This window comes from Ptychodera flava, chromosome 19 (assembly GCF_041260155.1).
Source record: "Ptychodera flava strain L36383 chromosome 19, AS_Pfla_20210202, whole genome shotgun sequence".
Classification (NCBI taxonomy): Eukaryota; Metazoa; Hemichordata; class Enteropneusta; family Ptychoderidae; genus Ptychodera; species Ptychodera flava.
Genome location: NC_091946.1, coordinates 27413794 through 27702151, shown reverse-complemented (window position 1 = coordinate 27702151; position 288358 = coordinate 27413794). Strand labels below are relative to the sequence as shown.

The 288358-nt window shown below is 37.8% G+C and overlaps 15 protein-coding genes and 3 long non-coding RNA genes across 22 annotated transcripts in view; 16 read left to right on the top strand and 2 right to left on the bottom strand.

Annotated features, from left to right (window-relative positions):
- Positions 1-11804, top strand: part of LOC139119139 (ADP-ribosyl cyclase/cyclic ADP-ribose hydrolase-like) — a 35791-nt gene extending 23987 nt beyond the window's left edge. The window contains exons 7-9 of one of the 2 annotated variants that reach the window (XM_070682793.1): positions 8742-8828; positions 9247-9336; positions 10267-11804. In XM_070682793.1, coding sequence (XP_070538894.1) covers positions 8742-8828; positions 9247-9336; positions 10267-10420 — 331 coding nt within the window. In that variant the 3' untranslated portion in view covers positions 10421-11804. The remainder of the gene's footprint in view (positions 1-8741; positions 8829-9246; positions 9337-10266) is intronic. The other variant, XM_070682794.1, reaches the window with a different exon arrangement.
- A 9378-nt stretch (positions 11805-21182) lies between these two features.
- Positions 21183-38965, top strand: LOC139119138 (ADP-ribosyl cyclase/cyclic ADP-ribose hydrolase-like). The gene is made up of 9 exons (XM_070682792.1): positions 21183-21319; positions 26591-26756; positions 27278-27382; positions 28653-28782; positions 28987-29220; positions 30228-30310; positions 31738-31824; positions 35996-36091; positions 37685-38965. The coding sequence occupies exons 2-9, from the start codon at positions 26596-26598 to the stop codon at positions 37842-37844; spliced, it is 1056 nt and encodes a 351-aa protein (XP_070538893.1). The 5' UTR covers positions 21183-21319; positions 26591-26595; the 3' UTR covers positions 37845-38965.
- A 6732-nt stretch (positions 38966-45697) lies between these two features.
- On the top strand, positions 45698-149407 carry LOC139119137 (long-chain fatty acid transport protein 2-like). 2 transcript variants are annotated; one of them, XM_070682790.1, is made up of 11 exons: positions 45698-45770; positions 51106-51653; positions 52667-52882; positions 53333-53488; positions 56719-56843; positions 57425-57622; positions 58062-58152; positions 58614-58818; positions 59250-59347; positions 60837-61163; positions 148438-149407. In XM_070682790.1, exons 2-10 carry the CDS (start codon positions 51182-51184, stop codon positions 61148-61150), a joined length of 1875 nt encoding a protein of 624 aa, XP_070538891.1. In that variant the 5' UTR covers positions 45698-45770; positions 51106-51181; the 3' UTR covers positions 61151-61163; positions 148438-149407. The 2 variants fall into 2 exon arrangements, 1 of the variants encoding a protein (XP_070538891.1); XR_011548853.1 differs by lacking the exon at positions 45698-45770 and having other exon boundaries at positions 51096-51653; positions 60837-61384; positions 148661-149079.
- LOC139118126 (melatonin receptor type 1B-B-like) lies at positions 98226-99317 on the bottom strand. Its single transcript, XM_070681420.1, has one exon. The coding sequence runs from the start codon at positions 99315-99317 to the stop codon at positions 98226-98228; it is 1092 nt and encodes a 363-aa protein (XP_070537521.1).
- LOC139118125 (uncharacterized) lies at positions 103732-106230 on the top strand. The gene has a single exon (XM_070681419.1). The coding sequence runs from the start codon at positions 103732-103734 to the stop codon at positions 106228-106230; it is 2499 nt and encodes an 832-aa protein (XP_070537520.1).
- On the top strand, positions 106242-107027 carry LOC139118123 (uncharacterized). The gene has a single exon (XM_070681418.1). The coding sequence runs from the start codon at positions 106242-106244 to the stop codon at positions 107025-107027; it is 786 nt and encodes a 261-aa protein (XP_070537519.1).
- Positions 107219-107638, top strand: LOC139118122 (uncharacterized). Its single transcript, XM_070681417.1, has one exon. It carries the CDS (start codon positions 107219-107221, stop codon positions 107636-107638), a length of 420 nt encoding a protein of 139 aa, XP_070537518.1.
- On the top strand, positions 115846-116856 carry LOC139118279 (uncharacterized). The gene is made up of 3 exons (XR_011548664.1): positions 115846-115934; positions 116367-116456; positions 116764-116856. It is a non-coding gene; the product is annotated as an uncharacterized lncRNA (long non-coding RNA).
- Positions 124452-128232, top strand: LOC139119136 (uncharacterized). Its single transcript, XR_011548852.1, has 3 exons — positions 124452-124783; positions 127019-127092; positions 127505-128232. It is a non-coding gene; the product is annotated as an uncharacterized lncRNA (long non-coding RNA).
- Positions 133095-138140, top strand: LOC139118121 (uncharacterized). The gene is made up of 2 exons (XM_070681416.1): positions 133095-134055; positions 138010-138140. The coding sequence occupies exons 1-2, from the start codon at positions 133095-133097 to the stop codon at positions 138138-138140; spliced, it is 1092 nt and encodes a 363-aa protein (XP_070537517.1).
- On the top strand, positions 138220-141913 carry LOC139118120 (uncharacterized). The gene is made up of 6 exons (XM_070681415.1): positions 138220-138261; positions 138666-138806; positions 139051-139257; positions 139677-139732; positions 140424-140561; positions 141381-141913. The coding sequence occupies exons 1-6, from the start codon at positions 138220-138222 to the stop codon at positions 141472-141474; spliced, it is 678 nt and encodes a 225-aa protein (XP_070537516.1). The 3' UTR covers positions 141475-141913.
- A 20295-nt stretch (positions 149408-169702) lies between the features above and the next one.
- LOC139119135 (ADP-ribosyl cyclase/cyclic ADP-ribose hydrolase-like) lies at positions 169703-175117 on the top strand. 2 transcript variants are annotated; one of them, XM_070682789.1, is made up of 8 exons: positions 169703-169892; positions 170453-170566; positions 170802-170931; positions 171266-171481; positions 172443-172519; positions 172777-172863; positions 173401-173490; positions 173902-175117. In XM_070682789.1, the coding sequence occupies exons 1-8, from the start codon at positions 169780-169782 to the stop codon at positions 174047-174049; spliced, it is 975 nt and encodes a 324-aa protein (XP_070538890.1). In that variant the 5' UTR covers positions 169703-169779; the 3' UTR covers positions 174050-175117. The 2 variants fall into 2 exon arrangements, with proteins under 2 accessions (XP_070538890.1, XP_070538889.1); XM_070682788.1 differs by having other exon boundaries at positions 169704-169892; positions 170462-170566.
- A 3245-nt stretch (positions 175118-178362) lies between these two features.
- Positions 178363-194022, top strand: LOC139119133 (ADP-ribosyl cyclase/cyclic ADP-ribose hydrolase-like). The gene is made up of 9 exons (XM_070682787.1): positions 178363-178579; positions 184267-184377; positions 185510-185548; positions 185745-185886; positions 186591-186824; positions 188621-188700; positions 189559-189645; positions 190135-190242; positions 192513-194022. The coding sequence occupies exons 1-9, from the start codon at positions 178464-178466 to the stop codon at positions 192637-192639; spliced, it is 1044 nt and encodes a 347-aa protein (XP_070538888.1). The 5' UTR covers positions 178363-178463; the 3' UTR covers positions 192640-194022.
- A 5992-nt stretch (positions 194023-200014) lies between these two features.
- Positions 200015-205163, top strand: LOC139118278 (uncharacterized). Its single transcript, XR_011548663.1, has 3 exons — positions 200015-200114; positions 202303-202470; positions 204503-205163. It is a non-coding gene; the product is annotated as an uncharacterized lncRNA (long non-coding RNA).
- Positions 205164-209033: 3870 nt separating this feature from the next.
- On the top strand, positions 209034-227654 carry LOC139119132 (ADP-ribosyl cyclase/cyclic ADP-ribose hydrolase-like). The gene is made up of 8 exons (XM_070682786.1): positions 209034-209195; positions 212768-212875; positions 213798-213933; positions 214251-214496; positions 215242-215324; positions 225287-225376; positions 225848-225937; positions 227348-227654. The coding sequence occupies exons 1-8, from the start codon at positions 209077-209079 to the stop codon at positions 227475-227477; spliced, it is 1002 nt and encodes a 333-aa protein (XP_070538887.1). The 5' UTR covers positions 209034-209076; the 3' UTR covers positions 227478-227654.
- A 2106-nt stretch (positions 227655-229760) lies between these two features.
- Positions 229761-249724, top strand: LOC139119130 (putative neutral ceramidase C). Its single transcript, XM_070682784.1, has 20 exons — positions 229761-229867; positions 230483-230574; positions 230906-231058; positions 231726-231902; positions 232328-232479; positions 234220-234297; positions 234571-234691; positions 240059-240187; positions 240717-240800; positions 241410-241511; positions 241839-241923; positions 242373-242485; positions 243637-243731; positions 244087-244126; positions 244744-244842; positions 245901-245996; positions 246268-246414; positions 246777-246830; positions 247398-247483; positions 248686-249724. Exons 1-20 carry the CDS (start codon positions 229810-229812, stop codon positions 249113-249115), a joined length of 2391 nt encoding a protein of 796 aa, XP_070538885.1. The 5' UTR covers positions 229761-229809; the 3' UTR covers positions 249116-249724.
- Positions 249725-250246: 522 nt separating this feature from the next.
- On the top strand, positions 250247-263043 carry LOC139119131 (uncharacterized). Its single transcript, XM_070682785.1, has 10 exons — positions 250247-250765; positions 252312-252548; positions 254380-254628; positions 255059-255180; positions 255986-256050; positions 258420-258583; positions 259537-259702; positions 260086-260141; positions 260682-260793; positions 261383-263043. The coding sequence occupies exons 1-10, from the start codon at positions 250696-250698 to the stop codon at positions 261591-261593; spliced, it is 1452 nt and encodes a 483-aa protein (XP_070538886.1). The 5' UTR covers positions 250247-250695; the 3' UTR covers positions 261594-263043.
- A 2653-nt stretch (positions 263044-265696) lies between these two features.
- On the bottom strand, positions 265697-277431 carry LOC139119129 (retinal homeobox protein Rx1-like). Of its 2 annotated transcripts, none has more exons than XM_070682782.1 (5): positions 277194-277431; positions 268321-268438; positions 267529-267652; positions 267339-267411; positions 265697-266406 (listed from the first exon to the last, which is right to left on the bottom strand). In XM_070682782.1, exons 1-5 carry the CDS (start codon positions 277375-277377, stop codon positions 265937-265939), a joined length of 969 nt encoding a protein of 322 aa, XP_070538883.1. In that variant the 5' UTR covers positions 277378-277431; the 3' UTR covers positions 265697-265936. The 2 variants fall into 2 exon arrangements, with proteins under 2 accessions (XP_070538883.1, XP_070538884.1); XM_070682783.1 differs by having other exon boundaries at positions 268327-268438.
- Between the last annotated feature and the right edge of the window lie 10927 nt (positions 277432-288358).

Genomic DNA, 288358 nt, shown 5'->3' with positions numbered 1-288358 from the left:
ATTCAATCTTCTGAATCAGTTGATCTTCTGACATTCTTGGATGAAACAAATAATATTGTTGTACATATTATCGCATGTAAATATTGATCTGGATTTACTTTAGGGATGTGTCTCTTTTACCTTTACAGTCCACACCTCTCTAGTTTAGGAAAACGAAAAAAAAGTTAAAAAAAAACTGTGATACACGTGTCATCTTTTTACCTAAAATTGTCTTTGCCTGTGGGCAATATACGTGGTGGTAAAAAAATTAAACCTTCGCCAGTGAGACCGCTTTAATAATAATAATAATAATAATAATAATAATAATAATAATAATAATAATAGGTTTAATTTCCCTGAAAATTTCACCATAAGGGTATTTGGGTCGAAAGGACCAAATATGATATCGATTTCACTGGCCCATGTTTCCATGGTAACCATTTTAGGTGTTGAAAATTTCAGTTTTTCTAATATCCCATGAAAAGTTACTTTGATTGATATGAAAATTATCTAGTGGGGAAGTTCGGGTCAGAGAACACAAATGTCAGACTTATTTTAATGTTTCGAGTTGCCATAGTAACTATTTTGGGATTGAAAATGTTACTTTTTCCCTAATTCCTATTAAAGAACTATTAATTGATGTAAAAAATTGATAATAAGGGGTTTTCTGGTTAGCACACCAAAAAAATCACACTCATTTTAATGTGAGATGTTTCCATTGCAACCATTCAGGAGTAACAACACCTTTTTTCAGAAGTCCCACAGCTTCAATGAATTGTTTTTTAGATTTCTATATAATACTTATAGCCCCTAAACTTGTAATAATAATAATAATAATAATAATAATAATAATAATAATAATAATAATAATAATAATAACAAGGCAGTATTGCTGAAGGCAATGAGTACTTGGGCCGTGATAGAGTAATTTTGAGGACAATATATACTACTATTCAAATATGGTCTTGAATTTCCTCCTGTCAATTAGGCATTTGATTAACTGGTTATTAAACGAAGCAATGGCATGACAACGGCAAAATATGTCTAGCAACGTTTGTGGAGTTTGAGGCAGGGGTTCTTTATTTATAGTGGAAATTGCTTAAACTCCTTAAATATTCAAATTACAGCAAATTTCTTTTGTTCTCGATGGTAGATGTCTAATATTTAGATGGGCACATTTAGATTTCTACCCTATAGTTATCCCTATATACCAAAAATCGGACATCCAGCTCTATTGGCTTGCTCAGAATTAGATATGTGCATAATTAATGAGGTACAATATGTGGTGTCATAAGGTGTCCCATCATACCAAATATGAAGGGTGTAGCACTTGTGGTTACTGAGTTGTGGACAAATATATATATTTGAGGTCAAAGGTCATTGAGGTCACGTCACATTTTGTCAAAATAATTGTATTGCTAAGTTATTCCTATATACCAAAAATCAGACCTCTAGCTCTATTGGCTCGCTCAAAATTAGATATGCGCATAATTAATGAGGTACAATATGTGGTGTCATAAGGTGTCTTATCATACCAAATATGAAGGATGTAGCACTTATGGTTACTGAGTTGTGGACAAATATATATATTTGAGGTCAAAGGTCATTGAGGTCACGTCACATTTTGTCATAATAATTGTATTGCTAAGTTATTCCTATATACCAAAAATCAGACCTCTAGCTCTATTGGCTCGCTCAAAATAAGATATGCGCATAATTAATGAGGTACAATATATGGTGTCATAAGGTGTCCTATCATACCAAATATGAAGGGTGTAGCACTTGTGGTTACTGAGTTGTGGACAAATATGTATATTTGAGGTCAAAGGTCATTGAGGTCACGTGACGTTTTGTCAAACAAATTATATTGTTAAGTTATCCCTATATACCAAAAATCAGACCTCTAGCTCTATTGGCTCGCTCAAAATTAGATATGCGCATAAATAATGGGGTACAATATGTGGCGTCATAAGGTGTCCCATCATACCAAATATGAAAGGTTTAGCACTTGTGGTTACTGAGTCATGGACAATAATGTATATTTGAGGTCAAAGGTCACCAAGGTCACATGATATTTTGTCAAAATGTCTGAGATATCTGCGTGAACCGATGGACTCACTGATGGACTCACGGACGGATATGACCCAATCTATAAGCCCCCTGGACTTTATCCGTGGGGACAAAAAACTGTGTCACTGCATCCTTTAGGCAATATGAATACGATGAGAAACTAAATTTTTATTTTTCTAGGCCTTATACATGGGAGTCTATGGAGGTGTAAACTAAAAAGTCCTCTAACACGGTTAAATTCGATCGCATTGTGAAACAAATCGACGTGCATCTGTAGGGGGTTGGGTACTATTCTTGTGCAAAGTTTGAAAGAAATTGACCAGGGCATGTCTGAGATATCTGCGTGAACGGACGGACGGACGGCAGACGGACTGACATGACCAAACCTATAACCCCCCCAGGACTTCGTCCGTGGGCACTAAAAACAACGCAACAGTTATTACAGCTACACTGGCGGTAGGTTCATATCCAGAGCCCCGTACGGTCTGCCGCCGTCGCTTGAAAACAATCTCATAAACCTGGCCATATGGGCAACTGTGTATGGGCAGCTGGATGCTTGACTTCTCGGAGAAGGCGAGCTGTCACGTTCAAGCTCACGATTATTTGTCGATCAAATTTCAGTAAATTTACCTTACCTAGATGAAATTTTGTCTATAGGCTGAAATTTCGCCGAAGTTTGACAAAATTGCATCGATTTTTCAGGTTCATATCCGACATTTTTGAGTTTTGAGTGCAGACAGAAATAAGTTTTGAGGCAACATGGCTGCGACCCCATGTTGACCCCTAGCCCTGCGTACGATGCTATGTGCTACAGCTAACACACAGCATCGTACGCAGGGCTAGCGAGAGAGTTGCCGACATCGACGGTTATTTACGAGAAGTGAATAAAAGACTGTCATTTTTGGAAGCGATCGAGTAGCTGAGGTAGGCTGGGATACGACTTGGGCCCAAGAACGCTGAATTTCGGCAGTAATTTGGCTTTTTACGTCAAGTCCCAAAATGGATTTGAAGTCACCGACCCTACGTACGGGTCTTTGCAGGGCTGTGGTGAGCGGGGCGATTAGCTGTAGCGCGTATAGCGGAACACACAGCATCGTTCGCAGGGCTAGTTGACCCCAAGTGAAAATGTGTTCGCGATCAAATCTTCCTGTATTTTTTTCAGAATTTTCGACAAAATCATTGCTTCTTAAATCTTTCGTATAATATAAAATACTAAAATAAAAATGCGATGTGCCATGTCTCCAGATTTCTAAAATATCGTTCGTTGACCGTTCGACGGAATACTCATTTCGCAAACTTGTGACGCAGTTGGAATTCAATACTGACCGACAAACAATCTTAATGAGACGAGATCATTCTAGACATCCTCCAAATTATCCAACCATTCGCGTTAGAGTTCAGCTCGCTCAGAGTATCATAACATTCTTCGGCCTTCGTTTAGATCGACCCTAATCTCTCCCATTTAGGAAATAAATACACAAGCCACCTTGACAAAACTTCGTGCACCATCCAGGACCAAACGCACTCAAATCTGTCTTGACGTCATCATCTCCTTACATGGTAATCGGCATACCGTATTTTTTAGCAAAGGAGACACACAATACGTCGGAGTATTCAGTTTCAAAACGTATTACATTTGTGATGTTGTCAAAAAAAGGTAATGTTACTGCAGTGGTATAAATTAGAAAACACAAAAGTTCAAATCAGTTTATTTTGGACTGGCTTTACCCAACATTTCATATTGTTTCTTATGCCAGATTTGACCACGTGCTTACTGGCGACCCCTTTACATGCAAATTTTGTGTCAAATGGTGTGTTCTCCTGGAAAACAAACGTACGATTTCTATATGAAGGAGGCGAAATTTGCCCTCAAAACTCGAAACCACCCCTTTATGGGGTGTACCTAGCTATTTTGAACGAGCTTCTCGAATCTGCAGCTCTATTTCGAAATGATGGTCTGGTTTTTCTCAGCTCAAGGATAAGTGTTCTCCATCGCTGTGGGCATTACTATTCTCAACTGGGGGTACAGTTTCCAGTCGTAATGTTTTTCATTGTGTCCGGGATATAAAACCTTTCCTTTTACTCTTCAGCTTTGATTAACACTAGTCCACATCTTGTCAGCGATTAAACATGTTTCAAGTTTAAATGTTAAACTTCTGGTCTCGAGCCCTCTTGTTCGACCAAACTGAAATTACCCCTCCCACTTTGGCTCGTCCAGTGGGTGTAGCAAGGGTCGTGCCATCGCCTAGGAAACGGAGGGTGCATTAATTGTTGCATTTCGATGCACATTTTGATTATATTCAGAAGATTTTGTGGCAAAAACTCAGATAGAGAAGCATTAATATTCACATCTCACTTATTCAAGACTGGCTGAGAGCAGCACTTCCATTCAGTTAACATCATTACGCCATTTATTATGCCAAGAAAGATGAAGCCAAGACATTTTGCCCTCCCTGGTCTCAGCCAGAAATGGTTATACCTTACAGAGTTTTTTCCCACGGAATGAAAACAAATGTACTTGGGCTGAGGCCCAAGTACAATAATAATAATAATAATAATAATAATAATAATAATAATAATTATTATTATTATTATTATTATTATTATTATTATTATTATTATTATTATTATTATTATTATTATTATTATATTTATTGCTTGAAAGCGCACAAAACTATGTCTCAGTATTCTTTACATTACAATAAAATTACATATAAATGATATCAAATCAATTCCAGCAATGTAAAATTACAGACTAAGTAATATTACATTGCCTAAAAGATGAGTTTTAAGACCATGTTTATAAGATTCACAAACCCGACCAAGACTGAGCACCAAAACAAAGCTAATTCCACAACAATGGACCAGCAATTGAAAATGCACGATAAGCACAATTAACTGAAGCTCCATTGGCGTCACGGCTGGTAAAAAGTATTCTGTTAGATGAACGGGGAGCTACGGTATATTTATGTCCACCAACGATTTCTCATATGGTGGACAAATAATTTGAACACAATAAGCACAATTCTGAAATTGATTTTGTCTTTCACTTGCAAAAATAAAGTTAGAATAAAACAGGTTAGGTGTGTTCACATCTCAGTGCGTTTCACGAGACGTACGGCCGCATTTTGAACCGACTGGAGTTTTTCAAGCTGATAAATAGGAATGCATCAGGGTATTACAATAGTCCAGTCGTGAGGTAACAAATGCATGTATTAATTTCTTTGTGATTGGCGTATCTATCAAAGAACGAATTTTACATATTTTTTTCAGTGCAAAACAGGCAGATTTACAAGTGTCATTTACTTGACTTGTCCTAGAACCATTCGAATCAGGCAGAACACCAAGATCTTTTACCGATCTTGTGACTATCAAGTTTAATTTGGTGACATCTCTTTTAAATCGCGATGAAAAGTGAACGACCTTGGTCTTTTCATTATTTTAAGATCAACATGTTTAACCTCATCATTTGAGGCACATTATCAAGGCATAATTCAAGATCAAACTTGACTTGACAAACACCACCGTCGTCCAGTAATCGACCAGATGAACGTGTTATTACAGATCAAGAAAGTGTGCAGACACGCGGGTTGGTTGATTTCCATGCCGCTGAAGATTCTTTCAATTTAGTAGATCAATGAGTTTATCGGTGTCCGATGACGCTGGATCATTCATATGAAATTGAATTTTCCGGCAATCAACTTGTGTCCAGTTGATGGAACGACGATTTCGAGTAGAGTTGAAAATTCTGGAAGGAAATCCTTCTTTGGATTTATGATCATACGTAAGCATCTAAACCATATCATAGGCAAATATGAAGAATTCATAGGAAATAAAGGCATGTATTTCATTAGGGGAAGGCTGCATTAACTTGCATGGTACCTGAAACCCGAGTTCTTGCCTGACCAACTCGGGTGACAAACAGAAGACTTTAAATCCCCAAGGTGTGAATGTTCCATTGTTATGTTTATCTAATCCAGCTGGTGCCATTGTAGTGCCATTGTAGGAAAGGCAGGACTGTGAAATTGATCCTCTAGGGAAGTCGGGTATTCCTAAGTTAATGGACCTTTCCCGTAATGGTTTTGTCAGTTACTGTCAAGTTAGACCGTAAAAGAAGTGCAACACCTCCGCCTCGGCGATTAGATCGTGGCCGTTGATGGACAGAAAGCAGATACGGAAGACGAAATTTCTGCAATAACAGGGTCATCCTTGTTCTTGAGTCACATCTCCGTCACCATGAGAAAAATACGTTTTTCTTCTATAAGTGTTGAAGCAATTATACCAATCTTATTGATCAAAGGGCGTGCATTGCATAGAGCACCATTCAATCTCAGTCTGGTTTCATTTGAAGAATTACGGGGGATATTCACCAAAATACAGAATATTTCCTGATCAGCTCGATGATTTCAGTCCGAGTATTCGATACTATATTTTCAATAGGCCTTATTGCACGATGACGGACTCCGGCTTCCACGAGGATGAATTGCATGTTTAATTTTTCGCGTGGCTTTGGCAACCTGTTGCGTCACTGTGGTATTGTTCCATCTCATTGACAACAAGGTGCTAGAAGACTTGGTCAACGCCATGCTGACCGACAACGAACACAAGGTCCAGAAAGATAGTCAAAATAATAAATAACCAGCAACAGGCTCGACATAGACAGCTAGCACAGATGGAGATGTAACGATACAGACTCAGCATGAAAAAACAATACGGTAATAAAACCGCTAAAAACGATAAACTGAAGAGCTGCAACAAAACACGTCATGTCAGCTGGGATCAGCGCCCCCTCGAATGAGTTCTCATTTCTTTTTTTTCTTTTTTTATCTTTTAATTAAACGAAGTCCAGACAGCTAATACATTAGCTTTCGAAAAAAATCCACAATCACTGATATGCAGAATGTTCACCAGAACAAAGTTACATTGGACTTGCCGTATTTTCCACTAAACTTCTCCATTTTCTCTCAATTCTTGTTCAGTTTAGTATCTCATAACGATCTCAATTTTTAACATTACACTTATGGGAATTTTATTCTCCATCATCTGATATTTATGTATTGACAATTTTCCGATCAATATAAGTTTTTAAAAAAATGTTTTCATCGAGATTTGTGACTGACACTGGTCTAGAGGAGCAGGTGAAAAAATGCATCTAAGCTGGTCAAAGTTACAACTCTGTTTAAAAAAACGAAATCACCTCTGTTATAATTGCCTATAGTCCTTTAGCGACATCACAAAAAGAAATCTTTATCCTAACGAGTCAGTTACTTCACAAATAGAACATTCCATCGAATCAATTTTTCCAGAAGAAGAGATACTTGTTAAAGGGTAACAATCTATGCAATAATTTGCACTGAAATTCCTGTAGGTTCCTTTCTCTTATGATACTATAAATATTTTTTCCAAATCATATACGTTGTAAAAGGTTGTTACACGCAATTTTACAATTGACATTTTTCAATAGAAACAAAAACAAAAGGTACACTTCTCCTTCAATTTACAAAAAATAATGCTTCAGGTATTAATCTGGTAGATTGTGAGAGTCAATGAGCCTATCATGAAGGTTTAGCTACACGTAGCCAACATAATTTTCTTCAAATCAATATTTTACATCAACGATGGCAGGGAACCACCCTACTATACAATTGAAAAATCAGAGAACTTAAATTTTAGTTTTGTAGCAATAATTTACTCGAAGGATGAAGGGGTGTATATTCGGTAAAAGACCACCAATTTTGGCATTAATGATAAAATTAACTGAAATAAAAATACTCGATACCAACTTCTAAAATTTAATATTTCAATTGAAACGAGAGTATATGCAGAAAAAAACGACAATTTTATTTTTCGTTATCTATCCTCGTTCTAAATTGGCATGGGTTGACTGACACTCCAAAAGGTGATTAAAATCAAGATAAGGAAAATTAAAATGCCACTTATTCAAAAGAACTTTATTGAAACACTAACAGGTGGTTTTGTTAAATACTGTTTTAAGGACATATTATGAAAACTTCAGAAAATTTGACCAGGCCAGAGTTGAGTTAAATTCTTTCGAAATCGTGAAATTAGGGAACAGAGAAGCCAGGAAATTGGGTGATTTGCATGAGTTTTAGCTTCTTTTTCATCCAACCTACGACAAGCTAAAAGTGAACCAAACTATTATTTTAATCTTGAATTGTCTGTGATACCTGTAGTGCCATATTAATGTACGGGGAATAATACTGAATGGGGCGCTTAGAGGCGCTTTCATGCTATTTTCATATTCAATTTGTTATCCTTAAAGTAAAATAAAAAATATCACAGTAACCGCTTTCGTGCAGGAGTACCCAAAATAGCCAAGTTAAAAGAATGACTTTCACACGATATGTCAATTTCTCAACACTGCGTGAATCGCGACAGATTTATTACAATGTGAGAGATTGACGTCAGATCTATCGCATTGTGTATCTTCTTCGCATTTGTCAACATTGCGTTTGAAATCGTCGGGAAAATGATATTTTCGCTACTGTACCATCGACGAAACTCTACGCTGCTGTGAATAGTCACAATAATGTATGCGATGATGTGATCGGCCAATTGATACTTCACTGCAGAACATCCAACACTGCCCGGAGTAATTGTATTTTTGAGTGAACAATTGAAATAAGAGGTCATATTTACTAATAGCCTTTCAATGTATGATTTTATTTCAGTTATTTTAAGCTGTACGAACTACCAAATCTCAATAAAGACAATGTGAAAACGATTCACATCTTAGTGATGTACTCGACTAAAAACATGTAAGTTTAATATGGCCGAGATATTTTATCAAGTACTTAAACTATGTGTGCAGTTAGCATTGCTATTTTTTCTTTGTTATGAGTGATTTTTAAAAAGCGCCAACACTTTTCAAAAGTTCAGTTTTCTCTCTTTTTTCCCACAGTCAAAGCAGATCAATTAGGTTCCTAGTAATTGTCCATGTTCTTAGTTGATATTTCAATTTTTCTTGTGAACTGATAATGTTTTTGATTTCTAGATTTTTTGTCGAGTTCATACTTCAGGCGTTTATCCTTCTCAGAAATGAAGAGTCACTCTTTTGCTGTTCAGGGCAAGGGTTTAGCGCAGGGTTCTTAATCCTTAATATATTATATTAAAATGTTTTAAACGTAGCCGAAAGCTGCAAGTTGACGTGAACCGAATTATATTTACCTTATACAGAATAGAAACGTGTGGTACAGGCTCAATCAAGGAACTCCAAATCAATATCAGCAAAACGTTCAAACACGGCTCTACATGTGAGAACTTTACGTGAGTATTGAATTTTTAGTCAAGAAATTGTCATGTCGCTATTATACCATAATTGTCATAACTATTTACTCCTTATGAAATTCTGTTTCATATGTTATTGAAAAAAAGGTAAACGTAATCGTCCTAGGCTATTCAAAGAGATTTTACAATAAAGTGGTTCACCGTAAAGATCGTGAAGTATTCCATGTAGGATTACCCAAACATTGCAGTTTGGTAACAGATACTACTAAGTTTGCTTTATATCGTCCACAGTTCGCTCAAAATCGGCGAAAATAACGTATATCGCAATGTCGTAATACGAAAGCAGAATTCGACGGGTTCACCACCTAGCTGTCGAGCGCTTTAATATATTTCGTCAAACCTATACTTGTGTCCAAGAAATAGAAAATCATATCATTTTAATGTTTCTTGAAAGTTATGTAACTGTTTTTAAAGATGTGACGAATCACAGTCATGATAAGTTAGAAATAATGTCATAGCAAATTAACGAGTTGCCGCCTGGAAGCAAGTGGGATTTGTTATAATTTAGTTTTTAAAATACAGTTTTTCATGTTAATATTCAGCACGTGAGCAATTCTTAGGTCCGCAGTTCTTGAAAACGTCTTCGTCTCTAAAGGGCGAAATGGCGATCAAAAGTCAAATAGACAGCCGCTGCAATAATATTTTACCTCCAGCATTGTCATGGTATATTGGCAGCAAAGTTTATCAAAGAGATAACAAAACGACGAAGATGTTGTCGGCATGAGCTTGTTGAATCAATGGTATATATTCAGAAATGTTGCTAGGACGGCGAAACCCACCACGAAATTTGATAAAAAGACAGATATCAATAAAGAGATAAAATGTTAAAAATAAACAGGTTAAATTAGCCTTGTTTTGTTGGGAGTTTTAGGATTCACCACGGCACGCTTTTATTTTATTTTATTTCAGGGGATTCGACGCCGTGGATGAACATGGTGGCCGAAGAGCAATCGAAGACACTGCTAACTGTTACTTTCCTTGCACCGCTTCTTCTGTCGGATTGAATTTTGCTATGTTGTTGATCTGTACATTTTGTGCTTTTGTAGAAATTAACAAGCAATGAAAACCTGTGGGGGTACATTTTGATAAGTTTTTCTTGCACAAAATTTGCGCTCGAAATAGTTTCTCGTTAGTATGATATCAATTTTTCGTTTAACTCTCGAAATGCAATTCACCAGCTTCCATACGATACGTTAAGATTTTTGAAAAGCATTTAATACAATTATGTAGCTCTATAACATAAAATGGCGTACGTTATGGCCTGCGCTGTTTATTATCTACACAAATATTATGCCATTAGCAATTACATCATAGAAGTATATTCGTGCGCCAATACAGTGATCTGATTGGTCGAAACAAGAAAAATACTTTATGCCTCGTATTCAACAGTGCTATATTTGCGATAAGCTCTGAACTAGAGAAAATGATGGTTGTTTTTTTGTTATTTTTTTACAGTTTACTCAAGATTTAAATACAATGTTATGATATAATTGCAATAAACCACTTCAGCAATGGGTATACAACTTAATGACAAGTTTATTTCATTATGCATTCGCTATCGCTTACAGATATGTCTTCAAGTTGAACTGGTCAAAGTCTCGGTCTCGCGGTGTACCTGTCTGTCGATGTGGTTTATTGCTCAATTATTCCACATGTTCATTAGCTGGAGTTTGGTCTGGATTTTAAATGAATAATCCGCGTTTTCTGTTTTTATTTTTGATAGGCTTCTGGTGATATATTTGCTTTTGTTGTCCCACTACCTTCCAGCTCTGAAGAATAACATATATAACGACTTTAAAAACAACGTATTTTGTACCCTGGGTTGATAGCTCTGCTGATGGACAGAATTGTCCCGAAGCTGTCTTTCACCCAATTTTAGCTATATATTCATCGCTCCTATAAAGTTTGTGTGTGCAATGTGAGATAGTGAGTGTACAAGCGTGAGTCCTTCATGATCAGCGAGCGGAGGGGTCTCAGTCAGAAAAATTGTACCGACTAAGCGCGGTTATTGAACCTCTCTTTTTTGAGAGTGGGGATTTGGCCGAGCGGTCCTGTCTATGGCTTTCCGCTTGTGACTGTCTGCCGTATGTTGTGAGTTCTAATCTATGGAAAACACCGTGTTTGTAAACAAATTGCAGCACAAATTATGTGCTTGTGTACGGTAACGTCAATGCAATTCATATCATATGGAAACACAATACTACACAGGAGTAAACATAATAATACAATTTAACAGTGGCAAACTACCAAATTTTAAAACAGACTGCAAGACAGGAGTAACTAAATTTTTACTTTGGTAGAAAAAATAACATTTGAAAATTAGAAAAGATAATCAAATACGTTCTCGACAACATATTTCTTCTGTAATCCGCATTCTTTGTATCTACAGTGTGAAACCCTTTGATCTTGCCAGCGTAAAGCACAATAAAACGAAAATGATCACAGTACATCAATTAAAATGTGTCCGCTTTCCTTTCCTATGTCATTGTCTGACAAAGATGTGAATAGCCGACATTGCTGTGTAGCCGTAACAATAGCTGAAGACCTTATATAGACATAAAGGTGTTTTCAATAGTTCACTTAATCGTTTATGTTAACTTTGTAAAACGTTAAAATTTTATTTACTCCGTTAGTCAATGGGCAAGAAATCCAATGTGCAGGCTTAGGGACTCATAACCTACTACATATACATTGTCCTACTTGAGCAATGGCAAGCAAAATGTCTTGCTAAAACCATAATATCATACCGGAGTCTTGCCTTTTAAAACTGAATCCTCTACTCTTGCCACAACCGGGTCTCGGATTCATTCATATCATTCAATAACTCGTCCGGCACCCTACCAAAGGGTAAACTTTATTGAAATGTCTAGCTCGACATAAACACTTTTGTTCAGCATCAGACGCTCTTATTGCTGTCGATGTAATTTTCGTCAATGCAAAAACACATTTATACACCAAAATGGAAGTCGTCGCGTAGACTTTTTCTATGAAAGCTTGGATAAGTTCTGTTGGTCGATTTTGTTTTAATCAAACTCTCAATCACTGTTACCAAACGTTATACCACTCTCCGCCTCGTGCCCATTGTTCTAGCCATGCTCTCTAATTTCCATAACCGAATATTTTATTATATACCACCTGGCTTTCTTTTGTTTAAAAAGTGTCCGATTTACAAGTTCTTTTGTTTAAAAGTGTCCAATTTACTAGTAAATCGGACAGTTCTTTTGTTAAAAACTGTCCAGTTTACTAGTAAATCGGACACTTTTAAACAAAAGAACTTGTAAAATGGACACTTTTTAAACAAAAGAAAGTCACGTGGCGACGAGTAAAAAAAAAACAAACGCGAGACATTATACCAGAAGAAATTTATGTCATCATCAAGTACAGAGTAAAGACACTTTAAAAGAATCACCAGACTGAAAAAATTTGCACGACTGTACATCTCAAAATCAATTACAGGTCACCGTGAAATAACGGTATTGATTGCAAATATCAATTATGTGTTAAGGTTATTGTTATCACGATCATTCGAAGCTGAAATTTAAGACTTCAAAGTAAGTTGTCAAACACTGAATGTGGAGATTTCAGTCGCCTTTGGTAAAGTTAAATCTAGCTACAGGCAAACACACACGCAGTACCACAGTCATTGTGGATCTACACGTATTTTTTTTGTACTTGCAGTTTCTGTTGCGCCTTTCTCTGACGTGGCTGTGTAGCTTGGTCTCCCGATTGTGGCCGTTAGTACTGGCGTGACAGCAGGACTTTTCTTTTCAATCTTTGGCTTTGGTAGTTGAAGTGCACCGGATACAGCTTTCATTTGCACTTCATCCGCCATATCGATATACGTAGAGCGACTCGGCAATTGCGTGTATGCTGCTCAAAGTTTTCGACCCAAATGAGCAAAGCGTGACTCTAACGTCGATCTGCAAACACCTTTTTACTTCATACAACCAACCAATCAATCAAACATAATTCATGCAATTCAAATCAAACCAGGTGCGCAACCACGTCATCGCACTACAATAGCAACACATGTCAACTTTGTTTTATCCAATCATGGGTTAGTTTTTTATACTTTCGTTCAACAAGGTGTCAAAACGCGTCAATGTTTTCCTGCCAAAGTTTCAACTTGCACTGCACTAAAATTACAAATAAAAACTTAGGCGTGCAAACAAGGCTCTAAAACTCGGCAAATTCGTGGTATAACACGGTCAGCGAACTCGTAGTCGGCGGTTTACGGAATTTAACGGTACAGTTAGGCCAAAAAAAAAAGAAATGTTTCTGGTCAGGCCTTTCTTTAAAAAATGGTGCGGCGACGCGGATTTTTTTTCCCTTCTCCTCCTCAAGGGAGGGAGCAGGGTCAGTTAAAGCGCCAAAGCTTAGCGGCTAATTTGCATAATCATTTGCATATCATTAATTTATATTTGCATATGGATGTAAGCTTGCACATGCATCCACACATACATGTACACTCACAACAAAATGCAATGGTAACACACAAGTGTGCAGTTTGAACATCATGGGAACTCTTTATTACACTTAAATAAATCATCACAGTATTGTAATTACAATTGCAATTAAAACAGAAGATTCAGATTGAAACTTTGAGAGCAAGAAATGGTTCGTCTGATTGGAGTTTCATTAATACATATATTGCTAATAAATTGTCAAAACTTGCCAACAAAGAGGAAAATTCACAAGTTTAAGCTTTACACAATTCAAATGCAATTGAGTTTTATATCATTTTTCATAGACCCTAAATCCGTTTTAGGGTCTATGCATTTTTGAACGACAAACACCGCGAATAATTTTTTCATCACGGGGATAGATTTCAACCAGCGGCGCCGCCCCCCCCCCCCCCCCCCCCCCCCGCATAACTCTACTTCCACTGAACATCGTCGTTCGATTCTTGATTTTAAAAATACCACCAAGATGATCACAAGACATGAACTAAGTACAACTAGAATCCCTCGAAAATCAGGTGTAAAATCTTTCAGAGAACGTGTCAGAGTGGAACCACACGCGACGCCAGGATCAATGTCAACACGTTATGAACCTGTCGACCAACATGGCCGCCGCCATATTGAAATTTATGCAATGTGAACTCGATCGCGATCGTGATCGTACTCAGACAAAACTCATCGTTGTACAATCATAATCAACCTCACCAGTCAACTCTTGTTTCTTTTGCGGTCCATTTCGTTGATCAAAGCATGGGAATGTGATCAAAGGCCCTGCTAGTGCTACACCGCCTACCTCTGTGAACACTTGTCCGCGATGTATACTGTCTTTGTTGGTCGTAATAGTCGTTCTGGAATGAAAATTTGTGAACAACCCAGCCGATTCTTCTATTGTTTTAACGTTCCTCTCAACACTTCCGGACAACTTATCTGATGCATACCATACTTCACACCTTCCACTCTTTCACCAGGTTAAAAGTTGCAGTGAGCGCTTATGTGTAGACAATGCATGCATCAGCTGGTAGCTACGCAGAGCGTGTGAACTAAAGGATGGCGGGAATATTTTAAAGCGTAGCGGGGAGAATCAAAGCGTAGCGGGGGGGGGGGGTGGGGGAGGCGAAAGCGTAGCGGGACCGCTATGGCCTTGGGATAACACTGAGTTTTGTAGTTTTATCAATATAGTAACATTTAAACTGTTCATGCAGTCACTGATCATGTGCCCCAAAGAATTTTCTTTCTCTTCAGCCGTTTTGGTTTGGTGTTATAGTAATCAGTACGTAGTTTGCCACAGCCGGCGGCCTCAAACCAGGAAAAAAAGGATGACGCGCTGTTTTTCAAGTGACGCGCGCGCTGACCAGAAACATTTCTTTTTTTTTTTTTTTTGGCCTTAGCCATAAAACTCCTCGGCCCTGCGGGCCTCGGAGTTTTACTGGCAAACTGTACCATTAAATTCCGTAAACCGCCTCCTACTCGTCCGCTTACCTATAGAAAGACTGAAGCTATGAATACGTTGACCGAATAAGCATTAAAAGGACAGGGGAAACACTACTTAGAAGAAGATATTTTTACGTTTTTGTCATCATCGTAAGTACGTTAAGAACGCAAAAAGCAACTGGCCACTATTATGACACCCTATCTATATGAAAATTACATCTTCGTATGTTCATTGTCAGGAATCCGCCGATTTGCATAAAAAATTGCCATGATCGACTTTATTTGTTTGTTTAAGCAAAGATATTGATTCTTTTTTTCACCTGCCGCACATCAAATTTGAATACCAAACATCACCCAAATTACTAGGAATAGCGTCATGTCAAAGTCATGAGATTAAGCACACAGATCAATTTAATTTAGCATCACTTGTCTCAGCCAGATATTTTCGAATTCTCAATATATATTGCCTCTTGTCTGGTGTAGAGTCTATGTAGCTCGATTTTCATTGACAGTCAATTTGCTGAACAACTACGATTAAATTTAATTTGCTCCTAGATAACAAAATTCCAACAGGCAAACAAGATAGCTGAACGTATGTGTCAGTGTAAAAGAGCACCAATTTTATAATTTCCCAGAGAAACTACATATTAATCATCATCTATGTTCAAAATTTTTCTCCCAATCGTCCTGTGATCCCAAATTCTAAAATTATAAAATGCCATTATCACTTTCAACAACAGGCTATTGAAGTGATTGATATCTTGCCGAGGGCTTCCACAGTAAGTGGGGCTACCCACAATTCTCCATGATCTGTACACACGGAGATCACTCACTGAACTGAAGCAAATTTCTTCTGTACACAGAACAACTCGGTCCATATTTCAAAATTCTGGCAACATAATTCTGATAATCATAATTTTCTGATTTCTCACCGTGAATTATGAGAAGATCAACCCCTTTTCAGCGGAGGAGATAGCACTTTTGTAATTTTGTCGACATAGATTTTTGACAGCCATACACATTATTTTCAAGGAAACTAAGGGAATAAGTTGCATCTGGGATGGCAAGAGAAAGGGTATTGATTTTTTTACTGTTCGTAACAAAGGAAATTTGCATGTCTGACAGGTGGTATGATGAGACCATCTTAGTTGCTGATAACTTTATCTTGAAAAGTGTGCAATTTTTAGCACCTCCAAACATCGAATTCTCATTCAATTTACTCTTGAATTTTAAACATAATCAATAATTTTGGAACATAGTTTTAACAAATAATCCTGAGCTTAAATTGTAAGATGAAAATTGTTGAGGAACTGATAAAATTGAAAAAGCCTTTAGCAAAAAATGTCCGAGTGAACAAATCAATGGGAATTGTGGGTAGCCTCACTTACTGTGGCTTCGGATCCTACAAAATTTCCGTACTGCTGGTTTGTCATCTCTGACACTTGCCACGTTGGGGTTGACTTGGTGAGCAGCACACGACTGAAGCTTTCATTTTATGTACTTTTTAGCTCACATTGTAAAACTTTTCAATATAGAAAACTACGAGGAGTTGTCGATGTCAATATTTTAAATCTCGGAACTACAAGATTTAATTCTCGCAATTACGCGATTTTGATCATTACACATCCCTGGATATTATAAATAATTGAGTACTCCAGTGTCCTGAGATGCAATAATTCTTACATTATTAAGATGATTTACTCCTACGAATGATTGAATCAGTATTTTTAAAAATAATGTGCATAAAATAGAAGTAGTTATTTGAACCGGTATTAAAACAACCCAGTGATGGCATGAACAATCACAATTACAGCGACGAAAACGACCTAAGCCGCGAGAAGCTATCCCCACCCATTTAGTCACTGTAATTATCAAAACAAGTCAGGTACAACTGTATTATTATTACGATCAGCATCTAACAAAATACACCCACTCGGCAAATTTGGACCCTTGTGGTTTAGTTTTGTCGCCAATGAGAGATTCGTATTCATATGCCTTGACCCTGCCGCCATAAGATTGATGTTTCAACTTGAACAGAGGTACAGTAATGAGACAATGGCTATCTTTCACTAAACGAACGTGAAAAACGAACGAGAACGTCGTGTTTCCAACCATGCTATTGGTCAGCTTTCGTCACATTTGCATGTCTCGTCGCCAAATCTACATCGTGATTGGACTGAAGACTAATTAATTAGCCGACGAGGACTAGTAAGTTCCTTTCGTCGTCTTTCGTCACAGTACAATATTTCAGACACTGCTTTGTATTGCCGCCATGGTAGCGGTTGATGCATGCCTTCCAATCAGAGAATAACTTCGCGTATGACAGATGGATGGCAGGACTGTGAGTAAGTATATACTTCAGTTTTCTTTTTTCTTCTTCGTTTTCTTGCTTTAACATCAAATGGCTTTGGGAACGGACTAGACTACCATTTGCTATTTTCCGTTTCCATTTACCCTTTATCACAGCACAACTCAGATGTACATTCATTAATGAATTGTAATGTTATTATGATTAAGGGTAATAAAGATTATTATTAAGTGTCGATATAAATGCACACCTGTCATCGAGTTCCTGCAATTCTAGGGATTAGTCATTATAAAAGTATGCGGGTGTTTCAAGTATTGTAGGCAACGCAACCTGTCACCTTTTAATACATTCACGTCGCCTTTAGTGGTCAACCATGTCTCGCAAAATTACGCTGCATGTCTATCACTTGTTTTAAATCAAATTTAAAAAGTAAGATGTATTTCTTCATTGCAATAAGGGAGAGTTTTTGAAATTTGGTTGCGATGGTCAGTCAGTCGTAAGAAAAAAAAGAAAAATGCATTGAATAGCCCAATTTTGTAATCAAATGAAATTACCTTGTGGAACCGTCACAGTCGCGTTGCTAGTCCGTTCAGAATCGCATGACGTATTTCATTGCGGTTGGATTTTTGTGGCTCATTTAATGGCTGGAAACGATGTAATTCACCACCTAGATACTTAATAAAGCTCACCAGCAGGAAACTTGTCGTACAGCGGTTCTATCATGATGCACTGTCAATCGGTATCTTAATCTTCAGCAGTGTAGACGACATGAAAACACTGAACCGTATCATCGCGTATGGGACCGGCCGTGAACGGTGCCGGCAAAACTTTCAAAAGATACAAATGTTCAATGTATTCATTTGTATGTTCTTGTACCTAAGTGAACTAAATAGAACTAAAGTAAATTTGTCCATGAACTGACTGCAAACAACAAAATTTTGACCATAATCATAATGACGTTTGGTATTGTCTTATTCGCTCAGCTGTATGTTCATGTATATGAGCATACCAACGAAGTTGATGCATGCCAGCGAAGGTCACGCGTACGCGTAGCTGTGAGTAGTTCGGTTACAGTAAAAATATAATTCGTATTTTAACATGTTAAAATACGGGTTCATATCAGTACCGTCTTAAAATACTGGCATATTTAAATGGGTCATTGCAGCTAGCCTATGATCGTCAATACCACATAATAGCCATAGCTCTTTGTTAGCTGCGTAACCCTCGACTTTACAATCCAATGGCGCGCCCTCAATGGTTGACCAAACGAGGCGAGCTCACATGAGCCGACCGGGCGATCGCCCAGCCAACCTCGTCGGCCCTGCCAGCTCACTAAGTGAACCTCACCAGGTAAAATTCCGTGTCCAAATAGTATATAGCGTTTGTGCCGAGCCGTTGTAGGGCTGTAAGAGGGTCTCGTAACAGCCCTTGCCGTTATCATCATCATAATCATCATCATCATCATCATCGTCGTCGTCGTCGTCGTCGTCGTCGTCGATTATAATCATCAGTCCCTGTCGTAGTCGAAGATCTATGCTGCACATTTTTATATGGCGATATGCACGGCTAAACTCTCTCGTCTATAAGTAACAAGTTACATCATTCTTGAAAGAAAAAGTGATGCGTTGCTTCAGGGCATGAGATTTGAGGCGAGCGATCGCTCCGCTCGCCTAGCGCTCGCGCAAATCAAAATCCACGCGAACGATTTTCCGCTCGCGTGGCAACTTGGACAGGACTGCGACATGTTCACAGAATGAATGCACTGCAAAAAAAACTGGCGTCTGAGCACGTGTTCATCATCGGAATGACAGGCTGCAGCCTGCAGACTTTCAGCTTCTTTTTTGTAAAAATTAATTAAATTGTAGCGAACATATGAACAAGAGAAACAAAGGCCATGCGTACGTGTGCCAATACCGTGTCTTCTATTTCTAAGCTTTGCTATACACGGTCCCTACAGGGGATTAGCCGTGGCCGTGGCTAGTAAAACTCATCAAATTGTGTTGCTTTATATATGCGATGTCTGTACAGAGTACGCAACCAGGACTATATTGAACGTAAGCCTGGCATCTGTCCGGAGCGGGCGCTCCCATAGATCATTACAGGCAATTCATTCAACACGAATTTTGCGATCCTCCCTCATTTGTTCGTACTTATTTTCTTGAAAAGCGTTTAGCTGACTTCATAATTAGGAAGAACCGTATTCTCGATGAATTAGGAGCACAGAGATTTCGACAAGAATTGAATATGCAGTTTGGAGAAATATTTGAAGACGTTGATGCACGATCGCCGCTCTCATATTATGCGTACTATGAAAACCTCCTCGGAAATACGGCGCGCAGTTTCTCCGCCGAAAACAGCCGATTTTGAATCCAAAACTTGCACTGATCTTCGTTTTCGAGCACACCCACCTCGCCTAGGTACACGATGTGCTCAGCCGCGCTTATAAACTTAGCCAAAGCCTAGTTTTCTCACTCTATGCGAGGGAAGCGTTCGTATCCGCGCGGCCATTGTTAATCTCATTCAACCCATGAGCACTCGGGCGAAAACCAGCCTTGCAAACAAATGAGCATCGCCGATATCGAACTTCAAAAGTAGACGTTCTGAGAGGAGTGCAACAAGAGAAAATTGTGAAGTATGTAAAACTTCTGAAGCGATGAAAAGAAAAAATTATTTTGTCAACAGAAAATGATCATCGTAGATTGTAATTAGCTAAGAGGTGGTTATAAATAATGTTAATTACAGAGTGCTATATCGATAGTGTTACCGGTATATGATAGCACAGCAAGTTGTCTGTATTTTGTGACTTGTCCAGTGATCAGGACTGTATTGCCGATACTGGTTCTTACTATAATAATACTTACATTAAGTTCCAATAACAAACAAATATAACAAAAACCAAAAAGAAAAAAAAGTAAAAATAGATATTCTCAATTAGAATGCACAAGACACAATTAACGATTTCATAATTCTTTTTATTTGCTTCACTCTCCCTATGCATTTCAGGGGAGTAGTTTTATCACTCTCGTAACACTCCCGCAGATAATTTTAGGAGAGTGATTTTCAGCTCACCAGCACTTTTTAAATCTCATGCCCTGCGTTGCTTTTCCCTTCCTCTTGGTATAGTGTATACCTATTCCTGTTGTTCTCCTCAGACATTGGAATTTGACTTGTAGTTGAACTCCTTGTCAGTGAGAAAAGGAAATTTATATTGGTAACTATAGCCATTGAGGGAAAATGTGAAACGGGCTTTAATTTTTGTCTGTTGACACGGGATACGGGCAGTCCTTGTCCGGTGTAAAGATAGGGCGAGTTCAAAATTATAAAGAACACATGTGATCTTTCAGCAAATGTGGAAAAAGATCACTGCCTCTCTTCGGGTAAGAGTGAAAACACTGAAGGTAATGTATGTGGTTGTAATCTTGAGCGGCAGGTAATATGTAGTTATGCCTTTGCTTTTTATCCGGAGAATGAGTTCTGTTTTGAACTGTCATTCAGTAAACGCGTAGGTACTGTCTATAGTGACCCTTGAAGAAGGTGCACTCTCACCCAGACCTGTTCCCTTTGTAACATCGCAATAATTTGCATAGTGTGTAAACAACGAGTGAGAGTCTTTCACAGCCGATATCCTCAACACCACAGGTTATGTTTCCACGATACCAGTGATAACGGACTCTGATTCATATACTTCCGCAAGAAGTAGTCTTCCAGTTCTTCTATATCCATACGACCGAAAGACAACTGACATAATCCTATTACTCATCAGGTATTGTAATCCTTCTTTACCTGCTAATGTGTCTGGAAGATTCAATTGAGATATTAAGGGCACTACAACCTCCAATGATAGTTTGAACTTTTGCCCACTCTTTATTCAAAACATTTTTAAATTACAGTTCTCTTTTATGATAAAGATCAACAAAACTTAAGCACCATCATTTTACAAGTTTTGAATGGGGAATTACCGAAACTTGCTATTCAACTTGACCCCTGTTCTTTGTGATAACATTATGGGGCACATTTATATGGTCATTGGAAACAGTTTATCATCTTCAATACCACATAATAGCCATAACCCTAAATTCGCTACGTAGTCCTAATCTTGCACAATTAAAATACGTGGCTACCAAAAGAGGCGAGATCCACCGAGCCGCTTGGGCGATTGCGTAGCGAATCTCGTCGGCCATGACGGCTCATTGTGTGGAGCGCACGGTTTGGGTTTCATGTCCGAGTAGTCTTAAGCGATTATGCCTAGCCCTCGTGGGGCTGGTAGAGAGTCTCATAAAAGCCCTTGCCACCTCTAATATCATCATCATCATCATCATCATCATCATCAATCCCTTTAGTCTCCCTCGTTGTCGAAGGTCAAACCAGCATATTTTTATGTGGCGATATGCACAACTGAACCCTCTCGTCTGTAGGAAGCAAGTTACACCCTGTAAAATCAAGTGTTACGTTGATTTTTCCGCTTTCTCTCGGTACACCTGTTCCTGTTGTTCTCCTCGGTCATTGAAATTTGACTTCAAATTAAACTCCTCCTCGTCAGTGAGAAAAGTAAAAAAGTTTGGTAGCCATAGAGGAAAATGTGAATGGGCCTTTAATTTCTCTCTGTTGACAAAGAAGACGGGTAGTCCTTGTCCGCTTTAAAGACAGGGCGAGTTCAAAATTATATTCCGCCGATTAAAAATATATAGAATTTTTCGAAATTGGATAAAAGTCACTGCTTCTCTTCATGAGAGAGCGAAAACACTGAATGCAATCATTGTGACTGCAATCTTGAGCAGCACATAATATTACTTTCTCTTTTGCTTTGCCTTCGGAGAATGAGCTTTGTGTACAATCATCATTCAAGCGCAAATGTATTGTCTAGTGACCCGTTGAAGAAGGTGTCCTCTAACCAAGACTGGTGCTGACACAAGTAACCTCGCAATAGTTTGTATATTGTGAAACAACAAATGAAAGTCTTTTAATGTTGATATCCTAAACACACTGCAGGTTTTACTTCTACGATACCTGTGATAATGGACTCTGATTCATATACTTCAGCGAGAATAAGTCCTTCGTGTTGTTCTCTATCCACACGACCGAAATACAACTGACATACTCCAATTACTCATCAAGTATCGTAATCCTTCCAGTGAGCCGCCCGGGAGACTGCGTAGCTAACCTCGTCAGAATTGACGGCTAGTCGCGTGATGGAGCTCACGGGTGGTTTTTGAGTAGTCTCTTCCGTTTATGCCCAGCCCTCGTGGGGCTGTTAGAGAGTCTCATAATAGCCCTTGCCGTTATCATCATCGTCGTCGTCGATCGCAGCCACCACCACCACCACCACCATCACTACCACCATCATCATCATCATCATCATCATCATCATCATTAGTCCCCTCGTCGTTGAAGATCAAACCTGCATAATTTATGTGGCAATATGTACAACTGAACTGTCTCGTCTGTAGGTAGCAAGTTACACCTTGTAAAACAAATGTTATGTTGATTTTTTTCACTTTCCCTCGGTATACCAATTCCTGTTATTCTTCTCGGACATTCGAGTTTGACTTTCAATGAAACTCCTCTTTGTCAGTGAGAAAGTAAATTTATTTTGGTAAACATAGCCATTGGGGAAAATGTGAAATGGACCTAAAATTTTCTGTGTTGACACGGAAGACTTGTCGCTTTAAAGACGGGGCGAGCTCAAAATTATATCCCGCCAATTAACTGAAAAACACAGGATATTTTGACATATGTGGAAAATGGTCACTGCTTCTCTTCGGTAAGGGCGATTACACCGAATACAATCATTGTGACTGTAATCTTGAGCAACACGTAATTTATTATTTCTTTCTCTTTTGCCTTTTATTCGGAGAATGACCTTTGTATACAATCATCATTCAAACGCAAATGTATTGTTTAGTCACCCCGCGAAGAAGGTTTGCTCTTACCTACACCTGGTGCTAACAAAACGTCCCTTTGTAACCTTGTTTGTATAGTGTGTAAACAACATATGAAAGTCTTTTAATGTTGATATCCTAAACACTATAAGTTTTACTTCTACGATATCACTGATAACGGACTCTGATTCATATACTTCCCAAACAAGTAGTCCTTAGAGTTGTTCTCTACCCACACAACCAAAAGACAACTGACATACTCAAATTACTCATCAACTATCGTAATCCTTCTTTACTTGCAAATGTGTCTGGAAGATTAATTTGGGATATTAAGGGCACTACAACCTCCAATGATAGTTTGAACTTTTGCCCATACTTTACTGAACATTTTAAATTATAGTGTTCTTTCATGATAAAGATCAACGAAAGCACCGTTATCCTACAATTATCGAAAGAGGAAACTAGTTACCGAAACTTGCCATTGAACTTGACCGTTATTCTATGTGCTATCCTTATGCAGAGAAAATGACGTTATATACACTGACCAAACGGAATACTCTGCAAAGGTTCCAAATTCAGTTCTCACAAGGTGTATAGGCAATGAATAATTGCTAAATGTAGAGAGCACGCAAATTTGTTCCTCTGGTGTCTGTGAAACGTGAAGTGTGAACAGAGCTTTACACACTGTCAGATACTTTCAGCTCACATATGCAGAAATACTGAGAAACTTTAAATAACCAATTCCTTCGCTATAATAGTGAAAGCCTTCTTGTTTTTATATCCCTATGTGTTTAGTATCAGGAATTGTTTTCCTGGCATATCATTTCATTATTAAAATAATCCGAGCGTAGGCAATGGTTTTCGCTCAAAATTCAATGGTAACATGAAAAAGATTTAATACATGATATCTGATGTCTTTCATTCCCTGTCATACAAGCGTACTGACTGGAGACTTCTAAAAGCGTTCCTTCAGTTAATACTTCCAAAATCATCGCTCGCATGTCGTCATTGAGGTCATGTTTTCGCTTTACAGAGAGTTCGGATTTTGGCCTGAACAAATTAAGAAACGGTAAATCATGACATTTACAATCTGTCTATAACAATTGGGCAGACAAGACGGCGGGCGTGCATGTGTCCCATACTGAATTCAGTTGGAGTAGAAAAACATAAGTCACCATATTTGGCACCCCTTTGTATTTTAGACCAGTACAGCACGGTTTCGTCTGCTCATTGAACCTTGTCCAGTCCTCGATAACAATTACAGAGGCTCAAAGGTAAATGCGTTTGAATAACTGGGGTAAAATCAGCCAGAGTGAGGTCATCGAACTATCACATGAGTTGCCACTAGGCAAGACCACAGATTACATTCGACATTCGGCCTGTCACATATCCTTAGGAGAAGTATTAGCAACACTCCAACTAGCGATTGCTACTCATCCCTATGGTTCCTACAGACAGGAGCACAATCGTATCATTATAAGCTTATATTGACATGTTCTCTTTTCTGATCCACTTTATATACCGCAGGGTCCAATGTCACATCGTCTATGACTTTTGCTAAACATCACACCAACAAGTGCAAAACTGTTATCACTGCTCATCGTCTCCCTTTGAGAATGGCTAGCGAGAGGGCATTGGCGTACAGAAACAGAGAAGCGGCTCAAATTCTTCAAAGATAACACTTTTAATTTCAAAGATAACATTTTTTATTTCTTAAGCATGGGTGTTAACACCTCTTTTTCTTAAGCATGGGTGTTACATATTACAGGGAGTTCTGTACATGCGAATATAATCCGTGATCAGACCATTTCACACTACTTTATCAATATCACTATCATTTAATTGTTTTGTTTTCAACTTATTGGTCACTAAGCGACAGGTAATAGTTGTAAGTACGTTACAGTAACAAAGTTGACGTCAAAGTTAATGACCATTGCAACACTTAATTAAACAGTTTTTATCATTATCATGAAAATAAAATAAAGAGGCACTCTACTTCTTGATATACAGGTATCTTACATTCAGTTAGTAAAGTGAAATTAAGGAAAAGGAAAGCTATTCGAACTGCAATCTCACTAAGATTCTTTAAAAACCCTTCCATCCTATTTTCCTTTCTACTTGCCAAGAAAGCTCAACGATATCACTCTCCCCGAAAAAAACTCAACGCAGCCCCTGACCGCCCCTGGAGTTTGGCCGAATTATCAACATCTGGCCCGGCTGGCATATAATTGGAAAAGTTAATCCTACCTCCGCCTTAATATAAAAATTGCTTTGAAAAGCGTCGTTATTTTTACTAGAGAGTATTCTTTTGTGTAAAATACACCAGCCCATTATCAGAAATTGTACTCCTTGCCCGCTTGTGGACTTTTTCTCTCATGGTCACCGAGAGGTATAAAATTATCAAAAGAACAAGAATATCGACAGTGTCATTCTAGTAAAGGCATTGAAGGGGAAGCTTTGAAAAAAGTAGTCATCAGTTTTTACAGCAGTTCATTTCTTTTCATATATGTACAGGAAGATTTTCTTCATACTTGTTACTACTGAAACTTTCCTTAGTAACCATATACTTTGAGAAGAAATACACACTAACTGCCCCATTGATGCCATACAATGCTATATGATGAAGAAGACAGATGCAAATATCATTAGGGTTCTAACATGTTTAATTATATTTTTAATCCGTTCCGTAAAATTGATGTGAATGAAACCGTTGAAGCAACAAGAGAGAGAGAGAGAGAGAGAGAGAGAGAGGTATAGATATTTTCTAATTTATGTGAGAACTCCTGTATGAGCGGCTTGCTACACATGTTTAATGGTTGTTATTCGACGAGCTGATATTTTATATACTGCTAGCTATATTTCATGACCAGCGCTTTTAGCACAATAACTTCACAGCTGAAACTGATAGCTTTGGCAGTGACTTCATTTTCAGGAATTCCCTCTTGGGTGTCACTAAGCCGGTGAGTGAGATACAGTTGATACGGAGGGAGGCTCTAAAACTTTGTTACGCAATCCTAGGAGGGCTTGTGACTCTCGCTTTCGATGTGACGTTCACGAGATTCTTCGATTGTATAAGTTGTACAAAACGCTACATTCGTGGAAATTATTTTGTCTATGCAAACTCACTTCTCGATGGCAATATTATGATTTTTCAGTGGCTATGATGGATGGACTGAAAAGGATGCGTGTTTGCTTGCTGTTAAACCTTATTGTGATTGTACAAGTCAAGATTTCCACGGCGAGAAGAAATGATTGTGAATTTCCATCGAGTGTCAAGAGTGTCAAGAGTGTGACTAATGTCTACGACAACGACGCCGTCAAGTGAGAAACATTTTCAATTGTCAGTGTGACAACGTTTCAATGAGGGCAATGTCTGAAACTGATTCCTATGATGTTTTTTAAGTGAAAATTCTTTTTACATATAGACTACAGCAAGTTAGCCTAAGCTCAATATAATACTCGCCTAGCAAATCGGGCTATTATAGCGCATTGTTCCCTAATCTCGTGTACACCTGTCTGCGGCGGAACTGTTGTTTAAATATCTCTATAAGTCTGGGGCTATGTTATCGACTCCTCTCCCTTGTCTTGAATTACCCCACTTGGAACAACACACTCTGCGGTAAGACTTATCTACCACATTAAAGATCTACAATGGCCAAAAAACGGCTCATTAAAATACCAATACCGGTCAAGTTTCATGACGAAATCAGGGATTGTCATTACGTCCCTCATTTGATCAACTAACTCTACTTTTTCCGGTCGTAATTTAAAAGACTAGACATTATAGAGTAGTCATGATAGAGGTTTACCATATTCGCTAATATCTAATCCTGTTACTCCAGACAATTCTGCAGCTCAAAAAAAAGAACAGAAAATAAAACGCCGGACAACTTTGAAATTATCTTCAGAACGAGATGTAAAAATCACATAAAAGAATGTGAGATGAGGTAAGTTTACTCTATAAAAGTTATGAATCATACGCTATACATGACAATTATTCAAAATGTAATGCAACCCAAGACACAACTCACTCATTGAAGTAGCTGAGCTAGTGAAAGTTAAGGGTGTAGAGAGAGACTCCTCTAAAATGATTGATAAAAAGGAATAACGCTTAAAGTTAAGCATACCTTACTTTCAAATTCTAAGAATGTACTCAGTGTTACTTTCATACCAGTTATCAATATGTGCCATTTTGATTGCGGGAACTCCTGCCCTTTAAGGTATACTGTCACTTGTTCCAATTTTGGCAGAGTTACCATAGAGAGAGAATATCTAACCAATCACAGATTTTACGCGGGTGGCCGCTTTAAAAAACAGCGCCCTGACATGGTCATTTTGAATACCAAGGAACGCTCCTTTGATCATATACGGGCACATTTAGATTACAGGTGACTGTATACCTTTAAGAGAGGTACGATCTAGCAACATTGGGACTCAATTTATTCAAATATTATTCTGTTCTAGCACTTGTTTTGGCTTACTTTCAAAATCTTGGGGGAAATGTTTGCGTCTTAATTTTTCGAAAATCGAAAATTGTATTTTTTCACCTGCAGTTAACACCTGAATGGCGTCCATCTATGTTCAAATATCGGTAAATGTAGATGGAATGTTTTCTATTACAAAACATTGCACGGTTACCTCTGACTTTTATTCTTCCCTTTTTAATCACGAGCTCCTCTATAACATTTAAAATGAGTTGAACCAAGGTTGAATTACTGCACAATACTGATGCTAATATAAAAAGTGGTAAGCCTTGACCTTTCGTGTTTCGCCGTAGGACATAAAGATCATACCTGCACCAGTACTGAACTTTGCTGTGTCGTTTTATGTGACGAAAGAGACCATTCCGTATTTAACATATAATTCACATTCACATGTGATATTTCTGAGAAGATTAACTTCAATAGTTCGATGACGTTGTTACGGTTCTTGTTGATGATGCCTGTCCTGAAAACATTGGTCTTTAGACGAATTTGGCATTGACACATCGAGATCGGATTAACGGTTCTTCCGTCTTAAAACGACATTTGCACCATTTTTGGTCATTTTTGTAGGGTTTGATCCGTTTAATTTTTATTATTAGCGTACAGTGAAAGTGATATGACCACCACAGCTATAACTCAACGATACACAAGTGTTACTTGATGTGATTTCAAGATGATTTTTCTCTTTAAATTTTGAATCAATGATAAACTGTCATTTGCACGTTACTTTCAGCAAGAGCAAGGATTGCGATAGGCTATGGAATACATTCTACCGTGCTTTCGCATACAAAAAACCATGCATTGAGAAATGGGAGTACGAATCTTACTGTTATGAGGCTAAACACGAAGTGCCCAAAGGAAAGGTATGTTGCTCATAAAAGAATAAATCCGGAAATAGAATGACATTCCGTCATAATGTATGTACATAATAAAATTAATTGTTAGGTACAAAATGATTACCTTATCGCAAACTAAGCATGGTTTTTATTCAAATTGTCAAGGCAAATGACCATATACGCTAAACAAGCATCGTCACATCAGAGTATTAAATCGTTTTCGCCTTTCAGACACTATTCTATTCGGGCAAAGGACCCTACAATGTAAGTCACAAAGATAACTTTCCATATGTAACCTTAGAGCATACCTTGACTGGCAATGTATTGGACGGAATCGATGCATGGTGTGGTAAGCTTGAAAAGCCGGGTATCAATTACGATGAATGCCCCGATAGAAATGCCTGCCACCGTCCAGATCCTGAAAGTAACGCCAAGTGCGCTTTCTGGCAGCAAGCATCCATTGAGGTGAGCCAATGTCATAGACAGCAAACAATCTACATGCATTACTTTGAAAAATATAAGTATTTAAAAACAGTTAATTCACCTGTTAGCCTGTATAAGAAGGCATGATATCTTAGTCTTTGAACATGATATCAAAATTACCATATCTGGATTAATAGATAAAAATAAGCACTACTGAGCACGGTGATTTTAGGAAAAAGGAGGTGCATCAGTCTGTGATTTGAAAAAAATCAAACGTAAGAATAGTGAATTGCTTTGAAGCATTGGCATTTGACGTAACTGGACATATTGTCTAAATCGAGGTGTTGCCAACACTGTCAGGTACAATTAACAGCTAAGCGGCAACATGAGTTGATCATAAAAAAATCAACTTTGAAAAGTTGAAACATGTAAAATTGTCGTATGGCTGTTGATATACATACGCTACGTTCATAATTGGATTAATCATTTCCTTGGATTAAAATGACACAATCCAAAAATATTGTTTTTTGATTCTCCCTACCTTAATTTGCAAAATCATTATTCCTTAATACAGTTACGATATCAAAAATATTTGAGTCGCCGATAATCTCTTGCGGTTGCGGTTGCGCGCAAGTTGCAAGTCTTGAAAGTTTTGCGCTTCTTTTGTTTCACTTCAAATAAATTATGTGAAGTGGTGTTGCAAAGTTACGAAAGCCCGTAGGGGACATACTCGTGGAACAAAAGTACATGGGTATAGGTGCAGAAAAACTGAAGCCTTGGGCGCTTAAAACAGGGTAAAGTGGTGTGTATCTTTTGTTCTTGATGTTTCAATTGAATTATTGACATGCTGCGAAAGCTAACGAAAGACACAGACGTCATTTGCAAGTGTTTAGCTAAGTTGCACTCAAAACTATACAGTGGTGAGCATCGCCCTCTGCCTTAGAGTCATCGACACCGACAATTTTGCACTTGACCACGACATTTAGTTGTAAAGGATAAATTTCTTATCCGAATGTAAATTTCATCAAATGTTCATTATTTTCCAATAGTTTGCCAAACTAGCAAGAGGTCAAGTGTATGTCCTGGTAGACGGTGCCAAAGAAAATGGAGACCCAGCATATAGCTCAACAAGGTACGTACTAGTTTATCTTAAAACGTACGGAATCTATGTGTTGCTGTAGTTTGTTAACGAAAAGGCGTATTGTAAAACACAAATGGTGTTTTTTTTTACTTTTTTTGTAGAATAGAATGGCAGGAAAATAGTACTCAAGAGAGGTATTTTACGGTCTTTCAAATTTAGTGCAGATGAACATGTCCCCTTCTCCCCGTCGTGCTCAAGAGAACGTTTCATGTGACCGGGAGAAAGTTTCTCGTTAGCACAGAAATTATCTCGAGAGCAAGGGTGAAATTTCTCTTGTAAGTGCTTAAGAAAAACGATCCTGTGTGAACGAGATAGGTATATTTTGCATTAAAATTCGCTGCCATACTTTCATAGAATCCGACATTCGGAGCCGTCCTTATTTTCTTGATGAGTCCTGCTGTCTTCGAGTAGATTTCGTAGAAAATCTCTTTGTAATGTTCTTTTTTTTTCTTTTCCTTTTTTTTACAATTGAAAAAACATCACTTTTTTCTTCGTGATGCTTAGGCGCATTGTCACTTAAAGTTTGTTTATGAAAGATATTTTCGGAACATTGCGCAACTTCGCCATTCCTGATATGTCGAGATATGTCATGCTTTAGAAAAGGGTTTTAAATCCAATTTGGTGCCATGCATTGTTTCTAATTAGTATTTATATTTTTTGACAAACACCAATTTCATTTCTTGAAAACAGAGCGATTTTGCGACTTAGTTTCCTCGTTATAATTCAATACCGTTTTTTGTAATAATAATAAATTTGAGAGTACATTTTGCTGTTTTTCATAAAATTACTCTTTCTCAAATGTGCCCAACAGATAGCTCTCATATTCATCACGTAGGTCCAGAAAAATATGTTAGTATGCTTTGTTTATTTAATCATGAAATTTCAGTATGAAAGAGTTTATACACATCTTCTCATTTTGGTTCATTTTTATATCTGAAACGAAATGTCCGTAAACTGTACGAATTGGTGTTTTTGTCGGTCAAAAAAGGATTCTGCTTTTACAAATTATTGCAATGAAATATACTCTCTATCTCAAACACATACTGTGTTCGCAAATAACTGACTACAAATCCATAACGATTAAAGTTAAAATACTTCATATGCGCTAGAGGAGTGACGAATTGCTTTCATCAATTGGTACGCCAGGTGTTTCAAGAACAAACAGTTGATTTTATGTGACCGATCATATCGCAAAAACATGAAGCAAATTGCGATGCGAGTTCTAAAACATGTGGTAACACTTATGCAGATAACATTTTAAAATCGATGATCAATTTTAATATCAAATGTTTTTAAACATTATTCATAATTGACGGAAAGAAGTCTATGTACAATTACACTCAGTTGCAATGAAATCAAATTCAGATTCAAGAAAAGCCGTTATTGTTGTAACTTCTTTCGTATTATTTTGATTTCAGTTACTTTCGGCGCTATGAATTGCCCAATCTCAATAAAAATAAAGTAACATCGATACATATCCTGGTGATGAACTCGACTAAAAATATGTAAGTACTATTTTAGTGAAATGTTCTTATCTACTTGGATATTTTAACAACATATTCCACCGCCGAAGTACACTTATCTTTTTAACTACATGCTCTTTTTGAATACTTTGCTTCGAAAGATATAGAGGCAATTACACAATATTACCGGTCTCAGCTTCATATGCCGTGCCAGAGAGTCAGTTAGTATTCGTTTCCAAATTATTTATAAAAATATCTTGCTATCGAGATGCAGACCCTGACGATAAATTGAAGATCACATTTCCAATTAGGAATAAATATGTAGCTATATTTGAAGAAAGGTACTTAAAGTCATCCAGGGTTGCAGCTGAAGTCTAGTTAGACTTGCTTCAATATGGATCATATTTTCTGCTCTATTTTTTTTGTCTTAAACGGTAGCATCACTACCCATTACCGAATATCCTAACTGTGCCTTTTCCCTTTGTAATACACTGAAGGTTAACTTGACATCTTAAAGAACTAGCTACTTTTCCACCGTCAAGTTCATAAACTGACGATACCTGACATGCACTACGGCTTCTACCATGTTTTTGCCAAATCTATTACTTCTTAATTTTGTTTTCATCCCTTTCGGCCATGCGGGGATTTTATGAAATACCAGTGCAACCTTTGCAAGTAAGCAAGTAGATAGCACTTTACTGAGATCAACTGTTGTGATTTGGCATCAAGTTATATACAGGACTTACCATCCAACATTATACTGGTTGCATTGGATGTGGAGGCGCTATATACCAACATACCTTATGCATATGGACTTCTAGCCATCAAAGAGATCATACCAGATGGAGACTTGGTGACAACCACCTACAAACTTGCCCAGTTTGTCCTTGCCCACAACTTCTTTGAATTCGATGGCTTCTTCTACCTCAAATTTAAACTAGCGGTACAGCAATGGGTACTCGTATGACGCCACAATATGCAACTATATTATGGCCACTCTTAAAGACCAATTTCTTAGTAACTATCCCCTTAAGCCAAGATTATACTGCCGATTCATCGATGATGTTTTTATGATCTGGACCCATGGCATGAATGCATTGAAACAATTCTATGATGATTTCAATGCATTCCACCACAGCATAACATTCACCATGAATCACTCTGAATACCAGGTCAACTTTCTGGACACCTCTATCAAAATTCGAGATGGCAGCCTGGTGACAACCACATGGAGAAAACCAACCGACAGTCAAAGCTACCTTCCACCTACCAGTTTCCACCCTAAACATACCTTCCGATCTATTTTATACAGTCAAGCACTAAGAAATACACGTAATTGTTCTGAGAGGCTAGGGCAAACGAATGTGTTATATCGAATCTGAAGCGGACTATATTACATCGCAATTAAAACGCACTAATTTAATTGTCCATAGGAATGAAAGCGAGGAAAAAGTGAAAACCCTTCTGAAAGACGAATTGAATATTGACAGTGTAGAATTTGAACTTACTCTTCGGCTGAATACCTGCTCCCGTCCACGACCAATCATCGCTAAGGTCAGCATATCAAAGAAGACTTTGATTGTCCAATGAGAGTAAGGCAGGGATGTATCCTTCGTCCCTGTTTTTGCAAATTAACTTCAAAATACGGTTGAAAACACGGGTAACATGGACATTCACAAGAATTGAAAGATATTTTTCTTCTGCTATATGCGGATGATATAACTAATGCAGTAGTAGGTCTACCAAGACGTCTAAATTTACTCAGTTTGTTTGCTGATAAATAGCAAATGAAAGTAAATCTTTCAAAAACAAAAATAATCGTCTTCAGAAATGGTGGTATATTGAAAAAGATAGAACAATGGTTTTATAAAGCAAAAAAGGTTGATGTTGTATTGTACTATAACTATCCTGGCATTGTATATTTTTTCTCGTAATGTTTGGTTTAAGGCCGCCCAAACTCTAGCTGACCAAGCAAAGAATTCCGTATTTATAATGAACCGCTTTTTTTACAAGAAAGTTCGGAGAGCTTCATTGTAATTGTTATTTTAAAGTTTTTTATATAATGATACTTCCAGTTTTGTTATATGGTTCTGAGTTATGGGGATATCAAATGTACACATGTATTGAGACAGTACACTGTAATTATTGTAATTACTGTACAAACGTTTCCTGGGTGTAAAACGTAACACTCCCAAAGTTGCAGTACTTTGAGAACTAGGAAGGACCGCTATATTTATTTATACCCAATTTAGATGCTTATTAGACCATAGACTCTCGAGAAAAACGGGACAGGCAACTCCGATAGAGAACAAAGGGTCTATGGGATTAGCAGCGTCTGATCTATCTTGGAATAATTAAGAGGTGTTAATGGGTCGGGGAAGGAATGAAGCTGGGCCCGATCGATTGCACAACGTCCGGTTCATAGACACGTGCATGCCGGTATACGGTAATGTTTTCGGATTACAAGTTATTCCGGATCACCCGCAAGTCCATTTTTAGAAATAAAAGTGTTACAACTATTTTGAGAAGAATTCGTCAAATGGTTTTAAAGTACTTTTTACATATTGGTAGCGAGATTCGATACAACTAGAAGTCTGCAGGGAGTCAGTATGTTGCTGTAAAGTGTCAAAGTTTCGAATAGAAATCCGAAAAACATACTGCTGCAGTTCCAGACTTAACAGCAGTTGACATCACAGAGTTGTTTACATTCCGCAATCGTCCGTGTATCTCCGAATTTTCCCTCGTTTTTGCAGTTTTTAACCGTCGGAATATTTTCTGTGCGAGGAGTGCTCTATGATTCGGTAAAGTATGTATGTTATCTACTGAAATGTTGTTGTTTGAAAACTGTGAACGGCCAAATTTACGAGTACAGCGTTCAGCTTTGTGTAAATGCATGTCTACCTTACCGCTTCTGACTCCATCAACCGATGGATAGTCCCGATTTATCGCGAAGTTTCTCCTGACAGCGAAAGTCAGTGTTACAAATGTATTTTCTAGTACTTTGCGGATGTAAACATGTGTAGCTTATCCGAACTTTGGTGTTTCTTTAGGCTAAAACAGTACCAAAATGTTAGAGGTCGTTTTTGAGCTCCGATTGAGTAGTCATTTTTTGTGTTCCCTGATTTTCGTCAAATGTTGCGTGACAGATGAAATAAAGGTCAGATTTTCGTTTCGCAGGACTGGGGAAGTGTAAACCTGTCTAACTTATAAATGTTTGTTGTTATCGGAGATTTTTATGGTAGGGAATGTAAACTTATATTGTCGATATCTAGCAAGAGTTTTCTGTAGCGTCTATGGCTAAATGTACACTGTTTTTATCGTCTGGTTTTTTCCCGTTGGCTTCGGCTTGAATCCAAAATGTGATCTTCATCGTTACCGGAACATTCACCATGACTAATATCAAAAAACTCTCAAAATTCTCTGTGTCATTACTCGGAACGTGCCATGCAAGAGCAAAGTGTACATATTCAGAACGTCAGTTTGATCGTTAATGAGATTCAGTGTTAAGTACGAAGTATTGTTGTCGGGGACCGCTTGGCAAATAAACTTTAATGTATTCAAAGATAGATCGCACAAAGAAACCTCAGCAGTTGCCTGTCCCGTTTTTCTCGAGAGTCTATGGTTAGACGTGGTTACAGCTGTCGCCGCAAAAAATTTGAATATATATACGGCCTCGATGAGGTTAGGCTAAAACTGCAAACTTTGATAAAGAGACTCGTTCTGGAGACAGCTAGGACTCGGAAAATTTCATATATATAGGGCCTCGATCTTGTTACAACAGTTTACTGCAAACTTTGATATAGAGACTCGTATTTATTTTCCGCCTGTTCATCTCTTAAATAAGTGTGATTCTGTAAATTGATGTTTTACATTTGGCGCCTCGTATGATACAGCTGCAAAACATTTATATAAGGCCTCCACCTACGGGCTCCATCTTCATTGAGAAGGTGCCCTTTCCAACTGTATCGGGGATGTGTTTAATTATGGAGGAGGGCGGTTGGATTTCTTATTCACACACACACACACACACACACACACACATATATTATATACATATTCCTCTGTGATATATATGTTCCTCTTTGATATTGTATTTTCCATCTGTGCTATCTCTTAAATAAGCGTGTAAATTAATTGTTTCACATTTGACGCCTCGTATACGACACTACCTTAACGTGAACTAAATAAAGCTGAATTCTGTTACCTCAAACAGAACGGAAACCTGCGGGAAAGGTTCAATCAAGACACTCCAACACGACATCGTGCGGATGTTAGGAAGCGACAAGACAGTGAAATGTTACAACTTTACGTGAGTATTGACTTTGTCCAATTGCCCTATCATACCTAAATAATACTTGAAATATAAAAAAAACTTTAATGTAAATGCAATTGTGTGGTTTGTGTTATTGCAATTCAGCACGAGTATAAGTAAGGCCGAAATTCTATCACTATATTTAGCTAAAACAGTGACTTGTCAATGCTGTAGTTATTATAGATGGTAAAATACTGGCTGTGTAATTGGCCTGACACTAAACTATCATTACTTCGTGGTTCGCCACATATCTTACATGTCATGGAAATCGACAATGGTCGCCATGAAAACATTCCAGCTGATCAAAGGTTTTGTAAATTTTGTATAAATATAACAATTATTTATCAAGGATGTGTTGCATTTTCTGTCTATCTGTCAACTCTATAGAGACCTTCCAAATGAAATGTTATCGAAATCGTTTAGTACCAATCCGTCATTCGATAGGTTTATTTTACGTTTTCTCTATGGGTCTGCGGCCTATTAATATGCAATGAATTATTGATTGATGGTTATTGCAAATGGTACAATATTCTATGTAGATTTGGGCGGAAACTAAATAATACAATGATTTAATTATATCCCCATATTGGAGAAAGTAAATTTTCAAAATACCTTGAAATTTAAAACAAAATTCTCATTTGAATAAGACTGGCTCTAAGCCCGGCTGTCAAGCGCCACATATCTTTCGTCAAAAACATAATGTGCTTGGGCGAACGGAGTAGGAATCAACTTTAATTTGCCTAAAAATTATTATTCGTTCATATTTTTATAAACTGCACAAAATTTCATGTTCTCTTTATTGTCGAAGTAATCGCGAAATAAAGATTCACAGCATCGAGTCGATGTTATGAGTTATTATTCAGAAACATTCAAAATACCAGACATGGCATGTAAATCGCGTAATTTGTTGAGTGATTTTCGCATTGACGGTTCGTAAAATAGATCATCGGTACAAAATGGGCAGACAAGATTATAGAAAAAACAAATATAGTGCAATAAATCATCAACCCCGTCTAACCACTTCTCAAAACAACGTGCCATACGATATTGCAATGTTGACAAATGAGAAAAAGAGTGACTGAGGCTGCAGTCGGCACACTATTAGGTTTCAAATTGTTAGATTTGCGGAATGTATTCAAATTGTAGTGCTACAGGCGACGATGCCATCAAAATATGTGAAGACAATGGTTTTAATACAAAAAAACGTTGCCGAATTGATGAATAGGGCGGCAAAACTCAACTTAAGAAAAAGTTTCAAACCAACAGATATCAAGAAACACAACTTTGTTAAGTGAATAAAGCATACATTACTTAAAATCAGAAAAAAACAATACTGTTATGCAGCCGAAACGCCTCGGCATAATGCAGAATGACATTTCTAAAAGTCTCCTTCATCCACATTTGGCAGGTCCCCAAGATGTGCACGTGGTTTAGTTAGAGTATTGGGGAGGGCCTCTGCCTAAATAATCACATATAAACAGGATTGTTGAAAGTGACCATCCAAAGTACAGTATTTTGTTGGAAACCAAGGAATTCGGCATTGGCCAATGCAGGCTTTTCTCTGACGCGCTTCTTTTGATTTCATTCCAGGGAGTCCAAAAGTCAGAAAGCGATGAATGGGACAGGAAAATGTTTCTTTCCTTGCAGCGGTTCTACTGTTGGACTCAACTTCGGACTGTTGTTGATGTGTACATTCTATGCTGTTTTCGGAAAGAAATTACCTGCATTACCTATAGAACATGATTCGTGAAGGACAAAATGCCTACGTTTTGAACACTTTATCAGCTCTTTCTATTTTCCTTTAATTTTTTCTTGTCTAACGGCTTAAGAGAACACCTTGATATTGCTTCAATACATTAGCATGAGTGAGCACACGACTCAAGAATAACTCTCCCTTTCCATAAAGGGAACATAACAATATTTTGAAGTCAACGCACAAGATCGATATTGACACTAAAAACCTAGCTATAATTCTTAGCAGATTTCAAGAAATAACTTTGCTGCATATACTCTGGTCCAAAGTAAATATTTGAAAATCCGAAAAAAATAATGCTACTTTTTTGGGCTAACTGTTTTCCTGTAATTCGTGTTTTTTGTGTCTATATTGTAACACAGTTTGGTTTTCTCTGTTTAAGTACGAAAATCATTTTTGATATAGATGGACTGTAACACACTAAACTTTCTATTTTACGATGATATTTCTACTTTTCAGTTACTAGTTATTGCTGTGAGTTGTCATTTTCTCGCCTGTGTAATATGCAAATATTGTTTGCTGCAAAACACTTTGAATAATTTCATCTGCTCATATTTATGAATACTCAATGAAAGGTTTCGTAGAGTGTCATGTTTGATGAATAATATATTGATTCCGATCAAACGGCATGAGAATACCATACAAGGATATCAAAGGTTGATAACAATATCAAAACTTTTATTATCTTTGGAATTTTCTCTTTTTGTAATTTTTTGTTTGTCAAAATATAGCAAGGGCGTCCTGCACTGTGGAATTGATATGCGTGGTATATAATAACACTAAAGAGGTCGATGATAAAACCGACCGGATTAAACATGAGTTTATAAAAGAATACAATATATGAGTCATCAAAAGGTCAGCAGTTCTTGAAAAATTCTTCATCCTTAACGGGCGAAAATGGAGATAAAAAGACAAATATACAGCCGCTTCGATGAAATATTACCTCTAACCCTGTCATGATAAATTGGAAGACCAAAGTATGCTCAAATTATAACAAAACGACGAAGCTGTAGCTGAGCTTGTGAATCTATGGTATATATTCAGAAATGTTGTTAGGACGGTGAAACTCACCATCACGTTTAATGAAAAAGATAGATATTAATAAACGCATATGTGTACAGGTTAACCGAGCTTTGTTTTGTTGGGAGTTTTAAGATTCTCCACGAAACACATCCATTAACTGTTATAAGCATAACGTAACGGCATTTTGCTATGTCGGTGAATATGTCGATATCTGCTAGCGGCCCCGAAGGTAAGTCGATGCTTCATTATTCACTCACGAAGAAAGTGTCTGTATGTGCATCGTTATGAATTTCGTTTTGTTCGAGTTGCATATCGTGTTGATGCACTTGTCCGAAGTCGCCCAGAGGTAAGATGGACGTTAGATGATGAAGAAAGACCTTGGAACAATATGATTAAAATCAGATGTAGAGTACGGCGACGTCTCTACTTCATACGCGGTATTCTCTTGCTGTCGCCTTAGTGTGAGGCGATAACAAGAGAGTACCGCGTAAATATAGACGTCGCCGTATTGTACATCTGATTTTAATCAGATTAGACTTACGAAGTCAGAATGTGACGAAGAAAAATAGTATGAAGAAGTGGAAGACATGAGCTTGAAAGTGACATTGAGGGAAACTCTTACTCCTCCTTGTTTGTTACTCTCTAGTGAGTGAACCTGTACCTGTTAAATATGAACCCGAAATGAAAAAGTATATTTGCTGCCAAAATGGGAAAGTTAGACAAGACAAATGTAGAAAAGAGAAAGCAGAAATAGAGACACTCGTACTTGAGTTCGCGATCTCGACGACACTCTTGTTCTTCAGAGACCGGAAGATACCATGTACAATCTTAAGTTTGCAATCGGTAGTGGATTGCCAGCCGATATCTGGAGAATTCGAAAATTCCGCATTTGATTCAAGATTCCCTCGTTTGTCGAACACTACTCCTCTCTAAGGAGGTACGCTGCCATTCCAAAAAATGTTGGGACATTCTTGAAGTTGACTTTCTGAAATAATCTTTATGTGTACATTGCAAAGATATGAAAAAAATATGGGGTACCCATGCAAAATTTTTGAAAAAACACATGCCAAAATTGACAGAAAACCACTAAATCTCCCATTTTGCGAAATTTGCACTTACCAGCAGAATCTTTATTTTATCGCAAACGATTAACAGATCCCAGTGTGCATACCACATTTTTGCATTGCAAGGACAGCTGAATTAGGACAATCAACTAAAATTTGTGATGTCTTGTCTTAAAAATTAAATATTAGACCCTAAATTTATCATTGAACTGTAAAATTAGTCTTTTTTAAAAATATAAACTTCATATAAATGCACAAAATAATTTTCAAAATGCTAAAAAGTACAGCAATATCTATCAAACAGACAGTGTTCTTTGATTTAGAAGCAAAAAAAGTTGGGGTCACCACGCAAATTTTCTTAATAAACAGCAAAAAGTGACGAAAAAAGGTGAATTTTGTTAGACCTTAGATTTGACCCTCTAGCTTACTGATATTATGTCAGAGCTACAATTGTTAATTATTCTCTACTGATCTTTCAAAATAAAAATGACTGTCGATTTTTCAGTGCCAAAATATAATTTCGGTTGTTTTGATTCATAAAAACCTCTGAAAGAAATATTATAAGGTCACTAGCATGATTTATTGCCATTTTGTCCTGTTATTCACGCTCACCAGGTTAGGTAGTCTAAAAGGAACATGTACATCTTCTGGACAAAAGAGGGCGCTCTCCTTCATAGAATGGTAGCGTACTACCTTGAGATGCCCTTTGTTATTTCAATGAACAGCGATAATAGAAATGGAGCTGTGGGAAAGTTTTCTCCTCGGGTGAAGGTAAGCCTTATCATGATTACCTAGGATAGCCAAGCAAAACTCTATCCCTTGCACATCCCTGCTTGTTGTCCTAAGGCCAAGGAGCCTTTGCGAATAAGCAGGTGGTAAGTGAATATAATGAGGAAAATTAATTCGATCCGTTTCCTCACAATAACAATATCTTTTGACACAAGGCTTTGTCCCGGAGCACAAAACATTCACGCCATAATTTTAAGTATTTTTTGAGATGTACTAATTCTGTGAGTTGGTAGGTGATCGCGACTTTTGAAATGTTTCCTTATTGTAATGTATATATGTATGTATATATGTATGTATGTATGTATGTATGTATGTATGTATGTATGTATGTATGTATGTATGTATGTATGTATGTATGTATGTATGTATGTATGTATGTATGTATGTATGTATGTATGTATGTATGTATGTATGTATGTATGTATGTATGTATGTATGTATGTATGTATGTATGACTGTATGTATGTATGTATGTATGTATGTATGTATGTATGTATGTATGTATGTATGTATGTATGTATGTATGTATGTATGTATGTATGTATGTATGTATGTATGTATGTATGTATGTATGTATGTATGTATGTATGTGTATGTGTGTATGTATGTATGTGTGTATGTATGTATGTATGTATGTATGTATGTATGTATGTATGTATGTATGTATGTATGTATGTATGTATGTATGTATGTATGTATGTATGTAAGTATGTACGTATGTATGTATGTATGTATGTATGTATGTATGTATGTATGTATGTATGTATGTATGTATGTATGTATGTATGTATGTATGTATGTATGTATGTATGTATGTATGTATGTATGTATGTATGTATGTATGTATGTATGTATGTATGTATGTATGTATGTATGTATGTATGTATGTATGTATGTATGTATGTATGTAAGTATGTATGTATGAATGTATGTATGTATTGTATGTATGTATGTATGTATGTATGTATGTATGTATGTATGTATGTATGTATGTATGTATGTATGTATGTATGTATGTATGTATGTATGTATGTATGTATGTATGTATGTATGTATGTATGTATGTATGTATGTATGTATGTATGTATGTATGTATGTATGTATGTATGTATGTATGTATGTATGTATGTATGTATGTATGTATGTATGTATGTTTGTAAGTATGTATGTATGTATGTATGTATGTATGTATGTATGTATGTATGTATGTATGTATGTATGTATGTATGTATGTATGTATGTATGTATGTATGTATGTATGTATGTATGTATGTATGTATGTATGTATGTATGTATGTATGTATGTATGTTTGCATGTTTGTATGTTTGTATGTAAGAGCTCTTTCTGTGTTGTCATCTGTTTTCCTCGATGGGTTTTCTTCGAATAGTTATTTCTTACTTGAATGATGATGGTTATCTTCATTATCACTCATCAGAAATTATTAGGATTGGAACTCGTGGAGTACGATCTTGCAGAAGCCACGCCGATCCGTGATGCATCTGGATTGTGTGTACATGTCGAGTTAGGTTAGTGTTTCAAATTCAGCGTCTTCAGAATATGTCATTTGCATATTAGTTAAAACATCTAGGCCATAAATTTCAACCGTCCCCTCCAAAACTACAGAGTTTGGTTTATACTTAAAATGGAAAAGTGTGCTCAAACTTCAAGAAACAGCAGAGGCATGGCATAATACATGCGTACTTCATTTTTAGTGAGAGTAGAACGTTCATTATTTTATCAAATTTTTCACTATGTTAACTCATCTGGTATAACAATTATAGAGAAAGTTGAACTATTGTTTAACTGTGGTACAAGTTGGCAAGGCGAGAGGGTATCAACCACCGAGGTATCTCAAGTGCTGACGTCACACGAAGGAGTGCAAGAAGCGAATGTGTATGGAGTAACCGTTCCTGGTAACGCACTTCTACATTTCATTGTTGTCGAGACAATGTGTCTATTGACAAGTTGTGTATAATGTGTCTACATATTCAGATAAGTGCCGCAAGAGTTGGGAAAAATTTCACGCCATATATAATGACGTAAATGTTATTCGTGCTAGTTGCTCGGGTTTAGCAGAGTCTTAATTATCGTTACCTGTAAATAAAAAGCGATCACAGGCTACCATTGTGAAACTCAAGCGTGCGACAAAGATTTACTGAGACATGAAGAAAATCGATGGACCTTATTTTTGAAAAGAATTGCAAAGATTGTTTAACTTCCTATTGACTTACTTATTTCCTTCCTTCCCGAACTTCTTTCTTCCGTACTTACATAATACTAAACTTACTTAAACATACCCCGTTGCGTCTGCCAAATTAGGTAAACGCAATGTCATATATCGTTGAATCACACATTTTTTCGACGTATCTTAATGAAAAAAGACAAATTCAACGTAGTTTCGTCATCAGGTCATCAAAATATACAACTGTGGTGCATTTAGACCCTACAATTTTGTGCTGGCATTTTTAATCTTTGATTAATATGTATTAGATGTAAATCGTGTTTCTATGAGTACAAAAATAGAACACGTTAATCTTGGCACACATTCTTATACGAAGAACGAGTTTACATATATCCTTGATAAATGATTTCTCGTCTCGAGATAAATAAAATCATAGATTGCAAAGATACAGATCGTCATGCTATACACTGAACATTTGTCAGAAACTTGAGGTGGATATCGTACAAGACCACAAATTCATTTTCGGGCCGGTTCGTTAGCCACGAAGATAGTCGGGGTGAAAAATAGTGCTGACCTTTGAGTTTGGATACTAGCATCTCAATTTCCTTGAGCTTGGATTTGTAACGTTTTTGCAAAGATCGTTGTCCTGAAGCAAGTGAATGGGCTTGCTATTTGAAAAGATGATCCACTAAGAAGCTGACATTGATCTAACGCCTGTCAATGGGATTTGTGCAGCTGAATGTTTTAAAATGGGAACATATAGCTCAAAAGAGATTTTGATTCTAACAAGTTAATCTGCTAATTCGTATATGAATTATCATACAGTTTTTTACGTGGATATAAATAATAACAAATTGTTTTGCAACTGCATGAGATCAGGGGGGGATGATATGGGGGAAAATATTTAAACAAAATGTAGATGAGTTGGTCGAATTGCAAATCTATCTTTTCAAACTGAATGCTTTCTGTGACTCGTTATGAAGGTAATACTGTGATGAAATTGAAAAATAAAATTGCTGCAAAGAAACACCATTCCTACCCCCACAAGCGAACTAAGCGACTTATTTCTACCGTAATGATTTCATAATTTGCTGGCAAATGAATTATTATAGTGTCCGCATTGATATGAAACCCTGCTGTAATTCAGGAACAGAACACAATCTTTTTTTCGAAACTTCGCCGCTAAACTCAAGTGGCAAGATTTTATACAATTTACACAGCCACAATAAACTTTTTCGTGTTTTCAGAGGTACTTGACTCTCCGATAACTTTCCACTTGACGTAAAGTAGTATGGGTCTCAAAACAGAAACCTTTTAATTTTCCTTAAACTTCAAGGAAATTTATAACATTCCTCGTACTAATCATTAACATAAACAGTGTTTACCTTGCAAACTTAAGCTGCAAAAACACTCTTAAAATTACAGAAGTTTGAAGTTCACAAGACGGCTACTATACCCATTCTTAAATCTATGGAGAAACCGATTTCAATTAAATTCAATTTCGCAAATGTAATTGTAACGTGGACAAGATGATATAATTGATCAAATTCTAATTGTTCAACGTCTCCAATGTTTTCAGTATGAACTTGAAACATTGCTGTACAGTACCTGGTTGTCTGTGAAAAGAAATATGTTCCGACATTCATTTAAATTATCTGAAAGGAAAAAAAGTACACCATTTGGCCTTCCCAGTAAACATATCATCCTACAAGTTTTAGATGTCACGCCAAAAGTGATTTCAGTTTGTCGTATTGCACATTTTCTTCGCTACAGTTTCCTGAGCAATTCGCCATACAAGGAGAGAAAATGAATTTGAATTCTCTCAGGCAGGAACAATACCGGCTGCAATGTCACTTTGAGATATATAAACTGTTATATTTAAATACTATGCAGAGGTAGCAAGGGTTAAGTAATATGCACAAACGCGACATAGGTAAGGCTTGTATGATGAAAAAAGTTTAATCCGTGACATGTATTAATTAAATCCATCACTTAAAGACGAATAATGACTACAGTATCCTATGATAGCACATACTAAATAATAAATTTCACACATTTAGGCTATTGATTCTTTTATGATCAGTATCCTCTATCGTTTCCTTAATATTCAAAGGCATTGTATCACACGAAAAGACTCCGTTTCTCCCTAGATTGGCAAAGTTCTGCGTCGTAAACACGTTCATGTTACGAAAAAAGATGTCAAGAGAACTATTCGCTAAGGACACTAACCCGGACTCAGGAGTGGCAACAAAGCAGTAAATGTTTCACAACATCCGATGAAAGCCGGATTTATCGCGGACTGAGCTCTAGACACTAGGATTACTTGTATGATTTTCAGGAATATTGTGCTACAAGCTGAAGAGGCCCCCCTCGTTGCACATGACCCCATGATTCACAAATGCTATACAGCCAGATGCTATACACCCTGGGAAAACAACTTATATTAGCGAAGCCAAACGCGATACACTGATACTTTTTTCTGGTACTATTGTAGAATAACTAGCTCTTCCTTCACCTTTAACCTGGCCATTAATTAGAATATTGAAGAAGTGAAGTCAAACTGACGGCCAGTGAAAATCAGAGTGTATACATAGAGGTATCAGAGACCTCTATGGTATTTACAAGCGCTCGTTGTTGCTCAGTGCGATGGTTAGTCTGTTGTTGTTGTTTTTATAGGGGTTTAGTATTTTACGGAACGCTGCGTGAGGGCCGAAATGAGTTTGTTTTTGATTGCTAACTTAAAGGGTTCTACTAGGTGGGGTTTTCTAGGTCAGACTCGGCTTGGGTGTTGGAGTTTGAACCCGGTTTTGTCAGATGTTCACCTTACATATGTCTGCTCACGTACACCTTGGGCGGAAAGGGCCGTAAGTATAGTATATGGTTATGTTTATTTATATGTGTCACTGTCTTGTTGTCGATTTTATCGTTTATTCAAACACATGGAAATAGCATTCACGTGACTGTTAGTTGTAAGTATACTATAAAGTTTCGTTTCATAACACTGAGCGAGCAGACGCTACAGGGTATGACTGAACGCGTTATGGGTAAATAAGTACTTGTGGCTCTAATATGGTTACAATAAGATGTAGAGTACGGCGACGTCTATACTTTCGCAGTATCTCTGGCTGTCGCCTCTCACTAGTGAGAGGCGACGACGTTCTGCACCCCGTCTATTAGTTATGCATATTTTAGGTTTCTACTTTAATGGAAGATATGTGGGTTATGCTTAACATCTTTTTGTCGTCTTCGCAAACGATCGGCTGTTCCAATTATACGGTTTCCACCCGACTAGAATTTACCAACAGCGCCAGGTCGTATGTAAAAAATGTTAAAGAGGCTCCCTACCTTACTATCCAAAATGTTTTTGTGTCGAGTTTGTGTTTGATTCGTTTTGGATATGTCTTTCTACATTCTTATCCGATTGTTCGTGTTAATATACTGTTTATTTCGCTTTGGATATATGTAGGGAAGTTTTGATTAGTGTGTACGGTAATGTTTTGTTTGTGTGGGAAAAGTTAAAGTTGATAGAGTGGCCTTTTGACGCTTGCGTTTCGAAACCCGAGTGTGGTTTCTCATCAGTCACAGTGTAGATTCTTTCCTTAATTTGCTGTTTGTTCTGTGTCGTCACTGTCTATAGAGTTGTGTATAATACCCAGTGTTGCATAATCTTTTGTGTTGACGATGACGATATCCGACCCTTGTCTGGGTTTTATGGTTGTTTGCAAGCTTGTTTATCGCGATTCTTCAGGCACGCGACATGTTTTGTTTCCTTGATTGAAAGGATATCTCTAGAACTGCGAGTTAAGTAACTTTCAGATAACTTTCAAGTTCTGTGTTTTCTGTTGTTCGGGGAGTCCACTTTGATTTTTCTTTGAATGGGTGTTGTTGCGATTGTTTACGTCTCATGATGTAGCGAAGTCTCATTTTACGACTATATTTGTTGAAATCCTGAAGTAGTTTTATTCTGTTCGGTTATGTTGGTGTCGGAATGAATTTTAGGCCTTTGTCTACTGTTATTATTTCGGCGTTTGTTAGTTTGAGCGATGATAAGTCCTTGATGAATTTCATGTTGTTTGTAGCTGAGACTTTGTTACTGGCGAAAGGAAGTTTAACACCTCACAAGCACGGGGGCCATACAAAATTATTGGAAGAGCCCTTTCGACCAACCAGGTACAAGTTTCCCGAAAGGTGTCAAGTACATCGGACTAACCCAATGTTTGAGGAAAAACATTGGGAACAATAAAACTTGTCCATAGGCCATAATCCCAAAGTGGTAAATTTTTGTGTGGGCGCGGGTCTGGAATGAGAATACCGCGTAGGTATAAACGTCGCTGTTCACTAGATCTGATTTTAATCAGACTGTTGTGACACTACGTTTAATTATGCTTGACAAGAGTTATTTATAAATAAAACCAACCCCATTCCGAATCTAATCTCTACTTTGATAGTTTAAAGTTTAATGGTGATAATGCGCACACGTTTGCTAAACTAAATTCGTTCGGAGGCAATCCCGTTATGCCAGCTGTAGTCACTTTCGGTCTCGAGATGGCCTGATATCAAATAAGTCAGACATTTCTTGCTCTGTTAAACAGGAATTTCCCCTATAAAAGCCGGATTATTGTAAATCTATGCGACTGTAAAAAAGCCATGCTACTGATGAGTCGAAAATAAACTGAAAAAATGTGCCGTTTATTGTCAGAGAACGTATATGTTTCAAAGTGTGTTCCCTGTACGAACATTTGACCCCTCTTTGCGCATGTCTCGAGAGTGCCCATCATGATTATTCAAATTTATCGTACGGTCAAAGCGATGCTATGAGAATTCAAAACATCCGCCCAGTTTATGCAAATTACTGGATCATCAGTAATCCCCCAGTTGTGCACCCACGGTACTGAAACTCCCCATCGCAACATATTTGTATTGAAGACCTAGTAAGTGTACTTCTTGACAATTATTTTCAAGGGTTTTTGGCATGTGCCAGAAACAATGTCGGGGTGTCTTTCCCACGGCATGTTGAACTATACCAAGTACTCAGCTTGTTGACATTGCCTTCAGTCTGTCCTTCATTGTTAGTATTAATAATCAAATTTAGGTCCACACTTGAATTTTGTTTTCAACAATGCGTAAGACAAACTCAGTGGTGGCATTGAAAAAATAGGGGGTATTTCAAAATGCTTTAGTAAGTAGATTAAGACTGCATATAGAAAAACAGCTGCAGCACCAGAAAAATGTCTAAAGTTACTGTACAGGTAGCAATTACAAAAATAAAAAAAATAATGAAAAAAAAAAGAAATATCGAAATATAGAAAATATTCTCCAGCAATGCCGTGTCATCATCATCGATTTTTATCATCGTCTTAGGGGGTCATCAAACTTTAGGAGTGTGTAGGGGTACCTGTATTTCAATGCAGAGGCACAAGATGTATTTGTTGATCCAACTGAGGCTAAAAAAAGTGAAAGCTGCCCAAGTGCGTTTAAATATGCCCATGGCGGTACCTTCTAGAAAGGTGTATGGGTGTGTGTCGCCTGAACAGCTCATGTCTTAACGAAAATATTCCTCCTTAACTATAAATTTGGGTTTACTTTACTTCAGTAAAAACCCTGATGACAGAAAACATGTCCCGATTTGTAAGGAAAATTTGAACATGCTATTGAAAACCTAAAATTTCCCAAATTTGTCATGAAAAGCCCTATGTAGATAGGGAGGGAGGGACACAGGCAGGCAGGCAGGCTGGCAGGCAGGTAGGTAGGTAGGTAAGTGGGTGGATGGCTGTAGGTAGGTAGGTAGGTAAGTTGGTGGTGGGTGTAGGGTAGGTGGGTTGGTATAGGTCGGTAGGTCGGTAGGTAGGTAGGTAGGTAGGTAGGTAGGTGATGGGTGGATGGGTGGACGGGTGGTTTGGTACACAGGTGGTTAGTCAGGTAGCTAGCCAGGTAGGAAGGTAACTATATATGGTGGTCTTTATTTTGTGATTCTAGGCCATCGGCCCAATACACTTCACAATAAATTAAACTCTACAAAAACTGACAGGAAAAGCAATCTGACAAAGTACTTAATAATTTAGCTATCATATATCTCTTTTCTTAATGTCATCGCATGAAATACAAATGCTGCTAAACGCTGTAGTGTAGAAGTGTCCTCTGAAGACATTAAAAGATAAAATTTTCTTTCAGATGGTGGATTGAAGTAAAACGGTGGAATGTATTTATTTCTTATGTTGTCAAAAAAGGGGCAAAGTAGGACAAAATGATACTCATTTTCAATCTCATTTCTCTCACACAGTATACAAATTCGTTCTATTCTATCGATATTTTGTCTTCTACCTATCTCGATTCTTAAACAATGGGAGGAGCAACGTAGACGAGCCAACATCTTCATGTGAATATTGATTTTAACAACAGAAAGATATTTTTCTGGTTCGAGAGAGGACTTAAATTCTCGATAACAAATAAGTTTGTCAAGAGAACAAATCTCACTCTGCCATTTACAAAACAAATAACGCTTAAAATTTTCAATAAAAGTATTCATAAAGCTCTTCTCATCTACGACTTCTTGTCGATCCCACACGTCTTGTAAATTGCATAAAGACAATAAATATTTGACATGTTGAATCCATGTGGGTTTCGACCTAACACCTGATTTGTCAATGTGATAAAGCATTACATAACATTTCTTTGGGTATCTATTCTTTGGCATTTTTAAAAGTTTTACCCAATATTTAATACATCGTTTGGCCGTGTGGAAATATATCGGAAACCGCCCACACTCACCTAAAACTGCTACATTGGGGGCATTGCAAGAAATTCCTAGCAAGGTTCTGCATGCAAAGTATTGGACTCTTTCCAAATTTTCATATTGTGCGTATCCCCACACTTCAGAGCCATACATTAAAATCGGTAATACCATTGTATCAAAAATTTTAAAAAATACATCAAAGGAAAATACACCGTCTTTTTACTTGCTCTTGAAATACCCATAAATGCTTTTTTAGCTTGCTGTGCAAGTGTTTTGTAACCATTGACCATAATAATCTACAGGAAAACATAATACCTAAATATTTATAGTAAGAAATAACATCGACTTTTTGTCCATTGAAAAACCATTTTTCGGCCTTTGACAGATAGCCACCAGCTTTGAAAACAACAATTTTTGTCTTCTCTAAATTTACAGACATTTTCCATCTACTACAATAAGAATTTAAACAGTTTAAAAGACGCTGTAAACCAATGATAGTATCTGAGAAAAGAACTACATCATCTGCAAATAACAAGCATAGAATCTCAACTAAATCAGGGAAAAGTTGTATGCCACGATATCCACTATTTTGGTCTTCACTAGTAAATTCGTTTATGAAAAAGGAGAATAAAAAAGGACTGAGCATACATCCCTGCCTAACACCGATGGCACAATCAAAATAATCTTTACACGTATTATTTGTTCGTACACACGATTTTACATCCCCATAAATAGCGTGTAACATTTTGAACATCTTTCCTTTGACACCACCTTTTAGAATAATATACCATAACCTTTGTCGCTCCACGGTGTCAAATGCTTTAGAGAAATCAACAAAAGCACAGTAAAATTTGCCACGCTTTCTTGATAAATATTTCTGTATAATAGACTGTAAAATAAATATATTGTCTACAGTTGAATATCCACTACGGAACCCAGCTTGTGTTTCATCAATCTTACCCAATGCATCTGCCCAAAATGTAAGACGGCTATTTAAAATAGATGTAAAAATTTTACTAAATATACTTAACAAAGAAATTCCTCGATAGTTTTCTGGACAATTTGGTGAACCACTTTTGTAAAGAGGAACAATAATTGCTCTCGACCAGTCTTGTGGAAAAATACTTAAATCAAAAAGTCTGTTAAACAAAACATTTAAATATGGAATGAGAAAATGACTAGTGGATTTAAAAAATCACCTAAAATGCCATCTGGTCCAGCTGATTTACCATTCTTAAGTTTACGTATCGCTCTATCGATTTCCTCATTTGTAATTGGGGAATTCAACCTTCCTATCTTACTATGCGTACTAATAAATATATGCGTATGTTTTCCAAAATTTGTTCATTTTTGTTCGGTGTCTTTGTTTATATATTTGTTATCATGGAACTGCACTTTAAATATTTGTGTTCCGATGTACTAGTAACTAAATGTAAAACAATCATTTTACATTCGTCCCCATACAGCTTGTGATATGTGATCGTGTTTAACAGAGACACCTCGACTTCTTGATAAGTATCCGAGAGAAGCCTATCCCGCAAGATGTCCTCGGGCAGTAAAACATCAGTCATTGCCGGCGTTACAGCCGTAGCTGCCGCCGCACATTCTCTATACCCGTATTGGTATCGGGACATTGCGTACAACAGACGAACGAAGGAAATCCGAGAGGCGATCGCCAAGAATGTCTCTTCCAAGGCACTAATGGTCGACGTCTTCGAGAGGGCTGTTGATCGAGACCCTTACAAGCCATTCATCATATATGCTGACACACTATATTCGTACACCGACATCGAAATTATGGCCAACAGACTGGCAAGCTATGCGAAGCAACACGGTCTGAAGAGTGGTGATAGGGTGGCAATAATGATGTACAACGAACCGGCATTCGTGTGGGCTTGGCTGGGCTTCGCCAAAATAGGTGTCGAGTGTGCCTTAATCAACTATAATCTACGCAGCAAGTCCTTGTTGAATTGTATCGAACTTGCTACGGTCAAAGTCCTCCTCATCGGCAATGGTGAGCTCAATGTTAGGCTATTATGCATTCTCTTTTTATCTTATTTATTATTTAATAATATAATAATTATTTAATTTGCTCGATTGCTTGTTCGTTTGTTTTGCTTTCGGTTTTGGAACATACAGCCAGGATATATAGCTATTTGCTTAAAAAATTCTGTTTTGTGATCTAAAATGCAACTTCAAGACACGGTTCAGCAAACTGCCCTAATTATACAAAATTGGATGAGATAGGTTTGTGAGTAACACAATCCAATCGCCCAAGACCAAAAGCAAACGTGCTAGCGATAATTCTGTTGAAATGGCCTTCCTACAAATGAATTAATTACGCTTTACACCTCTAGATCAATAACTTCTAACGGTTCAATCATCTTGTCAGTTATGTACCTCAGTCTGTGATATGAAACATGATCGATGTCATAGAGATAAATGTAGTCGTTGGATAACAAGTCATTGTCACTCATTTAAATCACGTTTAGCAAAGATGAAAAAACTGGCGGAATAATTGTCGATTTTTTCTCCACACCATAACTCTGTTTAATTAGTTAAGGGAGTCTGGGTAATCCCAAATGTCCTGATTTAATTGAGTAAAACAAAATGAACGGAGATTATACAAGGAGCTGCCATGGCCCGGCTCACAAGGTTAAATATTAGCCATGACGGAAAGACATTCCATAGCGGTTTACCAAGGCGGCTTTGCTGTCCCTGCTTTAAAATCAGTTAAAATTTAACTTCCCATTCTTTGAGCCCACATACTTATCAGGGAGATATTAAAACATCCATGGAATACATCAAGCTGTCTGGTAAGTGAATATTAAGAGTTGCACATCTAAGCTTTCCGGTATTTTCCTCTATTTTGAGTCGAGTACAATCAGCCTGTTGCAACTACACTGAAAGCCATACGGAAAGGCAAATGAAATAACTGAATGGCACAGGCTTTCTACGGTGGTGCTAAACATTATCAATAGCAGTGATGTCAGTCGTTTATTAAATCTGCTGCATTTATCTGTACAGGGAAGGATCTTGTCGGAGCCGTCACCAATATGAAAGACCAGTTCAGCAACCCAGAATTAAATATCTGGAGTATTGGCAATGAATCAACGCCAGACTGTATATTTGCCATAGACGACAACATCATGAAGGTATCCTTCGACCGACCTCCCTCACATTCCAGGAGCTCTGTTAAACCAGCTTGTACAGCCGTTTACATTTTTATCCCGGGAACAACAGGTATATACTTTTCATCGAAGTTCTCCGTAAATGAAAAGGGTAAAGTATGCATGACATGGGTAGCTTATCAAATGTGGCCATCAGGAGCCGTGATATTTATTTACATCCTGTACGTTCACAACTGCAACTCAAGTACCTTGAGTATCTTCTCGAAACTTAAGTGTACATATCCATCTTGCCTGTCCTGATCGACAAAGAGTATTTATAATATGCGTGTCTGCATAGCAGTGTCCACTTAAACAAAGACACAACCGTTTGACATTTTCCTATCTGCCGAATTAATTAAAGGTCGCTCTTGCGGGGAAGTCCATTATAACTTTTGTGTTTCCACCTGTAAATGCTCTATGTTTAGGTGTTTTCAACACTGTAAGAGTATATGGCCAAGTCATCTCTGTAAATTGTGTTTTTTCCCTCAGGGGATATTGTACAGTCTGTGTGTTTTCCCCTCAGGGTTACCGAAAGCAATCAAAATCTCGGAATCCCAGCTTCTCTCGATCTCCTTTTCTTTGAAATCTTTCATTGAACGTGAAGATGTTGTGTACATCACGACACCGCTGTACTACAAATTGGCATTTATGATCGGTCTACAGAATGCCATTCGAGCAGGTAGGTTTTTTGCCAAGTTGACTTAAATCAGACGAAAACAGATTGGCGACTAAGGGAATATTCAGTTATTATACAGCCGGGAGGTGGGCCGGCAAATTTGTGTTCTTCTACATCTGTAAAAATAACAGTAACCCCCTACCCATGCACTCTAACCTCAAAAAGATTTCGATGATCCCTTGGGAGATGATGAAATTTATATGGCCCCTCCCCCACTGCACGTCATAGCAAGGGGAAATTTGATACCTCAGTATTTCATTATTTTTATTCTTTGTTTAAAAGCAATACTAGTACTAACTATTGACAATCTTTTCATCACCCGTGGGATGATGCATCAATTACAGTTTCTTGGTCAACCTCCTGCAACATTTTGAAATATACCGAGATTTGTCAATGCAACCTGTCAGTGTGTCATATGTGCATTGTTATCGTTGAATGCCAAAATTGAACCCTGCACCTGAATTTGATTATCGATTCTGATGTAGGATAAACGTATACAGCCAATGTCAACAGTCGGAGTGCTGGGTATTTCAATCCATGGGAAGTACACTTAGAAAGTGTTGCTGACACAAAACCTGGAAAACAATTATTAAAAGTAACAACATCGCGCAAGTGCTCTCCAGTCAGTAAAACCTGTATTTAAAATTCGGCCCCATGATTGTACATACACGTCTTATATAATCGTATTTAACAAAGACATGTAAAGTTCGTAACAGGTTTCCGAGAGCTGCCTACCTCGCAAGATGTCCTTGGGCAATACAACTGCAATCATCGCCGGAGTTACAGCTGTAGCTGCCACTGCATATTCTCTATACCCGTATTCGTATCGGGACATTGCATACAAAAGACGAACCAAAGAAATCCAACAGGCGATCGCCAAGAATGTTGATCGAGACCCTTACAAGCCATTCATCATATACGCTGACACGCTATATTCGTACACCGACATCGAAATTATGGCTAACAGACTGGCAAGCTATGCGAAGCAAAGCGGTCTGAAGAGTGGTGATAGGGTGGCAATAATGATGTACAACGAACCGTCATTCGTGTGGGCTTGGCTGGGCTTCGCCAAAGTAGGTGTCGAGTGTGGCTTTATCAACTATAATCTTCGCAGCAAGCCCTTGTTGAATTGCATTGAAACTGTTGAGGTCAAAGTCCTCCTCATCGGCAATGGTGGGCACAATGTTACGCTATTATACATTCTCTTTTTTATCTTATTTATTATTTAATAATATAATAATTATTGAATTTACTTTATTGCTTGTTCGTTTGTTTGCTTTCGATTTTGGAACATAAAGCCATGAAATAAAGCTCTTTGCTTAAAAAATTATTTTTTTTTTGATTAAAAAGCAACTTCAAGACACGATTAAGCAAACTAGCCTAATTACACAAATTTGATGAGATAGGTTTGTCAGTAACACAATCCAATCGCCCAAGACCCAAACCAAAAGTGCTAGCGATAATTCTGTAATCAAGGGTTGGTCAACATAGCAAAGATAATGATGTAAATGAAAAAGGAGTAACTTTTCCTATCTTTGGCGATGTTGACTAAGCCATAAATCCCTGATAAGTCCACGGATTAGCATAATTAGTCATGTTGACTAATTAATTACAAGATGTGTGTATATGAGAGATAAACGTCCTTGTAATGGGGTGTAAAAAAATAAAGAGTCAAGAAGCTATAGGTTAGGCTATAGAGTCATTTATTTTATTTACTACGATCAGTCAGAGCATGAAGAAAAGGAGAGGGACTGACAGTGACAGAGAAAACTGAGAAAAACTCAACTTAATAAGCATAATAATAGTGATTGGGCCGGATCTGATGTGGCCATCAGGAGCCGTGTTGTTTTTTTCACATCCTGCACATTCACAACTGCAACTCAAGTACCTAGGGTATCTTCTCAAAACTTAAGTGTACACATCAATCTTGCCTAACCTGATCGACAGAAAGTATTTATGCGTGTCTGCATAGCAGTGTGCACGTAAACAAAGACGTCAACCCTTTGACATTTTCCTATCTACCGAATCAAGTAAAGGTCGCTGTTGCGGGGAAGTCGATCGTAACTTTTGTGTTTTCACCTGTAAATGTACTATGTTTAGGTGTTTTCAACACTGAAAAAGTGAATGGCCAAGTCATCTCTGTAAGATATGTGTTTTTCCCTCAGGGGATATTGTGCAGTCTATGAGTGTGTGTTTTCCCCTCAGGGTTATCAAAAGCAACAAAAATCCTGGAATCCCAGCTTCTCTTTAACTCCTTTTCTTTGAAATCTTTCATTGAACGTGAAGATGTTGTGTACATCACGCTGTACTACAAATTGGCATTTATGATCGGTCTACAGAATGCCATTCGGGCAGGTAGGTTTTTTGCCCGGTTGACTTAAATCAGACGAAAATAGATTGCGACTAAGGGAATATTCAGTTATTTTACAGCCGGGAGGTGGGCCGGCAGATTGTGTCTTCTTGTACTCCTTAAAAATAGCAGTAACCCCCTACCCACTCTAACCTCAAAAAGATTTCGATGATCCTCGGGAGATTATGAAAATTATATGACCTCCTCCCCAACTGCACGTCATAGCAAGGGAAAATTTGATACCTTGGTATTTCAATATTTTTATTCTTTGTTTAAAAGCAATACAAGCACTAACTTTTGACAGTCTTTTCATCACCAATGGGATGATGCATCAATTACAGTTTCAGCACATGTACTTGTCTTCCGATCAACAGTGTGTACTGAGAATAAAAACACACGGAGGATCACTTTATTTCAAGGAATATTTATACCGTAACAAGACTTCAGAAAATATGGATTTATTTTATTTTTTAAATCGAGTGACTCCCCTCTGTACTGGAGAAAAGCATGACACCCCCTCCTTTTCAGTTTCCTTATTCAGGTGACTACCCCTTCCCCCGATTTTGCCGGCCAAGCCTAAGCCATAAAAATTGAATGCTCTCTTACGGCGAGCAAACACAGCAATATAAGAACAAGCAGCGCTTGATTTTAATCTGATAGTGTTTGTGTCAGTATCGCATGTCACGCATGAATTCTGGTATTGTTGTCTTTGAACGCGTGTGATGTCACCAGCTGAGTATGAACAGGGATTTTTGAAAGGTTGCAGCAGGTTTTTAGAACACAACTGCCTGTCTCATAGTCATGTTTTCAACTACATCTCTCTCTCTCTCTCTCTCTCTCTCTCTCTCTCTCTCTCTCTCTCTCTCTCTCTTTCTCAACATAGGTGCAACAACTTTGATGTCGAGGAAATTTTCGGTTCGTCAGTTTTGGCCTAACTGTTGTAAGCATAACGTAACGGCATTTTGCTATGTTGGTGAAATATGTCGGTATCTGCTAGCTGCCCCAAAGGTAAGTCGATGCTTCATTATTTACTCATGAAGGAAGTTTTTGTATGTGCATCGTTATCAATTTCGTTTAATTCGGAGTTGCATATCGTGATAATGCACTTGTCCGAAGTCGCCCAGAGGTTAGATGACGGTTAGATGATGAAGAAAGACTTGGGAACAATCTGATTAAAATCAGATGTAGAGTACGGCGACGTTTTTTACTTACGTGGTATTCTCTTGCTGTCGCCTTAGTGTGAGGCGACAGCAAGAGAGTACCGCGTAAGTATAGACGTCGCCGTACTCTTCATCTGAATTTAATCAGATTAGACTTAGGAAGTCAGAATGTGACGAAGAAAAAAATAGTATGAAGAAGTGGAAGACATGAGCTTGAAAGTGACATTGAGGGAAAACCCACACTCCTCCTCGTTGGTTACTCTCTAGTAAGTGACCCTGTACCTGTTAAATATGAACCCGAAATGTAAAATCATATTGAATTTGCTGCTAAAATCGAAAAGTTAGACAAGACAAATAAAGACAAGACAAAGCAGAAATAGAGACAGTCGTACTTGAGTTTCAGATCTTGACGACACTCTTGTTCTTCAGAGACTGGAAGATACCATGCACAATGTTAAGTTTGCAATCGGTACTGGATTGCCAGCGGATATTTGGAGCAAATTCCGCATTCGATTCAAGATCCCTACCATTGTCGAATTCTACTCCTCTCTTGAGATGCCCCTTATCATTTCAATGAACAGCGATAATAGAGATGGAGCTGTGGGAAAGTTTTCTCCTCGGATAAAGGTAAGCCTTGTCATGAATACCTAGGATACCCAAGCAAAACTGCATCCCTTGCACAACCTTGCTTGTTGTCCTAAGATTGGCCTAGGAACGTTTACGAATAAGCGGGTTGTAAGTGAATATAATGAGGGAAATTAAGTCGGTCCGTTTCCTCACAATGACAATATCTTTTGACACAAGGCTTTGTCTGAGAGCACAAAACCTTAAGTATTTTTGAGATGTACTTATTCTGTGAGTTGGTAGGTGATCGCGACTTTTGAAATGTTTCCTTATTGTTATGTATGTATGTATGTATGTATGTATGTATGTATGTATGTATGTATGTATGTATGTATGTATGTAAGAGCTCTTTCTGTGTTGTCATCTGTTTTCTTCGATGGGTTTTCTTCGAATGGTTATTTCTTACATGAATGATGATGGTTATCTCATTATCTCTCAGCAGAAACTATTAGGATTGGAACTCGTGGAGTACGATCTTGCAGAAGCCACGCCGATCCGTGATGCATCTGGATTGTGTGTACATGTCGAGTTAGGTTAGTGTTTCAAATTCAGCGTCTTCAGAATATGTTATTTGCATATCAAAGTAAATTAAAAAATCTAGGCCATAAATTTCGTTTGGGAAAGTATAAATTGTAAACAGAAAGCGAAGACACAAATGCATGAATTTGATATTTCCAAACCTATCATTCATAGAGTACTGCGGTATACATATTCTCCGAGGTGAACATTTTTTGAATAAGATTGTGATGAGTCATAAGCAATACACAAATAAAATATTATAACTTACAGAAGAATGATTCAGAAGCGAAATACAAAATTAAATTTCTACTGATTGCCAATTGTTTAGTAAAATCATACAAATGTCAGATCAACGAAAATGGCCATCGTAAAACTAATCCAAAAATATTCGCCATTGTACTGTAATTTGATATCATATCCTGGCAAGATTTTCACCGTCGTTGATGTTGACTTTATTGTTCTCATACTCCTTCAGGTAAGCCAGGACTACTTATTCTACCCCCAACAGGACGATTGCAGTTCATAGGCTGCCAGGAGGACAGAGAGGCAGCAGAAAAGAAAATTCTTCGCGACGTGTTCAAAGAGGGCGACATTTACGTCAACACTAGTGATTTGCTGACCCTGGATACAAGCTACTACCTCTACCTCGTGGACAGACTTGGAGACTCAGACACTGTTAGGTAAAGACATTCCGAATGGTTTACACATTTTGTTTTTGTCTTATATTATTTCATTTTAACTTATCTAAGTTTAATGGCAGTCTGGTCAACTGTTAGCAGTTAGTATCTCCCAAAGGACGTCGACCCTGGAGAAAGCTCACTTTTCAAAAATATATGAACAATAAACATATTTCTGTGAATAATTTCATCCCGTGAAGATGCAAATGATTTCAACAGTCCCATCCATGACAAAAACTACAGAGTTTGTTCATACTTAAAATAGAAAAGAGTGCTCAAACTTCAAGAAACAGCAGAGGCCTGGGAGATACATGCTTACTATATTTTTTTGAGCGTATAGTAGGTTCATTATTTTATCACATTTTTCACTATGTTTACCCATCTGGTATAACAATTTTATGCAAAGTTGAATTATTGTTTAACCTTTGTAAAAGGTGGCAAGGCGAGAGGGTATCAACCACCGGGGTCTCCCAAGTGCTGACGTCACACGATGGAGTGCTAGAAGCGAATGTGTATGGAGTAGCCGTTCCCGGTAACGTACTTCTAAATTTCATTATTGTGGAGACAATGTGTCTACTGACAAGTTCTGTATAATGTGTCTACACATGCAAATAAGTGCTGCGAGAGTTGGGAAAAATTCACGCCATATGTAATGACGTGAATGTTATTCGTGTTAGTTGCTTGGGTTTTGTAGGGTCTTAATTCTCGTTACCTGTAAATAAAAAGGCGATCACAGACTGCCATTGTGAAACTCAAATATGCGACCAAGATTTACTAAAACACGAAAAAAATCGATGGATTTTCTGTTGGAAAAGAATTGCAAAGATTGTTTACATTCCTATTTACTTACTTCTTTCCTTCCTTCCCAACCTTCTTTCTTCCGTATTTACTTAATACTAAACTTACTTAAACATACCGTTCCCTTTGCATCTGACAAAGTAGATAAAACACAATGTCATATGTAGTTCTCAACACACTCTTTCGACGTATTTTTACGAAAAAGAAGACAAATTCAACGTACTGTTGTGGTAAAATGTAAAGGTCATGAAACTGTGGTGCATTTACATCTTACACTTTTGTGATCACACCTTTCAACCTTTGATTAATATGTATAAGATGTAAATCGTGTTTCTATGAGTACAAAAATAGAACACGTTAATCTTGGCACATATTCTTATACGAAGAACGAGTTTACATGTATCCTTGATAAATGATTTCTGGTCTCAAGATAAATATAATCATAAATTGCACAGATACAGATCGTGATGCTATACACTGAACATTAATCAGAAACTCGAGGTGGCCCGCGAGATCGCACAAGACCATTAATTCATTTTCGGGCCGGTTCGTTAGCCACGAAGATGGTCGGGGTGAAAAATAGTGCTGACCTTTGAGTTTGGAAAATAGCATCTCAATTTCCTTGAGCTTGGATTTGTAACGTTTTTGCAAAGGTCGTAGTCCTGAAGCAAGTGAAAGATGGCTGTAGCATTATAAGGTAATATAGGGAATTATAAGGCCATTAGAAGCGTAGCAATGATTATGAATTTCTGCAAACATACCACTGGGATGCTGTTTTCGTCACTAACTCCTAATTTCAATGGGCTTGCTATTTGAAAAGTGGATCCACACACAAGCTGACATTGATCTTATCAATGGGATTTGTGCAGCTGAATGTTTTAAAATAGGAACTTATAGCTCAATGATACAGTGGTGGCCAATGGAATATTGACTACTTGTATTGGGGTGATAATCAAAAGAGTTAACATTTTCTCGTTTTGAATAGTCAGACCAGATTCTTTGTGCACGTCTGACAGAAAATAAAATAATTGCTATTTCACTACTTTTACAGGAAACTGTATCGAATACTCAACCCGACTCGAATTTAATGAACGCTGTTCGAAGTTTAAAGTTCGATGTACCTGGGAGGAGAAATCTTGAAACGTGTGTATCTAAATTAGTGAAAATTCATCTTTGGTCAAATTTGCTGATCTATAACACTAGTTTTATGACTTATTTTGTAGGTCACAGCAGTCGTGCTGGTATGGCCGCCGTGGTTCTCAAAGCCGATCTTCAGAACTTTGACTTCGGGGAGTTTTACACGTACGTCCATTCCAAGCTGCCCTCTTACGCTGCACCGAAGTTTCTGAGAATCGTAAATAACTTGAACGTCACGGGTACTTACAAGTACACCAAAACAGACCTCGTGAAGGAAGGCTTCGACCCAGCCACGGTTAACAGAGACGACATTTTCTTCGCTGATGCACGCAATAATTCCTACTCGAAGCTGGACAACGAGGCCTATCGGAAAATTGTCAGCGGAGTATCACGTCTTTAAAGCAATACACAATGTACACTCTGAATTCAATATACGTAATACACGTATCAAGAATCACTGCATATTTTATGACATATCTAACCATAAGACACAATTATTTCGACCATGCAATGAGATAACATTTTTGTGCAGTTATTTCCAGTTAAACGTACACATTGTAATGCAAAGGTTATATACATATTGCATTCTGTATCATCCACAATAGTAATTCAAAATTTCTTATTGTCACAGATCGTGCATAAACAAATAATTTAGATAAAGATATCATGGTGATTACATAGATCAGAATTACAAGCAAACATTTTGTCCCTTTATAAAAAACTGCATACATTCCTGCGAGTCTGCAGTGACACAAACTCTTGTCTTCTACCCTACGGGGTACGTTTCTACAATTTTTTGAAGTAGTGGAGACACAGATTACTTCAAGCAGTTATTTTGTGGTCGACAAGCTGCCAATATGGTCTGTAAATAAATTGGTTTTTTTTAAAGAAGGTGAAAACTGACAGGTGTAGCATGATCATACTTAATGCATTAAGATTACAGAAGAAGTTAACTTTAGCATTGTTATTAAACAAGGAGTTTACAATATCAATCGAGTTGAAGAGTGGAAAAACTCTTTAATCAAATTATTCTGTAAATAAAATAAATTTGAACTTAATTTGACCTTGGAATAATTTATGTAATATAAGTGGACGTTTACAGTACTTAAAATTTTATGATGGAAAACCACCTGATTTTTCGCAATACTATACAAGTTGTCAGTGTTTATAAAGAGGTTTTAAAAGACGCCATATTTGAATTGATTGCCAACGAAAAAAAGCAATACGGGCCGGATTGGAAGACTTTAAATTTTGAATTATATTCAACGTAGATCTTAAAATTGTCTTATCAGCACGAACATACATTTAGCATTTATTGACGCATGGGAAAGATTGATAAAATCTACCATCATAGAAAGAATTTTACGATTAGAGAAGCTGCAAAACACCATTAAGAGATATTGCTTGTTTGATTAATAACTTATTGCAGTTAATACAAATTTCCTGTTTGTCTACGTATATAATATACTCAAATTTGCAAACGATTTGCAACCGAAATCAGTGTTCAAATTAGATTAGATGTCATGGTTAAAATGCCAAAAAAAACTTGTAAAATTGAATAATGTTACTTATTTATCAAACATGGGTCAGACAGCTTATTAATTGACATAGAAAGATAGTCTACATATAACACGATAGAAACTAATTAGGGATAATTGGATTTTCATATTTTGCAAATTTCTCAAAAGTGTTAGGTGCCATATAGCTGAATGTTGCAATATCGTAAATTACTCAAAAAAACCAAGTGTATAATAATATGAAAGAAAAGTAGATGAGATAACATTTGAAGATTAAATAGACATTACTTCACCATCAAGTTATCCCAAACTAGTTTCAATCTTGTTAATTATGAAGTATACACGTCAGCTACAATGAAATTCCCCTCACGCAGCTTATCAGGAACTTCTAAAAACAGTCTGAACTATCGGACATTATTATGTCTCTCCGAAACCTGATGATAATAAAATGGTAAAATATCGAATAAAGAAGTGTACGTTACACTACTGGCAGCCACATCAAAACAAGAGTTGATTGTCAAGTCTATATTAACAATAAAGTGTTCGATACATGCTGAGAAATTATGAGAAAGGCTGGATAACGCGTCATCAGTAAGTAAGGGAGTTACATCGCGAACAAAAGTTCTATGGATGCAATCCATTAGGAGATGGAGGTTTTCGAAAAATGATCGATCTTTATTGGATTAATGAGTATATGGCACAAGCAATATTGACAGTAAGATAGAGAACAAGAAATATGCTGCAAACTTTAACTATTGGTTTGTAGCCTAGTTTGATTTCGGAAGGCATATGGCAGATAGGCTTATGTCTTCAGAGTATTTGATGTTATATTTTTTGTTCACACAGAAAAGATCTTTATTCGAACAAGTTAAACTGCTAATTCTTACATGACTTATCATACAATTTCGCACGTAGTACTAATTGAATAAACAACAATTTTTTTGCAACGGCATGATATAAGAAGGAAATGATATTGGAAAAAATATTTACACGATATATATAAGTTGGTTAAATTGAAAAATTACATTAATTTCATTGAGTATTTAGCAAGTGTAATTTTCATCTTTTCAAACTGAATGCTTTTTTGACTCCCTGTGAAGATAAAATGTGATGAAATTGAAAATAAAATTGCTGCAACGAAACACCACTCCTGTCCCCGCCCCAAGCGATCTAGAATACTAGTCCTATTTTACCTGTGCTGTTTTCATACTTTGCTATCCGATGAAATTGTAGTAGGGTTCGTATTGATATAAAACCTGCGGTGATTCAGAAACAGAACACAATCTCATCCAATCTCTTTATCTAAACTTTGCCGCCAAACTCACATCATGTTCGTGTTTCTGAGATGCTCGACACTAGGGATAACTTTATACTGACGTAAAGTAATACGCGTCTCAAAGCAGAAACCTTTAAATATTTGTTTAAAAACTTCAAAGAAATTTAAAGCATTCTCCGTAATAATTATAAGAATGAAATTAGGGTTTACCTTGTAAACTTAAGCACTAGGGAAACAAACACTCTTAAAATTACCGAAATTTGAAGTTCACAAAACGGCTACTATACTCATTCTTAACATTACGGAGAAACAGAATTCAATTAAATTCAATTTTCACAAATACGATTATAACGTGAACAGGATGACATAATTGATCCATTTCCAACTTTCAAAAGTCTTCAATGTTTCCAGCATGAACTTTCTGCACCTAGTTATTTGTGAAAAGAAATATGTTCTTACATTCATTTGAATTCTCTAAAAGTCAAAACACCAAAAGTTTTCTATGGCAGATGCAGACCAACAAAATAGATTTCAGTCTGTCGTATTGCACATTTTCTTCCCTACGGTTTCCTGTGCAATTCACCAATTTGAATACAAATAGAGGAGAGAAGAGGCATTTGAATTTTCTCAGGCAGACACTGTACCAGGTCCACTACTGCAACTTTAAGTTCCCAATAGTCCTTCTTATTATCGCACGATATATTGCTCTGAACATCTTAGGAACAAGTTAGAACATTGGCTGTACACATCACGCAGCCACATCTGTGTAAGTGGAACGTAGTCACGACCATCTGACGAATATTTCTGTTTCTCCAGGCGTAGATAATCGGCGTTATTGAAGGGTGCGAATACATCAGTACGTGCGCTGCGCGGAAAAGAACAGGAGGGAACGTCGTGCAGTGCTTTGAAAATACCGTCAATACTGTGATTGGAGTCCAGCACATTATATACGCCAGGAAAATCACAAACATATTGAATGCCAGGTTGATGTTTTCTCGCCTCGCAGCTGCCTCCTTGGCCTCTTCGCTTTGCCTTTGCTCATCTGTCGAATTCGATGGCTCTGCCCAAACGTTTATTTTTCGCCTCGCTTTCCTGACGGTGCGGAAAATCAGCGAATACGCGATTATGATGGTCGACAGAGGGACAGCATAGATCAACCCAATACACCTCAGGTATATGTAAAGGTGAACGTGGTGAGATACGTTCGTCATGTGGAACCAGCATTCACCTATAATGACGTGGTATGCCTCTTGTTTTCCGGAGACGAAGACGGGCATCGCGAGAAGAACGGACAAGCACAACACTGTTAAAATTATGGCGAAGCAATTCCTTTTGCTGAACAGTAAGTCAAAGGTTTCACGTTTCTGACAAATGAGGCAATAATTACACACTGCCACAACGGCTAAAATCAAAACTACGGCAAATTGAATCGTCACAGCGATCGACTTCATAAACGTGCAGGCGTGGAATCCTCCCGGCCAGTAATTCAGTACCACCGAGGACGCGAGAGTCGGCAAGAACGCAGCTGAGGTGATAAGATCGGCGAAGCAGAGAGTTGTTACGAAGATATTGATCGGAAGCGGGAGCAGTCTCTTCCGCACGAGAGATACAACCATCGCAGTGAAAACGATAAGATTGCCAGCAGAACCAGTAAACGAAGCTATGTAAATAAGGACAGCGTGTGACACTTTTTCTCGCGCATCTTCGTCGACAACAGCTTCTTGACACTGCTTGGGAAAGTCTTCAAGTTGATGCGTACAGCTGTGATTACAAGTTGACACATTCTCAGTCACGAATTCTAAAGCCATTCTTACTGCAAGTTTCAAGACGAACAAAGTTAGGTGTTTTAAAACAGTCACGCGTGTAATATAAGGACTGTTTGGCAACATTATTTGCTTAAACCACGAAAAGGCATGCGCGAGTCTTCAAATTGAATCATAAATTCGACATTGAAGAGACTCTCAATGTTAAGTGGGCGGGGCTAATATTTTATATATAGTTGAATTATGCGCACATCTGCACGAGTAACTAAGGATAAGTGAATATCAATCTTTATTTCAATGATTATTCTTAGAAACGTAATACGGTGTTCGAAGAAGGCAAGTGATCATCAGAAAGACACAAAAATAGCTGAACAAGTAATTGAGTTAAGCCAACATGAAAAATAGCAACTGACGAATGTTCCTACAAACCAAAGTAGTGAAACCTTGCCGCGATATGAAGTAAGTACGAGAAAAAGAAAACAAGGACGTCTTCCATTTAATGACATTATCCATTACTTGGAAAAACACTTTACCTTCAAAAAGCCAACCTAGATTTCTGTGAAATGTTAAAGTGGAAGTTTGGAAGACCTACAACTTTTGTTGGATCATCTTTAAGCTCTAGCAGTAAGACAGGTTTTCACTGTCCCTTTTTGTGAAAATCGAAAATTTAAGTATATTCCCCATAGAGTGAACACAAGGATGGCCGCCATTTTGATTTTAATCGTCGTTAAATTTTAAGAAAATTAGTTTCAATAGTAAATTTTCGCCGTGACTGTCGATTTTCCTTATTGATTTCAAAAGAGAATGGTTTCCTCAAGAAAAGTTTAAGGAAAGGTTTGTCTTCCAATTTCGAGGCATGGCACATACTTCCTTAAATTTGACGTCAGTCGGAAGGTCGATTAACAGTTCTCTCACCTGTATAGGCAGAGGTAAGGAATTATTGTGCCTATTCAACTGAACGCATTCTGTTCAAATACAACAGGTAGGTTTTTGTTTCATTACATCTGAGTATAGCAGTACGTAGGATTAAATATTGAGAATAGTGTACCACAGGGAAATAAAGAATTCTGTTATACGTAACCTGTCGGGCAACTCTAAACTTAGCGGCGAAAGCTACGTCAGTCAAGAAAAAGTAAATTTTCTTAATGCTTTTACAAGTTTGGTGGACAAACACCTTATGAAATGGTCTAGGACATGAGAAATATCTGAAGATTTAAATGCAAGTTAGGCACTAAGTACAAATTCATATTCTGATTTTCATTTTCAAAATTTAATCAGTGGCTACTATTTTTTAAGTAAATAGAAATTTAAGGAACAACGTAAATAGCCGTTTAGCTTCATGACCACGGTATTGATTGTTGGAATGGCAGATGTGAAATAGTTTACTCTTTGCTCATTGATCAATCTCAGCATTGTCATTTTCGCCGAAGTTAGGATGAAGTCAAGTTCTTCACTGCCCTTTTATATTCATGCCAGAAAATGCCAAGACATTTTGACCGGTTGACCTCGCTGTTAATTTTATGCAGGAAATTACAATAACAATGCTTGGTCGAATGACGCAGTGCCTTGAGGGTGGGATCGCCAGTGGTATATGGGGAGGAGTACCTTCCCGATGGTGATAAGTGGTGCAGATTACCGTCGCCTAGGTGACTGGCGTATACGCGTGCCAAAAGACACCTATGGTTGATTTCCTGTTGACCAGTCGGATGGCAGAGTTGCAAATACCTGGACTGAACCATTTGGTTTTTTGTGGGTGTCGGTGGTACTTTGACAATATAAGTAAAGATGCACATATATTGAGTTTATTGTCTTGTTTATGAGCGGCCAGTATTTCCAACAGCATAAATTATGTGCATTTGCCCTTGAAGAAATAAATAATTTTCGAATAAAACATCGCGAATGTAACTACATTCCTTAAGCTCGACGTACACTTAAGTGCCCAAAGAACCATAAAATCGCCCGACTTTCGATTGAAGAGATGAGTTTGCCGAACCGCGTATACAGAAAAAGTGGCAGATGACTTTATTTTTAGAATCATAGACAGTATAGCGAGATGTAAAATATGTGAAACAGGCTCCCCACCTAACTATCCTAAATGTTTTTGTGTCGAGTTTGTGTTTGATTCGTTTCGAACATGTGTTCCTACATTCTTATCCGATTGTTTATTGGATCAAGATACTTACAAGTATCCTGGTTGATGTGCTTGTTCTCGTACATTTAATTAATAGTTCGTTTACTTTGTTTACTGTTTGTTCTGGCTTGTTGTGTATAATACTGAGTGTTACGTAATTGCCTTTCGCATTCGAGTACGTAATCGTTTGTGTTGACAATAACGAAAAACCGACCCTTGTCGAAGGGTTATTTTCCCAAAATTTGTCCATTGTTTGCAAGCTGGTTTATCGCGATTCTTTTGGCACGCGACATGTTTTGTTTCCTTGTTTGAAAGGGTATCTCTAGAAGTGCGAGTTTAGAAGCTTCAGATAGCTTTCAAGTTTTTGTTTTTTTGTTGTTCGTGGAGTCCAACTCGACTTTTCTTTGAATTGGTGTTGCGATTGTTTGTGTCTCACGATGTAGCGTAGTCACATTATACGACTTTATTTGTTGAAATCCTGAGGTGGTTTATTCTGTTTGGTTTGTTGGTGTCCGAATGAATTTTAAGGCTTTTGCCTAGTACTATTTTTCGGAGTTTCAGTTTGAGCGATGATAGGTTGTTGTTGAATTTCATGTTGTTGTCGGCTTTTCTTTGGAAATAGCTGATTTATTTCCACGGCATTGTTTTCTGTTACGTTACTGTGATTGTTTATTTTGTATTTAATGTTGTGTTTCAGTTGTTTGTTATGTGTACGATTTTTGTTATTTCTTTTAAGTGTTTGTGTGTTCTATGTCATTTTATCGTATTTTTTGGTAGTTCTCTTTTTGGAGTATTTGGTGGCCCTGAAAAGGGCCGCTTGGTATGGGTTTTTGTTAGCGCTTGGCGCGTTTGTTTTGGCGATGAGCCTAGCTTTTTATGCTTCTTTTCGCCGATTCGATGTGCTTGGTGAGTAGGTGTTTGCCGCCTTCTTGTCACTGTGTGTGCGTACATGGACAGTCTGCATAGCCCTTGAATGTGGTCTCGATTTTGATCAAACTTACAATTTAGGAGTATATATCAAAACTGATAAATGATTTATGTGATTACTGTAGCTATAGATAGGCTACATTCAGGACGGGCAGCGACGGGCAGTAATTAGTAGGCAAAACAGGTGGTTTTCACCGTGGGCAGAACTCGGTGCAATGATACTGAACATTAATAGTAAGCCTGTCACCTTGAAGGTAATGCTGTAGGTGAAACAAGGACTTCAAACGCACGATGGTACAAACAACACCACAAGTGAAACGTACACATAGAAATACACGCGTTCCTACGTTGTGCCAACCCGGGCCACGCTATTAAAATATGACTGATACTGCTAGATAGTGTTAATTGGGTCGGTAAACAGTCAATTATAGTTTAATTGACCACCTGGGTGATTGGCAGGTCGTGTCCAACGACGCATATGCAAAGCAGGTCAAAAGACAAAAGCCCCCAAAGTTATTGACAGCTGGCCTGGGGTCACCATGAATACGTAATGAAGCTTCACTGCGCAGAAACTGCGTAGTCAAGCCCTTCTTAACCGGTCAAACCCTCTTGGCATTTTCCCTCATGTTGTTGTCGGTGTTTTCTTGACCTTGTTGAATTTTGATGTACACTTTGGCCATAACTTAGAACGCTTCGATAGACAATCCTTTGCATAAACATGGACAGTCTTTCCCCCCTGTGCTGACTATGGCACAAACAAAGACTTAGCTTACGTGATCAGAATTTATTTGCATGGACATAAAATTGTGTCGATCTCATGATACCATAATTTATTCATAGACAATCACTTGAAATTCTCGATGAATATCAACAAAAGATACCAAGATGTAGATTTTAATTCAGAAGTTTTGTAGGTACATAGCTTTTCGCAGTTGTCTGCTGTATCTTTAGAGATAAAAGCATCGGTTGACTAGCGGATCCTGAAATTTACTTTTGAAAATTGTGAAATTTGTTCTTAAAACACACCTTATTAGCATTCAAACGTGATATCAGTGTATATTGTTTTAAAGATAGACAGATAGATAGAAGAAAGGGAAATAGATTGATAGATAGATATAAATAGATATAAATTGATAGATAGATATAAATAGATATAAATTACTTTAGGTGAAGTGTCATAATAATATCGACAATTGCGAGATGCTCGGTTAAGTAACAGATATGGTCATTGTCACGGGCCCTAAAAAAAGAATGATCAAGAGTTTGTATTCCATCAGCGCGGGAACCTGAAGAGCACATTGATAGTAAATATTCAAGTTCAAGCGAGTATGTTGACGTTGTTTTCGTTTTTTTTTTCGTGAAGATTCCCAGGGAGAACTCGGTCGGTGAACGTATAATTACGTGTATCGTGTGGCGGTGGGTACATTAAAGCACATCAAAAACAATTACACGGATCAGCATGCATGTTTGTTTGGCCATCGGCAAGACTAACGCGTCCGTTTAATTACCTAAGGGCTGGCAAGGCGGTACCTGGTCAACGCACGGCCCATGTTTCAGCATATTAGTGCTGTTCACCTAAAGAATTGTAGTACTTATTCACTACGTGAATGTATGATAATGAAGGTACCCCCATGGTATGAGGGTGTGTTCGTTCAAAAGAAAGAGCGAGGACTTAACCATTTGTTTCTCGGAAGCAGGGTCAAATCGATTATACTCAGTGAGATATCATTTTGTGAGGTGTTACAATGCTATGTAACAGTCTTCCAATGAGAATTTCAATTTATAGAAAATGGTTTTACTTTGAATGACGCGTAGCTGTATGAAACAGTTGCTGGATCGCAGATTCATGTAGTGCAAAACAAGGATTTTCTCATAATAGTTGAGTTCAGTGCAGTTTTGAACGATGATAGCCTTATTTTTCCCTTAAAATGTCTTCAGTAGCTCAAATTACACCGCTACAACGTCAAGCCGGAATCGTGACGTCATTGCTGCTCGGGCAGTAAAAAAATAGCAAATGTAATTTAATTTCTCTAAATAAATGTCACGAGGTTTTTCTGTACTGCATTTTTTTTTCATAATGACACCAAGGACAAGTCATTCTAAGAGTCTGGGTAATATCAGCCAAAAATCGCTACCCAAGTAATGTTGATTCGCAGATAATTTTGCCAATTTCATGCCATGATATAAATTCGTAAAACGTATTGAGAAGTATAATTCACTCTGAATAAAAGAAGAAACATGCAGTGATATCGCCCACTGAATTTTCGTATATTTCTTACAGTTACAGTTAAAGGTTACTTTATTCAAAGCGCACAGTAAGGAAACATGTTTCTCTCATGAAGGTCCATATTCACGATGTAATAGACTTCAATTGGCTCCTGGTTTTCACGACTTACAGAAACATTAAAACATTCATTGAGCGAGAAGTCTTGATTGTTGTCGCCCTGAGCGCTTCAATTGAGTTTTGTTGACTGCACGGACTGCTGCAAATTCTCGTGAGACTTTTTAGAGATAATTCTCTTTCGTTTCTGATGAAACGTTTATCACAGTTTGATAAAACATGGCGGCAAAGAGATCATCTGTGGCGCATGTATGCAGAGGGGATTTTTAGTGTTGGGATGTGCGCATAATTGTCACTTTGTCCTTTGGGGAATATATAAGTACGTATGCGTATTAGACTTTCAGAACGTTGTTTATATAAACTATTTAGTCACGCATTTCTTTTAATAGAACTTTTAAGCAAACTGCTTTGCGTTCGAATTTCTGATAGGAAAATTTAAGTAATTGATACAATTCGTGAAATCGATTTTCTCGAAAGCTTTTAACAGAGAATTCATCACCAAACGATCGCCTCTGGCTAATGTGGTGAGAATTTTACAGTGAGTAGTGACTAGAGCATATATGTTTTCACCAAATATCTGATGGTGGTTGGGGGATTCTCTCAATCTTCACAGTTCAAGACGACTCGTGTTACTCCCTTTAAATATGTCACCGTACTGATGCTTTCCTCTACCTCTGTCACAGCTCCCCTCTTTCCTTGACTCCTCCTCTCTCTTCTTCACCCATCATCCATTCCCCATCCACCCACCCATCCATTCTCCCTTTGTAAAATGTACTTCTGATGGGGAATTCCTGATACTTGTTTAAGAGTGGGAACTGATAACACTAGCTCTTGGAAAACTCCGTTATCTCTCCGTTGTTGCACAGTCTACATGTATCGGTGCGCGCTGCCTAAGAATTGCTGACCAGAGATAAAATAGTGAGTGTCATCACCACTCTTTCTGCGGCGCATATTGGTAGTGAACACTAATTATTGCGACTTGTGATGAAATTTAAATTAATATGCAATATCAATTATTTTACTAATAGACAAATAATATTTGACAGGACACAGAGCAAGACCTTAAAGCTTTTATGGGTGTTTGTGAGCTACAAAATATTAAATGAAGCACATTTTGAAAAGATTTCCCCTTCTGAGCAGATAAGAAAGACAAATGATATTTATTTTCATTTTACACTGCATTTTCATATAAACGCTGACTTGCACATTCTTTGTATTGGTTGGACGAGTGGTATAACCATCAGCGTTACAGTGTTATTTATTAACTCTCTAACATATTTGACACTCTTTACAGTTTTCCTACCTATTTTTCTCGGTGCTAGCCATGACGGACATCCCTTCAGGTGTGTCTTACGTCTGCCTTTTCGTCATAATGAAGAGTTTCAACATTCCTGTCTCTTTGACTTGCAGGGATTGGAGTGACATGGGTAGTGGCATTCAAGCCTGAGTAAGTAGACGCTTGTGGTTGGGTAGAAGGTCGGAATAACGTACTAAGTTAGCACTGTGACACTTCTTCAATTCGATCAGTGATGTCAGTAACTGTGTACCTTTGGACGGGTTTGTTTGTGTATGTCGACTGTATCAAGAGACACGGGTAAACACTTCAAGGAACTTAGTCAGCTGTTCAATACTACCTAAACTATTTGCATCAGGAGAATGGTAGAGACTCCCAACTGAAGGTGAGTAGTCTTCTGTAACCAAGTATTTCGTACAGCAATACTGAGTGTTTTCTCCTTTTTCTCCGCCATTTCTTGCATGAAATAGCCCCTCTTAAAGGCCAGTTGCCGCATGAATATGATCATCGTAAGCCTCATCTTTCACACTGGTTATGTCCCTTTATTACTTGATTGGACCTTTTTATACAGCTTATGTTGACCAAAAGTAGTATTATCGAAAGAAAATCTTAAGAATTCAATTTAATAATGGGTTCTTATATAGCGCACATATCCAGAAGTTGTGCTCAAGGCGCAATACAATTTATTATTACCCCTGGTAACTGAACCTAATTTGATGCCACTCAACTCCCTGGGAAGCAAACAACAGCTCACATGTGCAGCCAATCAGCGCATCAGAGCTAAATGCAAACATTACAACCACTGTCCTACCAGGTACCCATCACTCCTGGGTGGGGAGAAGCAATGGGGAATAAAGTGTCTTGCTCAAGAACACAACATCATAGCAATTCCGGTGCTCGAACTCGCCTGAGATGTTGTGTCCACTGCTCTAGCCACTGGCCCATGATGCTCCTATATAGTTTCATTTTTCCACGTATTTAAAGTCTATGATTTTTCTCATAATTTACATATGTCAATATAGCTTGGAGCGTGTCATTGTCTACATGTATATAGCTCGGGTCAAAGTACCTGACTTTTCTTGGCCAGCTCCGGGTATGATTAGTCAGTTTCCTGAAATTGATGGACGTCCTTCGACCAGCGCGTTACGTATGTCTTCCATCATGCTGCAAGGCTCGATTCCCTTCTCTTTGGCACGAAGGGATTGGTGTGATCCTGGGGCAATCGTTCAAGGGTGAGTTGTCTGTTGTAGTGCACTTAAAGTTCTGCGTGACAAAGCCAGTCCCGAGATCCAAAAGGGCAATCTTGTTGTTAAATGTACCAAGGGCATGTTATAATTCTTACGAAGTGATAAGCTTATATTTGCAGCTGCACTGAACTTATAATGATCAAATCTTATGAAACCAGTAGTCAACCTATGTGTATACGAAAATAATATTTCAAGATGCCATATTGCTACTACTGTGCTACGGAAATAATGCGACGAGTCACTTAGTAGAAATTTTAAAACGAAAGCGTCTTTTTCAAAGTGAAAGAAGCGGGGAAAACTATCCTTTTTTATCCGGTTTCCTTGTATTTTGCAAGCTTAGTGAAAATTCAGTGAGCATCATTATGCAATTTTCGAAGCCGCTGTTCTGTCTCCCGACCACTGAAAGGGTATATGAAGATTTTTTTCAAAGGCGAACAGTTGATTACTTGGGCATTATTGGTAAATGATCACTTATCACCAAGTGACTATCAGCGTTGGTCGTTCTCACCTCATTCGAATAATACCACTTCTGACTCAATAAAGGAGCGCACTAATTTATGTGGTTTTGTTTTATTTCTTTCTTTCATGTTCTCTGCGCACTCGTCATCTGCCTGTAACGAATTCGAAAGAATCGGCGCTAATAGTTTCACCGTTTTAGACAGTGGAACACCGCAGGATCTTCAAAAAACGTTTTTAGATAGGTTCAAGGGGAATAAACAGAAATGCACCGACGGGTACGTCAGCGGAAATATGGTAATACGAGAATAGAATGATGATGGTGTTGATGATGATTGTGTTGATGATGATGATGATGATGATGATGATGATGATGATTTTGATGATTTTAATGATGATCTCATTTACCTTTTCTCTAAAAACAGTTCTTTAATTTAGAAATACCATCTCAAGAAGTTATATTTCATCTTCGGTTCATTCTCACTTTTCCCCAGTTTGATCGATAACGTTCCTATTTTTCCTAAACTTCCTATTTCAGGTATGCCAAAAAAGACTGCAATACGCTGTGGACTTCATTCAACAGTTCTTTCGCGTATAAAGAACCCTGTATTACCAATGATTCATATTCTGAATTCTGTGACAAGGCAGCTCATAACACCGAACCTGACATGGCAAGTTGAATTTCTAGGAGTACTGAGTACGTTATTTCTGTAATTTGCAAATTGTGTGTTCCACTCTGAGCTCAAGTAATAAAACAATATGTGTTTCTGGTAACTCGACCTGCCCTACAAAAAATCACCGAACTTGACTTTTTTGATTTTAAAATAGTTACGAGAACATTCTCTAAATTTACCATATTTTATGGGTCTGTCAGTAAAAAGAAAACGAGATGAAGAAACAATTCGACTTACGGACCCTAATTTTCGCAGACATGTTATCGGAAACAAACATGTTTTCATTGGACCTAATTTTATGTGCTTGCTCCCGTTTGTATACACACGCTACTCTATTCTGGAACATACTATCAATCACGTAACTTAATGAATCTTGGCTACACCACTCTCGAGAGCACTCATTCAGGGTACATGTTGGATGGAATAAAGCAATGGTGCGGGCAGAAAACATCACCCGACATTAATTATAAAAGTTGCAAGGGCCGCGGAGAGTGCAAAGACCCTCCTTCAAATGCTCAATGTGCATTCTGGCAACAGGCATCGATAAAGGTAACCTGGCACTTGAAAATAAATGAATTTCTGCTCTGTCAGAGTAAAAAAGATGCAGAATTCGGGTTAGAGGACGAACACACCAGCGATAATCTTACTAAGTATTTTTACCGGGACACTGAAAATGATTTAAAAGAATGTAAAAATGCTTTTCTCTTGACAATTATATGCTTCATATATTTCTCAAGATTAATTTTCCCTCATTGAAAAATCAAAAAACAATTTAAAAACCAACCCACTTCATCACTGTTTTCTCTGTCATGGTGTGTGCCTTTATCAGTACTTCAACATAACCAACCCACTTTCTCACTGTTTTCGCTGTCATGGTGTGTGCCTTATCAATACTTCAACATGGTGTCTTTACTCCATCAAGATAGTACACGACTCGAAATTGAAATTTTGAAACTTTTGCTAAACCTTTCCCAGAGTAATCCTCATACCGTTCGTTTTCGAAGTCAAGAATATAAATCAGGAGTCATCTTGCAAAATTTTGTTAATAAATTACCCAATAATTTCAGGCACTTGAAATTCAAAAGGTTCTCCATATTTTTGCTATCGCTGTGGCAAAAATATAAATATTTCTTTCATGAAAATGAATTCTTCAAAAAATTTTATGCACTCCATGAGCTTCAAAATGAGTCCCCTCGAGAGATAACCAAAAGAATAGTGTAAAGCTTTGAGAGTTCCGAATATTTGTCCCTGAGATGCATTCTGACTTAGGTGGTTCGCGCCTCGAAAGTGAAAGACTTTAAATTCTACTTTCGACCATTCTCTTACCAAATCAACAAAAGTATCGGGGGTCATTACCTATTACCTAACTTTTTGCGATATTTGAAATTCAAAATGGCCGCCATCCGTGTGTTAACTCTATTGGGAAAAATTGAATTTTCGACTTTCGATAAACTAAGTCGGTAAAAACCTTTCTTACACCAAAAGCTTGAAAATGATACCCCACAAGTGGTACATCAGACAAGAATTGTAAAAGTCTGAGCGTCATAATTTGTGTCCCCGCGGCGTATTCTACCTTAAACTTTAATGTAGAGAACTCCTCATGCGTGGTCAATCTGGCGAACATTCCAGTGTATTCAGGATCCTGGTTTTGTGAAACGTAACTGATCCACCCTACGATGCAACACTGCAACAGATTAACCCTTTCCTTCTGATAATTTTCGTTTTTTCCATCCTTCAGGAAAAGTTGCTCACGTAACTATTGTGCATTTTGACTGCTGAGCATCCACATCTCAATCGATAAAAAATCTTTTTTGATAATATGCTTATGGTCAGGCGAAATTCGTCGTTGCAATCTGTTCATCTGATCTTTGCCATGTGACATTCTATCTCACTACAAGTAACTGACTCTAGTTATGATATTTTTTTATTGACTTCATTTGCTTTAAAATTATACTTAAACAAATTAAACATCTTATCTAATCTTATGTAATTTAATCTAATGAGACATGTTCTGTCAAATCAAAATGTATACAAAGTACGTCTTTATGTTTTCAAATTCATTCATAACAGTTCGCACAAAAGGCACGGGGAAAAGTTTCCATTCTATTAAATGGTGCTAGACAAGATGGAGCAGTGAGAAGTGACAGGTAAGTATAGATTTCAATATAACATGTCTGATTGGCATTTCACGTTCTTTCACGACCAACCTTGCACATTTATTGGAGCAGCTTTCCGCTGTTTGGAAGACCCTAAAATCAAAGAATTAAGACCGAGTCGAATTTGCGGAAACTGTCTTCAAGTTTTTTTGGAAATTTTACTTGGTAGAATAGAAAATAAGTTGTGATAAATAAGTGTATATGATTGGTGGACGAGTATTGTCGAAATGTATTACAGTAATTTGCATATTTCAATAATAAAGAACGATGATGTTACTTTACTGAATTACGAAATACCTAACCTCAAGAAAAGTGCAGTGAGTGAAGTGAACATCCTAATGATCTACGAAGGTAGTTCTAGGTGAGTATCTTAGCAAGACAAGTTGCAATTTTATTTTTGCCGGGTCTTTGTTCTCGGAACTAAGAAAGCATTCATATATCATTACTTAGGTCTGTTAGCAAAATTCAAGAATGGAGTGGAAAGTCATCTGAAATAGGAAAACCTGCAGAGGAGAGTATTTCTAAACAAGACGGGGAGGGGTCATTTTATTTTTAAAGAATCAAGTTAGCCTTGTTCCATTGCACAAAAAATATTCTAAGACATAAGTGGCCTTGCCTTAGCATGTCTATAAAGGCTTATCTCAGCACAGTTGAAATAATATATATTTAGAGAGAGAGAGAGAGAGAGAGAGAGAGAGAGAGAGAGAGAGAGAGAGAGAGAGAGAGGTTTCTTATGCAAATCTTGCAAATATTATTGGTTAATAATTCCAATAGGGTATTTTTACAAATAGGAGAGAGGAATGTGGCACTGGTTCGGTCGAAAACCTGCACTGCATGAAAACCAAATAATTCAGATAAATTCACATTAATGAGTTGCCTGTATTATAGAATAATACACCTGAATTCACATGAATCCACATGAATACAGGCTTGCTGAATACAAAAAATGGATTCTTGACTGTATTCATCTGTATATGCACTCTTCAGCTAAAATACAGGCAATAATCCATGTTAATACAGTAAGTATTGTAGGGTTTTCATGCAGTGCTCGAGAATGCTGTTCGTGATAGAAAGATCAAAGTTACGTGTACCAATTACAAAGAGTACGTATTGTCTTAAAGTACTGTCATATAGTTAATAGTGGCCTTTTAATCTATAATACTAGGGTCATAAAAATATTTTTTGATATTTTACAGACTTTTATGCCGTTCAAAGTGAGAGAGGGAGAGAGACAGGGACAGAGAGAGTCAGAGACAGAGACTTTGACACTGCATTTTCGCCAAGAGAAAAAACGTACAAATATTTATAAATGAATTTATTGAACAGTACAACTGGTAATCGATCGGTCTACCTCTGAAATATTATCATGACTTGTTACTTTGTTATTATTGGTACTGATATTTTTTATGCATTCCAGGGGTGTCAAGACTGCTGAATATTTAGTGCCTGAAGCCAGGGCAATCTATGACGATTGTGAACCAACGAGCACAGGAGTCTCAGTTGGAGTAAATATCGGCCACACCATAGTATGCCTCATCTTCTACATTATTCAAAAACGACAGTATGATTAGTTAATTCCTAGTGTGTTTAATAGTGGTTCCGATTTTTAATCAAAGGTAGAGCTTTGGTAGTTTGTTTTGCTGGCTGTTACAACATAAACGATAATCTTTGTCAATATATATTGCTATCGAGTCCTTTTCGATGCATCTCTATCGAATTCAAATTCGTCATAAAAGAATAATATTTTCTAACCTAGAAATGTATTTCTCCCCCTACGGTTTTATGCTATTTCATCCAAGGTTATTTTAGATAAAAAATGTTTGTGCACCATCATATTACATCGTTTATAAGTTTGATAGTTAAGAGTGGGAATACGTGCGAATATTTGCACCACACTTTAGTCTTAAGGATAGGAATTGTACTTACCACCATATCGATTCTTCGAGATCTATAACATGGAAATGGAATATATTTTCAGTTATCAACATGGTATATTCGCAAATAGTTTTTTTTCAATAGCAATCAATTGAGTTTAGTCTATAATCATGTACTGAATGACAGAATGAACTGTAAAGAGACTATTCGAGCCATGTAATTGTGCATTTCGTTTGCTTTCTCAATTCTTTCAAACCGCTCTGCATAAGAAAAGAATTAACAAATTAAAATGCCTTTTCACAGCACTTAACCCAAAGAGACATATTAATTTTACAATCTATTGTGTGCATCTGCTCCGCTCTGTCAGTGTTCGCAACAATCCATTGCTCTCTGTTGTCACGTAAGGTGGTTTATCAGCAGATAGTTTCTCCCGGATGTAGATGATGATAAAAAGTTCACATAAGACACTCATGTCTGCTTGATATGATCGCCCTCTGATGCCCATAAGGGTAGCTGATGTTATCAGAATACGGGACACATTTACTGACAAATGATCGGAACATGCGATAGTATATTTTTAGACAGGCTGCAAAATCAATAACACAATAATGTTATTACTAAAGTGTAGATTTTTGACGTATCCACAAAAGAAATTCTGAACCTAATATTTGAATGTAATGAAAAAAATTATGAGTCATTTTATCATAGGGTCGTGGATTGTTTTGGATATTACGCCAAGTGCCATTTCTGGCGCGGGTTAATATAGTGTCGTTGACTTAGAATGCTCTCACATGGGAACAGTTTAACTGCCAAGTGTTGTATCAACAGCTGATTTACCAGATCATATTTTACCTTCATAACAAGGCTCGACAGACCTCTTTACTGTTCAAACGACTCCTTTCTGTATATTCATCATTCAGTTACAACCACTTGCAATAAATATGAATCCTGCAGCGGTGTTTGTACTTAAGGCATGACGCTCGAAACTGAAATTCATTTGACACTTGTGTAATGTAGACGATTTAGAGATTGTGACTCTGTGACTTAAGATTTTTACATTGTAATATCTATACAATGTACAATATTTAGCTTCAATCTTGTTTTGGTTAAGTCAAATGATTTCAGCAAGTGTAAGGGCAACCAGAATGTTAGAAATACAAAAGTTGTTTACAACTTCGAGAGAGACTGTCATGACGATGTAAGCAAACATGTTATCAACACAGCACAAAGTCTAAACTTCCGCGCAACGGCGTGTTGACAAACCCTATATGGATGTCGACTATAATTCTGTCGAGATACTTAATCACGGCTCACATGTTCACCTTTTGTTGGCCTATCTTATGACCGGAATAGGAGAAGCTGACCCAGAAATGCCAATGAGAGAACAAGGGTCATTTACGGTGTACACATGGAATTAGAGATTATGCTTATATGTGAACGGGTACTTTAAAGTAGGAAAGTATATATTGGAAATTTATAATGACAGGAAAATTTTGATAGTACAAAAGGGGTGATAACTCTTCCGTTTAGCGAAATTATGACAACGAACTGTAAAAGAGGCACTTAAATTATGATCGAAGATGCCCACAATTTTGGACGCAACAAGTACCAAATTTGAACAACGTTCCAGAGAAGTAGAAAATATTGCATACAAACTCTGAGTCTCTGATTTTGAATGTAATATTTTCTACTTCTCGATATCAAAACACGTGTGGCTCAATTTCATTGGACGGTACATAGTTTCAATGCCGTTCTCTTTAAATTATAAGAGGGAAATTGATAGGTTTCGGAAGATAATCTTAATCAGGTCAGGAGGACCACCTCAAGGGGCAAAGACGCCACGTTGCAAACGATGCCATGGACAAAGATCGCTTTTATAGCAAAGCGTCAGATGATTATACAACCTATTTTATGCTGTTGGCTCCTGGTGCTGCAAGCAGATTAAGAGAACGAGTTTATCACTGTCTTTGTGTACGTGTCTATACGTCAATCAGATTATACGTCGCACTTGCCCCTATGTTACTTACTTCGTGGTAGTCTGAAGTTGAAAATTCCTGCAAAAAATATAACCAGTATAACTTTGTTGAATGTTTTCAAGGTTATCAAGACACGGTCTCTTCATTGGTGGCAGGACTGTTCTATGTAGACATGATTGAACTGATTTTTGTCGGAGCTGTAGGCATGACTGGTGAAAAACTTTGATACTTTTATTCCCACTGAACTGCTATAACCAAGTAATGATAGAACGAATTCCCTTCCATGTGATGGGTATTCATCTCAAAAAGAAACAAAATAGCATTTGAACTGCTGGGTGTATACATGTTTTGAGATTGTAAGATAAAAAAAGACTACAGTAAAATCTCATTTGAAAAAAAAATACTCCGGGAACCCTGCATTCTCATTTACATTGAAGAGTTCTTTATATCTGTGGCAGTTGAATCTGAATGGGAAACTACATTTACTTTTAGACATGGTTCAGTCACTTGAAATAATGTGCCAACAGTCGTCTGATGGTAGTATGCGCCTCGAAAGAGAAAGATTGAAACTTTGCTCAAACTTTCCACAATGCCGCCGTTGCCATGTTGCAACATAAAATGGGCGCTAGATTCGAAGGCTAACCCGATAAAAATAATAAATTATTAACTGCTAGACTGAGACCCGTAGCTTTTAAAGTATATAGCCGATGCTGCAACATTTTTTGGTATAAAAGGGTCGTCAAACCAAATGGTTCCACAACCGTTTCCTCACGTTTACTAAAATTATTACTGGACGCTACCATGTTCCTGACAACTCAGCAATGTGCGTGTCATAGATCAAAGTACAATAGTTATTTCAATTGGGTAACAAGACCAGGATTTCTTACCTAGGTAAAGCCAATTGATATTTGAAGCCCATAAACAACTATTTGACAGAAAGCCATAATGGACGCTCCTTGGCTAGTGTGTGGCGTCGTTCTACTTTTCATGATCAAAGTTTTTAGTATCCCGAGCACATTTGCACAAAGTGATGATTGTAACTCACGCGCTGAAGGTAAAAGGTGAGTTGACAATTATACGTATAGATGATCATATGGGCAATGTCTAAGCATAGCAACTTAACTATAGTGTTGAAATTTTCAATAAATACGCTGATGAGCCAACATTTCAACCACAATGAGTATAATGTATTGATAACTAAAACATTATCTAAGACATTTGTCTTTGAAATGCAGTGCTTTAAGATCATATTCTAAGCATTTATACAACACGCCCGAATTGCAAAATGCAGAATTTCTGCGTAAGCAGGCGGTCGGTTCGTGGTCAAGGTACCGCCGCAAGGGTAATGAACATAACGACATGAAACCGAAAGAATTTGCAAATTCTGATTAACTAATGGGATTTTCAGATCAGCCGTGTATCAAAATAACGCCGGTCCTGTAGTCCATTTTGTGAAATATTTGCTTTCGATTCTCTTCCCATTCATCGGCATTTATGAGCAAAACAGTTGCGGCCATGTTCTGCAATAGTTTTGATGAAACAAAAACTATATTCATTACATGGTCTGAGTTTCAAAGATTTAGATTAAAATTCTCATTCAATGCGTTCAAGAAGAGATTTAAAAATTGAATATAAGAATTGAAGTCGTAGATTTGAACGAATATTGCACTATATGCAATCTTTGGCTTGTTCATATAGTGTCTATGAATTAGAATGCTCTTACGTGGGAAAAATTAAAGGGACGCTGCACCAGTCACAATGTATTTTGCTCAAAAATCACTATTTTGCAAATATTCATTGAAAAGAACTTTACTTAATTTGCCAACCAAAGATTAAAATATTGGCTAGGTTGAACTTTAAGTTTGTCAAGAATTCGTAAGTTGCGTAATAAAAAAAGTTTGTTTATACAAATGTAATGCAAATCACCCGATTTTCTAGCTTCGCTTTTCTTCCACATTTACGATTTCCCAAGAATTTAACTCCACTCTGGCGTGGTCAAATTTTCTGAAATTTTCACATTATTTTTTTTAAATGCTATAAAAGAAAAGTACTATTTTGTTTGGCACTAGAGTTCTCAAATTTGAATAAGTGGCATTTAAATTTTGCTTAGGCAAAAGAAAAACAATTGTGCTGTTCCGATAGCCCGACCTACCCTATTTTTGGCCTGCCGACCCTAAACTTTTTAGAGCTACGTAAACACGGAAGTTAAAAACGGAAGAAAATCACCGTAAAATCACGTGTTCGTAATCTGGCATTTGATATGTGCTTTAACGAGGACTTCTTTGATGTTTTTATTCCTCTTGTGTATATGATACGTTTTTCTGGAAATGTTGTGGCTGGTGTTTGATCGCCCTGAACCCCTGAAAAGTGCATATTTGAAAATAAAAATATTTTGGAAAAAAAATCCTTGCCGACCTACCTACCCTATTTTTGAAAACCATGTTATCGGAACAGCACAATTTATTTTAACAATTTTTAATCACTTTTAGAGTGTCAATCTGTAAACCCATGTCATTTTAAAATGGGGATAGCAAATGCACAAGAAAATAGTCATTTTTCTACATACAATCTATTTTCAAGTGAAATATTATATTTCAGAAATTAGTGTCAAGCTTTCGACCTAAGTAAATTTTCATCATAAAACCACAATTTGGATTTTTTTACTCAAAATATACTCCTACTTCATCCTTTGCGTGAACTATTACTACCATACTAAATTTTGGATTCTCTGCGTTTCGAAAATATATGGTATGCAGGGTTTACTTGTCATCTTAGATGAAAAAAACTGCTCTACCTAACAGTCAAATTTTGTATCACCAGCTGTTTTACCATATTCCATCTCACCTTTATAACAAGGTTAGACAAGCATCTTTACTGTCAAGCTTATCAATAGCTAATTTCGATTGTTGAGACAACGATACTTAAGGCGTGGCGCTCGAAAATTGAAATTTATTGACACTTTTGCATTGTTCAAAACTTTTACATTGTGACGTAAGATTTTTCCGTTGTAACAAGTATAATATATGATATGTTAAGCTTCAATGTTGTTTTGGTTAAGTCATAGGTTGTCAGCTCTTGTAAGGGCAGCTGAAATAACAGAAATACAAAGATCGTTTACGATTACGCGACAGACTGTCATGCGACAGCGCAAGCTGACGTATGAGCAACACAAAACAATGTCTACCTTCCACGCAATGGCGTACTGACATACCATATATGGATGTCTATAATGATGTAGAGATACTTCTTCACGGCTCACTTTATCACCTTTTGTCGGCCTACCTAATGATCGGAACCAGAGACGCTGACCCGGAAGAGCCAACGAGAGAATAAGGGTCATTTACGGCATAGAGATAGCGCTAAACAAGAAACCAGTCCCTTGAATACTCTGTCCTTAAGCTCGTTTAAATGTAGAACATGTTATCTTCTTTATTTAAAGGGTTAAACCTGAAACTACGACTACTGCAGGAACTCCGGTGGATATAAAGGAAAAATGTTTGACAGAGTATAAAAATGGGATCGTACATACAATGCACCCTAAAGTAGGTTTGTCAGTGACATATCAATCTTTACATAACAAATGTTGATGATGTTGTAGTTGACTGAATAATCTATGATCATTGCTCTGTGCCTATTATTATTATTATTATTATTATTATTATTATTATTATTATTTATCAAGATTACTACCTTAGCTTTGAAAGGCTCTTTTCATGGCAGTCGACACATAACATGTATCAAGGACAGTTACATGCTGTATGTATACATTACAATAAATATTTTATTTTAAGTCGACAATAAAGATTCGAAAAACACAAAGAGGAAATAAAATTTAACAAATACCATTCATATAATTCTGCCAAATACTGAGTTAAGAAATAATTAACATTAGCCTGCTTAAAACTATCACACTTTGTTTTCGTTAAATATGAAGGCAAACAAAGAGTCAAATATACCTGTGTAATAATGTTGTTGTAGTAGTAGTTGTTGTTGTTGTTGTTTGTTGTTGTGGTGTTGTTGTTGTTGATGGAAATTATGTACCAATTCATACCAATTCATTTTTTTTTAATTTGGCAACATACGACTATCTTTTTCTGTGATATGTCTTGGATAAGTTCACAAGAATTATTCCATATAATTGTATCAGAATATTGCACGACGTTGTATGTTACACAAGCCCTTAACTTGCAATTTGCCGAAAGTAGAGAAATACCTACTGCAAGTTATGTGTCAATCAAAAGGACTGCCTCTAGGTTACTTCTTAATAATAATAATAATAATAATAATTAATAATTATGGGTTCTTATATAGCGCACATATCCACAAGTACATGTGCTCAAGGCTATTGTTCTTCTTGGTTTCTTAGATAGGCCTGCCGTCTACATTCACTTTATTCCATGTTCATGTCTCCTTGAAGTGTATTTACTGATTTGAGAGTTGTCGTTCAAATGGGACTTGGCTGGATAAATACTGAAGTATTTTGCGTGAGCAAATGAGGGGTAAAACGCCAATGTACTGAGCAATACAAAACATTTTAATGTCAAAACTCAATGTAGAGCTTGCCAGTTGCTTCGAGTTGAGATTTATTACAACCCTATCTTTCCCAGGTTCTGGTCGATGTGGCACCATGACAAGTGTAACGATTTGTGGAAGTTATTTTATGATTCATTTGCTTTCAAGGATCCTTGCGATACTAGTTATGATTATACGAAGTTGTGTGAGGCTGGGATCCGAACTCCAAATGGAAAGGTTTGTACCCTTCTCTCAACAGTATTGACATCAGCGTTTCCATTACAATTTCAAAATTTGCGTATGATTTTACGCAACTGGCTTTTTATTTGCGTAAAATGTATCAAAAATGCGTACGTTAGGAATCAGTATCTGAAGCAAGTTGGGCAGTCTTATCTGTAGAACTTAAGGGGTTTCCTTTAATCCGCAAGCTCTGTTTAAAAAACAATAGCCTGGGGCTTCAATATATGTAGCTCAACGCTTTCAATGCCGTGATGCATGTCTCGTATATGATCGTTGTGCAGCCGAATGACTTTATGTTCAGAGAAATACTTTCTGACTACGAAATTAATGTTTTCAAAGGGCCAACAAAAAGCGAATACTAGTAAAATTCCAGCGGGACCTCAAGAATGCAACCCGACAGAGTGTAAATGCAGCCGGACAGAGTATAAATCGTCACCAGTAAACACTTTCCAAATAACATGCAACGTAATGACCATTAACTGTATTGTGTTGCCAACAACGTAGACTCGATGGATTCTCAATTTTTGCATCTGTAGTGTCATTGTCTGTACTGAACTGATTGGCATGACGCTTTTTGATGATGAAATACAATGTTACATAAAGAGTTTCATTCCACTAAAATCTAAAATGTTGCAATATCATGATAAATGTCACTTGCATACAGGTGCATTTGTGTCCTGCATTGAACCATGTTCGGGCAATGTAGTGCGGGCCAAGTACATCCGTGTCATGGGGCTGCATTTCTCAATGCGTAATAGTTTACGCGTTGGCGATTTTCTTGCGTATTTCAGAATAGTTTTGCGTAAAATACAGAGGATTTCGCGTAACGTAAACACTGTTTTTGTGTTCGGTTTTTCCCCATATTCAAAGCAACAGCAATTTACTATGATATACAGTACTGTTCATGGATATTTATGGTAGGAAACGCTTCTTAGGATGGGAAATTACTTACAGATTGGCAAGTACATCGTTATACAGTAAAAGTTATTTGAACATACAGTTTAAGTGATATACCTCGTCTCATATATATATACTAATTTTAGCAATTGAAACAAAAAGTCAAGATAATTATCTGTGTTTCCCACGTACAATGTGTTAGACAGGCACACCTTTGAAATTATATTATCCATATTATAGCTCTAAGAACAAGAAGTATTATTGTAATTCTATTAAAGCCGATATTACTGTACTCCGGGGTTTTAAATGCAACACGCAAGAAAGTTAGTTATCTAACATATACTACTCTCGAAGATACACTGATCGGCTTCACCCTGGATGAAACCAAATACTGGTGCGGGACAAAAGAACGATACGGTATCAACTATGAAGTATGCCCAAGTCGGAACAATTGTGAACAGAACTATAAACTTGCTTGGTGTGCGTTGTGGCAAGCGGCCTCCGAAAAGGTAATGATGTCAAACAGAACTTTCCTCAGCAAAAGGTTCACCAGTCTTTTTGTAAGAACTCAGTTATTTTGTTGAAGTATTCGAGCTAATGACAATGGTAACTGTTCAGCAAGCAGCGAACAACAATCACATGGATATGTAAACCACATTCATTGCACCAGACATATCTTCTCAGAGTTCGCAATTTTATAACAACTTCCTCAATATAAATGTTGCTTGGTCACAGTTTTTCTAATTCACATAGCAAGTAATTACGTCTTTACGTGGTTGGAATTTAAGTACATAACACGTACCTTACACTGTTTTGGACGGGGTAGTCTGTCTTGGTTTGTAATAAAGCTGTGCCAATTCAACAGGGCAAAGTTCAGCAAGGAGTAGGGGCGAATAGCAAATAAGTGGCATTGTCAGAGAGTGAACATCTATCACATGGTTACGAGGACTTGATCAGCATGTGTATTATCCTTAGGGGCGACGTGCTACTACCAGTGCCAGCGGGAACTAGATTTATCTTTAATCTCTTCGAATGAAATGTTCTGGCGAATCGTGACATGGAATGAGCGTGTGGCGTGTGATAATTCCATGCAATTCCGTGAAACTTTAAGCTATACGTTTTCTGTGCACGACAATTTTTCTGATCAGTGATCGATCCATAATCTCACGCCTTTGAGCTTCTGAAACATAAAGGATTATTATGCAAGTTAAAGAAATTATACTTTTTGAACTCATTATGTTGTCCGTAACTGAGGCGAAGTTCGACCAGAAACTGCTGCGGCTAATGTACAGGGGAGAGAAAAAGCTATTTTAGGGGTTATTCAAATGATCATGTTCCCTAATGTAAACAATGATTACAAAATACAAATTACAGTATTCGCTAATATCTAGGCTTTCAGTCAGTGTATAGCTCATTTAAGGATAATTCACCTTTAACACGATGTGTCAATAATCTACTATTACAAAGCTCATAATCATTTTTCTTCTACAAATGGAACATACGTATTATGCGTCAGAAATCACTCTTTCCTTTTTTTCATTTCCCTACGCAGTTTGCGAAAGATGCGATCGGAACTGTTCACATTTTGTTGAACGGTTCTAAAGCTAACGGAAAAGTAGTAATTAGCAGGAGGTAAGGGAAACAATCATAGCAATGCATCATCTGACCATAACCTATTTTTACATCGACAATTCTTGATCGAATTTAGAAAATCACTGATTTCCATGAAAACTATTTTGGTATGAAATAATTGATAAAATGATTAGAAAATCAAAAATTATAATTTCAAAAAGCAATATGCGCAGTGCCATGTTTTTTAACTGCTTACGGCTCTATCGTACCCGGACCCAGTCAGTATCAGGAAACACTGGAACTCGCTAAAAACCTTGACGTCATGGTACATATAAGATGAGACTGCCGCAAAGTAAATCACGCACTCCATTTATACCCTGTTTACAACTTTAACTTTTCGACATTCTCGTCCCACGGTGTACCACGATGTTTTGGGTTTTGACAAGTTACGATGGGTCGCCTAGAACTATACCCAGGCGCGATATAGTAGAAAATAGTGAAAAAATGTGCACATATTTGCTTTTAATCATGATATATTTTTATATCTAAATGGGGGTTTTAGAGCTTTTTTTGATTTTTAAGGGATCCTGTGCTATAGCTACCGAAATAAGTGATTTACATTTTTGTTAAAAGCCATACTTAATGTCAACAATAAATGGCTGATAAACGCTTTTTGGTATACATTCAAAAACGACATAAACTTTGCTATCATAATGAATGACATCTCCTAAGACGGTATACCCATGACACTACAGGTATCCATGCATGGCGAGGAGATAAACAAACTATCATTCTCTGACAGACCATGAAGATCGAAATTTGATGTTTTCTCTTGCGCATGTAATACAGTATGTTTGTGATTCATTTCATCATTAGTGTACTAAACATGATTTTTCTTCATACTTTTTATTGCGATTTGAAATAAGTAATCTCGACAAATCTTAAGTGACAAAAGTACAGATCCTTATGGTCTACAATAGTGACCAAAAAAGGTAAGTTTACAATGTATACTATACAATGCCTTGCTAATCTCTAAGTCTTCATTTTGACAGAGACATGCTGTGTGTATTGCAAGTTGCACACGGCAATGCGGTAGTTACATCAACTTTGCTCATTTTTGTACACCTGTCTGTTGTTTATTAAGACCGCCATCTTGATCGCATCACTATCTCCTGCCTCAAAAATGGTACTAAAAGTGTTCAAATAGTTTGTCCTATTCATTCAATGTGGAGGAAACTAACAAGTCTATCAAAGATATAATAAGAACAATATATTGCAGTACTATCTTGAACCACAGACAAGTAGTGGTACACGATGTAAGGATTCGGTTAGCGTTCATGTGGAACTTCTTGATTGACCTGTAGGCCGTATCCCAGGCAACTTTGTGAAAAGGGTAAAAGGTTACCTGCAATGTTCAACTGACGTAGACAACTCAGTAGGCATGAGTGAAGTCCCTTAACGACCAGGAAGTGATAGTGGTTGCACTTTATTTTATTGTGCACAGACCCGGGGATAAAGGTTGTGGTGATAATTCGGTGAAAGGTCTCATGGATAAATTAAACAAAACAGAGATTTATGCCGAGTGTAGCGATTACAGCATTTCTCAGTGAGTATATATATTTATTACACTTTGTGCATCATTCGATAACTATTTTTGTGATTGGCTTAGACCTTGTCACATGATATATTGAAAAAATAAGTGTGAAAATCATGGTTTCAGAGGACGTACCTTAGCTTTGTGCGCATCGTTTCTGTGCATAAAAATTGTCATGCAGTTTGATGGCGTAGCAAAGCACGCGTACGATCCCCACAAGTATGAGTCGACACGTAACTCCAGTTTAATATCAGATGACATTATAGTGCGTCCGACTAGCTACAAACAATGCCTTCTCCACTCTTAGAAATTATTCGAAAGCAATTTGAAGCATGGCAATAGGATAATTGAGCCGATCACAGAGGCGATTCTGTGCCTGTGACTACGTTCTGCTGTCACCACGATTTCTACGAATTGGTTTCTGCACATTAGCTTTGTCCGGTGTACTGAAATTAATAAGATATGAAAGCTCGATCAAGATTACGATCTGTAGGCTACCCAAGGATGGTGCTTATGGCAATAATATTGACGGCACCCTCGCCTTCGGCTCGGTTCACACATCATCGACATTACCATTATGAGCACCATCCCACAGATGGGATGCCCTTGTTATCACGTGTTATGGTCCGAGTCCAGGACTCTCTTGGTTAAGTTCAGGCTCAACCATATACCTCTGTCTCCTTTTTCCCGCTATTAATACATTCATAACTGGGCTCTGAAATATTTTCCTTTACAAGGCGAAAGATGACATGGTGGAGAATCAGGGTAAATTCAAACATTGTTCGAAATAATGGTGCTATGATGATTTCCATTTCGAGACGTTTATTTGGCCCCTAAATTACATTCCATACACGTCTATCGGTGACATACATGTTGTAGGTAAGGGACTTGAATATTGAATGAAACAAAATTTACGGCGAGAATTATGCTAGCTCGAATCCCTCAGACATACTCTTATAAATAACGGCCCATGTTTCATGACTTCTCGGATAATATCATGACGTGTGATTTATTCAACATTCTTGGCGCCTGAACACAAACCTGGCCATAAAATAGATAGGATATATGCACTTATAATGACATAACGCGCAGATTCTTCTACTTTACACCCAGATTGCTTCAAAAATCCTTAACACTTTATGAAAAAAATCATAGACTCACTATACGGCAGGCAACTACTTCTAGTCATTTTGCTAAAGCGATCTAAAAAGTAGAAATACCCCATTTCTTCAAATTATCGATTTGCTGATATAGCCTCTCTTGAATTTCGGGCATTCTAACTAAGTTCATCCCAACTAAGATGCACGTTTGCAATTTACATCAGTTATCGTGTTTGTAAAATATTTTCAGCATTTTCTGTAAAAGGAACCATACAACATCAAGGCTTTTTAAAAATTTTAATATTCTTGCCTGATTAATTAATTTGGTTTTCCCAAAAAATGGAGTCACTCAGACGGAAAGACCTAGTTACGATAGTTTGACATTGAACTTAATCGTTTGAGGCAGTGCCCTCGTAGACAAAAACTAACCTTAGGCGATACATTAGGTGAAGAGCATTTGTATGTTTCGAATACTGTTGGTTCACCTTGGCCCCAGTTTGTCTCAATACCGTGCCTTGTACAAGGCGTTGAACAGCCAGGCTGTCTGAGTGAACAACACGCTTTCCAAGACGATACAATAAAAGTGACCTCGACTTGATTACTATATCGAAATAACAAATAACAGCTACTTCAGTCTGCACATTTTGTGTCGCAATTTCGAGCGTACATGCATTTATAATTGCAATATTTAGCTGATACGAAAATATTGAAATTGAAAATAAATTCAAACAACAAAGCCTAGACCGCCTTACTTTCTGACCAACAGACCAACTGAGTGATTGGCTGACTGACCAACTAGCTGGTGCTTGCTTCGTATAAACTGACAACAAGTTGTGAATATATAAATATCTTTCTATTAATTGCTTTCATTTCAGACATCGTGCCATTCATATCTCCGGAGGCAGTGCTGTCCGGAGGCAGTGCTGTCCTAGTTGGAGTTGACTCTACTTTGATGTTATTCATCGCGATACTGTCAACCTATTCAAAAGTAGCATATTTCTAATGTCCCCAGAGTGTCTCGATAAAAATGAATCTGACTCGTTTTACTAATTGAGTAGGTTAAAAGCAAAGAGGTCGCTTATTTCATACCTATTGTACACATATATTACCTTGGAATGGTGGTGGAAATTTTACCGTGTTATTAGGTTATGTGTTTGAACATTGCATTATTTGTGGAAACAGATCTGGACTTGCGTAAATTATCAATATTTACAGGTTTCATCAGTGCATATTCTAACAGAATGGCGTAGGATATCGTCTTGCAAGTTAAAAGCAAATTGTGAAACGTTTACGAAACATCCTAGCTAATCATAACGTAAATGTATTCAGTGATACTAAAAATTCATAAGGATACATGACTTTCATCTTTTCAAAATTTATTTTCGATTTTTGTGTCCTTTATGACCGAAAGTAAAATCACATGCTTATTTTGAGAATTGGGGAAATTGCAGTGTCAGTGCGTAAAATAGGGGAGGTTGAGTTATAGAATGGACATATTTTACATCTCTTTTTTATTACCTAAGCGGACGCGAAAAACAACAAACTCGGGGTTCGGTTGAAATATTTGTATTACTTATGAGTTCATATGCATTGTAATTTTAATTCAATATCCGACGAGTTTGATCTTACAACAAAACGTGAACCAATAATCATTTATCGAAGCGGTGACTTGAAAACACTTATAGTTCCTAAACACTGTTTATTCAAACGGTTTTTTTTTCAAATTAGTCAACTCAAAATGATTAGTACTAGGGCAGTGACAGTCGTTGATGCTGACCACTACTACTACCATGCATTTGCATAACTAATAAATCCATTTCACATGTTGACAGATTGTAATAAGTTTGTGTTTGCTTGTCGTGTCCTTTTTATGATTATTAGCTCACGTGTTTACACACGTGGGCTAATGTAATAGCGATATCTGTCCGTCTGTCTGTCCGTGTGTGTGTGAGTGTGTGTGTGTGTGTGTGTCTGTCTGTTTACACGATAACTCACAAACGCCGGAAGAAATTCAAGTCAGATTTAGTACACAGGTGCCATATGCTACTTGCAAGAACTGATTAGATTTTGGTTAGTGTGGCTTGCATATTAATGAAGTTATGCAATATCGTTTTTTTCCGTACAATGGTTTCCCTAAGGAGACGGTAATGACAGTGTAGACATATATCAAGAAATACTGCACAAAATTTCATGAAACTTTTCACAGATGACAATCTCAGAACATTATGACAATACTGTGAGTGTCATGTCAATTATCTTCTCATTTGCATATTTAATGAACTTTTGTTATTAGTGAGATAACTCTGAAATTCCTGCACCAAACTTGATGATACTTGCAACAAATATTGGTCTGATATATATCTAATTATACTTAGAAGCATTGGGCAGTGTCAAATTAATAAATAGCTCATTTGCATATTTTATGAAGTTTTGTAATTAGTCATATAACTCCGATATAACTGCACCAAATGTGATGAAATCTGCTGCAGATACTGATCCGACTGATATCTAACTGTGGTGTAAAGCATTTAGAAGTGTAAAGTTAATTAAGGGTTCATTTGCATATTTAATGAACTTTGTAATTAGGTATATAACTCTGAAATTACGGCACCCAAGTCAGTGAAATCGGGTACAGATATTGTTCTGATAAATATCTAATTGTACTGAGAAGCATTGAGCAGTGTCAAGTTAAAAATTACCTCATTTGCATATAGCATATAGAAGTTTTATAATAAGTCATATAACTCCAAAATAACTGCACCAAATGTGATGAAATCTGCTGCAAATACTGATCCCACAAATATCTAATTATGGTGTAAAGCATTTTGTTTGGTGGACTTAATTAAGGGTTCATTTGCATATTTAATGAACTTTGTAATTAGTGATATTACTCCAATATTACAGCATTAAATTTGATGAAACTTGCTACAGATGTCGATCTAATAAATTTCCAAATGTACTAAGAAGCATTGAGCAGTGTCAAGTTTAAAATTACCTCATTTGCACATAGCATATAGAGGTTTTATAATAAGTCATATAACTCCGATATACTGCACCAAATGTGATGAAAACTGCTGCATATACTGATCCGACAGATATCTAACTGTGTTGTAAAGCATTTAGTAATGTTAATTTAGTAATGTTAATAAAGGGTTCATTTGCATATTTAATAAACTTTGTAATTAGGTATATAACTCTGAGATTACGGCACCAAATTTGGTGAAACCTTCTACAGATATTGATTTGATAAATATTTAATTGTGCTATGAAACATTGAACAGTTAATTTAGGGTTTATTTGCATATTTAATGAACTTTGTAATTAGTGACATTACTCTAAAATTACAGCATCAAATTAAATGAAACGTGCTACAAATGTTGATCTGATGGATATCTAATTGTCCCATGAAGCATTGGGCAGTGTAAAGTTAATTAACAGCTCATTTGCATAATAAATAAAGTTTTGTAATTAGTGATTAATCTCTGAGAGTACTGTGCGATAAAACCTGCTACAACAGATATATGTGAAGCGTACTGCTATTAATGAACCTGTTGTAAAACACGTGAGCATATTCAGTTCATATCTGGTTTTCCGTGAGAAACTGTGTTTTCCTGTAGCCCATTCACTTGTTAAATGCAATAAAGTATTACAAAAGTACACACTATATGCCTATCTATGAGACACCGATAAGAATATTAACAGCACAATCCCAGTGCACAGGGCTGAAATTCCCTCCATGCATCCTCGATATTATGATCACTTTGACATATTGCTATCAATAATGATGCAACATCGAGAGAGAGAGAGAGAGAGAGAGAGAGAGAAAATACGGCTAGTTTTCAATCGGGTTCGAACCCACAACATACGGTATCAGTCGCCTAGCTGAGAGGCAACAGAGAGAACCGCTCGGCTGAATCCCCACTCTCAAAAAGAGAGGTTCAATAGCGCGCTAAGTTGTCTATTTTCTGCGACCACTCCACACGTTGTAGAGCTCTGAAGCACTCGTGCTCGTACACTCACTATCACACATCGCACAAAACAAACTTTATCGAAGCGAAGCAATGAATACAACGCTATAACTGCGCGAACAAAGAGAGACAAAGAGAGAATTAGGGAGTAGTGCTTCAAGGTCATTTGCGAGAGAATGTCGATGAAAAATTTCACAGACTTTTGATACATTTGATTCTACTAGCCTCGCGTGTAGATAAGAAAAAGTATTATGTAAATGTTTAGGACTGCAGTCAATTCAGTTTTTCCCTGGGGCAAAGTTTCTTGAACATCATCAAAAACACAAAGTGATGGATCAACGACAGCTATTTGCCTCATTTGTGTTCCCTTCTGCACCGGTAAAATGGAGGCATTCGGTGCGAATGACCGACTGGATCGCAAGCATAGCTTCATACAGAAAAGTACACATAGCAGCACTCTGACGAAGAAATTTGTAAATATAACCGATAAATACGTAATGTGACCCTCTGAGATTAAAGTTGCAGACACGCCCTTCGGGTGAAATCTCGTACACCATCCATTCGTAGAATACAGTGGTGTACATATTCTTTGAGGTGAACAATTATCAATAAGATTGTGATGAGTCATAAGCAATAAACCAACAAAATCATTATAAACCAAACATCTACACATGTACAGTGAAAAGCAAGTTGAATGCTCATACAAACACAAGTTCAAATACACATTGGTTCGTTTCATTTTCAAAAACATACAGTAGTACGCACCTTGAAATTTATGGACTTAAACCATTGCTGAAACTTTCCTTGCGAAAAATTTGAACCCTTTCGTTTTGAAATCAAGTATTAAAATAAAATTAGGCTTCAGTGTGCAAGATATTGTACCGAAGAAGAAATATTTCCTTTTTTAGATTCGAATTTGTTTGTACGACTAATTGCCGCAAGAAAACAGAGTGCTCACTGCCAACTGTTGTTTTGAAGAATGATTAAGAAGAGAAATAAAAAATTAAAAGTTTATCCATTGTCTGTTGTTTATTAAAATCATATAAATGTCAGAACCATGATGGCCATCGCAAAACTAATTCAAAAAAAATAGCCATTGTGCATTATTTTGATATCAAATCCTGCAAAGCTTTCCACTGTCGTTGATGTTGTCTACATTGTTCTTATACTCCTTCAGGTAAGGCGGGACTTCTAATTCTACCCCCCCCCCCCCGACAAGACGAATGCGGTTTATAGGATGACAGGGGGACAGAGAAACATCAGAAAAGAACGTTCTTCGCGACGTGTTCAAAGAGGGCGACATTTACATCAACACTGGTGATTTGCTGACCTTGGATGAAAGCTGGTACCTCTATCTCATGGACAGACTCGACAAAGGCAAAATTAGGTAATGACAACCTGAAATGTTTATACTTTGTGTTTTGTCTTATTTTATTTCAAATGATCTAAGCTCAATGGTAGTCTGGTCAACTGCTTGAAGTTTTTATCTCACAAATGCACAAAACATATTTCTGATCAAAGGATTTATTGAATAAACGCTTTTTAAAGAAGCACGCTTTTCCATCAGAACACCCTGAATTAACTACTGGCATACATTTGAAAAAAAATAAGTTTGGCTCTGAGTCATACAACTGATATAGAGAGCTAGCTCCGGTTACACGGCCATGACGCTGATTGATATATCCAGACACTACCGTCATATACGATGGTAGATCACGTTTAATTACATGTTATTCCCTAATAATTCCCTTCGTTCTGCGAAGGAAAATACAAGTGAAGTCGAAGACGAGTGGTGAATCGGTCATTATGTCACGAGAGTATTTTCCAAGCCTAACGAAGAAATAATATATAATATACTTATCACATGCAAAAGACAAGAATTCATAATACTTTGCAAAATAAAAGTAGTTTTCAACAACAATTCCGCGTTTCGACCTCTGAACTGCTTTTTAATAATATCAATACGCAGTGGACGTGTTGTCAGTCAATTCTAGTCATCGGTCGCGTCAGCGAGGAACACGGTGCTTACGTGTGTGTACGAGCAAATGCGGACACTGTAATGTCGCATCCAACATTTTGTACGCAGGCCCCCCCCAAAGGGGACGTTGATGGTCATTCTAAAATGCAAAAAAAAAGTTGTAAAGTTGAATAATGTTACTTATTTATCAAACATTAGCCATCCAAAAGGCACCGGATGCTTAATTTTACAAACTGGTTAATAGACAGCTTCTTAATTGACAGAGAAAGATAGTCTACATATGAAGTATACACGTCAGCTACAGTGTAGGCATAAATTCTCCTCATGCAGCTTATCAGAAACGTCTAAAAATAGTCGAAGCTATTGAACATTGTTATGTCTCTCCGAACCCGATTATAATAAAACGGTACAATATCGAATGAAGAAGTGTACGCTTCACTACTGGTAGCCGCAATCAAAGCAAGAGTAGATTGTTAAGTCTTTATTAACAGTAGAGTGTTCGATACATGCTGAGAAATTATTAGAAAGGCTTGATAATGGGTCATTAGGAAGTAGGGCGTTACAAAGCAAACAAAAGTGCTATTGAACCAATCCATTAGCAGGAGGGTTTTTCGAAAAATGATCTATCTTAATTAGATTAATGAGTATATGGCACAAGCAATATTGACAGTAAGTTAGAGGACAAGAAATATGATGCAAACTTTAACCTAGTTTGATTTAGGTAGGGCATGTGGCAGATAGGCTTATGTCTTCAGAGTATTAGATGTTATATTTTTTATTCACACAGAAAAGATGTTTATTCGAACAAGTCAATCTGCTAATTCGTACATGAATTATCATACAATTTCGCACGTAGATATAAATAAATAAATAACAAATTGTTTTGCTATTGCATAAGATGAGAAGGAAATGATATTGGAAAAAATATTTAACGCGATATATATTAGTTGGTTAAATTGAAAAATTACATTAATTTAATTGAGTATTTTAGCAGGTGTAATTTTCATCTTTTCAAACTGAATGCTTTTTGTGACTCCTTGTGAAGGTAAAATTGTGATGAAATTGAAAAATAAAATTGCTGCGACGAAACACCATTCCTGAACCCCCGAGCGATCTAGAATACCTATTTTACCCGTGCTGTTTTCATGATTTGCTAGCCTGTGAATTGTAGTAGGGTTCGTATCGATATAAAACCCTGCGATGATTCAAAAACAGAACACAATCTCTTTATCGAAACTTTGCCGCCAAACACAAGTAACACGAATTCATATTAATTACACAACCATTATTATCATATTCGTGTTTTCTGAGATGATCGACGCTAGGGATAACTTTCTACTGGCGTAAAGTAATATGCGTCTTAAAATAGAAGCCTAAAGCTTTAAATTTTTGTTTAAACTTCAAGGAAATTTAAAGCATTCTCCGTAGTAATCATGAACATGAAATCAGAGTTTACCTTGCAAACTTAAGCATTAGGGAAACGAACACAGAAATTTGAGGTTCGCAAAACGGCTACTATACCCGTTCTTAACTATGGAGAAACTGAATTCAATTAAATTCAATTTACACAAATATGATTATAACGTGAACAAGATGACATAATTGATCAATTTCCAACTTTCAACGTCTTCAATGTTCCCAGAATGAACTTGAAACATTGCTTTACCTAGTTATTTGTGAAAAGAAATATGTTCTGACATTCATTTGAATTCTCTTAGTCTAAAAGAAAAAACACCACCTGGCCCCACTAGTACTCTAGGCATGTCATCCTGCAAGTTTTCGTTGCCAGACCAACAAAATAGATTTCAGTTTGTCGTATTGCACATTTTCTTCCCTACAGTTTCCTGTGCAATTCGCCAAAACAAGGAGAGAAGAGTAATTTGAATTCTCTCAGGCAGGCACTATATGTCGACTTCACAACTGCAACTTAAAGTTCCCAATATTCCTTCTTATCACCTCACGATACATTGCTCGGAACATCTTAGGAACAAGGTAGAACATTGGCTGTACACATCAGGCAGCCACATTTGTGTAGGTGAAACGTAGTCACGACCATCTGACGAATATTTCTGTTTCTCCAGGCGTAGATAATCGGCGTTATTGAAGGGTGCGAATGCATCAGGACGTGCGCTGCGCGGAAAAGAATAGGAGGGAACGTCGTGCAGTGCTTTGAGAATACCGTCAGTACTGTGATTGGAGTCCAGCACATTATATACGCCAGGAAAATCACAAACATATTGAATGCCAGGTTGATGTTTTCTCGCCTCGCAGCAGCCTCCTTGGCCTTTTCGCTTTGCCTTTGCTCATCTTTCAAATTCGATGGCTCTGCCCAAACGTTTATTTTTCGCCTCGCTTTCTTGACGGTGCGGAAAATCAGCGAATACGCGATTATGATGGTCGACAGAGGGACAGCATAGATCAACCCAATACACCTCAGGTATATGTAAAGGTGAACGTGGTGAGATACGTTCGTCATGTGGAACCAGCATTCACCTACAATGACATGGTATGCCTCTTGTTTTCCGGAGACGAAGACAGGCATCGCGAGAAGAACGGACAAGCACAACACTGTTAAAATTATGGCGAAGCAATTCCTTTTGCTGAACAGTAAGTCAAAGGTTTCACGTTTCTGACAGATGAGACAATAATTACACACTGCCACAACGGCTAAAATCAAAACTACGGCAAATTGAATCGTCACAGCGATCGACTTCATAAACGTGCAGGCGTGGAATCCTCCCGGCCAGTAATTCAGTGCCACCGAGGACGCGAGAGTCGGCAAGAACGAAGCTGAGGTGATAAGATCGGCGAAGCAGAGAGTTGTTACGAAGATGTTGATCGGAAGCGGGAGCAGTCTCTTGCGCACGAGAGATACAACCATCGCAGTGACAACAATAAGATTGCCAGTAGAACCAGTAAACGAAGCTATGTAAATAAGGACAGCGTGTGACACTTTTTCTCGCGCATCTTCGTCGACAACAGCTTCTTGACACTGCTTGGGAAAGTCTTCAAGTTGATGCGTACAACTGTGATTAAAAGTTGACACATTCTCAGTCACGAATTCTAAGGCCATTCTTACTGCAAGATTCAAAACGAGTTAGGTGTTTTAAAACAGTCACGCGTGTAATATAAGGACTGTTTGGCAACATTATTTGCTTAAACCACGAAAGGCATGCGCGAGTCTTCAAATTGAATCATAAATTCGACATTGAAGAGACTCTCAATGTTAAGTGGGCGGGGCTAATATTTTATATACAGTTGAATTATGCGCACATCTGCACGAGTAACTAAGAATAAGTGAATATCAATCTTTATTTCAATGATTATTTACCTTCACTGTCACTGTCCCCAAAAAGCCAACCTAGATTTCTGTGAAATGTTAAAGTGGAAGTTTGGAAGACCTACAACTTTTGTTGGATCATCTTTAAGCTCTAGCAGTTAAGACAGGTTTTCACTGTCCCTTTTTGTGGAAATCGAAAATTTAAGTATATTCCCCATAGAGTGAACAAAAGGATGGCAGCCATTTTGACTTTAATCGTCGTTAAATTTTAAGAAAATTAGTTTCAATAGTAAATTTTCGCCGTGACTGTCGATTTTCCTTATTGATTTTAAAAGAGAATGGTTTCCTCGAGAAAAGTTTAAGGAAAGATTTGTCTTCCAATTTCGAGGCATGGCACATACTTCCCTAAATTTGATGTCAGTCGGAAGGTCGATTAACGGTTCTCTCACCTGTATAGGCAGAGGTAACGAATTATTGTGCCTATTCAACTGAACGCATACTGTTCAAATTGGTTTTTGTTTCATTACATCTGGGTATAGCAGTACGCAGGATTAAATATTTAGAATAGCGTACCACAGGGAAATAAAGAATTCTGTTTTACGTAAGCTGTCGGGCAACTCTAAACTTAGCGGCGAAAGCTACGTCGGTCAAGAAAAAGTAAATTTTCTTAATGCTTTTACAAGTTTGGTGGACAAACACCTTATGAAATGGTCTAGGACATGAGAAATATCTGAAGATTTAAATGCGAGTTAGGCACTAAGTACAAATTCATATTCTGATTTTCATTTTCAAAATTTAATCAGTGGCTACTATTTTTTAAGTAAATAGAAATTTAAGGAACAACGTAAATAGCCGTTTAGCTTCATGACCACGGTATTGATTGTTGGAATGGCAGATGTGAAATAGTTTACTCTTTGCTCATTGATCAATCTCAGCATTGTCATTTTCGCCGAAGTTAGGATGAAGTCAACTTCTTCACTGCCCTTTTTATATTGTTGTCAATGTTTTCTTGACCTTGTTGAATTTTGATGTACACTTTGGCCATAACTTAGAACGCTTCGATAGACAATCCTTTGCATAAACATGGACAGTCTTTCCCCCCTGTGCTGACTATGGCACAAACAAAGACTTAGCTTACGTGATCAGAATTTATTTGCATGGACATAAAATTGTGTCGATCTCATGATACCATAATTTATTCATAGACAATCACTTGAAATTCGCGATGAATATCAACAAAAGATACCAAGATGTAGATTTTAATTCAGCTAAGTTTTGTAGGTACATAGCTTTTCGCAGTTGTCTGCTGTATCTTTAGAGATAAAAGCATCGGTTGACTAGCGGATCCTGAAATTTACTTTTGAAAATTATGAAATTTGTTCTTAAAACACACGTTATTAGCATTCAAACGTGATATCAGTGTATATTGTTTTAAAAATAGACAGATAGATAGAAGAAAGGGAATATAGATTGATAGATAGATATAAATAGATATACATTAATAGATAGATATAAATAGATATAAATTACTTTAGGTAAAGTGCTATAATAATATCGACAATTGCGAGATGCTCGGTTAAGTAACAGATATGGTCATTGTCACGGGCCCTAAAAAAAAGAATGATCAAGAGTTTGTATTCCATCAGCGCGGGAACCTGAAGAGCACATTGATAGTAAATATTCAAGTTCAAGCGAGTATGTTGACGTTGTTTTCGTTTTTTTTTTCGTGAAGATTCCCAGGGAGAACTCGGTCGGTGAACGTATAATTACGTGTATCGTGTGGCGGTGGGTACATTAAAGCACATAAAAACAATTACACGGATCAGCATGCATGTTTGTTGGCCATCGGCAAGACTAACGCGTCCGTTTAATTACCTAAGGGCTGGCCAGGCGGTACCTGGTCAACGCACGGCCCTGTGGAAAACCTACCGACTTTATTATTGTTATTTGTTGTTGTTTAGACCAAAACTTAATTCTGTTTATTGTTGTTTACCGCGTTTATTTTGATTCCAGAAATTTGGCAAAATATGACATACTACAGTCGATGCTCTGAACACTTACTGCGCATGACATAAAAACTTCGCTCAACAGAGACTTTTCTAGAGCTTGGACACAGTTATGAGAATCTACGTACAGGCGATGGCTGAACTTGACCGAAATGCACCTTTTTCAGGACACTCATCAATGTGCGTGTACTACCGGTATGATTTATTTGCGCGGACTGTGTTAACAAGGACATATTTGTTACAAAGTTTCCGGCAACAGTTTGCTTCATAGTTTAATTTATTCGTGTTATTTTGTCGTGATTCTGGGGTTAAATTCTCATTACTACCAGATTTCCCATCATGCTTTTTGAAACCTACAATGGCAACGCACATGGATGCGGCGTGCTGCTCTGTACTGTGAGTTTAAACGTAATAAACCAATGTTTTTTGTTGATCGAGAACTGTGAGTTACTTCAGTGTCACTGGGAATGATCGGCGGCCAATATCACTACACTGAATATTCCCCACACTGAACGGTGGCGACCACGACAGGAGAAAGAGTGTGAGTACATCATATAGCGTTGTACACAGTATTGCATCATCAATCAAATTAGACGAAGTTACCATGGGAAAGCAGAACTGACGCAGTTGCTACGAGGTTTTGCAGTCGAATAACTGTTGATCGCAGTGCTTGCAAACGTGTACAAAACATGGCATTCACCGAGGAGAGATTCAAACGACAGTTGGCAATTGCCGAAATCAAACTTGATGAAATTGCCGAGCTATCCAACAGTGATGACACGGCAGATATTACCACGGCATATGAACAAATAGGAGAGTTGATCAAGCGATTAGACAAATTAAAAGACGAGACAGCCGAATATCTGTTGGAAGCAGAGTCAGACTTAGAACATGTGAAGGAGTGGACAACAACACAGAAAGAGTCCATCCAGTTATTTAGGGAGGCGCGGCAGCGTATCAGAAAACAGCTGGACGAAGCTGTGGAAAGAGACGTACAACTCAAGCTTGAAAAAGAGCTACATATCCAGCGCGTGGTAAATGAGCAACAATCAAAATACAGAGCACAACAACAAACTGAAATTGAGATGGCAGCAACACGCCAACAAAGACGAGAGGAAGAGTGGTATAGACAGAAACTATATTTTGAGAGACAGATTGAAGCCAGCCGTGCCGAACGAGTTGACCACAGAAGGGAGCATGCATCATCAACAGCGCCCTCAACACAAGCAGTGAAGCTTCAGAAATATACTATCACGCCATTCTCTGGTGACTACAAGGACTGGTTACGCTTTTGGAATCAGTTTACCGTAGAGGTGGATGGTTCTAATCTCGCTGAAATCAGTAAGTTTAATTACTTACTAGAGCTAGTGAAAGACAAACCAAAGGAGGATATCCTGGGGCTACCACATACCTCAGAGGGATATCAGGAAGCCAAAAGAATACTAGTCGAGACATATGGGAAGGACATTAAGGTGCACAAAGCCTTGATAAAGGAACTGGAGGAACTACCGGTAGTGACCAACATTCACAAGTTGCGTGACATTCATGACTTTTATAACAGGCTTGCCAGGATAGTTCACACTCTCACGACAATGAGGAAACTGACTACTGCACAGTACAATAAATTACCCACAATTCTCTTTGATTTGTACACATGAAGGTTACTTTTCTAAAAACTTTTTCAGTTCTGCATGTAAGCACTAGTGTGCAGCATCAGAATAATTGATAAATAACATCTAGTAAAAGTACGTTTAGATATTTCAGTGAAAGTTTCAAAATAACCAATAAACAACCATAAAAGTCACATTCTGTAGGTACTACAAATGCCTTGCTTTTTGGGCAGCAAGTTATGACGAACTGAAGGGGTCATTCTCTGAGAAAACTTGGCATGCAAATTTCTTTTGTCACTTCCATTGCAAAAAATCAATATCCTTTTGTTTCATAAAACAGGTGCAACTAGTCTCCCTACTTTCCATCACATTATTCTGTATGGCTGAGGACACAATCTCTGGCAAATTTCACAAAAATGCTATCTCCTCTCTCAATTATGCATAATTTTCCAAATTATTTAAAATGAGAATTGAGAAGAATGGTGTGCATAAAAGTACGTTTTCAAAATTTTGATAAATAGTCTGTGAATTTGTCTACACATGGGAGACATGGTAGACTTCACTCAGGTATCTCCGAGGATACAAATCGCAATGAATTATGGGAAATCTACAGTACTGTGTACTGCACAAAGCTCAGTCTACACTCTTATGGACAAGCTTGGCCCAGTTCGAGAAGTTCTCGTACAAAAGGACGATGATTGGGAAGAGTGGGGTTTGGAACAGCTTGTTGAAAATCTACGAAAGTATGTCGAGAGAAATCCCCTGAGAGTTAGTGACGACAGGGTTACCACAGGGAGAAGAGATGATACAGCAAGACACACGTCATGGAGGAAAAAAGAAGAAAAGTTACTTCTTGGCAGTAATGGAGAGTCTAAACAAGGTCGCAAGATTAAATGTGTGTCAGAAGATCATTCAAGTAATGGCTGTATGAAAGTACTTGATGTGGCCACCAAGAGAGCAATACTGAGAAGAAACAGGTTGTGTTTCAACTGTACAGGATTCGGTCATCTTGCAGTCAACTGTAGATCCCGGGGATGCAAAAACTGTAAAGGAAAGCATCATACATCAATTTGTGACAAAGGAAAATCAACTCTCGATGTGTCGAACAATACCAAAGTAGAAAAGGGATTGAGCTCAGTGATGGATCATGCCTCAGCATTACATGCCACTGTTATCGCCAAAGTTGGAAAGGAGAAAGTTCGAGTCATGTTTGACACAGGTGCGGGTAGTTCATACATATGTTCAGACTTGATCACAAAATTGCACTTGAAGCCAGCGAAGACAGAACAACGTTGTATTGAACAGATGTACGGCACTGTAAGGAAGATTGTTGAGGTGTACAGTATCACATTACAGTCCCTAGCAGTTGATGGTTTCTCATTCAATGTGGAGTGTGTGAATGCTGAGAAAGGTATATTAACCCACCTGCCTAACCCAGACATTCCTGCATTGAAGAAACAACACAGACGACTCAGCCGGTTACATTTCAGCGAGGAAGAGACAACGGATGTTTCAATGCCAGTTCACATTATATTGGGAGTTGCAGACTACCAGAGGATTCGCACGACAGAACCTCTAGTCCTTGGAACCCACCCAGATAAGGATCCAGGAGCAGAGTTCACGATGCTGGGTTGGACAATTTCTGGACGGCAGTCAGGGAGAGAGAGTCAGACAGAGAAACAGTTCTTTTTGAGATCCAGCCAAGAAGAATTTGAGAAGCTGTGCTCACTGGATGTTCTTGGAATCAAAGACGCAGATATAAAGGAAAGTGCAGCAATTCACGAAGAGTTCAAGAAACAGTTGACTAGGGCAGAGAGTGGATACTACGAAACAAAACTACCATGGAAAGAAGATCATGTTCCACTTCCTACAAATAAGAGCTTGTGCACAGCTCGGCTATACAGCACAACAAAGAGACTAGAGAGAATCGGGAGATTAGAAGAGTACGATGAAATCATGAGAGAACAAATCAACATGGGAGTGATTGAGCCTGTACCAGCCAATCAAACAGGGGAGACAGTACATTATGTCCCACATCAAGCCGTCATTCGAGATAAGGCAGAAACAACAAAGATGAGAATAGTATATGACTGCTCAGCGAGAGCCAACGTGAGAAGCCCTTCGCTGAACGACTGCCTAGAGACGGGGCCACCACTACAACCACTCTTGTTTGACATCATCGCAAGAAATCGCATGCGAAAGTTTTGCATCACAGGAGATATTCAGAAAGCTTTCCTGCAAATCAGAGTGCACGAACAAGACAGGGATGCACTGCGAGTTTTGTGGTACAACAATCTACAAGATCGTGAGGTGACAGAGTACAGATTCACACGGGTTATCTTTGGAGCGACGTCAAGTCCATATATTCTCGGTGTAACATTGCAGAAGCACATTGAGGACTATGAACAGGAATATCCAGCAACAGTACACAGCTTGCTGGAAGATACATATGTTGACGATATTCAAGGTGGTGGAAACAAAGAAGATGATGTTGCGACTTTCAAGGCTGAGTCCACCAAAATACTGTCAGAGGGTGGTTTCAATCTTCACAAATGGCATAGCAACATCGATCACCTCAATGCAGAGAATGACAAGCAGGAAGAGGAGACTTATACAACAAGGTTTGTTGGCAACACCTCTGGCAACGAGACAAAGATTTTAGGTATTCCATGGAACAAGGAGGAGGACACATTGACAATCAGTTTTGAATCATGTCAGAAGAGCAGTGAACCAATCACAAAAAGGAAGATGTTAGCTGATATCAACAGCATCTTTGACGTACTTGGATGGAGTTCTCCAGTTACTATCACTGCGAAAGTGATCTTCAGTGAAGTGTGCCTTCTTCAGCTACATTGGGATGATGAAATTCCAGATGAAATTCAACGGAAATGGCAGATGTGGATAAACAGCTTGCAGCGTACACCAACCATAACTGTACCACGCTGTGTGTTCACTGACAACCCAACACATTATGAGATGCATGGATTTGCTGACGCAAGCAAGACTGCGGTTTGTGCTACAATATACATCGTTGCGTATGAGAACTCAACACCGTCAGGCAGAATCTACTCACAGCTAAAGCAAGAATAGCTCCTAAACACATGAGCATTCCAAGGTTGGAGTTGATTGCTGCACATACCCTAGCCAAACTACAGAATAACGTCAGCAAAGCCTTGGCCAATTTCCCCATCACAGCTTGTCACAGTTGGGTAGACAGTACCACTGTTTTATACTGGCTGTCTAACCGTGGAGAATGGTCAACATTTGTGCGCAATAGGGTCAAGAAGATTGGCGAGCTGACAGAGTCCAAATGGAGATATGTGCCAACAGCAGAAAATCCAAGTGACCTGGGAACTAGAGGGTCAGCACTAAGTCGACTCAGGACGATGTGGTTTCAAGGGCCAAGCTGGCTCTCAAGAGAAGGTGACAGACCAGTTCAACCAGAGATTTCCGAGTCAGAGGGAGTCAAGTCAGAGAAAAAGTCAACGAAGAAAAGAGAAGTGATGCTTCTACTGGAAGATGCAACTCAGAATGAGACGAAAGCATGGTCACAAGAGCTTCTGAGCAAGTTCAAATTCTGGAAGCTTCTACGCATAACGTCATATATGAAGCATTTCATAGATGGCTGTAAGGGGATGAGACGAGTGGGACCACTCACTAAATCAGAGATCACAGCATCAGAGAAGGTATGGATCCACATAACACAGCAAACAAACGACATGACTTCAGATGTCACATTAGCAGTAGATGAAGATGGAATACTGAGGTGTCAAGGCAGAGTTCCAGGTTACAACCCTATCTTCATCCCGAGAAAATCTGCCCTGGCGAGACGTATCATTGAGCACTGTCATCTTCAGACATTGCACGGGGAGTTGCAACTACAATGAGTAAAGTCAGAGAGAAATATTGGATCCCAAAGCTACGATCCATAGTCAAATCTATACGACATGAATGCAGCTAAGGTGCGAAGTATCGTGCAAAGGTGTTGGATGCTCCAGCTACATCGGCCTTGCCCACCTACAGAACGGAATTCACTGAGCCATTTGATGTGACAGGTGTGGACTTTGCAGGGCCACTCATGTACAAATCAGAAAAGCATGAGACCAGAAAGGCTTACATTGCCCTCTTCACGTGTGCCAGCACTAGAGCTGTGCATCTCAAGCTTTGCAGAGACCTGTCTGTGAATGAATTCAAGCGACAGTTGAAAGAGTTTGTTGCACGGAGAGGATCACCAAGTGTCATGGTGAGCGACAACGCCAAGACCTTCATCGCGACCAAACGGTGGTTGTCGACGTTGCAAAAGGATGAAGATTTGTTCAACTATTTGACAACACATAACATAGAGTGGAAGTTCAACATGTCACGTTCTCCATGGTGGGGTGGATTCTTTGAACGACTCATCGGCATCATGAAGAGAAGTCTGTCGAAAGCTATAGGAAGAGCGCTACTGAAATTTGAAGAGCTCGGGAAGTTCTGCTCGATGTGGAGACGTTCATGAACAACAGACCATTGTGCTATATGGAAGAAGACTTCGAGCAAGTAGTGATCACCCCAAACCTGCTGTTGCGTGGACAACCAGCGCGGTTTTCTGGAGGAGAGCATCGATGACATGGATGACTCGAGAGATGTGATGAGCAAGCGTCTGAAGTACTTAAGATCCTGCAGAGAAACCGTTCGCAAACGTTGGTTGAATGAGTACCTTCACGCCTTGCAGGAACGTTACAGCAAGAGGATTGAAGCAAAGGATCAGGAGTTACCAAGAAAGAACTCTATTGTTCTACTCAAGGACACGACCAAGAATCGAGCAAATTGGAAGATAGGACGGATTGTAGACAACATAGTGGGTAAGGATGGAGTGATAAGAGGATACAAGATCCGGACAGGTAGTGGCTATGTTGTTGAGAGGCCACTCCAGTTGGTGTGTGATCTGGAAGTCAGCGGAACTAATGACGCAACAGGGGTTGGCACTATAGCTGAACCAGAAGCTGACCCTGTGATTAACCAGACATGCACTTCAGCTGATGAAGAGGAAAGATCTCAAACCAACCAAGAGTTGAGACGCCCTGCTCGGCGGGCAAAGACTGCTGCGGTAGATCGCCTTGTTGGTGTCATTGCTAACGAGAATGAGGACGATTAGGAAACCTCTATATTAAAGTAAAAAGTAACTTTAATAGGGGGAGGGTGTGGAAAACCTACCGACTTTATTATTGTTATTTGTTGTTGTTTAGACCAAAACTTAATTCTGTTTATTGTTGTTTACCGCGTTTATTTTGATTCCGGAAATTTGGCAAATATGACATACTACAGTCGATGCTCTGAACACTTACTGTGCATGACATAAAAACTTCGCTCAACAGAGACTTTTCTAGAGCTTGGACACAGTTATGAGAATCTACGTACAGGCGATGGCTGAACTTTGACCGAAATGCACATTTTTCAGGACACTCATCAATGTGCGTGTACTACCGGTATGATTTATTTGCGTGGACTGTGTTAACAAGGACATATTTGTTACAAAGTTTCCGGCAACAGTTTGCTTCATAGTTTAATTTATTCGTGTTATTTTGTCGTGATTCTGGGGTTAAATTCTCATTACTACCAGATTTTCCCATCATGCTTTTTAAAAAACCTACAATGGCAACGCACATGGATGCGGCGTGCTGCTCTGTACTGTGAGTTTAAACGTAATAAACCAATGTTTTTTTGTTGATCGAGAACTGTGAGTTTCTTCAGTGTCACTGGGAATGATCGGCGGCCAATATCACTACACTGAATATTCCCCACAGCACATGTTTCAGCATATTAGTGCTGTTCACCTAAAGAATTGTAATACTTATTCACTACGTGAATGTATGATAATGAAGGTACCCCCATGGTATGAGGGTGTGTTCGTTCAAAAGAAAGAGCGAGGACTTAACCATTTGTTTCTCGGAAGCAGGGTCAAATCGATTATACTCAGTGAGATATCATTTTGTGAGGTGTTACAATGCTATGTAACAGTCTTCCAATGAGAATTTCAATTTATAGAAAATGGTTTTACTTTGAATGACGCGTAGCTGTATGAAACAGTTGCTGGATCGCAGATTCATGTAGTGCAAAACAAGGATTTTCTCATAATAGTTGAGTTCAGTGCAGTTTTGAACGATGATAGCCTTATTTTTCCCTTAAAATGTCTTCAGTAGCTCAAATTACACCGCTACAACGTCAAGCCGGAATCGTGACGTCATTGCTGCTCGGGCAGTAAAAAGACAGCAAATGTAATTTAATTTCTCTAAATAAAAGTCACGAGGTTTTTCTGTACTGCATTTTTTTTCATAATGACACCGAGGACAAGTCATTCTAAGAGTCTGGGTAATATCAGACAAAAATCGCTACCCAATTGTGTTGATTCGCAGATAATTTTGCCAATTTCATGCCATGAATATAAATTCGTAAAACTTGTTGAGAAGTATAATTCACTCTGAATAAAAAAAGAACCATGCAGTGATATCGCCCACTGAATTGTCGTATATTTCTTACAGTTACAGTTAAGGTTACTTTATTCAAAGCGCACAGTAAGGAAACATGTTTCTCTCATGAAGGTCCATATTCACGGTGTAATAGACTTCAATTGGCTCCTGGTTTTCACGACTTACAGAAACATTAAAACATTCATTGAGCGAGAAATCTTGATTGTTGTCGCCCTGAGCGCTTCAATTGAGTTTTGTTGACTGCACGGACTGCTGCGAATTCTCGTGAGACTTTTTAGAGATAATTCTCTTTCGTTTCTGATGAAACGTTTATCACAGTTTGATAAAACATGGCGGCAAAGAGATCATCTGTGGCGCATGTATGCAGAGGGGATTTTTAGTTTTGGAATGTGCCCATAATTGTCACCTTGTCCTTCGGGGAATGTAATAAGTACGTATGCGTATTAGACTTTGAGAACGTTGTTTATATGAACTATTTAGTCGCGCATTTCTTTTCATAGAACTTTTAAGCTAACTGAATTTAAGTAATTGATACAATTCGTGAAATCGATTTTCTCGAAAGCTTTTAACAGAGAATTCATCACCAAACGATCGCCTCTGGCTAATGTGGTGAGAATTTTACAGTGAGTAGTGACTAGAGCATATATGTTTTCACCAAATATCTGATGGTGGTTGGGGGATTCTCTCAATCTTCACAGTTCAAGACGACTCGTGTTACTCCCTTTAAATATGTCACCGTACTGATGCTTTCCTCTACCTCTGTCACAGCTCCCCTCTTTCCTTGACTCCTCCTCTCTCTTCTTCACCCATCATCCACCCATCCACCCACTCAATTCTCCCTTTGTAAAATGTACTTCTGATGGGGAATTCCTGATACCTTGTTTAAAGAGTGGGAACTGATAACACTAGCTCGTGGAAAACTCCGTTATCTCTCCGTTGTTGCACAGTCTACATGTATCGGTGCGCGCTGCCTAAGAATTGCTGACCTGAGATAAAATAGTGAGTGTCATCACCACTCTTTCTGCGGCGCATATTGGTAGTGAACACTAATTATTGCGACTTGTGATAAAATTTAAATTAATATGCAATATCAATTATTTTAGACAAATAATATTTGACAGGACACAGAGCAAGACCTTAAAGCTTTTATGGGTGTTTGTGAGCTACAAAATATTAAATGAAGCACATTTTGAAAAGATTTCCCCTTCTGAGCAGATAAGAAAGACAAATGATATTTATTTTCATTTTACACTGCATTTTCATATAAACGCTGACTTGCACATTCTTTGTATTGGTTGGACGAGTGTTATAACCATCAGCGTTACAGCGTTATTTTCTCGGTGCTAGCCATGATGGACGTCCCTTCAGGTGTGTCTTACGTCTGCCTTTTCGTCATAATGAAGAGTTTCAACATTCCTGTCTCTTTGACTTGCAGGGATTGAGTGACATGGGTAGTGGCATTCAAGCCTGAGTAAGTAGACATTTGTGGTCGGGTCGAAGGTCGGAATAACGTACTAAGTTAGCACTGTGACACTTCTTCAATTCTATCAGTGATGTCAGTAACTATGGACCTTTGGACGGGTTTGTTTGTGTATGTCGACTGTGTCAAGAGACACTGGTAAACACTTCAAGGACTCAGTCAGCTGTTCAATACTACCTAAACTATATGCATCAGGTGAGTGGTAGAGACTCCCAACTGAAGGTGAGTAGTCTTCTGTAACCAAGTATTTCGTACGGCAATACTGAGTGTTTTCTCCTTTTTCTCCGCCATTTCTTGCATGAAATAGCCCCTCTAAAAGGCCAGTTGCCGCATGAATATGATCATCGTAAGCCTAATCTTTCACACTGGTTATGTCCCTTTATTACTTGATTGGACCTTTTTATACAGCTTGATGTTGACTAAAAGTAGTATTATCGAAAGAAAATCTTAAGAATTCAATTTAATAATGGGTTCTTATATAGCGCACATATCCTGAAGTTGTGCTCAAGGCGCAATACAATTTATTATTACCCCTGATAACTGAACCTAATTTGATGCCACTCAACTCCCTGGGAAGCAAACAGAAGCTCACATGTGCAGCCGATCAGCGCAGCAGAGCTAAATGCAAACATTACAACCACTGTCCTACCAGGTACCCATCACTCCTGGGTGGGGAGAAGCAATCGGGAATAAAGTGTCTTGCTCAAGAACACAACATCATAGCAATTCCGGTGCTCGAACTCGCCTGAGAACTTGTGTCCACTACTCTAGCCACTGGCCCATGATGCTCCTATATAGTTTCATTTTTCTCATAATTTACATATGTCAATATAGCTTGGAGCGTGTCATTTTCGACATGTATATAGCTCGGGTCAACGTACCTGACTTTTATTGCCAGCTCGGGTATGATTAGTCAGTTTCCTGAAAATTTACCTCTCTCCGACGTCGCCAATTTTCTCCGTACCAGCCATGATGGACGTCCTTCGACTAGTGCGTTACGTATGTTTTCTCATCATGCTGCAAGGCTCGATTCCTTTCTCTTTGGCACGAAGGGATTGGTGTGATCCTGGGGCAACCGTTCAAGGGTGAGTTGTCTGTTGTAGTGCGCTTAAAGTTCTGGGTGACAAAGCCAGTCCAGCCAGATTAAAGGGCAATCTTGTTGTTAAATGTACCAAGGGCATGTTATAATTCTTACAAAGTGATAAGCTTATATTTGCAGCTGCACTGAACCTATAATGATCAAATCTTATGAAATCAGTAGTCAACCTATGTGTATATGAAAATAATATTTCAAGATGCCATATTGCTACCACTGTGCTTCGGAAATAATGCGACAAGTCATTTAGTAGCAATTTTAAACGAAAGCGTCTTTTTCAAAGTGAAAGAAGCGGGCAAAACAATCCTTTTTAATCCGGTTTCCTTGTATTTTGCAAGCTTAGCGAAAATTCAGTAACCATCATTATACAATTTTTGAAGGCGCTGTTTTGTCTCCCGACCACTGAAAGGGTATATGAAAATAATTTTCAAAGGCGAACAGTTGATCACTTGGGCATTATTGGTAAAGGGTCACTTATCACCAAGTGACTATCAGCGTTGGTCGTTCTCACCTCATTCGAATAATACCACTTCTGACTCAATAAAGAAGCGCATTAATTTATGTGGTTTGTTTTATTTATTTCTTTCATGTTCCCTGCGAACTCGTCATCTGCCTGTAACGAATTCGAAAGAATTGGCGCTAATAGTTTCACCGTTTTAGACAGTGGAACACCGAAGGATCTTCAAGATACGTTTTTAAATAGGTGCCAGGGGAATAAACAGAAATGCACCGACGGGTACGTCAGCGGAAATGTGGTAATACGAGAATAAAATGATGATGGTGTTGATGATGATGATGATGATGATGATGATGATTTTGATGATTTTGATGATGATCTCATTTACCTTTTCTGTATAAACAGTTCTTTCATTTTAATTTAGAAATACTATCTCAAGAAGTTATATTTTATCTTAGGTTCATTCTCTCTTTTCCCCAATTTGATCGATAACGTTCCTATTTTTCCTAAACTTCCTATTTCAGATATGCCAAAAAAGACTGCAATACGCTGTGGACTTCATTCAACAGTTCTTTCGCGTATAAAGGACCCTGTATTACCAATGACTCATATTCTGAATTCTGTGACAAGGCAGCTCATAACACCGAACGTGACAAGGCAAGTTGAATTCCTAGGAGTACTGAGTATGTTATTTCTGTAATTTGCAAATTGTGTGTTCCACTCTGGGCTCAAGTAATATGTGTTTCTGGTAACTCGACCTGCCCTACAAAAAATCACCGAACTTGACTTTTTTTATTTTAAAATAGTTACGAGAACATTCTCTAACTTTACCATATTTTATGGGTCTGTCAGCAAAAAGAAAACGAGATGAAGAAACACTTCGACTTACGGACCCTAATTTTCGCAGACATGTTATCGAAAACAAACATGTTTCATTGGACCTAATTTTACGCGCTTCCTCCTGTTTGTATACAGACGCTACTCTATTCTGGAACATACGATCAATCACGTAACTTAATGAACCTTGGCTACACCACTCTGGAGAGCACTCTTACAGGGTACATGTTGGATGATATAAAGCAATGGTGCGGGCAGAAAACATCACCCGGCATCAATTATAAAAGTTGCCCGGGCCGCGGAGTGTGCACAGACCCTCCTTCAAATGCTCAATGTGCATTCTGGCAACAAGCATCAATAAAGGTAACCTTGCACTTGATAATAAGTGGATTTCTGCACTGTCAGAGTCAAACAAATATACACAATTCTAGTAAGAGTACGAACACACCAGCGATAATCTTACAAGAAAAAACGATCATTTCGATTAAGTATTTTACCGGGACACTGAAAATGATTTAAAGAATGTAAAAATGCTTTCTCTCTTGACAATTTTATGCTTCATATATTTCTCAAGATTAATTTTTCCTCATTGAAAAATCAAAAAAAAATTTAAAAACCAACCCACCTTATCGCTGTTTTCGCTGTCATGGTGTGTGCCTTGTTAGTACTTCAACATAACCAACCCACCTTATCATTGTTTTCGCTGTCATGGTGTGTGCCTTATCAGTACTTCAACATAGCCGACCCACTTTCTCACTGTTTCCGCTGTTATTGTGTGTGCCTTATCAGTACTTCAACATGGTGTCTTTACACAGTCAAGATAGTACACACCTCGTTATTTGAATATTGAAACCTTTGCTCAAACGTTCCTGGAGAAATCGCGATACCGTTCGTTTTCGAAAGCAAGAAGACAAATACTGAGTCATCTAGCAAAATTGTGTAATTATAGAAATAAATTACTCCATATTTACAGACACTTGAAATTCAAAAGGGCCTCTACCCTTGTGTTATTTCAATGGAAAAAAATCTTTTTTTCATGAAAATGTCCCTTCCAAAAATGTAATTTACTCCATGAGTTTCAAAATGAGCCCCCTCGAGATATAACCAAAAGAGTAGTGTAAAAGCTTTGAGAGTTCCGAATATTTGTCCCTGAGATGCATTCTGACTTTAGGTGGTTCGCGCCTCGAAAGTGAAAGACTTTAAATTCTACTTTCGACCATTCTCTTAGCAAATCAACAAAAGTATCGGGGGTCATCGAGCAAAGTTTGAAACTAGCGAAACAAATTACCTAACATTTCGCGATATTTGAAATTCAAAATGGCCGCCATCCCTGTGTTAACTCTATGGGGAAAAATTAGATTTTCGATTTTCGAAAAACTAAGCCGTTAGAAAACCTTTCTTACACCCAGAGCTTGAAAATGATACCCAACAAGTGGTATATCAGAAAAGCATTGTAAAAGTCTGAGAGTCATAATTTGTGTCCCCGAGGCGCATTCTACCTTAAACTTTAATTTAGAAAACGCCTCATGCGTAGTCAATCTGGCGAACAATCCAGTGTAATCAGGATCCTGGTTTTGTGAAATGTAAGTGATCCACCCTACGATGCAACACTGCAACAGATTAACCCTTTCCTTCTGATAATTTTCGTTTTTACCATCCTTCAGGAAAAGTTGCTCACGTAACTATTGTGCATTTTGACTGCTGAGCATCCACATCTCAATCGATAAAAATCTTTCTTGATAATATGCTTATGGTCAGGCGAAATTCGTCGTTGCAATCTGTTCATCTGATCTTTGCCATGTGACATTCTATCTCACTACAAGTAACTGACTCTAGTTATGATATTTTTTTATTGACTTCATTTGCTTTAAAATTATACTTAAACAATATTAAACATCTTATCTAATCTTATGTAATTTAATCTAATGAGACATGTTCTGTCAAATCAAAATGTATACAAAGTACGTCTTTATGTTTTCAAATTCATTCATAACAGTTCGCACAAAAGGCACGGGGAAAAGTTTCCATTCTATTAAATGGTGCTAGACAAGATGGAGCAGTGAGAAGTGACAGGTAAGTATAGATTTCAATATAACATGTCTTGATTGGCATTTCAACTTCTTTCACGACCAACCTTGCACATTTATTGGAGCAGCTTTCCGCTGTTTGGAAGACCCTAAAATCAAAGAATTAAGAACGAGTCGAATTCGCAGAAACTGTCTTCAAGTTTTTTTGGAAATTTTACTTGGTAGAATAGAAAATAAGTTGTGATAAATAAGTGTATATGATTGATGGACGAGTATTGTCGAAATGTATTACGGTAATTTGCATATTTCAATGATAAAGAACGATGATGTTACTTTATAGCATCTTACTGAATTACGAAATACCTAACCTCAAGAAAAGTGCAGTGAGTGAAGTCAAGATCCTAATGATCTACGAAGGTATTTCTACGTGAGTATCTTAGCAATACCAGTTGCAATTTTATTTTTGCCGGGTCTTTGTAATTGGAACTAAGAAAGCATTTATATATCATTACTTGGGTCTGCTGGCAAAATCCAAGGGTGGAGTGGAAAGTCATCTGAAATAGGAAAACCTGCAGAAGGGAGTCTTTCTAAACAAGACGGGGATGGGTTATTTTATTTTTAAAGATTCAAGGTAGCCTTGTTCCAATGCACAAAAATATTCTAAGACATAAGTGGCCTTGCCTTAGCATGTCTATAAAGGCTTATCTCAGCACAGTTGAAATAGCATAATATATATTGAAAGAGAGAGAGAGAGAGAGAGAGAGAGAGAGAGAGAGAGAGAGAGAGAGAGAATGGTTTCTTATGCAAATCTTGCAAATATTATTGGTTAATAATTCCAATAGGGTATTTTTACAAATAGGAGAGAGGAATGTGGCACTGGTTCGGTCGAAAACCTCGAGAATGCTGTTCGTGATAGAAAGATCAAAGTTACGTGTACCAATTACAAAGAGTACGTATTGTCTTAAAGTACTGTCATATAGTTAATAGTGGCCTTTTAATCTATAATACTAGGGTCATAAAAATATTTTTCGATATTTTACAGACTTTTATGCCGTTCAAAGTGAGAGAGGGAGAGAGACAGGGACAGAGAGAAACAGAGAGATTTTGACACTGTTTTGCCAAGATTAAATCGTGAAAATATTTATAAATGAATTCATTGAACAGTACGACTGATAATCAATTGGCCTACCCCCGAAAAATTATCATGACTTGTTAACATTGTTATTATTGGTACTGATATTTTTTTTGCATTCCAGGGGTGTCAAGACTGCTGAATATTTAGTGCCTGAAGCCAGGGCAATCTATGACGATTGTGACCCAACGAGCACAGGTGTCTCCGTTGGAGTAAATATCGGTCTGCCTAATGTTCTACATTATTCAAGAACGTCAGTATAATTAGTGAATTTCTAGTGTTTTTAATAATGGTTCCGATATTTCATAAAAGTCAGAGCTTTGGTAGTTTGTTTTGCTGGCTGTTACAACATAAACGATAATCTTTGTCAATATATATTGCTATCGAGTTTTTTTCGATGCATCGCTATCGCATTCAAATTCGTCATAAAAGAATGCTATTTTCTAACCTGGAAATGTAATTTTCCCTCTCTACGGTTTTCTGCTCTTTTATCCAAGGTTATTTTAGATAAAAAGTGTTCGTGCACCATCATATTACATCGTTTATAAGTTTGATAGTTAAGAGTGGGAATACGTGCGAATATTTGCACCACACTTTAGTCTTAAGAATAGGAATTGTACTTACCACCAGATCGATTCTTCGAGATCTATAACATGGAAATGGAATATGTTTTCAGTTATCAACATGGTATATTGGCAAATAGTTTTTTTTCAATAGCAATCAATTGAGTTTAGTCTTTAACAGCATACTGAATGGCAGAATGAACTGTAAAGAGACTATTCGAGCCATGTAACTGTGCATTTCGTTTGCTTTCTCAATTCTTTCAAACTCCCCTGCATAAGAAAAGAATTAACAAATTAAAATGCCTTTTCACAGCACTTAACCCAAAGAGACTTAATTTTACAATCTATTGTGTGCATCTGCTCCGCTCTGTCAGTGTTCGCAACAATCCATTGCTCTCTGTTGTCACGTAAGGTGGTTTATCAGCAGATAGTTTCTCCGATGTAGATGATGATAAAAAGTTCACATAAGACGCTCAAGTTTTTGCGATAGGGTCGCCCCCTGATGTCCATAAGGGTAGCTGATGTTATCAGAATACGGGACACATTTACTGACAAAAAGTCGGAACATATATGGTATTTTTAGACAGGCTGCAAAATCAATAACACAATAATGTTATTACTCAAGTATAGATTTTTGTTGTATCCACACAAGAAATTCTGAACCTTATATTTGAATGTAATGAAAAAATTCTGAGTCATTTTTTTAAGGTCGTGGATTCTTTTGGATATTAAACCAAATGCCATCTCTGGCGCTGGTTAATATGGTGTCGTTGACTTAGAATTCTCTCACATGGGAACAGTTTAACTGCTAAGTGTTGTATCAACAGCTGATTTACCAGATCATATTTTACCTTCATAACAAGGCTCGACAGACCTCTTTACGGTACTGTCAATCTTATCCAAAGATAATTTCGATCAATTCAAACGACTCCTTTCTGTATATGCATCATTCAGTTACAACCACTTGCAATAAATATGAATCCTGCAGCGGTGTTTGTACTTAAGGCATGACGCTCGAAACTGAAATTCATTTGACACTTGTGTAATGTAGACGATTTAGAGATTGTGACTCTGTGACTTAAGATTTTTACATTGTAATATCTATACAATGTACAATATTTAGCTTCAATCTTGTTTTGGTTAAGTCAAATGATTTCAGCAAGTGTAAGGGCAACCAGAATGTTAGAAATACAAAAGTTGTTTACAACTTCGAGAGAGACTGTCATGACGATGTAAGCAAACATGTTATCAACACAGCACAAAGTCTAAACTTCCGCGCAACGGCGTGTTGACATACCCTATATATGTCGACTATAATTCTGTGGAGATACTTGATCACGGCTCACATGATCACCTTTTGTCGGCCTATCTTATGACCGGAATAGGAGAAGCTGACCCAGAAATGCCAATGAGAGAACAAGGGTCATTTACGGTGTACACATGGAATTAGAGATTATGCTTATATGTGAACGGGTACTTTAAAGTAGGAAAGTATATATTGGAAATTTATAATGACAGGAAAATTTTGATAGTACAAAGGGGGTGACAACTCTTCCGTTTAGCGAAATTATGACAACGAACTGTAAAAGAGGCACTTAAATTATGATCGAAGATGCCCACAATTTTGGACGCAACAAGTACCTAATTTGAACAACATTTCTGAGAAGTAGGAAATATTGCATACAAACTCTGAGTCTCTGATTTTAAATGTAATATTTTCTACTTGTTGATATCAAAACACGTGTGGCTCAATTTCATTGGACGGTTCATAGCTTTAGTGTCGTTCTCTTTATCATAAAAGGGGGAAATTGATAGGTTTCGGAAGATAATCTTAATCAGGTCAGGAGGACCACCTCAAGGGGCAAAGACGCCACGTTGCAAACGATGCCATGGACAAAGATCGCTTTTATAGCAAAGCGTCAGATGATTATACAACCTATTTTATGCTGTTCGCTCCTGGTGCTGCAAACAGATTAAGAGAACGAGTTTATCACTGTCTTTGTGTACGTGTCTATACGTCAATCAGATTATACGTCCGCTTGAAATAGTCCGTATGTTACTTATTTCGTGAGGGTTTGAAGTTGAAATTCCTAAAAAAATATAGCCATCATAACTTTGTTGAATGTTTTCAAGGTTATCAAAACGCGGTCTCTTCATGTGTAGCAAGTATAAAGACATGATTGAACTGATTTTGTCGGAGCTGTTTGCATGACTGGTGAAAAACTTTGATATTTTTATTCCCACTGAAATGCTATAACCAAGTAATGGTTGAATGAATTCCCTTCCATGTGACGAGTTTTCATCTCTAAAATAAACAAAATAGCATTTGTCCTGTGAGTTTGTATAGCGTATTTATGGCTCATTATCAATCTGAGCAAATGTCATGTCTTCGGTAGCACTTTCTTACACCGATTATTGTTTAAAATAAAACAAGAATACGCTATTAGTGCTAAGTGTGTACATGTTTTGAGATCGTAAGATAAAAAAGACTGCAGTAAAATCTCATTTGAAAAAAAAATTACTCCGGGGACCCGGCATTTTCACTTGAATCGAAGAGCACAGTTGAATCTGAATGGGAAACTACATGTACTTTCCAGACATGGTTCAGTCACTTGAAATAATGTGCCAACAGTCGTCTGATGGTAGTATGCGCCTCGAAAGAGAAAGATTGAAACTTTGCTCAAACTTTCCACAATGCCGCCGTTGCCATGTTGCAACATAAAATGGGCGCTAGATTCGAAGGCTAACCCGATAAAAATAATAAATTATTAACTGCTAGACTGAGACCCGTAGCGTTTAAAGTATATAGCCGATGCTGCAACATTTTTTGGTATAAAAGGGTCGTCAACCAAATGGTTGCACAACCGTTTCCTCACGTATTCTAAAATTATTACTGGACGCTACCATGTTCCTGACAACTCAACAATGTGCGTGTCATAGGTCAAAGTACAATAGTTATTTAAATTGAGTAACAAGACCAGGATTTCTTACCTAGGTAAAGCCAATTGATATTTGAAGCCCATAAACAACTATTTGACAGAAAGCCATAATGGACGCTCCTTGGCTGGTGTGTGGCGTCGTTCTATTTCTTATGATCAATGTTTCCAGTATCCCGAGCACATTTGCACAAAGCGATGATTGTAACTCACGCGCTGAATGTAAAAGGTGAGTTGACAATTATACGTATAGGTGATCATCTGAGCAATGTGTAAGGATAGCAGCTTATGCATCGTGTGGACATATTCAATAAATACTGCTTGATGAGTCAACACTTCAACCACAATTAGTTGAATCTATTGATAACTAAACCATTATCTAAGATATTTGTCTTAAAAATGCCGTGCTTTAATATCATATTCTACGCATTTATACAACACGCGCGAATTGCAAAATGCAGAATTTCTGCGTAAGCAGGCGGTCGGTTCGTGGTCAAGGTACCGCCGCAAGGGTAATGAACATAACGACATGAAACCGAAAGAATTTGCAAATTCTGATTAACTAATGGGATTTTCAGATCAGCCGTGTATCAAAATAACGCCGGTCCTGTAGTCCATTTTGTGAAATATTTGCTTTCGATTCTCTTCCCATTCATCGGCATTTATGAGCAAAACAGTTGCGGCCATTTTCTGCAATAGTTTTGATGAAACAAAAACTATATTCATTACATGGTCTGAGTTTCAAAGATTTAGATTAAAATTCTCATTCAATGCGTTCAAGAAGAGATTTAAAAATTGAATATAAGAATTGAAGTCGTAGATTTGAACGAATATTGCACTATATGCAATCTTTGGCTTGTTCATATAGTGTCTATGAATTAGAATGCTCTTACGTGGGAAAAATTAAAGGGGCGCTGCACCAGGCACAATGTATTTTGCTCAAAAATACTATTTTGCAAATATTCATTGGACTTTTATTAATTTGCCAACCAAAGATTAAAATATTGGCTAGGTTGAACTTTAAGTTTGTCAAGAATTCGTAAGTTGCGTAATAAAAAAAGTTTGTTTATACAAATGTAATGCAAATCACCCGATTTTCTAGCTTCGCTTTTCTTCCACATTTACGATTTCCCAAGAATTTAACTCCACTCTGGCGTGGTCAAATTTTCTGAAATTTTCACATTATTTTTTTCAAATGATATAAAGAAAAAACTATTTTGTTTGGCAATAGAGTTCTCAAATTTGAATAAGTGGCATTTAAATTTTGCTTAGGCAAAAGAAAAACAATTGTGCTGTTCCGATAGCCCGACCTACCCTATTTTTGGCCTGCCGACCCTAAACTTTTTAGAGCTACGTAAACACGGAAGTTAAAAACGGAAGAAAATCACCGTAAAATCACGTGTTCGTAATCTGGCATTTGATATGTGCTTTAACGAGGACTTCTTTGATGTTTTTATTCCTCTTGTGTATATGATACGTTTTTCTGGAAATGTTGTGGCTGGTGTTTGATCGCCCTGAACCCCTGAAAAGTGCATATTTGAAAATAAAAATATTTTGGAAAAAAAATCCTTGCCGACCTACCTACCCTATTTTTGAAAACCATGTTATCGGAACAGCACAATTTATTTTTACAATTTTAATCACTTTTAGAGTGTCAATCTGTCAACCCATGTCATTTTAAAATGGGGATAGCAAATGCAAAAGAAAATAGTCATTTTTCTACATACAATCTTTTTTCAAGCGAAATATTACATTTCAGAAAATAGTGTCAAGTTTTCGACTTAAATAAATTGTTATCATGAAAACCACAATTTGGGATTTTTACTCAAAACATACGCCTACTTCATCCTTTGCGTGAACTATTACTACCATACTAAATTTTGGATTCTCTGCGTTTCGAAAATATATGGTATGCAGGGTTTACTTGTCATCTTAGATGAAAAAAACTGCTCTACCTAACAGTCAAATTTTGTATCACCAGCTGTTTTACCATATTCCATCTCACCTTTATAACAAGGTTAGACAAGCATCTTTACTGTCAAGCTTATCAATAGCTAATTTCGATTGTTGAGACAACGATACTTAAGGCGTGGCGCTCGAAAATTGAAATTTATTGACACTTTTGCATTGTTCAAAACTTTTACATTGTGACGTAAGATTTTCCGTTGTAACAAGTATAATATATGATATGTTAAGCTCAATGTTGTTAATTTATACAAATGTAATGCGATGTGTCAATAATCTACTATTACGAAGCTCGTAATCATTTTTCTTCTACAAATGGAGCATACGTATTATGCGTCAGAAATCACTCTTTCCTTTTTTTCATTTCCCTACGCAGTTTGCGAAAGATGCGATCGGAACTGTTCACATTTTGTTGAACGGTTCTAAAGCTAACGGAAAAGTAGTAATTAGCAGGAGGTAAGGGAAACAATCATAGCAATGCATCATCTGACCATAACCTATTTTTACATCGACAATTCTTGATCGAATTTAGAAAATCACTGATTTCCAAGAAAACTATTTTGGTATGAAATAATTGATAAAATGATTAGAAAATCAAAAATTATAATTTCAAAAAGCAATATGCGCAGTGCCATGTTTTTTAACTGCTTACGGCTCTATCGTACCCGGGCCCAGTCAGTACCAGTCAACACTGGAACTCGCAAAAAACCTTGATGTCATAGTACATATTTAAGACGAGGCTGTCGAAAAGCAGATCATGCACTGTTTATAACTTTAAACCTTTCTACATTCTCGTCTTAACGGTGTACCACGACGTCTTAGGTTTTGACAAGTTACGATGGGTCGCCTAGAACTATACCCAGGCGCGATATAGTAGAAAATAGTGAAAAAATGTGCACATATTTGCTTTTAATCATGATATATTTTTATATCTAAATGGGGGTTTTAGAGCTTTTTTTGATTTTTAAGGGATCCTGTGCTATAGCTACCGAAATAAGTGATTTACATTTTTGTTAAAAGCCATACTTAATGCAAACAATAAATGGCTAATAAACGCTTTTTGACGACATAAACTTTTGCTATCATAATGAATGACATCTCCTAAGACGGTATACCCATGACACTACAGGTATCCATGCATGGCGAGGAGATAAACAAACAATTATTCTCTGACAGACCATGAAGATCGAAATTTGATGTTTTCTCTTGCGAATGTCAATACAGTGTGTTTGTGATTTACGTCATCTTTAGTGTACTAAACATGATTTTTCTTCATAGTTTTTTATCGCGGTTTGAAATAAGTATTCTCGACAAATCTAAAGTGACAAAAATACAGATCCTTATGGTCTACGATAGTGACCAAAAAAAGTAAGTATACAATATATACTATACAATTCCCTTCTTATCTCTAAGTCTTTAATTTGACAGAGACATGCTGTGTGTATTGCAAGTGGCACACGGCAATGCGGCAGTTACATCAGTTTTGCTCATTTATTTAGACCGCCATCTTGATCGTATCGAAAAAATGATACTAAAAGTGTTCAAATAGTTTGTCCTTTTCATTCAAAGTGAAGGAAACAACAAGTCTATCAAAGATATAATAAGAACAATATATTGCAGTACTATCTTGAACCACAGACAAGTAGTGGTACACGATGTAAGGATTCGGTTAGCGTTCATGTGGAACTTCTTGATTGACCTGTAGGCCGTATCCCAGGCAACTTTGTGAAAAGGGTAAAAGGTTACCTGCAATGTTCAACTGACGTAGACAACTCAGTAGGCGTGAGTGACGTCCCTTAACAACAAAGAAGTGATAGTGGTTGCATTTTTTGCTCACGTGTTCACACACGTGAGCATATGTCGCAGCGATGTCTGTCTGTCTGTCTGTCTGTCTGTCTGTCTGTCTGTGTGTCTGTCTGTCTGTCTGTGGGTCCGATATCTCAAAAACGGCTGATCAGATCAGAATCAAATCAGGTACATAGATTCAGTTAGCAAATGGCAAGAACTGATTAGTTTTTGGTGGGTGTGGCTTGCATAATTAAGCCTCATTTGCATAAATATGTATTTTATTAAAACTTGTTATAACTTACAAATGAATGGTCTGAGTGAAGTGAACGTTTGTAGGCTGTTGCAACAGTGCAATGACATTACCTGTTCAATCAATGTACGATATGGATACATAATTAGGTAAATGGGCATAACTGAAATTAATTTGATGGGGGTTTTGTTGTCAGTGAATTAAAAAAAAGGCATTACCAAACCTTCTGTTGAGGGCGCTTTACAACGGCATCTTCAATCGGTATGTATTGACAGAATTAATTGATTAAATTTGTTCAAACGCTTGACACATTCACAGTTATGTAGATGTGTTTTGTTTTGTTTTTTCACTTTGTTGTAATGAATTTATCTTTTTCAAAAAAAGTATGTATTGACAGCGGCATGTCTGATACATTTTACCCACAAACCCTAGCGGCATAAAGCCAGTCTTACTGCACTTACTGTACTTGTACGTTTCGTCTCCCCGCCATCGTCGCGTAAATCAAGCTATACCGTCGTATCATAACGAGCACATAGTTCTTCGCTTGTCTCCACAGCCTTTCTGTGCTGTGAGTACGCTTATCCGGCTTTTTGCTGTACAAATTCTGAAGCGTGATTTTGGTGGACTGTCGGTGTGGTGTCGGTAAGTAATTCAAAGTAATTTGTGTGTGATGTGTTGATTCTATGTCGTGATTTGATGTATGCACCTTTGTTCGATACCACGATTTGACTTGGACGCTTTGAGTTTACGATTGAGAAAGTGAATAATACGGTACATGCATCAAAAGAATTGAGAAGGAGCGCGACTGTGACTCGATCGTGACTGGGAGCTGTAGTTCCGAACTTGACTTTTTCATGGCATAGATTTGTACGGTCGGCTCTTGCCCTGCGTACCCTGCTGTGTGTTTCGGGCGTTACACGGCCTCCGCCACTATCATCTACATCATCACATCTTTCATCTAGTCTAATGAGGTCTTCCAAATCCTTTGTATTCATTTAGACCCATATTTTTTCAACAACGGCTTTGAGATTTTCTAGCTCACGTTTGTTGGCTCATTATAAAGTTAGTCTTGGGGTCGACTGTTCAGAGATGACAGCTGTAGTTGCTTCATTGTGAGAAGGCAGACAAGGCCCTCTGTCACAAACCTTAAAAAGTCTGTAGCATGATTGAAAAAATCCATTACTTTACGCTTCACTGTTCTGTGATTAAATGTTTTCTTGGCGTGCGCCAATGTCAGCTGCGCTGGCTCCTCAGTAGAATTCATCCATTAGATCCATTAGATGTGGTGGGGGCCCGTAACACCCGAAACACACAGCACGGTACGCAGAGCTAGCTAGGTCGGGTCGATTTCTGTGTACGCTGCACTGTCTCCAAAACCCACGTGGGTCCGGCCCGACAGCGTATCCCTTAGCGTACACGAGAGGTCCTGCACGAAGATTAACAACTTGACAGGTGTCAATGTTATTACTATTTCATAAAAATAGTCCACGTAAAGATTGGTTTGTGACAATCGACGAGAGTCATAGGCTGGATAGGCTAATTTTGTCGTGGCACCTAATTTTGTCGTGGCAAAGCCATAGATTAGGGTTAGGGATTTTAGATAGGGCTATAGTTCTCGTTCTCCTAGATATCGCGGGGACATGGATATTCTGGGTACACTGTTAGCAATGATGAATAGTTACTATTATTGTTTGTGTATAGGGTCTGTTGTCGTGCTTCGAAAGGGTTTCAGGTAATATTTTCATGATATCGTCATAATAATATGTCCCCATTTACATACTTTTTTAGTTTCCTATAATGTGGGACAAGCTACTGAAGTTCGATGGTTGGTACTCAGTGGCAAAGACTTTGCTTGGAAAATGCGTTACCATGAAAAGCGAATAAGAATGTACATGGAAATTCATGTAAATGTTATCACACTTATGTAATTGGTTTTTAAAGTTAATTTGTTACAGGATCGGTAATTGTAGTTGCGGCAAACAGCAGACAGATGATAGTGTTGTTTCACAATACGCCACAGGGTATTGCAAGCAATATTCGTCTTGAAGTTATGAATAAGACCAATAAATGTAAGGTAACCTTTTTTTCATTATGCAAGCCATACCTGTGGCTAGTATGTGCCCATTACTTAACCCTAGCTATCTCGTGTGTTATAGTATTTAGAAGAAAACAGTCCATAGGTGGGAAGGCTTGTATAATGAAAAAATGACATTTATTCATCATATTCATAACTTCCAGACAAATATTGCTTGCAAGATCCTGTGAGTAGGCCACCACTGTAATTGTTGATAGATCAATAAAGCCTGTCGGCTGGTAGGAACTGATCAATTAGTGTCTGTGTGTGTAGTGTGGAGATTTCCTGACTTTCCATCCTGTAAATTTTGACAATTTCTGAAGTACAGCTTGTAAAAAATTACACAAGTTTAGTAATATGCAGATTAATTTTAGTGCCCTTTCTAATCCAGCTTTGAGTGTTGAATGAATCATTATGAGGACAAAATGGTAATGTGATGAAATGTCACAGGACAAAGTGATGATAAACCATGAATTCACTTATTATTAATGAAAAGTATCCTCTATGAGTGAACTAATGAGTTTGAAATGGGTCCTAAATGATAAACTTAATTTGATGAGATTTACATCCGTGTGTTGCCCTTATATTTCATTAAACAAAATGACATGTCATGCACACATCAAAAACATTAAGATAGCTATTGAAGAGATTGTTGGACTTGAAAGTTGTGTGACAAATGTTAACAGAGCTTTCGATAATGTTGTATCACTGTTCTAGTAAATTATATGGCACTTCATGGAGTCAACAAAATTTATGACAGTGGTCATTTTAATCCTTGGTGTTATGTTTTTTTTCATTTGCAGAAATGGTCTATTGATGATTACATCACCACAGGGCATTTATTAGGACAGTCCAATTAAATCCACATATTTTTTGTGTGAGTTCATTCACTTTTGCCATTCTTAATTAGTTAGTCCATGCAGCTTTTCATTGTGTGTGTATTCAGGCATCCAGGTAGATATTTCAGACATGCCCAACCGATTTCAATTTGTTCTTCGATCCTATCAATGCCATCAGGCAGCCATTATGTTATAATTTGTGGCCATTCACAAAGATATATCTGACATACCTGGACCAATGTCATGCAAACTTGCCTTTGTGGGAATGGTGTCGTGTCATCAATGATGAACTTGTTGGTCAATAATTTCCATGAAAAAAATGGAATAAGTTCTTTACATGTTGTAAAACATCAAATTCATCTTTTTTGCCAATTTTTTTCACCGGTACAAATATGTATATTGAACAGGATGCAATGGATGTCTTACTTTGATTTTTTGTTTCTTTAACAGATTATACCAGGAGGCCATATACGTGGTGAAATTCACTCACCCATAGGAGGCACAGCTATAACTTGCCCATAGGAGGCACAGCTATAACTTGCCCACAGGAGGCGCAATAATAACTTGCCCATAGGAGGCGCAATAATAACTTGCCCATAGGAGGCGCAATAAAAACTTGCCCACAGGAGGCGCAATAATCACTTGCCCATAGGAGGCGCAAACAATAGCTTGCCCAAAGGCGTACAACACAATCACTTGCCTATAAGAGGCACAGACTGCCCAGTTGAGGCACAGTTGCCCATAGACGGTACAGACTGCCTGTAGAGGCGCGTTCAAGATCACAAATTGATAGTCAACAAGCATTGGTTACAACATTGCTGATAGTACTTTGAGCAAACACTGTTGTGGTTAATTTAGCATTTAGATCACAACTGATTTGACATTGATAATATTCAGTATTAGCTTGCAGAAGGAAAAAAATAAGGCAGTAAATTTTTGTCTTTGTCTTCCTCAGTGTACATTGTGGAATTATAGCGTGAATATTTAACAGCACACAAGTTAGTGTTTTATCATTTACTTCCTGATAGGAAACAAGAGTATTGTTCACAGGCAGATTATTTGCAATCAAATAGAATTACTTCAGGGTACTGAATATATAAGGAAGACTGACATTTCTCTACAATTTCTGAAAATTGGCATTCATTTACTTCATAATAAACAAGAACAGTCATACCACATTCTATCATTGTCTACTTATAACTGACAACCCTTTAAACTGCTTTTTTCTGTCTAGGTCCAGCTTCCCCAATACAGTTGGACCTAAATTTGGTAGTGAAAGGGTTCAACGTTTAAACTGCACAATATTGACAAGCCATCACACATTCATAGTCTACAATCTCAACAAACACAATCATTCTTTCATCAATACTTCAACTTTTAAGGTTTCACTTTTCACAGCATCAGAAGAAATCAAGGAAGCAATAAGCAACATCAGTCAAATTATTAATTTTTCTTCCTATACAAGTGCTTGAATTGATTGTAAGAACTTATTATAATATTAAGCACACCCATAACACAACGTTACTATAAAACTACAATGAGAGTAAAAAAACTGAGCATAAAAGCAAAAAATGAAAGAAATAAATTGTACATGCAACGAAAAAGACAGTTGCAGACTCCTCACAGATGTTACACAATGGTTAATGTCGAAGGTGATGGTAATTGCTTGTTCCGTGCTATAAGTCTAGGACTCTATGGGACACAAGATCATCATCATGCAATAAGAGTACGTACTGTTGACTATGTAATTGAACACTGGGACAGATATGAGGATCCAATTAAAGGTGAATATGAAAGATGGCATATTGTCTCTCAAGATGACTATAGGCAGTATATGTCCAGATCTGAACCAGGTAATGCAACTTATGGAGGGGACATTGAAATAAATGCTGCAGCGCTTGCATATAACATTAATATTGCAGTTCATCTTGACACTTTAAGTGAACCATTAGAGACTGTTGGTAATTCTTCTGTAACTATACATCTTTTGTATCATGCAATCCGTGTTGAAGGAGAAATTGATAGTGGTCACTATGACTTTCTGCAAAGCACAGAGCAAAATTTGTCACAAGCAATAATTGTAAACAGTTTTGGACCAGCACAAACAGAGAAATCTTCTATGGCGCAAAATGAACATTGTGTAAATTATAGAGAAATAGAGAAACAGAGAGACATGATTGCCAAGAGAGAAAAGAGAGAACAAATAGAGTTTAGGCAAAGCGAAAAGCAAAGAGATTTAACAGCCAAGCAAAATAAACGAGCTGATCCAGCATACAGGCAAACTGAAAGCCAAAGAGATATGAATGCTAAGAAAATTATGAGAACTGATGAGCTGTACAGACAAACTGAAAGGCAAAGAGATGTCAATGCTAAGAAAACTATGAGAGCTGATGATGTGTATAAACAAACAGAAAACAAGAGAAACAGGACATCAATGAAATTGAGACGGTGTGATGATGAGTACAGACAAACTGAAAGACAAAGGAATGTAATTGCTAAGAAAACAAAGAGAAGTGATGATGTATATAAACAAACTGAAAACAACAGAAATAGAGAATCGAAGAAATTAAGACGGTGTGATGATGAGTACAGACAAACTGAAAGACAAAGGAATGTAATTGCTAAGAAAACAAAGAGAAGTGATGATGTATATAAGCAAACTGAAAACAACAGAAATAGGGAATCGAAGAAATTAAGACGGTGTGATGATGAGTACAGACAAACTGAAAGGCAAAGAGATGTCAATGCTAAGAAAACAAAGAGAAGTGATGATGTATATAAACAAACTGAAAACAACAGAAATAGGAAATCGAAGAAATTAAGACGGTGTGATGATGAGTACAGACAAACTGAAAGACAAAGGAATGTTATTGCTAAGAAAACAAGAGAAGTGATGATATATATAAACAAACTGAAAACAACAGAAATAGGGAATCGAAGAAATTAAGACGGTGTGATGATGAGTACAGACAAAATGAAAGGCTAAGGGATTTGAATGATAAGAAAACGAAACGATCTGATGAACTATTTCGACAAACTGAACGGAAGAGAAACAGGGCATCAAAGAAATTAAGACGGTGTGATGATGAGTACAGACAAAATGAAAGGGAAAGAAATGCTAATGCTAAAAAGACAAAGAGAACTGACCAGCTCTTCAGGGAAAGCGAAAAGATCAGAGATGCCAATATTAAAAGTATTAAAAGAACTGATAAATCATATAGAGAGAGAGAGCAAATGAGAGATAGATTAAACAAACTAAACAACAGAAGATGTAGTGCTGCCAAATCTATTGAAGAGCTTATACAAATTTTTCATGGTGCAGTTCAGAATGGCCCGAATTTTGTATGTGTGTGCTGCCAACAGCTGTGGTACAGAGAAAGTGTTTTGAACTACAATAATGTTAAAGAAAAGTTAAACACCTTTGCATCATCTCAGGCTACAGATAATGATATGGCACCATTATGTAAAACTTGCTATTCATATTTAAAAGAGTCAAAGTTGCCTCCTTGTTCTGTGGCCAATAACATGTCATTTCCATTAATTCCCCCGAGTTACAGTTACATCCACTAGAAGAAAGACTTGTTGCCTTACGCATTCCGTTCATGCAAATAAGAGAATTGCCAAGAGGTAGACAAGTTAGTCTCAGAGGTAACATAGTCAATGTTATAGCTGATGTATCAACTACTGTCTCTACATTACCTAGAACTTTAAATGAATCGCAGACAATACCTGTCAAATTTAAAAGAAAGATTAGCTATAGTCATGCCTATCAGGTAGAGAATGTCAGACCAGTGAAAGTCTTACAAGCAGCTAATTGGTTGGTTAAAAATAGCCCCTTATATAAAGCAGAACTGATTACAATATCTACAGATTGGGTTGTTTGCAGAAAGGATGAAAACCACAATTGGCAGGAATTTTGTGAGGAAAATGATGATCACGATTATTCTCACATGTCTGACAAACAAACATGTAAACATGATGACAGTAATAATCATGATGATGATGATGATAATTGGACTGAAGAAATAAAATTGGAAGATCATCCTGCTGGCACACTGGATACAATGCTATCACCTTTATATGATCAGCACACAGACTCTGATGGCGCAGTTTGTTATGCACCAGGCGAGAACAATAAACCACTGGGAATATTTCAAGACAAATATTCTGAGGAGCTCTCATTTCCAACAATATATTGTGGTCAACCCAGACAAAAGAAACGCATAGTCCCTGTATTATATAGTACATTGTGTAAATGGGAACTTCGACACAAAGATAGGAGAGTTGCAAAGTCGATGCCTAACATTTCTTTAAACTAAAAAAATTACAAATCAAGCAGATTAAAGACAAGGCAACATTATGTTTGCGAAAATGTAATCTGAAGGGCCGCAAATTAACAGCTGGTGAACTTCAATCACCACAAAATGTTGATAAAATTGTTTGACTTGATGAGGGATTCAGAGTGTTGAAGACACTTAGAGGTTCACCACCATACTGGGAGAGTGCAAAGAAAGATATATTTGCCATGATACGTCAACTTGGTATTCCGACATTTTTCATGTCATTTTCATCAGCAGAGTCTAAATGGATACATCTATTGAAAATTCTTGGAAGGACAGTTCACAACAAGGAATACACAGATGACGATGTATTGAACATGTCTTGGAATACAAAATCTGATTTGATAAAATCTGACCCTGTTACGTGTGCTCGACACTTTGACTATTCATTTCAACGATTTATGCATGATTTCCTAATGAGCTCACATCATCCAATTGGTGAAATACACGATTACTTTTACAGAGTGGAATTCCAACAAAGAGGATCACCACATATACACATGCTTGTATGGATTAAAGATGCACCACAATATGGTGAAAATAGTGATGATGACATCACACAATTCATAGATCAGTATATTACATGTTCAAATGATACCAGTAATGAATCCTTCGCTGAATTGATAAATTATCAAATGCACAGACATGCAAAAACCTGTAAGAGAAAAGGCCAATGTGTTTGCAGATTTGGATTTCCTGTGCCACCTATGCCTAGAACAATGATATTGCAGCCATTGCCAATGGATACTGATGAAAGCACAGAACAGATCCTTCAAAAGCACTATGAAAATATCAAGACTGTTGTTACTGATTTACAATTTGGAGAAACTCTTTCTTTTTCTGAATTCTTAAATAAACTACAACTTGATGAACAAACCTATATTAATGCAATACAATCATCTCTAACATCAGACAAAATATTCCTCAAGAGGTCACCAAATGAAATAAGAATTAACAGCTACAATGAAACCCTACTCAAAGCTTGGAGAGCAAACATGGACATTCAATTCATTCTTGATCCATATGCATGTGCCATGTACATCGCATCTTACATTAGTAAAGCTCAACGTGGAATGAGTAATTTGCTCAGTAGAGCTGTGGAAGAAGCAAGGGAAGGATGTCATGATATCAGAGAAAGTGTCAGGCATATAGAAAACAAATTCCTTAATCATGTTGAAGTTAGTGCTCAAGAAGCTGTTTACCTTGTTATGCAAATGAGACTAAGAAGAGCTTCACGCGGCTTCACATTTATTAACACATCACCCCCTGATGATAGAGTTATCCTATTGAAACCTCTTGATGACATACAAAACATGCGTCCAAATGCTACTGACATAGAAAGTGATAGCATCTTGAAAAAATATGAGAGGCGCCCAAAAGCCCTTGAGAAATTGTGCTTGGCAGACTTGGCAGCATGGTACAGTTTTCAAAAGTTAAAAGATAACCCGCAAGATCATTATCAAGATAATGATGACTTCTACAAAACTGATGAAGAGGATGATGATGATGAAAACAAAACAATATATCAGATAAGTGGCCTTGTGTATAAAAAAACGCACCAAAAGTAAAGTTATTAGATATGTTCGTTTCCATAGGAAAAAGACAAAGAAAATCATTACAGAGAGTTAATAATGTTGTTTTATCCTTGGCGAAATGAAAATGAACTCCTTGCAGGGTGCAAAACATACTATGATCGTTACATGCAAGTGAAATTTGAAGTAGATTCTAAAGAAAAGGAGTACAATAAAAATGCTAAGGAATTAGATCAAGCTATTGAAGCAGTACAAAACACAGCCATTGATATGTTTGATAATGTTGCTCCAAATACACAACATCAGGAACATCAAGACATTTTAGAAGGATCAAGGCCAAGTGACACATTGAGTATGTTTGCACCATGTGATGAGAGTCATTCTAAATATGACATTGGACAGGACATTGGCATCAGTACAAATAATCCCATTATTGAAGATCTTCAACAACCACGAATGGCTGATAATGAATTATATCCACTTTTACAGAAACTCAACAAGAAACAAAAACAAATATTCTATCACATAGTACATTGGATGAAAACAAGGACAGAGCCGTTGCATATTTTTGTAACAGGTGGCGCTGGTGTAGGGAAATCTCTTGTTCTCAAATCATTGTATCAAGTACTTTTAAAATATCTTTCAAATCTTCCTGGTGAAAATCCTGACAACATACACTTATTACTAGTTGCACCTACTGGAAAAGCTGCTTACAACATTAAGGGTACTACAATTCATTCAGCTTTTCAAATTCCTGCATCCCAAGGTTTTCATTATAGACCACTGACATCAGAAAGACTTAATACTCTACAAGCAAAATACAGGAACTTAAAAGTCATATTCATAGATGAAATCTCCATGGTTGGTAATGGTATGTTAAATTATATCAATCTCAGACTACAACAGATAATGGCCAACAATAAAATCTTTGGTGGTGTCAGCGTTGTTAGCTTTGGCGACTTATATCAATTAAAACCTGTCTTTGATGGTTGGATATTTAACGACCTTCAACATGATTATGGGCCATTGGCTGTCAACATCTGGAAAGACCTGTTCAAAATGTTTGAATTAACAGATATTATGAGGCAAAAAGATGACCAGAATTTTGCTAAATTACTCAACCGTATACGTGAGGGAAAGCATACATCTCATGACATAAAAGTTCTGCAAAGTCGAATAGTCAGTGTTGATAAAAAAACTTCATCTATTGATGAGTCGACAGTACATCTTTATTGCGAGAACAGACTTGTTGATGACCACAATGCAATAGCATATGACAGACTTACAGGAATAAAAACATGTATACCTGCTACTGATACTGTCATTGGCGATGTCTCTGAGATCATAAAACACAAAACATTAGGTATTGTTTCCATGCTTCCTGCTCAAAAAACAATGGGCTTAATTTCTAAATTATCAATTGGAACGAATCAGCGTATTGAACTTTGCATAAATCTGTCTGTAAATGATGGATTGATAAATGGTACTCCAGGAGTAATCAAATACATCGATGGACCTGATTTGGATCATGTTACTATTCTATGGATTTTATTTGATGACGATTGTGTTGGCAAAAACCTGCGACGTGAAAAACGACATTTAATACATGACAGAGTATCTCACAGATGGACGCCAGTTTTACAGATATCACGGCAATTTAGAGTGGGAAGACACAAAAATGCAGAAGTTGTGAGAAAACAATTTCCACTCAGACCAGCTACTGCCAAAACAATACATCGTTGTCAAGGTGATACACTTAACAATGTGGTTGTGGACTTCAGTACAGCAAACAAGAGAAATCAGTGTCATGTACACTATGTTGCTTTAAGCAGAGTGACTAAACTTACAGGTCTCAACATAACCACATTACAAGAAAATCAAATATCAGTTAGCACTGATGTTACACAAGAGATGCAACGCATGAGAACCCATTCCATGCTACAACTCTGTTTCACATTACCATATATTATATCGAACAGATTCATTATTACTTATCAAAATGTGAGATCTCTTCATTGCCATTTTCAAGATGTTGCTAGTGATTTCAGCTTAACTTCAGCTGATGTACTAATTTGCAGTGAATCAAAACTACAAACCGGCGATCACAATGATGACTTCAAAATAGCAGACTTCAAACTTTTCAGACAGGATGATGAAACCCCTCAACACAACACCAGGCCATATCATGGTATGGTTATGTACAGCAAAGAAAACACTCTTGAAGCTACCCCACAGACGCTGCATTGTTTTAATACAGATTTCTTAATTGCAATACACAAAACAACATTTGGTTTAGTTCAAATTGTTGGTGTTTACAATCCACCATCATCACCTACATCAAACTTACAACATGCTCTCCTTCAGCTCATCCATACACTTGAGTACAATCTACCAACCGTGATCATTGGCGATTTCAATGTTGACTTACTAAAACAAACACAATCTACAAAACAACTAATTGAGCTCATGACGAAGCACTTCAAGTACACACAAGTTATTAAGCAGTCAACAACAGACTATGGATCATGCCTTGATCACATTTACACTAACATCCATTGCATGCAAAGTGGTGTACTTGAGTCATACTATAGTGATCACAAACCAATATGGATTGCATTGTAAAATAGAATTAAATCAAAAACTGCGGTCATACTAATTACTGCCCGTTACTACCCGTAGCTGCCTGAGAACTGCCCGAGGAAAAAGTGCGACAAACAGGTTCAGTTTATTTCATGCCCAGCCAACCCAAAATATCATTGATTTGACGTTAACCTGACGTTTTCTCCAGCCGTTTTGAAACACTGAAGACACCGGGCTTCGAGAACGTCGCCAGGTTGACATTGAGTTCATACCATTCAGTCCGAGAGATGGTACAATAATCTCGCCAAACGCTTACAGTTTGACAGCTTACCACCCCTTGCACTGAATGGTACGATCTCACAATCTGGATGGGGACGTCTCTCTAGTCGAAAGCCCGGCGTTTTTCGGGTTCTATAACCGCTACAGAAAACACCAAATCAATGATATTTCTGGTAAGCCAGGCATAATATATATGTTCAAGCTTATCATACGAAAACTATGATACAAACGTCAAAACCGTGTATCCAACTATAATGTATGACATGGCCTATGGAGTAAAGGTTATTTGGACTTCGAGCAATTGACAACGCAACACATGACGTGTGACATTTTACGACTTAGACAATGCTGCCTTTTAATCACATTGTGAACGAGCGAGAACGGCTTCCGGTCTCGGTTGGGAGGTGTCATATCGCTCTTCGATTGTTTATTATTTTATCACTGGAATTTACTTTGTAAGACTGACAATTCACCGGCACTAATCCAACCGCCAACCCCCCAGCCTTCGATCGCGACGATCATCTCCCTTGTTTATTTTCGTGATCTTCTGATGAAATCGTTCATCCTCTTTTAGTGAATCGTATTGTTTTGACAACTGCTGAATGATTAGCATTGACCGGACGCTATGTTGAAAGATGTACTGGAGTTAATTATAGCACCATACCAAAGGCACGACAATATGCATCTTTTGAGACAATTTATGTTGTAGACTTTCACGACAGAGACACACTTCTTGCGTATTTCTGTACAGAGATGTCGACTCTGTGGATTCAGTAAGAAGCCCAGTCGTTTGATTGTGGATGATCACGTCTTTGTAGACGACCGACCTTTGTAAATTGTAGATATTTTAATCACGTACACGTATCGTGATTACAGTAACCGAATCATGATGTACCACTCGCCTTTACCGGACCTCTGTACGAGATATCGGAATACGACCAACAACAACATACGTACCGGAACGATTACGAATATATGAAATATGCAAATCAGCAATACATGTAATAGCGGAAGTACATGTTTTCTCCGACGCTCGTGGGATAGTATCGGGCGATCTAGGATAATTAACCGCCAGGATTCTGATTTCTCATTGGTTACTTTTCTATCATTCTCATTGGACGAAACTTTCTTTACTGCTACAACAACACCATTCTGACTTTCCTACTCGAGTTGTGCGAACAGAACAGCGAAGAGGATCTTGCGGTGACACATTCTGCTCAATAACCAAACTTTTCACGTAAGTCTCTGTCCTATTTTCATAGACTGCCTTATGGTGTATTGTAATTTGTACATTGTGCTCACTGTTGCACAAATCCTACAAAACCATTTTGCAATGTCGGAACGCAACACAACGTCACAGAAATAGAAAAAAACAACTTGTAGCTGGGAATAACTTGCGCTGTTCTAGCTGTTTCATCAGCTTATAGTTTTGAAAAATACGGTAGGTAATGGGTAGTCAAAAACCTCGACCTGTACAGTCACATCATTTACTGACTGATATGTATGTTTCTTTAAATGTCATACAAACTTAACTCCGTGAATCATAATTCTTTGCAACAGTTGTACTGTTATTATAACACACAGTCAACCGTCAGATCTGTTACTCTTCTGTAATGCAAATGGTCCGCCGCTTGTCATCCAAACCTGAAATGCAATGACAGTTTTCTTGGCTCTCGTAATTCCTTCACTTCTTGAAGCTAGCAGTGGCTCACAACAAAACCGAATGTTGTAAGGACTGTGTCGTAAGACTTTACTTAAACAAAACTTCGTTAGCATTCCTAAAGATTTTAAAAATCAGTTTCACATCTTCAGTATCACTGATATGCCCGCGCCATCATGTTGATTGTACAGGGAATTCAGGATCAATGCTCACACTCGCATGTCCATCACAGTCTTTCCGGCCTTAGGAAAGGCCACGCTCTAATTTACAAGAAAAACATACTAAGGATTATGGTCTTGGTAGAAACGGATCAGTAGTTGCCACAACACAGTGCCAGTTTATCTCTTTCATGTCATCAAACAGTCAACTGACGGCAGACACACACAAGTTGACCACACTCACACTCCAATTGAACAAGTCATTGCATTAATGCAAATAGTAATGTTACGTTTTCACTTGAAAAATATCTTTTCATATGCACTTCAAGTACAAATCATTAAAGCAACCATTTCTCCGAAACTTGCCTAATAACAATTGTACTTTAACAATTTGTTACATCTTCAGTTGCCTGCACCATGGCATCCGGCGGATTAAACCTTAAATTAAGGGTTATGGAAGAACCAGAGAAAAGAAAATCTTCCAGTGGAGACATATACCAATGTCCCATGTATGGACGACAAAGGAAATGTACATGATGTAAAGTTGTTAGTCACTAAAAGTAAATGGTGTGATCAGTTCAAACGAGGAGCATTTGTGGAATTAAGAAAGTTCACTATGGGCAAGGACAACTCCATCTGCCTCTATGAACAGGCAAAGGTAAGCGATATTATTTTTAGTTTTTATATATCCCAATTTCTCACAAATTCACATGGCCTACAAAAACATCTACATCTGTCAATCTGTTTTTCTGTATATATATTTATCAATATCAAAGCTGACTTTTACACGTTACCTTTGCCATCGCTTAATATGAAAAACCATATTCACCAGTCATAACTTGCGCAATTTTCTTACAAAAACACACAATAATACTGACACTTGGAACTTTACGGCTTCAACAACTTCATGTGTTTGCAAGCTGACTTTGTCAAACATCACAATTTCTTTATATGGTGCACAGCTTATACCAATCACACTTCAACATTTGCAGTGATTTTATGTACATGAAACACTGTATCACCAAAACTCTGCAAACTAACAGTTTGATTCTCACCTTGCAGGTGCTCAGTTGTGGTAACAAAGCTTTTGACCTCCATCAACAAACAATCGATAAGTATTACAAACCAGAAGAGATTGCAATATCAGATGTGGAGGTTTCACCTGCCAAAAAACGGCTAACTGTGACTGGCACGGTTGAAAAGGTGGGTTCTCCTCTTCAATGCATTCACAATTCACTTTCTCAGCAAAATGTCATCACAATTCAGCCATACATAATGATCATAATGTAAATGTCATTCTCCTAATGTGCTGTAAATGTTTGTAATTGATCGGCAGACTTCAGATTAGTGTATTTTCAATAAAAATGCACAACAAGCATAACATTTCTTTCCTAGCCATTTAATTTCTTCACTTCTCCAATTTGTTTTTTTTCCATATAATTTTCAGGTAGAGGGCATTTCCCAAACCGCAAACTCATCAAATAAGAGGGATGTGACAATCTCTGACAGAGGACACAAAGCAAAGCTGAGACTCTGGAACGAGCAAACTGCCTTGCCATTCACTGTTGGAGCAAAGGTCCGCGTTGGACCATTAACTGTAAACAAGTTCCACAATCAGACAGCTTTAAACAGCACAAAACTGACTGAGGTTGAGGTAATATACTGTATGCTGCCTTTCCTTAATCTTCTCTCCTTTTTATCAACATTTATCATGACACATGTTACAACAAAATGATCTCAGCAACAAATGACAATAACAAACATCCACATATAAAAACACACAATGACTTTATCACATTCTACATAATCCAAATCAAAAACAACAGAAATATGCCTACAGTTTCATCATTATGTTGTTTGTCATAGCAACTATGTTTATTTATGAATTGTTTAACCATCCTACACTTATTCTGCAAACTAGCCTGCATTTATCTACTCAGCTCATAATTCTTTCAGTGCTTGCATCACACTTCAATGCTTGCAACTACTCACATTTGAAGCAAACATACTTTCTTTTATCCATGCTTGTCACCATGTCACATTTGAAACCATTTAACATTATATTCTGCACAGGTGTTATCATCACAGAGTATGTCAAGTGGAATATTGGAAGCCATAGACCCAGACGAGTAAGTCACATATCATAAAATACCACACATAAGCATTTCATCAAACTTTATATCTACTTCCTCATCTTATCATTCTAGTGTTATCAATGTGCTTTTAAAACGTCAAAATATACTATTAACAACTTTGCATTTTTCTGTCATATCTTTCTTTCTACCTGTGCTGTCAGCAATGCACACTTTATCTAATAGATGAATGTGTAACGGTGTCCTTTATTGGTTTGCTTTTTCCATCCAAGCTGCTTTAAGCCTTACCAAAGTACATAGTCCAATTACAGATGCCCAGGGATTACCTTAAACAGATGTGTTTACATGCACATTTGTATTTTCTATGCAGTTTTTATCATTTTGAACAAATTTATTTTACCAATTCTACTCACCTGATAGCATTGATAATTGCTATATGCGTTCCCCACAGTTATCCTGAATATCATGAAATCTGCAATATTGTATGTTTTGCACAATATTTCTCAACAATTTGTCAAAAACTTTATTTTTTAATATTTGCTATATACATTCTTCAATCATTGTGACATCTTGACAAGGGAATGCGATCAATGGCCATCAAAGAAAACAACTACATCATGATATTCACATACTCCGACCTCAGGGTATACATAGAACACAAACCAAGCTATCTCCAATAAGTTGAGATGTCATGTCTCTGACATATACTGATGTACTTTCTTCACAGTCCTCCATCCGCTGTTATAGATGGAGAATATCTTGAATGTCCACAATTGTGGACTCTAGGAACTCAAGAATCAATACTTGAGAGACTGCCAATGGAAGTGATGTTCACAAGAAATTGTGATACAGTAACAGCAATAAAGTAAGAATTACTTCATTACCTAATGTCATTTGCAGAATGTAATACTATCTATTGTTGCCGAAATACATGGATTTTTATGTGCCCCAGACAACTCCATGAGGGCAAATTGTCTCCTGCTGCCAGGACACATGAACCCATGTATTCAGGCAATTATATTTTTATTACATGCCTCTTCACAGTCGAAGTCATTACTTGCAATTCCAGGGTCCGGGAGTGACAATGAATAATGAATGCAAATCAATGTTGATATTATGTTGCAAGACACCACAGCTATGGACCCACAGCTAACTGGGTACAAGCAATAAGTAAATTTTAATGAAAGTCAGATGGCAATGTGCATATTCATATTCCACATCTACCGTTCACTGTCTACTTGACGTCAAATATGTCAAAGGGCTTCACTGAACAAGGTAACCATGGAAACCAGTCAGTACATTGTTCAATGGCCCACTAATTACCCAGATATTCCTATTCAAATCAATACACTGATTTGTACTCGCATTGAGGCATGTATTACATGATTTTGCAACTTCCTGATACAATATGAAATCAATCTAGCGTGTAAACACATACAGGGATTATCGTGCAACTGGAGTTTATCAATAGCAAACTCAAGTTTTAGATTTATTAGAAGCTTGCCTCATACACTTGAACTCCAATACCACACCATGACATAAGTCAGTATTGTGTCAATTAACTGTTATTTTGCATATTAACCCTTTCAGCGCAAAACTCAATTTTTTGTCACCCTTATAAAATACGCCTAATTCAATTTTTGTTATGAATTCATCACTGCAATTTCAAATTTAATTCTTACAGGCCAGCAACGGACACTGAAGATGTATCTATCAATGAACCCACTGACAAAAAGATCAAGAACAGCCTTCAACTGAATGACTTTCACGCTATTTAGTATTTTATCAGTTTTCAAAGTATCAGTTACGAACATTTTCATTGACACTTTTTCTTGTTTTGTTTACAGTACTGTAACTTTACTTGATATACATTTGATCTCCTATTTCATGTTCGTGTGTTCATTCACATCATTTTCTCAATGATGGCTGCATTGATCTCATAAAAACTTGCTACCCATTTACTCCTCTCTATACATACATATACATGTCAATTTGTTGCACCATACAATACATATGCCCATGCCATAACAAATTCATTTCCTGTATTTGATAACAATGCAACTGTAAAGAAAAAAAATTGAAAGATTTCTGCAGTGATGTCAATTACACTTAAGGATTACTCAGCAAGGGCACTTTGCAAGACCAGTACTGGTTAGCCACTTTCATACAGAGGAATTTCTCCTTACTACTCTTACACAAAAACACTCCATTATTTCTCCGTACTATACTAACTCTCTATTGCTATTGAAACTATGTCCTTCTCAATGGCTCATTTTAATCTATTTTCTTGAAAGATTTATCAAAAATAGCCATGTTGTTTATCTTTTACTCGAGTTCTTAAAAAATAAAAATGGTTTTCTGAAAGAATGCGTATATGGCTTTTCATTACTTTATGGTGATATCACTTTGGCCTATACAGTGTGAAGCACTGTACCAATCAATTGCACTTGTTATGTAAATGCTGATACAATGCCAGAAGCCAAAGACATTCAGCATTTTTTCCACCGAATTCATATTTGTAAATGAAAAGGCCGTTGTCATTGGTCTGTCATGATTATGTCCATGATCTTGATCATCACAGCTTAAAAAACGTTAAAACTATTGGCAAAAGTTTAAATTTACAGACAACTGCAATATCTATGAAAACACGTGAGCATTTTCAGTTCATGTCTGGTTTTTTATTGTGCACAGACCCAGGGATAAAGGTTGTGGTGATAATATTGCCGGCACCCTCGCCTTCGGCCCGGTTCACATCTCATCGACATTACCATCATGAGCACCATCCCACAGACGGGATTCCCTTGCCATTACGTGTTATGGTCCGAGTCCGGGACTCTCTTGGTTAAGTTCGGGCTCAACCATATACCTCTATCTCCTTTTTGCCGCTAGCAATATTAATACATTCATAACTGGGCTCTGAATATTTTCCTGTACAAGGCCAAAGATGACATGGTGGAGAATCAGGTAAATTCAAACATTGTTCGAAATAATGGTGCTATGATGATTTCCATTTCGAGACGTTTATTTGGCCCCTGAATTACATTCCATACTTGTCTATCGGTGACATACATGTTGTCAGTAAGGGATTTGAATATGAATGAATGAAACAAAATTTACGGCGAGAATTATGCTATCTCGAATCCCTCAGACATGTTCTTATAAATAACGGCCCATGTTTCATGACTTCTCGGATAATATCATGAGGTGTGATTTATTCAACATTCTTGGCGCCTGAACTCAAACCTGGCCATAAAAAAATATGATATATGCACTTATTAATGACACAAGGCGCAGATTCTTCTACTTTACACCCAGATTGCTTCAAAAATCGTAAACACTTTATGAAAATAATCATAGACTCACTATACGGCAGGCAACTACTTCTAGTCGTTTTGCTAAAGCGGTCTAAAGAGTAGAAATACCATTTCTTCAAATTATCGATTCTCTGATATAGCCTCTCTTGAATTTCGGGCATTCTAAGTTCATCCCAACTAAGATGCATGTTTGCAATTTACAGCAGTCATGAGAAAACATGCCGCCAGGAATTGTCCGGTTTTGCAGGCTCGTTATGTATTCAAATATATGGCATAAAATCAGCATAATGAGGCGTTAGCTGATGACGTAGGACTATCAAGTACGGTTTCCCTGGATTAGTGGGAGGAGAACTTCGATGAGGTGCTAAATGGCCCTCGTTAATTGGGATTAGCTGATGAACAAAAGCGGGCTCCAGATCCATGACGCTCTTTTGTACTCTTTGTATCAACACCAAGTGCTACTTCAGTCGACCGAACGACGGTAAAATTGTAGTTCTTATTCCATTATTCTCTGTGACAGCGAATTCTCGAGTTCAACGTTTATGCTGTATAAGAATTAACAAAAATCGTAAATACAACAAAAAAAGAAATACAACATTAAAAAAACAAAAACAAAATGATAAAACACCGTAACAGACAAAATGGCCGAGGAAATAAATCAGCCATCTTCCAAAGAAAAGCCGACAACAACATGAAATTCATCAAGAACCTTCCATCGCTCAAACTAACAAACACCGAAATAATAGCACTAGGCAAAGGCCTAAAATTCATTCCGACACCAACAAAACCAAGCAGAATAAAACTGCTTCAGATTACCATAAAAACCCTTCGACAAGGGTCGGGGCATCGTCATTGTCAACACAAAAGATTACGTACACGAATGCGAAAAGCAATTACGCAACACTCAGTATTATACTCAACTAGACAGTGACGACACAGAACAAACAGTAAACAAAGTACACGAACTGTTTAACAAAATGTACGACAAGAAACACATCGACCATGATACTTATAAGTATCTTAATCCAAAAAAAACCATAAAAATCCGTACCCCGCAGTGGTACTTATTGCCTAAAAGTTCACAAACCGCCGCAAAAAATCTAAAAGACACACTAGTCTAAACAAAATTTACAAAAGTAAAGAAACATAGAACAAACAAACCGAACCACCAAACGGCCTCACAACGAGACCCAAACATTAATATACTTGCCTCGCTACTCGAAGAGCAAGACCACTAAAATGCATTAAAATAAATTTTCACAAACACAAACTAAGGAAAGAATCTACACTGCGACTGATGAGAAACCACACTCGGGTTTCGAAACGCAAGCATCAAAGGACCATTGTAACACCATAGGCCCGGCTGCGTCTCGCCATAAGCTTTCCCCACACAAACAAAACATTACCGTACACACTAATCCAAACTTCCCTACAAATATCCGAAGCGAAACAAACATTTCATTAACACAAACAATCGGATAGGAATGGAGGCATTCGGTGCGAATGACCGACTGGATCGCAAGCATAGCTTCATACAGAAAAGTACACATAGCAGCACTCTGACGAAGAAATTTGTAAATATAACCGATAAATACGTATTGTTACCCTCTGAGATTAAAGTTGAATACACGCCTTTCGGGTGAAAATCTCGTACACCATGAATGAGGTCAGAAAGTGTTTCAATTGTCGTCGTTTTCGCTTAATTCGATAAAATGTAAAAGAGGAAGAAGAAGGAAGTCCCCATATAATAAGTGCGGAGGGTCATCAGGGCCTCCGTGACTCTCTAATTTCTTTCGATACGAGTCCTCAGTGCATGAGCCAAACTTTATTTCACATATCTCCAAAAGAAGAACAAGATTTATTTCAGTAAAAGGCCCTTAACTGAATTGAACATATGGCAAAGTGAATTCTACGTGCAGAAAATTTCATACATGGTTAAGTTGGTTTGGATCCATAACAATGAAAAAATAATCAAAATATCCTCTAGCAATCGCATGCCATGGCGTGTCATCATTTTTTTTTATCACCTTCGTAGGCGGTCATAGTCCTAGTATGTCGATGCAGACGCATAAGAGAAATCTGCTCGTCCATCCCAGGCTACAATACTAGAAAATGAAAGCTCCCAAAGTGCGATTGAATATGCTCCAGGCGGTACCCAATTGAAACATGTACGGGAGTTTTGCCTGAACACCTCATTTCTTAACGAGAATATTCCTCCTGAACTAGAAACATGGGTTTACTTTGCCTATGTAAAAACCCGAATGACAGAGAACATGGCCAGATTTGTAAGTAAAAATCGATTGAAAACCAAAAATTTCCCAAATTTGTCAGGGAAAGCTCTTGGTAGGTAGGTAGGCAGGTAGGTAGGTAGGTAGGTAGGTAGGTAGCCAAAAGTGTACACGACTATTTACCTGCCTATCTTACAATGTGTACTTATAGATATGACATGATTGTGCATATGCTTTCTGTAATTTGTCTATTTTTGTTCTGTGTTTGTGCATATATTTGTCATGTATCTAAGTATGGAGCTGAACTTTACATATTTGTGTGCTAAAATTCTAAGTTAATGCACAGACAAACATAAACAGATTCGCAAAGGGTATTGTTTAAGGCGTGAAGCGGTTACGTAACCCATCCATATTCACCTCGCCCCAGGTTGCTCTCGCCTCTCTTTTCCGAAGAGTGCCGACCATGCATCCTTCGGTAATTTTCGGATTTTCGCCAATTGTTAAGCAAAAGTATGTGTTGTTGTTGTTGTCGTGTGGTGCTGAGCGGAATTGACGTGGTGGTGAAAACGGGAGTGTTTTGAGCGTCAGGAAAGTGAGTTTTACCGTTTTAAAAATTCCTCTCATATTTTTATGAATATATAATGAGTGTGTTTGAACAAAATTTGAAAGTCTTTAATCGATACTATCTGGTTTTACTCAATGGTTTACGGCCAGTCATACCGTCTTTAACACGTGCGTCAAGGTAGGACATGTTTATGAAACTGCTGGCGTGTTATGTTTTGTTTGGCGTGAAGCGGTGTTTCTGGCCTGAGAGCTCACAAAGGAACTATGGTTGCTACGCGACTGGCAATACGATGCCATCTCGTGGTATTTTTCGCATAATCTCGTGCAGTTATCAACCACAAACAAAGCCTTCAAAAAGTTTAACACCTTTAAAGCTCATTTTAATATGAAAAGCCAATAGTAGCATGCTGCGTTTCCAGTCTGTCCGTATTTGTCTGTGGTTAATGCAAAACAATCATTTTACTTTCGTCCCCGTACAGCTTGTGATATGTGATCATGTTTAACAGAAATACATAACCGAAATAATAAGTAACCGAAAGCAGCCTATCTCGCAAGATGTCCTCGCGCAGTAAAACATCAATCATTGCTGGCTTTACAGCCATAGCTGCCACCACACATTCTCTGAACCCGTATTGGTATCAAGACATTGGGCACAACAGAAGAACAAAGGAAATCATAAATCACGAGAGGCGATCGCCGAGAATATCGCTTCCAAGGCACCAATGGTCGACGTCTTCGAGCGGGCCGTTGATCGAAACCCTAATTACAAGCCATTCGATATATACGCTGACACTCTATATTCGTAGACCGACATCGAAATTATGGCCAACAGACTGGCAAGCTATGCGAAGCAACACGGTCCGAGGAGTGGTGATAGGGTGGCAATAATGATGTACAACGAACCGGCATTCGCGTGGGCTTGGTTGGGCTTCGCCAAAATAGATGTCGAGTTTGGCTTAACCAACTATAATCTACGCAGCAAGCTCTTGTTGAATTGCATTGAAACTAATGAGGTCAAAGTCCTCCTCATCGGCAATGGTGGGTACAATACCAGGCTATTTTGTCTACCTCTCTCTTATCTATTTATTCTTTATTTTATATGTTTTATTTATTTGTTTATTTCACTTGTTGTTCGTTTGTTTCCTTTAGCCTTTGGAATAGACAACCGGAAAATATGACTTGTTGCTTAAAAAATAGGTCTTTTGTTTTATCACAAAGTTTGTGATCTAAAGGGCAAGAGAAGATTCAGTAAACTGTGTCCTAACATCTAAAATTTGACAATATAAGTTTGTGAGTGACGCAATCCAATCGACACTTGACCCTTATCACACGTGAAGCTATCGATGATTCTGTTGAATGTTACTTTACCTTCCTACAAATGGATTGATTACGCTTGACACATATCGGTCGACAATTTCGTAAAGTTTTATCATCGTATAAGTTATAGACCCTAGCCTGTGATATGAAATATGATCGATGCCCTACAGATAAATAAAGTCGTTGGGTAACAAATTATGATCACTGATTTCTTTGGAGCCTACATACGTATCAGATTGACCGCTCCCTTTTAATAAATTTAATACTTAAAAACGTAATACAGTCAATTGTCTCGTTAATATATATTAAGCTTTGCAACCTTACCTCTATGCCATTTCCATCTATTTGGAGTCGAGTACAATCAGGATGTTGCAACTATGATGAAAGCAATGGTTCGAAAAAGCAAATGAAATGATTAAATGGATAAGGCTTTATTGGTCGGTGCCCATCATTATCAATATATTTTTGCCTGGTTATCCCACAATGCATTGCCATGACTGTATCAAACACCGTATTCGTACGCACAACTTCACACAGATTTTGTGTTGTGCAACTGATTGTTATACAAGAATGACACAAATTTGCAATGCCAAAAAAGCCTCGTGTATTTTTTTTTATCCATTGGGGATGAAAAAAAGGGTGTAACCGTCCATAGTGTCGTATACCATATGGCTAGTAAGTTCTATGAATAACGAGCGTTTTGTGTACCATAGCGGGCTCTGAATCATGGAACTGGTAAAGGAATTATAGCAGTGATGTCAGTGGTTTACTAAATTTACTGCATTTATCTGTACAAGAAAGGCCGTTACTGGTACCAAGGACCAATGCAGCAACCCTGAATTGAACATGTGGCAATGAATCAACGTCGGGCTACATATTTGCCATATACGACAACATTATGAAGGTATCCCACGACCGGCCTCCCTCACATTCCAGGAGCTCCGTAAGTACAGCCGTTTACATCTATGCCTCGAGAACAACAGGTACTAGTTTTTTGTACTAGAAAGGGGTAAAAATATTCATGACATAGGTAGCTTATCAGATTTGGCTATCGGCAGATGTTAGTATTTTCACACCCAGCACGTTCAAAGTTGCAACTAAAATATCCCGGGCGTCTTCTCAAACTTTAGTGTATACATCCATCCATCTGCATGTCGAGATCGATAGAACATATTTGATTTATGTTTTAATCAAGTGACCCAGTCTGTATTGAAAAAAAATGCATAGCCCCCTCCCTTTTCAGTTTTCTTATTTCAGGTGATTCTTCCCCATACTCTAAACTGGACAAAATTGTCAGCGGAGTATCACGTCTGTAAAGCAATACACTCGGAACTCAATGTGCGTCATATGCCTAACAAGGATCACTGCATACGTCATGAAATATCAAACTCTATACAATTATTTCGACCAAGCAATGAAATAATGTGTTTGTGCAGTTATTTCCAGTCTAAAGATAGAGTACACATTTCAATACAAAGGTTATGTACATATTGTTTTCCTTATTATCTACAATATTAACTCCCACTTTCTTATTGTCGCAGATCGTGCGTAAACAAATTATTTAGATAAAGATATCATGGTGATTACATAGTTCAGAATTACAAGCAAACATTTTGTCCCTTTATCAAAACTGCACACATTCCTGCGAGTCTGCAGTGACACAAACTCTTGTCTTCTACCCTATGGGGTCTGTTTCTACAATTTTTGAAGTAGTGGAGACATAGATATACTTCAAGCAGTTATTTGGTGGTCGTAAAAGCTGCCATCATGGCTGTAAATAAATCGATTTAATAAAAAGAAGGTGAAAACTGACAGGTGTAGCATGATCTTACTTAATGCAGTAAGATTACTGAAGAAGTTAACTTTAACATTGTTATCAAACAAGGAGTTTACAATTGCAATCGAGTGGAAGAAAAACTCTTTAATCAAATTATTTTGTAAATAAAATAAATTTGAACTTAATTTGACCTTGGAATAATTTATGTAATATAAGTGGACGTTTACAGTACCTGAGATTTTATGATGGAAAACCACCTGATTTTTAGCAATACTACAAATTGTCATTTGTTATAGTAAGGTTTAAAAAGACGCCATATTTGAATTGATTGCCAACAAAAAAAGTAATTCGGGCCAGATTTGGCAGACTTTAAAGGCCCAAGAGCTGTGTCGTTTAGCATTATTTTTGTGATTTAACTTCCAAAGTAAAACAAGTTTGTCGAAATGTACTCATTGAGGGGTGTTTATACATGTATAATAAACTGTCCACTGGGACTGCATGTGCAATTTTGATCAAGATAAATAGTTAATGTTTGCTCAAAGATAAAATGGCGCCCTCATGCAATAAGGCAAAAACTCTGTACGTCGTGGATATATGCATTGTAATCTTCACAGAAACAACAGAGTAGTCAAATATAATGCATAGTGCTGAATGTTTTCCACTGGGACATCATATGCTTTGTTTTCTTTGTAATATTACCAGTTTTTAAACATGGCGAAAAATCAAAATAACGGTTAAAATTTAAATTTACTTGTCAAATTTTTCAGAAGTAAAAGACTATATCTTTTAAATTTGTAGAATATAAAGAAAACCAGGGAAAATATAAAGCCTTATGCAGGTCAACAAATTTCAAGAGTTACAGCTACTGGGGCTTTAAATTTGGAATTATATTCAACGTAGAGCTTTACATCATGTAATGAGCACGAACATACATTTAGTATTTGTTGACGGAAGGGAAAGTGATAAAATTTACCGTCATAGTAAGAATTTTATGACTACCGAAGCTGCAAATCACCATTAACAGATATTGCTTGTTTGATTAATAGCTTATTGTAGAAACACGATTGGAATTAATTTGGGATAATTGGATGGTGAAGTAATGCCGATATAATCTCATCTGCTTTTCTTTTTACAGTACACACTTGTTTTTTATGAGTAATTTGCAATATTGTAATATTCAGCTATACAGCACCTAACATTTTTGAGAAATTTGAAAAATATAAAAATCCAATTATCCCAAATTAGTTCCAATCGTGTTTAGTCGTGTTTGTCATCGTATATAATATACTCAAAGTTGCAAACGATTTCCAACTGAAGTCAGTGTTCAAATTAGATTTAAGACTTCATTCTAAAATGCAAAAAAAAAACCCTTGTAAAATTGAATAATGTTACTTATTTATCAAACATTAGCAATCAAAAAGGCGTCGGAATGCTTAATTTTACAATATGGTTACACAGCTTATTAATTGACATAGAAAGATAGTCTACATATGAAGTATACACGTCAGCTACAGTGTAGGCATAAATTCTCCTCATGCAGCTTATCAGAAACGTCTAAAAACAGTCGAAGCTATTGGACATTATTATGTCTCTCCGAACCCGATTATAATAAAATGGTACAATATCGAATAAAGAAGTGTACGTTTCACTACTGGTAGCCACAATCAAAGCAAGAGTTGATTGTTAAGCCCATATTAACAGTAAAGTGTTCGATACATGCTGAGAAATTATGAGAAAGGCTGGATAACGGGTCATCAGGAAGTAGGGAGTTACCGCGAACAAAAGTTCTATTGAACCAATCCATTAGCAGAGATGGAGGTTTTTCGAAAAATGATCTATCTTATTTAGATTAATGAGTATATGGCACAAGCAATATTGACAGTAAGTTAGAGGACAAGAAATATGATGCAAACTTTAACCTAGTTTGATTTCGGAAGGGCATGTGGCAGATAGGCTTATGTCTTCAGAGTATTTGATGTTATATTTTTTATTCACACAGAAAAGATTTTTATTCGAACAAGTTAATCTGCTAATTCTTACATGAATTATCATACAATTTCGCACGTAGTTATAATAAATAAATAACAAATTGTTTTGCAATTGCATGAGATCAGAGGGAAATGATATTGGAAAAAATATTTACAGGAAATATATATGAGTTTGTTAAATTGAAAAATTACATTAAGTAATTGAGTATTTTAGCAAGAGTAATTTTCATCTTTTCAAACTGAATGCTTTCTGTGACTCCCTGTGAAGGTAAAATTGTGATGAAATTGAAAAAATAAAATTGCTGCAACGAAACACCACTTCTGTCCCCGCCCCAAAGCGATCTAATGTACCTATTTTACCCGTGCTGTTTTCATAATTTGAAAGCCGGTGAATTGTAGTAGGGTTCGTATTGATATAAAACCCTGCGGTGATTCAGAAACAGAACACAATCTCACCCAATCTCTTTATCTAAATTTTACCGCCAAACTCACATAACACAATTTCATATTAATTACACAACCATAGTCATCATGTTCGTGTTTTCTGAGATGCTCGACACTAGGGATAACTTTCTACTGGCGTACAGTAATATGCGTCTCAAAGATTGTTTAAAACTTCAAGGAAATTTAAAGCATTCTCCGTAATAATTATAAGAATGAAATTAGGGTTTACCTTGTAAACTTAAGCACTAGGGAAACAAACACTCTTAAAATTACCGAAATTTGAAGTTCACAAAACGGCTACTATACTCATTCTTAACATTACGGAGAAACTGAATTCAATTAAAGTCAATTTTCACAAATACGATTATAACGTGAACAGGATGACATAATTGATCAATTTCCAACTTTCCAACGTCTTCAATGTTTCCAGCATGAACTTGCTGCAACCTAGTTATTTGTGAAAAGAAATATGTTCTTACATTCATTTGAATTCTCTAAAAAACACCCCAAGTTTTCAATGTCAGATGCAGACCAACAAAAGAGATTTCAGTTTGTCATGTATTGCACATTTTCTTCCTTACGGCTTCCTGTGCACTTCGCCAATACAAATAGAGGAGAGAAGAGGCATTTGAATTCTCTCAGGCAGGCACTATATATCGTCTTCACTACTGCAACTTTAAGTTCCCAATGGTCCTTCTTATCACCTCACGATATATTGCTCAGAACATCTTAGGAACAAGGTAGAACATTGGCTTTACACATCACGCAGCCACATTTGTGTAGATGGAACGTAGTCAAGACCAACTGACGAATATTTCTGTTTCTCCATGCGTAGATAATCGGCGTTATTGAAGGGTGCGAATACATCAGGACGTGCGCTGCGCGGAAAAGAACAGGAGGGAACGTCGTGCAGTGCTTTGAAAATACCGTCAATACTGTGATTGGAGTCCAGCACATTATATACGCCAGGAAAATCACAAACATATTGAATGCCAGGTTGATGTTTTCTCGCCTCGCAGCAGCCTCCTTGGCCTTTTCGCTTTGCCTTGCTCATCTGTCGAATTCGATGGCTCTGCCCAAACGTTTATTTTTCGCCTCGCTTTCCTGGCGGTGCGGAAAATCAGCGAATACGCGATTACAATGGTCGACAAAGGGATAGCATAGATCAACCCAATACACCTCAGGTATATGTAAAGGTGAACGTGTTGAGATACGTTCGTCATGTGGAACCAGCATTCACCTATAATGACGTGGTATGCCTCTTGTTTTCCGGAGACGAAGACGGGCATCGCGAGAAGAACGGACAAGCACAACACTGTTAAGATTATGGCGAAACAATTCCTTTTGCTGAACAGTAAGTCAAAGTTTTCACGTTTCTGACAAATGAGGCAATAATTACACACCGCCACAACGGCTAAAATCAAAACTACGGCAAATTGAATCGTCACAGCGATCGACTTCATAAACGTGCAGGCGTGGAATCCTCCCGGCCAATAATTCAGTACCACCGAGGACGCTAGAGTCGGCAAGAACGCAGCTGAGGTGATAAGATCGGCGAAGCAGAGAGTTGTTACGAAGATGTTGATTGGAAGCGGGCGCAATCTCTTCCGCACGAGAGATGCAACCATCGCGGTAACAACAATAAGATTGCCAGCAGAACCAGTAAATGAAGCTATGTAAATAAGGACAGCGTGTGGCACTTTTCCCCGCGCATCTTCCTCGACAACAGCTTCTTGACATTGCTTGGGAAAGTCTTCAAGCTGATGCGTATAACTGCGATTGTAAGTTGTTACATTCTCAGTCACGAACTCTACAGCCATCATGATTCTTACCGCAAGTTTCAAGACGAACAAAGTCAGGTGTTTTAAAACAGTCACGCGTGTAAGGACTGTGTTTGGCAACATCATTTGCTTTTAACAACGAAAAGGCATGCGCGAGTCTTCAAATTGAATCATAAAGTCGACATTGAAGAGACTCTCAATGTTAAGTGGGCGGGGCTAATATTTTATAAATACAATTGAATTATGCGCATATCTGCATGAGTAACTAAGAATAAGTGAATATCAATCTTTATTTCAATGATAATTCTTAGAAACGTAAATAAATGCGTAATACAGTATTCGAAAAAGGCATATGATCATTATAAAAAGACAAAAATAGTTGCTGAACAAGTAATCGAGTAAAGCCAACATGAATCAAAGTAAAACTTAAGTTGCCCTCGCGGAAATAGTTGAAAAATGCAAGATTAATCCAATAATAGAATTTGTCACTACATAAATTTACAAAAAAATAGGATTTGCATTCCTATAAAAGCAATCATGGTGTCTCTGAAGTTACATGAGCATATATAAATAATGGCAGACCAAAATATTTCCATTGACAATAATTACATGACACATGAGTATTAATAACTCTTTTACTAGAGTAAATGAAGCGAGACAATTAATTTTAATAAAATGAACAAACAATGTGCATTTTTCAAGTAACACTATACAATGACAAAGAACAAACTCAGGAATCTACACAAGAATTACAATAAAGTTAGATAAAGTAAAACTTTTGAAGTGCAACTTTGGAATTAATTTGAGTTGTGACAAGAATGATTCGAGATGGGTTGTTTTGTTGGACTGTTATGCATTTCAAATTGTGTAGGAGCAATGACATGACCAAGTCAAAGTAAGTGAATTTGGTATGATTGACAGTTGACATCTTTCACTATCATTCCTGTGCTCCTGGAGGTGAATGCCATGGGTTATAATTAATAATGGTCAGCCCTTCAGAAATCTGTTGAGAGAAAAAAAGGATATATATATCAAAATATATGCAAATATATGCAAATGAACTAATTATGATATGGGAAACTCATGAAACTTTCAAAAATGTTTCAAAAAAATATAGCAAAATGTAAGTATGATGACTCATGGCATGCTCATTAAGCAAAAGCATATATGTTAAACGAAACTTGGATCAAATTCATTCCATTCAGTTTTGTTGATGGCTTAATGTAGCTAATTATAATATGAGATACTCATAAACTTCAAGCATGACTTAAAGTAAGTATAGCTGCTGAAGCTTAGAAGTCATATCAAATTAAGTTACAAATATCACATTCACTTTCAACATATAGGCCAAGCACAGAATTTCATTTTGTACAAGTTTTAAATCAGAGTTACATGGTCATCATAAATGTATTATAAAATATAACAAATGTACTTCAAGAAGTCCAATCAAGCCAAGAAAACAGAGAATGAAGGGCTGTACTATTTACATTTGTGTACACGTAAATTCCGAATCTGTTGAAGTATAGAACTTGTGAACTTGCTCGAAATTTATAATAATTGTACAAGTAACAAGAGTTTGGGCATATTAAGTGAATCCAAAGAGGAAAAAAGCAGATTGAAACATGAACTACATTTTGTTAAAATGAAGGACCATTATCAAATCTGAAATGTAGCACAAGAAATGTGAGAATACTTTTGTCTTTTCTGTAGATTTGGCCATCTAGAAAACATCTTGGAATTTTTCCACAACCTAATCCAAAATTAAAATCTTTGCATAAGATCAATAAGATTGTGTGACTTTCAGATTTTCTTCATTAAATAATGTCTTTAATTTACAATGTGCTTGGCTGGCTGCCGGGGCTGGCTGCTGCTCTTTATTATCAAGCTGAGATCACAAACAACTGCTCTGCTAGTGTTTATCTGCCAATGCATACGCACATGTACATCTGCAACCCTTTTACATGTTTACACATTTACTCACTGAGCACAGCCGTCTTTCAAAGTTTTATTTTGATAAATGTATTCGTGAAGAAGCAGATTCCAGTTTCGTTTCCGTTATTCTTCAGTGCAGAATTGTTTTCTCTAAGTGAGAGCCGATTCCTAACAACCAAGGTCACGTAATTTGAAACTGTCTGCATCTCACACACTACGTAGCTGCAATATGTGGCCTCCTTGGTCGACTGAGCCGTTTCGATTACGATGTAAACTTGTACTTTTTCAACCGAGGGTTGATTAATGCGTTTCACACTAAGCATTGCCGAGATCCATGGCTCCAAATACACTTTACATCCATTTACCAAGCGCAATGCAAGTTGCAATTACACTCTTGAGTGAAGTCGACCGTCATACACTTGCACACAGAGAATGGCAACCACTGTCAAGGGCATACCACTTTACGGCACACATAGAAAACAGTCAGTTGACTCCGCGTACGTTGGAGAGAACATGTCGCAAAACTCTAATTTTACGACTTTTTGTGTTTTACAATAGCAAGAACATTTATTTTGCGATGTCGGGCGGATTTTCAAGGGTTTTCAGAAAAAAAATTCTCAGAGTTGAAGGACTTAAAATGATTGTAGGCGTGTACAGACGTAATGAAATACCTTTTCAAGCTTGAATTGTCCAGAGCCTAGTTAATTTAACCGCTGGTGCACTTGCCCATCGGACGGGAAGCATATTGATTTTACTTGCCCGAACGCAAAATTCACCAGCCACGGCCGGGCGTCGGGCGATAGGAATTTTGAGCCCTGTACTGGCTAATGAATTGCAAGTATTTATTATTATTTAAATCACGCAGGCTGCGGTTTTGCTTTGTTTTCAAAATGTCACAACATGCTTTTATCTTGTACCGTATGACTGCATATGCGGCTATCACAGAGGGCAACAACATGTCAAGTGTACAAAAGCTGCTGTCATCGATATGGAGATTAGCCAATCACAAGTTTGAATTCACGCTATGTTTTCATTCATGCCAAAATGTCGCAATTAGTTTGTTTTATTTTGCTAATGAGTTTTTCCGCCGTCAGACAACGCGTCTTCCTTCAGTGTTCCTTCATTCAAGCCGTAGGATCGATGACATGATACCCCAAAATTTAGTGGTAGAAAAATACCACCAGAAAAAAAATTGGTGGCAGATTGACAGGTTTTGGTGGCAAATGCCACCATTGCCACCGATTATTTCGAACACTGTATTGTATCATATTGTTGCACCAAAATCGATCCATTCCGATGCTAGAATCTGCATGCCAATGCTGAACTGAACGGAACATTGCAAGTATAATGTACATATACTAAACAAAAATTACTATTTTGCGACATTGTCAAATCCCCACCTGTTGGGCGTACGGTAGCGATCAAATTTGCAGCTGCCGGAATACGATGTCCGATCAATTTCTCTGCACTACCGTCCCCGCGGAAAACACTGATAAGTGCATTACACGGAATAACCAAAGAAAAAACCAAACAACCCGAAAACTAAACAAAACGCCGTAAAAACCTAGCTTTTATACCCATACCAGCGGGAACAGAACTATTGGTTCAAAGATCATGAAGCCCATTGGCTATACAAAGTCTTTAGACTTGGTTCAAGTCTGTGATTTTTGAATGTTTGAGTGGAGTGAACGCAATGATTTGTATTTTGCTTTCATGTGAAAGCGCGCGTGAGTGGACGCGATGAGTAGGGTGAACGCGATGAGTGGAGTGAACGCTATACAGCGGGAGTTTCACCCGGAATCTTTAAGTAAGTAAGTAATTATTGCGTTTCAAGGCCTTGGGCCCAAATGCAAGGAGAACACCTAGCTCTCAATAAAGTTATCCATCACACAAATACAGACACGAAATAAATGATACAATATTTACAAAATACTCACAAAAATAAATTGAAGATTAGATTCTTCATACTAATAGTTGCAGATGGCTGCTGTTTTCATAGCCATGTCTTTGTAGATATATTTACAAATATTCATTAATACCTGGGGATCTTTAGAACTCATAAGCCTTTTGAATTTATCAGACTTGGCTTTCTTGCACGATCTGCGTTGCTATAAATTATTCATGAGATGACGTTTTTCTTTACTCATATATTATTCATAAGATGACATCACTAAATTTTACACATTGGGAGGAGTTACCAATTGACCCAAACGAGACGTGCATAAAAACTCACATGGCGTTGTTGACAAAATGTCGAGTGCGATCACTCCCACAAAAGTCAGCACGACCTCTGTTGTATCACCGAAAACGCGTGAAAATATCTGTGTTGTTTGTGGGGCCCATGTTGCAAAAATGCGAAAATCGTCGCCGGTTATTCAAGGATGGAAAAAGACACCGTCCTTACAGTTGTAGCCTGTTCTCTTACGTGCCCAAAGCGATGGAAATCAAAACAATGTTGGGCGACTTCGTATGTCAGTGATTTTCCGCTGCCGGTTGGTGCGCAGACGAACACATCTTTTCCCTGAATGTAACTCTCAACAAGCTTTCTTTGGTAATCTCGCATGATTAGCGATGGTCGACCGATCAGTAGTAAAACGCGGTTGATGTACGAACTTGATGCCATTATTCGCCCAGATATAAAACGTACTCGATGTCTAGCTTTGCACGGAGATGACAACAAACTTTTTAATGCATGCAGAGGTTTATTAGCAATGCGTTCTTCTTATCGGCCAAAATAACGGTGGGGGCTGTCAATCATTTTGTATTTGCTCTACGTCACTGTGTACACAGTCCGTCTCACCGCCTGTATTTTGCAAGAAGTCCAAGTCGGTGAATCCGGCAGAAACTAACTCACTGCGCAGACTCAAACGTGACGCATTCAATCGCTGGGAAAACCTGGCGTGAGCTGCCAAATTCCGGATAGGTTTGTACGAAAAAGGAGAGACACAAGAGAAACTATTATAAATGATTTTATTTTTTTTAAATTCACCGACTTGAACCAAGTCTACAAAGTCTTCAAAAGTCATGCGTTAAAACAAAGTCTGTTTTCGATGATATTCACATGGTTACGTTATACAACTTTACAGTCCTATTTGAACATCAGGCTACACGAAAAATACGAAACAAATAAAAAATATAACGAACAGCTATCGACAATTTCACAATCTTGCAAGACAATTAAGACATACGGCTGGACACTTGGGCGATATAGGACACCGTTCGGGCCTCCGGCCCATTCATTTTGTCAAATTGATCCGCTACAGAGTTGTTGTTCATTCGTAAATGTTCATGACCCCGGGACGGCTATCGGTGTTTTGATGCATTCAGTAATGATTGACAGATAAATGTATCAAAGTTAACAAATTTTACAAATTTCACGTAGCTGACAAATCCTGTGATTGGTAGCGTTTAGATAATAGTTGCCGCGTTCTCGGAATTCAATCTGTTTTACCCAGAAACGAACCGCTGGTCTCCATAGTTACGATGCAAATTTTGGCCTTGAAGTGATCAGTATTTCAATCCGTGGTTAATGCAACTGTCTGAATAGTAAAATTCACTTGCAGAATGGACGTCTTTCATACGTTTATGATTGCGGCTTCTTGGATGGTTCAGTACGCAAGGGGTAATAGATTGCCTGTAAGTTTCATCGGGAAAAAGCGATAGCGGTTACAGAGTTGCTCTCGGCCTCTACATTTCACAAAAATGTCAGTATCGAAGTTTTCATCTTTTAAACTGTTGTCGCCATTTTGATTTCGACTTTCAAATCTTAAACTTGTCACTTAGGAATTTGTTACAGAGTTGCTCTCGGCCTCTACATTTCACAGAAATTTCAGTATCGAAGTTTTCATCTTTTAAAACTGTTGTTGCCATTTTGATTTCGACTTTCAAATCTTAAACTTGTCACTTAGGAATTTGTTTTGGCGTACGCGATTGCTGCTACGAGCAGCTGGTTTGCCAATGTGGGTTTCGCGTTCATTACACGTCCTGTAGACGACAGACTGCCAAAGTATATTGCTTGAATTTCACTATCACTTCACCATCAATGCTTTCATCTAACGTTTATCCTTCGATTCACGCTATTATAAGACCGCAAACATTTAGCAACTCAAGTTGTGCGTGTATGATATGAAACACGGCAGGAATAAAAAAACAGAGCGTAAGGAGATGAACGCGCACCGGTACATGTCACTGCCCCTCGTGAAGGGACTGTGTTTATGTCGATAAAATAAAATAAAATAACACCATTGAAAATGGTATGCTGGACGAGAGAGAGAGAGAGAGAGAGAGAGAGAGAGAGAGAGAGAGAGAGAGAGAGATATGAACTGGTAACTGCTCTACCGTATCTTTCTCACGTTGATTTACATTCTACAAAGATACGAGAAAAAGCCGATCGATTTTTTCCACTGAAAACTGGAGCGTAAACATTCAAATGAAATAACACAAACTCACTTTTATTTTTGGAGCCTTGGGTAATCTATAAAGCACTATAAGGCTAAATCTGTATTGAGAAAGGGGTACTGTATAGAGATAGTTTTGGTCGAGCGAAACGTCAATTGGGAAAGGGCAACACGTACGGCAGTTGGCACCCGGAGTTGGCAGAAGTTATCGGAGCTATCTATGCTTATTTATTTGCAGTCCTGTTATCAGACATGATTAGTAACACTCTGAAAAAGCCATAAAATAACTTACCTGCTGTATATCAACAAGTTGAACAACAAATAACTGTATGGTTCTCAAAGACAGCTACGTTAAATACGTCAATCTACAACAGTCATACCGATCACGGTCGCTAGCAGGTACATCATGTCGGCCTTGGATCAACTGCGTTCATGACGACATTGACTATGCGCTTGCGCACTTTATGTTGCACGTGATCTAGGGCTGGACCCTTAGTACTAAAGGGTAGGGTTTTTAATACTCTATATAACTTTTGTCTCCATAGGACCTTGCCACCAATTTCCTTATTTTGATGTTTGGGTTTTTTTTAATAAAAGTTTCATCAGTCTGTTACACAGTACTGGAGATTTCCCATCATGATTGGTACCCTCGGAAACTCCTCAGTGGTCTACTGTGTCTCCCATGTGTACATATATTCACAGACTGTTTTTTAAAATTCTGAAAACGTACTTTTATGGACACCTTTCTTCTAAAATCCTATTTCAAATGATTTAGAAAAATGTGCTTGATTGAGAAAGAAGATAGCATTTTTGTAAATTTTCCACTGATTGTGTCTTCAGCAATACAGAATAAGGTGATGGAAAGTAGAGAGACTAGTTGCACTTATTTTGTGAAACAAATGGATATTGATTTATTCCAAGCAGAAAGACAAAAGAAATTTACATGCTGACTTTTCAGAGAATGACCCCTTCAGTTTGTCATAACTTACTACCCAAAAGTCTGGCATTTATAGTACCTGCAGAATGACTTGTATGGTTATTTAATGATTTCTTTGAAATTTATAGAGAAATATGTAAACATACTTTTAATAGATGTAATTAAATATACATCTAGAGGTTTTATATTACTGCTTTCAGGCATATCGATAAAAAGGTATAAACATTCTAACGTTGTGTGTACAAATCAAACTGAATTGTGGATAATTTATTGTACTGTGAGTTAATGCTACCCTAAGGTAGAATAAGTAGACTACCAAGAGGCTATGCAAAATTTACTCATGGCATAGGATTGCGTATAGAAAGTTCGAAAACATACTAGGAATAGAGGCAATTTTCTGGTATTTCCACAAATGATTCATTGAAAGATGCTTTGTTGAAAATTATAAAACCATGTTACCATGCTTGATTTAAGACAACATCATAGTTGTAGGGTTTCCTTTGAGAAGCCACTGATGCAAAAGTGCTGACTCGGCACTTTTTCATAAGTTTTAATATATTACATAGGTGGCATCTTTGTTATTGGATCAGTAACTTCATACCTTATGTTTATATCGAAAATACTACATGTAGAAGACATGTATTTCACCACTGTAGTAATGAAATGTACATGGCATTTTGTCAACTTTGGTCAAGACAATAGTGATATATATTCCTTAGCAGGAAAGTCTCTTAAATATGTTAATTAGTTATTGTAATGCAAAAATGCTAAACCACTTAGACTACTGTTATATCAGAGTATTTTCAATTTATTTAGATTTGTCAACTTTGGTCAGGTCAATGCACACATATATCTGTGATGAGGAAAGTTAGTTGCATACACAAATGGATAGTGTCATTCTTTGTCATAATTCTTAGACAGACAAACAAACAGACAGACAGACAAACACAAAGAGAGATATACACAGAGAATTTAAAACATCAGTAGCACAAAAGCTCATTCGAATGAACACACAAGCTAAAAACCCTAGTCATGGTAATACTACTTCCAAGTCCTCTGTGCCCCACTCCTCATAATTTAGTGCATCCTCCCTTGCTATGTAAATGAGCAAAAATAAGTCAAAATATTACTTCAAAAATTAATTTCTGCTGAACTATGCAACCAACAACCCCAAAAACTTTGTCAGATCTAGTTCCCATCCTAAAGAATCTGTGTACCTAATTTCATGACATTTGATGAATGAGTTTGAGAGATATCGATGATACAAATCCATAACACACACACACATACATATTACAGACACACATACAGACTAACAAACGCCAACCTATGACAATGGCCCACTTAGGTGGGCTACGCCCACCGCGTGGGCCAATAAATAACAACTGACGAATGTTCCTACAAACCAAAGTAGTGAAACAAGGACGTCTTCCATTTAATGACATTATCCATTACTTGGAAAACATCTTTACCTTCAAAAACGCCAACCTATATTCCTTTTAAATGTTAAAGTGGAAGTTTGGAAGCCTATCAGAAAGACCGCCGTCTATTAAAAACGAGCGGTGACTATTCGAATTTCGTTATTAAGGTAAATTGTCCTCGGGAACAGATTTTCGGACTCAAATTTTAACAAATATTTTCTGACCTACAATTCTTGTGGGATCATCTTCAAGCTCTTAGATTAAGACAGGTTTTCACCGTCTCTTTTATGAAAATCGAAATTTTAATATTTCACATAGAGTTAACACAAGGATGGTTAAATTTAAAGAAAGTTGGTTTCAATAGTAAATTTACGCGGTAACTGTAGAGTTCCATTATTGATTTCAAAAGAGAATGGTTTCCTCGACAAAGGTTTAAGCAGAAGTTTTTCTTCCAATTTCGAGGCATGGCACATACTTCCTTAAATTCGATGTCAGTCGAAAGGTCGATTAACGATTCTCTCGCGACTGAGAATTCTATGAAGAAAATGATCAAAATTTTGTATTTCATTTACGCCTGCACGTTTATGAAGAGCCCATTGATAGCAAAAATTCAAGTTCAAGCGAGTATGTTGACTTGTTTTCGTTTCTTTTCGTAAATATTTGACCCGTCAACTAATGCCGGGGAAAACTCGGTCGGTTAACGTATAATAAAGTGTATTGTGTGGCGATGGGTACATCAAAGCACACCAAAAACAAATAATCATTACAACTTCGCCGATGCTAACTAGCCATGTATGCAACCCCGAAATTTCGGGGTTAGTTAATATGCTAAGCCGGTCGGAAGGTGTGAATCACGTACACATCGATAATACCAAAATCAAACGACTCGAACAGCATTTGCATGCAAGGCAGTGTGTGGAAACGGCGACTATTTCTCCTGTAAAGTTTGATTGAATATTATTTTCGTCACAGTCCCTCTACAAGGGACTATGGTTTCGTGGTATTTTCGAATTCTGATACCACATGGCAATTGCGATGCGACATCGGTACAAAAGAACTGAAAAGACGCTTCATTCACAGCCTTTTCTATTCAAATTAGATAAACATAATTATGCCAGCATAAGCCGCATAAACGCTAGAAGTGAGGACTGCGTTCATTTTTTGAACAGAGCTTACAAACTGCAATTTACCGGTGGTACACATTATGTTTGAAAAGTCCCCCTAAGATAAAAACACAGTGAGAGTGACAGTCACTGAAGGAAGACAATTTTCACGAAAACAAGGATATCTCTCACTGCGAGTTGTCGTTGAAAGGCAACCAACGCCAATATCGTAATCCCCATCCTATGTTACTGCAGACATGCCTTCAAAATGACTAAGCTGAAACAGTTTTGTGGCCATCGCTGAACTTTTTTAAAGGGATATATATATATATATATATATATATATATATATATATATATATATATATATATATATATATATATATATATATATATATATCACTTTAAAATCTTATCATTTAATGGCCAAAACAGCGACCATGAAATTTAAATTTCCATTTCCACATAAATGTTGGTATTTTAGTCCTGTTTGTGTAGCGTAGCCTCCGTCGATTTTAAATTTCACTGAACGAACGCGGCGAACAATGATTGCTTCCTTTCTCCCTGTTTCTCTTCGTCTCTTTGTCTATCTACATGTATCTTCTCTGTCTTATCTTCATACACAGTCGCTGTCACAAAGAGAATCTATCTATCCACCCACATGATCTATCTATCTAGCTATTTGTCTGTCTGTTTTTTTATTTATGCTGTACTGGTCGAGAAGTTTTATAGCTTGTTCCTTTGTGAAAAAAACACTTCGAATCACTGGAAGAAACTGGATTGCGAAATGAATTGCCCGGTCAACTTCCGTTGTCGGACAAAGACGATCTCGTTTGTGTGAAACAGAGGACAAGGCGACATTTCACTTTTATATGATATCCGATATTTACGGCTACTAGACTATACAATATCGAAATTAGATTGGCTTAGCCAGATCTATAAAGGGCTGAAATCTCCGATATATATCGGATATTTACGCGCGATTTCACTGAATCTAGTATCGTCTAGTATCGAAGCTAGAGTCAGTCCTTGGATGTCGGGTTTGGCCAGAACTGTGAGGTGGTGAAATCTCCGATATATATCGGATATTTACTTGCGATTTGACTGAATCTAGTATCGTCTAGTATCGATATTAGAGTCCCGAAATCGCCGATAAATATCGTGTAAATATCGGAGATTTCACAGATCCGGCGTGCCGAGGCACGAGGCAAGTCATTCTAGTATCGTCTGGTATCGATGTTAGAGTCCCCAAATCGCCGAAAAATTTCGGAGATTTCACAGATCCGGCGTGCCGAGGCACAAGGCAAGTCATGCAAGTATCATCTAGTATCGATATTAGAGTCCCGAAATCGCTGATAAATATCGTGTAAATATCGGAGATTTCACTGATCCGGCGTGCCGAGGCACAAGGCAAGTCATGCAAGTATCATCTAGTATCGATATTAGAGTCCCCAAATCGCCGATAAATATCGGGTAAATATCGGAGATTTCACAGATCCAGCGTGCCGAGGCACAGGGCAAGTAATTCTAGTATCTTCTAGTATCGATATTAGAGTCCCCAAATCGCCGAAAAAATATCGGGTATCCTAAATATCGTCGATTTCACAGACGCGGCTTCCCATGGAACAACCGCAGTTCATTCTAGTATCGTCTAGTATCGATACTTGTCCCGAAATCGTCAAACTTCGATACTAGATAGTAAATATCCGATATTTAAAAATTGTGCAAAGTCGCGCCTTCATGGTGAAACACTGCCGTTCATGGTGAAACACTGCCGCTCTAAAGATACCCAACGTTTTATTCAGATCAGAAGGCATCCATGGCCCACTGGGTTTAATCTCCGCTCCTGCTAGACAAAAGCATCTCGTTGGCGTGTACACATGGCAAAAATAATCGATCTTTATTTCTAAGTTTCTCGAAAGAAGTTCAGCATTGTAGTAAAGTGAAACTTTGATCATGACACACTAAATTAATATCAAGAGATCGTTCGGAAAACGGGTAATGATTGGATGAGGTGATCATAGCCCGGTAGTTCAGGAAAATTATCTGATTACATCACTCTCTCACATGGAAATTTGAAAAATTGACATAATCTGCCTCGTAGTCGTTTTCGGGGCAAGGATATGGTGAACAGTAGGACGCTCGTTAGCTTCATTGCTTGTCAACAAGCAGAGGGTATGCAGGATCAAATGTCAGAAAATAAAATCTTCCGGGGATGTTATTTTACTCATGGAGGTAGGAAGAGACATTGCAAGTTATCGATGCTATGCTCGGACATAGACCTCGAGGTCTATGGCTCGGAGAAGTGTTTTAGCATTCACAGAAGGACGATTGACACTCTTTAAAATTGCGCACATGCACACGTCACTGATATGAAAACCTAGCTTTAACTAATGTTTTACGGCTGAGAAGTGAGCCTTCGCGATAAGTGCAGTATAATGTGATTTCAAAAAATGGAAAAAGTCCATGGAAATTTGCGGTGTAAATTTTCTTCTGTAATACTGTTTGGTGCGGACCATCGCTGGTGCAGTCAGTCAAAAATAAAGTCGTAGTCTTACACCATGGAGCCAGAAACGGATCTGATGATTATACACGTCTTGGTACACATAATCAGGTGCCAATGTATTCTTGCATTGCACGGCCAAACCCGGTATCGATTTATCACTGTGACATCCTCCAAGAAGAGACGTCCTTTTCTAGCTCCATGGGTCAACCCATGGAGGTAAGGGTCAGCCATAAGCTTAGTCCGTATCGTGTTGAAGACTTGAGGGTGAGCATTGCATAATGCTGGCCAGAAAATTCATCGTCAATAATCCCCTCATTAACTAATACTGTGAGCAAACTAACTTCATTTACACATCGCCGCGAAATGCATACAGGTGGCGCTTTCGCATCTGATTAACAGGCGTTAATAGGTGTCAAGTTAGCATCGGGGCAGTTGTAATGACGGGTCTGCACGGAGTGTTTGCTTAACCATCTTTAAGGCTAATGCGTTAAGTAGTGTGCGCCTCGAAAGTGAAAAAATTAAACTTTTGCTGAAACTTCCTGAATGAAATTTTTTAACCATTCCCTTACCAAATCAACAATGAAAATCGAGGTCACCGTGCAAATTTTGGAACTAGCGAAACAAATTACCCAACGTTTTGCGATATTTGAAATTCAAAATGGCCGCCATTCCAAAGTTAACTCTAGGAGGTGGAATTAATTTTGGATTTTCGAAAAACTAAGCCAGTGAAACTTTTCTTTCTCATGAGCCACAACAAGAGGTAGATCAGAAAAGAATTGTAAAAATTGTAGGGTCCAACTTCCCCGAGGCACGTTCTACCGTTATTACCTCAGGGATGGCGAGGCGGTACCTGGTTAACGCATGACCCGTTTTCAGCATATTTGTGCTGTTGACCTATAGAAAATGTAATACTTGTTCATTACGTGTGTGAATGAGCATTGAGGTGCCTCCATGGTATGAGGGTGTATTCGCTCAAAAAAAGAGAAGACTTCACAATACGTTTCTTGGAAGCAGGGTCATTCAATTTTGATCAGTGAGATGCAAGTGTACCAATGGCGTGGACACTCGGAATGTTTTAATGATTCTGTTCTACATATGAAAATACGCCTTGTCTGATTCCGATATTTTGTCTGCATGCTGAGAGCTAGCGGTAACTTTTACGACACAGTCATTTTGTAAGTGTTACTTTGCTGTGTAGCCGTCTGTCAATGAGAATTTCAAATTACAGAAAATGGTTTTAAAATACCTTTAATGACCGGCAACTATATGAAACAGGTGGTGGATCGACGATTCATGTTGTGCAAAAAAACACACAAAAAAATTCTCATAGTAGTTGAATTCAGTTCAGTTTTGAAAAGTGATAGCCTTATTTTTCCCTTAATCAGAGTTTCTCTCGACGGCTCAATTGTGCAAATTGCGCATATCGAGCTATTGTCTGTCCTGAAAAGTCAGTGACGGCGCGGAAATCGCTCACAAATCACAGCAAGCAAAGACGTCCATACATTATGTGGGTGGCCCAACACTGCCCCTAAAATGTCGAATCTGCCCCTTATTTTGATGCATGCAGCACAAAGTCCCCCTTTCAATGAACGCACGTGGAGAAAAACACTGCTAAAAATATCTTTAGCAGTACAAATTACACAACTACAACGTCCAGCCGGAATCGTGACGTCACCGCTGTTCGGGCAGTAAAAAAACAGCGAATGTAATTACTCTAAATAAATGTCACAAGGTTTTTCTGTACTGATTTTTTTTCTCATAATGACACCGAGGACAAGTCATTCGAAGAGGCTGGATAATATCAGACAAAATCTCTACCCTAGTAATGTTGATTCGCAGATAATTTTGCCAATTTCATGCCATATAAATTCGTAAAACATGTTAAGAAGTATAATAGACTCTGAATAAAAGAAGAACCATGCAGTGATATCGCCCACTGAATTTTCGTATGTTTCTTACAGTTACAGTTACCTTATTCAAAGCGCACAGCAAGGAAACATGTTTCTCTCATGAAGGTCCATATTCATGGTGTAACAGACTTCAATTTGCTTCAGGTTTTCACGACTTACCGAAAAATTAAGACTTTCATCGAGCGAGAAGACTTTATTGCGATTGCCCTAAGCGCTTCAGTTGAGTTTTGTTGACTGCAAGGACTACTGCAAATTCTCGTGAGACTTTTTATAGATAATTCTCTTTCGTTTCGTTTATAAACACTTTGATAAAACATGGCGGCAAAGAGATCATCTGTGGCGCATGTATGCAGGGGGATTTTTAGCATCGGGATGTTTGCTTAATTGTCACTTTGTCCTTTGGGTAATGTAACAAGTACGTATGCGCTTTAGACTTTCAGAGCGTTGTTTGTATAAAATATTTAGTCGCGCATTTCTTTTCATAGAGCTTTTAAGCTAACTGCTTCTACGTTCGAATTTCTGATAGAAAAATTTAATCAATTGATACAATACGTATAATTCCTGATACCGATTTTTTGACAGCTTTCTAACAGGGATGTCATCACCAAATGATCGCCTCCTGCTAATGTGGTGAGATTTTTGCCATCTCCAAGTACTGACTAGAGCGCAAAATGTTTTCACCAAATATCGTCTTATCGTCTTAAGTATTCGCTGTATTGATGCATCCTTCTACCTCTTCACAGTTCCCCCTTTTCCTTGACTCCCCTCCTTCTTCTTCACGAATCACCCATCCATCTATCCATCCTTTCCTTGTAAAACGTACTTCTGATGGGGAATTCCTGATACCTTGTTTGAAGAGTGGGAATGAATAACACTCGTAGAAACTCCGTTATCTTTGCGTTGTTGCATATATAGTTTATACATGAATTGGTGTGCACTGCTTACGTATTGCCGATCGAGATAAAATATGATGATTATCGCCACAACTTTTTGTGCAGCGCATACTGCTGGTGAACACTAACAATTTCGACTTGTAAGGAAAATTAAAAAAATATGCCATTTCACCTATTTTGGACACAAATATTTGACCGTTAGTGCAAGACAAAACCCGAAAAGGTACATCTAAAAGCTTTTTGCGGGCTTTTGGTGAGCTACAAAATATTAAATGAAGTATATTTTTAAATATTTTTCCTCCCTTCCGAGCAGTTAGGATTTCTTTATTATCTATTTTCATTTTACGCTGTATTTTCATATAGACGCTGGCTGACCGATTTTTGTTATTGGGTGGGCGTGTGGATAACCATCAGCGTTACAATGTTTGCTAATTTCCAAACATATTTTTCACTCAAAACAGGCGTCGTCCCTGATTCTCTGTGCTAGCTATGACGGAAGCCCACACTGGTGTATTTTACGTCTGCCTTCTCGTCACGTTGAAGAGTTTCAAGATTCCTTTCACTTTGACTAGCAGGGATTAATGTTAACTATGGGTCGTTCATTCAAGCTTGAGTATGTAGACGCTTTCGGTGGGGTCGAAGGTCAGATTAACGTAATGCGTCGGCGCAATTCTTCTATAGATCCATGAGGTCAGTCAGAGTGCATCTTTGGACGGTTTTGTTTGTGTCATATCGACTGTATTCTAATAAGATGGGTCAAACTATCAACTTCTACGACCTTAGGCTGCTGTTCAATACAAAATACGATGTATACTCAAACTATATGCATCAAGAGAGTGGTAGAGACTCTAAACTGAAAGTGTGTAGTCTTCTGTAACGAAGTATTTTGTATGGCAATATTCAGTGTTTTCTCCATTTTCGATAGTTCTTGCATCAAATAGCCCCTCTATGAAGCCAATTGCCACGTTAATATAACCATCATAAGCCTCATCTTTTACACTAGTCATGTCCCTTTATTAACATACTTGATTGGACCTTTTTTATACACGGGAAAGGAAAACTTAAGAATTCAGTATAGGTTCTTATAAAGCGCACATATCCACAAGCTGTGCTCAAGGGGCGTTACTATTTACAATTAACCCTGGTAACTGGACCTAATCTGATACCACTCGACTCCCTGGGGAGCAGACAACAGCTTAGATGTGCAGCCAATCAGCGCAACAAAGCTAAATGCACGCATTAAACCACTGTCCTACCAGGTACTCATCAATCCTGAGTAGGAGAAGCAATGAGGAATGAAGTGCCTTAAGAACACATCACCATAGCAATGCCGGTGCTGGAGCTGTCCTGAGATCTTGCATCCACTGCTTTGGCCACTTGCCCAAGATGCCTTCTCTATAGTTTCACTTTCTCATAGTTTACTTACGTCAATAGCGCCTGGGGCGTGTCATTGGCTACATGTATATAGCTCAGGTCAAAGCACCTGCCTTTTATTGGCCAGCTCCGCAAATGATTTGTCAGAGTTGTCTACACCTTATCTCTGTCGCCATTTTCTCTTGGTACCAGCCATAATGGACGCCGTTCGATTGGTGCGTTACGTCTGTCTTCTCATCGGGCTTCAAGGCTCCATTCCGTTCTCTTTGGCACGAAGGGATTGGTGTGACCCTGGGGCCAACATTCAAGGGTAAGTTGCCGGTTTTAGTGCGGTTCAAGTTCTGCGTGACAATGCGAGTTCGGAGATCCGAAAGGCAATGTTTTTGTTAAATGTACCAAGGGGATGTCAGAATACAAGTATAACAAACAAATTGGCCCTTATTGCAGCCTTTAACATTTTTTATTATCTATTAACTCTTAACATGCCACGTTGCTGCCACTGTACTGCGGATATAATGCGACAAGTTACATAGGAGAAATTTAAAAACGAAAGTGAAAGAAGCAGGCAAAACGATTTCCTTTGAATTCGGTGTCCTTTTATTTTGCAAGCTTAGTGAACTTTCAATCACTTCGTGGCCATCTTAATGCCGTTTTCGAAACCACTGTTTTGTCTCCCTATCACTGAACGCGTATATAAAGGGATTTTCTCAAAGACATAAAGCTGATCACTTGGCAATTACCAGTAAATGACTAATCACCAAAGTGGCTATCAATGTTGGTTGTACTCGACATAGAAGTGCATGAATTTATACGGTTTGTTTTGTTTATCTATTTCATGTTTTCTGCGCATGCGCCATCTACCTGTAACAGACTCGACAGAAATGGCGTCAAAAGTGTTACCGTTTCAGACAGCGGAACACCCGAGAATCTTCTGGACACGTTTTTAATTAGGTGCAAAGAACATAAACAGAAATGTACCGACGGGTAGGTCAATAGCAATTAGGTAATACGAGAATGCTGATGATGATGATGATGATGATTAACACGAAGACGCCGATGATGATTTTGATGATGACCTCATAAATCGTCTCATTGTACATAGTTGTTGAATTGTAAAATACTGTCTCAAGAAGTTCCATTTGATCTTCAGTTCATTCTCTCTTTTTCCCAGTTTGATCGATAACGTTCCAACCGAACGATCTAAAATTTCTTATTTCAGGCGTAAAAAAGACTGCCATAAGCTATGGAATTTATTCTACAGTTCTTTTGCGTATAAAGATCCCTGTATCACCAATGACTTATATTCTGCATTCTGTGACCAGGCAGCTCACAACACCGAACGTGACAAGGCAAGTTGAATTCTTTGGAGTACTGAGTACGTTATTTCTGTAATTTGCAAATTGTGTGTCCTACTCTGAGGTCAAGTAATAAAAAATATTTCGGTAAGGCGACCTGCCCTAGGAAAAAGCACCGAACCTTGACAATTTTCGCATTTCAAAATTATTACAAGTACAAATCTAAATAATACCGTAATTTATTGGTTGTGGTCAGCAAAAATAAAATAGCAAGAAAAAATTCAACTTACCAACCCTAACTTTCGCAGACAGGTTACTGGAAATACACATGATTTTATTGACCTAAAATATAGTTTAATTTGATGTGGTTGCTCCTGTTGGTTTACAGACGCTACTCTATTCTGGAACATACGAACAATCACGTGACCTTGGCTACACCACTCTAGAGGACACTCTTACAGGGTACATGTTGGATGGAATAAAGCAATGGTGTGGGCAGAAAACATCACCCGGCATTAATTATAAAAGTTGCAAGGCCCGCGGAGAGTGCAAAGACCCTCCTTCAAATGCTCAATGTGCATTCTGGCAACAAGCATCAATAAAGGTAACCTTACACTTGATAATAAGTGAATTTCTGCTCTGTCAGAGTAAAAAAGGTGCAGAATTCGGGTTAGAGGACGAACACACTAGACATATCCTTACAGCAAAACCCCACAAGTATTTTGTACCGGGGCATTGCAATTGAGTTTAAAAAGAAAATTACAAAGCTTGCTCTCGTAACAACTAGGTACTAGGTGCCTCATATATTCCTCTTAATATGTTTTAATTTTGTCGCATTAACAAATCAAAAAACAGTTTCTAGACCTCTGTATTATCCCGCAACTCTATCCTCCTTAATATATCAAATCATGCATCCCAATGTATCACTGTTTTCGCTATCATGGTGTGTGCGTTATAGGTACTCCAAGCTGATGTATTCACTCCATTAAGGTAGTACACGCCTCGAAAGTGAAATGTTGAAAGTTTGCGAATGGAATCCTCATACCATTCTCTTTCGACATCAAGAATAAAATCGGGAGTAATCGGGCAAAATTTTGTTATTATAGAAATAAATTACCTAATATTTTCGGACACTTGAAATTCAAATTGGCAATAATATGTATTATTGCCTGAATACATGGGTTTTATGTGCCCGAAAGCAGGTGACAATATGTCCGACGCCAGGAGGGCAAATTTTCTCTTGCTGCGAGGGCACATATACCCATGTATTCAGACAGTTATATATTTCTGCATGCCTCGTCAAAGTTAACGCTATATGATAGTTAGTCTAAATAGCAGTGCGCGCATGGTTATTTTACATCTACCGTTAAGCTTTTACTTTGATGTCAAAGATTTTCGCCTGACCGGTAACTATGGAAACCAGTCCGTTCATTGTCCACGTGGCCCGCTAAGTCCCAAGATGTTTCTATTCAAATCAAAGCACCGATTTGCATTTACATCGATGCATGTAATAATCCTTGAAAACCAACTGTATGCGATGTATTTTATAAATTCCTTCATAACAGTTCGCACAAATGGCAAAGGGAAAAGTCTCCATTCTGTTAGATGGTTCTGAAAACGATGGGGCTGTGATAAGTGACAGGTAAGTATGGACTTCAATGTAATATGCCGTTGATTGGCATTTTAAACTTCTTGCAGGGCTAACCGGGTAGATGTGTTGGAATTGCCTTGCAGATTTTCATTGTGAGAATAGACACTCATTCGAATTTTGGGGAAGTTAACAATGTAGAATAGAAAATGTGTTGTTACGTGCAAACGTTTGATGGGCTGGTATCGTTGAAACTTACATATGATGATTTGCTAGTTTCAGTAACTGAGAACAATGACGTTACTTTAAAGCTACTTGGTGCAGTATGAAATACCTAATCTCCAGAAAGAAACAGTGAGTGAAGTCGAGATCTTCATGATCTACACTGGTACATCTAAGTGAGTATCCTAGCGATTCAAGTCACATTTGTTATATTTTGGCAGGAATTTGTAATCGGAACTAAGGGAGTGTTTAGATATCATGACTAAGATGGGCCTGCAAATTCGAAGTTTGGGGGTCATCATATACAGGAAACGTGCAAAGGGAGTCATGCTTATTCCAAACCAAGACTGAGGGTCACTTTATTTTCAGAAACTCAAGATAGCCTTGTTTCTGTGCACAAAAAAAAATATTATAAGAAATTTATTATCTTGTCTTGGCATGTCACGAAAGCTTGTCTCACCATGGCTTTCAACAGCAGAGTGGAAATAGCATATTGTTATAAGAGAGAGAGAGAGAGAGAGAGAGAGAGAGAGAGAGAGAGAGAGAGAGAGAGAGAGAGACAGACAGACAGACAGACAGACAGACAGACAGACAGACAGACGAGATGGACACATTCAGACAAAGACACTGAAACAGACATGTGGTGTTTCTTATGCAAACTTTGCAAACATTTGGGATTAATTCTTCCGATGGGATATCCTTTTTGCAAATAGGATGGAAGAATGTGGCGATGGCTCGGTCGAAAATCTCGAGAATATCATTCGTGAGAGAGGGATAAAAGTTACGTGTAAAGATTTCAAAATGTAAGTATCGTCTCATTTTAAGTACTGTCATACGGTAGAGAAAACTGTAATTTTATGGTACATAGGAGTCATGAAAAATCTTTTAATACTTTTTAGACTAGCTGTAAAATCATGTCGTGCAAAGTCACAGAGAGAGAGAGAAAGAGAAAGAGATACTCTGACATTGCAATTTTGCCGTAATTAAAATGTGCAAATATGTATAAATTGATTTATTGAACAGTGCAACTGATATCTACCTACCCCTAAATAGTTATTGTAAGTTGTTCATTGTGTTATTATTTGTTTTTTGTTTTTGTTTGTTTTTTTGTTTGTTTGTTTGTTTGTTTGTTTACTTGTTTGATTTTGCTTTTTGTTCTTTTGGAGGATTGTTCCTTTTCTTTGTTTATATCGGGGGAATATTTTGCATTCCAGGGGTGTCAAGACTGCTAAATCTCAAGTGTCTGAAATCAGAGCATCCGATGAGGATTGTGACCCAACGAGCACAGGTGTCTCCGTTGGAGTTAATATCGGTAATACCGCATTCTGCTTGTTGCTCTACATTATTCAAAAACGACAGTAGAATTCCTAAATTTCAAGTGTGTATTTTTTCACCAAAGTTAGAGCTTTTGGTAGTTAGTTTTGCCAGCCGTTACACGTACACAAAAAAATCGATTATCTCTCAATAAATATTGCTATCGAATCTTGTTCGATGCATATTGCTATCAAATTAAAATTCATCGTACAAGGACGCTATTTTCTAACCTGGGCATAGAATTCTTCTTCTCTAAGGTTTTAGGTTTATTCATCCAAGGTCAGTTTATATAAAAAGACTGTTCAGGTACCATCAAATTACATCATGTATCACTTTGATAGTTCAGAGTGGGAATACGTGCGAGTATGTGCACCAAACTTAAGGTGGAATGCGCCTCAGGGACAGGGAGTCGGACTCTTAAACTTGCTCTATTTTTTGTCTGATCTACCACTTGTGAGGGCTCTCTTTGTGTGAGAACAATTTTCGCCGTCGCAGATTTTCGAAAATCCAAAGTTTTATTTTTCTCCACAGAGTTAACATAAGAATGGCGGCCATTTTGAATTTCAAATATCGGTAAATCTCGGGTACTTTGTTTCTGTAGTTCAAAGATTTGCACGGTGACACCATTTTTAATATTGATTTGAAGAATGGTTGAAAGATTCCTGAGGAAAGTTTGAGTACAAATTTAATTCTTTCACTTTCGAGGCGCATACTACCTTAAAGAAAGGAATACAAGTTTTGATATTGTACTTATTACCACCAGATCTTTGTGATTCTTCTATAGCACCGTTTCTCCTACAGATCAAATATAAAGAACTGAATCAGATTTAAATGTAGTCACTACCTGTTGTTCCAAGCAAGTAAAATAGAGCAAATGGTTTGAGATTTATTTTCCGAATGTCAATTTCTTCCGCATTACAAATGTTTAAGTGTATCATTACATTTTATTCCTGTTTTTTTTCCAACTGTGTCAGTACAACATAAAGTGGGTTTTGTGTTTTCAGTTATAACCATGGTGTATACGCAAAAGTTATTTTTAATTACAATCAATTGAATTTAGTCCATAATCCTGTACTGAACGACGAAATAAACTGTAAACAGACCATTCGAGCCTTATTACTGTGCATTTCGTTTGCTTTCTCATTTCTTTCAAACGTCCTCTGCACAGGAAAGGAACTAAAATAAAAAAAATAAAAAATAAAAATAAAATGTTCCTTCATGGCGGTTCACCCAAGCAACTTAATCTTACCCAATATCGTGTGTATCTGCCTTCTGCCAGTACTCTTATCAACCCATCACTTTCTGTCGTCGAGTATGATGGTGTAGCAGACGATAGTTTCACCTATGAAGATGATAAAAATTTACATTTGAAACTCATGTCGTCTCGATGTGATGGCCGTATGACGTCCATCAGAGTAGCTGATATCATCGGAACATATGACACGTTCGCTGACAGATAGTCGGAACCTGCGATTTGCGGTAGTATATTTTCAGACAGGCTTCAAAATTAATAACATCATAATGTTATAACTTCAGCATCGATTTTTGTTAGAGCCACACAAGAACACCCTTCAAATTAACGTTGTTCGTTTGGATGACTCGCTGAAACGAAATGCGAACAAGAATTGATAATCTTAGCTTTTGACAAGAGCTCGTTAATGTTTTAAGCAATTAGTATACAGAAATGGGATGGGCTAATGCCATTCAAACATATCTCGGAAAATATGAACACTACTCTTGTAATGTTTGACAACTATAGAAAGCCAACCCATATGATAAGATGAAAGTTTTTTCGAGACGGCGAGGAAGATTGAGATAGGATGTGTTAATATGCCATCTATGGACAAATTACTCTGGAATATTCTTCAGAGAGACCCTTGTTACTGCCCTCGTGGTAACCACGTGGTAACACAACCTTGCAAGCAAAGCAACATGTGAAGCAGACCTATAGTATTAATGGTCTCGAAAGTGATAACTGGAGTATAACAACATTTTGACAAGTAATTTTATTCATAATGAAGGAGGGCATGAAAGTGAGCGAACATTTCTATTCCTGAACTATACCTTGCCGTGATTATCAATCCTGACATTGATAGACTAACTCGTACCTACGTATTATAAAGCTAACATTTAACCATGAGGTTTAGAACCTTTGTCATACATCTAGTATCAGGTAGTATAAAAGTTAGGCACAGCTAAGTGTTTCATAAAGGAAGCGGAAATGAATATTTTTGGTGCCAATTCTTCGGGTTGCTAACATTGCAGTTTTGTAATACTTTAATCATTGGAGTTTTCTCCAACCAATAAAACACTTTCTCTGAAATCAGTGAAAGCACTTACGAACGTTGTAATACTGTTGTCTTCGTCATGTAGTTTACAATTGAGAATAAATGAACATAATGTTTGAATGTAGTTGAATCATTATGAGTCATTTTCCATTTATAGTTTCTGATTCTAAATTTAACAATTTCTGATTAATCTCGATATCAAAACACGTGTGGCTCAATTTCATTTAACGATTCATAGCTTCCATGTCGTTCTCTGTTCAGGGGGAAATTAATGATTGCCGGACAATAATTTTAAATAGGTCAGGGGGACTATCTCAAGTAGCAAAGGCGTCAAAGTGCAAACGATACCATAGATAATGAATATGTTGAAATATTGCAAAGCGCCCGATACAGTACGATAATTATACTGCTTATTTTAAGATGTTGGCTCTTTGTACCGCATGCAGACTTATATATCGAGTTAATCACTGTGTTTGTGTACGTACCAATCCAATAATACGTCCGCTTGTCCCTATGTTACTTAATTTCGGAGATCAGAAGGCGATACTTTCTCGAAAAACCGGTATAAAGTTTTGGAATGTTTTCAAGGTCATCAAGACGGTTTCTCCATTGGTGGAAAGACCTTTCTATCTAGAGATGGTTAAACTGGGGGGTTTTTCGGAGCTGTTGGCATAATTGGTGGGAAGTTTGGTACTTTTTATTTATACTCAATTGCTAAAACCAAGAAATGATTGAGTGAATTCCCTTTAATGTGGAGAGTTTGCATATACAAAGTAAACAAAATAGCATTTGTACTTTGAGTTTGTATTATAGCATATTTGGCTCATTCGCATTCTGAGCACTTTGAAATTTGATATCTTGGTAAGCATTTACATGCACCGATTATTGGCTATAATAAATATTGTGTGTTTTGAGATTCTAAGATAAAACAAGCTGCGGTAAAATATCATTTGAAAAAAAATTACTCCGTGGACCCGGCATTCTCACTTACATCGAAGTGCACTTTGAGAGTGGGGATTTGGCCGAGCGGTTCTGTCTGTTGCCTCTCCGCTAGGCGACTGGATGCCGTATGTTGTGAGTTCGATACCGATTGAAAGGTAGCCGTATTTTCTACCCTGGGTTGGTAGCTGTGCTGGTGGACAGAATTCCTCCAAGGCTGTCTTTCGCCTAGTTTAAGCGATGTATTCATTGCTTCGATTAAGTTCGTGTGTGCGATGTGTGATAGTGAGTGTATGAGCGTGAGTGCTTTAGAACTCTATAACGTGCGGAGCGGTCGCAGGCAGAAAAAATGTAACAACTTAGCCCGGTTATTGAACCACTCTTTTTGAGAGTGGGGATTTGGCCGAGCGGTCCTGTCTGTTGCCTCTCCGCTAGGCGACTGCATGGATGCCGTGTGTTGTGAGTTCGAACCCAATTGAAAACTAGTCTTATTATATGAGTGGCTGTTGAATCTGAATGGGAAACTACTTTCAGACATGATGTTCAGTCACTTCAAATAATGTGCCAACAGTTGTCTTATGATGGCTAGTCTACTGAAATGGAATCTACACTACCCACTTCACAGCCTATTTTAGCCTGCGTTATCGAGAGGGGCGCCTTTTCTCAGCCTCGAAGGTGTGATACCACGAGTTTATTGATTCTCTAACTCCAAATTAACGCCAAGACAATGTAGGTCATAGAATCTGTCTTTAATGTATTTGTAGCTGAATATATGTTGTGCAATAAACATATTTGACAAGAAGATGTCTGACAATAGGCTTGACGAGTTTGCGGTCTGCAGCGCAATTTTTATCAAAGAACAACAGTGTTTCTATACACAATACCACCGTTGCGATGTTGCAAGACAAAATGGGCGCTAAATTCGAAAGCCTAACCTCGGTGAAAAATAAAGAATTATTAATTTACAAGTCTGAGACGGGTGGCTTTTCAAGTATATAGCCAATAATGCAACATTCTTTGGAATAAAAGTGTCGACGTCGTCAACCAAATTCTTGCACAACCGATTCCTCACGTATACATATATTATTACTGGACGCCGTCATGTTCTTGACAGCTCAACAATGTGCGTGTCATAGGTCAAAGTACAATAGTTATATAGCAGGAGCAGGATTTTTAACGAAGTAAAAGCAATCGATATTTGAAGCATTCTTACTACTTTTTGACATAAAGCCACGATGGACGCTCCTTGGCTGGTGTGTGGCGTCATTCTATTTCTTATGATCAATGTTTGCAGTATCCCGAGCACATTTGCCCAAAGGAATGAGTGTGACTCAGGCGCTGAAGGTAAAGGGTGAGTTGGCAAATATACTTATAGGTGATCATCTGGGCTTATAGCAACTTTTGAATCGTGTTGACATTTTCAATAAATGAAACGAGTCAACGTTTCAACCACAATGAGTTGAATCTATTGAGAACAAAACAATTATCTACGATATTTGTCTTAAAAATGCAGTGATCCAAGATCATAATCTAAAGCATTTGCTTGACACGCGCGGGAGAACAAAATTCAGTATTTCTGCATCACGGTCGGATCATGGCAGGTACCGCTACAAGGGTAACAATGGGTTCTTATAAAGCGTACACGTTCATAAGTACTTTTGCTCAAGGCGCTTTTACAATTATTACTACCACTGGTCACTGGACCTAATTTGATACCACTCAACTCCCTGGGGAGCAAACGACAGCTCATATGTGCGGACAATCAGCCCAGCAGAGCTAAACGTACACATTACAACCGCTTTCCCACTGGGTGGGGAGAAGCAATCAGGAATTAAGTGCCTTGCTCAAGGATACAACAACATAGCCATGCCTGGTCTCGAACTCGCCATCCTGTGATCGTACGTCCACTGCTCTAGCCATTGGCCCATGATGCTTCCTATATATCTATTCCTTTCATATGAATATAACGATATGAAACCGAAATAATTTGCAAATTTTGATTAACTAATGGCATTTTCAGAGCAGCAGTGCACCTAAACCACTCCAGTCTTGTAGTCCATTTGGTGAAATCTTTGCTTTCGAATCTCTTTCCATTCATCGGCATATCTGAACACACAGTTGCAGCCATTTTCTTCAATAGTTTTGGCGAAACAAAAACTATATTCATTAAATGGTCAGGGTTTCAAAAGATTTCATTTCATGCGTACAAGAAGATGATTAAAAGTTGGATATTAGAAATGAGGTCATGGATTTGATGACAGGCCATCTCTGGCGCTTGTTAATATAGTCTTTATGCCTGTCAAATTTTGCACCAACAGCTGTTTTACAAGATTCTATATCAACTTTATAACAAGGCTAGACAGGCATCTTCACTGGCTTATCAATAGATAATTTCGACCATTTCAAATGACTCCATTCTGCATATTCATCGTTCGGCTCGAATCACTTGCAATACATATGAATCTTGCAGCGGTGAGTGTTGAGACAACAATACTTAAGGCGTGAGGCTCGAAAATTGAAATTCATTGACATTTTTGCAGTGTTGAAGATTTTGACATTGTAACAAGTATACTATATGCTACGTTAAGCTTCAAGGTTGTTTTGGTTATGTCAAAGGTTCTCAGCTCGTGTAAGGGCAACCAGAACGAAAGAAATACAAAGAGTGTTTACGATTACGCGAGAGACTGTCATGACGACAGTGTAAGCCAACACATTATCACACAGGACAAAGTCTATACTTCCGCGCAATGGCGTGTTGACATACCCTACATGGATGTCAATAATGCTGTTGAGATACTTGATCACGGCTCACGTGATCACCTTTTGTCGGCCTACCTAATGACCAGAACCGGAGAAGTTGACCCGGAAATGCCAACGAGAGAACAAGGGTCATTTACGGTGTATGCATGAAATGAGAGCTTACGGTTATGTGAATGTACTAGTATACTTCAAAGTAGGAAAGTATGGAAATTGATTATAACAGGAAAATTTTAATGGTTTGGCAAAAAGGGGTGACAATTCTTCCGTTTAACGAAATTATGACCGACAAACAAGAATGATCTGTAAAAGAGGTACTTAGGTAATAATCGAAGATAACCACAATTTCGAACGCAACACATACCAAATATGAAGAACGTCCTCAAGTCTCACAAATGTAACCAGATATGAACTGAAAATGCTCACGTGTTTCATACAGTTATGTGTAAATTTGAACCTTTGCCACATGTTTGCAACTTCATTGAAAGTATTATGATCAACATAATGAACAATAATCACCGCTGATTAATTCTCAAAGGTCATGAAGTATACAAATATGTAATTAGCTGAAATAAAATATTAAAGTTCTTTGACTGCTGTCATTTATATAGCAAGTGTAATTACCGTTGGCCAAGTCCTTCAAGCCATATATGCCGAGCTGTGAAAGCTCATTAGATATGCAAATTGTAAATTAGCTGACATGAAAATGTGAAATGACTTTCGATATTGTTTTAACCAGGTATAATCATCAATGTTGTCACGTTTTGCCAACTTTGATCAAGTAAATCCCAGTATATATCCCTAATAAGCAAAGTTCATTAAATATGTAAATTAGGAATTGACTTAAGTAAAAATGCTTAATGATTGTCAATAATGTTGTATCATGGTATCTGCAATATATGTAGCAAGTTTTGTCAACTTTGGTCAAGTCAATTCAGATATATATCTCTAATTAGGAAAGTTCATTAAACATGCAAATTAGGAATTTGCTGAAGAGAAAATGATTAATGACTTTCAATAATATTGTATTACAGTGTCTGAAATGTACATAGCAAGTTACATCAATTTTGATCAAGTCAATTCAGATGAATATCCCTAAGTATGAAAATTCATTTAATATGCAAATTAGGAATTGGCTGAAGTAAAAATAGCGTCAATGACACTGTAGCTCCCATCCTGGACTATTTAGTGTTTGTTCTCTGGTCAGATATTTGAACATGTGTGAAAGGGATAAAGTGCATGAAGTGAAAATACTTAAATGAAATGTACTGGAGACAGTGAAATATGTTTAATGTAATTATTCAGAATATAAAATGGAAAAAATACAGAATTAGATATATCGAATACTGTGATACAACCATTAACTCAACAAGTCATTTACAATGACATAGTCCCCACTTGTAATAGGAGTACTAGTCTTGATGGGGCAGGAAAATGTGGTCATTAAGAAGTATCATTGGAGTGTATATATTGAGATCTATGGGCACATAGGTCTATGTCGTTGTTCCAAATTTGAAACACATGAGGCATGTCTAAGTTATGGTTCTAAATCGGGAAAAAAGATCAGACCTCTAGCAGTATTGGCCAGCCAAGAAATACATATGCGCATTATAAATGAGGTACAAGATGTGACATCTTAAGGTCTAATATCCTATCAAAATTGGAGGGTATAGAACTTGTGGTTACTGAAATATGCATATATATGTATAATTAAGGTCAAAGGTCATCAAGGTCACATGACATTTTCAAAAAAAAAATTATATTCCTAATTAATCCCTATATGCCAAAAAATCAGATCTCTAGCTCTATTCGCTTGCCCAGAATTAGATGTGTACATAATTAATGAGGTAAAGCGTGTGTTGTCATAAGGTCTCCCATCCTACTAAATACAAAGGACATAGCACTTGTGGTTACTTATTTATTGACATAACATATATTTTAGGTAAAAGGTCATCGAGGTCACATGACATTTGGTCAAAAAATTTCTCTCCTATAGTTATCCCTATATACCAAAAATCAGACATCCAGCTCTATTGGCTCGCTCAGAATGAGATATGCGCATAATTATTGAGGTACAGTATGTGGCGTCATAACGTGTCCCATCATACCAAACATGAAGGGTGTAGCACTTGTGGTTACCGAGTTATGGAAAAATATGTATATTGGAGGTCAAAGGTCACCGAGGTCACGTGACATTTTGTCAAAAAAATTGTATTGCTAAGTTATCCCTATATACCAAAAATCAGACCTCTAGCTCTATTGGCTCGCTCAAAATTAGATATGCGCATAATTAATGAGGTGCAATATGTGGCGTCATAAGGTGTTTCATCATACCATACATGAAGGCTGTAGCACTTGTGGTTACTGAGTTATGGACAAATATGTATATTTGAGGTCAAAGGTCACCGAGGTCACGTGACATTTTGTCAAAAAAATTGTATTGCTAAGTTATCCCTATATACCAAAAATCAGACCTCTAGCTCTATTGGCTGGCTCAGAATTAGATATGCGCATAATTAATGAGGTACAGGATGTGGTGTCATAAGGTCTCCCATCATACCAAATATGAAGGGTGTAGCACTTGGGGTTACTTAGTTATGGCCATATATGTATATTTGAGGTCAAAGGTCATTGGGGTCACATGACATTTTGTCAAAAAATAGTATTGCTAAGTTATACCTATATACCAAAAATCAGACCTCTAGCTCTATTTGCTGGCTCAGAATTAGATATGCACATAATAATAAGGTACAGGATGTGATGTCATAAGGTCTCCCATCATACCAAATATGAAGGGTGTAGCACTTGTGGTTACTGAGTTATGGACATATACTCATATTTAAGGTCAAAGGTCATCGAGATCACATGACATTTTGTCAAAAAATTTGTATTGCTAAGTTATCCCTATATACTTATTTTCACTTTGTTTAGTGTGATTAGATATTATTTTAGCTGAAAAAAGGTTCCAGGGAAAGTAAGGAAAATCCAGTATTCCACAGTGTAACAATTGGCTGAAAATATAAAATTTCTTTTAGTCTCTAGAATCCGAAACCGAATCCGAAACCGAATCCGAAACCGAGTCTATTTCAGCATCGTCTAGCCAGAGTGTAACGTGGGGATAGCGCCCTCAAACCACAGATACCGGCTTCCCATAGACTACCATGTATCAGAAAAATTAAAACTGTGATAACTTCATTAATATGCAAGCCACGCCCACCAAAACCTTTTCAGTTCTAGCCATTTGAATTCTGAAGATGTCTACCAAATTTGACTGAAATACGTTCAGCCGTTTTTGAGAAAATGGACCAACAGACAGACAGACAGACAGACAGACAGACAGACAGACATCGCTGCGACATATGCCCACGTGTGTGAACACGTGAGCAAAAAATGGTGGCTACCGTAAGACTCAAGAAAACTTAGGCTACGAGTTGCTCAACACGGTCGGAGTTGTTTTAGTTTAGTCACAGCGCCACCGCACACCGCTTCTCATTGTTACTGGTCTCTGCTTGAAAAGTATGATAGTTAGCAAATTTTAGCTTTCTATAGGGAATAATTTTCTGTGGATGCATTCTGCATGAAGTTGCAGAATTCTCAGCCTTGACATGGAATTTTTCCACAAATTTATCTTGTCAAGGAAAATTTGCGAATTCTTGCCTAAATATTCACTGCTACTGGTTTCAATCAACACATAACTGTACAAGAAAGCAAGAAACAAAGACGGTGCTGATGGAAAATTTTCAACAAATTTCTTCATTGACCTTTTCTTCAAGCATATTGAAAATTTCTTTACTTTTTTCTGACCATCAACATCTAAGATTAAATAATTGTGACCAGTTATGTGAATATTGATACCTGAAGGCGCTGTCTTCGTAACATGTAGTAGATCTTTCTTTCTCGCCAGAAAGCTACGAATTAAACGCCTCTCTTTCTAAAAATGCACTGTTAGTCCATCAATCTGCGCACTTCCTGGTGTAAGTCACTACTCTGATGTTGTCCGGGCTACATACCCTATCAACATTCGTTGAAATTGTGCTGTAATCGCAGACTTTAAGATTTCTTGACGCTATTATATTTAACAATTTCACATTCTATATATTCATGCTCGGAACAAACCAATCGTCAAAGTATAACAGTCTTTTTGATTTAAGTCTTTTCCCCTTTGAAAGCTGAGACTAATACGTCTGTTTTTTTAGAGAAAACGCTAAACAAGAAACCGGTCCTCTAACACTGTCCTTAAGGTCGTTTAAATGTCGAAATTGCTGTCTTCTTTATTTAAAGGGATAGGCGTCAAATTAAGCTTGGTGAAGGAACTCCGGAGAATATAAAGGAAACATTTTTGAAAAAGTGTAAAACATGGGATCGTAACAATGGACCCTCATCTAAATGCAGGTTTGTCAGTAACACATAATTTTAAGTGAAAATGGTGATGTTGATGGCGGAGTTGACTGAACATTCTATGAAGATTGCTTTGTAGTAACATTATTATTATTATTATTATTATTATTATCGTTGTTGTTGTTGATTTAGAAATCTTGACACAGCCATAGGCTTTGAAAACCGCTCTTCAAGAAGGCAGAGACTCATAACATGTAGCAAGGACAATTACATGCTGTACGCTAAAATCAATAAAGGACATAAAAATTCATTAGGTGGCCAATAAAGACACCAAAAGGAAATAAAATGATAACTAATAACATTTATTCCATTCTGTGAAATACTCCGTTAACGAATAATTAAAATCAACTCGCTTAAAACTATCAACACTTTCTGTTTTTGTTACATATGAACACAGAGTTAAATAGACCTGACGGTATATCACTGTTGTTGTTGTTGTTGTTGTTGTTGTTGTTGTTGTTGTTGTTGTTGTTGTTGTTGTTGTTGCTGCTGCTGCTGCTGCTGCTGCTGCTGTTTTTGTTGTTCTTAATAGAACTTACAATACCAATATTTAAAAAAAAATAATTAATTTTGCAACATGCAGCTGACTTTTTTGTCAGATATCTTTAATTAGTTCATATATCATATAGTGTTATCGGAATATTTTACCAAATTGTCTATCACACAAGCCGTTAATTTGCTATTTGCGGAAAGTCGAGAAAATACCCATTACAAGTAACGTGTAGATCAAAAAAATGCCTCTTGATTACTTCACCATGCTTTAGGCCTTGTGTTTGGTGTTCATGTCGCTTCGAAGCGTATTTACTGATTTGAGAGTTGGCGTTCAAACGGAACTTGACTGGATAAATAGTAATAAAAAGTAAACAAGGAGTAAAACGCCAATGTACTGAACAATGCAAAATATGTTAGTGTCGAAACTCAATATGGAGTTTGTCAGTTGCTTCGAGATAAACACGTAAATAATGCTGCTCAAACATAAAGTTAAAATAGCACAACAACACACTCTGGCGAACACTACACTTTATCCACTTGTTTTACCATTCAACTTTGTCAAATGCTGACAAAAAACCTAGAGCATAATGATACGGGCTTTAATTATAGAGGGCGGTTCTTACTTTCTTTGTAGGAGGGGAATGACTCAACGTTTGAAACGACGAATATTAAGGTATGCTCGTACTTATTAATATTAGCTCCTAGATTCGTATTTTATGATCGTCTTCATTTCTTTATATCATTGCTTAAAATTTTGAAGACGACATGATGAAGGCTTTCCTAAAAAGATACCGCAACCGTAGGTACGCTCAATCATCTTCGTTACTGTTTACCAAGTAATTGATCTATTACGACTTTATCTTTCCTAGGTTCGAGTCGATATGGCACCATGACAAGTGTAACGACTTGTGGAAGTTATTTTACGATTCATTTGCTTACAAGGATACTTGCGATACTAATTATGATTATACGAAGTTGTGTGAGGCTGGGATCCGAAATCCAAAAGGAAAAGTTTGTACCCTTCTCTTAAAGCCCCAGTGCTGCTAACTTTCAATAGTTTTTTCATCATTTTTACTTTATAAATCAACTGCAACTTCTTATTCTACTCCCCAAAGAATGTTGAAACACCCACAATTTAGCTTGTAAACTTAGCGTCTATATGTGTAAAATGCATGAATATTGTTTACATTTGAATTCTAGTCCGGACCAGAAGTCAGTTTTCAACAATAACAATGCACTTTACAACCACAGGGGCTGAGTTGACAAGCTGGATACTGTGTATATCAACATTCTTTGGGGAGAAGAACAAGGAATTATGGTTCACATTCAAAATAGAAATGGTGAAATTATCATCAAAAGTTAGCAGCACTGGGGTTTAAACAGTATTGTTTTCATTTTTGTTCCACATATTCAAAGCAACAGCAATGTCCCATCATATAGAGTACTGTTTATTGATATTTATGATAGGAAACGATTCTTAGGATGGGTAACACATTTACGTATAAATTGTGTACAGATTATCAAGTGTTATACAGACCGAGTAAAGCTTTTTTGAACGTGCAGTTAAAAAAATATAATATCTCATAGATATAAAAACAACAAGTCAAAATGTCTGTGTTTCCCACGTACAAAATAGTAGACAGGCATACCCTTGAAATTACATAAACTATGTTATAGTTACTGTTCTTCAAAGAAGTGTTACTGTTATCCTATAGAACCAGATATTACTTTACTCTGGAGTTTCAAATATATCACGTAACAACGCAAGAAAGAACGGATATACGACTATCGAAGATACACAGATGGGCTTCACTCTGGATGAAACCGAACACTGGTGCGGGACAACAGAACGACACGGTATCAACTATAAAGCATGCCCTAATCGGAACAATTGTGAAGAGAACTATAAACATGCTTGGTGTGCATTCTGGCAAGCGGCCTCCGAAAAGGTAATAATGTGAAACAGAACTTTCTTTAGTAAAAGGTTCACCTGTCTTTCTGTAAGAACTCAGTTATTTTTTAAAGGACTCGAACTCATGACCAATGATACCCGTTCGGCAAACAGAGAACAACCAGCACATGGATACGTAAACTACGCCAATTGCACCAGATACATTTTCTTAGAGTAAGAAATTTTATAACAACTCGAAAATATCCCTTCCTCAAAATAAAGGTTGCTTGATTACAGCTTTTCGTACTCACACAGCAAGTGTATTACCAAGTGTTTTACCTCTGTGGCTGGAAATTTTAGTGAATATACCGTCGCACTGTTTTGGACGAGGTAGTCTGTCTCGGTTTGTAATAAAGCTGTGCCTAACCTGTATTGTAAATCCGACTGTTTTATCACGATGAAATACGTTGATCTGTTTTGTTCTGGTTTAATGAAACATCTACACTTGATTAATACAGATTTTGAGGACTTTCGTGAGATACAAAAGATGTCTGTCAGGGGAATATAGTATATTTGTCATAGATTCTCAGAGCCATTCCATTCGGTACGGCATACGGGCCCTCGCACGGTCGGGCCCTTCCGCCGTACTACCTCGGTCCGCAAAAACCATATCCGGGCCGCAAAGATCAGTAATTCCTTTAAACTTTAAGCTATACGTTTTTTGTGCACGATAATTTTTCTGATCGGTGATCGATCTCATGCCTTTGAGATTCTAGAACAGAAAATATTATGGAGATAAAAGAAATCCCATTTTTCGCACTTAAGATGTTGTCCATTGTTGGTGCCAAGCTTGACCGGAAATTGCCACGGCTTATTTACAATAAAGGGGAAGAGCGATTTTAAGGGTTATTCAATTATTCAATGATCATGATCCCTATTTAAACAATGATTACAAATACAAATCACAGCATTCCCCAGAGGCTTTCAGACATTATACAGCTAAACACAGACAAATATAGAAAGACTGGAAGCACGGCATGCCTTTTGTTTCATGGTCGTCTCGGTAGACTATTGGCTTTTCATATTAAAATTAGCTTCAAAGGTGTTAAACTTTTTGGAGACTTTGTTTGTGGTTGATAATTGCACGAGAGTATGCGAAAAATACGACGAGATGGCATCGTGCTGCCAGTCACGTAGCAACCATAGTTATTTTGTGAGCTCTTAGGCCAGAAACACTGCTTCACTCCAATCAAAACATAACACTCCAGCAGTTTCATAAACATGTTCTTCCTTGACGCACGTGTAAAAGACGGTATGACTGACCGTAAACCATTGAGTAAAACCAGACAGTATCGATAAAAGTCTTTCAAATTTGATTCAAACACACTCATTATATATTCATAAAATATGATAGGAATTTTTAAAACGGTAAAACTCACTTTCCTGAAGCTCAAAACACTCCCGTTTTCGCCAGCACGTCAATTCCGCTCAGCACCACACGACAACAACAACACAAACTTTGCCGAACATACTTTCGCCGAACATTTGGCGAAAATCCGAAAATTACCGAAGGATGAATGGTCGGCACTCTTCGGAAAAGAGAGGCGAGAGCAACCTGAGGCGAGGCGAACATGGATGGGTTACTTAACCGCTTCATGCCTCAAACAATACCCGTTGCGAGTCTTGTCTATGTTTGTCTGTGACCTAAATGAGGTCATTTTTCTAGATAATTCACCTTTTACACGATATGCCAATAATCTACTATAAAGTTCATCATCATTTTACTCTTACAAATGAAGAATACCTATTATACGTCAGAATTCACTCGTTTCTTCTTTTCATTGCCCTTCACAGTTTGCGAAAGATGCGATCGGAACTGTTCACATTTTGTTGAACGGTTCTAAAGCTGACGGAAAAGTAGTGATTAACAGGAGGTAAGGGAAACAATGGCACCTATGCATAACCGACTTTTTACGTTCACAATTCCTTGATCGAATTCAGAAATTCATGGATTTCGATTAAAATTATTTATTTTGGCATAAAATAATTAATGGTATGGTAAGAAAATGATCGGTAAATTACAATCAAAAAGCAATATGCGCTGTGCCGCGTTTTTACTGTTTCTGTATTATTGCATCCGGGCCCCGTCAGTGCCAGGCGACAATGGAACTCGCTGAAAACCTTGACGTCATAGTACATAGTCAAGACGATGCTGTCGCGGTGTAAATCATGCACTGCATATATATACACTGTTTACAACTGTAACCTATCGACAGTCTGGTCTTAACAGTGTACTACGACGTCTTGGTTTTGGTGAGTTACAATTAGTGGCCTTAGACTACGTTGGTACGATATAGCAGAAAATGGTGAAATATGTGCACACGTTTGCGTTTGAAATCATGATAAATTAATGATTTTATATCATAATAAGGGCTTTTTGGCCGTTAAGGGATTCTGTGCTATGGCTACGGGAAGGCGTGATTTTCATTTTTGTTTAACCCATACTTATGTCAATAAGAAATGGCTGTTTAACTCTTTTCGGTACACATTCAAAAACGACTTAGTGAAAACGCTTTTAATAAAACATTGCTATCAAAATGAATGACATCTCCGAAGACAATATACCCATACTGCTAAAGGTATCCCTACTTGGCCTGTAGATTAAATAGACAAGCTATCGTTCTCTGACAGACTAAGATGAAGATAGAAATTTGATGTTTTATCTTGCGCATGTCAATACAGTGTTTGATCAATTCACCATTCGTGTAATAAACATGATTTTTTCTTCATAGTTTTTTATTGCGGTATGAAGTAGGTAATCTCGACAAAAGCAAAGTGACAAAAGTTCAAATCCTCATGATCTACAATCGTGACAAAAAGTGAGTACACTTTATATGTACACAATTGCTTTCTAATCTCTAAGTCTTTAATTTCACAGAGATTTGCTGTGTATATTGCACGCGACACACGCCAATAAGGCTGTTACATCAGCCTAGCTCATTTTTGTTCTCATATCTGCCGTTAATTTTGATTGCAATTGGGCCATGTCGACAAATTTTATCAAGGATGTTCTTATAGTGTGTCTCATTAATTAAATGTGTCGAAAATTAACAAGTCATTATAAGGACGATATATTTACGTACTATCTTGAACCACAGACAAGTAGTGGTACCAAGTGTTAGAATTCTGTAAGCGTAAATGTGAAACTCCTTGGTCGACATGTAGTTATTAGTGTCCCAGCAACTGCGCAAAAAAAGGTATATTGTAACATGCTATGTTCATTTGATATAGAGAACTCAAGAGGCATGTGTGCAGTCCCTTAACGACCAACAAATGATAGTGGTTGCATTTTATTTTATTGTGCACAGACCCACGGATAAAGGTTGTAATGATATCTCGGTGAAAAGGCTCATGATTAAATTAAGAAAAGAACTTGAGAAAATTGAAGTTGAATGCACAGATTACGAGACTTTCAAGTGAGTATACATATTTATGACACCTCATGTGTCATTCGATTAATATAGTTGTGATTGGCTAAGAGTTAGTCACGTGGAATATTGACAGAAGTAATAACACATCGTTTAGGAGACTCTTGTCTGGTGTGTTAGTAAGGACGTCCCTGAGCTTTGCGCGCATCATTTCTAACAACGGTCGTGCCGTAGCGGAGCAAAGAACGCAAGCGAACGAATCGACATGCAACTCCAGTTTAATATTGTATGACATTATAGTGATTAAAGGATGAGTACATACAGCTAGCTAGCTAGCTACAAACAATGCAGTGTCCGTTTTTACAAATTATTTGAAAGCAATTTGAAGCATGGCAATCGGATAATGGAGCCGATCACAGTGGCAATTCCCTGCCGGTATCTATGTTCTGCCGTGAGCACGATTTCTACATACTATTTGCTTCTACACATTAGTTTTGTTCGTTGTACTAACATTAACACTGCATAAAAACGCTATAATACTTACTGTATTAGCATGAATTATTGTCTGTATTTTAGCTGAATAGTGCATATACAGGTGAATACAGTTAATAATCCATTGCTTGTATTCAGAAAGCCTGTATTCATGTGGATTCATGTGAATTCACGTGTATTATTCTATAATACAGGCAACTCATTAATGTGAATTTATCTGTATTATCGCGTTTTCATGCAGTGTAATAAGACATGAAAGCTCGGACAAGATAACGATTTGTTGCCAGGCCACAGGATGGTGCTCAAGACAGTAATATTGATTATACCAATGCCTTCAGCTCGGATCACGCATCATCAATATTGCCATCATGAGCATCATCTCGTACAACGGACTAACAATCGTGATCTTGTCCCTTCTACCATATCTTATGGTCGAGTCCGGGATTCAATTGGTTAAGGTCAGGTTCAACCACATACCCATATCTCCTCATTCTCGCTAGCAATACATTAATAACTGAGCTGTGGAACATTTTCCTGCGCAAGGCCACAGACGATGTCGTGGAGAATCCGGGTTAAAAACAGCACAATGCGAAATAATAGTGCCACGGTGATTTTTATCTTTGGATGTTTATTTAACCCAGGAATTTGATTCCGTGTCCATTGTTGATGATAGTAAGAGACGTGAATATGGAATGAAACAAAATTTGCGAAAAGTAATTGTGGGAATTTTAATTTGCTGTCTCGAATCCCTTAGACTTGTTCTTATACATAGAGAACCCGCTGTTTAAGCTTCATGAATTCTTTGATAATATCGATATCATGACTTGTGTTTTTATTTAAAATTCTTGGCTCCTGAACACAAACCTGTTAATAAAAGCAGATATAATATATGCATTTATTAATGACACAAGGTGCAGTTCTTCTGATTACCAACCATATTGCTTTAGAAATCGTAAAGATTTGAAGCAGAAAAATTTCAAAAGGTTATGCAAAATGAGGACTCCTAGACGTATGATACGGTATACAATTCCTTTGGGTCGTTTACTTTAAGTGATCTGAAGAGTAGGAATAGCTAATTTCTTTAAATAACTGATTCGCTGATAGTCTCGCTTGAAATTCGGGCATTGTAACAAAGTTCATGGCAACTAAGATGCGCGTTTACAATTTACAGAAGCTTCCAAATATCGATATGGCAGCATTTTCTGTAAAAGGTAACCTTGCCACGTCAAGACTTTTTAAAAATCCAACAGTCTTGCTTGATTCACAAACGTGGTTTTCCCAAAAATGAAGTCACTCAGACGGCAGAAACAACTAAGGACTGTTGTTTGACTTGGAACTTAATCACTTGAGGCAGAAACCTCGTTGACAAAATTAAACCTTAGGCTGTCCATTGGGTCCAGAGCATCAATATGTGTTCGAATAGTGTTGGTTCACCTTAACTATGGGCCCCAATTTACGTTTGTCGCATCACCGTGAGTTGGACAAACTTTGAGCGACGAGGTGGTCTGAGTGAACAAAGTGCTTTCCAAGACGATACAATAAAAGTTACTTTGACTTCAGTACTGTGACGCATTAACAAATAACAGTTCCTACGTATACAGTCTGCGCATTTTGTGTCGAAATCTCGAGAATACACGCATCTAATTACAAAATTACAACACTCAGCTGATACGAAAATATTGAAAGCGAAAAAATCCAATCAACAAATTAAAGCCTAGACCAACTGACTGATTGATTGACCGACTACATGGTGCTTGCTTTGTATAAAACTGACCACAAGTTTTTGCATATATAATTATATTTCTATCGCTTTCATTTCATTTCAGACGTCTTAGGATAAAGCATGATGTCAACCATATCTCCAGAAGCAGTGCTTTCCTAGTTGGAGTTGACTCTACTTGGATTTTAGTCAGCGCGATACTGTTAACCTTTTCAAAAGTAACATACTTCTAAAGTAAAGTTCGCTTATTTCATACCTATTGTACACAGATATTACCCTTAAACGGAAGTGGAAGTTTGCTCGTTTTACTAGACTATTCAATGTCTTTGACGACTCTTTAGAAACCCTTATTAGCATATACTATTAGGCAGACGTGTTAGAACATTTCATTATTTGTGGAAACAGATCTGGACTTGTGCAAATGATCTATATTTTCAGCTTTCGTCAGTGCTCATCCTGACACAATCAGGCGAAGAATATCGAGCGAATTGTGAAACGTTAAGGAAACACCTAATCATGACGTAATGTAATTTCAGTGATTCTAAAAAATTGATTAAGTTACATTGATTAGGATCCTTTCAAAATTTGTTTTAAATTTTTGTGTTCATTATGACCAACAAATTAAATCACATGCCAAATTTGAGAATTGTGGAAATTGCAGGGTCGACGTTTGACATAGGAGAGACTGAGTTACAGGAAGAGCACATTTTGTATTCTTTTTTTATATTACCTAAACGGACACGAAAAAGCACAAACTTTGGTTTCGGTTGAAATATTAGTATTACGCATAAGTTCATATGTATTGTAATCTTTATTCAATATCCGACGAGTTTGAACTGAAACAAAACGTGAACCAATAATCATTTATGGAAGCAATGACTTGAAAACACTGATAGTTCCTAAACACTGTATATTCAAAGATTTAGTTTCAAATTAGTCAACTCAAAATGATTAATATTAGGGCAGTGACCACAGGGCAGACGACATTGACTTTGCCTCTGAGCCGAGGTTTCAGAAATATAGGCGAGAAAAAAGGTCTGGCTTTGTCTACGGTTTACTATATTCTTCCGAAAGCCGTCGACGACAGCTGTAGACAGTTGAAGAATGTTTGTGACACAGATTCCCGCCACGCCGCGGGCCAGCAGCAACGACAATCCACACTTACAGCAATTTCAACTTGATAATCAGCTCATACACTGAAACTGTCGGAAAACCCAAACTTTGTCTGTATTAGTTCTCACAGAATTTCGCTACGGCATATCGGATAAAAGAACGTCGAAGCCTGGACGTTTTAGCAACTTTTTCTAGAAACTACATTGGTGCACGGCCGATAAAATACACACTGGTACCATTGGTTATTTACACAACTATCTATTCTCTATCACTGTAAGAATACGCATCTACTTTAAACCGGTGGGCAAATCGGTTTCTTCGAAACGAGATTATAAATTTGGAGACTTTGAATTTCATTTAAGGAAACTATCCTTGACAGAAGCGCACATAACCGGTTTCACGTAGTCGGTTAGCGGACTCGTACTTTGAACGTAATTCTTCAGTGTCTAGTGTCTTGTTAAAGAGAGGAAACTAATAAAATTAGATATCCATCTAAAGCAGAATTACCTAATCTCTAGTGTCTTGTTAAAGAGAGGAAACTAATAAAATTAGATATCCATCAAAAGCAGAATTACCTAATCTATGTTCACTCTAGACCTTATTCACACGTAGTTATTCTGCTTTGAACTGCCAATAGATAGCATATCGTTCACGCTCATTTTTGAATGGCAGTAAAGTACTTACCAAGAACAGCATTAAGCATCGACACAAAACCTGCTGACGGTAGGCAATATACAGTTTTACTCCTTTACCGTTTCAAGATGTCTGCTTGAGAGAACGTATTCATTGTGCAGTGACATGAGAGAGGCATCATGTTATTTTACGTCATTGAGTCTGAAGTGTGAGACTTGGGAAAATTTACTAGATCGAAATAAAGCGTGCATGTCCGGTTCAATTTTATTGATAAAGTCACGTCATAAGGAATACCACACCTCGAGTGCCACTTTTTCAGTTACACGTTGGTTACGACGAGATTTCATCTGGAACAGAAATTTCCCCTAAAAGGTGTTCTCTTTTCACGATATGACTGCAGATCCCCTTGCAAAAGTCGTCTCAACGGAAAAGGTTGAACTCATGGGTGATAGTATGCATTTTCAATGTCAATGTAACGTAAGATATTTTTGACTCATGAGATAAGCAGGACTCGGACGTCCTGTATTGGTAAAGTGGGACTTGGATGTCCGGAATTCAAAATAGAGAAAACATCATCATTTCGTTCCTGGTGACGACAGGAAGCGTTCCTACGCTTTTACAAAATTGCCTACTCATAAACTTTTAAAACTCTATAACTCTAAAACTGAATATTGACGTGAGAATGGTCCTCACGCTTCACAGGCCGGCGGATGTCGTTCATCAACATCTGAACATCTGCTCTGAAGGCGCAATTTACTTTGAATAACCCTCGTATTGTATGAATGAGTGTAACACACAGTGTCAAATTCTGTAGGCAAAAGTTATAGTTAGGCCACTATTAAAAATAATAATACGAGTTTAAAAACATGAAAATATTGCAACGGAGCAATTAGTTACATGTAATAAGACCAAAATATTTAACTGTCAATGTTTTAAGGATCCCTTAAGGTTTTTGAGTAAGTGTAGAAAAACGTGTCTGTTAGCGATTAAAGTTCCCTTTTCCAATAAACGGAAGTTCAAAAGTTCAAATGTTGATGCAATGCCGACAGAAGGAACTAATAATCATGATATATCCGTTAAACTAAATTTGATAAGAGACAGACCATTTACCCCAAGTAAAACATCGAAGCATTTTATAACGCCATGTTATAAATACAAAATGTGTACTTTTTCTGGCGATGAAGAGCATTTCCACCTTTCGAGAGTATTGTCCTTTTTATTGAAAAACAATATGTCTGTAGGTTAGAAATGTGTCGCAAGGTTACTCTCAGGCGTGTGAACTACATACATATAATTTGTAAGATTGATGTCATCAAAATTATTCAAAAAAACATGACACAGATGGGGGCTTTTCCCAGCGCAATAGGTTTTGATACTTCTGACAGCCTGTAAACATCTCCCCTCGTCTGCGTCTTCCCTTTCCTCTTTCTATATCCTCTCTTTCATTCTATAATATGAAAGAAAGGCAGCTGAACCTGTTAGTACTACTTAAGTCAAGTGTTGATCTCAAGTTGTGAATGTGAAAATATGACAAATGTTGCAACAGAGCAATATCTTAATAAGATCACAAAATGGAACTATGAATATTTCAAGGACTACCCGAGGATGTTGTATGGGCTGAGAAAAGAAATTTTATTTTGTTATTGCAAGTAATAAACATCCTCACTCTTACCATTAGGCCATATAAAGAAAATTCTTTGGTTGTCGTCTTTGGAGTTTTGAAAAACCTACCAGTCACCTTGGGAAAAATCAGACACAGACAAAATAAAGTGTTTTAACATAAGCTCATGTTTTGGGGTTTCTTTTTGGAGAATAATGTTTGTATTTGTAAAAGCGTTTAAATTTTGTTTGTTACTTAATTTTCTCTGAAAACCAACCAGCACACGGACGGCAAAGAATTGTATTTAAAGCACCCTAAGGAAAGTTCAAAAGTTCAAATGTTCATGTCAAACCGACAGTAAACGGTAATGATTTTGATATAAATGTTGCATTAAATTTAAATATAACCTCGCGACGTCGCCAAGTCAAACAATAGAGAAAATGAAGCTTGATAAAAGATGACATATTTACATAAATGAATAATCGAAGCACTTTATAACGCCGTGTTTCCTTTTTGCACAATGTCTTCTTTTTCGGGCGCTTTCCCAACTAACGAGAGTACTATATTGTTGTGCTTTTTATCGGAAAGCCACGTGTCTCTAGGTTACACATGTCGCCGCAGGTTACTCTACGGCATGCGGACTACATCCCTCCATCTCTCTCTCTCTCTCTCTCTCTCTCTCTCTCTCTCTCTCTCTCTCTCTCTCTCTCTCTCTCTCTCTCTCTCTCTCTCTCTCTCTCTCTCTTATGTATTTGCACCATTTCCTTGTATGAGAGAAAACAGGTAAAAACATCTATTTCAGCCTAATATTTTATTTTATTTATTTTGAACTTCGCGACTTTGATATTTAAAAATAATAAACTTACATATTTTACATAGGAAATACTGTTTTCACTAAATTTGCGAAAAAGATCGACAAACGGCATAACAGTGATTTAAATATATCAATGCGTCATGCGATAATGAATATTAAATTTTTTCAACAGATTTTTGTATAACATGGAAATAAAGAATATAATTGTCATTTGTATGACACCCAAAGATTTGGAGTGAAATTATGTAATAAAAACATTATAGCCCAAACAAGGGACTATGTACCCTCGTGGCAGATGACCATTTGCCCTCCTTACATCTGGCAACTGGTCACCTGCCCTCCAGCATATAGTCCTATGTTTGGGTTATAATATTTAATTGTGTGGTATAGGTCGCGACCAACGGGAGCTTTACTCAGCGGACACACTTTAGACATTTTATTCGTTAACGTCGTTGTAGAGTCTAAATTTTGAGTAGAATCAACAGGACCGGAACAAAACGTGCACATCTGGTTTAAGTTAACTCGTGAAATCTTATCTTTAGAACTACTGTGTTATCTGTGCCACTTTTTAGCCACACATAGGTCTAATTGAGATTTCATCAAGAACAACGATTTGTTAAGAAAAGGAATTTCTCTTTCGGTGACCGAACTGAATGAATATATTTCAAATAAATATTTCTCATCTGAATAATCTCGGAGTCATTTTATGACATACTGTCTCCGTAAATTGCTATGTTACAGAGCAGTTTTTGGACTTACTGGGCAAATCAGACTCGGACATTCGGAACCGAAAATCTGGTCACGAAGGGAAGCATTCCCCCACTGTTACAACAACCTGCCCACTCATAAACCTTTTAATAGTCGCGCCAGCGGCTTACAGACTACGCATGCGCATATTCATAATATACTATGCAAGTAACCGGAAGTGTACCCTACTTTCATGCGCGCCGCCATCTTTTTTTGACTGCTCATAAATAAACAAATACGAAACGTGTATTATTTTATAACATGCCATTTATAAAATACATTTTTTATTAGCCAGTAAGTGTTATTATCTACCTTGTCGCTGATACAAAATATCGTTAATATCACGCATAAAAATAGAAAATGGGAGAAAACTGGCAAGTATGGATCAGAGGCCAAGATTATTCGACTTCCCCTAAAAATCACTTCATAATTTCGTTGTCCAATCACTTTTTACTGCAACAGATTTTGTTTCATTACTTAAGGTAATATGCGTCTCGAAAGTGAAAGACTAACGTTTGCTAAAACTTTCCTGAATGAAACATTCAACCATTCTCTTACCAAATCAACAATAAAAAACGGGGGTCACCATATTGAAACAAATTAGGCTACCCAACATTTTGCAATATTTGAAATTCAGAATGGCTGCAACTCCTGTGTTGACTTTATTTGCGAAAAAAATTTGGATTTTCGAAAAACTAAGCCGGTGAAAGTTTTTCGTTTTCCAAGAGCTTTAAAATGAGCCGCGACAAGTGGTAGATCAGAAACGAATTGTAGAAATTTGAGTGTCCGATTACCTGTCCCCGAGGCGCGTTCTACTTTAATGCAAACTACCCTCATCTCTCTGTCCCTCTGTTTGTCGTTCTTTTTAGCATTTTATATCATTGAGGAAAGGAAAGTTAACACATAGCTATTTGAATATATAATTACTTTTATTGATATGGTATTTTGAGTAATTTCGGCAGTATGTTTGCTGTTTCTTTGGGATTAGTTTCATCTATGATGACGATTTTGTTGAATACACCACAGCTGTAAAATGGCATGATTTGCAGGTCTTGAAGTGATGTGGCCGATGACCAGAAACACTTAATTTTCCTTCTCGAGTGTTGTGTTGTGTTGTGTTGTGTTGTGTTGTGTTGTGTTGTGTTGTGTTGTGTTGTGTTGTGTTGTGTTGTGTTGGGACGTGTGAAATTTACAAAATCAATCTGTAACCCGGCGAGATGTTTAAGTAACAGACTTTTCAGATTCTGGTTCTGATTCTATTTATTCTATTTCATACACCGATCTCGCATTACATACTTTTTGTAGGCCGCGACTAGCGTGGACTTAACATGACAAATACAAACATTATTGTCTTTACGTTGAGATCCAGCTGAATCAATTGAAATGAAACAGACGAGCAATTCAAATCGAGATTTACTAATAAAGTCACACCGTGGGTTAAAGCGAGGCTCGTTGGTTGGTTTGTTGTGATGACATTTCATCCGGAATAATATATTTGCCCAAAAAAGGTGTTCTCTTCACATGATTAGGGCTGAATGAATACGGTTATCGAAATCGTTTCACGACTTAAGCTTCCGAAGATGTCGTAATCGGCAACAAATAGCTCAAAAGCAAGTATAAATTGAAGGGCGAAATGGTAAATGACATGAATGTTGGTAAGAACGTTTCACAGAATATAAGTATCGATTCTATGCGCATATATACTGCCTCCGAAATATTCGTGCACTCAATTATTAAGAGATGGAAAACTTAGGTAAGTAAAATAGACCCTTCGGCAATGGTCACACCTGTCATCAGTTCAGAAAATGCGACGCCATTTTATACCCAAGAAATCGATAGCGAAGAAAACGTAAAGCAATGTTGCGTTGCTCTTTGAAAGAATACTTGTGCAATTTACTCACAGTTGTACTGTTAATGAATGGAATGTTAAAATGCCGTTACCATATTTTATTCAACAGCTTTCAAAGTTACCTTGTTTATGCATATCCTTCATGCAATGATGCTATCATCGAGAGCAAAGCCGTCGCAGGAAACAAGCTTTATGAACAAATGCGACAATTATTATTTGCTGGCCGCCGAGGGAGCTGCTACTCAAAGCTTTGCGGAAGACACCTTGGACAAATACGTAAGCAATATCTCCATGAGGTTTTATTAATTTTGAGAAATGTAGATCGTTGCAAAAATCTTGACAATTATGATGGATTTCGAAGGAGCCATGGTAACTAAGGCTTTGTGTTGGGTTCATAAATTGGGTCAGTGGCAGTGTGCGCAATATCCTTAATTCCAAGAAGCTATACAATGTAAGATTTCATATTGATATCATCAAGGAAAGGGGTAGGTGTAGGGTTATTAATATGTAGGAGATTGATCTGATCATACAGAAGGCAGGATGCATGTAAGCACATGTGTGTGGGCATGCGGATGGCTGGCTTCGAATTTCACTAAGGCGGACTCAGGGTTCTGGATGCAAAGTAAATCAGAGCGCTCACTGACTTCCGAATACAACATTTCGGTAAGAGGTGTTTAAATGGAGCAGTGGTAAGTTACATTGACAATTTACATTATTTTGGTAGACGAAGTATTGACACAAAGTTAATTCTGATTTCATAAAATTTCATAGAAAGGCACCACGTCGAAGTTAATTGTTTTACGGTTCAATCTTTTAATGGCATGGATTAAGTCTTATCGTTTTTCCTTAAAAGAATCAAGAGAGACTGGAGTCTGAAGACTGGCCTTACTACGGTCTTTCAAAGCTTCCCCTGCCAACCATGAAAAGTGTGCGCAAGAGATGGAAAATGCCGGTGAGTGTAACTTGCGATATCATACGATCTTCCCCTGTTAGTAAACACCCATTGCCTGGTCATGAGGGCTATAGCGCCAGTCTATTACCCCGAGGGGCCGTGTGTTACCAGAAACACATCGCTATTCCCCGAGGCCGTTGGCCGAGGGGTATAGCGATGTGTTTCTGGTAACACACGGCCACGAGGGCTAATAGACGAGCGCTATAGCCCAAATAAAGACCAGGCTATAGGTGTTTTATAACACACAACATGCTCATGTTGTATTGTTAAATAGTTTTTAATGTGTTTTGATATTTTGCACCGCAACAACCATTATGACAAGTTTACTGGGCGATGTTTCCACAGCGGTTTTAGTTGTAAGCGGTACCACTTTCTTTCAAAAAATATTCTGAACATACCTTGCGACATCCTTAGTTGCACTTTAATCTTTTCCATCGATGAGCTGTTCAAGTTCCTACGCAGTTGGAATGTTGGAAAATGTTGGAAAATCTGTTGTAGAGAATGTGTTGTCACCTATCCCACACGCCCATCACGTTCTAGTCACCCGCCAGTGTTGCAAAGCTTCAGGCGACACTACGGTCACGTGACCGGGCACTTTTCCAAATTTGGTCAAAACTATTTCTCTAGGGAAATAGTTTTTCAAAAAATACCCTCTGACGTCACTTTTGTCGATCCGATGGGGACTAGACGTATCTATTTTCTCGTCACGTGACGTATTCTGGCGACTCGCGACACCGAATGAGCATGTGGCGTGTTATAATTCTCATTATGGAAACCAGTTTGCCTCATAGTGAACTATAGTAACTCTGCACCCCGCTCGCATGAAAATCCCCGCCTGATGTCATAGGTACCGGGAGATCAGAGTTCAAAGGGTTAACATTTTCGGACTATTGCCGGATGTGTGTTGCTAGCACTTTCTAATTATAGTGTGCTTGTAATATGTAAGTGATTGGTTTCCACTATACTCACCTATTTCACATGCGTGTCTGGCCGTGTTACCTCTCGATGAAAATCTCATGAAAATTAACTTACGGATACAACCATCTACAGCTACAAAATGTAAAGTAATTTAGAAAACTAATAGCCAGTAATTCCTGAATCTGACGACACAGCATAAAAGGGGGAAGGCAACGTCGTAGTGACAAAACAAGCGTTTTGTGTCATGATCAGGTCATTGACATGATCTGAAGCTAAGCTTGGCACAAGCGTACTACATTTTTCCTTGAAAGTAGGTTACGCCAGGCAATAGGAAGCTAACAGCTTTCAAGGTGTGATTATCACGTATAATTGTTCTCTGACTAGACATTATTTCACCTTTGTTGGTCTGGTAGCATGTCCACTAAAGGAAATCAAAAATATGCCGTCTTCGCGGGAAATTCTGTAAATTTTAATAGTAAAGTTTCGCGAAAATGTATCATGGAAAGCGAGAAAGTCCTACATGTATCAAATGTCTACTTATTCATTGTGTATGGCCTGTGTATGGTCATAACCTACTTTATGACTGTGTATGGCCTTTGTATGGACATTATCTATACTTTATGACTGTGTGTGGTCCAAATTTACTTTATGACTGTGTGGTCTGTGTATGGTCCAAATTTACTTCATCATTCACTAGTACAAAAGTTTGCGAGAAATTTGAGAGAAATGGACACTTTCTCGCTTTTTGCGAGAAGTAAGCGAGAATACATAACTTTCTCGCAATACCTTAGCGAGAATTTAATTTTCTCGCAATCAGCTGGCGAGAACTGTGTTTTCTCGCTCAGCATCTGCGAGAAAACTGAATTCTCGCAATCAGTCGGCGAGAAATTTGTTTTCTCGCTTTGCATCTGTGAGAAATTGTATTCTTCTGTGTAAGCATTTCACAAAAAATTTCACAATTTCTCGCAGATGCATGCGAGAAAGCACAGTTCTCGCAGCTTGATTGCAAGAAAGTATGTTTTCTCGCTTACTTCTCGCAAGACAGCGAGAAAGAGTCAATTTCTCGCAAATTTCTCGCAAATTTCTATACTAGTGATTGTGTATGGCTTGTACATGGTCATAATCTACTTTATTACCGTGTAAATCCTGTATATGGTCCAAATCTACTTTAGCATTGTGTGTGGACTGTGTATGGTCGCAATCTACTTTATAGCTGTGTATGGCATGCGTATGGTAAAAATCATATCCCTTGCCTTCTCTTCATGGACAGGAAGCTAAATTGATGCGCTACCATAAAAGAAGCCTGTGTAGGTACAAAGAACTCTTTAAAATTTTGATGAATGAAGAAGAAACGTTTGCAGAAACACCCAGTTTCCAAGGTTTCTTCGAGGACATATCATGGCACTGCGAACGCGTAATTAACAAAATAGATTTCACGGTAAGTACATCACCCAGCCTCCCCCCCCCCCTCCCCGATTTCATCGTAGAAATGCGAACCAGGAGAAGCGTCTGATAAAGATGTGTTCTTGGAATAGTTGATATTCCTCGCCAAGAGAAGGAGAGAATATGTGCTCCATAGTATACGTTTGAATACGCTAGGTATATTAAGGTAGAACGCGCCTCTGGGACAGATATTCGGCCTCTGAAACTTTTACAATATCACTTTGATCTACAACTTGCTCGGGCTCATTTTGAAGCGTACGGACAAAATAAAGTTTTTGCCGGCTAAGTCTTGTGCAAATCGGGAATTTTATTTACAACATGAGGATGGCAGAATTTGAATTTCAAATACTGGTAAATGTTAAGTAATTTTCTAAAGATTGCATGGTGACCTTAATTTTTATTCTTCATTTGGTAAGAAATTGTTTGAAAGATCCACCGACGTTAGTTTGAGCAAAGGTTTAAGTTTTTCACTTTCGAGGCGTGTACTGCCTTTAATGCAAACCACTGCTACTTTTACGTGATAAATTGCTACGTGAAAACCCCGGACGAACAACCCATTTCCAGTCAAGATACTTCGGGCCTCGAAAATGGAAGACTCAAACTTTTGCTCAAACTTTTCTTGAGCAAACTTTCAACCATCGTCTTTTAAAATCAAGAATAAAAATCAGGGGTCATGCAAAAATTACCCATTTTTTAACGATATTTGAAATAAAACTGGTCGCCATCCCTTTATTAAGGTTCCAAGACAAGAAATGGAACTCTTTAATCTAACAATTCTCTAGTGGTTATTAAGCTCAGAACCCCCGTAAATTATGCATTTTCTGAAAGCCTAAATATAGGGAAACATTTTGGTATTAACAGTGTCACCATTGTCTACATAACTATCACATGACAAGTAATTTGCATAACCTTTCAAAAATTGGTTTTCCCTATGTATTGTCTCAATACTTCAAAATATCTGACTAAAATTTGCTGGAATGTTAGCTGTTCTAAGGATCTTCCAAAGTGTGTCTCAGATTTTTTATATCTTGCTTAGTTTTTATTTGAGCACAATTTTAAAGAAATCAACTAGGGTTAAATTCATCCCTCGGGACGTTTTTCTGGCATAAAATTGCTAAGAAAGTTTCAAAAAATTCTGAGACACACTTTAGAAGATCCTTAGAACAGCTTACACTCACAATATTTTAAGCCACATATCTCAAAGCATCGACACAAATCATAAGGAAAACCGATTTTTGAAAGTTTATGAAATTTACCTGTCACGTGATAGTTATGTAAACAGTGGTGACACTATGGTAACCAAAATGTTGCTCTATATCTAGGCTTTTGGAAAATATATAATTTATGGGGTTCTGAGCTTATTAACCACTAGAGAATTGTTAGCTTAAAAAGGTCAATTTCTTGTCTTGGAACCTTAAGTCTATTAGCGGCAAATGTGACTTTCGAAATACTGAGCAGAAGATATTTGTCACTCCAATAGCTTAAAAATGAGACCCAACAAGTTTTAGATAAGTAAAGAATAGTAATTTTTTTACAGTCCGAATATCTGTCCATGGGGTGCAATCCACCTCAGTGGCGTAGCTTGTTTCGAAAATAATTTGACCGGCGTTCGTATAATACTTTTCACAATCATTTTAAGATGTTCAAACTAAGTACGTAATGCTTCCGATTTCTTTTTTAAAGAAATATTTTCTGCCTGATTGCAAAGATTTCAATATTTATATGTCTGTTCTTTAAATGATGACATAATGTTGTTAATCGTCGGGGCGGGGGGTGATTGTTTCGATATTGTCTGTTCGTCGTATTTGATAAACTCGTGAAGATGAAAATGAAACAAATCAGAGAAAGGGGCGAAGGATTCTAAAACGGATCTCCTATTGCACGGGGTCATAACATGTGCTGGATAAATCTGTCAATATAACTGCAACGTTAAAACATAACCTTCCACAGTTGTTCTTTTTTAACATTGTTGAATCTACAAGTGTTTTCACCAGAACTTACACCGAGAAAACTCTTCCTTTGCACAGCTACCTAAGGACATCTGCAAAGGCTTTACCCCCGTAGAATTGGAAACGATTCAAGATTCCGGCAAAAGGCACTTCAGACAGCGGAAAATCTTGCAACGATTTTTCGACTACTCGATTTCTATACCCAGAGATGCCGAACGTATTGGACGGAAACATACCGGATGCCTGTTTACGCAATAGAACGCTGACTCTTGTTATCCACTAATTGTAGGCGAACATTTTCATCAGTCGCGCAAACTCGAGATAAATCCCCGAACGTATTAACGTAAAACACTCTGAATCCAACAGTACACGACCGTATCTGATTGTGAGTGGACGTGCTCTGGATGTATATTAGCTTTCTGACTGATAGTACTCCAGGGAGTCCATAAGAAGAAAGGCACACACCTCTTCACTGTGCCATGCCGCAAACTTACTGCATCTTGAGATGTCCCTATCCTCCAACTCAGAGAATATGAGTGCCACTGACGAATGTTGGATCTTCGGATCTTGAAATTCGACCAACCATCGAAATGCGAAGGTCCACACAAACGTCACTAGATTTTGTCGATTTCGAAAAATCAACGCATAAGAGATATGTCAAATATAGACCGTTGCGAAGGTATCAAAACAACATGTGTTAAAGATGGAACAAAAAAGTAAAAGAAGCAAAAAAAATAAAACAAAAATATAAAAACAATGCAAATTCAAACCTTTTTAAGATATGCAGTCTGTTTATGCTAATTATCTAGTTATCGAAAGATTTTACATAGAGATCGCTTTACAGAGTGTTAGTCAATAAACAGTGTTTATTTATTTATTTACTTAAAAAGTGTTTTTCTATTTAACAATAATGTCCAAAGCCGTGACTTTTTAAGGTGGACTGCTAGTAAAGATACAAATACAAGAGACAAGACAATACAGAAACAATTTTTAGAAACCAAATACTAAGAAATACATGTACAGAGGATATAAAATATTTTATACTACTTACAGTTGCTAATGTACATCAATGACACTATTTTAATCAAAGGGACAGTGTGTAGTTGTGACTTTTGATGACCTTTCGCTATTTTTGTTCTAAATGTCAACTTATTTCTTGTCATACTCCTCAAATCAAGCTGAAAAAACCGTGCCAAGGAGTATTGTTGCATCAAACATACAACCTTGCTCACAGTCACTTACAGAATCCAAAATCCTGTTGATCGCTTATAAAGCGCTATATGGTATGACTTCACCATACATTTCTGACCTCATCATCCAAAGTAAAACTACCTGACATATTTGTTCCAGCAATAAACGATTATATAGAGTACATAAGACCAGACTTATATCATACAAGCTGAATAACGAGTGTTTAAGCATGCTCAGGGAAGTAGATTATGAACTTTCCATTGACATACAAAATAACTGTAGTGAGAAAGAAGATCAAATGTTAAATTCTTATGACTGCGCGTAGACGCCACCTTACAGAGATTGTTGCTTCGATGTTAGCCAAACACAGTCGCTAAATCGATCGGCATTCTTTGACCGAGACAGGGATTTATTATCCGTTCAAATTCTACAGGTACACATTTTGTCATACACCACCTGTAACTTTGTATTTTTGATTTACCAATCTACCTTCAAGTTGACAGAACAATAAATGTAATTATTAATCACATATTCCGTACCAGCTATATTGTGAATGATTTCCGCAGAACGACCGCATGTGTTAACGGACTGTGTTAAGTAAATCACAGATTACAGGACCTAAAGAAAATTGTAATGTTGATAAATTGTCGATATTTTTGCATCATGAATATTTTATGACTTGGTTGCTATATCCCGTGATGCTATGTTGTGGGTATTTTCAACTATGCAGGGGCAATCGTTAAAAAATAAAATCTATAATTCAGCAGTTGATAATGTATAGAGGATTTTTTAGTTCACGTCATAAACTATAACCTCTGTATTGACCTGCACAAGACTATTTTGTCCACTGAAGAATAAGCTTATCGTTTGGACATATGTCCCTTGCACATTCTTGATTTTGGTTAGAGCTAGTGGTTTAGGTTAGTGTTAGGGGGATAGGGTTATAGGTTCAAGCTCCCGTGTGCTCCTGCAAATACCTCTACACGATCCTGGAACTTTATTCTTACCCTTAAACGCTAACTCTCAGGCCAAACACTAACACGAAATCAAGAACGAGCCAGAGACATATGATCCTGGCTGGCTGTTGGAAAGCGTCAATAATTATCAAATAGAATGAAGTAGCAGCCCACTAACACAGCGACTTAATTTAACCCCAAACCCTGAACACGATTGGAACTAATTTGGGATAATTCGAGCTGAATAAACGCCCAGAGGGTTAATTTGGTAGAGTAACCAACACCAACTAAGTACTCACAAAAGCTTATATTTGAGTTGAAGCTCATAGAAACAGTGACAAAAAGAGTAAGATGTTGCAGAATACATTTTCATGGGAGTTCTTCAGACATAGTTTTCAGTTACTTAAAATATCGATTTTCTCTGTGCAAATATTTTTCCTATAACTGGAATATTCTTCATGGTCTACTAAAACTGAATCTAGCCGACCTTCTTCACAACACATGCCTATTTCACTCAGCTCTGTTGAGAGGGCTCCTTTTCTCACCTTGGAGATGTGATACTAGGAATTAGAAAAAAAGTACGAAAGGAAACATAGGGTAGTCAAATCAGATCAAGAACCCGTTGGGCGGAAAAAGTAGAAAAGGCACAACATACATTTAGGTTTATAGCGAGGGAATATCGTAAATAAAACATTGTAAAAACAGAGCTGGACTCAATCTTGAGTGAAGAGGTCAAGTTTTACAGAGACGTGTAGAGCGAAATTCTGCAAACTATTTCTTTTGAGAACTTTTCAAAAATGTTCAACTGATCGAATTGAGGTCATTGCAAAGGAAATTTCGCGACGGTGTTGTTTGTGATGAAGAGTAATAATCAGTATCATACCCATCCATAATTCATTAACACTAGATACACATTCGTTATACACACTATTACTTATTAATTGTTATAAACATAGACATAAAACAGCACAAAACAAACAGCAAAGTACCGGTACACAACAAGGTAAAATTCGTGAAAGAAAGATATATGGACCTCTTCAAAAGACTAAGAAGTAATGGCCAGTGTTTCGAAATAAAGTAAGCGCATCCTGCCCCACATGTGGCACCCGCTATGTATCAATGTTATAGAGTATTACGTAACATGTAGAAGAACAAGTCACCGGGCTATGATGGTTTTGCAATCGAATTTTACAGTAACTGTGTACAAGTTGGCCATTACTACGCGATTTGATGGCTGATTCATTAAATGAAGCATTAGGGAAAAGTAATTTGTCAGTAACACAGCAAAGGGGTGTTCTTTAAGAAAAATAAATTGGAGTTTTTAAAGAGTTGGCGTTCAATTGTCTTAGTATGCGTTGCTTATAAAATTCTTACGCACTTCTTATCGAATAAAGTGTCAAGGTTATTTAAAACTTTGTAGACACTGATCAAGTAGATATATCAAAGGTCGTTTTGTTGGTGAAGCTGTTAGGCTTAGGCATGTATCATTACACTTCAAAGTATAATATTACGGAGCAATTCTATTTTGATAAAGCTTTTTATTGTATTGGAATTTTATGCACAAAACCTTACAGAGTTTTGGTTTCGCACCCGACTGAAGTGGATCAGCTTTGTAAGTTTTGAAATGTGAACGATACCGCTCAACACCTTTATTATAACGTGTTACTGCTAAAGATGTAAGAAAATGATAGAAATAGGAGTGTTTCTGAATTTGCATGGACACATCCATCTCGGCAACATATAGTGTGTGGAGTACATGTTAATAGAAACTTGAAAAGCAAAGTCAACTTTACTGTATTAGTAGTAAAATGGACAATACACACATTTCATTTACAGAAAAAAAGTAAAAAAGTCACATCTAAAACAATTAGTGCAATGTGAATTAAAAGTACGGAATTTGGTTTAATTTCATCTTATTTTATGTTAATGAGATAATTAATATTTTAAGTGTAGCATTACTAGTAGATTTGAAAAAAAATGTATATAAGTTTTCTGCTGTAAAAAGAAAGAACTTTAAAGAGAAACATCCTTATCTTTGAAAAGGTGTCTTCTGATAAACCGTAACACCAGCAAAACAGCTGGGGTTATGCATTTTCTGATGCTAACTTTCGTCACTGCTCGGTAACCGTACATATCTTATTGAATTACTCATTTTCCAGAAGATTTGACCCGTTGTAGAATTAGACAAAAGTAGTAGAATCTTTTTTTCATGCAATATATATAGCTGAATGTATGTCGTGCAATGAACATAATTGACCCGAACACTTCTGAGCATAGGTTTGATTTGCTAGAGGTCTGCAACGCAGTTTTTATCAACAAACATCGCAATGTGCAAACAATATTTCTGTACACATTATCACCACTGTGTGTCAGAGGTGTGTCATTATGTGTCATAGGTGAAAGTGCAAGACTTATCTAGAATAACAGGATATGATTATTCAGTAAGCAAATAAAGTAAGATCAATTGATATTTAAAACACTCCTAAAACTATTCGACAGAAAGCCATGATGGACGCTCCTCGGCTGATGTGTGGCGTCGTTCTATTTCTGATGGTAAATGTTTCCAATATCCCAAGTTCATTTGCAGCCAGGGATGATTGTGACCCTGGTGCTAATGGTACACGGTGAGTTGATAATTATAGCACCACAGATCTTCTCAGTCATGTGAGGACAGGAATTCGTGAACCATGGTGACATTTTCAATAACAGCTGCCCGATGAGTCAAAATTTCAACCAAAATTAGATGAATCTATTGATAACAAAGCCATTATCCAAGATATCTGTCTTAATCAATACAGTAACTTCAAGATCATATTCTTGTTTAGCATTTGCATAAAACGCATAAAATACAAATTTGGAATGTTTGCGTCGGTTCATGGTCAGGTCATGAATATGACGTAATGAAATTGGAAGATATTTGCAAATTCTGAAAAAATTAAGGATTTTGAGAACAAACGCACCTACGCAACAACAGTCTTGCATTCCGTTCCATAAAATCTGGGCTTTAGATTATTTTTGCATTCCTTTGTATATCTGAACATAACAGTTGTAATTATTTTCTGCGATAGGGATTAGTTTCAAAGCTCAGAGCAAGCTACTGCACGTCATATACAGAGAAAGTTTTGGCTTTTGGCATGATAAAAATATTTCACCAAACGATCAGAGTTTCAAAGATTTGGATTTTGCACAAGAAAATGTTTAGTTTTTCTTGTTTGGTAGTGTAACCATTATGTGGTTTTGTGCTGTAACAGTATATTTGTCCCTTTGTCTTGGGAAACACGTGCATTCGAATTTTCCGTTTTTTTTCTCTCGTCGTTTTCTCAGCTTTAGACCAAATTTTTTCGGTCCCCTGTTCCCCCTGGGCGAGTTTTGGCGTTGACAGAGTTTACTCCCATGCGGGTTCCGGGTTTCCTAAATTTGTATGGTCGTCTTTAAGAATTTTTCTGGTCGGCAGCATGTGCTTGCTATGGGCGAATTTGCCCAGCTGCTATGGTTCAGAAGCCTCCGTTTGTCAGGAGCCAGCGCAGACTTTCCTAGTGCTCCTATCTTGCCTGCTGCTTTGCCATCTTGCTTCTAGTCTGTGGAAGAGGCCGGTATCGCAGGCAGGTGGCGTAGTGTTTCTCAGAGAGAGAGAGAGAGAGAGAGAGAGAGAGAGAGAGAGAGAGAGAGAGGATTCTAACAGGTCCGCTATTTTTATTATTTGTGTCAGGCTCCACCTCGGATTCAGCTTCAAGTTCAGTTCACTCTTTTTGGCACCCTGTGCCTAAGCTTATCTGCTGTATGATTGCCGCTGAGGTACTTATCATGCGGTTCATTTGCTCTTAATCTTGGCTTTAGATTCTTTTGCATTCGTTTGCATATCTGAACATAACAGTCGTAATTATTTTCTACGATAGGGATTAGTTTCAAAGGTCATGAGCAGAGCAACTTAATGCACGTCATATACAGAGAAAGTTTTGGTATGACAAAAATATTTCAACAAACGGGCAGACTTTCGAAGATTTAGATTTAAAGTTCATTTAATGTGCACAATAAGATGTTTAACAGTTAAATGTAGGAAATAAAGTCATGCATTTGCTTATATAATTACAGGACCGGTCATCTGTGGCACTGGTTAATATAGCGTTTTCGACTTTGTTCTTTCGTGGGAACGATTTAATTGTCTAGTTTTGTATCAACAGCTGTCTGTTGGATTTCGTGTCACTTTATAGCACAGCTGGACCGGCAAATTTTATCGCCAAACTTATCAACTGATAATTTAGATCATTTAAAGCGACCCCTTTCTATATATTGATCGTTGCATTAGCAATAAAATTCGAATCTTGCAAGTGTGTTTGTTGAAACAACAACATGGTGCAGTGCCGAAAACTTAAATTTATTGACAGTATATGTAATGTTGAAGATTTTGACACACTGATTTAAGATTTTTACGGTGTAATAACTATACTATACGTTACGTTAAGATTCAATGTTGCTTTGATTTAGTCAAAGGTTCTCAACTCGTGTAAGGACAACTGAAATGATAGAAATACAAAGTTTTTTACGATTGCACGAAGGACTGTCATGATGACCGTTTAAGCAACTCAGGACAAAGTCTACCTTAAGTACTTAAGCACAATGGTGTGTTGACATAACCTATGTCGATGTTCATGATGCTAGCGCTATTCAGATTCTTTCCCGCTGTTCACATGATCACCTTCTGTCTGCGCATGTTCAGAACTATAGAGAGGCTGGCCTGAAGCTGCCAAGGAGAGGACAAGTGTCACTTATGATGTATGCTCGGAATGACAGATTGTGCTTGGGTGAATATGTATTTCAAAGAATCAGATAAATTCGAAAAGTATGGGAATTAATAATTATTAAAATGTTGATAATATTGAGGAGAGGAGTGATAAATATTCAGTTAAGAGTACGAGAATAATAGTATATCACCCCCAGGACCTGAGATCAGATTTGTCACACGAGTTGGGGTATTTTGTCTCACACTAGCTGCGGGCGAGTGTGAGACAAAATATCCACAATAAGTGTGAGAAATCTGATCCCAAGTTCTTGGTGTGAGATTCTTTTTCTCACATAACCAAAAATGCATTTAATTCACAGTGGAAACATCGAATGTTTAGCTGTATCAATGACTATCCTACTTCGAGGCCATCTGGTATTCCATGTCACTAACGCAAATTCCTTTGCGAGTTCCACTGCCGATACTTCAACTTCTGCTACGGACGAGATGTCCAACCTAACAAAAATTGGCTATATGTTCTAAGTGGCCTATGTTCACTAGTTAAATGTAAAATTCGGCCGTTTTTGTGAGTCTTTAGCCAACGACGTACAACATTATCCAAAATCGCGGTAACGCTGGCGTCTGCCCCCGTACTCTGACCAGCTTACTTCAGTGTGGTACTCATCGTGCTATGGGATGATATTTTGCTCGTGGAACGAAAGGCTGTTTATCATCCAATCAGAGCCCGTGTATTATTCATGAGATTTCTGATGTTCGGACACTCGAGTGTGAGATTGATATTCCCCACACCGTCGATCCCACACTCCCAGTGGCCAGGAATGTGAGAAAGAAACTATAACTGGGAAAAAAGGGCGAGCTTTAAAAGAGGTACTTAACAAAACCAATAAGAAGTTGCCTACAAAATAAAAAATGTACGATTCGGTAACAAGTACCAAATTAGCAAGAATGCCCTCAAGTCGGGCAAACGTAAAAACTTGCCGTGACTACCCATAAGTCTTACAAGTTTCCTTTTCTATGTCACAATATATATCCTTTTTCATTGCTACGGGTCTTTGCTCAGAATATACAATAGTTACCAAATTTTGTTTTTCTAACAAAGCTTTTTCTTTGGGTCCATTTCTTCATGAAGTCGCAACTTAACCTTTACATTATTTTTTGCCACAACCTTTCATCTTTCGTCAACCTTCTTTTCTTTCCGAGATTGCAGCCTCAATTGTTTAAAGTTGTACTTTATGATTAGTGAATAACAGTTGTCCCAGCAAGAAAACAAAGACGGTTTATATAAGAATTCATATGCTTTTTGTGTGTGAGTCTATTACTCAGACTGAGCTAAAAGCTCTGAACACGTTCATTAAATCTAATCTTGCAGCACTTCTATATTTGAATATGCTATTGTCTTTTACATTGTCTTTTAATCATTTTGAATATCGAACATGCTGTTTTCTATTCTGAAAGGACTTGGTCGCTTGAGCCTAATAATAGAGGAACTCCAAAGGATTTACGAAATATCTTTTCAAAGAGGTGTGAAGAATGGAATAAACTGAATGATGCCAATACTAACAGGTTTGTTATTAGCACAATGTCGTAATTATTAGTTCACGCATTAGGGCAGGCGAAGGCTGAAAAGTAAAAGGTCTTTAAAAGTCCTAGATGAGACTTAATTTGTATTTAATCTACAATCTCGATGCAGCAAATATAGAAAATATATGTATAATGAAGTATCCATGGCGTATAAATTCGCTCATTGATGGAAAAACAGCACTTCGCAGGAAACGAACAAAATTATCTAGAGATATGAGATATGTTTTACTGGCACGGCTTTCATATACTAGGTTTCTATTATGGAAACATGTCGTAGCACAGAAAAAAACTATTATGTCTAGATCTCAAGAGAATTTATTTTGTTTTGTATCATCTAACTTTATTTATCCCGAGATAGCTAGATAAACAAGATTAAAAAACCGAACAAAATTATGTCGGGATCTCGGGATAATTTGGTTATTTTTTATTTAACACGATTGGAACTAATTTAGGATAATTGGATCCTTAGATTTTCTCTCAAAACTGTCTGTTCCTCTATAGCTGAATGTTGCGATATTACAAATTAGTCATAAAAACAAGTGTGTGACTTAAAAAGAAAAGCGGATTAGGTTACATTTGCAGAATATGTCAACATTACTTCACCATCAAATTATCCCAAATTAGTTCCAATCGTGTAATTTTGTTTTTATTTTTTGTTTTGGGTTTTTATCTTCGAGCATTTCTTCTGTAGGTTCTCATATGTGACGGAGAAGAGTAACCCAAAAACATTGTAATCAAGCGAAACAACCATTATGAACAGCGATCAGTCACTTTTAATCGAAATGGCATTTCCAATGTTACCCTACGCGAGCTTATTGGCTCAGCCGTATTGCGATATTAAAACAGAATGGTGACGAAATTGATTCTGTGCAGAACAAAACCATCTCTATTATCTCTCCTACAGTGATTTGTCGATACAAAAGAGGTGTGACACGTTATGGCTGTCATTTTACAATTCATTCGCCGGCAAGGAACCTTGCATTACTCGAATGGAGTATAGGAACTTCTGTATTGATGGACTGCAAACGCCACATGGACAGGCTTGTATCTTTATCTATAAAACAGGGTTGCATCTGTTTATACTCACCATATTCACAGTATCCGAAAGCTACCACGATGTCAAGCATGTTTGATACTAATGATATCATTAAGAAATTATTCTCAGGGTAGTAAACATTAATTGTACAGATTGTCACGTGCATTTCAATAGATGTTGTTTGAGCATACAAGCAAACGTAATGTAAATATCATATTTCTAATGATTTTTGCTGTGAAACCGTAAGTTAGGATTTTTCTGCTCAGCTATGAAATTGTAAACTACAATTGTTCCATTGGTACATTTATGGTTGTTCTATAGAATCAGATATTACTGTACTCCGGAGTTTCACGAGAATTACGGGTCCGTGTGTGTGAAAAGCATGGACACATAACTATCGAAGATACCCTGGCGGGCTACACTCTTCGTGAAATCGAACAGTGGTGTGGAGAAAAAAATAAAGGTATCAACTATCAAAAATGCAAAACTCGAAAAGAGTGTGAGTCATTGTGTAAGTTCAACGAAACAAATGCTTGGTGTGCGTTCTGGCAGGCAGCCTCCGAAAAGGTAATTTGAATATACGAAAGACCTTCTTGTACCAGCAGATTGACTAATCGTTTTGCGAGAATTCAGTAATTTTGCTATCTCTCTGAAATTCCGAGTATTCATTGTGAATGATAACCATTTATCGCACTTTACGTAAGTCGGCTGTTTCATCATATGAAGATAGGAATAGCACGAGACAGAATAAGCTACTTGTTATCATAAGAAAAAGTCATAGACTCTCGTTGCCCGTCTTTGACTTATTCTCAATGTGACCATATCCTTCTTTCTGGTTATTTAACGTTAATGATTACACTTAAAGCAAGATTCGTCGAGTAGATGTAGATAGCATGACCATGTTTCTTTGACAACCATGGTTTGACCTCGCTAGGACAAGACGGTGCTTAGTAAGGTGTGGGACTCAGTAGCAAATTATTGGGACTATATGTATCATAAAACTTAAATTTTATTCACTCAAAAATTAAGCTATACTGTACACGCATCTTAATGTTGATTAAGCAATCAATGCAAGAAGACATCAGGGATTTTTTTATGAAAGAAACAATTTATGCATTCATTAAAATTAATAATCGGTTATCGATCATAAGCCCGAAGGTGTAATGTCACTAGTATTGTGTTAATATACTTAACGCGACATCTTAATAATTGACTGTGACGCTGAGCCTCACAATAATTTTTTTCTTATAAATAGGGATGGTGTAGTTTATTTTAGGATTAACTTTTTTCTTTTCTATTTTTAATCTGAAAGTTTGCAGAAGATGCGAAAGGAATTGTTCACATTTTGCTAAATGGTTCTAAAGCTCCTTCTGAAAAGATAGTGCAAAAGGAAAGGTAAGGGAAACAATCGTAGAAATAAATAATCTGACAATTTGATCAACTTTAGATGTCGACAATGCCTTGATCGAATTCAGAAAATCTTTGATTGCGATGGAAAATAAGGGTTTTAAGTTATGTGTGCTGTGTAATTGCTTTTGGTACAGGTATTCGAATCATAACAAATATATGTACTTCCTCTAGCTACGGACAGGTTGTAGTGTTGTTTATTGCATCAACCCTGCCCATGTCAACAATTAGCTAAATAAACGCTTTTTTAGTATTTAAGAGAAACGTAGTGAAAACTGTCATAAATATTGCTATCATAATTAATAAATCAATGCAGGAGCTCTAATAAAATGATACACCTATGCCACAACAAGTATTCATACAGGGCTTGTAGTTGAGATATGCAAGCTATCATTTTCTGGCAGGTTACAGAGTGTTTCAATTCGGTGCCACAACTCGAATGTGAGACAGACATATTGTGTGTATGATACAAACGATTAGCTTGGATATCACACTTTGATTACCTACAGTAAACCAGAAAGGGGCAGCCGCTCTGTCTAGACCATCAGTTTATCAGTTGATTGCACTTTATCTACAATCTAAAATGTTTTTACTTTCAGCGGAAAGCTAAAACAAGTTGTAATACCAATCATTTTGTTGCACAGCTCTTCCTATCACAGAATGAGTGCACAACATACACACCTAACATATTTCTGAATATTTATTTCAAGAACGCGAATAGAGAAGGTAAGTAATAGTGACCATGAGTAAATGGAGTACATGTACTTCAACTGCCGCTTTGGACCCGGTGAAATAAAAGTTATCAAAATTCATTAACCATCGAAGAAAACTCAACGCCGCTGACAGACGAGGACCTTGTCTAAAGTTCACGCAAGATATCAACTCAATGACCGAAGTTCTGAACACGAAATCAAATAATTTTAACACAGCAACACTGTTGTAAGGTGGCAAACAGTAAAGCAGCTGAAAATTTGAGTATGGGGAGATTAGGAGTAGACATCGCATCAGGCTCTGTGTATTTCGCTTATTTCAAGGTTAAACAGAAAATACAATGTCAGGGTTGAAAAACTTCACCCTTATACATTACATTTGACTACACTGTGCAGATTATGTTAAGATTTCGATGCAGATATACACAGTGTCCATGGTTTTTGCTTTTCTACGTGGGGCTGCAATTTAATGTTTGGGCAAACATTTGCAGTGCAATCTTTATTTTGTTCAAAATTGGATATACAGTAGCTGTGGGTGGTTTATAATCAGAGTATACACATACCTTAATTAGTACATTCTCACAAACACAGATTCTAACAGGTCCGCCATTTTGTTTTTGGTCAGGGTCCCAGTCGACTATTGTTGGGCCAACCTTGGATTCAGCTCCGAGTTCAGTTCACTCTTTTTTGGCATCCTCTGTGCCTAGGGTGATCTGCTCCTTTTGTCTTTGGTGGTTTAGTTTTACCATGGCTGGTAGTTTTTATGCTCCGCAACAACAGGATTGCTGGCGGGTCCTGCTGCTGTTAGGGAAAGTCCACCATTTTTCACTGCCACGGACGTGTTCCTGTGAGGGTTTGCCCAGTTTTATAAGTTTTTTTCTTAAATCTAGGAACTAACGAAAAATCCTATGCCCACATTCTTTGCGATGGTGTCTTCTATTAGGGTTTTGGGTATGTTTCAAGGTAAATACCGTCCTTATCTTGGTTAAATCCCTCATCATTTGGCCTTGAGTTTCTTTGTCCTTGAGGGTAAAAGCCACTGTTTTGCCTACCCAGTCAAGAGGTTTTTTTGTTCGATGAGGGTGCACCTGGTAATTTTCTTTGTTGAGATACTTTTGGATGGGTTCAGGGAAAGCGTACCATTGATGTAGTATCTGCCAACGGTGCTGCGCACATGTGAGGACAGGCCGGGTAAGAGCTAGAGTACAGTGACCAAATCACAGGGGAGGTGGTGCTTTCAGCTCCGGCTATAAAAGTTCGTCCTTCCGTCTGTGATCATTTTTTGTGGGTTATCGCAGTATGGGTAGCTCACATGCCCTTTGGTGTTTCGTCTTGGATTTAGCCTGGGGTGACTTCTGTCTGTCTTCTTCAACCGTTGATGTCGTGGTGAAGTTGCTTTGAGAAGTGGGGATGAGGGGAAATCTTTTATGGAAAGGATTTTGCCAGATTGGATCTACCCTTTTACTTTTGGCTTCTATCTAGGTAGCCATTTAACTCCAGTGGTTTCTCAGCTTAGAACTCTTGAGTTTTGGCACTATATCAGACTCTTCGCTCAAGGCTGTGGGGATTTTGGAGTTCCATATTGAGCAGAACGGCTGTATGATTGCCGCTGAGGTACTCATGCGGTTCAGTCGCTCTTAATTCTGCCCCTAGCAAAAGAAGCAATTTGATCTGCTAGTCTTTTGTTATGTCATACTTCCCAAGTTAGGTGTTAAGGGTTTGTTCTACTCTATTCTTTTCACGAATGAGGAGTTTTGATGCAGAAACTTGCAGTTCAGTAGTAAGAGCCCCCTAGAGCCTACTACTCAAGAAGGTAAGACATGTTTTACAGTCTTTTTCGAGCAAATCGAGATGAATAGTCACTGCTTGGCCAAACACAATTCTAATCCATCATCGTTTTAGAGTGGTCTATATCCACCCTTTACAAGGAGCTATTCAGACTGTTTAAACCTCTCCTTCGATGATGGGTTTTACAGTTATTGATATCTTATTATTAAGAAACCATTTGGCTGGAAATATGTTTAGATATCTGCCGTTGGAATTCATGCATAAGGTTATGTACTTTTTATGAAGAGTATAATTCTATCAGGCAGGCTCTCTCTCTCTCTCTCTCTCTCTCTCTCTCTCTCTCTCTCTCTCTCTCTCTCTCTCTCTCTCTCTCTCTCTCTCTCTCTCTCTCTCTCAATTCGGAGTGAGTCTATGATAGATCTCTGTTGCATTGCCGATTGGGCATTGTTTCTGATTGTGATATTTGACCTGATTTATAAATGCCGTGTTGACGTTCCTATACAGGTTGTCAATATCGATAAATCTGATTTTGGACAATTGGCTGGTACATTCGTTGTCCTTCCATTCCACTACATGCTTCATTCAGGTAACCCTAATGACGGTTATTGAAATAGATTTGATTCCCGCTGTGGACATATCAAATCTAAGTTAAATGCAAGCTCTCCAGTTCATTGGTCTGAGGCTTGATGTTTTGCATGGAGTAGTTTTCCTTTGTTAGGAATATCTTCTCAAGTTGGAAATTCAATTCTTTCTGTATGTCTGTGTGGTTACATATCACTCTGAAAGAGTTTTATCAAGTTAGTTTTGCTCTTGTTTTATCCCTCTGGGCAGGACTTATCTTAGTCATTCTCAGCTTTATCTCCCATTCTATTGAGACTATTCACAGGGAGAATGATAGATTTATCAGAGCCAGATAACCAGTCTGACGTTTATCCTCTAGTGGTGGCTATCTAGGGGCAATATGCTAAAGAGGACTTGGTTGTGTCCTGCTATAGCTGGTGTCTTGGTATCCAGTGATGCGTCTGTCCTTTATTTGGAAATGCATTGGGATGGTCACATGATTTCTGGTTGAAGTATGAGAGTGATGTTTCCCTTCATATAGTGTGTTTTGATCTTCATAGATGCGACCCTTTTGGATAGGGAGTGCATGGGAACGATCAAATAATTTCGGGCTTGTGATTCATAAATCAGGCTGCCCAGCTTTCCTATTGCTTGGAAAAATAATCGCAATCATACCAATCCATAATCCAATAACACTAGGTCAAAATTTGTAAGACAATAGTTGTAAACATAGACACAAAACAGCACAGAACAGACAGTAAATAGACGGTACACAAACAAAGTCAAATTCATGAAAGAAAGATATATGGACCTCTGGCCAAAAGACCAAGAAGTGATGTCAGGTGTTTCGAAAATAGTAAGCGCATCCTGCCCCACATGTGGCACCCGCCATATATCAATCTATAAGTCAGATAGGTAGTGGTCGCTAACTAAGGCCCAATGTCACCGATGCCATCAGTGATCATTTGTCGAAGAGAGATATTGTATTTATCTACCAGCTTGCGATACCTGCCAAAAAAGCGTTTGAATGTAGAGACAAGTCTTGCTCTGGTGTAACCTTGTTTTAATAGTTTGTAAGAGAGATGGCCATGTCTCTCTACAAAATCACCATATGAACTGCATGCTCTAGCATATCGAATAAGCTGGGAAATGTATACCCCATAAGCTGGTGAAAGTGGAATATTACTTATGAGGTGTGGAAAATTGATGATACTAAAGTTGAAATCATCTCTCTTGTCATATAGCCTAGTAGAAAGGTGACCATTAGAGTCAAATTCAAGTAAAATGTCCAGATATGAAGCAGAAAAGGTGGTTTCTGTAGTTTCTTTAATCTCCAATTCTGGAGGATAAATCATAGCGAGATATTTACTGAATTCAGAGTTATTCATAGAAATAACATCGTCTATGTATCTATATGTTAGATTGAAAGTTCGAGCTACAGAGACCTTTTTCTGTTAATTAAGTTCTGGATAAATTCTGCCTCATATGAGAACAGAAACAAGTCTGCAAGCAAGGGAGCACAGTTAGTGCCCATAGGAATTCCTATACACTGTTGGAAAATGTGTCCTCCAAATTCTACAAATATGTTGTCGATGAGGAAATCAAGCATACTAATAATGTCTTTCTCGGTATAAAACACTTTAGCGTTAGTAGTATTTTTAACAAAATATGTAGAATTATAACCTAATACTACATATTTGTAACGGCGTGAACCGTTTTTGTAGAAAAATGCTTGGTTGATGATGTTTTTCAAGCGTTCTTTCAATTTATTATGTGGTATTGTGGTATACAATGTGGAAAAATCAAAAGTTTTAATAGATGTTATTTTTGAAACAGATCTTGATTTCAAATTTTCCAAGAGTTCCTTCGAATTTTTTAATATCCACATTTGATTTATACCACTCCGAGAAAAGACAACATCACAGTATGCTTGAAGTTCCCGTTTAACAGTACAAAGAACAGAAGTCAGTATCTTCGATAACTCTGTTGTTGAACATTTTGAAGATCCTGCGATAAACCTAGCTTTGTAAGGTGTTTTGTGGAGCTTTGGTATCCAGTATAAGCTGGGCAACTTATAATTGTCATCCTTTATTGTAACATTAAAATTATCCATGAATGACTTATGGTTTGCCAAAATTTCAGATTTGCTGAACATTGATTGTCTGTAAGTGGAGTTGGTGGAGTTCTTAGTTACACCAAGTTCGTCTATAAGACATTCAAAATAATACTTCTTACAGACAAATACAATGTTATTGGCAGCTTTATCAGCAGGAACGACAACATATTTGTCATGGATATCATTCAAACACTTAACAGCATCAGGATCTTTAAATACAGAATAGGGTCTTCTGCAAACATGTGATCTTAGTCGACCAATACGGCCACGAACTATTTTCCTCACAGATTTGACCCATTCTGACAGTGTGTCCAACTCTACATCCTCCCTTTTAGCCCATTTCCTGGCATATTCTTCAACATAGTCCATAACGATCTTAAAATTATGGTTCCAGTTGATCCTGCAAGGTTGGAAATTATGGCAGGATTTTTTACTCTGAAACATTTTGTGTCTCATATTTTCCACCAATGTTGTGATGGTTAGGTCTAGCAAGTTTGAAGTGGTAGCGTTAATCAACAAACAAGGGGCATACGGTCTCAATCCTGTGTTACCTAGTTTTTATAGCCTGAAGTGGTGCCATCTTCACAATAGTTTGGTAAAGGCGTTCTCATTAAGGGTATTTGACAAACTTTCGAGGACACTTTCTCCAGGGAGAATTATCTTCCCCTAGAGTGTAAGTTAGGTCAGTCCATCATGTGTCACATTTTAACCATTTAGGATTGACTCCATATAGGCCTGTTTGTGAGCTTGAGAAGTCATAATCGCAAAATGCAGCTATTCGCATTGTTTTCCGTCATTTTCCTCAGGCGGGATGGTGCGACACGCTCAGTGTAAACTGGGCGGGGATCTTTGTGTAGATTTTTCTACCAGTGTCTCTTATAAGGGGGAGTGCTGGCTAAGATAGTGGCACAGCAATGCGGGTCCATTTTTATTGAGCCATATCCACCCGTAGGAAGTTTGTTTCTGTGCTATTCAAACTAACAAGTTTACTGGTCTTGACGAATCAGGCACTTGAGTTGTTCTCTCTGATGCATCACGAGGTAGCATTGATTGCACATTACTATTGAAAAATCCTTGTGCCTGCGAGGGTTTCTACAGAAACAGCCTCGCGTATTGCCGGATAGTGTAGGTCTTCCACTCCTACGTAATACATTGCAAGTGGTTTTCCTGCCATGTTTGGTGTTTGGTGTTCGGCCAGGCTGTTTGATTCTTGCTGAGCTACACCTCTTCAGTTTGCTGTCTTTCTGTTTCTGTTTCATCAGGAGAAGGCTGCAGTATCCACTATTTAACCCACCAGAGCGGCTGTTGGCATATTATCCGTCTGTTAGGGCCAGAAATGGTAACATTACTTCAGTCTTTCTCAAGTTGTTAGACTATCTTCCTGTTCTTTAGTACCACAATGGAGATAATTGTTGGCAGTAAACATGCTATTACAATCTCTATTTGACCTTTATGGTCAACTGACTGAACTTTCTCACTTATAAGACAGTCTTTTTGCTAGTGTTAGCTATTGCGGGTAGACATAGTGAATTGCACACATTGTAAATTCTCCCTCAGGATTGTGGGTCGAATGCTGCTGTTGTTTCATTATTGGCTAACCCTGGTTTTGTGGACCAGTAACGGGTTATGTCCCAGCCACCTCAGCCTTTAGTTATTTGGGGATCAACTAATTTGGTGTACAACCAGGAAAGGGAAGCATTCTTTTGTCCTGTGTAAAGTGTTGTAGAAGGGAGCAGAGTTGCCTGTTTATTTTCCTACGATCTCAGACTGATGTGTCACTTTCTTTAGCCACTATTTTGCTGTTGACTGTAGATATTATCACGTTTTTTGCTTCATCGGTATCGAATGAGTCTCTAAACTCAGTTAGAGTAATGAACCGTGAGGTTAGAGGAGTTTGAGCCTCATCGGCTTCTTTTTCAGGTATTTGTCCATCTGATTTCCTCTAAGCAGTACACCGGAGGTCTCATGTTAATGTTACCTCTGTGTTACCTCAGAGATAAGATGTTCTCTGAGCAGGATGGCAGGTTTTCTTTGCGGACTGTTTATTTTTCATTATCCCAGGTGCAGCACAAATAATGGCTCTGAGTCTTTCTCACGAATTGACCATCTAGGCTTCGAAGTCATGTTAGTTACTTACTCATATTGACGGCAATTAGTGTTATGTAATACAAATGAAATCCCCCTCGATTTTAATTTCTGTAAATAACATCTACCTTCAATACAACTATATTCCCACCCTCCTCCCCACGCTAATTATCAAATTTTAAATGGATTTAGAAATTGGAGGGCAAACCGAGGGCGTTGTGTTCTCTGTGAGAAGTCTAGGAGGCAGTAACTGAGAGCCTAGGAGGGGTCACCTGTTTTTATAGTGCACATTAAAGACTCCTCCAGGTGAGAGAAAGATTCTTCTGTAGTGCCGTCGTTGGGGTAAAGAGTCAATAGGCCAACATTTTATTGATGGTAATTATCATTTACAACAACTAAAATCTTGGGATTTTCCATTTATTATACTAAATTGAGAGCAAAATTAAATGTAGTCCGTTGACTTGTGGTCATTTTTTTCGTGTTCGTAAAGTACATATTTTGAAATATGCTACAGTGCATTTATTTTGTGTTCTTTCTGTAATGTGAGGTGCATTCCAGCAAAAGTTGTGTTTTTTATTTGGTTACAGCTCAGAAAATCTATTCAGCTCTTCAACTCTCAGCTGAAATTGTAAAAAATAACTACATTGTTGATCAAGTGCAATCAACTGTTCATCTCTCAGTCCAGACAGAACTGCACCATTCTGGTTTAATGTAATTAATCAGTAAGTCGCGGTGACTTTGAAATGTGTGGTGATACCAAGACTAATCATTTGTTTTGTACATGTAATGTGTCCGTACCATACACTGAGTTGTGGCACCGAACCGAACCCCACTGTATGAAGCTCGAAATTGATGTTTTCTGCCGTACATGCCAATACGATATGTGTGTTTGTTTTCATATTTAGTGTACTAATACGGCAAGCCAAATGTTTCAAAAATAATAATCGTTAAAGTATAAATAAAAACTGTTAATTTTCCTTTCTAAATAAATCCTTAAACGCGTATGAATAATACATGGAAAGCTATTGTGTCCATATGATCGAATTTCATTTATGAAACTTTTCATAAGATGAGCGTTTATTAAAAAATATTTGGGACGTATTATGAAATAAAGGTACAAATGAAGATTGTGTGCAATAAAATAATAAATTAATTAAAAATACAGAAAATGCTATAAATTAGTGCAAAGTACATTTACATGAATCATCAAACATATATAAATATAGAGATATGGCTTTGTTTTTATGGGGAAAATGTTAATAGTTAGCCGTATAGACTCCCACGCATTATGATTTGATATTTTTGAATGAAGCACTATATCGGCCACATTCTGCGTTCCTTTGCGGGAGAACTTCAAAATTTAGCAAGTCAGAAGGGGGATTTGAACACAATGTGAGTTTGTGATGGGGCATATAAAACAATTTGAGAACTTTTTGGGGAATCTCCCGCCACTCCCTATCCAGAGTTGTGTGTGAATGCAGCCTAATGTCAGGATAATGTCGTAATCATGACAAAATAATCGCATAATTATATAATGGCTAAATAATGTAGTTTTGACCAATCACCAAACAACTGAATAAAAGTGATGGGATAAGTTTAAGTAAGGATTTCAAAATAATTTTGGAGGTGTTCTCACCCAATAGTAGATGACGTTGATAGCTGTTGGTTCAAAGGAAGACATGCAGCTGGCCCTGGCCAGACCACGCTGAAGGCATCATTGTGTTCAGGGTGTTGCTTTGAATAACAATACGTCACGTTTGTGATCAGAATTGTAGATTCCCTGAAACTATTTACCATTAACCAGACCCTATGAAACTATCTACAGTTAACGTCCTTTAGGTGATATTGCCGATTATCAAGTACGGTGTAAGGATAACAGTTGTCTATGAAATGCTCCATTAATTTCCCGTCCAAAAATTGGAGAATGTGATCGGATTCTCAGCTGTGGGGGATTCACTGATCGAAGGAAACCATGACGTTTTTGAATAAAATAATTTTATATGTTCGTTTTTTTCTGTGGTGTTTGCTCGTGTGTTTTTCTTTTCACTTCTGTCTAGATCCATCACAGTCGACTTTATGTCGGCTCTGATTTTCTCTCCTTTTCATAGTAAAACCAGCTGGTGGTTCATGTTATATTTGTTTTATCTATAATAGGTTTGTTTTATGAGAAGTTACTGTATTGCTTTTTTTACTTTTATAAATTACTTCAATAATTTATGAATGCATGGCATTTTTGTCTGTTTTTCTTTCTTTTGTAATGATTTTATGTATTTTTTACAGTAAAACCGAATAGGTTCACCTTTTCAATTTTTCGTACATTTTCCCAGCTGATTTTCTTATTGCATTTTCGTGTACGTGGCATTAATTGTAAAGATATTTATACTTTATTTAATTTGTGAAATCAGCACTCATTGCATTTTTTGAGGGAACTATTTTACTGTGTAAGTCAGTAGGTATGGGAGTATGACCTGCAAACTCTCTATTTCTTCATTACGCTTAGAAGGATAGTTTACAATTAACTATTAAACAACATTTCTATCCTTTTTGAATAATATTTTTCTAAATTATTTCCTTCCGTAATTTCATCGAGTTTTATATCAATTAAGAAAGACAGCTTATTTTTATACTGTAACGATAATATTTCTCAAACATTTGGCGCACCGTAGTAATAAACAATATTTAATCTCCAGTTATCTTAGGAAGTATGAAATACCTAAACTAAAAAACACTGCAGTTTCAAAAGTTCACATCTGCATGAAGTACGACAATAACAAAACACAGTAAGTATACTTTTATGTACCTTTCCTAATCAGTAATTCTTCGACATATACATTATGTACCAAACAGCAATGTTTCCACAATTGGTTTGCTGATTCTGTAAATCTTTCTGTCGTTGGAATATCATTCTATTCGTGTTGAAATATGATATGTAAACTATTCATTCACTTTTTATCAACTTCGTTGAAGCACACAGGCATTACCACGTCTCTGACATTATTAAAAGGAACAATATATTGAAGGACGATCATAAATAACCGATAAGTAGTGGTATCAGATGTCACAAATCAAAAAGCCTACATGTAAATGTGCTTGATCAGTGTGTTTGAAGTAGTTTGGGGCAAATGTACCATAAGAACAAGTATTTCATGGTATATTCGACCGACGTGGAACACATGGCATGGCATGTGCAGTCTCTTGGAGACCGAAAACTTATCATAGTGATTTTTAATCTTTTTTGTGTGTTGATCCAGGATTGATGGTTGTGATGAAAATTCAGTGAAAGAGCTCATGAATGAACTCACAGAAAAGAATATTCCTCATGAATGTACCGATTACGACATGTGAGTATATACCTAGTAACATGATAAATTCCTTGTCATAGTTTATGCTTTCATTCACAATTTCAGATACTGATTGTCAAACTAAGGATTGAATCTTCACTTTGAACTCAATGTCTTTAATCTTAATTAAGTTTAGTTGCCATATCAAATTTTAGAGATACAACCTTAAGTCAAAAAAGTTCAATATTATAATATGTTGGTAGCAGCCTTCCACTTTTAATGAACATGTCTATATATTTCTAGAAATATTTTTTTTTGCTCTAGTCTTTTCAACTTGTTGTCTCTCATAGATTAAATATTCTAATTCTCAACATAAAGTACAAGTTGCCTTTTTAAAGGAAGCTGAAGACTTACTGCCGCCGTTGTTTTTCCGTAATTCAGGCTTACTCTCTAAAGGATATATTCTTGATTACACATAACAGAAAGCACTTTTTTTCAACTGATTTAAATTTCAAGCAATTGTTTCAACTGATTGAAAGTTCAATGAAGAACAAAGGTGTGCGAGGCGTGAAACAACCATAGAAAGATAGGTTTATCACCTCAAGAAATATCTCCTCTATGGAAATACGGTTTGAAGTATCCATGCGTCGTCCTACTATTGTCTTAGTATATTGTTTCTGGTAGCTAGGGCTTTACGTCATGGTAGTCTGGATTCTTGAATAATTGTCGGAAAATGCCTGATAAAGTAATGTAATCCCACAAACGCTGGGTTCTAAATTTAAAGTTAGGCCCTATTTAGTACGTTTTAGCTTCAGATTAACCACTACATATTTGTAACTTTCGGTAAACTAAGATTAAGCCCGGGAGTTTCTTGGTAAAGTTCAAGTTCAGCCTCACAACTTCTATCTCCTGATTTCTACTTGCAAAATATTTATACCTTTGTTGGAGAACATGTTTACTCTTCAAGTAAAATACGAAATGGTGGAGAATACTGGTAAAAACCTGATGCAAAATAATTTTACCAGGATGTGTCTTTCCCTTTTCCATCATGGGACATTTACAGAATACTGGAAATAGATTCCATGTCTATCAGTGTAATACATGTCTACAGAAAGACTTGAGTATCGAATAAGATAAAGCAATGGCAGAAAATACAGTTTGTAATATCGCATAGCCTTGCCTCGTTATTATAAATAAGGATCCATTGTCTAAACTCCATGACTTCTAGGGCAATATCATGACATATATGTTTCTTTAGCAGTCTTCTATGACTTTTGCATAGGAAAATATCAGTGCTAAAAGGAGGAATTCTGTTGGTTTACCTACAAACTTGCTTCAAAACTCGTAGAGTTTGAACAATTCTAAACAATCTATGTAAAATAAAAAACCGCAGACCGAGTTTGTTTATTTGCTTTTGTAAAAGGGACGATAAGTTTGTGCATAATCATCCTTCTGTTGCTTTCATTTCAGATGTTACGATACAAGCCGTCATGACAACGATTACCTAACTGGCACTGCCATTGTAATTTTTGTTTCGTTGATACTTTGGTCAAGGTATCAACCGAGACAACGCGGGGAAGGTCAACATCGGACTCACTGATAACACCTTCAAGACGCGCTTCGCTAATCATATACAATCATTCCGTAACGAAAGATATCGGCACTGCACATCTAGTCCCTGAATTAAAAGAACCAGGTCTTTGACATCTTGTGGTCAATCATTGACAAAGGAACGAGCTACTCTAACATATAAGCAAGAGATGTAATCTTTGTATATATATATATATATATATATATATATATATATATATATATATATATATATATATATATATATATATATATATATATATATATATATATATATATATATATATATATATATATATATATATATATGCTGGAGATCACTGCTTGTTGCCTTTCTATGGACGTACGCTCTTCCCTTCGTATTGTGCATTCTTTCGATGGACTACTCCAAGGCGATAAATACGAGAAGTTTAGCTCTTCGTGGCAGGGCTGTGTGTTACTGGCAATACACACAGCCCTGCCACGCAGAATTACTTATATATGTGACGGTATGAAGATATCCGTTAGTCAAACATCACACAGACATGTTTTTATTTTGTCTACATGTAAGACTTGCTAAGAGACAAGCAGAGACATATGCATGGGCTGACCGAAACTACAAAGTTTTGAGCCAGTCATACGCCTGAATCGGAAAAAATTACTTTTTCGAGAGGTCTAATCCTGCTACAGTGTATTTATTTTGTAATAAGAGAATGTGCAGCAATCGACACATACTTTGCTGTTGTGTGTTAGAGTAACACAACTTGTGCTTCACAGTGCCAAACACTGAACTCCAAACTCAAGCGACAAGCGCTGTAATAAAAAACTATTTCCAGTGACATGACTCCAAACTTTAGGTAGATCGATCAGGATCTTTTCAAACATTATGAGTAAGTTTTGTGTTCATCGAGACCCAAATAAAATAAGAAAAGTTCATAATCATTTTAAGATTGGGGATAACTTGAAGGGTCGATTTATGAAATAGGGTAGGTAGGGTTACCGATAAGATAGATAATGAGATACAAACTTAGCTAAAGTCCAAGGATTCAGATTTTCTTAAATTTGTATCATGCTTATGATCATATGTTTTGTAAACCTTTGGACAAGATTCATCGACCTTGAAACAAGAAGTAGACCGAGAATCATAAAAGCAACGTCAAAAAACGCGAACACTTTCTATATATTGCCTATTTCTAGATGTATTTTCAAATTAGTCGACGCTCTATGATTTAATCCCGGGACGGAAACCTGGCAACACAAAAGCGAAGAGCAATTTATACGTTGTGCATACCAGATACAGCCACTACCACCAACTGTTGCATCTTTAATTAACAATAAAATTATTACACATGACAAATTTAGCTAGTTTACGTGTGCTTTTTGTGTGCCTTCTACGTTTATACTCTTTCCATTCCTGCGTGCACGTTTCCTTTGTAATCATATACAAATAAAAAGAAATAAAATGATATATATATATATATATATATATATATATATATATATATATATATATATATATATATATATATATATACACTGTTTTATGTAAGACTTAATGTCATTGAATACTGATTTGACAATTTCCTGGGACATATTCACATGATTCTTGTTTTTTTTATTCAGATGAGCCACTATGATACAGAAATAAAATTTAATCATGCTGCAATTCAGTTCATTCACGAGAAAACTCTGATGCAAATTTCACTTACATGTCGATAAGTTGAAGTCTAACTAGCTTTGAAGGAGTGAGAAAATGTTGTGCGATGGTTTTAAGGGTGCATTCATTTTCATTTTCTCAAGTTGAAATAGTTTACAACCTGAAATATTAGATCATATGAGATTAACTCCATACCTTTCTTCGAACATCAGAATGCTGTACCCTCTGAACCTGTATAATGATATAAGGCCAACACTATGATATATTTTTTCTGGAAGGAGGTTAAAAAGATGAAACATCACACCCAGATGGGCCGGCAATAACAGTATGTCATTCATTTTTGTGAGAAGTGCATAAACTTAATAAAGCATGAACGAGTACTTAATGATAAAAACAAAATCCGTGTTTGACATATAAATCTATACTGCTCAAATTTTGTCTGTTGTATTAACCTATTTTGTTCTTTATTTCATCTTTATCTTATCTTATCTGTAGGCCTACCCCTTCATTCCTGTACGTTGACCTGTGATATAAACCTACAAATGGCGCGTTAATTGCAAATCCATGTCAAAGGTGTTAAATTTGGATTTGTTTAAGCGTTATCTTGTCTGTAGTATCTGACTCGCTATTTGCCACCGGTCTGGTAAAGTTCAACCATCGCTTATTTTGGTGTAGGGTATAGCAAGCCCTAGCATGCTATTTCGCCATGTGTGGTATGAACTTCGTCGTTCTAGTCCTGGCGGCATTAATTGCATTTGACAATGGTAAGTATATGATGGTTTAGCTCTCCATTCGCTTAGCAAAACAGTATACTCCACATATTTCTGCATTATGAGTTTTAAACATTGTTCCCGCGTGAATTGGGAGTCCTCCTTTCAATAAAACAGCTCAGTTTCTCTCGGATTTTTTAAAAATTGTCATGTTGGCTTACAAAGCAAGAAACTGAAGTAGACAAGGAAAAACGAACACGGCTCTGTAAAAGCACTCCGGAAAACCATTTTTCAAGATGACAAGAGCCTTACCTTAGACTTTTGTCATGGTGTGACAATATCAAATGTTTGACCTACTTTTCATAGGAAACAACGGGGGAAAAATTAATCATGTTCATCTTACGACAAATAAATGCGATGTATGTGTATGAAGAACAGGTACATCCTATTGAGAGAGCGCATGACAATCGTAAGATCAAAATAAACCGATTAGGATTAGCCGGGAAAATATTTCTTGGGATCAAATTGGTATTCATAATGCCGGCCATTCCCCTTAAAACTTGTGCTTATAGATTCATCGATCGATATGGCAAAATATTTCATATATACGCCAGTAATAGTGTCTTGTTTGCCATCTTACCTACACATTCATGTCATGTATAATTCTAGGGGTGTCTGCCGTCAAGAACAATCAGGCTCAGCTGTACAAGATTGGTATCGGAATAGCCGACTGTACTGGTCCAGCCGCCGAAACCAACATGGTAAGTTCTGGAACCACTTAAATATCAGCGACATTCCATTTACAGAAGACTGCGTTGACTGAAATGCTGCAGGGTGTAACAAACGTAATTGTATAACACCGAAAAGTTTGACGTAAAATGAAGTCCACCGTTTACCTGTATTTTTATCGTAATTACCTTAAAGCATGCATTTTGTGATCTGTTAAGAGATTTTGTATGCGATTCATAGAATTAGGTCATGAACACTATGTTCGTTTCTATCGTAACGTTCTGATTATCTACAATTATAAGATTTTAAACCACTCGAATTAGCTTGAACCTGAATATTCTTGATTGTCGATTTTATTTTCAGATGGGTTACGCGACTCCATCTCAGACAACCAAAGGAATCCATCAGCGATTGTTCAGTCGTGCCTACATAGTAGCAGATCACGATGACGACTCAAATAGGTTCGTCTTCGTCAGCGCCGACATCGGTATGGGTGCACAGATAGTCAAACTGGAGGTACGTATTGTCCATAGATATTGCATGCACTGAGTATGTCAAAAATGCGGCAAAGCAATCATTTACATGGACTGTTGCCAAAATTGTTTATAAGCTGAAATTTTAGTGTTCAACTGTTGCCTTTTAACTGGCCTGTTTTGGTACCATAAGCTATTATAATATTAATCACAAGATACAGTGCGTCAAGGTGCTCAAATTTATGTCAAAAGTATCAATTTATGCAACGTTTATACATAAGCATTTTTAATGTATGCAAATCAATTTATGACATGTGTCTGATACTATGTACAATATTCCTTTCCCAAAATCATGCATTGCGTGAAGATGCAGTCAATAACACGAAGACAATATGTCTGATCTACAAATGTTGTCAGGCAAATTTGTCAAATTATCCTGAATCACTGCCAGCAGGTAGATCACCGGGTCACAATGGGCTTGTTTCACACACACCGTCAATTAAACTGGAAGACCTTGTCCCAGAAATATTTTTGTCTTTCACGGATTCTATGTTTAAATCGGCCTCCAATCAGGCTCTCGACATTCCGTAAATCGGTCACCACTCCAATTATAGAAACTTCGATTGACCTTTACCAGTATTGACCCAGCTACTCCTGACCGGGATGCACTGTGTAGGGCAATCATTAATTTGACCTTGATTATCAAACAGGTCATCAAAAGACTAGAGGCCAGGTATCCAGGGATGTACAACACGCAGAACATCGCCTTCAGTGGTCAGCACACGCACTCCGGACCTGCAGGCTATCAACAGTACCTCCTTTATGACATTACGTCACTCGGATTCTTGGAAAACAGCTTCTTGGCGATACTTGATGGGCTTGAAAGGGTAAAGAGAGAATTTTAATTAACGCGAACGACGCCGCGGAATCAGTTTCCATATGATTAAAAGGCCAGTAATACCAACGTCGGATGTTTTCCCCCTATTTTTATTGTTAATGTCGACCATAATTTCTTGTTCTACATGTTGAAACACGCAGTATTCAGCTTGTCAACTCAGCCTATACATGTATAAACTGCGTTGTTATTGTCGACAAGTGAATTATGCAGGAATGTGCGCATTTTAAATTTTATCGCGTGAGAACACTCAACATTGGATAGCATCCCGTTCAACATATTCATAGTGAATACGGATAGTTTTCAATCGGATTCGAACCCACAACATACGGCATCAGTCGCCATCAGTCATCAGTCATCAGTCATCAGTCATCTTCTTCAAAACCTTACGAGCAATCAATCACACATATGTTGCAGAGTATTGTGCGAGCCCACGAAAATCTACAATCAGGATATATATACAGCAACAGAGGGGAAGTTGTCGACCCAAATGGTTTAGATTTGCACTGGGCCAATAGGAACAGAAGTCCCTCCGGCTATGAAGCCAATCCACAGGAAGAACGGGACAGGTAGGCCATGGTGTCAAAGGTCAAGTAAACGCAGTATTCTTAAAGTTGTATAAGTGATAAGGTGCTGACCAGGGAAGTTTACTGTAATAGTATCAAGTGAGCGAAGAAGATGTTAAAGTTGCAATATGGATCAAAATTGTCGATTTTTTTTCGTAAAACTAAAGCAAATAGACCATACTACGTTGAAGTACTCTTCTTAGCTAAGCCTCTTACCAATCCCGACACACAAATACGTTCATTTTGATACGTTGCGGCCGCCTAGAAAAGCTGTTTTGTAAACAAACTTTCAAAACAAAAACATTGGCGTTTTCTGCTGTGCACGTGACAAGTACGACCATGGGTGATGACGTCGCACTGGAGTGCACGTTGGAGGGGCGATGTTGTTACGCTGACAGAACTTGACATACATAATGATAATTCATTGTAAACTTTGCGCTTGCCTAACTTTGATAGCATCACAATGTTTCAAAAATATAAGTATATCGATATGATAAAGTACAGCTCTACAAAAGATCGTGTGATTGATTTTTCTCACCCATATACATGTATGTCACTCAGTGCCGCGCCGTGTGCACCTACTGTGTACGTTGGATTGATCGAGCGCCCAGACCACGTACACCGATCTGGTTGTGTTCACCGCGTGCCTGACAGCGTTTCCGCAATCCTCTCCCCGTTGCATGTTGTTATATTTTTCATGTTAAAAGGAGAGGTATCTGCACGCTATATTTATTTGAAAGCTTTGCCCACTTCAGTATCATCCACCACTGCAGAAGTTCGGCAACTGTTTTGCCCCGTCTGGTCTTGCATGGCCATGTCAGCGCGTCGATCGACGCGTCGTATATGAGACTATGCCATGACATGTAGACTGCCGTTTTCCTTTGTTTCCGAAAAATGCATATTTGACCTGAAGGATATAGATTATCAATGAATGCTAACAGATCTAAGTTATTTCCTTGAGGGGGGACTATGGCCCGGTTCACATTACAAATCGTGGGGTCCGCACGGCCACGGTGTTGGTAGGTCGGTGTTGTCCGAGGAAACACCGCTGGCTAGCGAAGTTGATCATCACACAGTGGCGACGTTGGTGTTTTCGAGAGAAACTGTAGACAGAGTCTGCCTCCTCGTCGTGGTGCAGTAGTCGCGTGTCACTCATTTTCTGGTTCCATCTTTCGATCTGACCAAACAATGTTTATTTTGCCGACATTTTGGGCCAATTTCTTCCATTTTTGCAAGGCCGAATCAGTCAGCAGACACCCAGGGCGCGGGCGCGGCAGAGACCTGACCCCTAGCTAGGATGTTGACACGATGTTGCAATTTCATAAACCGTTACCATGCATCAAATACGCATGGGTACATATTCAAATAGTAAAAATGACGCTTCAAATTCTGTGCTTTACTCTCGCAAACAGTACCAAAACAGCAATTTATTCGGTAATTAAATAAATTTACTCAAATTACAGTCATCCCCGTGTTCCTGTTAATGGTCGAATCTGCAAATGAAATTGTTGTGGATTTTTCTATAAAGTTAAATCTTCGAAATATGAAGGTCAATTCTGATCCATATTGCAACTTTAATAGTAATTGAGTAAGACTGGCTCTTAGAGTTAAAATTCATAGAGTTCATGAAATATTATTTTTGATAAGTAATTGAGAGTTGTAATCGTCTGTCTGGTCAACTGTATTCGATGTTCTACGACATCACATTCCTTGTTTTACACCCTTTTCTTTCTGGTATTTTAGATATGAGCACAACGTTGACAAAACGATGACGCTCTTGAAGTTCGTCGCCGAAGATGGCACAGATCTTGGCGCCATTACGTAAGGAACATTAAATATACTATATGTTTCCAAAATATCTCAGCGTTTGATTTTTGACTACATGTACCTTTTTAAGTCCCGTGAAACGTTTCTCATACGGCATGATACCGAGGAAACAATCTTTACTAACGCTGATTGGTCATGTCACCACTTTGAACCAATCATTGGTCGCAGTCGTAATAAGTAGACTGAATTAAAGAGAGATTACGTTCCATTAACTTGACTAGATAAGAGTATAGTTGAAAATTATTTTTCCTCTCAATCATATGAAAGCTGGTTTGCAGTCCACACGACAAGTATGAACCGCACCAATCATCTGATCAGTGGGGATAACAAAGGCTACGCTTCCTATCTTATGGAACAAGATTTCAATGAGGGCGCTAGACCAGGGAAGGTTTGTCAATTAGCTTTTATTGTAACACGACGCGTCCTGATATCAAAGTGTCCTTTGCAAATATCAATACCTTCCGAATATTACACTTGATGTTGACGAATAATTGACATGTAATATCAATCTTTGAAGAGCCAAAGAATTTCCGAAGGTTAAAACGTTTAAGGAAAGACACAAGCAATCGGTTTTAATATGAAAAGTTGCCGTCGTTTTGATAGTAGAATAAGCCATTTGAGGTGGACAGAGAGTCAGACTCTCAAATTTCTACAGTTCTTTTCTGATCTACCACTTGTGGGGGCTCGTTTTAAATCTCTTGGAGAAAGAAAAACTGTCATAGTCTTAATTTTTTAAAAATCCAAAATTTATTTTTTCTCTCATAGAGTTAGCAGAGGAATGGCGGCCATTTTGAATTTCAAATATCGCAAAATGTTTGGTATTTGTTTCGCTATTTCCAAACTCGGCACGGTGACTCCCGATTTTAATAGTAATTTTTTTACATACATACATACATACATACATACATACATACATACATACATACATACATACATACATACATACATACATACATACATACATACATACATACATACATACATACATACATACTGCCGAAGTGTCATTTACATGTACCCGATAATTAAATCTTTTGACCCCCCAGAGATTAAGGTTGAATAGTCTCAGGAGAAAATCTCGTATACCATGTGATTGTCATAAAGTGTTTTAGTAGTCGTTTCCTCTGAATTAAATAAAACAGAAAATATAAGAGAGAAACCTCATGCATGGTCATCAGCTGAGCGCTAGTCTCTGATTTCTTTTGAAAGAATTCTCAGTGTGAGAACCTAGCTTTGTCTCACATATTTCATAAAAAATTAACAAATTTTATTTCAGTAAGCACCCCTTGATTAAACGGGAAATATTGGGAAATGAAATCTATCGTGCAGGTAATTTTGCACATGTGCAAGCTAGCTTTGATCCTTCACACCCAGATGGGCCGGCAATAACAGTATGTCATTCATTTTTGTGAGAAGTGCATAAACTTAATAAAGCATGAACGAGTACTTAATGATAAAAACAAAATCCGTGTTTGACATATAAATCTATACTGCTCAAATTTTGTCTGTTGTATTAACCTATTTTGTTCTTTATTTCATCTTTATCTTATCTTCAAAGAACAGTACCCCCTTCATTCCTGTACGTTGACCTGTGATATAAACCTACAAATGGCGCGTTAATTGCAAATCCATGTCAAAGGTGTTAAATTTGGATTTGTTTAAGCGTTATCTTGTCTGTAGTATCTGACTCGCTATTTGCCACTGGTCTGGTAAAGTTCAACCATCGATTATTTTGGTGTAGGGTATAGCAAGCCCTAGCACGCTATTTCGCCATGTGTGGTATGAACTTCGCTGTTCTAGTCCTGGCGGCATTAACTGCATTTGACAATGGTAAGTATATGATGGTTTGCTCTCCATTGGCTTAGCAAAACAGTATACTCCACATATTTCTGCATTCTGAGTTTTAAACATTGTTTCCGCGTGAATTGGTAGTCCTCCTTTCAATCAACCAGCCCAGTTTCTCTCGGGTTTTTTAAAATTATCATGTTGGCTTACAAAGCAAGGCACTGAAGTAGACAAGGAAAAACGAACACGGCTCCGTAAAAACACTCCGGTAAACCATTTTTAAGATGACAAGAGGCTTACCTTGGACTTTTGTCATGGTGTGATAATATCAAATATTTGACCTACTTTTCATAGGAAACAACGGGAAAATTAATCATGTTCATCTACGACAAAAAAAACGCGATGTATGTGTATGAAGAACAGGTACATCCTACTGAGAAAGCGCATGACAATCGCAAGATCAAAATAATTAGGATTAGCTGGGAAAATATTTCCTGAGATCAAATTGGTATTCATAATGCCGGACATTCACATTAAAAGTTTTGCTTATAGATCCATCGGTCGAAATGGCAAAATATTTCATATATACGTCAGTAATAGTGTCTTGTTTGCCATCTTACCTACACATTCATGTCATGTATAATTCTAGGGGTGTCTGCCGTCAAGAACAATCAGGCTCAGCTGTACAAGATTGGTATCGGAATAGCCGACTGTACTGGTCCAGCCGCCGAAACCAACATGGTAAGTTCTGGAACCACTTAAATATCAGCGACATTCCATTTACAGAAGACTGCGTTGACTGAAATGCTGCAGGGTGTAACAAACGTAATTGTATAACACCGAAAAGTTTGACGTAAAAATGAAGTCCACCGTTTACCTGTATTTTTATCGTAATTTCCTTAAAGCATGCATTTTGTGATCTGTTAAGAGATTTTGTATGCGATTCATAGAATTAGGTCATGAACACTATGTTCGTTTCTATCGTAACGTTCTGATTATCTACAATTATAAGATTTTAAACCACTCGAATTAGCTTGAACCTGAATATTCTTGATTGTCGATTTTATTTTCAGATGGGCTACGCGACTCCATCTCAGACAACCAAAGGGATCCATCAGCGACTGTTCAGTCGTGCCTACATCGTAGCGGATCACGATGACGACTCAAATAGGTTCGTCTTCGTCAGCGCCGATATCGGTATGGGTGCGCAGATCGTCAAACTGGAGGTACGTATTCTCCATATAAATTGAATGTATTGAGTATGCCAAAAAATGCGGCATAGTAATAATTTACATACTGCTGCTAAAATTGTATATAAGCTGAAATTTTAGTGTTGAACTGTTGCCCCTTTTACTGACCTGTTTTGGTACCATAAGCTATTTATCACTGTGACATTAATCACAAAAGACAGCGCGTCAAGGTGCTCAAATTTATGTCAAAAGTATCAATTTATGCAACGTTTATACATAAGCATTTTTAATGTATGCAAATCAATTTATGACATGTGTCTGATACTATGTACAATATTCCTTTCCCAAAATCATGCATTGCGTGAAGATGCAGTCAATAACACGAAGATAATATGTCTGATCTACAAATGTTGTCAGGCAAATTTGTCAAATTATCCTGAATCACTGCCAGCAGGTAGATCACCGGGTCACAATGGGCTTGTTTCACACACACCGTCAATTAAACTGGAAGACCTTGTCCCAGAAATATTTTTGTCTTTCACGGATTCTATGTTTAAATCGGCCTCCAATCAGGCTCTCGACATTCCGTAAATCGGTCACCACTCCAATTATAGAAACTTCGATTGACCTTTACCAGTATTGACCCAGCTACTCCTGACCGGGATGCACTGTGTAGGGTAATCATTAATTTGACCTTGATTATCAAACAGGTCATCAAAAGACTAGAGGCCAGGTATCCAGGGATGTACAACACGCAGAACATCGCCTTCAGTGGTCAGCACACGCACTCCGGACCTGCAGGCTATCAACAGTACCTCCTTTATGACATTACGTCACTCGGATTCTTGGAAAACAGCTTCTTGGCGATACTTGATGGGCTTGAAAGGGTAAAGAGAGAATTTTAAATTAACGCGAACGACGCCGCGGAATCAGTTTCCATATGATTAAAAGGCCTGGCCCAGTAATGCCAACTTTGGATGATTTCCCCCCTATTTTTATTGTTAATGTCGACCATAATTTCTTGTTCTACATGTTGAAACACGCAGTATTCAGCTTGTCAACTCAGCCTATACATGTATAAACTGCGTTGTTATTGTTGACAAGTGAATTATGCAGGAATGTCACAGTGCGCATTTTAAATTTTATCGCGTGAGAACACTCACTATTGGATAGCATCCTTTTCAACATATTCATAGTGAATACGGATAGTTTTCAATCGGATTCGAACCCACAACATACGGCATCAGTCGCCATCAGTCATCAGTCATCAGTCATCAGTCATCTTCTTCAAAACCTTACGAGCAATCAATCACACATATGTTGCAGAGTATTGTGCGAGCCCACGAAAATCTACAATCAGGATATATATACAGCAACAGAGGGGAAGTTGTCGACCCAAATGGTTTAGATTTGCACTGGGCCAATAGGAACAGAAGTCCCTCCGGCTATGAAGCCAATCCACAGGAAGAAAGGGACAGGTAGGCCATGGTGTCAAAGGTCAAGTAAACGCAGTATTCTTAAAGTTGTATAAGTGATAAGGGGCTGACTGGGGAAGTTTACTGTAATAGTATCAAGTGACCGAAGAAGACGTTAGACTGGCTCTTAGAGTTACACTTCATAGAGTTCATGATATATTATTTTTGATAAGTAATTGAGAGTTGTAATCGTCGCTCAGGTCCATCGTATTCGACGTTCTACGATCGCATTGCTTCTTTCACACCCCTTTCTTTCCGGTATTTTAGATATGAGCACAACGTTGACAAAACGATGACACTCTTGAAGTTCGTCGCCGAAGATGGTACAGACCTGGGCGCCATCACGTAAGGAATATTAATTACTATGTTTTCGAGAAAATCTTGGCGCTTGATTTTTGCGTGCATGTACAGGCATTTTGAGCCTAAGTTTACGTCCCATGAAACTTGTTTAATACGGCATGATAGACAAGGAATGATCTTTTACTTACGTTACCGGACTAGATAAAAATGTAATTGACAATTATTTTGCCTCTCAATTATATAAAAGCTGGTTTGCAGTCCACACGACAAGTATGAACCGCACCAATCATCTGATCAGTGGGGATAACAAAGGCTACGCTTCCTATCTCATGAACAAGATTTCAATGAGGGCGCTAGACCAGGAAAGGTTTGTCCATTAACCTTTATTGTAACACGACGCACCCTGATATCAAAGTGCCTTTTACAAATATCGATACCTTCCGAATATTACACTTGATGTTGATGAATAACTGACATGTAATATCAATCTTTGAAGAGTCAAAGTGTTTCCGAAAATTATTTCTGAGTCATAAAGGTGCAAAAGTAAAAGCGTTCAAGGAAAGACACAAGCAATCGGTGTTGATATGAAAAGTTGCCGTCGTTTTGATAAAAGAATAAGCCATTTCAGGTAGACGGACAGTCAGACTCTCAAATTTCCCGTTCTTTCCTGATCTACCACCTGTGGGGGCTCATTTTAAAGCTCTTGGAGAAATAAAAACTTTCACCGTCTTAGTTTTTTCAAAAATCCAAAATATAATTTTTCTCCCATAGAGTTTGGCGGCCATTTTGAATTTCAAAAATTCGCAATTTTTTACTATTTCCAAACTCTGCACGGTGACCCCCGATTTTAATTGTAATTTTGGTAAGAGAATGATTTAATTTTCATTTAAGAAGTATTAAGCCTTTCACTTTCGAGGCGCATACTACCTTAATACTTAAAACTTACAGATATACACAGCCTAATAAAAATCGTAATTAAATTCTGTATATTTTACAAAATTGCAGGGTTCGTTTGTCGCAGCTTTTGCCCAGAGCAACAACGGTGACGTCACACCCAACATCAAAGACCCACACTGTTTAGATGCTGGAGAAGGTAGCGAGTGTGATTACGAGACGAGTTCGTGCCCCGGAGAGGTAGGGATAACTGACATGTGATATTGATCTCTAACTTTGAAGGAAAAGTAAATTAGCAATAAATTATACCAAACAACAATTTCTGGCATGGTGCACTGATCAACGTCATTCCTTATACAGCACTGCACTTTATGTGTGATTAATTTTGCATGTGGATTTTGTGTTCGTCATTTGATTTTATGCGCATGCTCATAGAATACAGTCTACTGTTAGAACAGCTCTTATCTCGACCAAACGACGTTTTGTGCAATTTTTCCCGCCTTTCGTCCAGCAGACTAGATCTTGATCTTCCTTATGAATACGTTTTTCCTGCTAGTAACACTAGAACGTCACATGCATTGAAGTTAAACGTACACTAATTACAATTCAATTTCGATAATTTCAACATAAAAGAAAACTCATATTAAATTGGTAGGAACTGCAACTCCATAAAATAGTATGCTTTATTAAAGTTTGATCAGACGTTTGTGAACTGTAACCGCTTGGGAGAAGTTGCACTAATTTTTGTACTACTCGTCGTTACATTCAGGACGTCTGTGTTGCATTTGGCCCAGGTGAAGATATATTTGAGAGCACGGAGATAATTGGATTCAGACAGTATAAGAAAGCGATGGTAAGTCCTGTGTCATTAAAATTATTTGAGCCGCAAGTATATTAATTTTATATTTTACTAGCAGACCAATATATTTGTCCAGCAGGTTTATAAGTCTTGTAACTAATGACATGGTGTCTTCAGACCAGTATCTAAAAATAAGGGGCAGGAATTTGACGCACTAGATACGCCTTTTCCCGGCTGGCGTCACATTCTCAGAGTAATTGAATAGTTTAACTGTCATGATCCCGGTTGGCAGCTGTAATACGAAGTTGCTCAGTCTAAAACGCGTAGCTAGAGACGCCAACTCTCGCCTAGTCATTTTCTTAGGTGTAGCGGTATATCTTTACAGTTTGTTTAATCAGTGGAGATTTTTAGAAGTCATTTGGGGGTATACGTACTTCTTGACTTGTTCCTTGCACGTAGTCATTTGCACAGTGTCGTGTCGAACGTATACGAAACGAGGTTGAGGTAGCTCGGTCAACAGAAACACAAAGATTATAGGAAACGATTCGCTAAAGATGGAAAGAGTTTTCTAGAAGTAAATAATTTTACTTTTACAACAGTCCTTAACATTTTACCTCTTTCTTGCCATTTCTTTAATTCCGTTGTTATTTTTTTCCAAATCAGGATTTGTATTTTGAAGCAACATTCGCACTCAGCGGAAAGGTGGATTTCAGACATCAGTATGTGAACATGAGTGACTACGAGGTGCAGCTTCCCGAAGGAGGTGTAAGTTGCTCGCATTTGTCCTTCAGAAATGGAGCTGTCGTACGGTATTTTGGGTTTCTTGTTTGAAAAATTCTTGAGTCATATATGCCATTGTGTTGGACTACGACAGAAACAGATTAAGGAGACTTTTTTGGAAATTGCCAATTTTTTGCGCGATATGTTCAAGAACCGCTAAAACTAACTTATGGAACATTTCCAAATATCTGTGCTAACTAAAAGCCTTACACGGTTACACTGTATAAGTAACATCCTAATGAAATGAGTGTAAAATTGTCTGAATAGATAGTTTACACTGTGTACTTAAAAGTGTATTTATTATCAATTTAGACAACTAAGACCTGTTTGCCAGCATTGGGATACAGTTTCGCCGCCGGTACAGTCGACGGACCGGGGGCTTTCAACTTTACGCAAGGTACTGTCATTACAAAGACGGCAACGTAAATCGATTGTTTGTGTCATTTCATCCTAAAGGGATTTTGCCTTAAATTGTGTCATATAGATGCAGAGTATCATTTAAAGCCACAGTGTGAAGGGCCATGATGGATTACTCCTTACGAACGAGTTGAATGCATTAACTGAAAATACATTGTATCTCACAGTTGGTCTATAAGATACCTCCATTGTTTGTAATGAGTTCGTTTTCATGTTTATTATTGACATTGGCTATTACTCATTAGGGTGTCGGTCAAATTATAGAAATTCATGTCAGCAAATATCAAATAAGCACATGTATGTAAAGATATTATTAGTAAGGACGGGTTTTGAAAAAAGTTCTGCCAGCAGAGGTTTATCGGTCTCTGTTTCCTTGAAAATATAGCGCAGAGCAAGATGTTTCATCAGTAGGTATCATTTCTGTTGTAGGCGATACTACAGGGGACATATTCTGGGATACCGTTCGTGATTTTCTGCTTGAGCCCTCTGAGGAGTCAGTGGAGTGCCACAAACCAAAACCAATACTTCTAGCCACGGGGGAGGTAAGATGTTAGACATTAGCGATTGACACTTTCTTTAACATCATTAAAGGTATACTGTCACCTGTTCCAATTTTGCCACAGTTACCACGGAAAGAGAAAATCTCACCAATCACAGATTTTAAGCGGGTGGCCGCTTTTTAAAACAGCGCCCTCACGTTGGCATTTTGAATACAAGGAACGCCCTTTTGACCATATATGGGCATATTTAGATTACAGGTGACTGCATACCTTTAAGGCAAAATGCGTCCCGCAAACAGCTATCTGGTCTCTACATTTCTTACAACGCTTTTCAGTCTGATCTACAACTTGTTTTGGTTCATTTTAAAGCTCTTGGATAAGTAAGGCTTTCACCGTCTTAGTTTTGTGAAAATGGAAAATTTAATTTTCCCCATAGAGTTAAGACAGGGATAGTTGCTATTTAGAGTTTCAAAAGTCAATTTCTTTCCTTACTACCAATTTTTGTGCGGTGACCTAACTTCGAAAGAGGAATTATTTTAGAATCTTCTAACGCAAAGTTTGAATAAAAATATAAGCATTTCAATTTCGAGACGTCAACTATGTTAATGTCACTTTCCCTATGCAAAGCCTTAATTGCCGGATTAGGCCTATATTTTTGTTCTCATGAAAGGAACAATAACTTCAATACCATGTCGAGTCGGTACCTAAGTTGTCCCAGAAAACAGTACATGGTCTTCTTCTTTTCTGTAAGATTTTATTGAAATAAAGAACAAATGTTGCAAAATACAACCATTTCTTGTTTAATATACAACGCTACCGTTGGCATGTAAACTCTAGTCCGGATGAAAATTCCGTTGCCACAATAACGTAGGGTATACACACCGTAGTAAAAGGCGCATGCGGTATTTCGACATAACTTGTTGAGTAGCGCAAAACGCTGTACGAATTTTACAAAGAGGACAAAATACAGGATACTAACATAAAATGTTACGGCTAGAGAGCTTCGCTCTAATTTGAGTTTACGTTACCACAAAGTAAGGCAAGTCAGATCATAACGCTCTTAACCAGTCCTTAGAGAGCCAAAAGAATTTATAAGAAAGTGTTTGCTTCATATGTGTGCCTGCAAACACATCAGTTTCTGTGTGACTTGCCCTTAATTTATAAAATAACAATATCAAGCATGCTTTATCCAGGTAAACACCACATGGGAATGGCATCCGACTATCGTGGACACTCAAATACTGACCATCGGAAGTTTTGTGATCGTGGCCGTACCTGGCGAAATCAGGTAACTGCAAAGACAGGGGAGGTATTGTCTGTATCTCACCATAATTTTGTCGTTGTCTGAGTTACAAGCGGCATCTCAACATGTTAAAGTTAGCCAATAAAAATATTATCTGTGCATTGAATTATCAATAGAAATCTGTGAAGTCCGAGGGGGTACAGAAAAACGAAAAATGGGACTGAAACAGACTATACAAATTGACTAATATCGCACAAGCAAAACAGGGAAATTCACCATTTCCTTTACATGATTTAGAAAAAGTAAGAATTTTGTACCCAGTGGATATATCACCGATCGGAAGTTTTTTAAGAAGTGTTTTAATATTACACTAAATGTTTCTGTCAAACTTTTCTTGAAGTACAATGGCGGGAAGAAGATTACGAGAATCCGTGAGAGAGGTAATCACTAGTAGTAGTAGTAGTAGTAGTAGTAGTAGTAGTAGTAGTAGTAGTAGTAGTAGTAGTAGTAGTAGTAGTAGAGACTCCGGCGGGTACGTTCTTGTGTCCCTTAGCAAGGCACTTTCCTTCTGATTGCTACATTGATGGCTAATGAGTAGGGCGTATACCTCATCATATTATTGGCGTTTTGCTTTTCAGATAATGGTTAGAATTCAATAACAATTAAACTGGTACTAGTATCAGAAGAGTTGTTTTTCTCATGGGTATTGATCGATCATTTCATTGTTAACAATGACATCGCCAGGGGTGGACATGGTTACTGTATTCAGTGACCTTCCAAACTGTGAAACGTCACAATTATTGAAACTGACAAAATGGGGGGTTTTGACCAAGCATGAATGCTGAGTAAAAGTATCGGTGTATTTATACGTATTGTGTTGTTAGAGCATCATGGGACTTGACGTTTTCGATTGCTTCGCAGTCTGAAGGCACAAGAAGTCTCATACGTTCTGTGTTTGGATACGTTTATGTGTCATCCACTTTTATGATCACAATTTGACTACACACGTGGAACTATCGCAGTTTTCTGAGCAAAATCTGTAATTTTTTTGTGACAGAGATTAATTGATAATGGATTTCCTCAGGAGACCGAGGTTGTCATAGCCGGACTAACCAATGTTTACACGAACTACATCTCCACCTATGAAGAATATCAGGTAAATAATTTCCCACTCTCAACCGCAGTTCTGTAGGCCGTGTAATGGTATTACTTGCAAAGTACGGGTTGGCAAAGTGTCATAGTAAGAATGTATGATAATTTATTTTTAAAATAAAATTTAGTACCGTGATTAGGGTATGAATATAATGGGAACTATTACAGTTTGTTTACGAAATGTTCTGTTTATACGATATTAACGCAAACACATTACACTGACAAAAGAAAGCCTATGGTTGACTGGCAAAACTGATGCAATTCACATCATTACCGACTGAAAGTTCAGAAAGGCTGGAGAGCGAGAAACACATCGAGAGAGAAACACGTGTAAACTTCAATGATACATCATCAACCGCGACGTAAGCAAACGCTGACATTTTAGCCACCCACAATGAAGAAGCTTTTTACGAGTATAAGAAGTAAAACAGATTTATTGATATCGGGCTACTCACAATAGTTTGCAATCGCCAGTTTCAATGAATGAAATTCAGTCCCTTGGTCAATTGCACACTGTTGAGAGACGACTTCGGACTGTGGAAAGAAGCACTGATTTGTGATTGTTCCGTCGACATAGTTGACTAAATAATCTCTCTGAGTCCCTCTACATGTAGTTATGGTTAAGTTGTATTTCTTAGTATCAAAGCGGTGACCAGAAATCGCAACACATCTTCCAAACGTAGGTAGTCTTACTGTAAAATGGCGTCGACAATAAAAAACAAAGCGAAACTTGCCTTCAGTATATAGCAGCAATATATACTGCATCGGCAGTAAGAGGGCAGACAGCATCTCTTTTCGGGCCTTCTGACTGTTTAAAAATAAGTTCATAACTTTTCTCACTTGATGATGTCATGCCGTTACATTGATGCTGATTGGGGCAGACACTATCAATAATACTGCAGATACTGATTTGCTATATGAACATGGGGATCAATGTACCATATACAAACTAGTAAAATAAGCTTCAACGAACATTAAATTACTCAGACGTCTTTGATTGCAATTGTCGTGGTGGAGTATACTACCTGTAGATGCGTTTTACACTTCTCTAATTATACACAGGTTCAGAGGTATGAGGGCGCTTCAACGATCTACGGTCCATACACTTTCCTGGCCTACACGCAACAGTATGGGGATATGGCGGAGGCTCTTGCCAAGGTATAAATTTGAAACGATTTTTTCCTTTCATTTTCTTACAAATGTGCGGTGTAAGAATATGAAACGTTTTTGCCACATACAATCAAGTTCCATTACACGTTTTATATTTGCATAGTATATGGTTGTGTTTATTTTGTATCTAGCCAAATTTCGATAACAAAGAAATAGAGAACGCGTCACAAAAGCATATATGTATAAAAGTAGGAAAGTGACAAAGTCAATAAACGAAAACTTACAATGGATTTACCTTTTCTTCCCAAATCTTAAATAGGGAGAATCTCTAGATCCGGGTCCTGACCCACCAAACTTCTACGAGGATGAAATTCTCTGGGGAATAGAGTTTCCGGTGCTCTTCGATGACAACAATGGGACTGACTTCGGTACTGTTTTGGAAGATGCGGACCCAAGTTACAACGTGGCGAGTAACAGTTGACGTAATCTTGTCAGTAATGGTGCAAAGAGTGTAGGATGGGGTAGGGCTCGGTACACTTTGGTCAGAGTGACAGTCTTACATGCTATGACAGAAGATCTAACGATATGAAATGATATTATATGATCGATGTTACTGTCGTGGTGTAACGTTAATTGTATCATTCTTTTAATGGTTTGGTAGATTGGCTATATTCCATCATTCATTTGCTCTATCAGTCAGTCGGAAAGTACTTTAGTTACCCGGTTAAATTAGTTGATTACTCATAAGAGGTTAATAACATAAACTACCTTGGTAATTAAGATTAGATATAGATTATACAATAACTAACCAACATCTTTTCTATCCAGGGTGACCGTGTGAATGTTAGTTTCCAAGCCGGTAATCCCAGGAACGATTTTAAGGTGGGCGATTTTCCTTTTCAGGGGCAAATTCATGTGGTTATGTATTGTAGCGGATAACGATTAGTGAATGAAAACAACTTGAAAACGCCAACTGACGAAAACGCGAAAGTTTGTCTGATTTATGTTCTGAAGACACTATGCAGGAAACTTAATCTTTCAGTATGAAAACAACGGCTGACGTAAACTACAATATAGAGTAAACGTGATAATTTTTGTAAAACGTATCGACCGCAATAACGATCTTATTTATTTACGGCGTTAATGTAGCGTGCTTGTCAGCGCTATCGCATGGACTATCAAAGAAAGTTCAGGAGTTTTCCTCGATCACTTTGATATTTTTTCTGTTCCCTCTTTTTCTTGATCCCCTCGAGACTGCCGTATTTCAGACTTCTTTCCTATTTTTTGAAAAGTTGCTGCAATTCTTACAGAGTTCCTCCCTTGATCATGATGACTCAATTTCCAGCAACAATTGTGCTCTATCTCACTCTGTAGTTGATGTTGTTGTTGCTATTGTTGTTGTTGTTGTTGTTGTTGTTGTTGTTGTTGTTGTTGTTGTTGTTGATACAGTTGGAAGGAACCTACCTAGAAGTGATGAGAGAAACAGGACCCTCCGAATTTGAAGTGGTCTACACTGATAGTGATTGGTGTACCAGGTAAATACGAACTTGATGGCAATGTTGTCTGGTTTAAGAGAATTATTCAAATCATTTCCCTTTCATTCTACTCCTCCCTTACAGCCAAAGCAGTGATCTCTAACGGATTGCGACTAATGTGCTAAAATATCATTTGTGGTTCCTGTCCGTGCTTATGCACCACGTCTCTATAAATTACAGCGCTTCCAGTTAAGCAAAGGAAACGAATACAACATTCTCTGCATCTCGCATAGAATTCTTTGTAGTCTTGCTCAAAAATATCTAGGTGAATCGTTCACAGGCCTTGACACTCGGCGCTCACTTCGCTCTCATTCTGTTGATCTTAATTTATATCAATCAATTGGAAATACAGCTTATTGAGTGATAGGGCTTTTTCGATTTGTGCTCCTCACTTACCGAACTCTCTACCATTAGATGTTCGAGCGGTTCAAACATTGGATGTATTTATAATTAAACTAAAAACTCACTTTTTTATGTCTTTTTTATTCTTAAATTTCATTGTCTTTATGTAGTTATATTCCCTTTTTGTTTTCTTTGCTTTTCACCGTAACTTTTAATATTTGTTTTTCATCCTTCTGTTTGTTCATTGTAAGTGTACAGCACATATGCGCTATACAAGAAATAAAGATCAAGATTAACAGTTTCAAATCACAGGCGGTAACAGAAAGTCTAAACAAGACACCAAAAAGCAATAATACTATCGTTATCATAATAATAATCGTAAATAAATTATCATATCTTACCACATTCCTGTGAGATTTTACCAAAATATAAATCGGTCGAATCCACCAAATGAATATTATATCGTTTTACTGAAATTTACTTTGCTTAATAGTCAATGTCTTTTGATGCCTTTTTCTGACGCCTAAGTTACTTGGCCACAAATTTGCAATATATATCTAAAGATATTACAAGATATCGAGTTTTCTAACGATATAACTGATACCTTTCACTCACAGACTCAAATGTAGAATGTAAGGTAGTGTAGCGGTCATGAAAAGGTCAACTTGAAAGTTTATGTACATTTCTCTCCAAACGACGTTTTTCATCAATAATATTTCCTCTGTTGTAATAAAAAACCCAGACAATACAGCGTTAACATTTACAAAATTAAAATGATAATCAAATTGACTTTGATTTCAAACTATTCTAATAAATTTACGACCCAGTGATAACTATGATATTCCATATTTCTTCCGCAGATACTACTGGATTTCGACATCCAGACGATATGTAACGGACTTTTTGGACAAACTAAGGGAAATCATCCCCAATCTGCCGCCATTTATCCCCGTGCCAGACCCGCCTGAACCAGATTTGCCCGGTTTCTTAAACGGCACGCTGCAAAACCTGACGGTCGGGCTTCCAGGCACAGGAGCAAGCGTGGCGGAGATCATCTGGGACATACCTGACCAGACCACACCCGGCGTTTACAAGATCTGTCACTATGGCAACATGACGGAGTCCGAAGAGCTCGGTGAAGTGGGGTCTTACTTCGGTTGCTCGAGCACTTTTGCCGTCACGTTGGTTAACCGGGTGATGGTGTCAGGCAGTGCAGGAGTTTTGGTCGCTAACGGAACAGCGACACTGCTAGGAATTATGGGACTATTGTTGTATTGCATGATTCAATAAGGACTGGCAATTCAGACAGTTTTTCAAACGTTAATAGACTCTGGTGGCGCTATCATCATTAGTTACATCAAATAAAGCTGGGGAGCAATAAGCAAGGTAGTTCCTGTGCACTTGAGGATGGGGAAAATTTGAATTGTCAATGATAGAAAGTAAGAGTAAATATGAATAATCAGAGGAAAGATTAATTTTTGGGAAGCAAATCAGGATTGTGCTGGGATTGAAAGAGGATTCATAACTATTCCAACATTAGAGTGTCACTTAAGCAGAGGCCAGCCTCATTCATAAGGTTGCTCATAGACATTTCGGAAATAATTTTCTTATAAATCTTAAAGACAGTTACAATCAAGTAAACATGCCAAAGGTAATGATTGCCATTAACAAGTTTTGTCGCATAGTTTTGTATTAGGGCATGCAGTACATGACAAATATATGTATAATTGAAAAGTAAAAGGTTTGAAAGCAGATACATGATTATATGAATGCACCGATTTCTTGGAATCGATGGATGTCGAGAGATTGTTTCGTCAAAACCAAACTCATGATGCTGTGTGAGCCATTAATTGTATTTGTGAAAAACGTTTGCCTTACCATAAAACATAAGAGAAATGATACCACATTGTCTTTTTGGTAGCATGCTAAGAGCAGCTGGTAGATTTTTGTCATGAAGGATTCGCAAAACGAGTGTTATTAGTATGCCATCACTCGAATATGTCACATCTATCAACTCCTTGATTTTGGTCTTCTCCAACCAGCTGTCATGCCCCCCGCCCTCGGCAAAATCCCTACACAACAATGATGGGGCATTGTGGTGCATTTTTCTAGTACCTACAGCACACATGTCAGATGGGACAAGCTCGCAACAGTTTTCTCATGAAATCATATTATATATAGAGAGGTCCGAATTAATTCTGAATGGGAACAATATGGCGGCAAAAAGGAAAGATAATTACATCAATGTATCAGGCCATCATATAATCTGTAACATTTGCTTTTGTTTTATGAATGAAATTGTCACATTCAACGATGATAAAATGACACTAGGTATTAAAATGACCACAAACTCTGCACGGCGCATTAACAGACGATCCGAGATTTATTTCAGCGCCACAGCGGCATTTCACTACAAACCTATGTCTGTGCGTGACCTCACTGCAGGGTCACGAGGTTGTGAATATTGTTTGTGATTATTCATGCGTGCTGCTGTTTTTCTGAAAAGCTCCCTATTATACACGCACAGAATGGACCCAGCTCAATTCTAAAGCGATATTCCCCAGTCTGAAAAGTGGAGGCTCCTTCGATCGTTACCGTGTGCGTTGTACAAATATTCAAAGAACCCGAATTGGCTGTGTAAAGTTTAACGCGCACGGTGATTCGTTTAGCCGCGGTAGGGCCTTGTTGTTCCTACATTCAGAACTGTGTCACGGGATTGTTGTTGTCGTTCATGTCGGGTCACTTTCCCAACCATGACCCTGTGGTAAATACACGATGCCTGTCTACGCTAACTTCTGTCCCACTGTCGAGAAAGGGGGACTATAAACTTATCGTTCCAATCATCAAAACCCACCCGCGAGATCATCGTAATGGCTACCAAGCACATCCACACATTATTTATCCTAGCCGCGCTGTTTCAGTTGACCCATCAAGCACAAGGTAGGTTAAAAACTCATCATAACATATACCTTTTTCATTCAAATTGACGAAGTAAGTCTTGCGTTCCAACGCGTTGTTGAGTATTATCAAAGTCTTTAACCTAGAATCAACCTTACCTATCATTTTGTTGATTAACATTATCAAAATGGGGTTTTATTCTTATTCTCATTATAGGATCAGGCGGCTAGGGTATTTTGACAATGTGCTATTTTTAAGTCAAAAAGTGAATTAATTGTCGGCAGCATTGTTGTGAAAGGAAAAACACGCATGCGCTTTAAAGGCGGAATGGGGAACACATAAAATATTGTATGCCAACAGATGTCTACCAACGTTGTACGATTTACGTTTGGTAGATTTTAAATACGGACAATTTCGGCTTCCACACGCTGGAATACACCATAAACGCGTAAAAAGTGGTGGCGTGTCCTCATATAAAATTCGGTATTCGTGTCGGTCTCCACCCATTTGAATCAAATTGAATCGTACTTCCAATTGTTCACCCCTACGGGGACTCTCAAGTTGACCCTTGTTTTGTCACCTTGAATTCATGAGCTCAGACTCGTATGACGTCCATGGAAAACTAACATACTTTCACAATTCTTTAGTGTCCGGAATCTCAGACTACTTTAAAATTGAAACTTCCATTTTGGCAAAATTTGGTGGAGCACGTTATGGCCTTGATAGAGAGATATCACGATTTGAATGAGGAAAGAAATACACACGGAATAATGTCTGAATAAAATTTTTGCCTAACTAGAGCTTTACATGAGGTATGCCCGCCAAAAGTATGTAAAATCGCATCCTTTTCATAATAATCTGCCCCCTTTCCCTCCGCCGTATTTTGTTAAGCCAATACCACACAAAATTATATATAGTTTTGATGTTGAAACTTGTTACAATTAATGCATTTCGGTCCGTTAACGTTAACTTCATCGGGTTAAATTGACTGTCAAGAGCTGTCGCTGACAGTTATTATGAATAGGAGTTTTGAATGTTTAACTTCTACTGCTACATATTGCGCTATATGTTATCAAGGACAGTCACTGTATTTTATCATTTTGGGTTAAGTGAACGATTGCAAACGAAAGTCTCTCATATTTGCTCATATTTTTTCCGAAAGAATGTTTGGGTCATTCGTGTAAAATCTCGAAGGGAATGAGAGGAAAGGGCAATTGAAGAAGCCAAAAATCACCAAATATGCTCAGAATTAAACCTTACTTGACCAAATTCGAATAACTTAGACGGCAAGAAGAATTTGCATGACATGCAGTTTAGTTTACATGGAATAGTTTGCGAATTGAGAAACAGCGACGCAATATCCAATGTGTAAGGACGTTGACCTATTGACCTATTCTCACAAAACTTAAACGACCCTTTTTTCCACGTGTTCAAAATTATTACAGGCAAATTGAAGCCACAATCAGTGAAGGACCAGTCATGACAGTCTGAATTCTAACTTTACCGAGAGCCTAATGCCAAAAGCATAAATTATACCTAGAAGGTTTTAATTTGAAATTCTCGTGTTAAATGTTACATTTCCTGACAGAGCCAAAGTTGACTGTAGTTCTTTGCCCGAGTGATTTCACCGTTGGGACAGACAGCGGAGTTGACTACGCCACGGTATGGTGGACTGAACCGACTGTTCTCAACGGTTCGTTGGAGATTGAAACCATGTCGAACTACATGCAGGGAGACCAATTCCCAATAGGAGACACACGAGTTGCTTACAAGGATGTGAATACCAACTCCAATGAGTTGTGCGCTTTTGTTATTACTGTGACTGGTGAGATAATAAGCTTGTCTATCAGTATTTTTGTATCAGATGATTGAGGACTCGTCATGATTAAACTATTTTGTGGCTGAAAAATAATGCATCTCGATTTAATGTCGATCTTACAGATAAAGAATTTGTATGTTTGCATTCATCCATACAAAGTATATATAACAGGCCACCCAGACAGTATTAATAAAATAAACGGTTATATGATATAACCTAGCCTCTTAACTCACCCATTACAAGGACGTTTATCTCTCATATACACATCTTGTAATTAATTAGTCAACATAACTAATTATGCTAATCCGTGGACTTATCAAGAGTTGGTCAACATTGCAAAGATAGAGAATGATGTAAATGAAAAAGGATTGTAGTAACCTTTCCTTTCTTTCGCGATGTTGACCAACTCGTAAAATCCCTGATAAGTCCACTGATTAGCATAATTAGTTGTGTTGACTAATTAATTACAACATGTGTGTATGAGAGATATACGTCCTTGTAATGGGGTGTAAAATAAATAAAGAGTCACAGAGACTAGGTTAGGTTATATAACCATTTATTTTATTTACTCCGATCAGTAAGAGCATGAAGAAAAGGAGAGAAAATGATAGAGAAAACTGTGAGAAAAACTCAGTAATAATTTTTTGGCCGCCTGTGTATATATGTGTGTACAAGCGTACTTTCTAGTGAGCAACTATTGCCTGGTGATGAGGGCTACAGCGCCCGTTTATTATTCCGAGGGACCCTGTGTTACCAAAAAATACATCGCGTATTCCCCGAGGCCTTAGGCCCAGGGGTATAGAGTTGTATACTGGTATAACACACGGCCACGAGGGGTTATAAACGGGCGTTATAGCCCGAATTAAGGCCAGGTTATGCAGTAGGTGTTTTATAACATACCACATGCTCGCGCTGTTATTATTGTTTTGAAGTATTCTTTGCATTGACATGTCATGAAATTTTTACAAATTATAATTAAGTTTACCCTGGTTGCTGATTTTTTGCCCATTACAATTTACATACTTCCCCCGTGGTGTTGAACGATCAAAAGGAGACGACAGCATAATATAATTTTGCCAGTCTTCCTTTGTTATCAGTTCTCTTTGTTGAGTTCCTCTTTCCCTTCAGCTTTTACTACCAGCATTGCAGAAAACATAATGTCGACCTACATCAGAGTATCTTTGTAGGTCATACCGTATAGTTATCATTGAAAATCTACATCTCTGTGTTACTTTGCCAAACCGTTCCACATAAAGTTCCCAAGAACGTATACAATGTACACCTGACGATTTCTAAACAGTGGTCACAGTGGTGTCAGATTCTTCGCAAAAAAAAGCGAAAATGCCCTCAGTTTGCTAAATGACAAAATTTGTTGCACTTGAATCTTTGTTTTTGATGAGCTGTTCAAGTTCTGCGAGGTCCAAATGCAAAATCTCGCCAAGTTTGCTTGTCGCTCTAACCAGCTGCCATTGGTCAGAAAGTGCAGACGACAAATTGGTCACAGTCACGTGACCGGGCATTTTTCAAATACTCTTTCCACCTGTTGGTATCCCTCCGAGGTAAACGGTATTTGGAAATCGTAAAATTATAATCCTTACCTTCAAGTCATCAACTATGAGAGAAAATGGCGGTAGATTGCTGAAGGGTAAAAAATAACAGCAATTCCAGGTATTTATTGTGTAGGGGATTTCTTTTTTTTATGGGAGGGGTAAGAAACCTGATTTAAATATACCCTTATTCATAGGTGAGAATTGCAAAATGGCAAAGCCAAGCTTCAACGCATTTTGAAGAAAAAATGATGTTGTTCAATTTGTCTTCTTAAAACTCCTCTCCACAGACGTAGAAAGACCAACCTTCTTGGAATGCCCGACCGAGGACCTATACTACGGCACAGTGTCGACTGAACGGTATGTCACGTGGAACATACCGGAGGCAGACGATAATTCTGGCTCAGTCGATGTTACGTCAACTCTCACTCCTCCAGCACTGCTGGAGACAGGGCAGACAACGGTCACGTACACTGCATCCGATGCCGCTGGCAACAGGGGTACCTGTCAGGTGTCGTTGAGTATTCTACGGCTTCAAGGTAGGGTTCCCACTCGCAGTTGTAGTGAAAGTATGTTTGATACTGTCACAAGTTGAAAAAGACACAGTAGATTAGAAAGGCGGTTGAAGAGGGGTGGAGACAAGGGAAAGATGGTTCACGTTGACTTTGTTGACGGAGAAAAATCATAAATGAATTAGAAATGGGCGATATTGATCAAACTTTTATACATCATACACACTTGAAGATAGAGAGCAAAAGTGCATCAAATATGGCCGCCTCGAAAACAACGAAGAACTTCTCTCAGGTTAGAAATTTTTACTGATTCATACTTACATATGAAGCTAAATCGTTCTGTTCCATTATTCTGTGATTTATAAAGACAGAAGAATTACGTGATATTATTTTACCACTGGTAGGAGTGTGATGGAAGAGTCGATTCAATTGATATAAACTTGTTCTGTTTTGCTAGATATTCCAGAAGATCGAAAATTTACAATTCGAATGTTGATTCTCAATGCCGAATATTCAGACGAGCTAGGCAATTCGAGTTCGCTGCAATTCAACAACCTGGCTCACAGGCTTGAAGTTCCGGTACGTTTGAGTTTTATTCCACCTTCTCCAAATAGCAGTTCCCTGTCTTCTATTTACCCTGTTTTCTGTGTCTCAATGCCTCAGTGTTCGGCCAATATCATCTATGTTCGAATATTAAACCTTAAAATTGTGTATGGCGAAATACCTGCTTGAAATGGTATAGATTTGCCGTACATTTCACGGATTCAAACATCGTACTGTAAGTAAGGTTTGCTGTTTCGCAGGCGCAACATAGTCTCTCTCACCAACGGTGTCTGCCCAAAGAAACATCCTCGGCTAGCGGAGTTGGGATTCCATCTTTGTAAATTCACTGAAAGTAATTAGGGCTTGCAAAGCGATAATTCTGATAGGTACACTCGTATATTGATTGACGTGCCACCTTATGGATTTTTTGGGGAGTTCAATGTAAAATTTGAAATATATTCATTAAAGGCACTGGGATCATGCTACAGGAAGTGTCAATCAATCACAAAAGTTTTAATTCGTCAATGTCAGTTAGAGGTCAAGCATGTTTCCTGCTGAAATCACTGTACCGACTCATTCTAATGTTTTGCTGTTTAATAAAGTGTTCATCATCTGATATATGATACGAACTGCAACTCTATAGTGGCATTCTGATGCCTCTAGGCGTAGCATGACAAGCTTAGGTGATAGTAGTAACTGTATTTAATTTGATTCACGTTGTATTAAACCAACTCCACCATAGGAATATAACTCTGTAAACAAAAACACCATGTAGAAAAATAGCGCATTCGCCATTGCAAATGTAGGGGATTTAATATATTCAATATTTTGCTTTTCGCAGATAAATGATATTCTTCTCTATTGGTGGCGCCATGTGAACCCATTTTGCGCAGTGGCACAGTTCGGGTACGTAACAATTAAGGTAGAATACGCCTCTGGGACAGATATTCGGACTCTATAACCTTTATACAATGATGATATTTTCGCCTACCACTTGTGGGGATTCATTTTGAAATAAAAAAAATTTACATGTAGCAGAACTGGTTTTGTGAAATCGGGAATTTTGTTTCACTCCATAGAGATAATACAGGGATGGCGACCATTAGAATTTCAACCATCTTTAAATATTTGGAGTCTATTATTTTCAAGGCGTGAACTACCTTAACCCTTTCACCCCCAGTTCCCTGTATACAGGTCCAACTTTACCATAGAAATCAATGGATTTGGGACAAACCATGGTAGTGAAAGGGTTAAGGTAAAGTGCGACGAAATCGGTCGCGCACGCGCTTTAGAACGTTTCTGCGCAGATTTAACTCCAGCCTGCCGCAAATGGGTTATGTAGCGCATGTATTTAACATCACCTGCTATTGTTGAAATTGCGCTTTTACCTAATTTTTTGACCCAGTCTCTTAGAAATACATGTGATCTATAACCTTGTCATTTTTGACCCCCTAGGAAGCTGGTTTTTATTCAATATGAGCGAAAAATTAACATATCTCTCCCATTTACATGGCGCATATTACCCATTCACCTGGAGATATTGTAAAAAGTAGCGTGGTGACACCCTTTTATTAAAAGTGTAAACTAAATGGTATTATGTCAGGATTTTATTCACCAAGTTTGGTCAAAATGACACCATTCAAAGCGACAGGAAGAAAGTTCGAAAATTATGTAGTGATATAATTTCGATATCGTCATTTTGTAATCGATACTTATGTTAAAATTTCTTTACAAACATCATGAAAACTATACATTCGATAGATATGGATCTTAAGTCTTGGTATTTATTAAAATTAACTTATTTGCTAAGCGTTTTATAATTGCTTTCTTTAGTTTAAGTGAATTATATCATTTTTATTTGTTTCTAACGACGCCATTTTAACGTCCGTTTCCATGGAAACGAGCATGGTGACCCCCATTTTTTATTTCATTTTTGCACTTGCACAACTTCCAAGAATATTTGTGCAAAGTTTCAAGAAAATGACACCACAACCTAATTTTGACGTAATTCGTAGTACTTCACCTTCATACCTTCCTTATAATAATAACCATCATCACCATCACCAGCATCATCATCATCATCATCATCATCATCATCATCATCATTATCATTATCATCATCATCATCATAATGAAAAAAACTTATAAAGCGCCAGTATCTCAAATTGATCATAGTTGCTGTACATGTAAACGAAATTTTAAAAAACGAAATTAAAAGAAATATCACATAGCATAAGCCTTGTTAAAAAGATATTATCTCAGTTACTTTTTAAAAGTGTCAATTGTATTGCACTGTCTAATTTCAACTGGTAACTTGTTTCATAACTGTGGGGAGATATAAAAGCACGATGACTTCATATCATATGATGAAAGACTCAATATTTGCAGGTGTTGCTCTCATTAGTCGCCGATTCCTAGAACGCACATTTCTATTTGGTTCATTATGTGTTAATAGGTGGGATATGTAGGGAAGAGCCAATTGATTCAAAACGCGAACAGTCAACACAATTATCTTGTACTCAATGCGTTGTTCAACCGACAGCCTATAAAGTCCATGCACAAAAATTCGTAATGTGATCAAACTTCTCTGGCTTGTTAAGCTGCGCCTCGGGGACAGATATTCTGACTCTCACTGTGCTTTACTTGTCTACTGCTTGTTTGGGTTCATTTTAAAGCTCTTGGATAAGTAGGGCTTTCACCGTCTTAGTGTTGTGAATGTCGAAAAAAGTAATTTTTCCTGATAGTTTATACAAATCAGTTTATACAAATCTTTATTGAAGAGGATCGAACTTCTTGACTTTCACATTTTGTTTTTGATCTTATTATATACCTGCTTTGGCCGATGTTAAAGAAATACAATACAAAATTGCACATGCGCAGATGTGGAGCCCTGTATCTTGCCGAACATTATGTATGTATGTATGTATGTATGTATGTATGTATGTATGTATGTATGTATGTATGTATGTATGTATGTATGTATGTATGTATGTATGTATGTATGTATGTATGTATGTATGTATGTATGTATGTATGTATGTATGTATGTATGTATGTATGTGTGTGTGTGTAGATAGATAGATAGATAGATAGATAGATAGATAGATAGATAGATAGACAGACAGATAGATAGATAGACAGATAGATAAAGATATATTCCATAATCTGCTCATAGAAATTCCCACCTAACAAATGTGTGATTTTTATGTCTTTTCCATTTAAAATTTTACTTCCGTGTTATTAAAAAAGTGTACCACTCCTCTGGTTTTATTCAGGCCTGGTGACGGAGTTACAGCAAACGTGACGCTTGTGCATGATGAAGATATCTACGGGAATTTACAGTTGGCATTTTTGCGTGAAGTGTATAGTAGTGTCAAAACAGATCCTATTCTTGGCGATCTGGCGCTAGACGAACACATTCAAGTTTACGAAAATGACGGTATGTTTGTCTGCCTTTTAGTTTATTTATCTGCCTGCATATATGCCTGCATGCATGCCAGCCTACATGTATGTATGTATGTATGTATGTATGTATGTATGTATGTATGTATGTATGTATGTATGTATGTATGTTTATATCTATATACCTATGTTTATGTGTGGCCCCTCTCATGGCTTGATTCAGTTTAGCCTTCACCTGTTTAGTCTCGCTACACATTGGTCTTCTTATAGTGCTTGCTTAGCCAGACAGTTCAGCAACCTAGAGTTTAGAAACTGCGAGGCGCACAGCCTGACATGCAGTGAGAGAGGCTGTATCTATGTTTACATCTATATATCTGTATATGCATGATATATATTGTATCTGTGTGTATGTTCGGTCGTAATCTATGCTCACATTAAACTCATATTACTTTGTCGTGAGAGCTATAGCACCCTTTTATTACCCCGAAGAGCTGCGTGCTTCAAGAATGAACATTGCCATCATCATGGCATTTTCTGAGGCGGCAGTTTGCTTCTGATAATGCACAGCCATCCGAGAAATAAATAAATTGGGCAATATGGCCCGTATAAAGACTAGGCAATATGTGTCTAGTAACACACTGCAAGCATATACTGTTTTTGCTTCGGCATAGTTGCTCTTAAGGTAACAAATATTGAACCGTCCAAATGGTGTTCTTGTAGTTGCACTCGATTCTAGTCGATGGGTTCTTCAAGTTCCCCCTCTGACAGAATGCAAAGCTCACTCGATCCGCCAGGGATCTATCGTTCATTATGCGCTGGAAACGTTCCGTCGTTCAAACTTTGCATTCGTATTAGACCACGCCATAGCTCACAAACTATAGATCCAAACGTCGAACTTGACAGTCACCCCAAGCACCATACGCCGCCATACGCTGAGTCCGAAAAGTCACTGTTATTGACCGGAAGTGAACATTTTGATTTGAATTATAGGCACTGTATCCAACGTGACCTGGTGTTACGTAAAGCCGTGTCCTGAAGGAGTTACATGCCAATCTCTGGACGACAAATGCATCGCAACTTGCGCAGAAAACCCAACATATTGCCGAAATGGCGGTACATGTCGTCAAAATTCATTCTCTTATACAATTTCATGCAGGTACGGAGCAATCATGTGAATTTTAATATCATGATACATTGAAGTTTAATATTATGATACATGTAATGTTTATACGTTAGTTTTCTACATGTTCAGGTGTTCCATCGAAGTGGGACGCTAACAGTCGTTTCTTTTATTAAATATAGTTTCTCAACTTATTTACACAATAGTTGCGGCTATCTTGAATTTCAAATATCAGCAATTTTACAAGACTTTTACCAAATTCAACGTTTTTTTTTTGGGGGGGGGCAGGGGGAAGACCCTTTCTGACATATTCTTGTGTTCTGAGTTTGTAACAAAAACAAAGGGGAAGGCCTGAGTGTAAGTTTCTCTTTTTACCGACCACACGACAATTTCAAGCTGTACTTTTTTGTCTGCCACAGATGCCCAAGTTCGACGTATTACGGTAAAAGATGCCAGATCGAAGACATAATAACTGGTAGGCATTATATTTTGCCTCTCTCTGTGTCTCTCTGTGTCTTTCTCCATCTCTCTGTCTCTGTCTGTTTCTCTGTCTGTCTATCTGTCAGCCTGTCTGTCTGTCTGTCTGTCTGTCTGTCTGTCTGTCTCTCTCTCTCTCTCTCTCTCTCTCTCTCTCTCTCTCTCTCTCTCTCTCTCTCTCTCTCTCTCTCTCTCTCTCTCTCTCTCTCTCTCTCTCTCTCTCTCAAACATACCCATTTTAAACCTACTGATGTTTGAAATTCGATATGACTTCTGACCCTACTCTAGTTGTACGGGAAAATTCAAATTTTCGATTTTCACAAAAATTAGACTTAGAAAATACCATTTACTTCATGGATACACTTCAGACCGAGTCCATAGAAGCAACAGACCACAAACCTCTGCGTGAGATGCATTCTTCCAAACTGTGTGGAGAGTATATTTTCTCTTAAATACTTAGATTTACACTACATGTGCTTTCTAGACAGCACTGGTGCGTTTGGTGTTTCATCTAATTATATTAATTATCTGTTTTTAGACGCGCAGTTGATAGCGATTATTGCCAGCGCCGCATGGTTCTGTGTCTTACTGGTTGGCGGGTGTATCATATGTTCTGCCTACACAAGGAAATGTTGCTGTAGCAGAAATAAGTAAGTGTTCAATCAAAACCTCTCCCTTTTGGCGGAAAAGCTACGAGCACTGTCTCACGTGGCTTGGTGTAACCAAAGGAACTGCAACGATAAGTTTTCACTTTGGAAAAGCTTGAGCTGACGATTTCTAACAAAGCGATGAGAAAATGTATTAAATTACACTCCTTTGTCTTGTTCATGTACAATCAGTGTAAGGTTGATTGTCATACTCTCTAAGTTCTCTTAGCCATATAAAAATGTGGCAAATGGCAATAGTTTGACTGTTGTGGCAAACTTCAGCCCTTCCTTAGAGCGCCACCACTGGTGAGATTTCATATTCCTGTCAAGACATTTATGGGAAACCGTGTTTCCGCAAACAGCCAGGCAAGCGATTCTGTATGATCGAAAAGGCAAGGATGTACTTGGCCTTAAGCCAAATGCAAGAACTAATAATTACTAGTGTGTAAGTCTGTCAACGTAAGCCAATAAGGTACTTCTCACGGCTGCAAATTTAAAAAATGAATAATTTTAGTGCCCTGCTGGGTGAGAATTTTGGTGTTGTTCGCGCTTTGAAATTGAAAGAAATTAGTTTTCTACTTTCATTCTGAAGGGACGACGACCCAAAGAGAGCCCCTGCGGTAGAGCCATCGCTGGAGATGCACCAAGTGTATCTTCCACCTTCTTCGAGTACCAGAAACTTGTTACCTGGCAACGACAACCTGGTGTCGACCGACCCTGTTTACCAGGATTTCATCATCGGCGCCGCCACAGTCCGCGATGGAAATGTAGAATTCCGAAATGAGCGAACAGTGCAACGTTGACCGCGGACAAAACAGGGTTTTAAGGTATCATGCGCCTCGAAAGGGGGCTTAAACTTTTCCTCTAACTTCCCTAAATGGAATCTACAACCATAATCTAGCCAAATAAAGAATCATCAGGGGTCAACTTGCAAAAATTAGTACTAGAGAAACGAATTACCTAACTGTTACCGATATTTGCAATTCAAAATGGCTGCCATCCCTGTGTTAATTCTAGGGGAAATACAAGAACTTTGAAATGAGCTCTCACAAATGGTAGATCAGAAAAGAACTGTAAATATTTGAGAGTCCGACTATTTGCCCCTGAGGTGCATTCAACCTTAAATGCTGCATAACTCCTGTTTTCAAGGTTTTTTTTTTCAAATCGTATAGATTTTAGTTAATTGGAGTCGTGTCATTTTGTCGCTGTCTTTTACAGATTGATTAGGTAAAACGAGAGATGTCAATACTTCTAATTTTGTAGTTTTTTCAGTCGACTTTTATCATCTCCAAGAAAGTTGTCAAAAAAGCCGCCTCTGTCTCTACGGTCACCGGACGGAGGTAACGTTATTTGATGATCCAATGGATGGGTTTAAGGCCATCGTCTGGGCTAATGTCGGTCAAAATGCTCAAAATTCAAATTTTATTTTTTTCCTTCATTGTCACCCTCGACATGTATACTTTCAAATATGCTATATCATTCTTCAAAAAATATTAACTAAAATCGAGAAAATCGCGTTTTTTTCCCACTGACCCCTGGTCAAATTTTATTTAGTCTAATTATATATTCAAAACAGGTAAATCGCTATTTTTGGTTGCCTAAAAACTTTGTTGAGTTATGGCATCATGTATGAAGTAGTGACCATTTGCTTGCTTATTGAAGCAGCTTTTTCAGAGGTAAAAATATGGCGTTGTGGAAATTGTGAGTTTGAGACTAATTGCAGTCTAAAAAAGCCAGATCAATGAGTAATCGGAAGAAATTTGCAACAAATGATTCTGTTTTATATTTTGTGTGGATATTACTGTAAGGCATATGAAGATTTTCATTCAGGTATAGCAATTAAACCAGAAAACAAACCATATTAGACGTTATGGTGTCCATATACATAACAAGTAAAGAATCTCACATGAATTTCATTATCATGCTGATTATAAAATCAATGTTTTTTTGATAATTAACAGTTCATTTTTCACTTAGAAAGCAATTACAACCAGGCTTTTGTAAATAGAATTCTAACTGACAATTTAAACTTGTCGAATACCCTATTTTGAGGTCGTAAACTTTGCATGAAGTATGAGTATCACCTTTATGTTGTAAACATTTCAATCCAATAGTCCTAACAATTGTCTTTTGTACTGCATTCGTTTCTTGTGGCAGTAATAACTCTTGAAAGAATGGTTGGAATGCAATGAAAATCAGCCAACATATGTGAAATTAAATACTTTACAAAATAAACCTCAAAAAACAAGGTCATCCAATCATGTCATAGTAGAAACTTGACGGAAAGTTGTGAAATTTATTAATTTTTCAATCTTACCGAGATGACTATGATTTAATTTATATTGACGTCTTATACAGTCATAGATTTAGGTTCATATTGTAATACACATACATCTGAATGCTACAGAAAAAATTCGGTTGTTGTATGACTTTTCGTTCAATAGATATCTTTGCCACAAATTTCCTCATATTTTTAACCCTGAAATTGTCGCCATGCCAACCGAATATCCGGTTTTCCCCCTGCACTGCATTTTACCATCTACTGCAACAAAAAGATGACAAAATCTGAAAACAAGGTACTACACGGTTAGTGTTTAAAATAGCCCAGACATAGCCTTAACGTAAAGCTGTAAGTTGCCGCCTGAAAAGTTAGTAGTATATTGAACTTTTAAGAGTTTTTGTATGTGAGGATAAGGGTTTGTATCGTGCAGTGTACCACAACAAATCTCTAGACGTATATCCCATTTTTTTACGCTAGAAGAGAAACTGTCAAAGTACTCAATATTAACAAAAACCAAAACGCACATACTTTTCAAGGTCATTCATATCGAAGTCGAGTATCTCGGTAAAGAAAGTGTATGTTTAAACTCCATGAGCTATATCTTTGATTCGTTTTCCAATGTTTTTGCTCTTGTAAAATACAACCTCTTTTTTTACTCCTGAAGTCATGCCGAGATGCTAAATGTTCAACTGATCAATGCCATAGTTTGTATGCGTGAAGTGTCAAGTATTCTTTTGACCAATAAATTCTCTTCTGAACAAGGATTCGTATGTCAACATCAACGTTGCATATCGTTAACAAAAAGACACTACAGATGTAAGTTGCCTATGCAAGGCTAGTAATCAGCATTTCTACAGACGAAGTTGAAGAAAAGATGGGTATTATCTCGGAGAAGATCAATGAAAATTTTGTGAATTGTTTACTCAGTTGTCCCTTTAAAGACTAATCTGTCTTCACTTTTTAAATACAGTGAGTTGCCTGTCGCTTTTTTCTTGCGATGTTTTTTTATGCATGAATTCGTGTAAACTGCTTCTTCGCGTGTTTTAATGAAAACCTCTTTCAATTATGGAAATTGATCCAACCCCTTTGTCTGCTATGCAAGTGTGCAGTCAAAGACTTTCTTACCCAACAAACTCCTAAATTTCTCATTTTCTGTCGGTCTGTTTTTCAAATACAGGGCTCGAAATTAACTTTTTACACTGGTAGTCCACTCGGGCAACCATTTTCTGAAGTTGGTAGCCCAGTGACAATGGCTGGTAGTCCATGAATATTTTAGTTTAGGGACACTGTACTCGTCCGAGTATAAGCCCCGGTTCAGCAACACAAAATAGCAGTAAAACTAGGGGCTTCAACTCCAGAAACCCCATGTTATGTGTCTCGAACGCTTAATTTATGCTAATTTATGTACATTTTAACACTTTCTATCACTTTCAATCGGCTTATATATCCAAAGAATTTGTAACTTGAGTAAAGAAAAACAGAAACAAATATTCTCATGATCTTTATGAACTGGCATGCCTTGTTACACCAGAGTCTCTCTATACAGAACGTAATACATTGATACTGATCGACAACCATAGTAGACTTGGTTCAAGTCTGTGATTTGTGAATGTTTGAGTGGAGTGAACTCAATGATTTGTATTTTGCTTTCATGTGAAACGCGCGCGTGAGTGGACGCGATGAGTAGGGTGAACGCGAAGAGTGAAGTGAACGCTATACAGCGGAGTTTCACCCGGAATCAGAATCCGGCAGAAACTAACTCACTACTGCGCAGACTCAAACGTGACGCATTCAATCGCTGGGAAAACCTGGCGTGAGCTGCCAAAGTCCGGATAGGTTTGTACGAAATAGGAGAGACACAAGAGAAACTATTATAAATGATTTTTTTTTTAAATTCACCGACTTGAACCAAGTCTACAACCATAGATAAAAGACAGCGAAACTCAGACACAGTGTTTTATATTACTATTTCAAATCAAACTGATTACACAATCTCTTGATATTGAAGTGACAGTTTTGTGAAATTTCAGCATCAAAATCCCAAAACTTGACACAAGTACGTCTTGTATGCTGCCGATCAACAGCATAGGTGAACTTGCATGCAAAGACTGCACACGGAAAAGCAACTCAACATTCTAACGCTCTGCATCTTGTGAAAACAACAACATAGCTGTGAAAATTGTAATAGTCACCCAAAAAAAATAACTCTTCACAGATGAAAGGATAATTGCTTCAAACAAATGAAACTGCATGTTGACTGCATTTTGCTCGTCCGAAAGTGACGGACATCGCACGCCAAGTATTTCATGTCCCAGGCTTTGGTTGTCCGTGTGGGCTACCATTTCATGGACTTTGGCAGTCCCAGGGAAAAGTTGGTAGTCTGTGGACGCGGGACTACCGCTAATTTCGAGCCCTGAAATACCCTTTCATCCTCAATATTGATGAGAGACGAGAAGACTTCGATGATAATTCAATGATAACTTCGTCACCGCTGTCATCATCATCATAATCATCATCTTTAGACACTTAGTCTATATGGACTTATTATGCACGATCGATTTCTTGAGACCTTACGAATTTCATCCTTAGGACAAACACATGAACACATGAGCAAACAACTGAAGATGCGATGCATACTTTTATTTCAGAAAATGGAATATGAAAGATGGATATAACAGTTCAAATAAGAAAAAATCTTCTTTAAAGTGCAAAGATTTACCGGACCAGTGCCTTAATCGAAGATGTTCATAATATTGCACATAATTTATTCCAACCTGGGATGATAAATTCTATTCCGCCCTAAGCGAGTTCGAACTTTAAGCGAGAGTTTGGAAAAACAAACAAGCTAACAAACGGACGATGTTTTCAGTTTGAGTCATCATCGCGAATTTCTTTCGCTCTAGACCGCAGTTCATTTAAGCCATGAAAACGTGTGCTCCCATCCGTAAGTTCGTGTTTACCGCTTTCTTCGTCTTTAGTAAGTTCACTCCTGTCGTTGTTGTTGTTGTTCGTATTGTGAATGGCCTCAAAGGAAGTTTGGAAAAGCATGGGCGCCCTCGGCGGCAGACCGTGGGGTGGCGTCGGAGGCAGGAATCCAGCGTAGCTGACTTCCGTCAAGTGGGGGCGCAGTCCGACGCCGGGAATCATGGGCTGCGCGAAGTACGGCGAGAGGGCCGTAGGAGTGACGGGAAAGATCGGCCACATGTCGCGACTGCCGTCTACAGGCCGAGGCAGGGTGGGGCTTGGAATCTCTTGGCAAACGTCATTGTTGACTGCAGTTGGCGCATTCGTGACATTTCGATGTCTTATTTGCAAGGAAAGCTCATCATATATTCCTGTGAATTTAAAAAATTAAATTTTCATTAGGTAAAACAACAACGCTAGCTGTTAATCTTCATGAGTCACAGGGTAAATAACGTTTGAGAAGTGCTATATCGAAAGCTCTATTACCAGCATATTTGCTTAATTTTCTTAAAACTGTCATCCAAGTTTACTTTTAAACTCTTTAAAATACTCTTACGCTATACAAAATGTCACGTGATGAGACAGCTCCTTGTAATACATGTGTATTATGTATAAGACGTCAGTTATTTTTTTGTTTTTAAATGCAACGAATGCCCTTTAATAACTAAGTTTTAAAAAAACAGCGAATAGAGAATAGTCTGCGTAATATATATATATATATATATATATATATATATATATATATATATATATATATATATATATATATATATATACACACACACACACACACACACACACACACACAACCGTGTTGACCAGGATAATCTAAAATACATTTCCACTACTCTACTATTGAGCACACTACAGCTGATCTTCAACTAAACAAGTATATATATATATAGTTGTATTTAGATTCGCCCATATATATATATATATATATATATATATATATATATATATATATATATATATATATATATATATATATATATATATATATATATATTTATTTATAGTTGTATTTAGATTCGCCCCTTAAAGTCACGTTTATATACGTAAATTTACGACATCCCCCATATAAATGAATTAGCAAGCGATACTCGTCCAGTGCTGAGCACGTTGACTCGAGAAAACTTTTGAACGTAAATTTATGAAACTGACAGCTTACATACTTGTACAAATTGATACTAGCAGACATGAACGCATTTATTATACGTTAACATATAATCTGTATTGTGAACGACGAGCCCAGCGTAGATAGTTTAAATAAAAACTGGCATATTTCAAATCCATCACTTACTGTTCAGCTGGGTGGGCGACTTTCCGGGTGCTTTATGTTTCCGCCATTTTGCTCGTCTGTTCTGGAACCAAACCTGCAACGGCAATACAAAAATGGATAAGCCTGAAATTTTTGCCAAAGTGTACTTCAAATTCGATAACCACAGAATCAGACCCACATAAGTCAATGTTAAGAGGTGAGTAAGGCCTACCTGTACACGTGACTCGCTGAGACCGATTCTCATCGCCAATTCTTGTCTTGCCAGAGTGTCGGGGTAGGGCGCCCTCTCGAAAGCCCTCTCCATTTGCTCAAGCTGATATGTTGTAAATTTCGTCCTGCCGAAGAAATTTTTTCGAATTTTAACGTTAAGAAAGTGAAAAAAAAACACAAAGAAACAAACGACTAGCCCTTCAAAATCAAAAATCCTGCTAAATTTCACCGTGGCGAAACGTCAAATTACAACTTCTTAACGGGAGGAACGAGTGCGCTATTTGTCTGCACCCCACAACATCGCTGTCTGTAGTGGACTATCGTATGGGGCAATTACAGGAAAAAGGGACAATATTTCGAGTTATTCTAAAAAACTTGAAGTTTTTGCAAAAAAAAAGCGTGCGGAGGAGAAAGAAAGGGGTCACTACTGCTGACTTGTGACACAAAGACAACTCCTCTGCTCTGTCTCTACTCGATCGGAACAATTTGCGTGATGAGTACGCATAGAATTGCGTCATTCGGCCATGCAAAGTTTCTCCCAACAGAGAAGCTGTTCGCTGGGCGACATAGTTGGTTGGCTCAGTTGTATCCATACAGTGACAAGCTGTTTTACGTAGAGATCTCTAATTCATGTCTATGATTGCATATCTTCCGTAAATTTAGAACATGTTTCGAATTTGAGTACATTATCGTCATCATTTCTAGAAAAAATTCATCGGTCCTCCCAGCCCCCCTCAAAATGATCACCTGGATATGTCACGGGGCCGTTGTCATGGAGATGTAAGACTCTCACCTGTACCTTGTCTTTTTCTTCTTCATTGGTGAACTTGAAACGGTGGTGTCCGACGGCACCTTGTCGCCATTGTTACTGGCTGGACTTCCCTCACCATTTCCCACCGTACGTCGGGATTCTGGAATTGAAAAGATACGAAGAAGTTTGTTTTACTTCATCGCCCTTTTATGCGTGATTGCGATCGTCTAGAACTTCTGGTAATGTTTGTGACAAATGAAGTGTACGATAAAAACCGAAAACAAAGATAGAGTTAAGTTTGGAGTGGAAAAAAGGCATCGTGATGTTCATTTCTCTGTACTTCACCGCGAATCTGTGTTTCCTTTCTCATATTAGATTCCTGGTATAGCAGAAATTTCTGTAGGCATGCATCAAGAAACAATGCATGCCCGCGCCATTACGTATAATGACAAATTCTACTCAAAACCGATGCTCCTCGTCCGTGCACTGGCAGTTTTCAAAAAGTCTATTTTAATGCACGTGCAAGTGAGGCGTTTTACAAACCATATTGACTTATTATGATGTGTTGCGTTAGTATATTTGATGCAAAAACACCTAAGCCACTACTCCGCCTGCTGAGTAGAAGAAGCCAAGAATATTTTGATGCAAGTTATCATCACACGGCGGCCGTTGTCTGGGATTTACTTTACCAGTGTGTCCTTACTTACTGCACTATTTCAGTTCAATGCAGAATTCAGCCAACGATGATCTGTTTGATAAACGATCCACGTGCAAACGAGACCACATGCATCACAGTTCTTGTATACGCAAGATCTTTACTTTGAAACGGAAACTATGATTTTCCAAACTCGGTGAACTGGAAGTCACCAGCGACTAAAACAGCTACTAGAAAGTTACAGCATGCGTTTTCCTGCCTCGTGCTTTCGAAATGTCAAACGCTAGTGCAGAGTTCTGCTCATTAAAGGGACAAAGTCGGCCATTTTTCATGAATTTTGTTTGATGCAAGATACTATACTTATATTGTTTGACATGTCATGACCATTAATTCATTTTCGCGATGGTTTCATGTATCGTGTCTAAAACCGGGTTCTAATATACGCATGGTCACCCATTCATTCAGTATGTTTCAACATGTCAAACAATATAAGTATACAATACAATACAATACAATACAATACAATACAATACAATAGCTCTTTATTATCCCAAAACATGGGCAATTCTTTGTACGACAGTGGACAAGCCAAAAAGTTACAAAGATAAGACATGTATAAAATATTTAAAAAAGGTCAGTGACGTTAAAACACATTAAAAGCAGAGATGACTAGTCGTTTCTGTTTTGATTCAGTACAGAAATTGCAGTGGGAATGAACGAATGTTTTGATCTATTTGTTCTAGTTATTGGAACCCTATAACGCCGGCGAGATGGTAAAATATTGAATTCCTTGTAAAGTGGGTGGTGATTATTCCTGACTATAGAATTGGCTTTGTGTAAAACTTGTTTTTTATACAATGTACTGAGATTAGTTTGTTGCACTCCAATTATTTTACTACAGATGTTTACTATTCTACCAAGTTTGTTCTTGCACTGTACAGTGAGGTTTCCGAACCAGCAAATGAGTGAAAAACTTAAGACACTTTCAATACATGATCTGTAAAAAAGCACAAGCATTCTTCTGTCAACTTTGAAGAAATTCAATTTCCTCAAGAAGAACAGACGCTGCTGGCATTTACATAAAATCATATTAATGTTATCCTCCCATCGCAGCTTATTATCCAAATAGAACCCAGATAGTTGTATTTCTCAACAATTTCCACTTCTTTACCATTAATAATTGTTACATCAGCTAATGGTGCGTCTTTCCTGAAATCTATACACAAATCTTTGGTCTTATCAATGTTAAGTTCGAGAAAAGAACTTTTACACCACTCTACAAAGTCATCAACCACTGGCCCATGATTTCTTTCATGATTTTGGAGTAGACTGATTATGGCAGAGTCATCTGCGAACTTAATTATAAATCTATCATCATGGTGACTTCTGCAATCATCGGTGTATAGAATATACAGAAGTGGTGACAGTACACAACCTTGCGGTGAGCCAGTAGATGAGATACATACATCAGAAAAAGTGCCGTTCACTCGAACATGTTGTGATCTCCCAGTTAAGAAATCCAAAACCCAACCAACAATCTTAGGATGAATGTTAAAATGAGACAATAATTTACCAGTTAAGATGTGCGGCTGGATAGTATTAAATGCAGATGAAAAATCAACAAATAGAACCCGGGCATGTGTTTTATTTCCTTCAATGTGATTATAAATTAAATTAAGGAGGGTCAAAGAGGCATCCTCCACTCCTCTACCTGCTCTGTAAGCAAACTGCAAAGGATCTAACATATTCTGGGTTTTATCTAAAATATACCGTTTGATGATTTTTTCAAAGGACTTCATTACTAGTGATGTAAGGCCACGGGTCTGCAATAGGTACTACAGTAGCTTGTTTCCACAAGTTAGGTATTTTCTGGAGATCAAGGGACCGTTGGAAAATAAAATGAAAAATGTCACATAACTGATTGGCACATGATTTAAGGATATAACCACTAATGTTGTCTGGGCCAGGGCTTTTTCTAGTTTTTGTATTTTTCAGGGACTTGCGCACATCATCTAATGTAATTAAAACCTGCTCATTTGTAACAACAGTTTCCCTAATTCTTCTCTGTTCCCGATCAAAATCATGGACATCAAATCTTAAGTAAAACTTATTTAGTGCATCTGCAAACTCTTTATCAGATTTATTTTCCCACTTAATATTATCTCTGTTCCCCTTAGATTTTAGACCTGCCATAGTTTTTATCCCATCCCAGGCTGATTTCAAAGACCCTAAGCTTAATTTATTCTCAATTTTGTCTTTATAATTACCCTTGGCTTTCCTGATTTCTATTTTCAAATCTCTCTGAACATCCCTATACTCACTTAGATTACCCTCTTTAAACAATTTTTTCTTCTTGTTTAATAACATTTTAAGAGATTTAGTGACCCATGGTTTATTATTTGGGTAAATTTTACAAACTTTCTGTGGTACTACGTTACTCTCACAAAAGGAGATGTAACTACTAACAACATCAGTAAGTTCATTTATGTCGTGGCAAGTATCCTTAAACATGTCCCAGTCTGTGCATTCAAAACAGCTCTGTAGAGATTGTATGCTGTCCTCAGACCATACGCGAACTTGTCGTGTCTGCAACTTTTCTCTCTTGAGCACAGATTTGTAGACTGGTACTAAGTACACTGTATTGTGGTCAGCAGAACCGAGAGGTGGCTTTCTATAAGATTTGTAAGCTCCTGGGATCGATCCGTAGCACAGATCTAAGATCTTATTGTGGCGTGTTGAACAGGTAACATACTGATGAAAAGTATGTAAGGTCTTTTTGAGAGAACATTGGTTAAAGTCGCCAAGGATGAAATTTGGCGCATCAGGTGAAATTGTCTGCAGTTTCTGGATAACGTTAAATATTGTATCAGCAGCCTTGTTTACATTGGCTTTAGGGTGGATATAAACTACAGTAACAAACAGTTGTTGAAATTCACGAGGTAAGTAGAAAGGACGGAGGGAGACTGTCAAGAGCTCGATGTCACAGGTACATACTTTTTCCCTGATAACAACAGTCTTGCACCAGCGCTGGTTCACATATAAACACACTCCTCCTCCTAGGACTTTACCTGTTGTTTCTTTGTTACGGTCAAGGCGGACCTCGTATCAAACAAAATTCATTAAAAAAGGCCGACTTTGTCCCTTTAACAAAACGTGGCGTTACCGTTTTTTTTCTTTTTTTTCCATAACCGTGTTTCGAGGGGAGGTTTGTATTCAGCTTTTAATTTGTCGCCGAAAAAAAAAGATTTATCAGATACAATTTTCAAATGAAAGACTGACATAATCTAAATAGTCAATGTCAACAAGCAATAATGTGAGAACCTGGGCACTCCGCTTTAATGAAAAAAATCGAACGAAAGTTTTTGTCATGATTTAAAATGCCATTAGACGAATGATTTTTATGGAAAAAATCAGATAACATATTCAAGGTGCATGAAGTCACAGTGATAACTTGTTGCTTGCGTATTTGAACATGATATGACATAGGCAGTTGCTGAAAAACACTTCGATCTGTAGAATGTCCAGAAAACCATGTGTAGGCCGTGGTTGGTTCGCTACTTATTCCCGCAGGACTTGGCAAGTCGCGTGGAGCGATAAGCAAGGCGATCCACAGTATGCGATCCCCACTACTGTTAATAATCAGATGCGCATAATGTTATGATGTCTCGGCAAATTGCGATGTTATTTCTCGTCCTATCATAAAAAAGTTTCGCCTATCAACGGAATGATATAAATATTCATTTTCCTCATCAAAGATATCTGTTCGTTACCGATGATGAATACGATTTGACTCATCAAGTGGGTATTTGTGATCTCATTAGAGCGTGTCGTCGTTGGAATTTATTTTCTCCGGTTCAATTTTTTCCCTCAAGTAATGGGTGATACCGCACAAGATCGCAGACGCTAAAGCGATGGTGCTATTATTAAGTCACGGTCGGTGTGACAATTGCCTGTCACTCACATTTACGGTCACGATGTCAATTTGATATCAAGCTTTCTCATTTTGATCACCAATTTGTCAAAATGCACTCTTAATTTGTAATAAGTAAGACATGTGAAAATAACATTGTAAACTAAACCGTCAATAGTGAACTGTTGTTGATTTGCCCACTTACATGGTATCTATCTATCTATCTATCTATCTATCTATCTATCTATCTATCTATCTATCTATTACATATCTATCTGGCTATCTAGCTATTACTATTTTATCTATTTGTCCATTCATTTGTTCGTTCGGCCCATCTTTCATTCACTCCTTCCATTCATTCATCACTGGCACAATCGGGGACAGAAATTCAGGCCTTCAAATTTTATCAATTTTCTTCTGACCTACCACTTGTGAGGGCTCATTTTGAAGCTCTTGGCGAAAGAAAAGTTTTCACCGTCTTAGTTATTCGAAAATCGAAAATTTTATTTTTTCTCATAGAGTTAACACAGGGATGGCGGCCATTTTGGATTTCAAATATTGAGAAATCACAAGTTATTTGTCTCTCTTGTACCAAAGTTTGCACGGTGACCCTGATTTTTATTCTTGCTTTGGTAAGAGAATGGTTGAAAATTTCACTGAGGAAAGTTTGAGCAAAAGTTTAAGTCTTTCACTTTCGAGGTGCATATTACCTTAATCTAATCGGCGGACAAATTAGAGAACGCGTCTATTTGCTTGAAAACACGCACTAGGAGATGACTTGGAGTGACGTGTTATAATCATGAACAACATCAACTGTTTGGAAATAGAATTTCAAATGTAAAGGTTTTTGATGAATTAAAACTGCCTGCAGCGAAAGAGAGAGCTAAAAAACTAGGCATAATTTTCAATCAGAGAATTTTTATTCTATTTGGTAGATACCAATGCTTAGAGGAAACACGAACAACTTTCTACGGAAGTGTAATGTTTCAGTTATTCTTGTCAATATATTTTCCACTCAGCACAAAAATACTACAATTTTCCTCATTCGAAACACGACGAACCGCCTATAGTGTTAAAGTTTGAGGACCCTAGGTTATCAGATGAACGTGGGAGATATAAAAAGTCACCTTTGTATAGCTACAGTATTACGAAGAAAGTAGTGCTTTCCAAATATTTGCTTTGTAGTGCCAATATGAGACTCAGCAAAGATGTATTGGAAAAACTGAAGTGAGAGGAAACTTCTCAGGGACGTAATGTCACAGTGATGTTTGCCATTGTTTTTACTTGTTATTAAAACCACTTTCTTTTTCTAAAACAAGAAAAAAGCCATGCGGCTCAAGACCTGTTGCTGTAACTTTGAACTTGACTTGTGTTAAGTTTTACTCTAACAACCCACAATACAAATTCTAAATTTAGGACGAAACTGTTGTTAAAGGGGAGGGAACACCATATTTGCCTCAAGTCGAACGTCCTTTAATATGGCGTTCGTCTTGAGGGAAATGTGATATTTTTTCTATTTTGAAACAACAATTTTGTCCCTGATTTACAATTTATATTACAACCGTACAAGCATTGATAAACATTTCAAAACTGGACTAAAATTGACAACACTAACATCGTCACTGGTACAAACGAAGACAATAATTAGCTGAGTGTTGTTCCGACACATATACATATGTACGTTAATACGAGAAAACAGACTCGAAGTGTAAGAATTCCAATATTTTCAAGATGTAACTAATATAAAAGGATGGTTCGCTGTGTAAAGCCATAAAGAAATTAGGGCTAGCTATAGAAGTTAAAGACCAGACGCTTCAAGAAAACATACAATAAAGAAATGAATAGTCCCTGGCCAGAGCTTTTCATGCCATTTCGAAGATGGGTGAATGCAACATATGATCGTCACTCGTCCTTCATGTAACCAACTTTACTGATGCTAGATTGAAAATTGAACGGAACTGAACAATACTGTAATTGTCTGGTGACAGTAAGTTTGAAGAACTCAAACTTGTATGTTTTCTATGTGTTCGCTCACAATTATCGAACGTTACCCCTCCATATTATCCTGATAATTTATTATATCTCTGACTTTCTGGCAGTCTGTCTGTCTGACTGCCTCTGTCTCTGTCTCTCTCTCTGTCTCTTTGTCTCTCTGTCTGTCTGTCTGTCTGCCTCTGTCTGTCTCTCACTCTGTCTGTCTGTCTGTCTGTCTGTCTGTCTCTCTCTCTCTCTCTCTCTCTCTCTCTCTCTCTCTCTCTCTCTCTCTCTCTCTCTCTCTCTCTCTCTCTCTCTCCTCTCCTCTCTCTCTCTCTCTCTCCTCTCTCTCCTCTCTCTCTCTCTCTCTCTCTCTCTCTCTCTCTCATATTTTTTCATCTTCCAACATCATCTTCAAAGTTTAGGAAAGGTATGAAGTATGATGGAAAAGTCACATCATGGAGATCCGCTATCGGTTCATATATTCTGAACGAGTCTTTTTTACCTGAAAGTAAACGTTGTGAAGCAAAGAAGAATTGATTTCACAAAAACATGTAAAAACTGAAAACAAAGGGTCTGACATGGGTTTAAGCCGTTCTTTAAAGATATTTTGATCACTTGTAAAAGTTTTGGATGAAATAGAAAGCTGAAAGAGCACTGCGATTTTGTATGCCCCGAAGTTGGTGGAATCAAAGGAAATTTAAAATGTTCTTGATAATATCAAAGACCAAGTTACAGCTACAATTTGTTAAGTTTAACTTTTATATTTTCAGTACTTAAACGAAATCTCTGCCTCTGTCTTTTCTATCGCTACATGTCTTTTCCCGTCTGTCTGTATGGCTGTCTGTCTGTCTGTCTGTCTTTTTCCCCTTTGTCTGTCCGTCCTTCTGCCTCTCTCTCTCTCTCTCTCTCTCTCTCCTCTCTCTCTCTCTCTCTCTCTCTCTCTCTCTCTCTCTCTCTCTCTCTCTCTCTCTCTCTCTCTCTCTCTCTCTCTCTCTCTCTCTCTCTCTCTCTCATCACCATATGACATGGGCGAACCAATTTATTTTCAAACTTGTAATGTAAAAGTGAAAGTCTAGCCGAGACGTCCACATTCCCAAGTCACCTGCATCATCCGCCTCTAGCTTGTATTAACATTTTCTAATCTGCCGACCGCCTTTCGCCGACAACTTAATTACAGGTCTGAGTAGCACTCGTAAATTTCAATTTACAGTCCCGACCAGCTATGCATATTACATTCCTAACCGACTGTACAATTAATGGAAATTAATAAAGAGCGCAACAAGTATTTGATTCGGGTGATAACATGTCACTTCATATTGATTGCAAGAAAAATGTGTTGAATTATCGTATAAAACACAGAACTAATGGCAAAACTAATGGAAAACCCTATTTTGCCTTGATAGCTTGAATCGATGTATTACCATAATTACATATTGAAGTAATAAAGTGTTGCTTCGGTTAATAAGCCTATTACTGAAAATATAATTGTCATTTTCATCAATGCATGATGACCACAGACAAAAATTGGATACATCGTTGGCATAATCAAATTCAATTACATTTTGTTTCGGGGGTTAATCTGGTCTCTTGTCTGAAAACAACAATGCTTAAATACCGCCCTGATGAAACGAACCCCCTGAAGTGTGAATAAACGGGTTCCGCTGATCACAGCACGCGACCGCAACAACAGAAGCTGGTCGTGGAGTTCTCGATGTACGAGCGCAATTAGGGAGGGCGCGCGCCGGCCCTCGCCGTAGACTCCGCCGCACGTGCGCGTAGCTATATAGAGAGTGAGAGGCGGTCGTCGGAATTGACGAAACACGTGGGAAAGGCGTAGAGTGACAAGACTCTTGACTCTAAAATACTCAAATAGGGGTCTGTAAATTTTACTCAAAACTCTGCCACCTCACATGCAGCAGAAAAAAAGTCGGAATTGTATTACAAAGGGGAGATAAGAGACGGCCGATGACGCACGCGACGCCCCTCTAACAGTCGCCGGTTAAATGTTGATTTCATCTTAATGAATAAGCACGAAATGAGTCGACAGAGTGATTGGCTGGACCATTGATTGGATGATCAAGTCATCGATAGAGTGAAAGATATGATGAGACAGACAGGGAGAAAGTGTCTGGATGTCACAGCTACTGACGAATACACAGAGACTGACCAGAGATAGAAAATGGGAAAAAAGAAGGGACGAGAGAAGCAATGCGAAGAACAATCAACATAATTCCAAACTAGAAGAAAAAGATCTTTGAAAGTGTAAAGAAACAAAATAAAATGGTTTATATTAATGTAATTTGACAGATGACTTGACAATAATAGCTGGGAATTTTGATCATAAATTCTACAGAGTATAGGGAGCTGGCTCACCAGTTTTGACGGGTCTGTTTCTGGGTTTGTTGTTTTTCACGCTGTGTTCTCGCTGTGTGATGCATGTAGCTCTTCCGCTGATGTTTCTGTTGCCGGTTTTATCCATCTCTAGAATACTATGGATGCTGTACGAGGACTCAGAGCATCTCGCCGGGACCCAAGGTGAGGCTATCGTACCCGCCATGGCTTCAAACTTGATTGTCAATGTGGGCGCTCCCCGCGAGTTGTCTTTATAAGTTTCCAGACTCGCGGACAAAGTAGCTCAATTTATGCTAATCACCTTCATTTGCCACAGACAATCGAAGCGGCCAAAAGTTAAGTTACGCATTTGTCATTATAATTGGACGAAACCACTCGGAATAATGGGTAAACACTCACGCCTGGGGCTATTCCGAGTCCGTTGTGACTTCTACTGAACGAAAGAGGTTTAAAGTTTTATGGTTTAGTGTCTTTTGTCGACTTTACACGTTTTTAAAATGGCTGCCAACATATTTAACATGTCAAACGACTTCTGTTTAAAATTTGTACATTCATGGTGTCTGTCTGAGTACATTTTTCTTACCGGATGTTCGCCTTTTATCCACGCAAAGAACACTTTTTCGATAACCAGAAATTCGAAATTTCACTAAATGAAAATTTCAAATGAAAATGAAAGTAAAATCCAAGTTATCTGAATGTGTGACTTTCTTTAGAACACAAAGAAAGAGTTTGCAACAAGCAAATTGAAAATAATTTTAAACACCCGTAGGTGTTTGGAATTAATTCTTATCAATGAATACAACTATATGCCACGACCCGGTCTCTACTGTATCTGTCTGTCTACCCCTGTCCCTGAGTGTCTGCCTGTCCGTCCACCTTAAGTTTTCTCGCTCTCTGCGTCTACAGATTTCTTCTTTCTCTAAACAGGATATAGACTTCCTCAAGTTAATGTCAGCTGTCATACGCAATATTGGTTATTATGACAATTTAAAAACTATCTACTGTTTATTGACCAATCAGAGTGCTCAATTCAGGGTGTTTTACTTAGTAGTAAAGTACTGTCCAATCAAAAGTGAACATGTCATATTCTGTAGACATCTGGTACGTCTTAATATTCAAATTTGGTAACACAGCGGAAACAAGCTGCAACATAAAATCTGCTGTGCCCTAGGGCATGTATATAATGTGGCCTAGGGCATTTATAGGATGTTCCATTACATTGGAAGGCTATTTCACAAATAAAAGTTTTAATTCATATCCTAAACATGTTACATTGACAAAGGGGACGGTTGACGTAAACACATTGAAAACGAAATATTATCAGTTAGGGGCGATAGTTTTTAAGTCGGATAAAACCCTCGTACTCGGGCTCTCTGGTATATAAAGTCCAACTCTCGATAAAATGTCTCGGCCTGCGCCTCGACATTTTATCGTTGGGTTGGACTTCATATACCAGAAGAGCCCTCGTACTCGGGCTTTATCCTATACAAAATTCATTTTCCTCAACGGGGAGCGTTTCGAACCCGTGGTTGCGAACGGAAAGAAAAATGCCCCACAGTACCTTACGACCTGTTGAAAGAAACTGATTTTTAAGGAGACAAACGCGGAAAATGTACTTTTTTAATTACAGACACGAATTAACTCTACAATTTACCTGTGTACTTCGTCGTTGACAGAGACTAGTTACTTTGGGGACCCTGTATCGTAATCTAACACGGAGCGAAACAAGTTCATTTCGGCTTCTGATTGCTTCCTAATTCCCCGGACACGCAAATTTACTTCATCGGAAATCACACATCAAGGCTTGTTGCTGTTACGGAAAGAAGAGACGCCGGGAATCACTTCCGAGTCCAAGGATTCGAAGAGGGGGGGAAAGGAAGGGATTATAATTGTGCGCGAGATTTAGATAAAACCAAGTAGGCGGGGAGGGAAAAGTAATTAAGGAAGAACTAAAGCTTTAAAGAAAATGAACCGTCGACATGTTGGAACGACAGGAAGGCTACGAGTGCCAAAATAAAAGCAGAAAACGCGAGGGAAGAACAGTTTTTACAAAAGAAACAAGATACATGTATCTAAGAAAACAAAGAGAAGCACGCCATAGAGGATCATAAAGTGAGGCCAAAGACACACATGTTATGCTACAGGTGAGAATAAACGTGCGGGGGGAAAGGCAAACGGCGGACTCGGACATTTTACACACCTTGTCATGTTATCACCCCTGTTGCAGGGTGGCATATTTGTGCTTGGAATCAACTCTCGGCGAAATTGAATTAATGACAGCCTATAAAAGAATGCAAATTAGCTGTTGACTTTCCATTAAAATAGTTCCATCGCATTCTTGATGCGAAATTGATGGCTATTATAGGAGCGTGTCTGTCGAAATTATGGCTCGCTTAAGCAAGATAGATGATACGCCGCTAGAAGGTTGATCATGATCACAAATTATTAAAAGCCAATTTCTCTGCCTCGTCGGGGTATAAATTATGCACTTGCGTTGGGAATGTTTACATTCTGTAATTATTAAATCGGGTGTTCGCAGACTCGCTCTCTCATGTTGGATCATTGAAGTCGTGTTGAAAATAAGTCCTTGAAATAAATCAAGTCGGTTTGGGCGACGAACAGAGAGCGCAAATATCATGGACGGATACATGGAGGCACCAGAAAAAGACAACAGACTGGGACATTGGCATGAAGAATGACGGAAAAAATATGGATTGGTACCGACAGTGACGCGGACGAGTAGATGAAAGTAACCACATCTGCACTCAAATACAGGGAAACTAAGGGAAAACTAAAACGTGGAATTACATGAAAGAAGGTGTTATATCTTGCAGTGAGAAGTAAGGATGTACACCTTGTCAACGTGTTTTGATCCAATTAATTGCCCGATTCCCGTTCACAGGTCTGCTAATTATTTCATGAAACCCGATGCCGATGCCCGATGTCATAAATTACCAACTCCGTCTAACCTGAAGGCGTATTAAGCAAATTACACTATCAAATTTTATCGAAACGAATTTTCTTATTATTTCGTAGCGTTTGCCTTTTTAAAAATGCATTTTCTTCCTCCCATATCAACATAGAAGGCGATAGAGAAATAAAATTAAATGACATTAAAAAACGCCTGTATTAAATCAACAAGATGTTGCATTATTTTTCGCTCGCTGCATATGCCTTTCCGAAAGCCATATGCACTATCTATTGCCGTTATTACAGTGAAATTTACATTTTCGTTTATAGCAATAGTGGGTATTCTTGAATTTTATCTCGTTTCTAATTGATTTTCCTATTATTTGAAATATATATATGGCGTGAATTGGCAATCTATCTGTACTGAGGTTATTACAATGTTCGACAGGAACTGAGCTTCAAAAGATTTGGACAATAGGATGTTTTTCGTTTTACTTTTTAAAGAGAAAGCTCTTTGATTGACTGATAGCTCGATTGAATGATTTACTCAAGTTGATAGATCGATTGATTGATTGATTGATTGATTGATTGACCTGGCCACGGTTATTGATTATCGTCATCACAATGTTTCTAGTTCCCCACGACTCCTGTTGAGTCAACATACTGCGATATACAAGAACACATCTTTTCAAAATAATTTCACCTCTCACGGGCGAAACCCTGTCTGTAATAGCCCTAAAATCAGAAGTACTGAGCCAGTACTCCAAAACGTTAATAACTTTATTGTATCAACCACTCCCGTCGGAGGTCACGTGGACTGTGTACAAGTGCCTTCGCTTTATTGAACTCGACGTGAAATATGATTATTGCAGTTTCCATGGTCGGTTTCAAAACAATGTTCTTTGTAATGTGTTGATATACCACAAGTGGACCTGTCTCTAAAATGCGATAAACCAACTCAGTGTGTGCCTATCTCACGTGTGGAAATAGCATTGTCATGTCTCCTGAGCGGATGAAGTTTCCGCCCGTTGGAGGGACCACATTAAATTACTTCTATTCGATACTTCGTTTTCCATAAATGTTTGTATCGCACTCGAGAGCATCGCCCATCCATGCGTGAGAACTAGCCCGCTCGGAAGGCTTGAAATAAACGAAACCCCGTGTAATTAATCGCCGGTTGATGATTATCTCGTTTGCATGAAGTTAGTGTACCCCGGGTCATCATACTTCACGAATTTCGGGGTGACAAGGTGCTGGGAACGAATGAAATCGACATATGACAGGGGTTACGTTGAGAAGTCGCTTGGGACAGGGATTTCAAATCGACAATATTTGAGAAAAACCGCATTTGGAGAGAGAGAGAGAGAGAGAGAGAGAGGAGAGAGAGAGAGAGGGGGGGTAGAAGAGGCAGGACATGCTCTATGTCAAACCTGTCAATGAATTAATTATTAGATAAGCTATCCTGTAGATGAATTACCAGTATATAGCGAATCAGTCTTAATTGCCCATTCATTGGCTGTCTGTGTATCTCAGATTCCATGCTGATGAAGATCAAATGAAAACCAGTCAAAGCCAGCGCCTGATGATGTCAGTGCCATGCTCAGTGACGACGCCTGCCTTCTATCATGTTACAGTCCAGTAGACAAAAGAATTTGATCGATTTATCGATAGCCCCGTTCGATTTATCTGCAATGAACTATAATAAACGTTATCACAATAAGCCTACATCTGATACTATCAAAATTAGTCACGTCATTTATTCACACGGTCTCGGAAAAATAAAATCAAAATCTGTCGAGATATTTCAGTAGTGTGATACACGATTGAGCAGGTTAGCTAATTCCAAAAATCCCCTTCTTTATTTTGCTTTCGTTTTGCCCCTCATAATTGGTCTGGTTTCGAAATACAACGACAGCCATCGACGCGGCGAAACTTTTCCTTTTGTTGGTACTGAAATAATAGCCCCGTTCATTAATTTAATTTACAGCGGCAGAAAACTGCCATACGTCAAAGACGCTGATAAAAATTATTTCTTTGATTTTAAATGGCTGAAAATGTGCAAAGCCACGTGATTTTATGATCCTCTCCCTCTCGTCTGTCTGCGGCGACACTCTTGTTAGCAGATATTGAATTATCTTCATAACGAGTGTCGGAAACCACTGAGAAAGCATTTTCTTGCATGTTGATCTATTTGTACCATTGTTACACCTTTTGAGTGAGAGGGATGCGTGATGCCTTAGTCCAGAAAGGGTCTCATGATGAAGTTGGAACTGAAAAGTGCAATGTATTCAGTCTAGGCACGAAGGTGGCTAGGAACATGGGTCCACGTTTAGCTGTTTTCGGAAACAGGGGTGTGTGAAAAGATATAAATCCACATGGCAACTGCGTGCAAGACATGGAGAAGAACGCGTGGAAGGGGAGCGTCGTTCGAGAAATGAGCTCGGTTGGCTTACAACACATACATAAAGTCGTAGTAACGATAAACAGTTAAAAGAAATAACACAGTGTGAAACTGCACTGCAAGTATGTTTAAAAGGATGTGGTGATTACAAAAGTAAAAGGAAAGACACTAATGGCCAACACTTGTCTGTTCTCTAGCATACGGTTAGACGTCATAAAGAGTTGCGGCCGTTTTAAAACCGTATGCATGAGAAGTCGTTACTTGTTGAATAAACGTGAAAGACAGACAAGCATATTTGACGTGTACATGCGACAGGCATTATCATATTCAGATCAAATCTTATGTTTCGCGGTTTCGCGCTGTGAATTTGGATACATGTATACCAGCAAAATTGTGCGACAACATTAAATCAGAGAATTACGTTGTCAGGGATAGAGAAAATGGCCTCTTCGTGAACTTTATCATCACACAACTTTTACAGTCAGCTAACTACAATATGCGCATCTTTGACACTGCTATTTTGTTTAATTTTTGTTGTTTCGGATGAACATCGACTCGTCTCTTGGAGACCCACACTTACAAATAACAGCTTGTTGTTTCGCCATGCCTTCATAAATACAGACCGCAGACCACCTTGTAGTTTCCCAATTGACAGTAAATTATACAGTCCAGTCAAACATATGCTTTATCAAAAAAATGTTTCAGAAAATCTGACCGACTTTGATTCATTCCAAAATGAGTTGATGATTGGAAAAAAAACAACGACAACAATAAAATGTTAATATGAGTATTTCCTTCTCAACCTTTTAATTTATGTTTTCTGAGAATGAGATGATCACGGAATAAGTAAATCTAGTGTCGGTAGTCGTGGTGCGTGCAGAACACGATTGACATATTATTATGCCATTGCCACAGTCAATTGTTCGACTATGAATCGATTGCAATAAGACTCCATTATTTGTACGAAGTACTCCGGCTGATCCCTGTGGTTATAGGGCACGCTCTCAGACAATAACTGTCCACCAGGGAAATTAAGGGAAATTAAACAGGAACATCGCTATCACCACCAATTCCGCTCCTCGCCCTCTATACTGATAGCTTTACGAATTGTACGTCTCGTGTTTTCATTATCTCAACACGGAAACGGGGCTTGGAAGGTGTGGCCGAGGCCATCAATCACTTATGCCGAGTCCGAAAGCTGGTTTCGGTCACATCTGCGTTGTCTAGTCCACTCTGCTGGGGAGTGACCTCGCACGCACGGCTGACCGCGCAAGTTGGCAAATATTTGTCAGCTGATCAAGTCGGAAAACATGCTCAACCAATCCGGCACCATGTCGGGTAATCCAAAATCTAGTCTTTTGATTGTTTGGTTTTCATAGAGGGTTGTGTGATCGATAAATTGTTCAAAAATGTCTGATCGTCACCTTGAAGAGTGAAACACGCGTCAGGATCTGAAAATGTTTCACAACCCATGTGTCGGCTACTGATAGAGTGTCGCCATGGAGTTAGCATGCAGCAAAGCCTACGACTATGTCAAGGTAGAATGCGCCTTTGGGGCGGATATTCCAACCCTCAATTTGTTCCCAGTACTTTTTCAGGTCCATCGCTGGTGGGGGATCATTTGAAAACTCTTCGAGTAAGCGGCAAAACCTTTACCTTCGTGATTTCTTTTATTTTTGAAAATCAAACTTTTGTTTCCCTCCATGGCGGTCATTTTGAATTTCAAAAATCGGTCAATGTTATAAGTAACTTGTTTCTCTAGAGCGCAGAACGGTGACCCCTAATTTTCATTCTTGATTTGGTAAGACAATAGTAGAAAGTTTCATTGTGGAAAGTTTGGGCAAAAGTTCAAGTCTTTCACTTCCGAGACGCATGCTCTTTACGCCCTTTGTTATCGGAACAATAAGAAAGTTACAGTGCCGAATACTTTCCAAAGGAAATTGCACGATGTTAACATTCTCAGAATAACATCGTTTGTTTCAACACAAGGTTGTTGGTTTCAGTACACAGAAAACAAGCAACAAAGTAAACGTTGTAACAAAGAAATCAACAAACCCTTGCTGTGTTCTCACGATGGTCAAATTTGTTTGTATCTTTCAGTTGTGACTGGTGTCTTTACTAATGCAATGCTCAATACTTAAAATAATGTCAGGATGGATCTTTTCATGGCATTGCAATGGCGCATCTCTTGAAATGTTTCCTAAAAAGGAAACCGTAAGTGGATAGTTTCATTTAATCCTGATTGACAGTTAACGTTTGTCCAGATATTCGAAGTCTCAGTGCGGCAAAAGTGGGATTTACTGTAAAGAATTCACTTACGCTGCTATTTTTTTATAAATTCGCAGGATTGGGGTCATAAATAGAGCATGAAGCGGCTCTGTAAAATCATCAAGGCGAAATAAAAATATATGTAATACCGATATCCCGATCTTGTCTATCATCATGACTTGAAATATTTTGTGTATACTTCTGGTGAGCTGAGAGTTCGTTGTGAAATTTGTATTTTACCACGTTTTATCATCTGAAGAAAGCCTTCAATCCCCGATGAGACGAGTGCTCCATTGCACATGAACGCAGGTTGTGTGAGTCGCCACAGTGTTGGCAGAGTCATGCCTTTTCACTTCATTTATTGGCCATACAATTGAAATACCAAGCACATAAACTTTGCCAACCAGTCTGAATACATTTTACATTCGAAATGTTCATGCGTATGTATGCATACATACATACATACATACATACATACATACATACATACATACATACATACATACATACATACATACATACAGTCATACAGTCATACAGTCATACAGTCATACATACATACATACATACATACATACATACATACATACATACATACATACATACATACATACATACATACATACATACATACATACATACATACATACATACATACATACATACATACATACATACATACATACATACATACATACAGTCATACAGTCATACAGTCATACAGTCATACATATAAAGCAAAATGCAATTAGTAAACAATGGAAAATCGCACTTGGGACCAAATTCGTCATCAGGATTACAATCATTAAAAAGTGATTGAACAATTGCCTATCTTATCAATAACTTGAATATATTTTTAGTTACGAGACTCAGTGTAGACAATTCCTCAAAAATTAGAAAATGCAGACATGTTTCCCTGGAGCACTAAGTTTAGATTTCACTGGTTTTGTACTGTTCAGAATCGATCATGAAAAACGACGAAGAGAGTACATAGTTAAAACACTGAATCTCAGAAATGTCAAAGCTGACGGAAACAGGTGTCGATTATTCTGCACATACATGGCATTAATCTGGCAAAATATGGCGGGTCGCTATAGACGATTAAATACGGTCTGTCAATAATCGATGATCTCTCTTTACGGATGATTTGTGTTCTTTTTTAATACTGAGTTGGGGATGTTTTTGTAAAAGTTTCTCATTCTAACGAAAATCCCTGGAGAAATTTTCGTGTCAGCTGCCCCGATTCCCCAAGTGGGTACAAAAATTGAGAAAAAAACACGAATGGAAGAAAGCGATTGTTTCAGCAGTCGTCGCTTGCAGCACAATATAAGGTCTACCAATTTGAGTGACAATTACCCCACCAAATTGAGACGATTTTAATCGACAGAACTGCAATAAACTGACGCCCATCGTAAGCGAACGCTCTCTCGCCGCGTTTGACAGATCGATGACGGAAGAGTGTCTCCGCTCACTGTCGGTCCATAACTTCAATCACTCGTAATCTATGTTTAATATTCGTGTCGCGGCTGGACGAGCGCTAGTACAGCCCAGTGTCATTTAATTACTATCACCAACGATCCGGAAACTTCAATTGATGCGGGCGCTCGCAGACATTAGCAGCCGTGCCTTTAAAGCGAGATGGCCTTTAACCGCACTGACCGCAGGCTTTCAGGCAATTATGAGCGCTTCTGAACTATCTAGTCGAATTTTGATTTTCCAGCGGGAGGCTCCCTTTTGGCGTTCTCCATCCCCTCTTGAAGCTTGCGGGCAATTTGTGTAAGGTCCATGACTTAAGCATGTTTGGGTAACGCTTTTGATCCCCTGCTCACAACACGCACTCTGAAGTACAATAAAGTCGGGCTGGGTCGCATTCATATCACATTTCACTCACGTGCACGGCATAATGGTATGCTCGCAGTATTCAGGGGCTCTTTTGTTCCGGCGCTGAACAACGGCACCCGTTTGCCCAGCAAGCTTGCACGTGTTGTTTGTGTAACACCGTAGATTGAAGAATGTCCGCCACCATCAATGTAATAGATTTCCTACCGCGGGAACAATGGAAAACTCCCAGCCTATTTTGTGGTGTTTTGTCGCTCATATGACGTAGGGTTTTTTCACTTTGGAACGAACTTTTCTATCGTTTTCACCCCACCTTCCTGTCTGTTGGGGGCAAGGGGTGGGGGAGGTGGTAGAAGCGACGAGTGTAGATGATTTGGTTATGTTTCAATCTCTCACAATTGGGTATGCGTAGAAGTGGTAATTATATTACTGTTATTAATGAATGATCGAAGAGGAATGGGAGATAGCAGTTGTGATATCACAGGAAAGTCGCCGGGGAACAATGAAGGCGTTTGTGACCAGAGGATGTCTACGGCGATGCGAGAAATTGATTGTAGGAAGGCTGCGGGTTCTATTATACAATGAAGAGAGAGAGAGAGAGAGAGAGAGAGAGAGAGAGAGAGAGAGAGAGAGAGAGAGAGAGAGAGAGAGAGAGAGAGGGGGGGAGAGAGAGAGAGAGAGAGAGAGAGACTAATTCAATTCGGTGATTGAATTTCAGATGAAGAAGCAAATCTCAAATCTTTTAATCGAAATTAAGTGGATCTCCTAATTAGATGCTTGTTTTCATTATCGCTCCGGTAATCGCTCATTTAATGAATTTTGATGCTCCGGCGATGTTTTCGATACTTCAATTAATATTCGATGGGTGGCACCTCGTAGCATTCGGAGGGAATCCCCACGCTCGGGTAAAAAAACCTTTATCAATATCGAATTCGCCAGAGAGCGAAAAAGACTATTGAACTTGAATGATTGGCATATAAGCAACGAAGGAAGGGTCGCTGCGGTTTTGCTCAAGGTTATTCACGTTCTGGAGAGAAATAAAGAGAACGGGGAAAAAAAACCCGCATTGACCAAACTTCAAATTTACCAAGATAGCGATCTCGTGATGTCTAGCGATTGTTCTGCTTGATTGATGTCACGGAGGGTAACAATCAATACCAACGTCGTTCATGTATGAGAGTGTACCATTATTGGCTATGGTTACAGGGTCTTCATGTACTTCACCTATCTCGGGCGGTGTACTCGTATGAATGGCGAAACAAAAATATGGTCGCATGAATTTTCTTTTAATTGCAACTCAGGTGCAGTCCAGCGTGAATTGACGTTGATTTGGATCGGGGGAGAGAAATCTTGAATTGGCGTTATCGGGCGAATTCATCAGCTGATTTGTCATTCAGTGGATTGAGAAAACATAAATGGCAAATACCCTGTCTCCCTAAAATATATCGTTTTATCGCCACAATGCCAATCGTTAGCATCGTATCGGGTCATCATTACCCGCATGAATATTTATGAGGCAGTAAGTTGTGTTTGAAAAGTGGCCTGTTCGGCAAACTTTTAGATAAGCCAGGGACTCGGAGTTTTTAGCACACACCCTGACAGAGTTGTCGAAAATGAACCCTTCTTTAGGGGGCATCTAATTTTGAGGCCGCCTGCTTTTCATTTAACCAGATAGCACAGATAAAAATTATTAGGTTTCATGTAGAAAAGATAAGTTTTTGGTAGAAAATTGAGGTCGATGTGCTGTAATAAAAATGTTTTGCTGCGT

Coding starts and splice junctions, on each gene's coding strand:
- LOC139118121 (XM_070681416.1), top strand. CDS start 133,095: ATGCAAGTGAAATTTGAAGTAGATTCTAAAGAAAAGGAGTACAATAAA. Junction 134,056..138,009: donor TAAATTACTCAACCGTATAC/GTGAGGGAAAGC, acceptor TTACATCTTCAG/TTGCCTGCACCATGGCATCC.
- LOC139119132 (XM_070682786.1), top strand. CDS start 209,077: ATGATGGACGCTCCTCGGCTGATGTGTGGCGTCGTTCTATTTCTGATG. Junction 213,934..214,250: donor TGCAAACGCCACATGGACAG/GCTTGTATCTTT, acceptor GTTGTTCTATAG/AATCAGATATTACTGTACTC. Junction 214,497..215,241: donor GGCAGGCAGCCTCCGAAAAG/GTAATTTGAATA, acceptor TTAATCTGAAAG/TTTGCAGAAGATGCGAAAGG.
- LOC139118122 (XM_070681417.1), top strand. CDS start 107,219: ATGTACAAATCAGAAAAGCATGAGACCAGAAAGGCTTACATTGCCCTC.
- LOC139119137 (XM_070682790.1), top strand. CDS start 51,182: ATGTCCTCGGGCAGTAAAACATCAGTCATTGCCGGCGTTACAGCCGTA. Junction 56,844..57,424: donor ATCTGCTAGCTGCCCCAAAG/GTAAGTCGATGC, acceptor CTTGTTCTTCAG/AGACTGGAAGATACCATGCA. Junction 58,153..58,613: donor GTGTGTACATGTCGAGTTAG/GTTAGTGTTTCA, acceptor ATACTCCTTCAG/GTAAGCCAGGACTACTTATT.
- LOC139118123 (XM_070681418.1), top strand. CDS start 106,242: ATGAGCATTCCAAGGTTGGAGTTGATTGCTGCACATACCCTAGCCAAA.
- LOC139118126 (XM_070681420.1), bottom strand. CDS start 99,317: ATGGCCTTAGAATTCGTGACTGAGAATGTGTCAACTTTTAATCACAGT.
- LOC139118125 (XM_070681419.1), top strand. CDS start 103,732: ATGAATTATGGGAAATCTACAGTACTGTGTACTGCACAAAGCTCAGTC.
- LOC139118120 (XM_070681415.1), top strand. CDS start 138,220: ATGGGCAAGGACAACTCCATCTGCCTCTATGAACAGGCAAAG. Junction 138,807..139,050: donor TGACTGGCACGGTTGAAAAG/GTGGGTTCTCCT, acceptor TATAATTTTCAG/GTAGAGGGCATTTCCCAAAC. Junction 139,258..139,676: donor CAAAACTGACTGAGGTTGAG/GTAATATACTGT, acceptor TATTCTGCACAG/GTGTTATCATCACAGAGTAT.
- LOC139119131 (XM_070682785.1), top strand. CDS start 250,696: ATGGCTACCAAGCACATCCACACATTATTTATCCTAGCCGCGCTGTTT. Junction 258,584..259,536: donor TCAAGTTTACGAAAATGACG/GTATGTTTGTCT, acceptor TTTGAATTATAG/GCACTGTATCCAACGTGACC. Junction 260,794..261,382: donor TGTTGCTGTAGCAGAAATAA/GTAAGTGTTCAA, acceptor TTCATTCTGAAG/GGACGACGACCCAAAGAGAG.
- LOC139119135 (XM_070682789.1), top strand. CDS start 169,780: ATGGACGCCGTTCGATTGGTGCGTTACGTCTGTCTTCTCATCGGGCTT. Junction 171,482..172,442: donor GGCAACAAGCATCAATAAAG/GTAACCTTACAC, acceptor CCTTCATAACAG/TTCGCACAAATGGCAAAGGG. Junction 172,520..172,776: donor GGGGCTGTGATAAGTGACAG/GTAAGTATGGAC, acceptor GTTACTTTAAAG/CTACTTGGTGCAGTATGAAA.
- LOC139119138 (XM_070682792.1), top strand. CDS start 26,596: ATGATGGATGGACTGAAAAGGATGCGTGTTTGCTTGCTGTTAAACCTT. Junction 26,757..27,277: donor TACGACAACGACGCCGTCAA/GTGAGAAACATT, acceptor CTGTTACTCCAG/ACAATTCTGCAGCTCAAAAA. Junction 31,825..35,995: donor ATGAACTCGACTAAAAATAT/GTAAGTACTATT, acceptor TACCTCAAACAG/AACGGAAACCTGCGGGAAAG.
- LOC139119130 (XM_070682784.1), top strand. CDS start 229,810: ATGTGTGGTATGAACTTCGTCGTTCTAGTCCTGGCGGCATTAATTGCA. Junction 231,903..232,327: donor TACTTGATGGGCTTGAAAGG/GTAAAGAGAGAA, acceptor CATATGTTGCAG/AGTATTGTGCGAGCCCACGA. Junction 241,512..241,838: donor TGCAGCTTCCCGAAGGAGGT/GTAAGTTGCTCG, acceptor TTATCAATTTAG/ACAACTAAGACCTGTTTGCC.
- LOC139119129 (XM_070682782.1), bottom strand. CDS start 277,377: ATGGCGGGTACGATAGCCTCACCTTGGGTCCCGGCGAGATGCTCTGAG. Junction 267,412..267,528: donor TCAGCGAGTCACGTGTACAG/GTAGGCCTTACT, acceptor TTGCCGTTGCAG/GTTTGGTTCCAGAACAGACG. Junction 266,407..267,338: donor GTCGCCCACCCAGCTGAACA/GTAAGTGATGGA, acceptor TTAAATTCACAG/GAATATATGATGAGCTTTCC.
- LOC139119133 (XM_070682787.1), top strand. CDS start 178,464: ATGGACGCTCCTTGGCTGGTGTGTGGCGTCATTCTATTTCTTATGATC. Junction 184,378..185,509: donor GGACCCTCATCTAAATGCAG/GTTTGTCAGTAA, acceptor CTTTCTTTGTAG/GAGGGGAATGACTCAACGTT. Junction 190,243..192,512: donor ACAGATTACGAGACTTTCAA/GTGAGTATACAT, acceptor ATTTCATTTCAG/ACGTCTTAGGATAAAGCATG.